Source organism: Schistocerca nitens, chromosome 7 (assembly GCF_023898315.1).
Source record: "Schistocerca nitens isolate TAMUIC-IGC-003100 chromosome 7, iqSchNite1.1, whole genome shotgun sequence".
NCBI lineage: Eukaryota > Metazoa > Arthropoda > Insecta > Orthoptera > Acrididae > Schistocerca > Schistocerca nitens.
In genome coordinates this window covers 241,706,160-241,994,517 of record NC_064620.1, presented here as the reverse complement: position 1 = coordinate 241,994,517, position 288,358 = coordinate 241,706,160, and the positions used below count along the sequence as shown (strand labels likewise).

The 288,358-nt window shown below is 43.6% G+C and overlaps 1 protein-coding gene and 1 pseudogene across 1 annotated transcript; one reads left to right on the top strand and one right to left on the bottom strand.

Moving 5' to 3' along the window:
- Nucleotides 1–69,935: 69,935 nt before the first annotated feature.
- LOC126195553 (UNC93-like protein MFSD11) lies at nt 69,936–277,911 on the bottom strand. The gene is made up of 9 exons (XM_049934177.1): nt 277,864–277,911; nt 241,192–241,410; nt 148,917–149,086; nt 134,014–134,190; nt 114,964–115,241; nt 100,672–100,797; nt 84,894–85,062; nt 79,343–79,478; nt 69,936–70,175 (listed from the first exon to the last, which is right to left on the bottom strand). Exons 1-9 carry the CDS (start codon nt 277,909–277,911, stop codon nt 69,936–69,938), a joined length of 1,563 nt encoding a protein of 520 aa, XP_049790134.1.
- LOC126195913 (5S ribosomal RNA) lies at nt 206,674–206,791 on the top strand (annotated as a pseudogene).
- Nucleotides 277,912–288,358: the final 10,447 nt, after the last annotated feature.

The following is a 288,358-nucleotide window of genomic DNA, read 5'->3' as shown; positions in this document are numbered from 1 at the left end:
TCAAACACTTCAGCGATGTTGGGGTGATATGGGACACCTGATCACCTGCATCCATTCACATCCACTGTGCATTCCAACGGACTTTGGCAATTCCAGCAGGACAATGCAACACCCTACATGTGCAGAATTGCTACAGAGTGGCTCCAAGAACACTCTTCTGAGTTCAAACACTTCAGCGATGTTGGGGTGATATGGGACATCTGATCACCTGCATCCATTCACATCCACTGTGCATTCCAACGGACTTTGGCAATTCCAGCAGGACAATGCAACACCCTACATGTGCAGAATTGCTACAGAGTGGCTCCAGGAACACTCTTCTGAGTTCAAACACTTCAGCGATGTTGGGGTGATATGGGACACCTGATCACCTGCATCCATTCACATCCACTGTGCATTCCAACGGACTTTGGCAATTCCAGCAGGACAATGCAACACCCTACATGTGCAGAATTGCTACAGAGTGGCTCCAAGAACACTCTTCTGAGTTCAAACACTTCAGCGATGTTGGGGTGATATGGGACATCTGATCACCTGCATCCATTCACATCCACTGTGCATTCCAACGGACTTTGGCAATTCCAGCAGGACAATGCAACACCCTACATGTGCAGAATTGCTACAGAGTGGCTCCAGGAACACTCTTCTGAGTTCAAACACTTCAGCTGGCCAACAGACGCCCCAGACATGAACATTATTGAGAATATCTGGGATGCCTTGCATCGTGCTGTTCAGAAGAGATCTCCATCACCTCGTCCTCTTACGGATTTATGGATAGCCCCGCAGCATTACTGATGTAAGTTCCCTCCAGCACTACTTCAAACATTAGTAGAGTCCATGTCGTGCTGCGGCAATACTACGTGCTCGAGGAGGCCCTACACGATATTAGACAAGTGCACCAGTTTCTTTGTCTATTCAGTACATAACTGCTAGAGGTAGAGAACAAAAGGCACGCCAGTTCCAGGAAAGTAATGATGACACTTTTCTTTGACCGCAAGTGCACGTGCTCATTCACACTCTGGAACACGATGCCACAATTAATGCACAGAGGTACGCGGACACTTCGCAAATATTGAAGCACACCAGCAAGCCCAATCGTCCATGAATGTTTACGGACGACGACATTCTGTTGCAGGCAATAGTGTCAGCTGCGAAAAATCTGAAGTTACTGTTACTACTGTCAACAGTGTCAATATACAGGGTGAGTCACCTAACGTTACCGCTGTATATATTTCGTAAACCACATCAAATACTGACGAACCGATTCCACAGACCGAACGTGAGGAGAGGGGCTAGTGTAATTGTTTAATACAAACCATACAAAAATGCGCGGAAGTATGTTTTTTAACACAAACCTACGTTTTTTTAAAATGGAACCACTTTAGTTTTGTTAGCACATCTGAACATATAAACAAATACGTAATCAGTGCCGTTTGTTGCATTGTAAAATGTTAATTACATCCGCAGATATTGTAACCTAAAGTTGACGCTTGAGTACCACTCCTCCGCTGTTCGATCGTGTGTATCAGAGAGCACCGAATTACGTAGGGATCCGAAGGGAACGGTGATGGACCTTAGGTACAGAAGAGACTGTAACAGCACATTACGTCCACATGCTAACACCTTTTTATTGGTCTTTTCCACTGACGCACATGTACATTACCATGAGGGGTAATGTTAGGTGACTCACCCTGTATAATACGAACCACGTGGGACCCAGCACAGTTCTCTGTTATCTGGATTGTGTGGAGAATCGTCTAATCTAAAAACCCCTTGTGTGCACTGCACATACAGTCAGGTACTTTCTTAGCTGCCTCCGATGTGTAAATGCGCACCTGAGCCGTTTATGGGGAATCTACAGTTCTCAACCCTATGGTGCAAGTCCTGAAAGTTAGCTTGTTACAGAACCTTCGAAGTCTTTGATTCAAGCCTTCCAGTCGACTCAGAACCAGGGGGCCACGATATGTTCTGGTGACAATACGGCAGATTGTGAGCTTCGTTGAAACTGCATGAGCATGGCTGATATTCTCAACCTGCTCTGCTAGTCGCTGAAATGATCCAAGTATGACCAAGGAGCCCAGACGACAGGCATCGTTTGTACCAACGTGCGCGACAGTCTGCAGTTTGTTGCACCCTCCCTTTCGGAAAAGCCTCTGAACATGCAGAATGAGGTCTCCAGGCACACATACTGAGTGAACCTGGCATTCTTTCCCATATATTACTGCCATTTCTCTAAGGGGTACCATTATTCGCCGTATGTTTGAATTGCGGACGATTAGTAGATCCCACTGTTTTGTGTTTGTCTCTCCTTGGCACAGGATACAGGAGGTTTCCCAACACCTCGAACTTGTTGGTTACGTTGGTAGGTGTAACATCCTGAGTTCTCTCTGGCCGCTGTCTCCCCTGTACAGAACGCCTAGAGCTTCACTGAGACGCCACTCACAATCAAGTGGGCGGGTGGTGATGAATCCTGTATTTCCCGGAGAAGAGACGGTATCCACAGGAGAGGATAGTACTTGGGGTACCTTTGGTATATTAGGCACGTTGCGTGACTCTCGGTAGCCCTGCTAACACACCCATTCTCCAAACCACTTGCAGTAATCAGGCCGATCTCCAGCTGGTTACAAATAGCAATCAACTGACATCCTACCTGAGAACAGCAAACACAGTGGAGCAGCATTATGTGTAATGCAATATTTTACGGAACAGCACTTATGCCTGGAGCAACGTTTTACAGAGCAGTAAAGATATGGCTTTAAACTAAGCCTGCTGGTTGTTTCCTAATACATGAGTTTGATATGCTACAGCTACAAAAGTGGCCTTTTATAGCTAAAGCAATTAACAGGCAAAACGAGAAATCTATTATAACAATATCGATGTTCTCAGTATAACTGAATAAATGAGTAAAATAAAATAAAAATGTCCCATAAAATTCCTCCCTAAAGCATAGGCATGCGACACAAACATGATAATGATAGTAACAGAACTAAATTAAATGCAAACCATGCAATTAAAAGGTTATGAAAGTGTATGATAACAACATATGCCTTTTAACATTTCATTTATCACACCACTCAGCCCTTGTTGCACTTAGCAGACTGTTCCGGTGTCTCCAACGAACCGCATCCTGCTCATTTCGTAGACCTGACAAACACCCCTTATATAGAGACAGCCCGTCACTTCCCTCACTGTCTCTTCAGTACACAAACTAAACACTGTACAGTGAATAACGCTACCTCACACACTCTGTGAGGGCCTCTTGTACAGCTCTATCGGTGCTGAGCACTTCCAGCCATCTCCAACTGTTCCTGTAGCTGGTACCGCACCATCTTAGAAAAAGGAATGTTTTATTTTGTTCCCCGTTGTGGGAAACTTGCTCCAGATCTACAAACGCGATTTCCTTGTTTTTCATAAATCTGCCCTTTGTTAACAGTCGTAGCATTGAAATGCCTTCTCGAGTTCCCCTGCATTTTGTAAAAACAAATTGCTAATCCACTTTCCGTCTTCCTATTTACGTATCTGGCACGATAGCAAGTCGGAATTTTAGTTTACTGCGTTTTATTTTTCAGTAGATTGTTTTGTTCAGAAAGTTTCTACTTTTGAAGAAAAAAAATTTAATTTTCAAGACTATAGCCGCGCGGGGTAGTCGCGTGGTCTAGGCGTCTTGTCACGGTCCGTGCGGCCCCTCCCGTCGGAGGTTCGAGTCCTCCCTCGGGCACGGGTGTGTGTCTTCCTCAGCATAAGTTAGTTTAAGTTAGGTTAAGTAGTGTGTAAGCTTGCGGACCGATGACCTCAGCAGTTTGGTCCCATAAGACCTTACCACACTTTATAGTTTTGAAGGTGAGACGGAATAAAGTTTTATTTTTTGACATAGGACCTTGATTTAGTTATATTAAAAATTTCACCTCATTACTGAAGCAACCAGAATGAACAATTTCATTAGAGGTGAGTCAGAAAGCTAAGTACTAGTGCAAACTAAGGCGACTTGTGGCGAAAAAAATAATTATAAAAAATTTAAAAAATGGCGTCCAGATGAGTAAATGTCAGACAGAAAATGCGGAGGTCCAGAGTTCGAGCCTCATAGTTGCAGCGTGGTTCGAAGGCCACGTTATACTTGAGTAAGTCGCTCTATAAACTGTCTGCGTACGTCAGCTCTGTAGGACCGTGTCAGGTAAAGCACTGCCTTGTTCAGATCAACAGTCTGGCTGACAATAACATTGCATTGTGTGTCCTCTGTTAAGTACCCTTCTGAGTATTGTCGTCTTATATCAGGTTAAAATGATGTGGAACAGATAAATTCAGATTTTTCTGGACGGCTGGTGTGAAAGTTCCCTAGGTGTTTACGACTTTATGCAGGATGAACATGAATAAAACAGACAAATTGCAGGGACGCATTCCTGACTGGAAATTAAGGAAAAAATGTCGTATGAACTTGCATCCGGAAATTTTCGATGTGCACGCATCGCATCCACATCACAATAGACGGTTCAAAGTGGCCTCCAAGAGGTGAAAGGGACAGTAGCGCTTTCATGCCGGATACACATAATCATACTTTGGCGTACACCATGTTGGAGGGCCACTTGGCTGAAGCTTGTACTAGGGTTCGTCTCAGTATCCTGTAGAATCTGATCCTCCAAATCTGTTCTACGCACAGTCCGCCACATCCCAGCACGGTTGTCTGTCTGAAAGGACCCATGATCACACAAACGCCGACAAAGGGCTTGAAATGTTGTGCGATGTTGTTGGTGTCTGTGAGGGTAATTGTTTTGGTATAGTCCTGTTGCCTCTTAGCCGTTTCCATCTTCGTGGTCGTACACAGACACCATCTCGGCTTGTTCCCGACATGGATACCGAACCATTCTGCTGCTTACAGTACGCTGCGTCAGTCACACAGCCTGCAACACGCGAGGAACACACTGCAACTGGTCAGAGGACCCTTCATCCGTCAGCGCCATCTACCGTAGCAACGGCGCATTTCTGGACACATGTTCGTAGGGCCTTTTTTCTTCCATTTCCAGCCAGTAATCCGTCCCTGCAAAAACGCGATTCGCCTTTCTCTTGCTCTAAGGCATCTTCAGTGCGATCTATAACGATACAGTTTCGTTCTTCTTAGATTATCAAACAGTCACGTCTTGTTTTTATATGTAATTAAGTAATTACTTACAGTTTGCTGTGAGATGCGTTTCCTCTCACCTGGTCTGGAGGTCGCACTACCACTTTATTTTCTAAAGCCGGCCGCGGTTGTCTCACGATTCAAGGCGCACAGTCCGGAACCGCGCGACTGCTACGGTCGCAGGTTCGGATCCTGCCTCGGGCATCGATGTGTGTGATGTCCTTAGGTTAGTTAGGTTTAAGTAGTTCTAAGTTCTAGGGGACTGATGACCACAGCTGTTGAGTCCCATAGTGCTCAGAGCCATTTGAACCATTTTTTTATTTTCTAAACATAAGCACAGTTTTGTATTCAGAGTTTTTTTCACACTGTTCACCATGTTTCTCCTTTATTGTACTGTACTATTATTTTTTTCCACTGCAAATAGCTATATGTTCGAACTCTGTGCTTTTAACAACGTAGATGTTGTAACTTCATTATGTTTTTCCTCCTCTTTCGTTTGTTTACCTACATGTTGCCACCCTAACGTTCAGCAAGAAAAGGCGGTTTTATTTACAAAACAAGTACACTACTGGCCATTAAAATTGCTACACCAAGAAGAAATGCAGATGATAAACGGGTATTCATTGGACAAGTATATTATACTAGAACTGACATGTGATTACATTTTCACGCAATTTGGGTGCATAGATCCTGAGAAATCAGTACCCAGAACAACCACCTTTGGCCGTAATAACGGCCTTGATACGCCTGGGCATTGAGTCAAACAGAGCTTGGATGGCGTGTACAGGTACAGCTGCCCCTGCAGATTCAACACGATTCCACAGTTAATCAAGAGTAGTGACTGGCCTATTGCGACAGGCCAGTTGCTCGGCCACCATTGACCAGACGTTTTCAATTGGTGAGAGATCTGGAGAACGTGCTGGCCAGGGCAGCAGTCGAACATTTTCTGTATCCAGAAAGGCCCGTACAGGACCTGCAACATGCGGTCGTGCATTATCCTGCTGAAATGTAGGGTTTCGCAGGGATCGAATGAAGGGTAGAGCCACGGGTCGTAACACATCTGAAATGTAACGTCCACTGTTCAAAATGCCGTCAATGCGAACAAGAGGTGACCGAGACGTGTAACCAATGGCACCCCACACCATCACGCCGGGTGATACTCCAGTATGGCGATGACGAATACACGCTTCCAATGTGCGTTCACCGCGATGTCGCCAAACACGGATGCGACCGTCATGATGCTGTACACAGAACCTGGATTCATCCGCAAAAATGACGTTTTGCCATTCGTGCACGCAGGATCGTCGTTGAGTACACCATCGCAGGTACTCCTGTCTGTGATGCAGCGTCAAGGGTAACCGCAGCCATGGTCTCCGAGCTGATAGTCCATGCTGCTGCAAACGTCGTCGAACTGTTCGTGCAGATGGTTGTTGTTACCCACCGATTGCATATTCTGCTAACAGTCATTGGATCTCGACCAACGCGAGCAGCAATGTCGCGATACGATAAACTGCAATCGCGATAGGCTAAAATCCGGCCTTTATCAAAGTCGGAAACGTGATGATACGCATTTCTCCTCCTTACACGAGGCATCACAGCAACGTTTCACCAGGCAACGCGTGTCAACTGCTGTTTGTGTGTGAGAAATCGGTTGGAGAGTTTCCTCATGTCAGACGTTGTGGGTGTCGCCACCGGCGCCAATCTTGTGTGAATGCTCTGAAAAGTTAATCATTTGCATATCACAGCATCTTCTTCCTGTCGGTTAAATTTCGCGTCTGTAGCACATCTTCTTGGTGTAGCAATTTTAATGGCCAGTAGTGTATTTCTGTGCTTGCTCCGGAGGATGGCCATGTAAACAAACTTGTTGTCGTACAGTCTTCGTCTCTGTTAATTATGTCCTTTAATTATTATGATCTTGTCCCGTGAATGGGATTTCGGCTCCGAGCAGTTTATCATCCAAAGTTGGCAGAAACGTAATAGAACAGACATGCTTTTCAATCACAGTTTTTATATTCTGCAGATTACTTTTCGGCTTGGAAAAGAGGCGTCTTACTACAACGCCATTGGCAGAGGTGGTACCACAGAGAAATGAAAAATGATACACTTGGTTTTTACAGATCGTGCCTCCTTTTGATTCAGAGGTGAACAAGCAGAGTAATTTAGATGGCAGGATAAACATATTCCTTGACGTTCGTCGTATAGGCAAGAATATTCAGCTATTACTTGCTTAATGGGCAAGATACAGTACAGCATTTATGACCCTGGTGGCGCTGTAGTGATTGTGGGGCAGTTTTTACTTTATTTCATCATAATCGTAATAATTACGTTCCTGTCCAACCTTGCCGAGTTACATAAGTTTCAAACACGAGCCCATATAATGTTTACCGGTGACGGGTGATTCGTGCAGAGGCAGCAAGGCACGGAGCCTGGCCCTCGCGTGCTGGAGGGGAGTGGGTCTGCAGCTGCAGCTGCCGGTGGCCGTGTGTCTGTCTGGCTGGCTGGTGTGATTCACGCTCTGGAGTCGCGTGCCGGCGAGCGGCCCCTCAACAAATTGTGCCCGGGGCCGCGGGTACACGCCCTGCAAGCAACAAGTGGCGCCGCCGCCGCCGCAGCCGGAAAGCAGCTCGCTTGTTTATACTCTGCACAGGGAATACCTGTCCGTATAGCGTAACGCGCTGCCCGCTAGCTTCCGAGACACGGAGATGTACTGCACTGAAGAGCCAAAGAAACTGGTAGTTTACACGACGGCATTGGGGTTTCATATTTGATTGTAGACATGGCGAAACTAGTGTATACTTCAGTTTCGTCGTTTTGTGGGTCCCTGAGTCGTGTCTGAAATGAAAGTTTTGGCAGCTGCACGTCGCACGAGATGTGTTGGAGTTGAAGTTTGTTGCATGGAATAGGTGCATAAGAAAAAAAGAAAGAAACGTGTTTCGATTCGTGACTGGATGAAGAAAAGACGTCAGCTCGGTTACTCAGCATCCTTGCTATAATATTTTATAACGGAAGATCACAGAAGTTCCTTTAATTATCTGAGAATGTCGCCAGAATTGTTCACGTTTCTCCTAAATAGAGTTAATTGTGCGATAAGGAATAAAGCTACTGTAATGCATGAAGCACTGTCGCCAGAACTGAAATTACGTATCATAGTGCGTGCATTACAATCGAGAACACTCGGCATGCTATAAGGTACGGTTTTAGTTGGTGATGACGCTATTTCATTAACACGAATAATTATTAACATTAACAGAAATAATTGTTAACATTAGCAACAATAATTATTCGAAGCAGGCCGCATTAAGAAGAGAATGGTTTGAGAATGGTTTGCAAACTACTCTCCTTGAAGATAAATCTGTACAGTGGCAAGATTATGTGAATGGGGGGCACTGCAGCGACGTTTCAAATAGATGAATATTGAATAAAGAATGCAACTTCTTGAATTTGTATAGCCTTCCCTCCTGTCAACAATATTCCTTAACGAAGAGTTGGCCAACTCGAACGATGAGATTTTAGTCTTGTAGACGACACCATTGCCACAACTAGAGTTACACTTCCTTGTATTTTTCTTAATTCAGTTGCATTTGTGCTCCTAACTCAATAAATTTTGCCCTGCAGCTCAGATATTGTCAAACCATCTATGTTATGATCGCACTTGACGGTCACAGCGGCAGCAATATGTTGCCTATTTTTGTAATCAGCATCAGCATCCCACAAACACCTATGCAAAGCATAGATACCCAAAAAGCGAGCATTATTCTCCGTTCCCCTCTTCATATTTCAGTTTGCTTAAACTCTACGAACACACAAAACCTCAAAACTCGTGCAACTAGTGTCACCAAAGTTGGAACACGCCGAAAGTGGTTAGTTTCACCAACGAGTTGCGCAAACGCGCGGCGCGCATCCACAGTGGGAGGTAGCGCAGTTGCCTGCAACCTAGTGTCGTCGTGTAAACTAGGCTTAATAGTTAGGGTCCTAGCGAGCACTCAGAAGTGCCGCAACACGACGCGGAATGAAATCGACTAATGTCTGAAGTAGTGCTGGAGGGAATTGATATCATGAACCCTGCAGGGCTGTCGATAAATCCGTAGGAATACGAGGGGATGGAGATCTCTTCTGAACAGCACGTTCCAAGCCATCTCAGATATGCTCAATAATGTTCATGTCTCGGGAGTTTGGTGGCCAGCGGAAGTTTTTAAACTCACAAGGGAACCTCCCCATCGCACCCCCCTCAGATTTAGTTATAAGTTGGCCCAGTGGATAGGACTTGAAAAACTGTACACAGATCAATCGAGAAAACAGGAAGAAGTTGTGTGGAACTATAAAAAAATAAGCAAAATATACTAACTGAGTAGTCCACGCGCAAGATATGCAACATGAAGGACGATGTGACCTCACGAGCGCCGTGGTCACGTGGTTAGCGCGAGGAACTGGGGAATGAGAGGTACTGGGTTCAAGACTTCCTTCGAGTGAAAAATTTACTTTTTTTATTTTCGTACAGTTATGATCTGTCCGTTCGTTCATTGACGTCTCTGTTCACTGTATTAAGTTTAGTGTCTGTGTTTTGCGACCGCACCGCAAAACCGTGCGACTAGTAGACGAAAGGACGTGCCTCTCCAATGGGAACCGAAAACATCTGATCGCAAGGTCATAGGTCAACCGATTCCTCCATAGGAAAACACGTCTGATATATTATATACGACACTGGTGATGGTATGTGCGTCACATGACAGGAATATATTGTTGACCCACCTAACTTGTACAGTTGGCGAATGGGTAAAACAATTCTTCTACCTTGCCCGATTTAGATTTTCTTGTGGATGTAATAATCACTCACAAAAAAGTGATGAAAACATAAGAGTTTGTCACATTAACTGCAACAAATGAATGCAACAGTTTCACAGTCGCACAGTTTTCTCTGTGGTCTGTCAAAACATACGTTTTTCATACAACGTCCCCATACTACGGCGCAGTTACCTCGCATCGGACGAACAGATAATAGTTGTCTGAAAATAAAAAATTAAACTTTTCACTCTAGGGGGGACTTGAACCAAGGACCTCTTGTTCTGCAGTTCCTCACGCTAACCACGGGACCACCACGCTCTGGGCTTCGGATTCCCCTAGATGTTGCCTAAATTGTGCATGCACTACCCAGTTTGTATATTTTGCTTATTTTTTTTCATAGTTCCACGCAACTTCTTCCTGTTTTCTCGATTGATCTGTGTTCAGTTTTTCAAGGCCTATCCACTGTGCCAACTTATAACTAAATCTGAGGGGGGTGCGATGGGGAGGTTCCCTTGTCAGAAGAGTGTTCCTGGAGCCACTCTGTAGCAATTCTGCACATGTGGGGTGTCGCATGTCCTGCTTGAATTGCCCAAGTCCGTCGGAACACACAATGGACATGGACGGATGCAGGTGATCAGACAGGATCCTTACGTACGTGTCACCTGTCAGAGGCATAACTAGACGTATCAGGGTTCCATATCACTCCAACTGCACACACCACCTGCAGGTTGAACGGTGCCCTCCTAACATGCAGGGTCCTGAATTCATGAGGTTGTCTCCATACCTGTACACATCCATCCGCTCGATACAATTTGGAGACAGACTCGTCCGACCAGACAACACGTTTCCAGTCTGACGTGCGCAGTCGAGGCGTAAAGATTTGTGTCGTGCAGTCATCAATGGTACACGAGTGGGTCTTCGGCTCCGAAAGCCCATATCGATGATGTTTCGTTGAATAGTTCGCACGCTGACACTTGTTGATGGCCCAGCATGGGAATCTGCAGCAAAAATGGCTCTGAGCACTATGGGACTTAACATCTATGGTCATCAGTCCCCTAGAACTTAGAACTACTTAAACCTAACTAACCTAAGGACATCACACAACACCCAGCCATCACGAGGCAGAGAAAATCCCTGACCCCGCCGGGAATCGAACCCGGGGAATCTGCAGCAATTTGCGGAAGGTTTGACTTCCGTCAAATTGAACGATTCCCTTCAGTCGTAGTTTGTCCCGTTCTTGCAGGATCTTTTTCAGGCGCAGCGATGTCAGAGTTTTGATGTTTTAACTGATTCCTGATATTCACTGTACACTCGTGAAATGGTCTTACAGTAAAACTCCAATTCTACGCTACCTCGGAGATGCTGTGTACTATAGCTCGTGCGCCGAGTATAACACGTTCAGACTCACTTAAATCTTGATAACCTGGCACTGTAGGGCAGTAACCGATCTAACAACTGCGCCAGAAACTTGTCTTATATAGGCGTTGCCGACCACGGCGCCGTATTCTGCCTGTTTACAAGTTACTGTATTTCAGTACGCATGCCTATACCAGCTTCTTTGGAGCTTCAGTGTAGGTAAAGATCGAACACGCGCCGTAAACTAACGACCGCTAGTGTGATAGCCTGGCCAGCCTGGGCGTGCATTTCGGCTGTTTCCTGCGCTTCTTTACGCAAATGCTGGGCTAGTCCCCTAATTTCACCTCACAAAAAGTTAAAAAATAGTATAGCACACAGAACGAAGTTCACACGATTCGCAGACAGATGGCGCTAACGACTTTTCTGCCTGATGACTGTGGCGTCCGGCCACAAAGTTGAATAACAAATTAAAATTTGCCAAAGCCTGAACAAGCGTATTCTTTACTAGAAGGGAGAAACGCTAGAGAAAAGAAGAAAGACGCCCTGGCCAGAAATTGAGGCGTAGGGGCTGAAGAAAACGCGAAATGGTAGAAAATTGAAGAGATGAGGCGTGAGTAAATTTAAAGAACCGAAGTTGTTGAGAGTTTCTGATGGAGTATTAGCGTCCGATTGACTGAAACAGGGTTAAGGAATACAACAGAAGAGACATGAAATAGTGAAGGTAGCAGAGAATGTTATAGGTAAAAAAGACAAGGCCCGGTATAAATCCTTGGATTACGCAAGAGATAGCGATTGTAACTGAAGAAGGGAGAAAAGACAATACTGCAGCAAATGAACATAGACGTCTAAAAATGAGATAGAACGAATGAAAGGCTGTAGAAGCATGCATAACAAGGGAAGAGATAGATGCTGCCTATGGCAACATTCAAGTGACCTTTGGAGAAAAGAGAGCAGCTGTATGAATATCAAGACTTCAGATTAGAGATGGTGAAGGCTGAGTATTCGTTTCCTCTCGGTTACAATAATTTTTTTACTAACAACCAGGTAACAACTGATACGTCAACTTGCTATACGAGCAGTACTAAAATTTATGGTTTTGAAATAACGTGTTTTAAAAATTTGAATAACCTTTATTATTAAAATTTCTTCTGCTTTGAAATATTGGGTTATTGAAGAAAACCAGAAAAGCTATCAGTGTTATTTTAATAACAATGTCGACAGCTAGAAACCACCAACAGACACATGACATGAGTCAATACAGCACTGTTGAGACGATAATGTGTGGTGTACTTGCAGTGTGGAAGACTTCTGCATTGTCTCAAGAATGGCGCCATACCTAGTCTCGAGGTATTGTAAAAAGTGTTGTAGCAATGAAGTTCAATGCTCCATTTGCGTTAAGATTAAAAACGGGAGGAGACACAATAAACTTGGAACATCATAGAACATCACATTGCTCCTTGGAAGAAAAGGTAAATTTGATTGATATACCTCTATTTTTTTTGACCTACCGTAAACTTCGGATAATAACTGAATCCTTAATTTTCTGGTTGCTTTAGGCAAAATTGGTACCATCCAAAAATGGCGATGATGGAAAGTCAACAACTTAAAACATCACGCTCTGTGCCTTCAGAGCGTCAGTCTTCTTCACCTTTGCCATCTTTACACAAAAGCCTATTATTTATGTGCCATTTCTGGGCAATAGTAAAAGGGAAAGGAAATTATAGTAAAAGGGTACAGTACCGCCCGACATTGAAAATAGGTACAACATACTTCATTATTTTTGTCAGAACAACACATTTTTTTTCTAATAATAACTCAATTTCAATTAATACAGTGAAGCCAGATACCAGTGTGGGAAAGAATGACAATTTATTTATTTAATTGATCACATGTGCACTCCCACAAAGTAAATCCCTACATCCAGTTTGGTGAGATCTGTGAAATGAATGAATGTATGATCGTCTGCTAACCGCAGATAGTGAATGTGAATATATGATCATCTTTGAGACGATCCTTTGGCCACCTTTGGTGGGACCAAAGAGATGAAATTTACCTGAGCTTTGAGCACCTGAAATGTGGCTGACCAATACGGTAGCAAGGTGCTCCCCCACTTCAGCAGAGGTGCGAGAGGACCTCGAGAACGGCCATGTTTCAGCACTCTGCCGCTGGATCTTGTGCTGTTAAGACCTTTTTTAATTGTGCTCCGTAATGACAAAAGAGTGGAGACATGGTATGCATGTGGAATATTTAAGAGTAGTTTGAAATAATAATTTCTCTATTTCAGGAACTTTTGTGGGGAGAATTAAATGTCAGGCAGGTAATATTAATGGGATTGTAGTAATCTTCGGAAGTGACCAACGGTCACAATGAAACCACGTGTAGCAATAAGTTGAAATACTTCCGTGTGCTTAAGTTAAGCTGAATTACTAGCGTGTGTACCATAAGTTGAAATATTTAAGAAATGGCGTGTGCAGGACTTGAAATTAGAGACGAGTACTTCCACGTGGTGAGTACTGTGTGAGTCTCAATCTGTGTATGAGACAAAGGATAAAGAGAAGTACTCGTCCATGGTATCAGTTGAGGACTCGCGTGTGTGATGAATATGTTCTTAACATTACTTTGCGTGATATGATTCCGTGTGACGCTAGATTCAAACTCTGAGAGAGAAGCAAGGTGAGTCGGCCGTCTATCCAGCAACGCCACTTGGCTTGCATTGCACAGGAAGACGTGCAAATATCTCCAGAGTTCATAGTAGGAAAGTAGAATTACAAAGTGGGGCAGTGTCGTGTGAAACTGGGATAAATACTAATTGAAGTGGGAAAGCTGAAAGTGATAATGTTGTGACTATTCAGTGTTTTGTATTCCATGTCGTAGTGTGGTGATTGTCATGTAATTTGGGTATGTGTGGTTTGCATGGGAGAGTAGCAAGGTAGTTTCAAAAGATTAGTGGGTTATGCTTGTTCCTTCTGTACTGCTCGGTCTGGAGGATAGTTTCGTGATGATGATTGTGAGAGTCGAAGTGTGAGAAATAATAAAAGATCCACCATCCTATCCAGAAAGTGCACTGTAGCGTTAAATAATTACGTGACCATAATATAGAGATTCACCAATGCAAAGCCATGCCCACTGGGCGGAATTTCTCATGTGTTATTGTTGTAGGTTATAGAATTTGTGTGTTTAGGTTAGAGAATTTATCGGAATAAATAAGATAGTGAAAAGAAAAAGATTGGTGGACTTTTCCTTCGAATTGTATGTTGTCATAATGTCCCGAATTTATAATGTGTGCGCCATTCATATTCAGTGCGGTGGCCACGTGTTGACAAAAGCCGTTAAATAAAAAAAGAAAGAAAATGTGGTATAGCCAGTGCGTAGTGTACAGTCAGAGTTCTGTAAATTACTGATAGTCAGATGCGTGTTTCCGTTGCGTATTAATCATATAGGAGGATAACTTGTAACTTACGTGTGAGTACTAGAGTTCATGTTACTCGATAAATAAGAATGAATCCACTCGCTTCGCAGACCACTCATCTTGCAGGCCTGACTGCTTGATGCCATAGTATGAGCAAGCCATGTGGGTGCCTCTCAATAGCAACGGTAATAAATTAAAATCTTAAAAATTCATTCATAGTTTATAATAAAAATCCGCTTAAATGTGATTGTCTCGCTTGGAAACGGACAACGTAACACGAAACACAAGAGTTCTACAACCTCTTGTAATGACTATTCCTTACGCTAAAAGAATGGTATGATCCTCAATTAGAGCACGATTTTTGAGCACAGTTTAAAAAATTAGAATCACTAGAACAACTGGGGTGACTTTTTGTGCTATTCAGCCCACCCTGCTTCTCGAAAAAGCTATGGGGAGTGAACGGACTAAGTTTTCTTTTGTTGTTGTTGTTGCTGTTGTGGTCTTCAGTCCAGAGACAGGTTTGATGCAGCTCTCCATGCTCCTCTATCCTGTGCAAGCTTCTTCATGTCCCAGTACCTACTGCAACCTACATCCTTCTGAATCTGTTTAGTGTATTCATTTCTTGGTTTTCCTCTACGATTTTTACCCTCCACGCCGCCCTCCAGTACTAAATTCGTTATCCCTTGATGCCACAGAATATGCCCTACCAACCGATCCCTTCTTCTAGTCAAGTTGTGCCACAAATTTCTCTTCTCTCCAATTTTATTAAATACCACCTCATTAGTTATGTGATCTATCCGTCTAGTCTTCAGCATTCTTCTGTAGCACCACATTTCGAAAACTTCTATTCTCTTCTTGTCTAAGCTATTTGTCGTCCATGTTTCACTTCCATACATGGTTTCAATCCCTACAAATACTTTCAGAAACAACTTTATGACACTTAAATCTATACTCGATATTAACAAAATTCTCTCCTTCAGAAACGCTTTCCTTGTCATTGTTAGTCTAAATTTTATATCCTCTCTACTTCGACCATCATCAGATATTTTGCTCCCCAAATAGCGAAACTCATTTACTACTTTAAGCGTCTCATTTCCTAATCTAATTCCTTCAGCATCACCCGTTTTAATTAGACTACATTTCATTATCCGCGTTTTGCTTTTGTTGATGATCATCTTATACCCTCCTTTCAAGACACTGTCCATTCCGTTCAACTGCTCTTCCAACTCCTTTGCTGTCTCTGACAGAATTACAATGTCATCGGCGAACCTCCAAAGTTTTTATTTCTTTTCCTTGGATTTTAAAACCTACTCCGAATTTTTCTTTTGTTTCCTTTACTGCTTGCTCAATATACAGATTGAACAACATCGGGGAGAGGCTACAGCCCTGTCTCACTCCATTCCCCATCACTGCTTCCCTTTCATGTCCCTCGACTCTTATAACTGCCATCTGGTTTCTGTACAAATTGTAAATAGCCTTTCGCTCCTTGTATTTTACCCCCGCTACCTTCAGAATTTTTAAGAGAGTATTCCAGTTAACGTTGTCAAAAGCTTTCTCTAAGTCTACAAATGCTAGAAACGTAGGTTTGCCTTTTCTTAATCTTTCTTCTAAGATAAGTCGTAAGGTTAGTATTGCCTCACGTGTTCCAACATTTCTACGGAATCCAAACTGATCTTCCCTGAGGTCAGCTTCTACCAGTTTTTCCATTCGTCTGTAAAGAATTCGCGTTAGTATTTTGCAGCTGTGACTCATTAAACTGATAGTTCGGTAATTTTCACATCTGTCAACACCTGCTTTCTTTGGGATTGGAATTATTACATTCTTCTTGAAGTCTGAGGGTATTTCGCCTGTCTCATACATCTTGCTCACTAGATGGTAGAGTTTTGTTAGGCCTGGTTCTCCCAAGGCTGTCAGTAGTTCCAAAGGAATGTTGTCTACTCCCGGGCCCTTATTTCGACTAGGTCTTTCAGTGCACTGTCAAACTCTTCACGCAGTATCATATCTCCTATTACATCTACATCCTCTTCCATTTCTATAATATTGTCCTCAAGAACATCGCCCTTGTATAGACCCTCTAGATACTCCTTCCACTTTTCTGCTTTCCCTTCTTTGCTTAGAACTGGGTTTCCATCAAAGTTCTTGATATTTATGCAAGTGGTTCTCTTTTCTCCAAAGGTCTCTTTAATATTTCTGTAGGCGGTATCTATCTTAGCCCCTAGTGATATGCGCCTCTACATCCTTACATTTGTCCTCAAGCCATCCCTGCTTAGCCATTTTGCACTTCCCGTCGATCTCATTTTTGAGACGTTTGTTTTCCTTTTTGTCTGCTTCATTTATTGCATTTTTATATTTTCTCCTTTCATCAATTAAATTCCATATCTCTTCTGTTATCCAAGGATCTCTATTAGCCCTCGTCTTTTTACCTACTTGATCCTCTGCTGCCTTCATTATTCGTCTCTCAAAGCTACCCATTATTCTTCTACTGTATTTCTTTCCCCCATTCTTGTCAATCGTTCCCTAATGCTCTCCCTGAACCTCTCTACAACCTCTGGTTCTTTCAGTTTATTAAGGTCCCATCTACTCAAATTCCCGCTTTTTTGCAGTTTCTTCAGTTTTAATCTACAGTTCATAACCAATAGATTGTGGTCAGAGTCCACATCTACCCCTGGAAACGTCTTACAATTTAAAACCTGGTTCGTAAATCTCTGTCTTACAATTATACGAGGGTTATTTTTTAAGTAAGGGCCGTTCGCGCGTATAGTCCCGTAGTTCGCGCAGACGCCGCAACAAGCCACCGCGCCACTTGCCGGCTTCCTTCCCGTTCACACTGATGCAAGTTGCAGCTCTGTAGCTGACGTGTACGCATCGCTGTGCTACTTATAATTTTTACGATTATTGAATCGCCCGCCGCGTGCGAGATACGGTCAGTGATACGTTTTTTGACCGCGAGAAGCCTATCAGCTGCAGAAATTCATCGTCAGTTAACAGAAGTTTATGGCTTGAATGCAATGAGTGAAGGTAAAGTGCGTCAATGGGTTAGAGAGTTTAAAAATGGCCGTCAAAACGTCCATGACGAAGAATGCTCAGGCCGGCCCTCTGTGATCACTGATGATTTGGTGGCTGCAGTCGAAACAAAGATTCGTGAGGACACAAGATTCACAATTTCCACTCTTTCTTTGGAATTTCCACAAGTTTCAAGATCGGTTTTGTACAAAATTGTGTCTGAAAACCTAAACTTTAAGAAACTGTGTTCTCGGTGGGTACCTAGACTCCTCACAGAGGACCACAAAGGGAGAGATTTGCCACTTCATTGGACTTTTTGATTCGTTACGAGGAAGAAGGGGATGACATGTTGAGTCAAATTGTCACTGGAGATGAAACATGGGTATCCCATATCACTCCCGAAAGCAAGCGACAATCGATGGAATGGCGACACACAACCTCACCCGTCAAGGTCAAAGCCAAACAGATGCTGTCAAAGCGCAAGATTATGGCAACTGTGTTCTGGGATCGGCACGGTGTTTTGCTAGTGGACTTTATGCCACGAGGAACGACAATCAACTCAGATGCCTACTGTGCAACTCTAAAGAAGCTCCGCAGAGCAATTCAAAACAAAAGGCACGGCATGCTGACAACAGGAGTTTTGCTCCTGCACGATAACGCTAGGCCTCACACCTCTCAAAACACTCGGGATTTGATTGATTCTTTTGGCTGGGAATTTTGGACCATGCACCATACAGCCCCGACCTTGCCCCTAGCGATTTTCACCTTTTCCGGTACCTGAAACACCATCTTGGCGGGCAGCGCTTCAATGACGACGATGAAGTGAAAGCGGTCGTGAACTCTTGGCTGTCGGAGCAGGCGGCCGTATTCTTTGAAGAGGGAATTAAAAACTTAGTTGTACGGTATGACAAGTGCTTAAATAAACAAGGCAACTATGTAGAAAAATAGGTAAAAGTGTATAGAATCAGAAAAAAGTTTTTTACAAAAGTATTTGTATCTTTTTTTAAAAATATAAACGGCCCTTACTTAAAAAAACAACCCTCGTATAATCTATCTGAAACCTGTCAGTATCTCCAGGCTTCTTCCATGTATACAACCTTCTTTTATGATTCTTGAACCAAGTGTTAGCTATGATTAAGTTATGCTCTGTGCAAAATTCTACCAGGCGGCTTCCTCTTTCATTCCTTACTCCCATTCCATATTCACCAACTACGTTTCCTTCTCTTCCTTTTCCTACTATCGAGTTCGTCACCCATGACTATTAAATTTTCGTCTCCCTTCACTATCTGAATAATTTCTTTTATCTCATCATACATTTCATCAATCTCTTCGTCATCTGCAGAGCTAGTTGGCATATAATCTTGTATTACTGCGATAGGCGTGGGCTTCGTATCTATCTTGGCCACTATAATGCATTCACTATGCTGTTTGTAATAGCTTACCCGCATTCCTATTTTCCTATTCATTATTAAACCTACTCCTGCATTACCCCTAATTGATTTTGTACCTATAACCCTGTATTCACCTGACCACAAGTCTTGTTCCTCGTGGCACCGCACTTCACTAATTCCCACTATATCTAACTTTAACCTATCCATTTCCCTTTTTTAATTTTTCTAACCTACCTGCCCGATTAAGGGATCTGACATTCCACGCTCCGATCCGTAGAACGCCAGTTTTCTTTCTCCTGATAACAACGTCCTCCTGAGCAGTTCCCGCCCGGAGATCCGAATGGGGGACTATTTTACCTCCGGAATATTTTACCCAAGAGAACGCCATCATCATTTAACCATACAGTAAAGCTGCATGCCCTCGCGAAGAATTACGGCTGTAGTTTCCCTTGCTTTCAGCCGTTCACAGTACCAGCACAGCAAGGCCGTTTTGGTTAGTATTAAAAAGCCAGATCAGTCGATCATCCAGACTGTTGCCCCTGGAACTACTGAAAAGGCTGCTGCCCCTCTTCAGGAACCACACGTTTGTCAGGCCTCTCAACAGATACCCCTCCGTTGTGGTTGTACCTACGGTACGACTATCTGTATCGCTGAGGCACGCAAGCCTCCCCACCAACGGCCATGGTTCATGGTTTTCTTTTATTTACCTATTTTATTCAATATTTTGATTAAATATATCTTGAAACGTATAACTCAAAAGTCTGAGGATCTCTCAATTTTTCAGTCTCTGTCTACGTTTATTACCGGAAATAATAGCAATAAAAATTCGAAAATCTGTTGTTCCAGAAAACGGTTACATTGAGCGATTTTGATAGGTTAAACTGGAGATGAAAAAGAAACAACAGTATAATCCAAAACCGCTAGTCTTAGCGATAACCGCCATCCCTACCTCGCATTGAAAGCTAGTACCAAGCAAAGAATGGATAGCTGATACGTGGGAGGTTTATATACACCGACTGTTCTTAGGGTTCCGACACTGTTCTTTTATTCTTGCCGTATAAGCGGCGTCAGCGCATTAACTACGGTAGGAGCTGGAATTAACTTCTATAAGCAACGGTTATGCATTCGGCCAGTCATGGCAGCACGAAACTTGACACCAGTCGACAGGTGTCCTAAACAATTGTACGTCATTTTGACGTCACTTCGCGGTAAGCATCGAATGAAACTAGCTTTGCCTTGTCACGCCGCCACTTGGCCGACGGACTGGAGGCGGAACTTTTGGCAAACGGCTCGTCTCTCGCTCTCTAGACGTTCTCACGGTCCCTGCGACCTTAGCCCGGAGGAGATTGCAGACCAACCCAGAGAAGGCAGCATTTGATTTATGAGCGTGGTCAGCATGCACGGGGGCGCTAATTCACCGAGAGGTTCGCTTCTAGAAGACAGCGCTCATTTCTCAGAGATCAAAGGCTTTTGACCCCTGAAGTGACTCTTAAAAAGCGTTCGTTTCAAAACTTCCCAGCAAAAGTGGATATTGTCGGAATACTTTTGCTTGTTTGTTCACAAAATTATGATGACGTACACTCAATGATGTTGCGTGTAGTCGGGTTGTGCCTAACACAGGCACTGCAACATCGCATTTATGCTGTTTGAGACTGTCCCGACGCAATAAGTTCTTCTTTGGTTCAAGGGCGTCGCGTCGTAAATGTTGTGGAACCTGCACAATATTTCAACGAGACAGATACTCGTCATCATAATGCTTACTGATGTGTTGCTGCAGTATATGCTAGCTCGCTAGAAAAGCGCAGGCCCAACGGGTGGAGTTATAATGTCATCGTATACGGATCATCGAGTACGACGATATCCAGTGTCATCTGCCGGAGAAACGGGCACGGTTTTCTCATGCGCGACTCGGAAAAAGCGCGGCCGCAGATCGCGCGGGCAGCGTGTTAAGTGTGCGGACACCGATTCCTCGTATATGTTCATCTACATCTACATCTATACTCCGCGAGCCACCTTACGGTGTGTGGCGGAGGGTACTTATTGTACCACTATCTGATCCCCCCTTCCCTGTTCCATTCACGAATTGTGCGTGGGAAGAACGACTGCTTGTAAGTCTCCGTATTTGCTCTAATTTCTCGGATCTTTTCGTTGTGATCATTACGCGAGATATATGTGGGCGGTAGTAATATGTTGCCCATCTCTTCCCGGAATGTGCTCTCTCGTAATTTCGATAATAAACCTCTCCGTATTGCGTAACGCCTTTCTTGAAGTGTCCGCCACTGGAGCTTGTTCAGCATCTCCGTAACGCTCTCGCGCTGACTAAATGTCCCCATGACGAATCGCGCTGCTTTTCGCTGGATCATGTCTATCTCTTCTATTAATCCAACCTGGTAAGGGTCCCATACTGATGAGCAATACTCAAGAATCGGACGAACAAGCGTTTTGTAAGCTACTTCTTTCGTCGATGAGTCACATTTTCTTAGAATTCTTCCTATGAATCTCAACCTGGCGCCTGCTTTTCCCACTATTTGTTTTATGTGATCATTCCACTTCAGATCGCTCCTGATAGTAACTCCTAAGTATTTTACGGTCGTTACCGCTTCCAATGATTTACCACCTATGGCATAATCGTACTGGAATGGATTTCTGCCCCTATGTATGCGCATTATATTACATTTATCTACGTTTAGGGAAAGCTGCCAGCTGTCGCACCATTCATTAATCCTCTGCAGGTCTTCCTGGAGTACGTACGAGTCTTCTGATGTTGCTACTTTCTTGTAGACAATCGTGTCATCTGCAAATAGCCTCACGGAGCTACCGATGTTGTCAACTAAGTCATTTATGTATATTGTAAACAATAAAGGTCCTATCACGCTTCCTTGCGGTACTCCCGAAATTACCTCTACATCTGCAGATTTTGAACCGCTAAGAATGACATGTTGTGTTCTTTCTTCTAGGAAATCCTGAATCCAATCACAAACCTGGTCCGATATTCCGTAAGCTCGTATTTTTTTCACTAAACGTAAGTGCGGAACCGTATCAAATGCCTTCCTGAAGTCCAGGAATACGGCATCAATCTGCTCGCCAGTGTCTACGGCACTGTGAATTTCTTGGACAAATAGGGCGAGCTGAGTTTCACATGATCTCTGTTTGCGGAATCCATGTTGGTTATGATGAAGGAGATTTGTATTATCTAAGAACGTCATAATACGAGAACATAAAACATGTTCCATTATTCTACAACAGATTGACGTAAGCGAAATAGGCCTATAATTATTCGCATCTGATTTATGACCCTTCTTGAAAATGGGAACGACCTGCGCTTTCTTCCAGTCGCTAGGTACTTTACGTTCTTCCAGAGATCTACGATAAATTGCTGATAGAAAGGGGGCAAGTTCTTTAGCATAATCACTGTAGAATCTTACGGGTATCTCGTCTGGTCCGGATGCTTTTCCGCTACTAAGTGATAGCAGTTGTTTTTCAATTCCGATATCGTTTATTTCAATATTTTCCATTTTGGCGTCCGTGCGACGGCTGAAGTCAGGGACCGTGTTACGATTTTCCGCAGTGAAACAGTTTCGGAACACTGAATTCAGTATTTCTGCCTTTCTTCGGTCGTCCTCTGTTTCGGTGCCATCGTGGTCAACGAGTGACTGAATAGGGGATTTAGATCCGCTTACCGATTTTACATATGACCAAAACTTTTTAGGGTTCTTGTTTAGATTGTTTGCCAATGTTTTATGTTCGAATTCGTTGAATGCTTCTCTCATTGCTCTCTTTACGCTCTTTTTCGCTTCGTTCAGCTTTTCCTTATCAGCTATGATTCGACTACTCTTAAACCTATGATGAAGCTTTCTTTGTTTCCGTAGTACCTTTCGTACATGATTGTTATACCACGGTGGATCTTTCCCCTCGCTTTGGACCTTAGTCGGTACGAACTTATCTAAGGCGTACTGGACGATGTTTCTGAATTTTTTCCATTTTTGTTCCACATCCTCTTCCTCAGAAATGAACGTTTGATGGTAGTCACTCAGATATTCTGCGATTTGTGCCCTATCACTCTTGTTAAGCAAATATATTTTCCTTCCTTTCTTGGCATTTCCTATTACACTTGTAGTCATTGATGCAACCACTGACTTATGATCACTGATACCCTCTTCTACATTCACGGAGTCGAAAAGTTCCGGTTTATTTGTTGCTATGAGGTCTAAAACGTTAGCTTCACGAGTTGGTTCTCTAACTATCTGCTCGAAGTAATTCTCGGACAAGGCAGTCAGGATAATGTCACAAGAGTCTCTGTCCCTGGCTCCAGTTCTGATTGTGTGACTATCCCATTCTTGCTGATGCAGGTGGTCTATAGAAGCATCCGACTATCATATCTGACCCACCTTTGATACTTAACTTAACCCAGATTATTTCACATTCGCATTCGCTAATAACTTCACTGGATATTATTGAATTCTTTACTGCTATAAATACTCCTCCACCATTGGCGTTTATCCTATCCTTGCGGTATATATTCCATTCTGTGTCTAGGATTTCGTTACTGTTCACTTCCGGTTTTAACCAACTTTCCGTTCCTAATACTATATGCGCACTATTTCCTTCAATAAGCGATACTAATTCAGGAACCTTGCCCTGGATACTCCTGCAGTTTACCAATATTACGTTAACTTTTCCTGTTTTTGGTCTCTGAGGACGGACGTTCTTTATCAACGATGCTGATGTTCTCTCTGGTAAGCCGTCAGGTATTTTATCGTTTCGCCCAAGGGGGGGTCCCTCTAACCTAAAAAACCCCCGTGTGCACGCCACACGTACTCTGCTACCCTAGTAGCTGCTTCCGGTGTGTAGTGCACGCCTGACCTGTCTAGGGGGGCCCTACAGTTCTCCACCCAATAACGGAGGTCGATGAATTTGCAACCATTATAGTCGCAGAGTCGTCTGAGCCTCTGGTTTAGACCCTCCACACGGCTCCAAACCAGAGGACCGCGATCGACTCTGGGCACTATGCTGCAGATATTAAGCTCAGCTTGCACTCCGCGTGCGATGCTGGTTGTCTTCACCAAATCAGCCAGCCGCCGGAAGGAACCAAGGATGGCCTCAGAACCCAAGCGGCAGGCGTCATTCGTTCCGACATGTGCTACTATCTGCAGCCGGTCACACCCAGTGCGTTCAATAGCTGCCGGAACGGCCTCCTCCACATTACGGACGAGACCCCCCGGCAAGCACACCGAGTGCACACTGGCATTCTTCCCCGACCTACCCGCTATTTTCCTGAGGGGCTCCATAACCCGCCTAACGTTGGAGCTCCCTATAACTAATAGGCCCGCCCTCTGTGACTGTCGGGACCTTGCCGGAGAATCGGCCACTGGCCCAACAGGCGAGGCATCCTGTGGTGGCTCGGAAACGATGTCATCACCACTAGGAAGCACCCCGTACCTGTTGGAAAGGGGTAAGGCAGCTGCCACGCGGCCAGATCCCACCTTCGCCTTTCGGCCAGGCACGCGCGAGCCCACCACTGTCCGCCATTCACCCTGGAGTGATGGCTGACCGGTAAGATGCTCACTGCCGGAAGACGCAGCGACATCAGGGGTTCCATGTGATTCCAAGGCCACCGAAGTAGGCATAGGTCTCACCACAGTTGCCCCAACGCCACTACGAGCCGACGCCTGCGCCTCGAGCTCGATGAGCCTAACAGACAAAGCCTCCACCTGCCCCCGAAGAGTGGCCAATTCTCCTTGCGTCCGCTCACAACAACCACAGTCCCTACACATGACTATGTTTACCCTACTCTATACGGTGACAAATTCCCAAGATAATCTTCTGATGAGCTACTCTGATAATCAAGAAACACTCACTGAAATACGAGACGCGAAACCTACGCTAGGTTTTCCCAGAAAAACTATTTAAAAGCTAAGCGCAGCAAATAAGTACAAAATAAATTTCTCTCCTAACGATCAAGAACTGTTAGTTTCTATGCAGAGCAGATAAACACAAATAGAATCCCTTCCTTAGTGGAAGGTCGTAAACAAAATGCAAAATAAACGCTTTATACAAACAGTACTCGCTGCTGCTGGTGCTCTCGCTCTGGCTGTCACAAGACAACTCGGATTCATTCACCAGCGACTGACGATGCCTTAGTAACGTGGTTCTCATGGCTTGGTGAGCTGAAATCCCTTGTCTCTATCAATCTGGCCGTTACTTATACGTAACTTATACGTCTTTAATGATGGCGTCCCAGGACATGGAAGACCCGGCACAGCCATCACCACCTCCACAAAAACCACCATCTCCCCTACACCCAATGTGGCTTTTGACCTTCCTTCTCTGCCGATGACCAACTCCTACGCCTCACTCATCTCCTCTCCCTCCACCTTAATTCCCGTCGCTCCGCCGTTTTTGTCTCCCTCGACCTCGAAAAAGCCTACGACCGTGTCTGGCATCCCGGTCTCCTGTTTAAACTCCAGACCTACGCCCTGATTGCCTCCTTCCTCTCCCACCGCCCCTCCTTCGTCACCATCCATAACGCCGATTCCTGCACCTTCTACCCCTCTGCAGGTGTGCCCCAGGGCACTGTCCCCTCTCCTCTACCTCCTGTACACGGCAGATATGCCCCCTCCAGTACACCTCCTGCAATATGCCGATGACACCGCATTCCTTGCCCCCGCTCCTACCCTCCATCGGTCCCAACGCCTTCTCCAGAATCACCTTGACCTTTTTGCCGCATGGTGTAACCAGTGGCTCCTATAAAATCAATCCTTCCGAGACCCAGGCAATCATTGTAGGTCGTACCACTCGCTCCTTCCTGCTCCTGGATTTCTCCCTTACCATCTGCGCCCGTCCTGTCCGCCTCTCCCCCACCCTCACCTACCTTGGCCTCACCTGGATCCCTCATCTCCGCTCCATCCAGTCCAAAGCCCACAACTGCCTCAGACTCCTCAAACTCCTCTCTGGCCTGACATGGGGATTAAACCCCTCTACCATCCACCACACCTACAAATCCTTAATCCGTCCCATCCTCTGTTATGCCCGTCCCGCCTGGATATCCGCCCCCCCCCCAAAAATTCTATAAGTCCCTCCAGATCCTGGAGCGCCATGCACTCCGCCTCGCCTTCCTTATACTCCTCCTGTCCCCTGCGTGGATCCTCTACGACTCGATTCCTTTCCCCGGTCTGCTCCTATTCCTCGAACATATCCGCATCCTCTACATCTCCCACCGCCTTGATCCCCCTCATCCCCTGGTTGCTCCTCTCCTCTCCAACCCCTGCCCTCTGCCGTGCCTTCACTTTTGTCTCCCCCCTACCCTCCATCTCTACACTCTTCAGCTCCTGGCTTCTGTCAACTCCCCCTCCCGGATGATGTCCCCTCTCCACCATTTATCCCTCCTATCAACTCTGAACCTCATCTCCCCCTCCTTTCCTCTGTCCTTTCCCAGGCTCCCTCTTCCCCCCTCATTCCATCCTTCTCCCTCCCCCCCCCCTGAGTCCTTTTGCATCCCCATCCTCTGCCTTTCCCCACTCCCTCTCGCTTCTGCCCGCCCTCTCTCCCCCCCCTCCCCGTTATGTGTCCTCCGTCGACTCCTTCCGCCCTCCCACCCACTTCGTTTTTCCTCTCCTTCCCCCCCTTTTTCTTTCCCATTATCTGTCCAGGTTACCCCCATTTCCCTCAGCTGTGGTGTGTCATATTTGTGCCAACTTTTTAGTGCAATGTTCAAGTGAGTGTTCAGTGTTGTGGGTCTTTCCAAAGTGTTGCAAACAGGAATCATGCTGTCGCTGGGTGTGATTTTTATATCTCTTGTGAACAGAAACCAGACTGTCGCCGTCTTTTTTTTAATTGTCTATAATTTTACCTGTCTGCTTCCCGTTTATTTTATTAGCATCACCAACCCTTTGTTTTATGTTTTAAGTTCCACAATTTTCCGTCATTTTACCATTTAAGTCACCGACTTTATCTCCTGCTTTTATTATTTATTATCTTCATTTTTTTAAAAACAAATTCTGTAGGCTGAAGAGCGGCGTACTAAGCTGCTGCCAGCCCACCCCCCTTCGAGGGGAATAGAACTTCTATAAAGGAGGGGAAAAAAGACATGGAAGCGGACGAAACGATCTTTGTCTCTTCGTAATTCGTGCTATCGTCCATTGTCAAGACAGTGTTCAGCAACAACAAACCTTTCTGACTGACCCAGTCTGGTGTGACGTCTATGTTCGGCGCATCTATCTTCAACAGTGCGACACGTCTCTCCAACGTATGATTTCCCACACTGCCACGGTTTCTTTAATATCCGTGGTCTCCTTGGACTTAGGTTTTTAACAGAACCCAGCATCGTTTGCACTCGCGCTGGAGGGCAGAAAACACATTTTATTTCATGTTTCTTGAACAGCCTGCCGATCTTAAAGGACACGCCACCAATATACTGTAGGAAAACAAAACTCGTAGAGCTCTCCATTTCTTCTGGCCGTCCTCGAGATTTATTGCGTGCCGGTTGAAACGCATTATGAATCTTTATCAGAGTACCCGTTTTGTACAAACGCTATGCTGATAAGCTCCCTGCATCTGAGGTAACTCTGGCCCTATGAACGGGAGTTCGTAATACGCCACTGCTTTGAAATGGGTGATGATGGCTCGAAGCTCGTAGATACAAGTCAGTGTGGGTTGTTTTTCGAAACACACTTTGGCCCAAGAATACGTCTTCTTTTCTGCAGACCAAGACATCTAAGAACGGGATGCCACCATTTTTCTCCACTTCCATGGTGAAGGAATGCTTGGATGGAGGGAGTTGAGGGTTTCCAGAAATGTAGGTGGTGTTGCTGCCGCCATTTAGGTTTCAACACCGCTGACTGAAGTGCTTTTCCCTCGAAGTCTTCCATATCCCTCGAAGTCCTCCATACAAAGGGTAGTTACTATGGAAGCACTTCAGTCAGCGCTGTTGAAAAATAAATGTATGCATAATGTTCGATTTGATGGCCCTGATCTGGTCAGGTTAAGTAAATAAAAAATTACAAGCTACAAATTGGAGCTTGGCTTTGTAATAGTAGTCTACTTTCCTTTGGTTCCATGTTCATTCAGTCCGCTATCAAGGAAACGCCCGGTTGTAACAAGGATCGCTGGAGCTAACTGACTGACTCGATGTAATGGCATAAATCTACATAAGACTAAAAGTAGAGTGGACCGCGCAAAGTCGCAGTTGAAGGTTTCTTATCTAACGGCTTCCAGCGGCAACAAAAATTTCATCTTCCGTATTTCGTGTAATTATTGACCCAATTTAAAATGCTGTGTAATCTGCTCGCTAAGAGGTATAATCTTACGGTAAAGATTTAACACAATGAGCCAAGTATTAAAGTTAGAAACATCGTATAGGTCTTGAGGTAACGTAATTCACACTGCGCAAATTACCTAGTTTACACTCATCCAGTGTTTGATAATGAGAGCACTTCGCAACTTTCAAAATAATTTTAGATCTCTTCTGTACCGCTCCTCCCTTAAAGCTCCGCAAAAGTAATGAATGGAAAACACTTTATCTGTTACTAATTGGCGTTTTTCATGGGGAAAACCTTCAGCACCAAAGATGACATTCTGATTTATTATTTGTTTATCGCTAACCCTATTCTTTACCCATTTTACAGACAGTATCCGCATGCACGACAGAAGACACGTACAAAATTATGTCATTATATGCGACATAGTTTAGGAGAAAAATTAGTCTTCGTAAATAAGTAAATATTTCTCAATATCGGTTGTATAAATATAGAACTAAGAAACCTGCCTTAGAAGGTAGTTCTCATATGAATCTACCATATAGGCCTACGATTAACAAATAAGCATGAATCTTACACAGGGTGGTCCATTGATAGTGACCGGGCCAAATATCTCACGAAACAAGCATCAAATGAAAAAACTACAAAGAACGAAACTCGTCTAGCTTGAAGGGGAAAACCAGATGGCGCTATGGTTTGCCCGCTAGATGGCGCTGCCATAGGTCAAACGGATATCAACTGCGTGTTTTTTAAACAGGAACCCCCATTTTTAATTACATATTCGTGTAGTATGTAAAGAAATATGAATGTATTAGTTGGACCTCTTTTTTCGCTTCGTGATAGATGGCGCTGTAATAGTCACAAACGTGTAAGTACGTGGTATCACGTAACATTCCGCCAGTGCGGAAGGTATTTGCTTCGTGATACATTACCCGTGTTAAAATGGACCTTTACCAATTGCGGAAAAGGTCGATATCGTGTTGATGTATGGCTACTGTGATCAAAATGCCCAACGGGCGTGTGCTATGTATGCTGCTCGGTACCCTGGACGTCATCATCCAAGTGTCCGGACCGTTCGTCGGACAGTTACGTTATTTAAGGAAACAGGAAGTGTTCAGCCACATGTGAAACGTCAACCACGACCTGCGACGAATGATGATACCCAAGTAGGTGTTTTAGCTGCTGTCGCGGCTAATCCGCACATCAGTAGCAGACAAATTGCGCGAGGATCGGGAATCTCAAAAACGTCGGTGTTGAGAATGCTACATCAACATCGATTGCACCCGTACCATATTTTTATGCACCAGGAATTGCATGGCGACGACTTTGAACGTCGTGTACAGTTTTGCCACTGGGCACAAGAGAAATTACGGGACGATGCCAGATTTTTTGCACGCGTTCTATTTAGCGACGAAGCGTCGTTCACGAACAGCGGTAACGTAAACCGGCATAATATGCACTATTGGGCAACGGAAAATCCACGATGGCTGCGACAAGTGGAATGTCAGCGACCTTGGCGGGTTAATGTATGGTGCAGCATTATGGGAGGAAGGATAATTGGCCCCCATTTTAGCGATGGCAATCTAAATGGTGCAATGTATGCTGATTTTCTACGTAATGTTCTACCGATGTTACTACAAGATGTTTCATGGCATAACAGAGTGGCGATGTACTTCCAACATGATGGATGTCCGGCACATAGCTGGCGTGCGGTTGAAGTGGTATTGAATAGCATATTACATGACAGGTGGATTGGTCGTCGAAGCACCATACCTTGGCTCGCACGTTCACCGGATCTCACGTCCCCGGATTTCTTTCTGTGGGGAAATTTGAAGGATATTTGCTATCGTGATCCACCGACAACGCCTGACAACATGCGTCAGCGCATTGTCAATGCATGTGCGAACATTACGGAAGGCGAACTACTCGCAGTTGAGAAGAATGTCGTTACACGTATTGCCAAATGCATAGAGGTGACGGACATTATTTTGAGCATTTTTTGCATTAATGTGGTATTTACAAGTAATCACGCTGTAACAGCATGCGTTCGGAGAAATGTGAAGTTCACAAAGGTAGATGTATCACATTGGAACAACCGAAATAAAATGTTCAAACGTAACTAGGTTCTGTATTTTAATTTAAAAAACCTACCTAGCTGTTCGTCTGAAATTGTGAGCCATATGTTTGTGACTATTACAGCGCTATCTATCACAAAGTGAAAAAAGAGGTCCAACTAATACATTCGTATTTCTTTACGTACTACACGAATGGGGATTCCTATTTAAAAAAAAAAAAAAACACGCAGTTGATATCCGTTTCACCTGTGGCAGCGCCATCTAGCGGGCCAACCATAGCGCCATCTGGTTTTCCCCTTCAAGCTAGACAAGTTACGTTCTTTGTAGTTATTTCGTTTGACGCTTATTTCGTGAGATATTTGGCCCGGTCACGATCAATGGACCACCGTTTATACAACGCAGTTAGTTAACGCTTTGAGTGCGATTCTCGTAATATTACATTGCCTTTAATGTTAGAAAGAACACCATGCCCGTAATGTTTCTGGCAAAGCATCTTAATGTGAGCTGCCACGCCTATAATATTATTTATTACTTTATTTATTTAGTGCTTATTTAGCCTGACAAGATCATGCCCTCCCTTACATCTGACCAAGAGTAACACACGCAGAAAAATATTACATAGCATTCATAATAATAATAATTTCCATGTAATAATAATTGACAATAACGATAATAATATAACAGGAATAATGATGATAAAATAGTGGAGAACTTAATGATGATATTGATTAGTTATTACATAATGAGCTCAATAATAATAATTTGCCTTGTTAGTAAAAGTAGTAATTGGCAATAGTAATGTTAATAGCTTCACCAATAATAATAGTAAAGTAATGGAGGCATTAAGAACGATATTGATTAGTTTTGCAGTTTTGAATCCTTGTTTGGTATTAGAGGAGTGCGCCACTGATATTCATAGTATGTTTGAGTTAATTGGAAAGACATGGAGCACATTTTCTCCACTCCTTTAGTGTTGTGTATGAGCATGTTTACCGTATAAATTACTGAGTATATGAGTAAAATTAGATACATAGTAAGTTATGTCAGTAACGGATATGGCAGTGCTGAGTAAGATGTACCCGAAATACACTGAGGTCACAAAAGTAATGGGATAGCGATATGCACATATGCAGATGGCGCTTGTATCGCTTACACAAGGTATAAAAAGGGAATTCATTGGCGGAGCTGTCATTTGTATTCAGATGATTCATGTGGGAGGTTTGCGACGTAATTACAGCCGCACGGAGGGAAGTAACGGACTTTGAACGCGGGATGGTAGCTGGAGCTAGACGCATGGCTCCTTCGATTTCGGAAATAGTTAACGGAATTCAATATTCCCAGATCCACAGTGTCAAGAGTCGGCATTACCTCTCACCGTGGACAACGCAATCGCCGAAGGTCTTCACTTAACGACCGAGAGCAGCGGCATTTGCTCAGAGTTGCAACACGGCGTGAAATAAGCACAGAAATTAATGTGGGAGGTACGACGAACGTATTCGTTAGGACAGTGCGGCGAAATTTGACGTTAACGGGCTGCAGACGACCGATGCGAGTGCCTCGGTTAACAGCACGACATCGCCTCTCCTGGGCTCGTGACTGCATCCGTTGGACCCTAGACGGCTGGAAAACATTGGACTGGGCAGACGACTTCATAGTCCAATTGGAAAGAGTTGGTGGTAGGGTTAAAGAGTGGCGGAGACCCACGAAGCCATGGACCCAAGTTACGAACAAGGCGCTGTGCACCCTAGTGGCGGCTTCATAATTGTGGGGGTAGTGTTTACATGGAATGGACTGGGTCCTCTGAACCGATCATTGACCTTTTCCAGCCATTCATGGACGTCATGTTCCCAAACAACGATGGAATTTTTATGGATCACAACGCGCCATATCACCGGGCCAAAACTGTTCACGATTAATTTGAAGAATATTCTGGACAATTGGGGCTAATGATATGGTCACTCAGTTCAGTCATATCGAGCTTTTATGGGACATAGTAGAGAGGTCAGTCCGTGCACTGGCAACACATTCGCTTCTGTGGACGGCTATAGTGGCAGCATGGTTGAGTCAATGCGACATCCAGATGCTGTAAACGCCTGGCAAAAGGAGATCCGACACGATGTTGGGAGGTATCCTACGACTTCTGTCGCCACAGTGTAATACTTCTTCACTACAAACTCTATTAAAAACTGGGTTGTTTTGGAATTCAGCCTTATGCAAACACAATTAGTTTATTTTTATATTTCCCCAGACGTGTTTCTACACCAATGTGTCATCTTCTGTGGGTTAAATTCTTTATTTCTGTAAAGTATAATAACACATTTGTAATAATTTAACTACTGTAGGCCTAAGAAATACAATATTTGCAATTTGCTACGTTTTGCTTTGGACACTCACCTTAAATTGCATTGACACACACACACACACACACACACACACACACACACAAACACACACACACACACATACACAAATCAGCCCTGATGTCCGTATGGCGTGTGTTGCCTCGACGATACCACATGAAACCATACAAAATTTAGCTGCTACAAGCTCTGTGCCAAACAACAACATGTGGAGTTCTGCAATTTCGTTCTTGGCAAGAAGACGGAGGACAGTTTTCTTTCACACTTAGTGTTCAGTGACGAGGCAACGTTCCATTTCAATGGAAAGATGAACAGTCATGACGCGAGAATATGGAGTACGGAACAACATAAGAGGGACTGTCCAAAATTTAATGTGTTTTGTATGAAGATGGTATCGGTTCTTTCGGACATGTCCGAAAGAACAGATACCATCTTCATATTGTTAAGGCTAATTGACCATTGATCTTCTTATGGGACTCGGTCAGATTGTCTGCCGCGAGTAATGAGTGTAATGGGCAGAGCACTACGGATCTAGTGTGTGGATATTAAGTTGGGAATGTGGGTCACACGGGGAGCGTGCAAGGGATAAATCCCTGCAGTCGCACCATCCGCCGGCACGATAGCTCAGCGTGTTCGGTCAGACGGTTAGCTGCCCTCTGTAATAAAAAAACTGAGTTAATGGATCAATGACGATCTGAAACGGGTGTCTTGCGACGTCCGCCCCGAGCAAATACAACGAACAAAATGAGATTAATTTAAAAAAAAATGGGTAGAGCGTCTGCCATGTAAGCAGGAGATCCCGGGTTTGTGTCCCAGTAGGGACACACATTTTCAGCTGTCCCCGCTGAAGTATATCAGCGCCTGTCGACAGTTTAAGGTCTTGATTTAATTATCATTTCATTAATGTGTTTTGTACAGTTTCACGGGAAAAGGTCTATGGTCCAGTTTTCTTTGCCGAGAACACTGTTACAGGAAGCACGTATCTCGCTCCGCTTGAGAACTTTTTCCCACATTGGGAGACTGATTCGAACGACTTCATTTACCAACAGAATGGGGCACCACCACACTTTCATCTGGAAATGCAGGAATTTTTAAATCAAAGGATTACTGAACAATGGATCGATCGCACTGGACCAAATGATTCAGCCTTACGTTACTAGCTTCCAACGTCACCAGACCTGACTGTATGTGATTATTTCTTGTGGCGAATTAAAAAAGACTCTGTTCATGTGCGCCCGTTACCAACGACAATGAATTAATTGAGACATCGCCTAACAGCAGCTGTGGAAGCTGTAACTTAAGACATGCTTGCTGCAGTGTGGGAACAATTTGAAAATCGCTTTGATATAATATGCCGTGCATCTCAAGGGGGGCGTACTTGGACACCTATGAGAAGGTGTGAAAAAACTTTTTGAGTTTCCCGTTCATCAAAAAACAAAATTCGTTATGTATGTTCGTTAGTTTCAGAAATGTAGACGTTCCAAATCGGATGATTCTTTCTGGTAGACCCTGTATTATTTTGCGTTCAGTGTTGGAAAGAATGCGACGCCGTGATGTTTCTGGCACAGGTTCTTTGTGATGACTGGCACGCGCATAATAGTATGGGAATGTCATGTACGGACTCAAAAACATTATTTTCTATTCATTCTTAGTATGCGGAATTTAACTCGAAAAGATAGTGATGTTTTATTAACGTGGAAAAAATATTGTCATTACGAGCGAAGGACTTGGATACTAATGTGACTCAAAACATGACAATGCTGACTCTATGAACAAGAAAAGAGAATCTACGTCGTTTTCGCTTCCCTTGTTTTTAGGCCTGTCTTGTGATCGGTTCTTATCTTCACCTCCAGCTGGTAACTGAACCGACGTATTGTTCATGTAAGTTACGTTAAATAATAAAGCACTCCGTCTTCAGACCACATGTGGCCCATCGGGACCATCCGACCGCCGTGTCATCCTCAATGAGGATGCGGGTAGGAGGGGCGTGTGTTCAGCACACCGCTCTCCCGGTCGTTACGATCGTTTTCTTTGATCGGTGGCGCTACTATTCGCTCGGGTAGCTCCTCAATTGGCATCACGAGGCTGAGTGCACTCCGAAAAATAGCAACAGCGTATGGCGGCCCAGATGGTCACCCATCCAAATGCCAGCCAACCCGACAGAGCTTAACTTCGGTGATCTGACGGGAACCGGTGTATCCACTGCGGCAAGGCCGTTGTCCACGTTAAATAGACCGAGCGAGGTGGCGCAGTGGTTAGACACTGGACTCGCCTTCGGGAGGACGACGGTTCAATCCCGCGTCCGGCCATCCTTATTTAGGTTTTCCGTGATTTCCCTAAATCACTCCAGGCAAATGCCGGGATGGTTCCTCTGAAAGGGCACGGCCGACTTCCTTCCCCATCCTTCCCTAATCCGATGAGACCGATGACCACACTGTCTGGTCTCCTTCCCCAAAACAACCAACCAACCACGTTAAATAACAAGTGATGAAGAAAATGTATCGTGTTGTGTTGTGGTACATCATTTTAATCCTATTGTTGCGTTTTAATTACTCATGTCAAAGAATAAGTAGCGAGTTGTTGGTGATCAGCATTAGCCGGCTACGTCGTGATCTGTTTAGCCGCCATTGCCGTCGTCTCATTGAGATAACAATTATTTACGTCTGTCGCTTACAACCCGCATAGTTGCGCAAGTGCGAAAAGAAATTGTTGGACGTCTAATTTTAAATTTCGCCGTCATTGAAATCTTATAACCAAGCCTGTTAATTTGCGAGGTGTCGGGGCTAGCAGTGTATTTAACACTAAATTCTTCTCTAATCTTCATATGGAAATGATGCACTAAGCCCCCCCCTTTTCTAACTCCTACTTTTGCTGTTGCACATGGATTAAGAAGAAACGCGAACTGACTTTAATCGACCCTGCAAGTGGAGTAGAAAAGAGTTTGGCACCTGCAATAATTTAATTTGATAGACATTAATTAAATAAAGGAAAGTTTCAATAACGTAGTGAGAAATGAAAGGGTTGCTCTACTGATTAACAGAATGAAAGTTCTGTCCAAAATAACAGTTTGATTTATTATGACTAAACTCAAAATCATAAACAAAACACATGAAACATTTACAATACATCCAATGGTACCAAATTGGATACTCAAATAAAAGCTGTGAAGGTGAAGTTGTCCATAAACTAGATTGTGACATTTATGACGAAGTGGTATGTGGAGCCAATTCCTTGCAACTCAAATCTTAAGAGAAACACCCATCAACTCAACATTAATTGCTGCTACGGTAGTGATAACTCAGACAATGAACACCCAAGACAGAACAAAGTTAGAAAATGACGAACAGGCGCGATGGCTGGTTGCTTCAACGTCCTGTTGTGGTGATGATAATGTCGCGAGTATAGCCCAAAACAAATTGTCCTGGTCTGGTTGTTCCAGACTAAAGACTTCCTATCAATACAAATGCGCCTCTGGGGGAGACGAAGAAGGCTCACCACACAATCACTGATGGTACAGTGATTGATTTTAACAAGCAAAGTCACTCAGTAACTCCGATACAGTCAACTTTAGCCAAAACTGCCCAAGACACACAACATAGGCCGCTTGTATGCAGAACGCTCAATTGCCAACTGTACTCGGAAAGTTACGTTGAAGTCGAAACTTCAGCAACTTTGTTAAACAGTTACAATCAAATAAAAGTATATTAGACAGCCAACGGAAGGCAGGCTGTCCAGAGCAGCGAGAGCTCAGTCTTGTAACCTACTCCAACCGAAAGGCAAGAGCCGACTACCGCAAGAGCACCCGTACAAACCGAACACAGAACATTCCCGCCTCCACGATAGTGGCCGTGGTTAAACGTTCCAATCAGCAACTCGAAAGCCGGCGGAAAATTCCACTTTATTGCCGAAGCACTACTATTCCACCAATGGAGATTCTTGGCGCCAATTTCTGCGCCGATTTTGCTACGTCACGGAGCTATGCCCTGAGCAAGCCAATCACAGTTACGATTTTGCAGAAAACGCGGGAATTTGCCCGCCGAGACTGCCTGGGAACACATGTCATTCCCACACATCGCTGGTAGCCCGCCAGAAAGTGTTTTCGCTAAGTTTCTGTGAAGTAACGGAATCTCTAGCCCAGCCGCTCCTTCAGGCCCCTGCGGGCGTGTCTCCGCCGCTATTATGACAATGTCGGCGTCTGGAAAGCATTCACTTCACTCCACTCCCTCACACCCGTCGGCTTAACCCTTTCAAGATCAGCAGTGCCTGCCTGTCACCGGACCACCTGGCTGACGAGAGACGCTCCGTGGGAAGTCCGCGTGTGAAGGAATAGCAACTTTTCACTGCATGCAATTAGAGAGGAAAATCGAATTACTCAGGGTAAGAAACATGAGAGGGGGCTTCTGCTACCTCTCAAATTCGTGAAAAAAAATTTCGTATTCAGTCAACAGATTAACACCGCAAGAAAAAGTTACTTTTTTCTAAGGCAAGTCTTTATGAATAACTTAAAGATAATTCCCACTGTCACGCTGTGATGGACGTCCTATATGATCTGAAACTGTGATTCATTAATGAATCAGTCAGAATTCGGTCATTATTTGATGGGAAGTATTTTCAGTAAATTTTATCTCTGGTTAGATCTCATATAACGGACCTTACAGGTGTACCCGAAATATTATGGGCATGGTTTTCTTTCCAAATGTGAAAGCAGTGTAACATGGCGGGTATGGCACCCAAAATGTTAAGACTCGGGGGTGGGAGATTTTTTCTTAAATAACTAGTGGAAGCAGCGAAGCCGCAGCAGCTCTTAGCCTGCGCACATTCAACTGACGCTACTGGGAGCAGCTCACATCCCCGACGTCGAAGCACTCCGTGGGGACGGTGTGTGTTTCTCGATTTTACGCGGCTGTTAATTGTAGCTCAGATGGGACCCTGACCCGGCCGTAAACCGAGGACCCTTTGTCTCGCAACGAGCCGCCAGTCCGTGCCCTCCGCGTAACACGCGGCTGCCTTTTAAGGAGACGCGCATTAACATCTACTCAGCTCCGCTATCAGAGGCCCGCCTTGTTCTCGTTCGTAATTGTTGCCTCCTTTTATCCGTTCCACTTGGGGCCGCCCGAGAAAGCAATCTTCCGACCCGCCTAATCACTTACGGCGCGAGTAAAAAAGCAACACGGTCCAAGATTATTTAGAGTTATGAAATGGCTCGAATTCGCCATCACGAAAAAGTGAAATTTGTCTCCATTAAGGAACAGAAAAATTATTTCGAGTGGGCAAAGATGGACTGCCGTAACGAATGTCCGGCGACGCACTAATCAAAGAGAGTTGAGAAGTTTTTCCTCGGCTTCGCTCGCCGCTGTCTTCTTGAGGCGGGCTCTCCGCGCTTCTTGTGAACTGTTAGACTAATTACTTCAGCTCCCGAGTCTGGCAGCGACTTTTTTTTTGGTGGTGCTTTTAGCGATAACAGAGGAGTAATTGAAGCTGCAGGTTCCGCTGGTGCAGGTGTGAAAATTTTGTTGTAGCTGCTTCAGACGAGGTATTCCACTGCTCTTATGGTTAAATACACGAAAATATGCACCAGGAATCATTCAGCGGCTTCACAGTACACGGTATGACGAAACGATAAGTACGCCCCACATAGTACTTTCTTTGGCAGGATAGAATACTGCACTTACCAGGTAATGACTCTAGCTCCTATCGCGTTATTTCGGAAGGTGGGAGCGAAAGGCTATTTACAATTTGTACAGAAACCAGATGGCAGTTATAATGGTCGAGGGACATGAAAGGGAAGCAGTGGTTGGGAAGGGAGTGAGACAGGGATGTAGCCTCTCCCTGATGTTATTCAATCTGTATATTGAGCAAGCAATAAAGGAAACAAAAGAAAAGTACGGAGTAGGTATTAAAATCCATCGGCGGATGACATTGTAATTCTGTCAGAGACAGCAAAGGATTTGGAAGAGCAGTTGAACGGAATGGACAGTGTCTTGAAAGGAGGGTATAAGATGAACATCAACAAAAGGAAAACGAGGATAATGGAATGTAGTGGAGTTAACTCGGGTGGTGCTGAGGGATTAGATTAGGAAATGAAACACTTAAAGTGGTAAAGGCGTTTTGCTATTTGGGGAGCAAAATAACTTATGATGGTCGAAGTAGAGAGGATATAAAATGTAGACTGGCAATGGCAAGGAAAGCGTTTTTGACGAAGAGAAATTTGTTAATATCGAGTATAGATTTAAGTGTCAGGAAGTCGTTTCTGAAAGTATTTGTAGGGAGTGTAGCCATGTATGGAAGTGAAACATGGACGACAAATAGTTTCGACAAGAAGAGAATAGAAGTTTTCGAAATGTGGTGCTACAGAAGAATGCTGAAGACTAGACGGATAGATCACATAACTAATGAGGTGGTATTTAACAGAATTGGAGAGAAGAGAAATTTGTGGCACAACTTGACTAGAAGAAGGGATCGGTTGGTAGGGCATATTCTGTGGCATCAAGGGAGAACGAATTTAGTATTGGAGGGCAGCGTGGAGGGTAAAAATCGTAGAGGAAGACCAAGAGATGAATACACTAAACAGATTCAGGAGGATGTAGGCTGCAGTAGGTACTGGGAGATGAAGAAGCTTGCACAGGATAGAGTAGCATGGAGAGCTGCATCAAACCAGTCTCTGGACTGAAGACCACAACAACAACAACATCGTCGAAGTAGTCCCCTTGGATATCCGTGCACAGTTGCCAAAGTTTCTGGAGGTCTTGGAAGCAAGCAGCGAAATTTTCAGCTGCAATGCTTTAAGCTCATTCGTCACAGTCCATTGGATGTCTGCAATACCTTGGAGCTTTCCTTTCAGTCGCTTTTCACTTGCGGAAACAAGAAAAAATCGCAAGGCGAATATGGTGGATTTGTGACAGCAGTAATAGAATGTCTGGCCAGGTGCTCGATAACAGGTGAAGCAGTACGGGGTCTTGCATTGTCATGCAGTAAGAACCAGTCCTGAGAATGCCACAGATCAGGGCGGCGGCGCCGATTTGCTTGTCGCAAACGTTTCGAGACTCGATGTAAAGAGTTTGGTTCACTGTTTGACCCATGGTGAACTAATCGTTTACTATCAGAGAATGCGATCAACATTGTCTTTGTTCTCTAAGGTTGTCATTTGTTGTAATCCAACATATCACTCTCCATTTGGTAGTCAATCACGTTAATACGCTCTATGCCAGCCATCCTATCGCTGTCGATGAAAAATGATTTCCCCTCGTTCACAGTGCTTCGATGTAAATTTTTCTCTTATTCCTCTTGCTGCCAGGTTCAAGAATTGTCCTGCACCAAACAGAAGACATGCATTTACTCCCTCATTTCGGCGTATATTTCTTCACTCAATTTATACGTATTTTCCCTCAATTTTTTCGTAATTTTATGTGACTTCTGCCCATACCATCATGACATCACTTCTCGCCACGTGTTCTAAAACTGCTTGTAAATGTAGTAGTGCAGTTGACGACACCTAGAGCAAACACACTATTTTTTCTCTGGTTGGTTAGTATAGTAAAGCTATGTTCTCGAACGCAGTTGCAATGCATTTGCTGTGTTTTCTATATGTCTTTGCGTCACAGACGGTTCAAGGAGGAAGCCAGTGCGGCTTCAGATCTGCTGCCAGCTTCATGTGGTCTCAAAGAAGGAAGGCTCGGGTATATCCCGAGGGTCAGGAAGTGTCCTTAAGATTACCGCATGAGCAAGCGCGGGCCCTGACCACTGTGGCACAGCCCGGCATACGATGTGTATTACCTGCCGGTGTGACTGCAATATACATCTGCGGAATGGATCGCGTGTTTGACCCGATGCAGGACTCATTAGGTGTTTTAATCCTAACAAACGGGATTTACAGTGTGCTTGTCTGGACTCTCCGCCAACTAAAACTTTGCAGTGTCAGCTAATAAACAGTTGCTGTGCGGCAACACTACTATATTGAGGTAATAGTGATACATGCGAGTTGACTACTGTCTCTGATGCTTTCTTGGTGGAAAGAGAACCATCTGACTCTAAACTGACTTGCATCTGCGTTACAGGATGAAAGAAACTGGATGGAGTGATCGGTTGAGAGGGATTTGTCACGAGTTACGATTCAATGTTAGACTGATGAAGCATTCTAGAGAGAGAGGGAGATGTTGCTGCAAGTCATTTAACCATGTTTTCCGTTAATGTGTCGGGGTGTATCAGTTGTGTGGCATAACGTGCGTTCGACTCGTAAATAACTGCGTGTTCTGTGTGTGATACAGAGCACTATCTACATGCGATCGTTCAGTCATCAGAGGACTTCCATCTCATGTGTGATGAAACATGTCCATCCTGTTTCGACATCTTCCTCTAGTCTAGACGAACGAAGATTTATGCGAACTATTCCTTCCCCCTGTCGTATCTTGGGGATAAAATCGACTCTTCAGTTTCGTAACTACGGTGATTCTAAGTTAGCCACAGGTTTCTGTGAGGTCCTGCAATCCCCATGTATACATCTGCTGGGCAGTCCTGTTTACGAAGTTAGTGCCAGCATGACTGCTGCTATGCGTTTGTCTGTTTCCTTTTAGAGGCAGTCTGCACTGCTGACGTTTTTTTTTTTTTTTTTTTTTTTTTTAGAGGACTGATGAAAGAATAGTATAATTTCTGAACCGTGATCGGATGTGAACAGTGGGCGCTATACACCTCTGGAAAGCTATATTGCGCATGTATTGCAAAGAATCTGTGTTTCATTGGTGCGCAAGGCAATACTTTTTTCGTTTTATGGTTTGTCACCATAGTTTATCGTAGAGAAACCTGCAAGGAGAATGTATGTATTACGCTGGAATATTAACAGCGTTGCATTCGACACGACTAATAGGTCTGAAACCGCATTATAGCTTATTTTAAGTGTAGAACCAGGTAGGCTTAGGAGTGCATGTGTTTATGTTCTCTCTTGCCAGTATTTTCTTGGTACTGGACCCAGGCACTAGAAAAATACTTTAGAATCGATAGCGCAGTTGATTTACATAATCTCCTTCCAAATCCGTCCAGCTGGAGCTCCATCATGCATAAAAACCGCACGTTTCTTCTTCTTGACCGTCTGTTACATCATCACAACGCTTTCAAATGTACTATACACCGATAAGGGGTGCTAAACTCCTCGACATGCGCGCACCCGGAGAAATCTTGTGCACTTGGATGGGTGCAGTTAGAAAGATTAGTGCAGAACAATAGTTACGGGCTCGCTAGCTCTGTTCCTTCACGAAACGTGGAATGTAGCGATCTACTTCTGGTCAGCTGGAAATTTAATCGATGACATTGTTGCAGGGAGCGTTGGTCAAAGATAATGCGAGGAGATCTTTCAGTCTCGAACTTTAGCCTAAAAATGCTCTATGATTCCCATCCATAAAGGGAAATATGGCCAATCGTAATCGTAAATTACGCACTATGATGGAAGTGTTAGAAATATGTAGATCGCTGTCTGGTATACTTTGATGTATATGTTCGAGAATTAATAATGAATGGACGTACTGCACAGTCATCTATCTACATTGACAATCTAGTATGTGGTACAAAGCAGTGGAGGGGCGGCTTAGTGATGATAAAGAAATTGGCAAACATGCTGCCGCGTCATTGGTTGAAATTATGGAAAAATTGCTAAAGTTGATCGCACTATCAATTATTACAGTACTTCGATACTGTCTTTTCCATCACATCCATCCACTGGTACACTGTTGATTACCACGTAATTATTGACTGACATCCCTTGTTTAAGATGGAGAAAAAGTCTTCGTGGAGGAGAAACACCTTCCGGGGATGGCCAGCACCGAAACAGTGATCGTGTACATGGCTGATATGAGGAATCAGTCGAAACGGAACCAATGTGCCATCTGCTATCCCGTCACTGTGAAATATGAGTTTAAGTGGAGAGGCTGTCAATCACCTTTGGACAGCTATTTCGAAACGCTTCACAACGCCACAAACTCTTCCAATTTCCGTATGTTGTGACTGTCTTTTACTTAAAATTATCTTGTGTTTATGTTGTGGGAGCAGCAGCATAATTTACACCTTGCGATGTGCAGCTTTCAGACAGAACAAATGGATCGAAACGTGTCAATGTCAGTTTAGAACCTTACACAGACCTCGAAGTCGTGGTGGAGAAAACGAAATGTACGGCGGTGTACAAGCTGTCACACGTAGCTTGCACGTGTTATAGCAGAACAAACAAGTGTCAAACAACACAGGAACCCTCTCTTACTGCTGATAGTCTGTGGGATATGGCCCTCCTATAGTACAGGCGATGACACTTTAGACTGGTCTGTGTAAGCGACTTCGATCACTGAGTGGATTTAATAGGGGTCAGCGCATATGATTGATGGCAGCACGCAGACTGCATTTCTTTCTAGCTCAAACGTCCCTGATTTCAAAGACCCAGGAAAAAAAGCCTCGGGCAATACCACCTATGTTGGCCACCCCCCGCCCATGCGCCTCGACAACACCACGTATCCATGTCCCTGGCTCAAGCTGCCGGAATTATCGTCGACCTCATGTTCGTTCCACAAATGTGACACCTAACTTATTCAGCAATAAGACCGAACACCTGCAGAAACTGTATGACATATGATATTATTACCCATATCAGAGTGTATTGACACACACACGAACTTCAATGATATATTGAAAGGTGGCTACACTGAGCCACAGCGCCAGAGATCGCGCTAGAGAGCATTGTTCCGCCGCCTCCACTGGCAGTGATTATTGAGAACTCGTAGTGGGCAGTGCTTTGGGAGAACTCGTGGTAGTCAGTGCTGAGATGTCGTAGTGAGGAGTGTTTGTTGAGATGAGCTAGTAGGCAGTGCTTGTCGAGATGTGATACTGAAAAGTTCTTGTTGAGATGTGATAGTAGCGAGTCGGTGTGGAGAGATTGTAATGTCTAGAGTGCTTTTCATCAATATAAATTAAGGTAACAAACTACTTTTCTTTTCTTTCTCATTATTTCAATGTCCTGAATAATGCGTCATTACAGGTTCAGTCAACAAAGCATCTGGCTTGTGTTCTTGTATTAGAGTGTAATTCTGGTTTTCTTGAGTAATTATGGTATTTCTATTTTCTTTAATTAATTCAGTATAAATGATATTTAAAATTTCTTGTGTTGTTGAAGAAGAACCGTGCCAGATGCGTACGTTGAGTCATACTTCCACACACAGAACAGTTACACTTGTGCTTTGGTTTCGTAGGTTTTATAGTTGCTTGGGACTTAATTAATTAATTGTGTTAATGAAAATTTCCATTTCATTCTTTGTTGTTGTTCTATGCAGTCAGATTGCGTAATAATACTAGTCAGGGCCAACCGTTACGAGACTTCGTAATCGGACAAACAACTACTAAATCAAAAAATTAAAATTATTTGCATTGCATTCTTTTTTAATTAAGCCCCCATGCACGTGGCGACCGCTGCTTCGGATCGTCCCTTGGAATTCTTCTGATTGTAAAAATAGTAGACAGTAGTATTGTTGTAGTACTTTGTAGTTTAGTAATTGTAGTCTATTTTGCATGTGTAGATTTGGTAATTGTCACTCTTCTAATGGTATATTTTTTTGCAGAATTTAATTTTGTTATCTTGTATACGGGTTTGACAATTTTGTGCAGTTAGGAAGATTTCAATTGTTCGTTAATCGTGGTTGAGGGAAGCATTTCGTGTGAATGGTATTGTTGGAAATAAAGAGGCATTGTGTGTAATTTTCGTACAGTAACGAGTTTTGTATGTTTTGTAAATGATTACGCGATCAATGAAAAAGGCGAAAATGATGACTAGTGAGAATGACGAAATTGTCGACATGGCGAACTCGCCAACACAGGACAACAGTATGATGAATAATGGAGTTGAAAACAATTTAATAAGTCGGGAAGACAGTCCGGAACCATTTCAAAATTTTTCTCAATCAGAAAATTCACAGAATACGAGATTAACGATAGAAAATTCTGGAATAGCATCGAACACAGATAGCTTTACAGCTATGACGAATGAAACTGGTTTTGCGGGAAATGTTAGGGGCGAAAGGAATTTCGAACCGGCTATTATGGAGCAGTTGATGGGTGCAATATTAAATTTGGGATCACAAATAGGAACAATTAAAACAGAGATAGGAACTTTGGCAACACGGTTAGACTCACAAGGATCTGAATTAAAAACAGAAATAGGAACAATTAAAACCGAGATGGGAACTTTGGGATCTGAATTAAAAACTGATATGGGAACACTGGAAACACGGTTAGATTTACGAATAGGGACATGTTTCAAAAATATGAAAGATGAATTAAAGAAAGAAATTAGGGAAGAAGTACAACCGATTTTGAATTCTCACAATAATAGATTAATTGCAGTGGAGATTAGACAAAGGGAACAAGATAGAGAACAGGAAGAAAGAGATCGCGTGATAGTACAAAAATTTTCAGAGTTAAATTTACAACGTGTACACGATAAGGAAGAAATATTTGAGAGAATCGAGGAATCCGTACCAAATGACAGAATAAATAATCTAACACAACAATATGAACAGTTAACTACCAAATGTGTCAACACTGAAACCCGAGTCGCGACACTTACGGAAGACGTAAATAAACAGAAAGAAAAAATAGGTGACTTATCGGAAAGAGTTGAGGAGATTTCAGATAAATTGACAAATCTTAGTTTACATGGGGACAGAGAGTCGGATGATACAGCTCCATTACCATTTGCAGAAACCGAAGAGTACCAGAACATAAATAAGCATGTTGAAAATCAGGGAAAATTTAATGAACGTGTTAAAAGGGAAGTTGAGGCATTACGAAAGCAAGTCAAACAAATTGAAGGGGAAATTGTAGGAAAAGACAGCAAAAGAAATTTGGAATCACAGATAGCAGAGGGGTTTGAAGAAAATAATTTGTTTCATTTACGGGATGCAACAAGAGAGCGCCAGGCGCGCGAACTTGACAATAATCGACATTCAAACTGGGACAGACGCGGTAGGTCTTTGTCGCCACGAGGCGAAAACTTTGACTATAAACACTTTTTGACTGTTCGGAAATTTAAGATCTTCCGCAATTCTAAGAATGACATACATCCATGTGCATGGTTAGATCAATTCATGTATGCACTCCCACCAAATTGGCCACTAAGTCACAAACTGGAATTTATGTGTGGATATTTAGAAAACGAACCGGCGACGCGGATGCGCGCACTCATTAGAGATTGTAATAATCTGAATGATTTTTATCATGCATTTCTATCGGCATATTGGTCCGAAAACACACAAGACAGAGTCAAACATAGTCTGATTATGCAGCGTAATTTTAAACAGTCTGAGTTCCGCACGCCGGCAGAATACTTTGAAGACATGATTCGAAAGAATCAGTTCTTGTCCAACCCTTATAGCCCGACTGAATTAATTCGCATTTGTTTAACTAAGCTGCCACAATCCATAAGACAAATTGCTTTAGCCGGAAGATGTAAAGACGACATTGAGACTTTTAAGACTTTGTTACAAGAACTTGAGTATGACAACGGCGACGGGACTTCTTGTAACTTTTTCAATAACAGTAATTACGATAGATTTTCAGAGAAAAGGGATAGTGATCGGAACGGGCGTTATATGGGTAATTTTGAGAATGACAGACGTAACAGACAGGACAATAGATACCAGCCTTATGACAATAACAGACATTCTAACAGAAATTACACAGACAATTATAATAACGGTAATTCTTACCGGAATGATCAATCATACGGAAACAGTAATCGGTATCATCAAGACAGAAATTATCCATACAATAATAGAAATTCTCACTACAGAAATAACCAGGGTAGTAGATACAACAATAATTACAGAAGTGACAGTCGAAATTATACAAGAAGTAGTTATGCAGACAGACAGGAAAACAGAAATTTTAATAACAGACACAACCAAGAATTTGCATCTAACAGACAGGAAGGACCTAATTGGCATCCTCCGCGTGACAGAAATTCAGAGAGACAAGTGGAAATAGTAGAAATTGATCCGCGAAATGTCGGGAATAATCAAAGACGTGACGCAAACAATCGACAATGACTAGCAGCTTTACACTACGTACGCCTGGAAGATATGAGAGACATTTTGCTAGGCGAAAAGGAGAATAATGTAGACGCATTTTTACATCCTGTTATTGAAGTATGTGTGGGTAAGAATAAGTTCACTGCAGTTCTAGATTCTGGGAGCCCATTGAACGTCATTAGTGAATCAGTTTTTCGTATATGTGAAAGAACTATTGCCTGTCCTGTGTTACCTATTTCTAAAACTACAATTCGAGGAGCGATTTCTGGAAAAGGTGTGGAAGTTAAACGACAGACCAACCTAAATTTCATTTGTCAAGCATACGAATTTTCTGCTAATTTTATTATTGTTCCATTACTCAGTACACAGATTATATTAGGTATGGAGTTTCTTAACACACATAAGGCAATTTTGAACTTTAAAGAAGGAAGTGTGAATTTGACTGTTGCCGGAATGCCGAAATGTCTGAAATTTTTCGAGTGTTTAGCAAGATCTGAATCAGATACAAAATGTTTAAGGTTTCTTACTTCTGATGTTTTCGTTGAGCATTATGACGACAGTGTGTTTATTCATGACAATGACAATAGATACAGAGACGCGATGGAGGATATAATTAGTAGCGAAGAATTAATTAATGAAAAGGTTAAAAAAGCTGAAGTGCCAGATGACGTTGCAAGAGAAGAGCTGCACCATATTTTGACTTCACATGCTACAGTGTTTAGTCATCACACAGGAACTATACAAGGCTTACAATATTTATTTAAAGTAAAAGAACACACACCATTTCGCGGGAAAACGTACGCTATTCCTTTGGCTTACAGAGACAAGATTAAGAATGAACTTCAATACATGTTAGATCAGGGCATTATTGAGCCAGCAGTCAGCCCTTATACCAGCCCATTACACGTTGTCCTTAAAAAGGATGGGTCAATTCGTTTGGTTCTGGATTCCAGACAGATAAATAATATTATTATTCCTGAAACTGACCGTCCACAAAATTTAGATGAACTTCTTCAACATTTCCATGGAATTAAAGTTTTATCCACGATTGATATGCGCGCAAGTTTTTGGCAAATAGAACTCCACCCTGATTGTAGAAAATATACTGCCTTTTTAGCCTTTGGTAACTGTTACCAGTTTCGGAAATTACCGTTTGGACTTACTGTATCATCAGCAGCATTCATTCGTAGCTTAAATGAAATTTTACCTGTTTATCTTCGTGACAATATTACTTCATATGCTGACGATATTCTTATTGCTAAACGTTCTTGGAGTGAGCATAACAAAATTTTGGATTCATTATTACGTATTTTTGCACGAGTCGGCATGACAGTGAACTTGGAAAAATCTGAATTTGGTCGTTCTCAGGTGAAATTTCTCGGTCACATTATTTCTACAGAAGGTATTCTTCCTGATCCAGAGAAACTAGACGCTATTCGTAATTATGCTGTTCCTACCACAAAACGTGACGTTCGTAGTTTCCTTGGTGTCTGTAATTTTCTTAGACGCTTTGTTAGATTGGACAATTTGGCCACACCTCGTTTATGTGAACTATCTGGAAAAAATTCTAATTGGTGTTGGGATGAGGAAGCTCAGTCAGAATTTGAACAACTTCGTGATGCTTTAGTTGCTGCTCCACTTCTTTCACATCCGGATTTATCTAAAGATTTTTGTTTGGCGACGGACTCATCATACAAAGGCCTAGGTGCACATTTATTTCAAGAGATAGAAGAAAACGGCGTTGTAGTACAGAAGACTATTGCATTTGGAAGTCGTGTTCTCTCTAAATCCGAAAAGAATTATTCGATTACGGAACTTGAAGCTTTGGCTGTTGTTTGGGCTTTCACAAAATTTCGCACATTTTTGTTTGGTAGACATACTAAGGTTTACACTGATCATCGAGCTTTGGAATTTCTTATGTCGACAAAATTAACTCATGGCAGATTGTCACGATGGGCGCTGTATCTACAGGAATTTGATTTTAGTATTGTTTACATACAGGGATCTTCAAATATTGTTGCTGATGCTTTATCACGTGCACCTATGGGTTTGAAACAAAGTGCTGAAGAGGACTGCAAAGAAAACCATTATTGTTTGATGTACATTCAAGGTGTTGCGTTTGAGAACTTTATTTCATCTTCGCTCCAGGACATCGCTAAGGAGCAAAATAAGGATCCAATCTGGAAGGACATTAAGGAGAAGTGGAGGAGAAAGGAAAGCGTAGCGATCAGACAGTATTATTTAGTTCGCAATGATATTCTTTTCAAACGAAAATCGGTCGACAACTCTGTTTGGTTAGTTTGTATTCCTGATGAGTGGGTCAATAAATTGATTTGGTACACACATTTTAGTTATGCGCACTTTGGTCCCAGAAAATGCTTTCATAAATTACGAGAAAATTGCTACTTCAGTAATATGGAAAAACGTATTCGATCTGTTCTTGCCAAATGCAAATTATGTCAAAAGGCTAAGCCGCCAACAATTTCTCACAGAGCACCGTTGTTTCCTATCATTCCAGCGAAATTAAAGGAGATGGCTGCAGTTGATTTGTTCGGTCCAGTGGTTCGATCTACTAATGGTTTTGCGTACATTTTTGTAGCAGTGGAATTGACATCAAAATATGTGTGTTTTACACCGTTACGCAAAGCAACAGCTCGTTCAGTATCTAATGCTTTCATCAAACATTTTCTTAAAGAAGTGGGTCATGTTGATAAGGTTATATCAGATAATGGATCACAGTTTCGCTCTAAAATTTGGCTTCGTACTCTACGGCGTCGTAAAATTAAACCAATCTTCATTTCACTTTTTCACCCTCAATCTAACGCTTCAGAAAGATGGATGAAGGAAATCAATAAATTGTGCCGTCTTTATTGTCATCAGAATCACAGAACTTGGGATCAGTATCTTCATATTTTTCAAAACATTCTGAATGAACTTCCTAATGACTCAACTTCTTTACCGCCTATATTGATATTAAAAAATAAAGTACCAACAAATCGCATTTCTGAAATCATTCCTTTTCCGCCTTCACGGAAACTGCGGCATTCTGAAGTTGTCAACCTGGCTCTACGAAATATTGCATCTGCGGCTGCTCGAAGAGAGAAATCAGCTAAACGTCCTGGTCGTTTAAAAACTTTTTCAGTTGGTCAAAAGGTATTAATTAAGTCTCACCGTTTGTCTCACAAAGGAAAAGGCTTGTGTCGCAAATTTTTTCTGCTTTACAACGGTCCATATAGAGTTCGCAAAATCATTCATGATAACACTGTTGAAGTAGAAACTCTTAAATCACGACGCTCTAAAGGAATACATCATATATCGAACGTAAAAATTTTTGTGGAGTGACATACCTTAGAGAAACTAACAGCTACATGTAAACATGCGGAGAGTACAAGGATACCGCGCTGTGTTTTGGCGGTGGCACATACTCAAGCAACAGTCAGTCTGCGCGCCGCACAAGGCAGTCGTTGACCGCAAACAATCACCTTCTACGTCACGCGCCTACAGCTGATCGAGCGCTCAGTGCGAATGCACTGACAGCCGTAAACAAATACACAGTCTAATTTCTCCGATTAAATTCAGTATAAAGCTATAGTGACTTGATAAATTATGTTATTAACGTTCAGTATTTTTCAGGATACGGTTGTGTAAAATATTTAAGACCTTCAGGTAAATTCTGTGCGTGTCCGACGTTAAGACGACTTGCTATGGAGAAAATTTCAGGAAGAATGTAATTTCGAAGATAAAAGTAATAAACTAAAAAGGGTAACTATTAACTGAGTTTATTTTTCAGGTAACATATTTCCACTTAGGTACGTACTTTGTAATATTTCTACAGGAATTTTGGTAATCTGAAATCGGATGCTAATAGTAGAATAAAAGCGGGTTACAAGCCGTGAGCTGTCTGGGGAAGTTAATCTTGCATTACTAAGCAACTGTTTCACGACTGGGCATCTGGTCTAGGTTTACCACATTACCAATCAGACTAACATTGATTATAATCTTTTACAGTCATACAACAACCGGTAATATATCTATATATAAAAAAGGAGAATTTAAATAAAAAGAAAGAAATCAGTTTATATTTGGAAATTTATTTCTAAGATTGATCATCGAAATTTCAGCATATTATACGTGAGTTATAACTGAGCTGGTGCCTTATTTACGATTGTGAAAATGTGAGATTGGACTCTTATGGAACACATAAAATATGGAGCCAAGATTTGGAAACTGGATACAACACTGCATTCATAAAACAACACACAAAGAACATTGAAACACATGCAAGAGAAAGTTAACCACAACCAACAGATTCAAATTTTCAGTCAAAGAAATTACATTCGAAGCACAATCCTGTCCGTCATGTAATTACCACACACTGGTATACTAAATTCATATTAACTCTTTGTGAAATCTTCCCAAGAAGAATAGCTGAGGGCTACTTTGATGATTACACCACATGCTTCACGTGATCAACTTGGTTTACACAAAGCGTATAACTCCACAATAATTCTGATAATAAAAATAAATTAGATCGAAAAGCAAATTACAAAAGAAAAACCTTGAACTGGTTACTAACGTCTTACTGTTAACCTGACGGGTCAAACAGTTATATAAGCACGTGGTACTGGTCTCGCAAAGTACACCCCACGTGGGTTGAACATAAAGAAATGTTGCTATATTCAAAATATTGTCAAGACGAGACGTTATAATCACACAAGCATTTCCATTTAAGATTGATCTTACTTAGAGTTACTGATCAACACGTGGTTGCACTTTACTCACAAAGTAGTAACAAAGCAACTCCCGGAAAATAATATGAACCTCACACGAGAATTACACTACGCTGCAATTTAAGATAACCTTAGATGTTTTAGAGCTAAACCCGAAATAAAGGTGATTAAATTCTCAGTTAGGCTGAACTTAACAAATCCATTGTCCTACGGACTTAGCAGAGACGCGCTTAGCCGGAGATCTTACCATTTCAGACGTTCGCCACCGCCAGACTGCAACTGCCTACTGCTGGACTGCAACTGCCTACCACTCGGCTGCAACTGCCTACCGCCAGCGTGCTTCCCGAGAGTGGCTCACAAAGACAAGCGGAAGGGGCCAGAGGGGCAGCTTCCTATACCAACATGACAAGGGACGGACCGGACCATACTAAGAATAGAAACCTCTTTGCTTTTAGGAACCGTAGCTACCTGTTCCGACGTTGGTCCTACTGTTCTCTAGCAGACAGCCTTGTCTACTACCCTCAAGCATGCAACTACAAACACATTTGATCATTCATCCTCTCACACAGAAGGGAAGGGGGATGACAGTATCTTATCATATACTGTATATCACAGAAAGCGGATGTAGGTTCCGTATGAGACTGTGTGACATGAATTACATATAAGAATTACATATAAACTGTGCTTTAAAGTGTAGTAGTGTGACAGATCGTTCTTGTTTACGTGTAAAAGTAACACGTTCCACTACTCAGTCTCCTCCCAGATAGTCAGAAACGCCACAGTAAATTTAGGAGAGGAATTTACTCCATAAATGACATCAGATTTAAGAAATTAAACATGAAAGGAATCCAACAGAGACCTTTCAACTTTAGACGTAATTTGCTGCTTGCGATTATGTGACTCATACTTTGTGCTAAATTTCATGTTCTATGAATTTACTTGTGAAGCGACGTGCTTGTGTACATTTACTGATTTTGACAATTATTGATTAATGAACAGTGTTGTTACTTATGTATATTATGCATCGCTTGGCTGCTATGCTTTTTCACTGATGTCATATTTTTTTATTATGTGCCTGCTGTGCTTATTTATTTAAATTGTAATTGTCCACTGATTAATTGTGCTGACTGTGGTTATGTATGTAGGTTACACTTTGTGATTTATCTGCTTGCGCCTTCATGTTTACTTATTAAGATTACGTATGAACATTTATTTGCTTATGCTGATATGATGATAATGACCTGTTTATTATGTAAGATATATGTTTGCTGCTGTGCGTATGGATTGCATATTTACAAATTTCTGTTTGTTGTCACAACTACTCTTCAATTTAGAATATAGCAATGCTGATATACTGTGTACGTACATAGAGTTTAGGTTACACTGTGGTATTAATTATAGATTGTTCGCTTGGCAGAGCCTCGTTGTAGGAATTGTGCTGTATCCATTTGTTGACATTCTGTTCTCTACTGGTATATTTACTCGCTATTGCATGTTTTGCTTACGCTCAGTGCCTGATATTTTTAAGATAAGAAAATGAACTGCAGTAATTCGACGAACGACATTAGTACAAGAAACTTTATAGAAGTCACATGAGCTGGAGGTTTTATGGAAGCTGTATAAATTTATGTTACTAGGAAGGAAGCTAACGACATGACACACCAACATTAGGTTTAGACCATTGACAGTTATTACACTGCATTCTTCGTGAGCAATTGAAATAGGAAGTGACACTTGACACAAAAAATACTCCACATGTTTGCTTCTGCCATGATTCTTGAAGTGGTGTACACACTGTGAAATATTGTGATCATTCACACTCCGTAATCGTACTTAATTACTGAGAGTTATTCAAACTAAAGTCTGTTAGAGGTCATGTATGCATTTCTTTTATTTAACGATGGACAAGGAACCAAAATGTATCTTATAATTTATAATGAGTAGAAGATTTGGGTCAGATGGATTATACAGAGGTTGTGTGTGGACACTGTGTCTTCGGATTGTATGGGATGCTGAATTGAAGTTGCACTAGGATTTTGTCTGTACTTGTTCGAGGAGACTGACTAGAGGAAAGAGTTGTTATGGAAGTGAAATGATATTGGTGCTGAGGTTTATATGTATCGACGTATTATTGAGGTATTGAGATTATGTGAAGTTGATGATTATTGGAGTTTCGTGGACAAGAGGTAAGGTAAATGAGGTATTATTGAAGTATTGAGATTATGTAATGCTGATGATTATTGGAGTTTGGTGGATAAGAGGTGAAGTAAGTGAGGAGCATATTTTTTTTGTTGGTCTATATGGAACAAGGAGGATGAAGATGGCAGACTAGAACACTCAAGTACAAAGAAGATTGTCTACACACACTTTGTTAAATCAATAAGCAGTATATACTTTTTTTTTTGGAGAGAGGAAGCATTTGCATATCTTGGCTCACTGACAGTTGTTCAGCAACCGTACATTTTGATCTGGCTTGGCAAACATTGGTCTTGACATGATGACTATGACGTTGACTAACTATTATTGACTGTTATACATTGCTGCCACTACTACTTGATACACATGATGAACATAAAATTTTGACAGAATTGCATTTACACAGTTAACACTATTCAACTACACAGTAGCACTAAATGTGGATGAAAGATGAGTGAGTGTGTTTTGTGTGTTTTCCTTTTATAATCCCAGAGAAGTGATCCCAACCTATCTCCTAAATATTATTTTACTTGTTGTTGTGGCTTGCACTGACACCCATAAAAATTATAGGTTTACTGATATTTGTGTATTTGTAATATTTAATATGACAATTATCTGATATCATTTGTGTGTTTATTATGATTTGTATGTTTTGTGTAAAAGCATTGTATGTGTATTCAAACTATTGTTCATGCCTGAACTGTCTGATTAGTGATGGTGCTGCACTTTTCAACATGATGTGTGACATTTAGTCATGTTTAATTTCTGCTGATGAACAGTGTGATTAGTGAAAGTGAATATTATGGACTGCTGTCTGCACCTGCTCAACATTGCTGGGTGCCACTGATGGACTGCTTCTACTGAAATGATGTCACTTGTTGATGTCTGCACCTGCTCAACATTGCTGGTGCCACTAATGGAACTGCTTATACTGAAATGGTGTTACTTGTTGATGTCTGCACCTGCTCAACATTGCTGGGTGCCACTGGTGGACTGCTTCTACTGAAAAGATGTCACCTGTTGGTGTCTGCACCTGCTCAATATTGCTGGGTGCCACTGATGGACTGCTTCTACCGAAATGATGTCACTTGTTGGTGTCGGCACCTGCTCAACATTGCTGGGTGCCACTGATGGACTGCTTCTACCGAAATGATGTCACTTGTTGGTGTCGGCACCTGCTCAACATTGCTGGGTGCCACTGATGGACTGCTTCTACTGAAAAGATGTCACCTGTTGCTGTGTGCACCTGCTCAACATTGCTGGTGCCACTAATGGAACTGCTTATACTGAAATGGTGTTACTTGTTGGTGTCTGCACCTACTCAACATTACTGGGTGCCACTGATGGACTGTTTCTACTGAAAAAATGTCACTTGTTGGTATTTGCACCTGTTGACCATTGCTGGGTGCTACTGCTGGAACTGTCAACCACTTGTTTCTTGGGCTATGGAAAGCGTTTATGTGAATATTTGTATAAACTGATTTTTTGTGTATTACTGTTTGTGAAAAGTAATGAGACTCTTACCTGCACATATTCGTCATTGCTGACGCTATTGATTGAACTGTTTAACCACATAATACTTGTGTAAACTGTTATGTAAAGTCACATGTATGAAAGAATTTGTATTGCTTACTGTATTTTATATATTAGGTTATTGAAAGGTCAGTGCAAAGCCAAAATTTTATCTAGTTATATGATATTTACGTATTAATATTATCTTTTATTTTTGTCTGTATTTTTTTGACGAATTTGGTGGTATTTTCACCACCAATGCTGGCAAAAATACCATCAAATTCTAGACGTGGAGGAAGGGCATATGAAAGGTGGCTACACTGAGCCACAGCGCCAGAGATCGCGCTAGAGAGCATTGTTCCGCCGCCTCCACTGGCAGTGATTATTGAGAACTCGTAGTGGGCAGTGCTTTGGGAGAACTCGTGGTAGTCAGTGCTGAGATGTCGTCGTGAGGAGTGTTTGTTGAGATGAGCTAGTAGGCAGTGCTTGCTGAGATGTGATACTGAAAAGTTCTTGTTGAGATGTGATAGTAGCGAGTCGGTGTGGAGAGATTGTAATGTCTAGAGTGCTTTTCATCAATATAAATTAAGGTAACAAACTACTTTTCTTTTCTTTCTCATTATTTCAATGTCCTGAATAATGCGTCATTACAGGTTCAGTCAACAAAGCATCTGGCTTGTGTTCTTGTATTAGAGTGTAATTCTGGTTTTCTTGAGTAATTATGGTATTTCTATTTTCTTTAATTAATTCAGTATAAATGATATTTAAAATTTCTTGTGTTGTTGAAGAAGAACCGTGCCAGATGCGTACGTTGAGTCATACTTCCACACACAGAACAGTTACACTTGTGCTTTGGTTTCGTAGGTTTTATAGTTGCTTGGGACTTAATTAATTAATTGTGTTAATGAAAATTTCCATTTCATTCTTTGTTGTTGTTCTATGCAGTCAGATTGCGTAATAATACTAGTCAGGGCCAACCGTTACGAGACTTCGTAATCGGACAAACAACTACTAAATCAAAAAATTAAAATTATTTGCATTGCATTCTTTTTTAATTAAGCCCCCATGCAATATCTAAACCTAATAAAAAAAAAGCAATTAGAAAAATTAGACTTATTTCCACACAACAAGCACCAAACTAATCCAACCCATCAAAAATGCTGAACACAAAAAAACTCACTAAAAAACACTTCCACAACCTACATTACCACACCAACTACCAAAAACTCAAAACCACATTAGCACGATGACAAGCAAAACTCAAATGAACCTAATACCAGATATTAAATTCAACATGTCAGCATCCACCACCAGAGGACACCATCACATACAACAACACGACATCTACAAACACATGCCACAACCTTATTACATCATGGGTGGAATAGAACCCTTCCATTGACCCCAATAATTAATAAAATGCACCACCTTGTAGAGCATCTCAAAGAATTTATTTATTTATCATCAATACATCTCTAGATGTGAACCATTTGTTGCACAAAGAATATTGAGTCTATATTCCATTTCTTGTCAAGTTCTTTGTAACATTTCCTCTGTTATTGTTGCAATCGCATTAGTGATACGATGTCGCAACGAAGGAATATCGTCCACTTTGGTCGCATACACGCGGTCCTTTACGAATCCCTACATGAAGAAATCAAGCGGCGTAATGTCGAGTGAAAGTGGTGGCCAGGCAATGGGTCCTCCGCGTCCGATCCAATGAAGGGAAATTATCTGTCCAGGAACTTGCGAACAGCCGTTGACCAATGCGGCGCAGCTCCATCTTGTTGAAAAATAGTGTTGGGTTGCAAGTCTTGTATCTGAGGGTTCACAAACTGCTCCAACATGTCCAGATACACTGACCCATTCACTGTTTGTTCCTCGAAGAAGAACGGTCCAACAATCCTGTCGTGCATTAGCCCGCACCAGACGTTTAGTTTAGGGCTATCACGAACATGTTCAATGACCACATGCGGATTTTGCAAACCCCAAATCCGAACATTATGCCTATTAACCCTTCCTGATAGATGGAAGGTTGTCTCATCTGAAAATAAACATCTTTCCATGAAGCTGGTATCCATATCAATATACTGAGGCATATACGCAACAAATTGTTGTCCGCGTGGTTTGTCGTTAGGCGTCAGATGTTTCAGAATTTGCACTTTGTAAGCACGCATACGAAGACGCTGGTGAACTACACGATGCAATTTTGATCGAGGTACATAAAGTTGCCTAGACCCTTGACGAATTGACTTACCTGGGCTTCTGAGAAACGTTTGTCTGATGTCCTTCACTGTCACTTCTGAAACTCCGTAACGTGACCCGCAAGAATGTTTCAGAACACTTCCAGTTGGCAGAAACTTCCTGTACCATTCCTTAATTGTTTTCACATCGGATGGATCACATTCATACAGACGACGAGAATTTCTTTGAACGGCAATCGGCGAGTTTGTCTGTGCAAACTACACTATTGCTTGCGCGCGCTGCTGTGGAGTCGACATTTTCACTTCATGCGACCATGCTGCACGTTGGCGACGATACTTGGCACTTCTGACGCGGGAATATAAATCCTTTGAGACGGACTATAATGTGGTGCATTTTTCATTGTCGTATCTACTGTGGCTTTTCTCTCCTGCTTCCTTGAAATCAGGGAGGTTTGAATGGGACACCCTGTGCATCTCGGAATACAGGGCCGTGGTAAAATCTATTCTGGATGATGTTAGCGGAGTTTTTGTAGTTCGTAGTTTTTTATTCTGTGTTGGGTGGTACAATATAACTTTGATAGGGAGAATGTTTGGGTGAGAAACGAAAGTGCACCCTGAGGGACGCAGATCTCCTTCGCACTGCAGTACCTGTATGTAGTTTGGAGACGCACAGTAATGCAGTAACGAAATCCTCGTCGTTCTTCCAAATCCCATACTGTCTTTTTGTACTACTGCCTCTCGTTGCAGAAGAAAGCTTAGTTTAGCGTTGGCCTTATACATCGTACACTGTTGGTGAAGCTACAATATGTTCCCATTTCTACCAAATGGTCCAAATACGGTCTTGTCGCATTAACTGAGCTTACCCTGTTTCTACATGGGTTGCAGAAAAGGTGGTAGATATAGCGCTCTCCAACTTCTGCTCGGTTCCGGCTTAAATTGGAGCGATCACATGCACAAAGCTGCAGGGAGAGTGGGGCATAGATTTAGGAACAGTTACAAGATGGATAGGGGCTGCCTGAAAAGAGTACCATGTTGGATTTTTATATTGTAGCAGATAGGTTCGAAAAAGGTGACTCTTTTCGAGATATGAATGTGCCGTGAATGTGATCCACTAATGGCTGCAATCATTAAGACATCTCCCTCGGATCCAACGCAGTATGTGGTTGAATAGGAAGACTTGATTCCAAATGGCAGACAGCATTCATACCAAAAAGCGTAACACTATAGATCTGAAAAGATAGTGTGTTGATCATGGAATTTTATGCATTTATCACGACCACAATCTAGCGTTGCATTTTTTAAGTGATTCGTCGAATAACACACCATCTATTGTATGTCATCATTCTCAGTCTCCCATCAACTTCCGTGGCGTATAACCCAGTGGATATATCGCAGAACCTGTCGCATGGCATCGAGACAGAATGCGTTACAGATACTGCAGAAATATCTAGCGGTGGCATGAGGGAGTTGCAAATAGGGGATTCACACCACGTTCCGTAGCCGAATCACTTTCTATATTCCGCCATTTTATTACAAGCTTACACTGCCGGCGACGTGCACTCCGTACTTTCGGTCTGTTAATACAGGGTGTCCCATTTATCTTGACCACACTAAATCACTGTCTGTCCAGATGCAAATGCCGGCCGGAGTGGCCGTGCGGTTCTAGGCGCTACAGTCTGGAACCGAGCGACCGCTACGGTCGCAGGTTCGAATCCTGCCTCGGGCATGGATGTGTGTGATGTCCTTAGGTTAGTTAGGTTTACGTAGTTCTAAGTTCTAGGGGACTGATGACCTCAGAAGTTAAGTCGCATAGTGCTCAGAGCCATTTGAGCCAGATGCGGAAGGGGAGGGGGCGGGGGCGGCATCAATCAGCATGATTGCCTTCGTTGTAGCTTTGGTTTTTACAAAGATATGAACAGCGGTATGACTTTTTTAAATGGCGCCCTGTATTTTTTATTCTGTAATTCATTTCCTACAACATTATTAATTACATAACACAACATTGACTTTGAGCCTGAGATCACAAACTCATCCACTTGCTGGAGTTGTCAGAAAACAAATGAAAACCAAGTAAAAACATAACTCAAAATTGACTTTGACTCTCCGGTACCATTGGCCAGGAGTAGAACATTCAAAGGTTCTCAAAGTGGTGACCCTGGACACCGATACACTGGTGCACTCGTTGAATGAAAGAATTATTTACTGCTTCCATTGTTGCCTGCTGAAGAGAATTACAAGCAAGCACGATACATTCCTGCATATCCTATGAAGTTGTTGGAATATCCCGATAGACAATGTCTTTAATGCATCCCCAAAGACAGTCCAGAGCGTTTAAATCAGGAGACGTAGCAGGCCAAGTAAATGACCCTCCTCGACCAATCCATCTGGCAGGATACTTTCGGTTCAGAACACGACGTGCGCGCAAGGCATTATGTGCTGGATATCCATCGTGTTGATACCAAATAAGCATTCTGGTTCTTAGCGGCACTTCATCCAGAAGAGGAGGAAGAATTCGTCTGGGGAAGTTTGCATACGCTGTGCCGTTTAGACTATCATAAGGGCCAATAATTGTAGTACCAAGCATCCCACACCAGACGTTAACTCTCCATTGACGCTGATGTTCCACCTGTCTAAGGCATCGTGGGTTGTCGCTGGACCAATAATGCATGTTCCTTGCATTTACGTGTCCTTTGTTTGAGAAGGGACATTCATCGGTAAATAGAATATTAGAGAAGAATTTCAGGTTGGCGAGGATTTGGTGCTCTGGCCACTGACAGAACTGTACACGATTCTGGAAATCATTCCCATGCAGTTCTTGATGTAGGTCTACATGGTAAGGATGGAACCGGTGACGTGTAGGAATACGATGTACACTGGCCTTAGGAATGCCAATCTCGTGTTGAAGCTGTCGTGTGCTCGCATATGGATTCATAGCAACGGAAGCGAGAACAGTAACTTCGGCAGCTTCGTCTGTGTGAGTACCACGGCGATCCCCGTTTCCTGAAGCGTCGCAACAAGACGAGGAAACATCCGTCGGGAAGGTGGGCTCTTGTCAGGATATCGCTCTCTGTACAGTTCCGCTACCTGCGTAGCATTTCGCCTACCTTCAACAACAACGACAACAACAATAACAATAATAAAAGAAACGTTATGTCGATGCAATTTGTAGGAAGGACAGCATTTTCTGTATGCCTACTCTACACAACAGTATTTAGAAGGACTAAACTGTTGTACTAAATGTACCCGTACAGAAGAAAACAGTATTGTAATTACTGTTCTGCTAACTTACATTCCCCTTAGATGAGTAGCATTTCTACCTTCTCTTCGATGGTGTACATTCTACTCTCACAACACTTCAACTGACGATGGTTGACGGAATGACGGGTGAGCATTCTACTTCTGTTTACATTTGTCCTCTGTCAACGTCAACACGTGGATGTGTTCCATTAACCCGAGTACCTGCACTAAGCGTTGGGAGAGTCAACGTCAGTGTTGTGTTATGTAATTAACAACGTTGTGTTTCAGTGAATGGTACACTGTGTTACATTTCTGAATAGGTCTTTAGGAGAGGAAATGAATTACCGAATAAAAAATACAGGGTGCCATTTAAAAAAGTCATGCCGCTGTTCATATCATTGTAAAAAAAATTACAACGAAGGCAATCATGCTAATTGATGTCCCCCTGACGACTAAAGAACATTTGCGTGGAACATTTTGTAATTTGCATCTGGACAAACCGTTATTTAGGGTGGTCAAGATAAATGTATACACAACAGCGACCATCATCTATATTCAACGTTACGATATTTGTGTGGAAGACCACTTCATTCAGAAGCCTACCACACCTCGATGTATAAAGCTTGTATAGTTTTTAACATGGGTATCGTTAGTGGTACTTGTGTGGACCGGTAGAACCAAGACCACTTGTGACAGTAATGTAGCCGTCGGAATCATGTTTTCTTAATAGCTGGACGCTTATAAGACAATTACACGTCTCTTCCTAAGGCACACTGGTACCAATGGCAAGAAAAATAAATGAGGCATGTCCATCCATGTTGGATGGAGTGTTTGGTGTCACCAGCATTCAGTTATTGGCAAAGTATTAACTTAGGAGGGGATATGTGATAGATTCACTGTGATCACAGACTTATACAGTGTGTGTGTGTGTGTGTGTGTGTGTGTGTGTGTGTGTATGTGTGTGTGTGTGTGTGTGTGTGTATGTGTGTGTGTGTGTGTGTGTGTGTTCTGACAGGTGCAAAGAAAATGACTGTGTCCTGTCGTAAGGAAGGTATGGATTTGAGGGTAGAAACTGTGATTGCTTTAAGGGTGAAGAAAGATTTTTTTTTTTTACGTCGAAAATTATGTCCAGCCATAAGGAGGATGTAGGTATTTTATTTCCAGAGCCACAGTCGTCCGGAGGGGGTATTTTCGATACTTCGCTCATCGTCCAATGTCGTCAGATTGAGACTGCAATCGTGATACTTAATTGTAAGTAGAGTGATAAAATATATGTGGCTGGTTTCCTAGCACTGTTCTATCTGCGGTGCGGGAGCGCGCGTTGCGGCGGTTTCCTGTGGCCGAAACGACTGACTAACGGCGGGACGTCCGACGTGGACGGGCTGGAGTACAAGAACGCAGCTGACCTAACACTGTCGCCCTCTAGGCGGGTGAATAGCGAACTAATACTCAGTATGTGTTGGGGAGCGTTCGTGATCAATTGTGTTCTCTGTGAAAATTTGAGAAGATTCAATATGGGCGTGTGTTTACGGTAGACAGTTATTCCCTCGCATGTGAATTGGCCTATTGACTGCTTCTACACATTTCCCGACTTTATTTGATTGAGAGAACATCGATTGTCGTGTCTGTTGTGTGCATCTAGATGGTAAAGACAGATGGAAGAGATGTTTGCTGGTTTTCTAGACACGGGAAACACCATAGTTGACTTTGTGAAGTAGAAGGGTGATTTGGAATCCGTTATACCATTGACATCGAACATTCCTTAAAAAATTACAGTGGAACTACCAGTTTCCTCTATTTCTGCAGTTTTCACCTAAAGATCTCCACAGTGGTTTGCAGCATGTTTTACACTGTTGCAGTGAGTATGGACCCAACTTAAGGGGGCTTGAATTAGCTTACTCGGTTAGTCTTGCCATCTAGGAATGAACATTCTGCCCTGTCTGTTTGTTTAGACCGATCTGTGTAAATCTGTCTTGAGGATGGCCACGCTGTTCGGCTGTCGGCTAAAATTTTCTCATTCAGAATACCTCAGGTGATTGGAAAGTACCTCTTTATTACAATGTTAGCTTAGGGAGCGCCGAAACAGCTTAAATTCAGGGATGCGGCGAAGTATCTATGGAACGCCGAAGCAGCGAAATAAAATTCTGCTATGGGCGGTAATTCCTTCTTAATCCAATACCAATCTGCATAGCACTTTGTAGTGAGATCTGTAACCTTTGTTAATAGACAGTCATTTAAGAAGAAAAAACGTTTAAAGAGAAATTTGACGGTGACGTGTTTCCTACGTAGTTCTGATGGCATTTCATTTTTCCACCAGCAAAGTGGTAATTTGAGTTGATTTGAATGCTCTAGTAGCTTTATATTGGCACTTACCTAATTTCTGTATTTTGCGTTGCTGAGCCGTAACTGATGCATTCGTAGTCCATGTAAGGTCTTATTACAGCGCGATGTGTGTTAATGGAGTGTCTGCTCCCCAACAAATGCTTGTCACAGCGCGAAGAATGTTTACGGAACCTTCACATTTTTCAATTACACGATTAATATGATGTGACCATGTTATATTATGACGGATGGAAAGCGCTAAGTACTTGACCACTCTTTTGACCGGTAATATAAAGGATCCTAATCTTACTTTTCGTATTTCGTTAAGCCACTGTCTCGTATATATGCACACAGCTGATCGATGAAGCGGTATGTGGAAGCATTCATTGAACGCTATCATAGCGTTAGCCATTTACTTCTAACACTCAGATGTTACTTATGCTTATGGTTTCCCAATTATTTAGTTTGACTTAAGCATATCGTTGATTGTATCTGATCGGTCTTTCTGGTGCAAAAAGTGGACCAGGTCTATTAAAGTTAGTTTCGAAAGGAAGAACTGTGAAGGAAAACCACTTGCATTAATTAACCATACGATTTAAATTATTTTCAGTGCTGAGGTATGTTTATTAAGTATTTAAGTTGTCTATTTCTCTACATTACGTGCGCTACCTCGTTATACTTACAGCTTAAAAGCATGAAATTTAACTTTGTTTGGGAATTGATTCAATTCCCATCTCAATCTTTTAGATAAGTATTTGACATAATATTCATTATTAATATTAGTTTCCTATAATAAAATATGGGTTGTTAAGAAAAAGTACTCCATATTTTGAAATGTGGTAATACGAGCCAAAGTAAGACAAAAATGTCCAGTAAACATGGGCTTTTAGAGTATGCATTTTAGAGGTGATGTTTACTATATTTTTTGTTATTTTGACCCATATGACCACCTGTCAAAATACATAATACTTTTTTTCGCCTTGTATACGAAATACGTTTTTACCACAGTTACATACATATTCCTTATACCCTCTGTTTTTAAAGAAGTAGTGCTTACACAGTCTGTAATGTCAATCATCTTGTCACAGCTTCGTATTTCTCAACATTCTAGTTATAAAATATGTCTCAGTCGTCTTCATTTTGCAAGTTACGTTGCTGGACTGTCTGATCAACTGGAATGGAATGGTTTTTTAATCACGGGTGGTGTGTTGGTGGTACGCACAGCAGCAATGATTTCATACCCTTTCCTTGTACCTACTCACTGGTCTTCCGGAGTTCAAAAATGGTTCAAATGGCTCTGAGCACTATGGGACTTAACTACTGAGGTCATCAGTCCCCTAGAACTTAGAACTACTTAAACCTAACTAACCTAAGGACATCACACACATCCATGCCCGAGGCAGGATTCGAACCTGCGACCGTAGCGGTCACGCGGTTCCAAACTGACGCGCTTAGAACCGCACGGCCACACCGGCCGGCTCTTCCGGAGTCATCAGGTAAAAGACTGCAGAGGTCGTCATTGTCCTTTTTTCCAGATTAATATCTCGAAAGGAAGTACAAAATTCGTTGAACATTTCTTTGAATTGAATCTCAAATCCTATTTCTGTTCATCTAATTGACAGTGCGTCCATTCTCCTGCCAGTTAAGAAATTTTCCCAAGCTTTAGCCGTATGCTTTAATTACTGAACATTAAAAAGACTGCGAATTTAAGCTTATTCCTCCTTGCAGCTTTTATCTCTTTGGTCCAGTCCCATGGCACGTAAACACATTGTTTCTTTTTACTTACTTTTCGAATGTACCAGTGTCAGCATCGCTAAGCAATAATGAATGCCCTCACCGGAGGAACTTCAAATCCATATTTAGTACTTTCAGTTCAGGAGCTTGAGATGGTTTTAACAGAGACAGAGCTAATCTGATGCTTTGGTTTTGTCCAGCGCACGAGTCTGAAAATAAAGCTACGTGTTTGAAGTTTCGAGCATTTTCTTTTAAAAACTTGCTGATACAAGATGCTGATGACATCCACTTCATCAAAGCATTGAAACTGAAATCAAAGTTTCGCTGTTTACTTACAAAACATTTAAATGAAAAAATACACCAAGAGAACTATTGTGACCTGGTTTCACTATAACTGAAAGTAGTTGATTGCACTTATGAGGGGAAGAGATCAGTTCCCATTTGGTGGATGAAAATTTAAAAGCTGCTTCAACAGGACTCTGTAAACGAATATTCTTTTACAATAAAACTGTACGATTTTACACTATACTTGCAATAAATGTGGACATCGTCACTTTAACTCTTAAACCTCCAGTTATTTCTGTTTGGAGAGATGATTATTTTGTCCCCAATACTAATGTTGTATGTCTCAACAGCTCCTGTAGATGCGTAAATCACACCCAAGTTTAAGTATAGTGTTGGTTTGATTTTTGTTTATTTTGTGATGAGAGATCAACTCGAGTATCTCTCCAAGTGTATCGCCAAGTTGAGTTGACGTTGTTTACTTAGATGTGACTGTCACACTCACTTCGTAACGTCAAGAACCGTTACATGAATGTCATGGTACAAAGATACGTGACACATTGACCTACTCACTGTTTTATCGCTCCACCAGTGCATAGAGTAGCAGTCTGTAAGGAATGAGGATTCAGATGTGCGAACAGATTCTTCGTGGCCAGCATGTATCGACTACGAAAGTCAGGTGACTATGATACGACGTAAGGTTTGACCGTAAGGGCACTGCACATTTCAAATGTCCATTATAGACAGATCTTGTTCAAAAGTATCGTGGATTCATATGCATCTTAACAACTTCGATTTCATAAGTTTAAAGCTCTCAAGACATAAACGCGAGGGCGTTTCACTTGTTTGTGGTACATGTAACAACTCGTATGTCGCTGGTTCTTGTTTTCGCTGTAAGTAAAGAAGGGATATCCATCACTGTTTTTGGTCTTGAACTGAACGTCATCACTTTGTCGAGTTTCTGTTTTAATAAATTACGTTGTTGGTGTATTGCAAAAGGACTTCCTAGTCCTCCAAAGTGAAAATATACATAAAATCTTTGCTTTTGGAACTATGACATATAGCAAATTAGCGATTTATCATACTATAAAATATTTTTAAGGACCCATTTCTTCTGTTTTTACTTCCTGTTACAATCTAATTAATGTCTCTTCATTCTTAGGGAAACTAAAATATGTCACAAATAATCATTCACCAAGTCGTAGGAACTTTGGCGACTTTAAGATAAGCACAATAATTTGAAAAACCGAACCACACTATTAAAGCTCGCTATAAATATATGGAAATAAAGGATGCTATGCCTGCATTGAGATGCGTCTTGACATTAATCAAAACATAAAGCATCTCTTAGTATTTATACATCATATAGATTACAGTCTGTATGTAAAGGGTAATCTCAGGAACTACTGAAAGAATTTTGATACGGTTTTCACTAGCAGACTGATTCACGAGGAAGTTTTGTGTATACTTGTATAATTTATTACAGTTGCGTCAGACAAGTCGTAGACGTTTCGTATTACCTGCGCGAAGCTGAGGCCGGGGGAAGAGGGTCTCCCGTGATAACTATAAACAGACCTTAGTGATACTTAGTTATGAAGAATAACTTTTATTCTTTCAACAAATTTCGATTTGTAATCGTAGCAGAAACAATGTGACACCGTTGCTGTTGCCAATAAACTAATGATTGGAAACACGTTAATACGTGCAATACATCAAAGTTTCGGTGTCAGCGCAAAATGTAAACAACGGTGACATACCAGTGACACGTAACTGTTTTGGTTTCATATCGGCGATAGGCGCAATATGCTCAATACGGAGATATTGCCGCCCTGTGCATTGGCGATACTTGAGAGATGCGGTTCTCACTAAGACGATGCAACATGCCATATGATATACTTATATGGATATGGTGTCTGTTCTTTCGGAGTTGTCTCAAAGAACAGACACCATTGATGACCTGCAGCCGTCTAGAGCGAATTTAGAATTATATTAATACCTTCAGCTGCTAACGGGCGTTGATATACAGGGTGATTCAAAAAGAATACCACAACTTTAGGAATTAAAAACTCTTGCAACGACAAAAGGCAGAGCTAAGCACTATCTGTCGGCGAATTAAGGGAGCTATAAAGTTTCATTTAGTTGTACATTTGTTCGCTTGAGGCGCTGTTGACTAGGCGTCAGCGTCAGTTGATGCTAAGATGGCGACCGCTCAACAGAAAGCTTTTTGTGTTATTGAGTACGGCAGAAGTGAATCGACGACAGTTGTTCAGCGTGCATTTCGAACGAAGTATGGTGTTAAACCTCCTGATGGGTGGTGTATTAAACGTTGGTATAAACAGTTTACAGAGAATGGGTGTTTGTGCAAAGGGAAAAGTTCTCGACGGCCGAGAACGAGTGATGAAAATGTAGCACGCATCCAGCAAGAATTTGTTCGCAGCCCAGGAAAATCGACTCGCAGAGCTAGCAGAGAGCTGCAAATTCCACAATCAACTGTATGGAGAGTCCTACGAAAAAGGTTAGTTATGAAACCTTATCGTCTGAAATTGGTTCAAGCACTGTCTGCAGCTGATAAGATTAAAAGAATCGATTTCTGTGATTTTGTCCTTGCTCAAATGGAAACAGATGAATCTTTCGTTTCAAAGATTGTGTTTAGTGATGAAGCAACTTTCCACACTAACAGGAAAGTCAACCGTCACAATGTCTGTATATGGGGCACTGAGAATCCGCGGGAAACAACTCAGTATGAACGTGACTCGCCTAAGGTGAACGTTTTCTGTGCCATTTCAGCCAATAAAGTTTTTGGTCCCTTTTTCTTCAAAGGTGCTACTGTAACTGGACTACAGTATCTGGAGATGTTAGAGAATTGGCTGTTCCCTCAGCTCGAACAAGAAGCACAACAATTCATATTTCAGCAGGATGGAGCACCACCACATTGGCACTTATCTGTTCGTAACTACCTGAACGTCAACTACCCGAGGCGATGGATCGGCCGCCAGGCAGCCCGTGACAGAGCACTTCATCACTGGCCTCCAAGAAGCCCTGATCTTACCCCCTGCGATTTTTTCTTATGGAGGTATGTTAAGGATATGGTGTTTCGGCCACCTCTCCCAGCCACCATTGATGATTTGAAACGAGAAATAACAGCAGCTATCCAAACTGTTACGCCTGATATGCTACAGAGAGTGTGGAACGAGTTGGAGTATCGGGTTGATATTGCTCGTGTGTCTGGAGGGGGCCATATTGAACATCTCTGAACTTGTTTTTGAGTGAAAAAAAACCTTTTTAAATACTCTTTGTAATGATGTATAACAGAAGGTTATATTATGTTTCTTTAATTAAATACACATTTTTAAAGTTGTGGTATTCTTTTTGAATCACCCTGTATATCAATGGGGACAGGTGAAAATGTGTGCCCCGACTGGCCATGACCTTCTTCTGTGCGGATGCACACATATTCCCCGAACTCTTACGGGACTTGGTAAGAATGTCTTCCACGAGTAATGAGTGTGTTGGGGTGGGACACTACGAATGTAGTGTGTGGACAAATAAGGTGAGAATGTGGGTCTCGCGGGAGGCGTGCGCGTGATAGTCGCTACAGACGCGCAATCCTCTGTGTCCTTGGTGGCTTAGATGGATAGAGCGTCTGTCATGTGAGCAGGAAATCCCGGGTTCGAGTCCCGGTCAGGGCACACATTTTCACCTGTCCCCGTTGATATATATCAACGCCTGTTAGCAGCTGAAGGTATTAATATAATTCTAATTTGGTATATGATACGTGTTGTGACTCGCGATATGACGCAGAAGCAACCTGCATTGATGGGGCACGGAGAGACGTAGCAGGAAGGGATTTACTGTTTGACACTGGGCGGACAGCGATACAACACCGACACGATTCTCTGTCGTACTGAGTGCTCATTGCTCCATGGAGCTGTATCTTACGATACATGGAGCGGGACATTTCAAGCCATCTGATATACGTGAAAAGAGATTGTTTTATGTAGATGAAGCAGTGCTACATCTGTCTCCGTAGTTAGTTTCTCAGTGACACTTCTACTTTTTGCGTAAAAAAATTAAAAACCATCGTTTTTGGGATTTGCGCGCGCGTTCTCCGCTATGCAGTTTCTCTCATTGGATTCTGAGGAAACTATTCGGTAAAAACTATAAAAAATATGCTTTTACGGTCTAATATCGCAGCTTGATAGTGAACTGGTTAAAATGGTTCAAATGGCTCTAAGCACTAAGGGACTTAACATCTGAGGTCATCAGTCCCCTAGACTTTGAACTACTTAAACCTAACTAACCTAAGGACATCACACACATCCATGCCCGAAGCAGGATTCGAACCTGCGACCGTAGTAGCCGCGTGGTTCCGGACTGAAGCGCCTAGGACCGCTCGGTCACAGCGGCCGGCAGTGAACTGGTTATCTTTTCAGGTGTGCCCATGGTTATTGTAATACTTCGAAACGAAGAAAAACGCAACGCGTATTTAGAAAAGTTTGCAGCAAAAAGTGTAGTCACTGCTGACTTTATGTTTGGTACATTTCAGGTCATACAACACTGCGTACCAAATTTAGCTAACATATCAAAATTGTATTTACTGTTGGAAGAAGAGCTATATTTCTTTCTAGTCTGGTGCAAATATGTGATGTGTTTGTAAGTCGTCCGCGACGAGGCTGATAGAGACGTGCCACACACAAGGCTGCTACCGCCAGCTGTGTCCTGCTGTTTGTCGTATCGCTTGTGTGGGAACACGAGTATCGTGTGGATAACCATCCCCTCGCGCCCCGTTTATTGCGACGTGTCGTATCACAGAGAGAACTGTGCTATAATGTCTGAGGCATGCCACAGCAGGCCTCAGGTTTTGTAGGGGAGCGGCGCAGCCCCTCCACACTGCAGCTGTCAGCGTCGCAGAGCAGGGCGTGGGCTACTCGGCGTCGCACAGCACGGCCATGGCCTGCTGCTGCTGCTTGCTGCTGCCTCGCAGGCTGCAGACTGCCGGCTTGTCGTCGCCGTCGTCGCTGCTGTCGCCGTGGCGCCGCCGCAGGGACGCCTCTGCCCGGCTGAAGGCAGCGGTGGAGACGGCGCAGCCCACCACCAGGATCCCCAGCTGCGCGTGCAGCCCCAGCCACCGGCTGTACACGAAGCTCGCCGCCGCGCCCACCGACTGACACACACAGGCCAACACACCACCTATAAACACTCTCTAGAGTCCAGCACTAACATAAGCAAAAGATCACTCAGCTCACACATTGATTTGTGACTGCTCACTGGCTGCAGTGCACCTCCACTGCTAATTCACTCATCTGGCCTTCTAACACTAACCAAAACGGCCTTGCTGTGCTGGTACTGCGAACGGCTGAAAGCAAGGGGAAACTACAGCCGTAATTTTTCCCGAGGGCGTGCAGCTTTACTGTATGGTTAAATGATGATGGAGTCCTCCTGGGTAAAATATTCTGGAGGTGAAATAGTCCCCCATTAGGATCTCCGGGCGGGGACTACTCAGGAGGACGTTGTTATCAGGAGGTGTCTTGAAACGAGGATATAAGATGAACACCATCAAAAGCAAAACGAGCATAATGGAATGTAGTCGAATTAAATCGGGTGATGCTGCGGGAATTAGATTAGGAAATGAGACTCCTAAAGTAGTAAATGAGTTTTGCTATTTGGGGAGCAAGATAACTGATGATGGTCAAAGTAGAGAGGATATAAAACGTAGACTGGCAATGGCATGGAAAGCGTTTCTAAAGAAGAGAAATTTGTTAACATCGAGTATAGATTTAAGTGTCAGGAAGTCGTTTCTGAAAGTATTTATATGGAAGGTAGCCATGTATGGAAGTGAAACATGGACGATAAATAGTTCGGACAAGAAGAGAATAGAAGCTTTCGAAATGTGGTGCTACAGAAGAATGCTGAAGATTAGATGGGTAGATCACATAACTAATGAGGAGGTATTGAATAGAATTGGAGAGAAGAGAAATTTGTGGCACAACTTGACTAGAAGAAGGATCGGTTGGTAGGATATATTCTGAGGCATCAAGGGATCACCAATTTAGTATTGGAGGGCAGCGTGGAGGGTAAAAATCGTGGAGGGAGACCAAAAGATGAATACACTAAACAGATTCAGAAGGATATAGGTTGCAGTAGGTACTGGGAGATGAAGAAGCTTGCACAGGATAGAGTAGCATGGAGAGCTGCATCAAACTTGTCTCTGGACTGAAGACCACAACAACAACAATGACTGTGTAGTGTAACATCAGATTCTTCGGAATAATGTGTTCCACTATTGCAATGGTCACAACCTGGGGGTAATTACCCGCTGAGGGGTAAAATGAAATTTTCTGAAGGGTAAAAACAGATTCGATTCTGTTTCAGCCAAAAAACCAAATTATTTTCAAAAGGTCGTTACTACAAGGTGTACAACTTTGCTTCCACCGTTTTTTCCCAATCATTTGAGGCTTTGATGAAACAAATTGATTACACATGTATCATTCAAAGTATTTCCCATCGCTGGCCACTACTTTTTCCCATCTTTCGGGCAGTGTACGAATCCCGTGTCGAAAAATTTGTACATCTTTTGAAGCGATCCACGAATCGATCCAATTTGTGACTTCTTCATGAGATCGGAAGTTTTGGTCAGCCAGGCCATGCGCCATTGATCTAAACAGGTGATAGTCAGAGGGAGCAAAGTCTGGAGAATACAGCGGGTGGGGTGGGACTTCCCATTTCAACGTTTTCAAGTACGTTTTCACTTCTTTTGCAACGTGGGGGTCGAGCGTTGTCGTGCTGCAAAACCACTTTATAGTGACTCTCTCTGTATTGTGATCGTTAGTCTTTTAATGTTCTGCTCAAACGCATTAACTGCTTTCGATAACGAGCACCTGTGATTGTTTCAATTTGTTTTAACACCTCGTAGTACACGACGCCGAGCTGGTCCCGCCAGATGCAGAGCTTGATCTTGGAGACGTGAATATTCGGTTTAGCCGGCCGCGGTGGTCTACCGGTTCTGGCGCTGCAGTCCGGAACCGCGGGACTGCTACGGTCGCAGGTTCGAATCCTGCCTCGGGCATGGGTGTGTGTGATGTCCTTAGGTTAGTTAGGTTTAAGTAGTTCTAAGTTCTAGGGGACTTATGACCTAAGATGTTGAGTCCCATAGTGCTCAGGGCCAATATTTGGTTTGGCCGTCGAAATGGAAGCGTGTGCGGGATATCCCCATAATTTTTTGCGTTTAAGGTTATCGTAATGAACCCATTTTTCGGCCCCGGTCACAATGCGATGCAGAAGCCAATTCCGTTTTTGCCTCTGAAGCAAGTGTTCACAAACACACAAACGCCGTTCAACATCTCTTGGTTTCAGCTCACACGGGACCCAAGTGCCTTCTTTCTGAATCATGCCCATAGCCTTGAGACGTTTTGAAATGGCTTGCTGTGTCACTCCCACTAATCGTGCCAATTCTTCTTGAGTTTGACGCGAGTCTTCACTCAGCGATGTCTCCAGTTCTGCATCTTCGAAAACATTCTCTTCCACCACTATGCCGGTCTACGACGTTAAAATCACCGTTCTTGAAGCGTTGAAATCACTCACGACACGTTTTTTTCACTAATAGCGTCCTTAACGTACGTACTTGAGAGCATTCGATGAGACTCAGCCGCTGTTCTTCATATTGAAACAAAGCAGTAACACCTCTCGCAAATGACGAGAATTAGGCTCGTAAACTGACATTTTCAATCAAGAACAACTTTATGATGCAGACACAAATCAAATAATGTTTGAATGAGGTTATGTTGACAGAGGTCCAAGCTAACTGCGTGACGTCTGCGATCTGTTTCTTTCGACCGCTACTTACCGTTGTCGGCACCTATTGGCAAACGGCGGAAGCAAAGTTGTACACCTTGTAGAAACACAGTTTTGTATGACTCTAATATTGACTATGTAAGTTGTCAATAATCACTTCATCACAATTAGTGTCATTAATGCGGTGTAGGTTACGGGTTCCTCACATAGTGCACCCATTACACACACATGTTGTGCTTTGTCCCATACATCACTGATGATAAAAGTGAGAATGTACGTAACAAATGCTAAATATCTCAGGAAAATGTCTTCTCAAAGTTGTTGGTAGTATCTGTAGTAGTCCAGAAATTGCTTCATTACTCTCATCGAAACAGGTAAATGAATTGACACCATGACACAATAGTAACCACAAAACGGATCTATAGCGCCGTACACAGTACTATTATTGTTATTACTATTATTATTATTAGAGTGATTATATGCAAAGCATTAACAGCCTGAAGTCTTCCAATTTCTGCCTGTTCAGAAGTAATGAGTGCAAAAATCGAGTATAGCTCGCCCATCCGAACTTGTTTGATTTTAAATGGGATTGCAGTGTGCAGGTGAAGTAAATGCCTCAGTGGAGTGGAGTAATGCAGGGGAAGAATGTTTTGTAACAAGTGTCTACCCTCACTGTAGGTAGTTAGCTTTTTTATCTAAGGAGGAGTTGTGGGTAGCACTTGCGATACGCCACGAATTCCTAACACTCCCCCTTCCCCCTCACGCACACAAACTAAATATCGTTCATCTTTCATAATTTTAAAAGTAAGTGTTCCGACAAAAATCTTTCTTTCTACAGTTTAGTTACGCGCTAAAGTTGGTGATAATGTGCGGAAAAAGGTGGAGGGGGGGGGGGGGAGCAACAGAAGCGGTGGTGGGGTAGCACTCAGGGGTAATGGTCTAACAAGGGAACCTCCCCATCGCACTCCCCTCAGAATTAGTTATAAGTTGGTACAGTGGATAGGCCTTGAAAAACTGAACACAGATCAATCGAGAAAACAGGAAGAAGTTGTGTGGAACTATGAAAAAATAAGCAAAATATACAAATGAGTATTCCATGTTTAACATAGGCAACATCTAGGTGGGTATGAACCCATGCGCGTCGTGGTCCCGTGGTTAGTGTGTGCAGCTGCGGAACGAGAGGTCCTTGGTTCAAGACTTCCGTCGGGAGAAAATTTTAATTTTTTGTTTTCAGACAATTATCAAAGTTCAGGCACTCACATATAATCAACTTCGCTCTCCAAAATTCCAGGACATGTTCAGATTTGCTTGGACATATGCAGGATTTGACGGTCTACACACGGAAAAATTTGAAAACGTTAAAAACATACGTTTTGACAGAGCACAGACAAAACTGTGCGACTGTGAAACTGTTTCATTCATTTGTTGCAGTTAATGTGACAAACTCTTATGTTTTCACACTTTTTTGGGAGTGATTATCTATCACATCCACAAGAAAACGTAAATTGGGCAAGGTAGAAGGATCTTTTTACCCATTCACCAAGTGTACAAGTTAGGTGGGTCGACAACATATTCCTGTCATGTGACGCACATGCCGTCGCCAGTGTCGTATAGAATATATTAGACGTGTTTTCCTGTGGAGGAATCGGTTGACCTATGACCTTGCAATCAAATGTTTTCGGTTTCCATTGGATAGGCACGTCCTTTCGGCTACTAATCGCACGGTTTTGCGGTGCGGTCGCAAAACACAGACGCTAAACTTATTACACTGAACAGAGACGTCAATGAACGAACGGACAGATCATAACTTTGCAAAAATAAAGAAAGTAAACTTTTCACTCTAGGGAAGATTTGAACCAAGAACCTCTCGTTCCGCAGTTGCTCACGCTAACCACGGGACCACGGCGCTCCTGAACTCGGACTCTCCTAGATGTTGCCTATCTTACACGTGGACTACTCAGTTTGTATATTTTGCTTAGTTTTTTCATAGTTCCACACAACTTCTTCCTGTTTTCTCGATTGATATGTGTTTAGTTTGTCAAGGCCTATCCACTGTGCCAACTTATAACTAAATCTGAGGGGGGTGCGATGGGGAGGTTCCCTTGTAAGAAAGGTTGTGAACCACTGCACTATGAGGCCGACGATACACGTTCGTGAGACGTAGAAAGGTATTTAAGTAGTTAGCATGTGTGGGACATCTGACTGTGCGCATCCTTTGTGGTGTATGTGCAGATCCACCGAAAAAGGAGTGAACTACAAACAGAGGCAAGGTGCGGCAGAAATTGCGTGTTTCCAACTGCTGTGAAAGCCTGCTTATGCTTTAAAGTCGCGGCTTGGCGGTGTCTTGGAGCTCAGACATAAAAAGGGGGGCTCGCGACAATTGCCACGTCCAGAAGCAGAAGAAGAGTCTGTAATCTATTGACCACTCTGAAATCACATGTTTGAATAAGAGCTTCTGTTACGATCCTAACTACATGAGAGTAATAACATAGTGATCTGTGTACCCGCAACCATACCTGCTTTAAGAAAGAAGCAGAGTGTCCTCTACAGTCCCTATGTCGTATACTCTGAAGCGCCCACGAAACTGGTACAGGCAAGCGTATTCAAATACAGAGATACGTGAACAGGCAGAATACGTCGCTTCGGTCGGCAACGCATATATAACAAGCGTCTGGCGCTGTTGTTAGATTGGTAACTGGTGCTACAATGACAGGTTATCAAGATTTAAGTGGGTTTCAACTTGGTGTTATAGTCGGCGCACGAGCGATGGGGCACAGCATCTCTGAGACAGCAATGAAGTGAGGATTTTCCCGTATGACCATTTCACGAGTGTACCGTGAATATCAGGAATCCGGTAAAACATAAAAGCTCCGACATCGCTGCGGCCCAAAACAGATCCTGCAAGAACGGAACCAACGACGACTGGAAAGAACCGTTTGTGACAGAAGTGTAACCCCTCCGCAAATTGCTACAGATTTCAATACTGGGCCATCAACAAGTGTCAGCGTGCGAACCATTCAACGAAACATCATCGATATGGGCTTTTGGAGCCGAAGGCCCCTCGTGTACCCTTGATGACTGCACAACACAAAGCTTTACGCCTCTCCTGGGCCCGTCGACACCGACTTTGGACTGTTGATGATTGGTATCATGTTGCCTGGTCGGATGAGTTTCGTTTCAAATTGTATCGAGCGGATGGCCGTGTACGGGTATGCGGACAACCTCATGAAATCATAGACTCTGCATGTCAGCAGGAGACTGTTCAAGGTGGTGGAGGCTCTGTAATGGTGTGGGAGTGTGCAGTTGGAGTGATATGGGACCCCTGATACGTCTAGATACGACTCTGACATGTGACACGTACGTAAGCATCCTGTCTGATCAGCATCACTTTGCAGGAAAACGGAATTTACTTTCGGAGAGGTGCGAAGCACTCGGGTGCAGGACTTTGGTCTGGAAGTACTTCTTGTCTCTGGCGTGTGTGATTGGTACTTGGGACCTGTCCTGAGACTGACTTCCCTTGCAAGTAATTTAGACTGGGGAGCCTATAGTGAAGTTATTACTGTACCGACAGTGTGACTTCAAACTTCTCGGACTACTCGTTTGCCGAGGGCACACTTATTCGTTTTTCGTTTACCAGTCTTGACGATTGGTATCCTTGTGCGCTCTGTCGTGTAAGTGAGCCAAATTGGTCCGTGGTACTACCAGCGAACGAGTGTGTCACACACTGAAATCTACGGTGATTTCAGGGCTCTGGTACAGAGTAAATTGGGATCCGCCTGAACGATCACTAGACCGTGAGATTTTTGCATTTCTTTGGTGGCCGCGATCGATTCACAGGTACCGCCTCCACGTCTCACCTCCGCCGCACACATCTCGCCAGCTGCAAGTTACATCGCTGCACGAAGCGAACGGGGTAACGTACCGCTGCTCCGGCATTGTCAGGGTGCACAGATCTCAATCGCCACTTGCTCTCAGCTGCACCTATGTAGAGAAACTACAGTAGATTTGATCAATCAAAGTCTGCTCAGCTTCAAATCAGTTCAGATTGCATTACCCACATTTTTAGGGCCAGAATACTTGACTCACTCCACTAGTTAAACTGCCTCTGCTACCCAGCATCCTTGTCCAGTGTAGTCTTAAATCACCTGTTAGTTTTTTACGATATTCAATCAAAAACTTGTTTAGCATAATTTGTGTCTGTTTTAAAGAAAAAATAAATGTTGTTAGAACACTAAAATTATGATAACATTCTCAATCATTTATACAGTCCTCACCGGGTTACCTTTCAGTACGTAGAAAAGATAAAATATCTGACAGTCGTAAAATGCGATTAAGAGTATTTTGATACAAATATCAACGCCACATAATTTGTACACTTAAGTACATGGGTGAGTGCTAGCGATGGCCTTGGAGGTCCTATAATTGTAGCAACATCATCTATAGCCGGTACAATATGCTAATTCTGAGGTTCATAAGTGACCGGCACTACAGATTACATTGCTTGAAATGGAATATTCATGATCGTTAGTTAAAATAGTTTCACATGACTAAGACGTGTGTCTTACACTAAAACATAAAGTACAATACAGTATGTAATAACAAAATCCCTACTTAAAATCAGAGTAAAACAAGTAAAAGTTGTGAAACTTCCTGGCAGATTAAAACTGTGTGCCAGACCGAGACTCGAACTCAGGATCTTTACCTTTCGCGGGAAAGTGCTCTACCAAAGTTTCATATCAGCGCATACTCCGCCGCAGAGTGAAAATCTCATTCTGGAAACATCCCCCAGGCTGTGGCTAAGCCATGTCTCTGTAATATCCTTCCTTCCATGAGTGCTAGTTCTGCAAGGTTCGCAGAAGAAAAAAATAATTAAGTGCCAGACAAGATCGTGGACTCGTTTACAGATTTCATTCTGGTAGTGTCTCTATGGGAGATTAATTTGCCACGTACTGCCCTCTTCTAACGGCCAATTTCACATTGCTGGATGTCCTAGTGTGTGAAAGCATTCAGGTTCACACAAAGACGTGGTTTTAACTAAAATCGGCATCTTCGCAATAATTAGTAAGTATTTACTAGAACGAGATATGAACTGGCAATATCAAGCAAATGCACCTTTATACCATTGTATCACCATATCTATTTACTATCTGTCGCATCACGTATACACTGATAAGACAAAACATTATGACCACCTGCTTGTTTGTCCGTCTTTGGAACGGAATACATCACTGTCAGGGATCTGACGGTTTGTTGGTAGGTTTGCGGAGGTACGTGGCATTAGATGATGAAATTCGCATAAATAACGGGCCGTTGATGGCTCCCGATAGCGACCCAGATGAGTTCCATAGCATTTACATCAGGCGAATTTGGTCGCTCAGACATCAACGTGAGTTCACTATAATGCTCACGCCACTGTAGCACGGTTTTGGCACAGAGACACGGACAATTATAGAGGTGGAAGAGGACATAGCCGTCGGGGAAGACATCAAGCATGAAGGGATGTAGTTGGTTTGCAGCTGTCAGCTATCAGCTATCTTCGATTACTACCACAGGTCCCAGGCAAACGCAGGAGAATGTCTCCCATAGCACAATATTGCCCCCATCAACCTGCGTCCGTAGCGCGACGGACGTTTCGAGCCGCCGTTCACCACGGTGACGGCGATGGTGGAGACGGGCATCGACCTGGTGTAGCAAATGAGATTCACCCAAAGAGCCAACACCTTCGCATTGATCGACGATCGAATACTGGCGGTCCCGTACCCGCTAGAATCGCAATTGACGAAGTCGTTGGGTTAACATGTGAACATGGAGGGGTAGTCTACTGCAGAGGTCCACGTTCAACAATGTACGCTGAACGGTGTGCTCCAAAACACATGTGCGTGCACTACTTTACAGAGCAGGCAAACCTCCGAACGCCACGTTCTGTGAAGAGTTGCGGACGTCCAACCATTCAGCGCGTAGTGGTAGTTTCATTACCCTTCTACCGCTTTCCGTAATTGCTCACGACAGTAGCACGTGAACATTCGACTAGCTTCGCCGTTTCCGAAATACTCATTCACAGGCTCTGTGTAATAATAAGCTGCCCTTTATCAAAGTCGCGTTCATCTCAATGGACTTCCTCATTTGCAGCCCGCATCTTCGCTAGGGTGATAAGCCGTCCCTGTCTGTTCCGCTTATATGCTTTTGTTACCGCGTGTCTTGCCCGCAGTGCCACCAGGCATCATCGAACGTGGCGGAGGGCAGTGGTCATAATCTTTTGGCTTATCAGTATAAAATCGATATGGAAATTTGAACGCTCTTTGAATCACTGAACTTTCTGCACTAATTTGTAGCTCGAAGTACGTAATTTCCTTCGGTCTAATTTTAAAATTGTATTGCGATCACTTGATGCTTGTGGTATAACACCTTGTGTAACAGCAACTGATATGAAACGTTCCTCCTAGCAGTTTGTGTAGTGTGATGTATGCAGAGATTAAGTACTTTAAACACGGAGAGATGCGACGTGTGTTGTGCGTTCAGTGGTACACAATTTGCGCTCACCTGGACGAACTTGAAAATAGCGAATGCAGAGGCGCCATCGCGTGGCCACACGCCACCCAGCAGAGCGTACAGCTGCGTCACCAGCACGCTGTCCCCCAGACCCACCAGCGCCGCGCACGTCATCGCCACGTAGGCGCTGCAACACGCAACACAGCGTCAGTCACCTGGCGTCACAGTGCCTACCACAAGTACTGACGTTTTGCGGTGAAGTCGGGAAATTCGTAACAGTCAAAGCGAGACGGCTAAAAAACATAACGTACATCCTTTATACAGTCAATAATGAAAGCAAGATGAACGAGGTAGGGAAGTCAGCAGGTTGACACCTCTGGGGTTCTGCATGCGACAAGAAAAGTCTTACCCACTGTTGACACACATTAAAATCAAGAGCGCCAGTATTCAAGGAAGTATGACACACAGAATAGATTCTCGAACATATTCTCAGTTCGAATATAATGAATCTCCTTGAGACAGAGAAGTTGCTGTCCATGCATCAGCACGGCTTTAGAAAGCATCGCTCCTGCCCATTTTTCACATATCATCTTGCGAACCATGGATGTAGGGTATCAGACGGATGCCATATTCCTTGACTTCCGGAAAGCGTTTGACTCGGTGCCCCTCTGCAGACTCCTAACTAAGGTAACGAGCATATGGGATTGGTTCCCAAGTATGTGAGTGGCTCGGAGACTTCTTAAGTAATAGAACCCAGTACGTTGTCCTCGGTGGTGAGTGTTCATCGGAGGTGAGGGTATCATCTGGAGTGCCCCAGTGAAGTGTGGTACGTCCGCTGTTGTTTTCTATCTACATAAATGATCTTTTGGATAGGGTGGATACCAATGTGCGGCTGTTTGCTGATGATGCTGTGGTGTATGGGAAGGTGTCGTCGTTGAGTGACTGTAGGAGGATACAAGATGACTTGGACAGGATTTGTGATTGGTGTAAAGAATGGCAGCTAACTCTAAATATAGATAAATGTACATTAATGCAGATGAATAGGAAAAAGAATCCTGTAATGTTTGAAAACTCCATTAGTAGTGTAGCGCTTGATACAGTCACGTCGATTAAATATTTGGGCGTAACATCGCAGATCGATATGAAGTGGGACAAGCATGTAATGGCAGTTCTGGGGAAGGCGGATAGTCGTCTCTTCGGTTCATTGGTAGAATTTTGGGAAGATGTGGTTCATCTCTAAAGGAGACCGCTTATAAAACACTAATTCGAACTATTATTGAGTACTGCTCGAGCGTTTGGGATCCCTACCAGGTCGGATTGAGGGAGGACATAGAAGCAATTCAGAGGCGGGCTGGTAGATTTATTACTGGTAAGTTTGTTACTGGTAGGTTTGATCATCACGCGAGTGTTACGGAAATGCTTCAGGAACTCGGGTGGGAGTCTCTAGAGGAAAGTAGGCGTTATTTTCGTGAATCGCTACTGTGAAAATTTAGAGAACCAACATTTGAGGCTGACTGCAGTACAATTTTACTGCCGCCAACTTACATTTCGCGGAAAGACCACAAAGATAACATAAGAGAGCTTAGAACTCGTACAGAGGCATATAGGCAGTCATTTTTCCCTCGTTCTGTTTGGGAGTGTAACAGGGAGAGAAGATGCTAGTTGTGGTACGAGGTACCCTCCGCCACGCACCGTATGGTGGATTGCGAAGTATGTATGTAGATGTAGATTTATAAATATGGCTTGGCAGAAAGAAAGCGAACCGAATCTAGAAGCGATTAAAACACAGGACAACACGGATGAAAGAGTTGGCTGGTCAAGGAGATAGGGTCGGGGATCCCCCAGACCTAGCATACAGCAGGAGGCCTAAGCTGTATGGGAACGATAGGGAAGGCACACCCGTTCCCGAGGTTCCAATCGCCACAAGGGAGGATCGGCATATCGTATACCAAGCACATTGTAAACCATTCACATCTGCGACTGCCATCAGAGAACAAATATTGTACACCGTGCAACATTCTGTGTCATCCTGTATGATTGGTTGCCGGCCGCAGTGGCAGAGCGGTTCTAGGCGCTCCAGTCTGGAACCGCGCGACCGCTACGTCGCAGGTTCGAATCCTGCCTCGGGTATGGATGTGTGTGATGTCCTTAGGTTAGTTAGGTTTAAGTAGCTCTAAGTTCTAGGGGACTGATGACCACAGATGTTAGGTCCCATAGTGCTCAGAGCCATTTGAACCGATTTGTATCATTGATTGGAGACTATCGGCAGTGGAACTAGGGAATTACTGAAACTTCCTGGCAGATTAAAACTGTGTGCCCGACCGAGACTCGAACTCGGGACCTTTGCCTTTCGCGGGCAAGTGCTCTACCAACTGAGCTACCGAAGCACGACTCACGCCCGGCCCTCACAGCTTTACTTCTGCCAGTATCTCGTCTCCTACCTTCCAAACTTTACAGAAGCTCTCCTGCGAACCTTGCAGAACTAGCACTCCTGAAAGAAAGGATATTGCGGAGACACGGCTTAGCCACAGCCTGGGGGATGTTTCCAGAATGAGATTTTCACTCTGCAGCGGAGTGTACGCTGATATGAAACTTCCTGGCAGATTAAAACAGTTTTAATCTGCCAGGAAGTTTCATATCAGCGTACACTCCGCTGCAGAGTGAAAATCTCATTCTAGGGAATTACTGTCCCATGCCACGTTGCCAATAACACCACAACACAAACGGCTGTGTTTGGAGTGGTGCAGAAGCATAGACTGGTCAAGAATGGCGTCGCATTGTGTCTAGTGATGAATCATGGTTCTATAGCACCGTGGGTGACCATTATATGGCGCTGACTTGGGGACGCGTCCCATTCTTCCTTTTTTGTTTTGAGGGGCACAGCAGTGTTACTCCTGGCGTCGGTGTGTGTGGAACCAGCGGGTGTGACTTCAGGTCAAGGCTGGTAGCGGCTGAGAGAACTCTGACAGCACAGCGGCACACTATGGGGCGGCGGCTAAAAGTTAATCATTTGTTTGTTCGCAGTTTTTCTCACGCGGGCCTTGCAACTAATTAAGTGGTCAGACAGAAAGCGAAGGGAAACACACTGACCTTAGTTTCCAGTCTGCATGGCCACATTCTGGTCCACCCCACTGAAAGAAAAGTTTCTATCCTCCTATTTCTTTGTGGGATCAGGACTTTGATTTTAAATAAAAGTATAAAGTTCCAATCAAAATTATAATGCATAAAGTTTCTCCCATACAACAATTGGAAATTCACTATTTTAAATTGAAAGTAAGTCTTTCTATTCAAAAATGGTTCAAATGGCTGTGAGCACTATGGGACTTAACATCTGAGGTCATCAGTCCCCTAGAACTTAGAACTAGTTAAACCTGACTAACCTGAGGACATCACACACATGCCCGAGGCAGGATTCGAACCTGCGACTGTAGCGGTCCGGCGGTTCCAGACTGAAGCGCCTAGAACCGCTCGAGTCTTTCTATTCTAATAGAACATTTAGCAGTTTAGAGGCGATCTCTACGGTACGTTCCTACCTGATTGTCTTTCGCTCTGACTAAAATTACTCAATGAAAGTTTGTAATAAATTTTCAAAATAAACGCTCGCCATAAAAATGGAAATAAAGTCACCACTTGCCATGCGGAATTGTAATTCACACGGGCGGCGCACTAACAGTCACTCTAGCGAATTCTAAGCGATCCAGGACAGTGTACGGTCCTCGCGAGTTCACTATCCGTTTTTACCGCAAAATACGCGCTTTGACACAGTTCGGCTCTGACGTCATCCGAGGCATAGCGCGATCCGACGTTTAACATAGGTGGATCTTACAGCAGCTAAATGCGAAGTGAATCTTACTACTGCCTCTCGGGCTGTATTTAGGTGGCGGAGCGGACGGCCGAGGGAACATCTGTTGTTTACGGTTATCTGCATACTGCAGTTAAGTTGTTTGAATTCACCGAAAAAGTTTCAGCTCGCTACAATGAAAACTTCGCCTTCTAGAAATTTCATAGTGTAACTAACGGTAGATCGTTACCTCTGAACCTTATCTTTACTAACACATATCGGCCGTCATTAATACTACAACTCTCAAATTTGATATAGCTTTTTCATTTGGTGTGTTTTACCATTCACTTTAACCAAAATTCTCTTATCATTAAAATTACAGGTGCTTAATGTACTACGATTGGGTATACTTTAGTTACAAAATTGGTTATTACTTAATTACTCAAAAACTATAAGAGGTAGCTTAACGTAGTCTCTCAGTTATTATTTTTGGGGTGAACTGAAGCCCAAAACAAATTTTCTTGTTTCTAAGTCCATTATTTACCGCCTCTGATTTTTCCCAAGAATGTGGATTCCGGTGTTAATTTTCGTTATATGGTTTTGCAAAACTGCACCACTTATGAGCTCTAACTGCACCTTCTGACCAAATTCTGGCTTTCTAGCTTCATTATTTAGCGCCACTTTTTTTCTCTTAAAACTGCATTTTTAGGTAAACTATTAAGTCTAGAACATAAAAACTTGGTATTTGGAACATTATAACACTAAACCATATTTCAACGAAATTTTAAACATAAAAATTCGATTTTCAATTTCATACTTAATTGTGGTGGAATACTTGCGCACTACACGCATACACGTTAAGGTGACATGGCGCTACTAGCAGTGAACTGGGGTAAGTCCCGGCACACTCTCTCCCCTCTGTATCTCACACATGATACAGCGCTTGCTTTGCTTCAATACCATACCCAACCTGTCTCCCCATGTGTTACCTTTCAAGTGAGAGTATCCTGATGGCATGTTTCAAAAGGACAATTTTCACCCCCACATGGTACGTGTCTCAGTAAGATGTCTGCGTGATGTTGAAGTACTCGCATGGCCAGCAACATCCCCAGATCTGTTTTCGATGGAAGGCGTAGGATCAACTTCGGTGTCGACTCTATCACTGTACTCGTATCGAAGATATCAAGAGCCAGTTACAAGAGTTATGGGCCAGTTTGCCTCAGGAGAGGATACTATGGCTTTATGACTCCCTTCTAAACCGAATCATTGCGTGCATTCAGGTCAGAGGGGATGCAACATCATACTGGTAAATGGTCTCATACTGCCAACGTCTTCTTAAATTTGACTATTTTGTAATCGCTGAAATAACATCACATACCATCTTAATGTTCGCCCCCGGTAGCTAAGTGGTCAACGCGACAGAATGTCAATCCTAAGGGCCCGGGTTCGACTTCCGGCTGTGTCGGAGATTTTCTTCGCTCAGCGACTGTGTGTTGTGTTGTCCTAATCATCATCATTTCATCCCCATCGACGCGCAAGTCGCCGAAGGGGCGTCAACTCGAAAGACTTGCACCCGGCGAACGGTCTACCCGACGGAAGGCCCTAGTCACACGACATTTACATTTACCATCTCAATGCGTGAAGTTTCTTTTTGCTTCCTCTTCTTCTTGGTCGTTCACTTTTTTGGTCAGACAGTGTAAGCCCTCCGTTGACAATATCGGTGACATTCTTACAGTTACCAGCCAGGATTGGAAAGCATTTTCGGTCAGAGTATCTGTTTAGTTGAAACAACGAATATGGGAACAGGAGTGTGTAGCTCACTTGCTGTTGATGAAGGCCGGGTCGTCTGTGTCCTTGAAGGGCGCCGCGTCGGGCAGGTTGAGGAAGGCGAGGCAGAAGGCGGCCACGTGGAGCAGGCAGCTCACCACCACACCCGGGAACAGGCCGTGACGCGTCGCTCGCTTATCCAGCACGCCCAGCGCCACGCCCCCTGCCACACAGAGGGAATACATTACAGCACCGTTCTCAAACACTTTTTGTGACAGAATCCTTTTGAAATGTCATGTTTTATGGAACAATCAAAACCTCTTTTGACGTTCATTCTTTATTCACAATCATTTAATGAAACGCAGACAAAAATGGGTACATTATACTTCCAAAAAATATATAAAACAGACAATAATAAGATTCACTGAGGCAAAAAAAATCATGGGATAACGATATGCACATATACAAACGGCGGTAGAGTCGTGTACAAGGCAGAAAAGCGCAGCTTACTGGTGGAGCTGTCATTTGTACTCTTTTGATTCATCTCAAACTGTGTTCTACGTGATTATGGCTGCATGACGGGAATTAATAGACTCTGAATGAGGTTTGGTAGTTGCAGCTACGTGCATGCGTCATTCCATTTCGGAAATGGTTAAGGAATTCAATGTTCCGTGATCCACAGTGTCAAGAGTGTGCCGATAATACCACATTTCAGGCATTGTATTTCAGCACGGACAGCGCAGTGGCCGATGGCTTTCACTTAACGACCGAGAGAAGCGGCATTTGCATCGATTTGTCAGGGCTAACAGGTAAGCAACACCGCGTGAAATAAACGTACAAATCTTAGCAACAAATAATCCTGAGTTAATAACGAGCCTCAAAACCGATTCAGGAATTAATGAACACAGGGTTGTCGTAGCGAGATAAAATATTGTAATCCCCAAATCCTCGAAAAATAAGCTAAAAATATACCTATTCAAAATGCAGATAAAAATTCACTTGACGCCTTCCTGAGAGACAATCTCCACTCATTCCAAATTAATAATATAAGTGTAGACCAGATGTGACTTGAATTCAAAGAAATAGTATCGGCAGCAATTGAAAGATTTATACCAAACAAATTAACAAACGACGGAGCTGATCCTCCTTGGTACATAAAACGGATTAGAATACTGTTGCAGAAACAACGAAACAAACATGCCAAATTTAAACAGACGCAAAATCCACAAAGTTGGCTATCTTTTACAGATGCTCGAAATTTAGCACAGACTTCAGTGCGAGATGCCTATAACAGTTTCCACAACAAAACTTTGTCTCGAAACCTGGCAGAAAATCCAGAGATTCTGGTCGTATATGAAGTATGTTAGAGGCGAGAAACAGTCAATGCCTTTTCTCCACGATAGCAATGGAGATACTATCGAAGAAAGTGCTGCCAAAGCAGAGTTACTAATCACAACCTTCCGACATGCCTTCACAAAAGAAGGTTAGGTAAATATTCCAGAATTCGAATCAAGAACAGCTGCCACATGAGCAACGTAGAAGTAAATGTCCTTGGAGTAGTGAAGCTACTTAAATCAGTTGATAAAAGCAAGTCCTCTGGTCCCGACTGTATACCAATTAGGTTCCTTTCAGAGTATGCTGATGCATTAGCTCCATACTTAACAATGATATACAACCGTCCGGTCGACGGAAAATCCGTACCCAAAGACTGGAAACTTGCACAGGTCACACCAATATTCCAGAAAGGTAGTAGGAGTAATCCACTAAATTACAGGCCCATGTCGTTAACGTCGATATTTTGGAACATATATTGTGATCGAATATTATGAATTACCTCGAAAAAAACGGTCTACTGACACACAGTCAACATGCGTTTAGAAAACATCGTTCCTGTGAAACACAACTAGCTTTTTATTCACATGAAGTGTTGAGTGCTGTTGACAAGGGATTTCAGATCCATTCCGTATTTCTGGAATTCCAGAAGGCTTTTGACACGGTACCACACAAGCGGCTCGTAGTGAAATTGCGTGCTTATGGAATATCGTCTCAGTTATGTGACTGGATTTGCGATTTCCTGTCAGAGAGGTCACAGTTCGTAGTAATTGACGGAAAGTCATCGAGTAAAACAGAAGTGATTTCAGGCGTTCCCCAAGGTAGTGTTATAGGCCCTTTGCTGTTCCTTATCTATATAAACGATTCTGAAGACAATCTGAGCAGCCGTCTTCCGTTGTTTGCGGATGACGCTGTCGTTTATCGACTAATAAAGTCATCAGAAGATCAAAACAAATTGCAAAACGATTTAGAAGAAATATCTGAATGGTGCGAAAAGTGGCAGTTGACCCTAAATAACGAAAAGTGTGAGGTCATCCACATGAGTGTTAAAAGAACTCGTTAAACTTCGGTCACACGATAAATCAGTCTAATCTAAAAGCCGTAAATTCAACTAAATACCTAGGTATTGCAATTACGAACAACTTAAATTGGAAGGAACACGTAGAAAATGTTGTGGGGAAGGCTAACCAAAACCTGCGTTTTATTAGTAGGACACTTAGAAAAATGTAACAGACCTACTAAGGAGACTGCCTACACTACGCTTGTCCGTCCTCTTTTAGAATACTGCTGCGCGGTGTGGGATTCTTACCAGATAGGACTGACGGACTACATCGAAAAAGTTCAAAGAACCAAGGAGACTGCCTACACTACGCTTCCAATTACCAACAGGGAGGAACGATCAGCACGATAAAATAAGGGAAATCAGAGCTCGTACGGAAAGATATAGGTGTTCATTCTTTCCGCGTGCTATACGAGATTGGAATAATAGAGAATTGTGAAGTGGTTCGATGAACCCTCTGCCAGGCACTTAAATGTGATTTGCAGAATATCCACGTAGATCTAGATGTGGATGTAGATGTCGTACGTGCGACGAACATATCCGTTAGAAGTTTGGAGTTAATGGGCTATGGCAGCAGACGAATAATGCGAATGCCTTTGCTAATAGCACGACATCGCCAGCAGCGCGTCTCCAGGCTCGTGACTATATCGGCTGAACGCTAAACCACTGGAAAACCGTGGCCTGGTCAGATGAGTACCAGTTTCTGTTTCTAAGAGCTGACGGAAGGGTTCGAGTATGGTACAGACCCCACGAAGCTAAGAACCCATGTTGTCCAGAAGGCACGGTGCAAGCTGGTGGCTTCATAATGGTGTGAGTTGTGTTTGTATACAATGGTCCAGCTGGTCGATCATTGATTGGGAATGGTTACGTTCGGCAGCTTGGAGACCATTTGCAACCGTCCACGGATGAAATTTTTATGGATGACAATGTGCCATGTCGCCGGACCACGGTTGTTCACAATCGGTTTGAAGAAGATTCTGGACAGTTCGAGAGAATGATCTGGCCACCCAGACCGCCCGACATGAATACTGTCTAACATTTATGGGACATAATTGAGAGGTCAATCCGCGCAGAACATGATGTGTTGGCAACACTTCAGCATTTATGGACGGCTTTAGAGACAGCATGGCTCAGTATTTCTTCCAACGACTTGTTGAGTCCATGACACGTCGAGTTGCTGCACTACTCTGGGTAAAAAGGAGGTCCGTCACAATATTACGAGATATCTCATGACTTTTGGCTCCTCAGTGTACACAAAATAACTCTGTATTGATTCCACTGAAAATTCATAAAATCGTTTCCATTTAATGGGAGATGTGGAGTTGTTTTCTATTTTTGATCAACTGTTTAATGTCACGCTTGACAGAAGAGAGCTGAACATTTGTCAGGTTCAGCATCCAGTCGAATGCGGTATTTTGTGTTTGTAGTTTCATATGCTGAGAATCCTATTCCACACAAGAATGTTGTTGGCAACCAGAGAAGAAAAGTCGGAGACCTTGTGACTAGTTGTGGGCATTCATCACGAACCCTTCACCAAAAATTATGAAGTGACATTGGACATCATGGAGACACTGGGTCATTTCTTCAAGTATTTTTTTGGTAATTCTGTTGTCTCACAAAGTTCTCTCGTGCCAAGACAAACAAGTCGAAAATCTTTTTATGAGGCGGTTATTTTGTTGTTAGTAATGAAAGCTGTATGTTTTCCTCGTAAAGATAAATTTAATTCAGTATTTCTTCGAAATATATCTGCCAAAAGAGCTAGTCCTAATAACCAAGTCACATCGATCAATTTTAATTTAAAAGATATATCAGTCATAAAAGCTTGTAATTCAGCTCTTAGTTCGAATAATTTTGTGAAGGTCTTTCCCCAAGAACCAACGGTGTGAGCGTGGAGCAGTAATGTTTCGTGTCTGCTCTCATAGTCTTCACACAATATTGAAACTGGTTCTGAAAAGCACGCGATTTAATGTAACTAATTATTTTTACTTCTACGAGTGCACGAGCCGCGCTGGAGAGCTGACGTCTCATCAGAGAGTCGTGACGTCGCCGTCGCGAGTCAGTGCCACGGTTAGATTGGTACACTCGTTGACGTAAAACCTGGCCGGCGGTCGGCCGCCGCAGGGCCTAAATCAGCGTGTGTTGTGCTGGCGTCGGTGGAGGGGCAGGGAAGGAGCTGCCCGCCCAGACGTTTTGCGTTGATACAGTACGGCCACCACCTTAGCACTCTTGAAGACAGCGCATCGTGCGCTCTGGTGGAGCCTGTCGACTGTGGTCCAGGATGCCAGTTGTCATGAAGACTAGGCCTTGTGACCCACCATGGATCGACCAAGATTGCAGCAGATACTCACGAGTCGACAAGAAGGCTGCGTGAGCGTGCGTTGGTTCGTCGGTGCGAAGATCGCAGCTTTCAGGTCATATGTGATGATCCAGTAGTGGAGGAGGGCTCGTCGCTCACCAGCCTCGTCATCCGCAATGACGCAATAGTGGCAAACCACGTGTGTGCTATGCATTGGGTTGGCTGTGTCTCAATGTCGAAGTCAGCAAGCAAGTAGCAGGCTTGCAGAATGAGATTGTCACTCTGCAGCGAGTGTGCGCTGATATGAAGCTTCCTGGTAGATTAAAACTGTGTGCCGGACCGAGACTCCAACTCGGGACCTTTGCATTTTGCGAGCAAGTGCTCTACCAACTGAGCTACCCAAGCACGACTCACGACCCGTCCTCACAGCTTTAATTCCGCAAATACCTCGTCTCCTACCTTCCAAACTTCACAGAAGCTCTCCTGCGAACCTTGGAGAACTAGCACTCATGGAAGAAAGGATATTGCGGAGAGATGGCTTAGGTTCGCAGGAGAGCTTCTGTGGAGTTTGGAATTTAGGAGACGAGGTACTGGCGGAATTAAAGCTGTGAGGACGGGTCGTGAGTCGAGCTTGGGTAGCTCAGTTGGTAGAGCACTTGCCCGCGAAAGGCAAAGGTCCCGCGTTCGAGTCTCGGTCCGGCACACAGTTTTAATCTGCCAGGAAGTTTCATAAGTAGCAGGCTGGCCATCTTTGATCAGCATGTAGTGGTTTCACTGAAACTCCATAGACTGTCATTCTCTCTGGTTCTAGCGACACTGACAAAATGGCAGCATGGTAGAATCTGTTTTTGAGCTGCAGAAGAATCTGTTTTGAGCTGCAGAAGAATCTCTATTTATTGGGCCAAGCCCACACCTTTGTCGTAGTGACTGTAGATGTATGAGCGCATTTATCCTCACTTATCAGTCCCATCAGCGGTCCTTGCTTTACTATGTTAATTTCAATAGTGATTCTGTGCTTGCGTTTGAGTCTGCCTCCTTTCGAGGTCTGTTGCATGTCTTGTTGACATAACGATTGGCACACCAACTCAGCGCTGGCCTACTCTATTTCAAGCTCGCATGGTAGAGCATGATAAAATTATTCTCCTGTGCAACAGCACACTATGTTACGTGTGTCACAAATGGTTTTATGAAATCTTTGAAACTGATGCTGCATCTTCCGGGTGAACTAGTTTTCAAACTTCTCATTGCAACACCTTTAAGCCAACGCTCCATTCTGTCTTTTAAAATCAACAATTTAATTTTACAATGTGACAGACACAGAAAATATCTACACTTGATATTGAATTTTACAACTGTAGTCAATAACAAACATGACTCCATTATACTGCGGTCTGAGAGTAGGGCGCGGAAACGCCGCGCTAAAATGCACTGCACGTTGCAATGCAAACTCGAGTACGAACTGTAGAGTGGGCTGCTGAGCATTGGTTTATATAGCCCGGGTGGTGAAGAGACAAAATCTTTCGAAGTGGATGCTCGCGGCGTGTGTAGATGAGATAGCACGCATAGAGAGAGAGAGAGAGAGAGAGAGAGAGAGAGAGAGAGAGAGAGATGGAGGGGGGGGGGGGGGAGGGAGGGAGCACATAATTTTTGATCAGAGTGTTATTATAGAATTATTATGCTGCTTCTCCCCTCATTTCCGGCTATTTCGCACAAAGAAAAAAAAACTTTCAAATGGCTCTGAGCACTATGGGACTTAACTGCTGAGGTCATCAGTCCCCTAGAACTTAGAACTATTTAAATCCAACTAACCTAGGGACATCACACACATCCATGCCCGAGGCAGGATTCGAACCTGCGACCGTAGCGGTCACGCGGTTCCAGACTGCAGCGCCTAGAACCGCACGGCCACACCGGCAAAAAAAAAAAAAAAAAAAAAAAGCAACTTTAATAAAACCAATATTGATTTCGTATTTATAGGAGTGTGATAGTACGTGCTGTGCTTTGTTTTTTAGGTTGTTGAAATTTGGGTGGAGTCCTCGTAGAGGCCTTGTTGAGCCCCAGGGCTCCGCGGAGCATGCTTTGAGTATCGCTGTTGTGTACTCGTAGTGTAAGCGGCACACCAAAGGCGCTCCAACCGCTCTTCATTCCAACAACTGGCATCGAGATCCCTAAATACAAAGAACTCATCAGCCAGTTCTATGCCTTTTTTGTTCATTTGTGGCATTTTCCTTTCAGTATGTTACATTCAGAAATACTAGCTATGCCTAGCATGCAGTGCAGTGCCTCTTTTTGTTTCTATGTAGGCAGGCGTATACAAAGCATAAACATTTACATGGAAAACGAATGGAAGACAATGGTTTTTTTGTGCATTAAATTAGCTAGTTTGTTGCGCATGGCTTCGGCCACGTAAGCGTAAGTCACATATATATATATATCTCTCTCTCTCTCTCTCTCTCTCTCTTTCTCTCTCTCTCTCTCTCTCTCTCTCTCTCTCTCTCTCTCACACACACACACACACACACACACACACACACGCACGCATATATTTGTACACACATTTCACCTCTACTGAATTTTTCCATGGAGTTTCATCTGAATTTGGAGGAAGCTTATAACAATTAACCGAGTGCCGCTTCGAGGAGAACAGACGACGGCAATTGTTGATTCTCCGCTGTTTCAGACCATGTGACTAAATACAACGGTAAATGTACACATGATGAGTCGTGTGGTGTGACCTTTGGCCCTGGAACGCATCCCTACATGTCACCCCTTCTCCTCCACACCTCCACCCCTAGCGGCAGTTGGGGTTCCTAAATCCCACAGTACTTTTATGCAAATAATGAGTCTTGTACACGCAAAATTTTGTTAAAATTATGTAAGTCTGCAGGCTTTCGTGGCTGTTGTCACTGAAGTTAAAATCTTCTGGGTTATTAGGCCGCGTCATATTTCTTCTAAAATTATCTACGTTTCGACCTCTCTGCTGGGATTTTACTGAGGATCTTCTGCTGTCCACTACTGCTAAAATAGAGGGGTCGAAGCGTCGATCATTTTAGAAGAAATATTTCGCGGCCTAATAACCCAGAAGATATTAACTTTGTTAAAATTGTTTGAGACGTTCCCGAGTTGTGCTTTTGTGACACCCCATTTGACCGCAGATTCTCAGCCTAGGTGCTAGGGGTACTACTGTCACAGTAAATTTTTCCGTATAACAGTTAAGTGTGCTAGTTTTGGTAGAAATTCCTTCAGGCATTACAGAGATATGCTGATGTGACACTGTCTTTGCATCCATCCCCCTTATCCTTGCTGTAGGCCTGAAACGTCTCTGTGATTGTTACCAAATGTTTAACGACCCAGAGAACTGTGGATTTGATGCTAACATCGATCATTATATAATATTTGTACATGTCAAGCCTTCTCATCCCCACGCCCAGGGCTGGTTGGGGTATATTATCCCCCCCCCACCCCACCCCAAAATGTTTATACAAATAATTATAAAAATAATAAGCCATGTATATACAAAATTTGATTGAAATTGACACATTCCTCAATTCAGATTCTACGTCACCCCTTTTTCACCTACAGACCTATGGGTGGCTCTTACCCTCACACGAACTTTAGTAGGGCGTGCGCAAGAACAATTCACTAAAGTTACTTTATAATCGGATCAGTGGTATGCAGGAACGCACAGAAGACAGACAAGCAAACAGTCATTTTTATACATTAAAAAGCAGCTGGCTATATTTATATAATGTTCTCCATGTCAAGACTCTCTTCCGGATTTCATGTGCCCTCAAGTGCCGAAATACTCCAAATACTCCTATATACTCACTAATTCGGATTTCACTAATTCGGATTTCACTAATTCGGATTTCACTAATACGGATTTCACTAATTCGGAATTTCGATCATTCGGATTTCACTAATTCGGAATTTCGATCATTCGGATTTCACTAATTCGGAATTTTGATCATTCGGACTTTTTTTTTATTGCGAGGTGAAACGTCACATTACTGAATCAAATATTCGCGCCAGGGACAGCTCGTAGATAAGTGCTCTGAGGCGGAGCTTCCCTAAGAGATACATTAAATTCTTGTTCAGTAATATATCACAGAAATTAAGTGATTAGAAAACGTTTCGTATAATTTCCATATCACTTAAATAATAGCACTCGACATTTTTAAGAACTATAAAAGGACTATGCTGGAGCACACTTGTATGCGGCATCAGAATAAGATAAGAATATTAATAAATTAAAATGAAACTAGGATACTATAAACGAAGAATGTCTCTGACAGGCTCGATAATGCAGATCACTGCTTTGTTGAAGTAAGAGAGCGCTGGGCGCATAGTTGTAGCTGTCTGTGAGGGAAAGACGATAGAGTAAGCAGTTTCTGTGGTGTGCTGTGTGAAGCCACCAAGGGTTAGATTAATGTAGGTATGTCAATATTGTTGAAAATGGAAGCAGAAGTCTTCAGGGAAATAAGGTAAAGATGTTCAATAATTACGATTTCTATTTTTGCCAGCGTGTTAGTATAGGTGAGTTGGTTGATAATTTATAATTGTTGAGTAACCCCAGAATGTACGTAAACTGCTCTGAGAAAAGGATTGGATAAATATTTCATTTTCGTAATGGATTTTAATATTTGTTATCAGAGCTATGTGTAATTTGATTATTTTCACTTATGTTGGATGAATGAAGTTAGATAATTCTGGTTGTTTAAATCTCATTGTTTGTGAATCAGTTGTTAGTAAGGTAGCTTCAATTGTCAGATGTTTTTGGAGAAACAAACTTAACTTTCAATATAACTTTGCTAAAAAAGCTGAATGTCAGTATTTCTTAAAAGTCAGTACCGCCATTAGACTGTTTTTTTTTATTTTTTTTTTTTTTATTTGCAGTGTTACATTTAGACGATCATAATTTCGGCTTTAAGTTGCCATTATCAAGTGTTTTGATGTTATACAATGCCTAAGATGGCATACTGTCGTATTTAAAATACACCATTAGACCCATTGTCTAAGGGTTATATGTGTCCAATAGTGTATTTTAAATACGACAGTATGCCATCTTAGGCAAGTTAAAGCCGAAATCATGCTCGTCTAAATGTAACACTGCAAATAAAAAAACAGTTTAATGGCGGTACAGACTTTAAAGAAGTATATTATGTCTTTGGCCCCACATTATGAAAAAATTATTGAATGTTATTAATTCACCATAATCAGTACCGCCTACCAGTCCAGGTCATATATTTTTTAAAGAAGCTTGATTTTCTTAAATGTTCTCCTTTAGCAGCCAAATGAATTTCATATGCATTTCAAGTATTACGGCTAGCGTAGCATATTGCTGAGCCTGTAGTTAACGTATTCATATTTTTATACAAGAGACCAGAGCACATCGCGTTACTCCGTTGCTGCTTTAGAGGTAAGACAATTTAATTTCTTATGTGCACAGGGACAAGTGTTATTAGTTTTGAACAGGGCCAGATGATTCAGGGCCCAAGGGGCTGAATGTATTTTGCAGTGACTGTATTTCTTTATTGGTATGGGGAGTTTCATTTGAAAGGTCTCTGTTGGATTCCTTTCATGTTAATTTCTTAAATCTGTTGTCATTTACGGCATAAATTCCTCTTCTAAATTTACTGTGGTGTTTCTGAATCTATCTGGGAGGAGACTGAGCAGTGGAACACGTTACTTTTACACATAAACAAGAACGATCTGTCACACTACTACACTTTAAAACACAGTTTATATGTAATTCATGTCACACAGTCTCATACGGAACCTACATCCGCTTTCTTTTATATAGTATACACGATAAGATACTATCATCCCCCTTCCCTTCTGTGTGAAAGGATGAATGAACAAATGTATTTCTAGTTGCATGCTTGATGGTAGCAGACAAGCCTGTCTGCTAGAGAACAGTAGGACCAATGTCGGAACAGGAAGCTATGCTTTCTAAAAGCAAGAGGTTTCTATTCTTAGTATGGTCCTGTCCGTCCCTTGTCATGTTGGTATAGGAAGCTGTCTCTCTGGTCACTTCCGTTGGTATCTGTGAAGCACCCTCGGTAGGGGCCCACGGCAGGCTGGGCCGGAGTGGCCGTGCGGTTCTAGGCGCTACAGTCTGGAACCGAGCGACCACTACGGTCGCAGGTTCGAATCCTGCCTCGGGAATGGATGTGTGTGATGTCCTTAGGCTAGTTAGGTTTAATTAGTTCTAAGTTCAAGGCGACTGATGACCTCAGAAGTTAAGTCACATAGTGCTCAGAGCCATTTTTGAACCAAGGCAGTCTGTCCGCAGCGAGCGTCTGAAGTGGTAAGATCTCCGGCTAAGCGCCTCTCTGCTAAGTCCGTAGGACAATGGATTTCTTAAGTTCAGCCTAACTGAAAATTTAATCACCTTTATTTCAGGTTTAGATCTAAAATATCTAATGTTATCTTAAATTGTAACGCAGTGTAATTTGAGTGTGAAGTTGAGAATATCTTCCAGTAGTTGCTTTGTCACTACTTTGTGAGTAAAGTGGAACCATGTGTTGAGGATCTGTAACTCTAACTAAGATCATCAATCTTAAATGCGCATGTGCGTGAGATTACAACGTCTCGACAATATTTTTCAACATAGCAATTTTCTTTATTTTCAACCCACGTGGCGTGTACTTTGTGAGACCAGTACCACGTGCTTATACAATTGTTTGACCCATCAGGCTAATAGTAAGACGATAGTAACCAGTTCGAGGTTTTTCTTTTGTAAATTGCGTTTCGATGTAATTTATTTTCATTATCAAAATTATTGTGGAGTTACACTCTTTGTGTAAACAAAGTTGACCACGTGAAGCATGTGGTGTAATCATCAAAGTAGCCCAGTGAATTTACACGAATCGATTGGGCAATGTGTAATGTTGATGCATTAAGGGGTTCTGAAAGCGGTGCTGATATTCAAGATAGTAAAAGCGTGTTAAAAGCTGTGAGCTATCCTTGCATTACTGAGCAACTGTTTCACCAGGTATCCAGTCCAGCTTACCAAATTCCCAACCAGACTAACATTAATTATAATCTTTTAATAGTCATCTTACGACAGCCGGTGATATATATATATATATATATATATAATCTCATGGAACACATCAGATATGGAGCCAAGATTGGGAGACTGCATACAACACTGCATTCATAAAATAACATACGAAGAATGTTGAAATATATGCAAGAGGAAATTAACCACAACCAACCGATTCAATTTTCACCCAAAGAACTTACGTTCGTAGTGCAATCCTGTCCAACATGAAATTACCACACATTGGTATACTAAATTCATACTAACTCTCTGTGAAATATTCCCGTGTTGTAGGTACAACACGCTACACGACAGTTAGAGTAATGTATCCATTCCAAAGAACAGACATTGATTCGACGTAATCGTTATCATTCTTAATCATTTTATTTAAAAGAGCGTCACAACTATTGACTCCGACTGATCTTTTCAAAAAGGTAGTAGATCGTCGTAAGTCTGCTCATTCAAATACAAGTTCGCTCGATGTAGCAGAGGTTCGTGTGAGTCGCTGTGAGGAATTCTAGAAGGCACAATTAGCTGAACCTAAGGGAATAATATCAACCTCCACGCGATTTTGACAAGACGTTTCTTGCTGTTAAGGGGTATCACGATAGTGGCTGAACCTCACTCTTCGAATACCTGTGTAACTCTCTATAATATGCTTTGATGCGTCATTAATTGACTTTTAAAACTAAACTTTTGATAGTGTGAATCACACAATTTTTGTTGCTGTCATTGCCAAATCTATCCGTTGTACAAAAGATACGCCAAGCTTGTAAACGTCTCGCTAGAATGCATTAGACGACCGTATGATACGAATTATTTGTGGAACTAACTCAAACGTCATGTACAGGCTTGTTCAAGGAACTAAGGTACTAATTACTGCTACCCAGTACGTTTATTCCATAATTAAATTTGTCACAAACTATTTAAATTTTTTTCAAGCCAACAGATAAATTCAAGGACTGAATATTAGAAGCAGTAATAATATTTACGAAGATGTAAAGCCACTTCATTTGCTCCAGAGAGGTGTCCATTATCCAGGAATACGCTGAAACTTCCCCTTTGAAAATTAAGAATGACAGTACTGGAAAAACACTTACGTTATTTGATTTTCAAACAGCTGAGCAAAACTGAACGTACTCAGACAGTTCTCTCTTTACTTATTCTGATCGTCACGAAACTGACACACAATATTTTTAGCGCAACGCAATCTGACTTTCAATAATCCCTACAAAAGAATGGCCCTGACTAACAATAACCTATACCTTTCATGAATCACTTACCCTACAAAAATCTTCATTACTCAGAGTATTGCAATACAGCGAAGGACCAACACTGCCAGATAAATAAAAGATTCTAACTACTGAAGGCACTAACTACTGATAGGCATAGTTAGCAAATGAAAGATTTTGATAGAGAACAAACAATGTATTTACCTTAATAGTGTTAAAAAGTCATAATACATGTATCAGTTCATAACATCCAGTCTTACAAATGTCCTTTTTCTGACGGACACACGTCCAGATCGTCCGCTCTCAAAACTCGGGCATCTCACTTCCCCACATTCACCACTGCTGGCGGCTCACCTCCAACAGCCCAACGCTACGCGCTGTTCACATCCAACTGCCCAACACTACACAAGCGAATATTCCTACAATGAGTCCAACCAGCCACAGATTGCACACAGCGCAGTCAGCGATTTTCATACACTGCACTACGTGGCGTTACCAACATAAAAACCTAAACAGCCTACTTACAACGGCTTTTCAATAACTTAACAACGACCGTAAAATTTATTTACTAGTACGAGGTTCGTTTGATATGTCTGGTAAAAAAAAAGCGAGAAAAATATTTTGTAAACAACTCACCTTACTTCTCAACAGTCTCCTTTGAGGGCTATACACTCCTTTGAGGGACACACGAGTTGTTCGTAAAGTTCAGTGTTTAAGAGGAACCCAAGCGATTTATTGGCGGCTAATTGCTGCCATTCCATTGGCGAATTTCTTAGTAGAACCATCTGGCGCATATAGTATTAACAATGTCAGAGAACATGAGTGTTAGGTAAAACACGATTTCCGGACCTCTCAAGTATAGTAATGTGATTAATGTAAATAAGTGTTCTAACTGATTTTCTGTTTCCGTGGCTACATTAGCCTAAGAATTGTTATATGCACATCAGTGTGTTATACATTTGCATGTTTTGTGACAAGTTTGTTATGATCTCTCTTTTGGCACGCTCTTCATCCATATATAGATTGTGTGTGTGTGTGTGTGTGTGTGTGTGTGTGTGTGTGTGTGTGTGCGCGCGCATATGAGCATGTTTCGTGCCCTTATTCCATCACGAACTTACAGTTACAGCTGTGTATGACTTTCCATCCATGATAACATGCTGGGCTCTCTCACTGTACTAGTTATTATGGCTTCTTCGCATTTCGTTCATGTATGGAGCGGAGTGCGAGAAGAATGATCGCTTAAATGGGTCTGAGTGCCCTGTTTTTAGTTTAATCTTGCCCTAGCCATACCTACGGGAGCGATACGGAAGAAATTGTAGTATATTCCTTGATTCGTCATTTTAAAGGTGGTCAGTGAAACTTTGTAAGTAGACTTTGTCGGGATAGTTTGTGTCTGTTTTCAAGCTTCTGCTAATCTAGTTTCTTCTGCATGTCTGTGACTCTCTCCATGGGCCAAACAAACCTGTGACCAATCGTGCTGCCCTTCTCTGTACACTTTCAATACCCTTGTTAGTCCTATCTCGTACGGGCCCCAAACACTTCAGCAATATTTCAGGTTGGTTCACACGAGCATTGTACAAAGTCTCCTTCGAAGACTGATGACAATTTCCCCAGTATTCTACCAATGAAACGAAGTCTGCTAGCTAGTTTACTTATGAACTGAGCATATGTGATCGTCCATTGCATCTCTCTAGATATTGTTACAAGCAGGTCTTTGTATGTGTTGACCAATTCTGTTTATGACTCATCGATATTGTAGCCATATGGTACTACACTTTTTCGTTTTGTGTAGTGAACAATTCTACATTTCTGACCATTCAAAGCAAATAACCAACCTTTCTACCACCTTTTTCCCAACACACTTACCTGGGACACACCTTCTACATCTGTTCATAACGCCTGGACCAAAATAAATTGTTGTGCCCTCCCTACCAAAAACTCCCCAATCAATTCACAAATTATGCTTGCTACCCCATGCGATCGTACTTTCGCTAATAAGCATAGATGTAGTACTGAGTAAAATATGTTTCGGAAATCGAGAAAAAGTCTATCTACCTGACCGCATTGAGGCATTTTATCCATGCCAATTGGGTTTCATGTGACCTATGTTTTCGGAATCCATGTGGGTCAGCATGAAGGACGTCATTCTTTCCGAGATAAGTCGTTACTTTTGAGCTCAAATATATTCCAGGGTTCTACAAGTAAAGGATGTCAAGAATATTGGACAGTAGTTTTGTGGATCGCTTTTGCTGCCTTTCATGTGTGTGGGGGGGGGGGGGGGGGGGGGGGGCGCTGATCCGTGCTTTCTTCTGACTACTGGGCATGATTGTTTGCTGAAAGAGTCCACGGTAGACTATGGTTAAAAGAGGGCCTAACACAAACGCAAATTCTGTATAGAATCTGACAGGGATTCAATGGGCCCTTGGCTTTGTTCGAGTTTGGCGGTTTCAGATGTTTCTCAAGTGTGTCATTAGTTTCCGTTGCCAGCTGCAGTTGCATGTTAAAGTACGTTGTTTGTAAGTTTCTTTTCGTTGCTTTTGGTGAATTTTGGTGGGGCTTTAGGTGCATTTTGGCGGGTTTTGGAACTCGTATGTTACAATTGCCAAAAACAATTGTTTTTTTTTCGAATTGAAAGGAACAGAAAAATCGGCAGTACTCTCCGGCACTCGAGAAGTGATAACAGATTCGTGGCCTTCCCCAGTATGGAATGCACTAACCGTAGCTGGTAGAGCTGACTGTAAGGCGCCGAACGGTGGCAGGAAGCATCACTCGTTGTTAGTGTACAGCTGCAAATCAAGGGCGCTCCAAAAACGGTACCGCTGTCATGAGTGAGGTGAACGCGGCTTGCAGTTGGCGGGACTCACCAGCCACCTCCCCGGCGCCGCAGAAGATGCCGGCCAGGGGGACCAGCTGCTTGGCCTGCGGGCCCAGGCGGGTCGTGAAGCCGACGCTGGCTCCGTACACACCGCTGTAGAAGGACAGCTCCAGCCCTGCAGGGCAGATATCAGGTGGGCGCTCGTCCAAGGCTGCACCCTCTCACAAAGACTCTCCACAATATTTAGCGTATGATGTAGCACATCACACGAATTAATTTAATAAATAAATGTAAATAGTTTACGATACAAACATTAATTATACATGGAGGTATGTTCCGTCTTTGCAACTAAATGAAAGGCAGTTTTATTTTTTTTTTATTTTTTTTACTATCTAAAACAGTCTTGATCACAATTTATATATTACAGTTACCGGTTTCGACCACTACTGTGGTCATCTTCAGACCAATCAGTAAGAACCTCCTTCTGGTGGTTTATCACTAGAAGAAGGTTCCTACTCATTGGCCTGAAGATGACCACAGTAGTGGTAGAAACGGGTCACTGTAATAAATAAATTGTGATCAAGACTGTTTTTGATAGTAAATATTTGTAATACATTGATCACAATGTATTCAAAAGCAAGAAAGGCAGTTTGTTTTATGCCACAAACGTTTCACTTTTTTTATTTATTAAACATCATCAGTGGCCGGTAATACATATTTGTTTTTACATTTATAATTAATATATTATGTAGTAGTTACAAATATGTTTCTATGTTACGTTTTCTCGCATCTTTCTGTTGTTTTTCGCATTAGAAACAACTTCAGTAGCACAAGTTTCGTGTGGTTAAATTATCGTTTTGTGTTGCTTACAATTTCCAGTGTTCAAATGGTTCTGAGCACTATGGGACTTAACATCTATGGTCATCAGTCCCCTAGAACTACTTAAACCTAACTAACCTAAGGACGTCACACAACACCCAGTCATCACGAGGCAGAGAAAATGCCTGACCCCGCCGGGAATCGAACCCGGGAACCCGGGCGCGGGAAGCGAGAACGCTACCGCACGACCACGAGCTGCGGACAATTTCCAGTGTTGCTACCCATCATGTGTGGTCCTGGAGGCGTGTTCATTCGGTCCCCATACTCCAGCTGGGAAACCGAACTTAAAATTTCCGCGTTCCTAGCAGCTCATGAGACTCGTTTAGTATGACTGACCATTTGACAAATACGCTAAAAAGTGCGTTTCCTGGTTCTAGAATAGTACAAAATGGTATTATGAAAAGAAACAAAGGAATGGCTGTTATAAGAAATGCTACTGTACCCTCTGATGAAAATTAGCTTCTTTTGTTAAATAGTTAATGTTTCTTTGTAACAGTAGAACGTACGCCAGTAAATACTATCACCGTAGGACGATATGGTAAAAGGGGAGGCACAGATTAAAAAATGAAGGTTTATGGTATTTTCGGTGGTAGCATGATATTTTTATAGTGGGTTGTATGATCCATTTGCTGTGACTTCATGCCAATATTTATTGCCACTGTGACTTGAGGCAGTCGCCATGCCGCCAACCAGCAGACACACCCCCCGTAAGAGGCGCTGCCACTGCGGAGATATATTTTGCCTTCTCACATGCCGGTCGGGGTGGACGAGCGGTTCTAGGCGCTACAGTCTGGAACCGCGCGACCGCTACGGTCGCAGGTTCGAATCTTTCCTCGGGCCTGGATGTATGTGATGTCCTTAGGTTAGTTAGGTTTAAGTAGTTCTAAGTTACGTAGCAGAAGTAACAGGATCTATGTGGAAAAATCTTACATCTATGGGTAGAATATACGTTGGATTTCATGCTATCAACGTGAGGGACTACTTGGTGGTACCTCGTTGCCACAACTGTGGCGATTTAGATCATATTCACAAGTACTGTGACAGGAAGCCGGCTTGCTCCAGATGCGGAGCGGAAGATCACCTAAGAAAGAATTGCACTAAATCTGGAACCTGCATTCCATGTGCAAAGAGAGGCAAAAAGACCTGTAACGCCCCAGGTAGGAATTGCCCATCCTATAGGATGTTGGAGCAAAGGCTGATATCAAGAATTGATTATGGCTGAAGCCGCAGCTGTGCGCAGGATGCCAAAAAGGAAGTCTCCGGGGAAGAGGCGTAGGGACGCGGCTGTTGTTGTTGTTGTGTTGTTGTGGTCTTCAGTCCTGAGACTGGTTTGATGCAGCTCTCCATGTTACTCTATCCTGTGCAAGCTTCTTCATCTCCCAGTACCTACTGCAACCTACATCCTTCTGAATCTGCTTAGTGTATTCATCTCTTGGTCTCCCTCTACGATTTTTACCCTCCACGCTGCCCTCCAATGCTAAATTTGTGATCCCTTGATGCCTCAAAACATGTCCTACCAACCGATCCCTTCTTCTAGTCAAGTTGTGCCACAAACTTCTCTTCTCCCCAATCCTATTCAATACCTCCTCATTAGTTACGTGATCTACCCACCTTATCTTCAGCATTCTTCTGTAGCACCACATTTCGAAAGCTTCTATTCTCTTCTTGTCCAAACTGGTTATCGTCCATGTTTCACTTCCATACATGGCTACACTCCATACAAATATTTTTAGAAACGACTTCCTGACACTTAAATCTATACTCGATGTTAACAAATTTCTCTTCTTCAGAAACGATTTCCTTGCCATTGCCAGTCTACATTTTATATCCTCTCTACTTCGACCATCATCAGTTATTTTACTCCCTAAATAGCAAAACTCCTTTACTACTTTAAGTGTCTCATTTCCTAATCTAATCCCCTCAGCATCACATTCCATTATCCTCGTTTTGCTTTTGTTGATATTCATCTTATATCCTCCTTTCAAGACACTGTCCATTCCGTTCAACTGCTCTTCCAAGTCCTTTGCTGTCTCTGACAGAATTACAATGTCATCGGCGAACCTCAAAGTTTTTACTTCTTCTCCATTAATTTTAATACCTACTCCCAATTTTTCTTTTGTTTCCTTTACTGCTTGCTCAATATACAGATTGAATAACACCGGGGAGAGGCTACAACCCTGTCTCACTCCTTTCCCAACCACTGCTTCCCTTTCATGCCCCTCGACTCTTATAACTGCCATCAGGTTTCTGTACAAATTGTAAATAGCCTTTCGCTCCCTGTATTTTACCCCTGCCACCTTCAGAATTTGAAAGAGAGTATTCCAGTTAACGTTGTCAAAAGCTTTCTCTAAGTCTACAAATGCTAGAAATGTAGGTTTGCCTTTTCTTAATCTTTCTTCTAAGATAAGTCGTAAGGTCAGTATTGCCTCTCGTGTTCCAACATTTCTACGGAATCCAAACTGATCTTCCCCGAGGTCCGTTTCTACCAGTTTTTCCATTCGTCTGTAAAGAATTCGCGTTAGTATTTTGCAGCTGTGACTTATTAAACTGATAGTTCGGTAATTTTCACATCTGTCAACACGTGCCTTCTTTGGGATTGGAATTATTATATTCTTCTTGAAGTCTGTGGGTATTTCGCCTGTCTCATACATCTTGCTCACCAGATGGTAGAGTTTTGTCATGACTGGCTCTCCCAAGGCCATCAGTAGTTCTAATGGAATGTTGTCTACTCCCGGGGCCTTGTTTCGACTCAGGTCTTTCAGTGCTCTGTCAAACTCTTCACGCAGTATCTTATCTCCCATTTCATCTTCATCTACATCCTCTTCCATTTCCATAATATTGTCCTCAAGTACATCGCCCTTGTATAAACCCTCTATATACTCCTTCCACCTTTCTGCCTTCCCTTCTTTGCTTAGAACTGGGTTGCCATCTGAGCTCTTGATATTCATACAAGTGGTTCTCTTCTCTCCAAAGGTCTCTTTAATTTTCCTGTAGGCAGTATCTATCTTACCCCTAGTGAGACAAGACGCGGCTAGGGCTGCTAAATTCAGGCAATTCTTAACCTTCGTTGAAGGAAGTAAAACTGGAAGAACAGGTATGGTAGATGTGTCCGTCCAGACGGACCTGTGTGAACGGGAAGCTGCCGCTCTCCCCTCCCCCCGGAACTCGAGACCGCCAGAAGATCGGGCACCCGAAGTCAGGCGTCCTGCAATAGCGGGCCAAATTAAAGCCACAAGAAATAGCTCCACATCCGAAGAACCACTTCAAGTAAACACAATTAGTAGTACAATAGCCACACCTACCTCTGACCAACCGTTAGTTAAACGTCTAGAGGTGGATCCCATCAGGATCTACCCCAATCTAGAACACGCCTTGCAACTTTCGCGTCTGGAGGAGCCGGCTGTCCTGACCACAGCATTAAGGCATATAGCGCGGGTGGGACACCAGTATGGACGTAAAGTCACCTTCTCGGCCATGGAGGCTGTCGATAGGATACAGTTAAAGACCATGAATCTCCCCACTGACTTCGGCGCCCTGCGTGACCTTGTCAAAAAGGTTTTTCAAAGAAGAAAGGAGAAATTCGATCTAGACGAAATTTACAAACAGGCTGTCTTAGCCAATGGAAGGATAGCATTTGACTGGAGGAAGACCTTTCCAGGACAATATGTACACACGTATTTCCCATGACAATTAAAATACAGCTAGGACAACTTAATGCACATAATAGCCGATTAGTCATGCAGGAGCTACGAAGGGTGGTGGAGGAGATGAGTCTCGACGTACTCTGTCTACAGGAGCCATACTCTCTTGCGGGGAACATAGCTTTCGCTAGTGTTAACTGGCAAATAGTATCCTTTGGAGATGACCCTAAAGCCACCACTATAGTCATAAATAAAGCCATACGAGTCACAGTGCTCGCTCATTTTTCAAATGAACACTGTATTGTAACCGAACTCCAGACTCCAGTCGGGGTGATTCATTTAGTTAATATGTATTGCCAATATGGTGAGGACATTGAGACATATTTAGATCAACTATCACGAGTCACAACAGCACTCAGAGGCCGAAAGATAGTGGTGGTGGCAGATGTCAATGCCAAGTCCCCCCTGTGGCACAGTGGCACCCGGGATGGCAGAGGGGAGAAGATGGAGGAAACAGTAATGTCACTACAGTACTTGGTTGCCAACAGAGCCGGGAACCCCCCCCCCCCCACCTACAAGGGCGGAGGAGGAGAAGGAACTAATATTGATGTAACATTACTTTCACCAAATTTTGCTGGTCACCTGAACAACTGGAGAGTAAGAGACCAAGAAACGACAAGTGACCACAACTTAATCACATTTGAGCTCACAGACAGGGAATGCCACTGGGACATAGGATGGGAGTTTCAATTAAATTATAACAAAACTGATTGGGAGCGCCTTGCAAGAGAGTTTGTTCCCCCGACATGGCCGGAAGGTGATGAAGACGTCGACAGGCATGCTGAAGAGCTGGTTAGTGCCATCACAAAAGCGGTAAAGGCCGCAGTACCAACTAGGAGAAGGGCTGTCGCGGCCTCCCCGTCACCATGGTCTGCTGAACTGGAACAGATGCGTCAGTCGGTCAGGAGGGCGAGGAGGTACTACCAGCGAAGTGTCGTCTGGGAAGAAAAACAGAGATGGCTAGAAATCTATGGGAATGCCAAGGAAGAGTTCCAGAGGGAGCTCAAAAGGGTTAGGCTGGTAAGCTGGGAGAAGTATGTCCAGAGCCAATTGGCTACAGATCCCTGGGGTATCCCATATAAAATAGTCAGGGAAAAAATTAGGTCCCCTATTGTACTATCAACCATCCGGGATGGGAATCGGATGACAGGGACATGGCAGGAAACTGCTGAAGTCCTTCTCCGGTCCCTGCTTCCGGATGACATGGAAAACGAGGATACGGAAGAACAAGGCCTAATTAGGCAAGCTCAGCTAGAAGAGTACCAAAACAACACCTTGGTGTACCCTTTCTCGGAGTACGAGGTGGCGGTGCACATTAAGGCACTTAAAGGAGGAAAGGCCCCAGGACCAGACGGCATCATAGCGGAGGTGGTGCAATACCTCGCTCCTCAACTAGTAGCACCTCTAGCTAGAATCTACAACGAGGCCCTAAGCCTCAAAAAGTTTCCCACCATCTGGAAACAAGCAAACGTTGTCATAATAAAAAAGGGACTGGATAAGGATCCAAAAGAGGTCAAGTCCTACAGACCCATTTGTCTGTTGGATCTGCTGGGAAAACTGCTGGAGAGGCTGCTGGCTGACAGGCTGATGGCACACCGAGTGCTTTGTGGAATGAGCAGCAGGTAGTTCGGCTTTAGGCCGGGGCGTTCTGCGTCTGACGCAATCGCCATGGCGGCTGAGGTCTGCGGGTCGTCCACACATAAGTACATAGTTGGCATCATGGTGGACATCAGTGGCGCCTTTGACAACCTGTGGTGGCCTTCGCTTTTCTCTCGCTTGCGAGAGAAGGAGTGTCCAGGGCCGCTATATGGCTGTCTCAGGAGCTATTGCTTGGACAGGGAGGTTTGGCTATCATCCCCTAGCGGAAGAGTGGGCAAGAAGATAACAAAGGGGTGTCCACAGGGCTCTGTCCTGGGGCCACTCTTTTGGGATATCAATATGGAGCCTCTCCTTGAGACCTTGGAGAGCTGTGCAGATGTGCTAGAGGTGATAGCTTACGCTGATGACCTCCTCCTGTTGGTTGGCGGTCGGAGCCGAGAGGAATTAGAACCAAAGATTGAGAGAACCATGACATTACTCTCACAGTGGTGCCATAGAACTAAGCAAAAAATAGCACCTAACAAATCCACTTACCTACTCCTAAAGGGCCAATTGGTCAGAAACCCTACAGTTAGAATGGATGGCACACCAGTTATACGTCGTCGAGAAGCTAGATACCTAGGGGTAATGCTAGATGAAAAATGGGGCTTTGCCAGGCATATTGAGGCAACTACACATTGGTCAATAGAAGTGTTAAACAATCTCATCAACATCGGCCATAGACGATTTCATCTTCCACCGAATCTCATCAAGCTATATCATAACACCATTCTCGTCTCCATCGTGGGCTACGGGTCCGGGGTCTGGGCCCACAGGCTCATGAGGGTAGTTCCTGCTATGGCCGTGAGGAGAGTGCAGCGGAACATGATATTTCGATCAGTAGGGGCATATAGAACATCACCAGGGGGAGCATTGCTGATACTCATGGGCCTGTGTCCCCTTGATGTAAAAATAAGGGAGCAGGCTGCATGGTATTGGGTGAAAAAGGGGAAAATTGAAAAAACTAGGGATATCATGGGGGTCAGAGTGGGGGATAAAATTACAATTAAAAGAAGGGGAATGGAACTTTGGCAGGAAATCTGGGATGGGGAAGAGACAGGAAGAAGAACGAACCAATTATTACCAAACGTTCAGGAAAGATTAGGGATGAAACATTTCCAGCCAAGCAAGGGACTGCTGCACTTCCTCACTGGGCATGGCCCGTACCCGGCATATCTTTGCCGGTTCTGGAAAAGAGCGACACCATCGTGTGACTGTGGTGCCGAAATGGGCACACCGGATCATGTAGTCTACGAGTGTCCGCTTTTCGACGACGTTGCAGCTAACTTACGAAACTCATTGCCTATCACAGACACCTTTCATCTCATTAGGGACCCTACCACCTTCACCATCATCGATAAACTGGCTAACGAGGTATCCGCCAAGATCCTAAGGGAATATAGAAGGGAGATCGAGTAGATAGGATCCAAAAACTTGACATCATGCACCATCCCATTCCGCCAGGGTGCGTACTGGCCGACAGTCAATGACGATCGGGATCCGACGCATCCAGGACCAGGGGGAGGGTGCGACCATACCGGCTAAGACTACAGCACACCAACTATGACTAATAAAATTTATTATTATTATTCGTAGAAGTAGATTGTAGGAAATTTTCTTTAGACCTGCAGCGATTGTGGTAAGGCCAGCCCAGTGCCAGGGGCACGCCCACTGGGGTTAGCTCGGTGGGCATGGCCATGGAACAGTAGGTTTATATTATATACTGGCACACATGTAACGCTGCAGGATGTAGTTGTTAGTAGTAAAGTAGGTTAGAGTTGATAGTATGATTGACTAACAGTAAATCACATAGATACCCATAGATAATATAGATACTCATAGATTGAACCAACTTCCTGTAGCTAACATTAACAGTAGAATACAAAAGATACAGTTAATGCTTCTGAAATGTAATTTTGTAGCTTAGTTCGACCCACTAACGATTTCAGGTGGTGGGTTAGTTTTGTATAATATTGGGTTTTGAAGAATAAAGATTTTAAAAAAAAAGTTATAGGGGACTGAGGACCTCAGAAGTTAAGTCCTATAGTGCTCAGAGCCATTTGAACGATTTGAACCCCCTCACATATTCGCAAATGGACTGCTACGTATTCTGCAGTTGGTATTTTTTCTATGAAGCCACAGGGTCAATGCCCGGCAGTCAAAGCCGTCGCACCAATCTGGAGACAACAGCCTTGCAGAGTCCACCTCATGCTGCCATCGTCCACCGCGAAGCAACACTGCGACATTGGTCTCGTGGAGCTCTGGTGCCAAGACTTTGGTATTCACCAGCTTGTTACTGTGTTAGTGCTACTGGACAGCTGTCCAAAACAGTGGTTCTTTTCCAGACATAGACTTTTTTACCTATGTAAAATTCATTGAACTTATTTAGTTAGGGACAGCTAATATGAACTTTACACATACTGCTTATACAGGGTGTTTCACAAATGACCGGTATATTTGAAACGGCAATAAAAACTAAACGAGCAGCGATAGAAATACACCGTTTGTTGCAATATGCTTGGGACAACAGTACATTTTCAGGCAGACAAACTTTCGAAATTACAGTAGTTACAATTTTCAACAACAGATGGCGCTGCGGTCTGGGAAACTCTATAGTACGATATTTTCCACATATCGACCATGCGTAGCAATAATATGGCGTAGTCTCTGAATGAAATTACCCGAAACCTTTGACAATGTGTCTGGCGGAATGGCTTCACATGCAGATGAGATGTACTGCTTCAGCTGTTCAATTGTTTCTGGATTCTGGCGGTACACCTGGTCTTTCAAGTGTCCCCACAGAAAGAAGTCACAGGGGTTCATGTCTGGCGAATAGGGAGGCCAATCCACGCCGCCTCCTGTATGTTTCGGATAGCCCAAAGCAATCACACGATCATCGAAATATTCATTCAGGAAATTAAAGACGTCGGCCGTGCGATGTGGCCGGGCACCATCTTGCATAAACCACGAGGTGTTCGCAGTGTCGTCTAAGGCAGTTTGTACCGCCACAAATTCACGAAGAATGTCCAGATAGCGTGATGCAGTAATCGTTTCGGATCTGAAAAATGGGCCAATGATTCCATTGGAAGACATGGCGGCCCAGACCAGTACTTTTTGAGGATGCAGGGACGATGGGACTGCAACATGGGGCTTTTCGGTTCCCCATATGCGCCAGTTCTGTTTATTGACGAAGCCGTCCAGGTAAAAATAAGCTTCGTCAGTAAACCAAATACTGCCCACATGCATATCGCCGTCATCAATCCTGTGCACTATATCGTTAGCGAATGTCTCTCGTGCAGCAATGGTAGCGGCGCTGAGGGGTTGCCGCGTTTGAATTTTGTATGGATAGAGGTGTAAACTCTGGCGCATGAGACGATACGTGGACGTTGGCGTCATTTGGACCGCAGCTGCAACACGGCGAACGGAAACCTGAGGCCGCTGTTGGATCACCTGCTGCACTAGCTGCGCGTTGCCCTCTGTGGTTGCCGTACGCGGTCGCCCTACCTTTCCAGCACGTTCATCCGTCACGTTCCCAGTCCGTTGAAATTTTTCAAACAGATCCTTTATTGTATCGCTTTTCGGTCCTTTGGTTACATTAAACCTCCGTTGAAAACAACGTCTTGTTGCAACAACACTGTGTTCTAGGCGGTGGAATTCCAACACCAGACAAATCCTCTGTTCTAAGGAATAAACCATGTTGTCTACAGCACACTTGCACGTTGTGAACAGCACACGCTTACAGCAGAAAGACGACGTACAGAATGGCACACCCACAGACTGCGTTGTCTTCTATATCTTTCACATCACTTGCAGCGCCATCTGTTGTTGAAAATTGTAACTACTGTAATTTCGAAAGTTTGTCCGCCTGAAAATGTACTGTTGTCCCAAGCATATTGCAACAAATGGTGTATTTCTATCGCTGCTCGTTTAGTTTTTATTGCCGTTTCAAATATACCGGTCATTTTTGAAACACCCTGTAAGTAGACAATAGATAGTTTATTGTGCCATCAAGAAGTTGTTGTGATTTTTACTGGTGATTGAATTACTGACAGCGCACAGACAATTGTGAGGTGTTCTTTTCTGTTGTTTTAAAATAAATGTTTTCTTTTTTGTTTCCCATCTAGGAGTGAGTTCTTGCTTACCAGTCCTAGTCCAGATAGTTCACCATTGATGACTGTAGGGAAGTCCATGTGCCGAATTACTTCAACTTATAATTTCTTGGATTCAGCAGAAGAGAAATCAGCAACATATCAGATTATATGTGGAGACACCTGATGCTCATCCATATGCTACTCGAATTAAATATGGTGGAATGTTCATATTACATTACTAATTACTGAGGTCAGAAAGACACCCTATAAAGCAGTCAACCAAATTTTCAAGACACCTGAAAGTAATAATTATGTTTAACATTAAATATTGCAGTGTAATGTGTGTAACCCAGATCCAGCGTGCTGTGTCAATTTCTTTACGGAGAACCCAAAATTATATGGAGATGGACGCCTTGAAAATTAGTGGCAATCACCTGGATGGCGCCGCAAGAAAGAGACATCCTGTATATGTCATGACCTGAATGGAAGTTCTTCTGAAATGCAAAGCATAACGAGTACATCTGGTTAATGGGCCATCATCTCATCTGAGTAAAGATTCCATGAATATTTAATCCAACAACTCTGGATGCTAGTACAACAGTTGCAAGAATACAATCACCTTTTCCAAAATTATTTGTGCATAGCACTGGAGATATGATGAAATAGAAATCAGATCTCAAAGTGAACAGATAGTTAGATGCAGGAAAAGGAAGTGATCAAATGGAGGCGCCCAACTGCAACAACCAAAACCAAGGAAACAGTAGATTCACGGTCAAAATTAAAGAACCATTCAAGTCATATACACAAAGCAAAGAGAGTGTGTGTGTGTGTTTGTGTGTGTGTGTGTGTGTGTGTGTGTGTGTGTGTGTGTGTGTGAATGTCTGGGATCTTCTCCCAGATCCCTGGATCGATTCCAAACAAAACTGGCAACTCGTAGCTCCAGCAGGAGTGGAAATATGGGCAAAAGGAGTTGTTTCCAGCCTCTGGCATATAGTCTGTCCTGCATGACAGGCATGTTGTGTTGGAGTAGTATTGGCTTGCCTTATCGATCTGCTTTGCTGGGTCTGGTACATCAGGTGTAAGTGAAGAATTTCAGTCGCTTGGTATGTAGCCTGCCCTGCATGACAGATGTGCTGTAGGGTAGCATTAGCCTGCTCTGTTGAACTGCATTGCAGGGGTTACACGTGCTGATGAACGTGGCTGGGACAGGTTGATATGGATAGAGGAGGAGATGGACAGAGTGTAGGGAGGAGGGGGAGATCCATGAAGCAGGTGGAAAGTGTGGTGGGGGGTGGACAGGTGGAAGAAAAGAAGATGGGTGGCAGAGACCGAAAGAGAGAAGTGGAGGATAATATGGTCAGAGAAGGGAAGGGGAAATGGACAAAGAGATGGGGAGGAGAAGATGAAGAGGGAATATGGGGAGGAGGAGATAGACAGATAGAGGTGGTAGGATGAGGTGGACGGACAGAGGGAGGAAGAGGTGGAAACAGACAGGTTGAGAAAGTGTGATCATTATATGTTTCGAATGTATACATAAGCAAACCAAGGGGAAAACGCTGGCTGTTTGTTTTATGGTTGGAAGTCATGGTATGATTGACCCAGTAAAGGAAATACGCCACCGTCGAGAAAGTGTAGCACCTAACCATTATCAGGAGAGTGATGCTGAATATCTTTTTGATTACCACAGCCTGCTGCAAATGAATTATGGTCATGAGGGACAAACTTCCACAGGGACGTACTGTTGAAGTCTCGCAACGAGGTTGTGGGAGGCTGTTGAGACAATCACGGGAAGTTATCCAAGATGGTGTTTCTGCCTTAGAACCACTCTCCAGGTTATTCTGCATAGGACATAGTCACACATGCTGCTTTTATGGGCTGTCAAGTTTTGCGTCGACTTACATATACTTCCTGCTCGGCACCAAATGCCCTCTTCGTATTTCCTCTGATAAGAAAACCATTGCCCAGCACGAAGCATCTCTAGAATGAAAAAAGTTGTTATATTCCAAGTCGAACGTTTACTGAACAGCCGAAATAGGGACTTCGGCAACCAAGATCTACGCCAAGTAATCCATCATTGTGAAAAATGTTTCTCACTGGAAGGTGAATATGTCGAACAGTAACACCTTCACCCAATTCTGTCATCAAAGCTTGATTTTTTCTAGGTGATAATTAAAACTATATGACTACCCATCATATTCAATTTAGGTACATTGTAATTAATGTGACCTTAAAGGAAATTATTTAAGCAATGTGTTCTCCATACAGCCCGCCTTCCACAAAGAGTAGTATTCAATTCACTGTGGATGAAGCCCGACCAACAGGCATTACATGCATTGATCAAAAATGATAGTGGTAGGTAGTATACAAACCATATGAGTTAAGTATTCTTAGCATTGAGAATGGCTAGTTTCTAGCTGAAATCTAGATCTGCCAATAAAATTTAAAAAGGACGATTGATAGCTGAAATCTATTATTTACAAGTCAATATAACAGTCGGTGCGTGCAACAGCCTTCTGAATGGAAGGTAACCTGATAGACATGAAACAGTTATTAGTGTCTGGCCAAAAATATCCACACACATATACGAAATTCAGATGCCATGAGCCTCTATAAAAAGCAGGAAGTAGTGTGTTGCCAGTATAGAAGCAGAAACAGCAGACTTCGCCAATCAGGAGGGATCAGTACTTCAAACGTGGACTAGCCATTGGATGTCACCTGAGTGGCAGATCCATCAGGGACATTTCAGCCCTTGTAAAGTTGTGCAAGTGGACTGCTGGTGATGTGACTGTGGAGTGGAAAGGCGAAGGAACAACCACAGCTGAAGCAGGGCCAGGCAGACCTCGTGTACTGATGCACAGAAACCGTCGAGCATTGAGCATGATATCAGCGAAAGGAATCACTTGTGTGCTGCAAAGTGCTAGCAGCAGTCGAGCTAGGACAATGACTACGTGCAGGGAGTTAAAAACTTTGGAGTATAATAGTCGAGCAGCTCCTCAATAAGCCACACATTTATTTAGCCAGGGTTAAAAGACGCTTGAGGTGGCGTAAAGAGTGGGTTGGGTTGTTTAGGGGAAGAGACCAAACAGCGAGGTCATCGGTCTCATCGGATTACGGAAGGATGGGGAAGGAAGTCAGCCCTGCCCTTTCAGAGGAACCATCCCGGCATTTGCCTGGAGCTATTTAGGGAAATCACGGAAAATCTAAATCAGGATGGCTGGACGCGGAATTGAACCGTCGTCCTGCCGAATGCGAGTCCAGTGTGCCAACCACTGCGCCACCTTCCTCAGTGCGTAAAGAGTGACTACTGGACAGCGGATGATTAGAAATGAGTGATTTGGAGTGATCAATGACTCTATAACCTGTGCCAGTCCAATGGAAGGGTTTGGATTTGGTGAATGGATGGAGTCATCTGCCAACACAGAAGTAGGCAGGAGGTGGTGTTATGGTTAGAGAGTGGTTGTCTTGGTTAGGCTTTGGTTCCCTTATTGTGATTAAGAAAACACTAAATGCAGAAGGAAGGATATGGACACAGTCTACAGCATTGTGTATTGCATACAGTAGCTGTAACAGTTCGCAGACCATGACTGATTGTTTCAGCATGATAATGCACTATGTCATAAAGCAGCAACTGTTAGGCAGTAGTTTGTTGAAATGGATTGTACTGCCCAGAGTCCATACTTTAACCCAGTAGAAAATCTTTGAGATGAGTCAGAAAGTCGACTTCGCTCCAGACCCCATCGTCCAACATCACTACTCAGAAAGTCGACTTCGCTCCAGATCCCATCGTCCAACATAACTACTTTCTCCAGTTTCGGCTCTCCAGCAAGAATAGGCTGCCATTCCTCCAGAGACATCAGGACACCTCATTAAGTGCTCACAGTAGAATTCAAACCATCATAAAGGCCAAGGGTGGACAGACCCCGTATCGGAGCCCACTGGTAGGTGGATACCTTTGATCAAATTTTTGGCAATAAAAATAGCATTGGTACGAAATGTCACAGAGGCATGTCGGCGGGACTGCAGGCGGCTTACCGGAGTAGAGGAAGGTGAGGGCCAGGAGGCGCATCTGTGGCGTCGCGGCGAGTCGCAGCGCTCCGCGAAAGGCGTCCATGGGGCCGTCGGTCCCGCTGCTGGCGGAGGCGTCGTCCTCAGAGGCGGGGGCGGCGGGGGCGGGCCTCAGCGCCGCCAGCATCGCCAGTCCGACGCCGCACACCCCCGCCAGCACCCCGAACACCAACCGGCGAGTCGACCGGGCGATGCGTGCAGCGCCCGAGAACGCCACGTACACGAACAGGTTGCCGAAGAACATGCTGGAACGCACGACCCGGTCGTTCAGTCACCTCCACTTAGACTGTCTGCAGCTGTTAGGAAGTGAACTCAAACAGCCTCGCAGTTCGTGTTTTTGTGAGGAATTGGCGGTATTTAACGTAACTATTAAAATACATCTACATCTACATAAGCACGCTACAAGCCACCGTGAAATGCATATCAGAGGGTACCGTGTACCATGTACCACTACTAGACGTTTCCCTTCCTGTTGGACTCGCAGCTACAGTGAGGGAAAAACGACTGTCGATATGTCTCCGTATGAGCCCAAATTTATCGTATCTCATCTCCTTACATGATTTACCCATATCTCTGTTGTAGACCTCTGCGACGTGAAATGTCCGGTATGCGATGATGTCACGGCCGTTAAAACTTTCCACTCCTGGAACTTTATCGACTTTACGTCCACGGACGAGTGCTACGTTTTCCCATCCGTTACCTTGCTGCATGGTATCACTGTTGCTAATAGTGAAGTTCAGAAATCCACCATAGAAAACTGATGGACCATGCAGGACGACTTGTGCACCTACATAGTTCTCCATATTATTAGCAATATTGTCTATTGCTTTATACACCGTAAGGCGCGTACGCCTTCTTCTCCTGTAAAATCGTGGCGTTTTCTGTGTGAGCGGTCCAATGTTGTTGCTCGAGCGGCTGCACGAAGACTGAAGCCTTCTTTCCAGATTCATTACTTATATAGACAAAACTGTTGCATCCTTGAGCCCCTGGTTCTCGATGTACACTTGGCGGTTCTCGGCTGACGCTAGTAGTCATAAATTTTCTAAGTCCAAGGTCGGGTGGATATCCCGTACGCGTTGTGTAGTAAAACTAGCAGCACGCGTCTCATTTGGCTTTTCATGTTTGTAAACACAGAGCGAGAAGCGATAGGCGGTTGCGTAATGACCATGGTCAACGCTCACACAAAGTATCTCCCATGTGGCTGATACAATGGCTTTGTAATTTAATTTTTTATTATTTGGTATTTTACAGGAGAAGAAGTATGCGCCTTACAGTGTATAAAGCAACAGACAATATTGCTATTAATACCTCTAACCACGTTGGTGCACAAGTTGTCCTCCATGTCCATCATTTTTCTGTGGTGGAATTCTTAACTTAACTAATAGCAACAGTGATATCCTGCGGCAAGGTAACCGTAGCCCTCGTCCGTGGACCCAAAGTCGATAAAGTTCCAGGGCTGGAAAGTTTTAATAGCCGTGACGCCATCGCATATCGGACATTTCACGTCGCAGAGGTCTACAACAAAGATATGGGTAAATCATATTACCTGTCAACCATGCCGATCGTTCTCAGTACCAGAAATCATCGTAAAATAAATGAATCGGAATCTGTGTCAGGGTGGGTTAAAGGTGCTGACAATTGTAAGGGAATTAAACTCGTCGGTGACCTTACCCATTATTATAGAAATTATATAAACGCTTTCCTTTCCCTTAGTCCTTTCAAAAAAGAATACCAAATAATAAAAAATAAATTACAAAGCCATTGCGTCAGCCACATGGGAGATACTTTGTGTGAGCGTTGACCTTGGTAATTGCGCAACCGCCTATCGCTTATCGCTCTGTGTTTACAAACATGCCCTCACACGACATGTATGTTGGTGGCAGTAAAATCGTTCTGCAGTCAGCTTCAAATTCCGATTCTCTAAATTTTCTCAATAGTGTTTCTGAAAAAGAACATCGTCTTCCATTCAAAGATTCCCATTTCCGTTCCCGAACCACTCCGTAACACTTGCGTGTTGTTCTAACCTATCCGTAACAAATCTAGCAGCCCCCTCTCAATTGCTTCGATGTCCTCCTTCAATCCGAACTGGTACAGATCCCAACCATTCCAGCAGTACTCAAGAATAGGTCGCACTAGCGTCCAACATGCGCTCTCCTTTACCGATGAACCTTATCTTCCCAAAATTCTCCCAATAAACCGAAATCGACCATTCGCCTTCCCTGTCACAGACGTCACATGCTCTTCCCGTTTCACATCGCTTTGTGACATTACGCCCAGATATTTAAAAGACACAGACTGTGTCAAGTGGGACACTACTAATGTTGTATCTGAAAATTACGGATTTGTTTTTCCTAGTCATCCGTATTAACTTAAATTACTTACATTGTCAGTACCTGCGTAAAACAACATGCCACCAGTGCGGAAATCGATTTTCGAAGCGACCCCATTTGCTGCTAAGTGGCAGCAGCTTCCTTTAACTGTCGTGTGCCGACCTAAGCATTTCGATCATTCGCGTCGCTATTTCTTTACTACATAACGTGGCACTGCAGTCCTGACGCACGAGAATGTCTGTGCAGCATTGGTAACCAATTCTCCCTCAAGAACAGAAATCATAGGAGGCACTGATATCAGATACTGATGTCTGGAGCGAAGCCTATATTCTAACTCGTCCCACAGGTGTCCACAGGATCCAGGTTGGGACTCTGGGCAACTCAGCCCGTTTTACGGAGTGTTATTGTACACAGACCACTGCCTCATAGATGTTGCTTTATGGCAGTGCATTATCATGCTGGGAGAAACAACTGTCGTCACGGAATTGTTCCTCGACCTTATGCGGTACACATGCGAGGTGCCGGGGCTAGTAGTGTATTTATCACTAAATTCTACTAGAATCCACATGTGTAAATCATGCTCTAAGCCCCCCCTATTCTAACTCCGACTTTTGCTGTTGCACAAGGATAAAACAAATACGCGAACTGACTCTAATCAACCCTGCTAGTGGAGTAGAAGAGAGTTTGGCACCTGCAATAATTTAATTTGATAAATAAGTTAAATAAACAAAGGTTTCATTAGCATAGTGAGGAATGATAGGGTTGCTCTATTGATTAACAGAAAGAAAGTTCTGTCCAAAATAACAATATGATTTATTAAGATTAAACGCAGAATAGTAAAAGAGACACAGGAAATATAAAACATCAAATTGGCTAAAATTGGAGATTCATACAAACACAGTAAAGGTGAAGTTGTCCCTAACTTAGATCGTGAGGTTTAAGACGAAGTGGTATGTGGAGCCAATTCCTTTCCACTCAAATCTCAAGAGAGACACACAGCTAACCCAATAGTAATTGCTGCTACTCGAAACTGAACAAAGTTAGAAAAGGATGAACAGGCGCGCTCTGCTGAGCTCTGATTATCACCTAGGAAAATCCCTATCTGCCGGTGCTGCGGACGTACATTACCAACAGTCTTCTTATCTCCCAGAACACGATCTGGCGTACCGCAGGCGAGGGCTGGTTGCTCAGACGTCCTCGACCGAAAGGCGACTCCCGACTACCCAGAGCACCCGCACAGGCCGAACACCGAACATTCCCGCCCCCACGACAGTGGCCGTGGTTACGTTCCAATCAGCAACTCGAAAACCGGCGGAAATTCCACTCCATTGCCGGAGCACTACCATTCCACCAATGGAGATTCTTGGCGCCAATTTCTGTGCTGATTTTGCAGAAAGTGCGGGAATTTTCCCGCCACAACTGCGTGGGTACACAAGTCATTCCCACGCCTCGCTGGTAGCCCGCCAGAAAGTGTTTTCGCCAAGTTTCTCTGAAGTAACGGAACCTCTAGCCCAGCCGCTACTTCACACCCCAGCGGGCGTGTCTCTTGACAATGTCGGCGTCTGAAAAGCATTCACTCAACTGCCTCACACACGTCGGCTTAACTCTCTCCCGTTCCACAGAGCCCGCCTGTCACCGGCCCACCCGGGTGACGAGAGACGCTGCGTGGGAAGTACGCGTGTTAAGGAAAAGCAACCCTCCACCGCATGCAACTAGAGAGGAGAATCGTAAGATAGAAATATGAGAGGGGGCTCATGCCACCTCTCATTGCCCCTACGCCATTTTAGATTGTAATTGGTGAGCGGTTGGCTCACTTAGGAGCAAGGTAGTGAGTCAATCGCCCAAGAACAATCTTACAAAGTGACTCCACATACCGCACTCTATAAAAAGATCATTGCAACTGAAAAATGCAACTCATAGAGGGAGGATTATTTATGATGTAGCCAACTTCACCTTCTTAATATGGAACACTAACACTCACATCACACATCCATACCCAGGGAGCCCCTTCCCAAACACCGATTCACGCAGACATTCACTCTCTAAATATGGCCCGGGCATCTGAGCCAAATATGGAGCAGTTTATTCTTTACAATCAGAGTTGGAGTGCTCCGCAATTAAATGCCCAAGATGTTACAACAATTTTAATCATTAAACTAACCTGAACTCACTCACACATGATACTATATAAGTTAACAATCTCTTTGTGAGCTTTCAGAATCTAATTACAACCTCCGATTCATTCTGTCTCCCTGCAGCAAGAATAACCTTTACAAAATGTTCCCTGAACTGATGGTCCATTCACAATGACAGTGGTGGTATCTGCTTCAGTTTATGGGGACTTCAGGCACACTGTTTGCATACACACAACAATAAACACAAAATACAAAAAAAACATGGTGTGGAGAACAATACAGTAATCTGTAATAAGAATTACAGTGTAAAACACAAACGCATACAAGGTATGACATACATTACCAAAACAACATAAGAGAAAGAAATTTAAGAAAAAAAACAAGGTTCATGGGGCATCAAATTGTGCGTGCACATTGCACAAAGTTCACGACTGTGCTGAGAATGAGGCACTAAATCACATTGTTAGAAATATCCGTGGCACTTCACTGATTCCACTGTACTGACATCACATAAGGCTAAACGTCGGTTGTAGTTGCTACGTTGTGGCAACAGCAATAGGGAGTTCTGGAGTGTCTGCAGTACGCTGTTGAGATTGTAGTCAGACCCACGCATATGATCACGGCCGTATGGTAGGAAGACACAGTGATAGGCTCTCCTCACGTCGATTAATTGTCTCTGAGGTCTAGATCGTTGGGATACATCACTAGTCTAGGTCTCTTCTCTCGCTGGACAGAACTTTATGTTTCCCAATATTGCAGTTCGACGAGGGATGATGGCACGTGGAGTGACTCCACAAGTGTGTGAGGTCATCCATACAGGATCGAACTAGGAGCGACTATTGTTAAAAACTGCTCTCTAATAGAGAGGAGAAGTAAGACATGAGACCATACATTTGTTAGTGTGGCACGATACTGCTTTGTGTATGCAGGTCGGCCAATGCTAGTGAGTTGTAAAAACCCAAACAGGTGAGTATAGAGCGTCCCTTTCTGTCCTGAGGCACATGAGGCGCAGGTTCTGACACGATATGTGATCTTCTTCGTGTACTCACGACAACGTGGTCTGCCGCAGGGAATCCCTCCAAGCGGCTGCCGCGTCCGGAGAGCTAGCAGGCTGTCGCGTGTCAGGGTCAACGGCCAGCCCCACTTTCGCTTGTGGCGGGGCAAGGGTCCCGTGTAATCCCTCAGGTAGGCAGCCGGGTGACTGTCAGCGTGTAGGACGGGACGCTCGCCCTCTAGCAGGTAGCCGAAGACCTCTTGTTTTTGCGCTGGCTGGCCTCTGCATTGCCACGTTCCTCGTCATCTGTACAATTCTTACAAAAGTCTTATGCCTAACTTTTTCCCATGACCTTCTATGTTATAATAAATTTACCTAATGAAACATTGATGGTCTGTCATTTCAGACACTCTTATTTTACTTTTATAGTTATTAATCTATGGCAATCATTATAACATCTAATCTAGACATGGAAATAATTTATTTTGATATACGTGTAGAGACCGATCTCAGTAAGTACATGGTGTGTGATAACTGATGCTTTGTAATGGATGAACAACTAAATGTGCGGGCCCGCACTAATATTACTATTAATTATATAGATCGACAGTAGACATGCTTCAAGAATTAACTACCATATCCCAACGATCTACATTCTACGTCTTTTAATTAAATTATGTTGTTATGCAGGTCTAAGTTTTACTGTGCTATAAAGAACATGCAACTACGCTACTTTCGCTCGCCCGTCGTCCCTCCATCTCGGGTCTGTGGTTTGGTGACCTGAAAAATAGCAACTCAACAGGCGCGCGCCACACTTGTGGTAGAAAACCCCCACAATATTAATCTAGTTATTGTTAAATCCTACAGTCTAACTTATCCTAGTATCGTACTTTCCCTTTTATTTATTTATTTATTTATTTTATTTTATTTATTTATTTATTTATTTATTTATTTTTTTTTTTTATTTACCTTATACAATACCCTTACATAGTTCCTGTTACGCTGAGATGTCTTGCTGCTCGCCGCTATTGACGACAGTGATGTGCGCGCCGTACGACATGACCTCCGAGTTTTCATTACGCCTCACTGAAACTCCAGAGACTGGGTTAGCCATGGCTATACACGACAATAAATTTATAGTTGCAACTTCCTTCTCTATGTGAAGCGGTTTTCGCGATCGAAGTACCTCTTTCCAGAAGCAATGTAATATGACCAAGCCAGGACTGGTTCCTGTTGAGGATTCAGACACCCAACACACGCCAGCTACACAGTATGTCACGAATATCCAAGTACAATTCCTTGGTGATTCATCTGTGACAAAAACGAGCAGCACGCTAAATCCCCAACCAGCACATTAGCATGGTAGGCTTTTATGCCCTCATTTCTCTCGTCTAGGGCACCATTAGAGTCAAATGCTCACAGGTTCACCCCGACTTGCAAGACAACGATACCGGCGCAGCTCTGCAAAAACTATACTGCCCATATTCACCCTCGAAATCGCGCAATATACCACAATCGTGCAGTGCACTGACGCGTGCCTGCAAGCATTGGTATGAACGTCTCACGAACTGGTTGTGGCCGCTATGGAGCGTATCACGACCTCTCAGAACGCTTCTAGGAGCACGTTCTTGTATGCGCCCGTTTGTGCGACGTCTCGTCACTCATCCTTATCCCTTAACATGGACACCAGATAGGAAAGGACAAAAACATTGCTCATGAAAAGGTAGTGTCTCCTACTCCATCGACATTGGAGATCGCAAACATAAACAAAAAGAGGATAGCAGCAGTAAATTCCTATGCAAGACAACGCAGCGTGTTAACACTTTAGCAATCTTAATCTATTAATGCAACGGTTATTGTTCCCCGAAAAAAGGTTCATATCTTTGCCTATTCTACTATGTACATTTCTTACACTACTACTATTCTACGAACTCCTTTATGTGAGAGAAGTGGTGGAGTCCTATGGACTAGCGTCAATCCCTTCTTAGACTCCCCCTCCTCTGACGTGCATTAGGATTTGGAGGTCTAATTTCAATCTCCTGGCTCTCCTGTTGTCCTTGATTTCGCTCCCTCCAATTACGGTCGCTTTGCCGTTCGTCATTCCTCCTGTCCCAGATTGCTTGTCTGGATTGACCCTGTTCCCTGACGTTCTGGTTTCCGTGTCTCTGGTTTCCATAACCTTGAATAGCGTAACCTTGATCTCGGTAACCCTGGTTTCCTAACTGACCAGTGCGATTATGCGATCTGTTGTCGTCTTCCCTTGCTGGCCCGTGGTATTTGTTATTTAGCGCCTTCTTCCTGTCCTTTGCGTCTTGTTTATCGAAGACTACTTCGAGTTCGCGCAGTAGACTCTTGAATGCATCTATGTCAGATCCACACTTCCCGACAAGTGTCTGTTGATACCTAACTGGCAATTTCGAAAAGCAAAATTTAATAATTTCTCCGTTGCTGTATGGACTATCTAAAAACTGATTCTTCTTGAGTAAATCATCAAAAAATTTGGTTGCGCTCTTATGCCCGGACACTTCCAGTTCAGGACAAAATATTATTTCCTCTTTAGTCCTGTCTTGCGTTTCCTTTGACCAGTAGGTCCGCAGGAATGCACCAACAAATTCCTGATAAGTCCGACACGTCGCTGCCACGCCCCGCATCTTTTCCGCGGCTTGGCCTTCGATGTGTCCACACATGAATTCTAATTTGGCCTGGGTTGGCCATGACGACGGTAATGAATTAGTAAATTGCATCACCCAGCTCTTCGGATGCATCGACCCTCCATTATCTTTGAACTTCTGGAATTTGAGTATCGACAGGAAGTGATTGTGATCAAAATTCTGTCCGATCCTCGCACTGGTGTTGTCAGACGTTTCCGATACTTGCACGTCTGCGGAGTGTCCTGATCTATCTTGCTGATAACTGTGATGTGCTACGTCTGTATCACAGTGGAAGTGGCATTCAGCATTCACTCTTCTAAGTGGGCTGCAATTATTGGGGCTATTACTCGCTGTTTCTGCGTGTGCATTGTTTGTTCCGCACGCTGTCACTGGGCTAGAGCACGGCGGGCTTTTCCTCGGAGACACAATCCTGTGTGCTCCATCATTGGTATCCGAACGCGCAGTGCTCGTGTGCCCATTTCGCTCTAGTTTTGCTATCCGACTCTCTACTTCTTTCATTCGTTTCGTGATGTTCGTAACCGCAATATTACCTTGAGTCTTTAAGGCCGCTAGGGATTTCGAGTGGACTTGTGTCGCACGTCGCAAGCGCCCTGCGAGTTTAAGAGTTACTCTTGCGATTTTCATTGCCCCTGTTGCTGCAGTTTTGGCTAGGCCTGCTACTTTTTGTGCTACCATTGACATTTGTTTTGCTTCTCCACATTCTTTCTTTATTGTTAATAATTCCCCACGAATTGCCCCTATATGCGAGATTATTGCCTCAGTGTCCCTCTTACGCTGTTCGTCAGCTTCTTCCTTCTCCTTCTTACGTTGTTTCTCCTCTTCTTCCTTCTCCCTCTTACGCTGTTTCTCCTCTTCTTCCTTCTCCTTCTTACGCTGTTCGTCAGCTTCTTCCTTCTCCTTCTTACGTTGTTTCTCCTCTTCTTCCTTCTCCCTCTTACGCTGTTCGTCAGCTTCTTCCTTCTCCTTCTTACGTTGTTTCTCCTCTTCTTCCTTCTCCCTCTTACGCTGTTCATCAGCTTCTTCCTTCTCCTTCTTACGCTGTTTCTCCTCTTCTTCCTTCTCCCTCTTACGCTGTTCGTCAGCTTCTTCCTTCTCCTTCTTACGTTGTTTCTCCTCTTCTTCCTTCTCCCTCTTACGCTGTTCGTCAGCTTCTTCTTTCATTGATCGTAGGAAGCTCAGTATTGGGTTTACGTCATCTTCTTGATCCTCTTCAAACATGGGCGATGTAACTCTGGACACCTGGGCGCTAGAGCTCTGACGTGACCGAGCTGGCCTCTGTCTGCACTCGTTCGTTTGACTATAAACTTCTGCTACCGTCTCGACCTGTGTGCCTGTCTCTGTTTCATCCTCTACTTCACTATCATAATCACGGCCGCAACGCTGCTCTGAGATCGCGTCCAAATCACCTTCCTCATCAATGCCCCTGGCGTCCTGTCCTGCTAAAAATGTGCCCATCTCATCTCCGAACCTATTCCCGTCAGTAAACTGCCCCTTATCCATTATGCTATCCTCTTTTGTTTTAGCTTCGCCCGATAATAGTCGTGCCTTACTTCTCGTTATCATTCATAAAAACAAATTCATCTAAAATGCACAATAAAATTAATCTACTCCATATATTTTTTACACATAAACATAAAATTTCAACAACGCTGTTCCAACGCTGTAATCACAAACACAATTTGATGTGGTACAGAAACCGCACACAAATCCGACAAAGTGCGATGCGGTACAGACACCACATCAGCGAAACACAAAAAAAACAATGAACAAAAAATATATACACTGAAAACAAAAACTGTAGTCATGCGCCGCTACTTAAAACTAAACGCGGAACTACCAAAAAAAACTTGGGTATTAATCATTAAAAAAAATAGAGAGAAAAAAAATTGAATGTTCCTACTAAGAATCCTGTTTGTTTATCAGAGATTCACAGGAAAGATCCGAGGCCAAGGGTCGCCATATTATGCGAGGTGCCGGGGCTAGTAGTGTATTTATCACTAAATTCTACTAGAATCCACATGTGTAAATCATGCTCTAAGCCCCCCCTATTCTAACTCCGACTTTTGCTGTTGCACAAGGATAAAACAAATACGCGAACTGACTCTAATCAACCCTGCTAGTGGAGTAGAAGAGAGTTTGGCACCTGCAATAATTTAATTTGATAAATAAGTTAAATAAACAAAGGTTTCATTAGCATAGTGAGGAATGATAGGGTTGCTCTATTGATTAACAGAAAGAAAGTTCTGTCCAAAATAACAATATGATTTATTAAGATTAAACGCAGAGTAGTAAAAGAGACACAGGAAATATAAAACATCAAATTGGCTAAAATTGGAGATTCATACAAACACAGTAAAGGTGAAGTTGTCCCTAACTTAGATCGTGAGGTTTAAGACGAAGTGGTATGTGGAGCCAATTCCTTTCCACTCAAATCTCAAGAGAGACACACAGCTAACCCAATAGTAATTGCTGCTACTCGAAACTGAACAAAGTTAGAAAAGGATGAACAGGCGCGCTCTGCTGAGCTCTGATTATCACCTAGGAAAATCCCTATCTGCCGGTGCTGCGGACGTACATTACCAACAGTCTTCTTATCTCCCAGAACACGATCTGGCGTACCGCAGGCGAGGGCTGGTTGCTCAGACGTCCTCGACCGAAAGGCGACTCCCGACTACCCAGAGCACCCGCACAGGCCGAACACCGAACATTCCCGCCCCCACGACAGTGGCCGTGGTTACGTTCCAATCAGCAACTCGAAAACCGGCGGAAATTCCACTCCATTGCCGGAGCACTACCATTCCACCAATGGAGATTCTTGGCGCCAATTTCTGTGCTGATTTTGCAGAAAGTGCGGGAATTTTCCCGCCACAACTGCGTGGGTACACAAGTCATTCCCACGCCTCGCTGGTAGCCCGCCAGAAAGTGTTTTCGCCAAGTTTCTCTGAAGTAACGGAACCTCTAGCCCAGCCGCTACTTCACACCCCAGCGGGCGTGTCTCTTGACAATGTCGGCGTCTGAAAAGCATTCACTCGACTGCCTCACACACGTCGGCTTAACTCTCTCCCGTTCCACAGAGCCCGCCTGTCACCGGCCCACCCGGGTGACGAGAGACGCTGCGTGGGCAGTACGCGTGTTAAGGAAAAGCAACCCTCCACCGCATGCAACTAGAGAGGAGAATCGTAAGATAGAAATATGAGAGGGGGCTCATGCCACCTCTCACACATTGTTGAAAATGTATTCGCATCTTTTCGCATTCAGCGTTTTCTAGAGTGTAATAAGGGTGCCACAATGATAGGTTTCTTTTCATGTCTAAGTAAGTTTAAGCCGCAAAACTAAAAAAAAAATCATGTAAACCTAAGTAAGAACCGCTGTATTTTTGTATTAATTCCGCATATTCTGTTTAAATTGTCTTATAGTTTAAAACTGTAATTAATTCTTGAATGTGAGACAGCATACAGATGTTAAAACTAGTAAAAGAGAGCAGCTGTATTTTTTAATTGGCAAATAATGCATCAGGAGCAGCGAAACCGGCGACAGCAATCAGATTTTATGCGATCAGCCGCGCCGGAAACGAGCGCAGCGACGTTTTTCGACGCAAGAGGCTTCCAGAAGGGGAAGAGACTGAGGAAATATGACAGTAGAGCTGGCTTCAGTTGTCTACACGAGCGGCATCTGGATCGCTCTCTCCTGAGGCCAGCTCTCTATTGATGTCTCCGCTCTTATCGATCGCTCTCTCTTAATGATCGCTCTCTCGAATCATTCTGTAACAGCCAGTTGTGCTTGACAGATATTTTCAAGGTGTGTAAAGTACACACATTAAAAAAAGTTTTGTATCACTTCAGTTCCTAGAGTTCCGGAACCTGTGCAGAAAACTGGAATAAAGATCAACATAAACATCATTTCCGCCCATTTTATTGCTCATGAAAACCACACATTGAATGTTCTACCACCATACAGAGAGACATTCAGAGATGGTGGTCCAGATTGCTGTACACACCAGTAGCACGTCCTCTTGCATTGATGCATGCCTTTATTCGTCGTGGCATACTATTCACAAGTTCATCAAGGCACTGTTGGTCCAGATTGTCCCACTTCTCAACGGCGATTCGGCGTAGATCCCTCAGAGTGGTTGGTGGGTCACGTCCATAAACAGCCCTTTTCAATCTATCCCAGGCATGTTCGATAGGGTTCATGTCTGGAGAACATGCTGGCCACTCTAATCGAGGAATGTTGTTATCCTGAAGGAAGTCATTCACAAGATGTGCACGATGGGGGCGCGAATTGTCGTCCATGAAGACGAATGCCTCGCCAATATGCTGCCGAATGGTCGCACTATCGGTCGGATGATGGCATTCACGTATCGTACAGCCATTACGTCGCCTTCCATGGCCACCAGCGACGTACGTCGGCCCCACGCAATGCCACCCCATAACAGCAGGGAACCTCCACCTTGCTGCACTCGCTGGACAGTGTGTCTAAGGCGTTCAGTCTGACCGGGTTGCCTTCAAACAAGTCTCCGACGATTGACTGGTTGAACGCATATGTGACACTCATCGATGAAGAGAATGTGATGCCGATCCTGAGCGGTCCTTTCGGCATGTTGCTGGGCGCATCTATATCGCGTGGCATGGTGTCGTGGTTGCAAAGATGGACCTCGCCATGGACGCCGGAGTGAAGTTGCGCATCATGCAGCCGATTGCGCACAGTTTGAGTTGTAACACGACGTCCTGTGGCTGCACGAAAAGCATTATTCAACATGGTGGTGTTGCTATCAGGGTTCCTCCGAGCCACAATCCGTAGGTAGCGGGCCGCGCGGGATTAGCCGAGCGGTCTGGGGCGCTGCAGTCATGGACTGTGCAGCTGGTTCCGGCGGAGGTTCGAGTCCTCCCTCGGGCATGGATGTGTATGTTTGTCCTTAGGATAATTTAGTTTAAGTAGTGTGTAAGCTTAGGGGCTGATGACCTTAGCAGTTAAGTCCCATAAGATTTGACACACATTTGAACATTTTCGTAGGTAGCGGTCATCCAGCGCAGTAGTAGCCCTTGGGCGGCCTGAGCGAGACATGTCATCGACATTTCCTGTCCCTCTGAATCTCCTCCATATCCGAACAACATCGCTTTGGTTTACTCCGACACGCTTGGGCATTTCCCTTGTTGAGAGCCCCTCCTGGAACAAAGTAACAATGCGGACGCGATCGAACTGCAGTATTGGCCTTCTAGGCATGGCTAAACTACAGACAGCATGAGCCGTGTACCTCCTTGCTGGTAGGAACGACTGGAACTGATCGGCTGTCTTACCCCTCCGTCTAATAGGCGCTGCTCAAAGGGACTGTGTCTGTGAAACAATATCCATAGTCAACGTCTCTCTTCTGGAGTTCTGGGAACCAGGATGATGCAAAATTTGTTTTGATGTTTGTTTACCTACGTAAAAGTATGGTCAATACATGAATAATTGTTATTGTTCACCATTGTTTCTTTTCAACAACATTAACCTTGTCCGCCAACTTTGCTATGTTTCAGCTAGGAGAACTGCAAGGCTGCCGACATATCGTTTGCTAGCTGCTGCCGAACATCATCGATGTTCGAATTTTTAGCAGCCACTCGTGCGTCCCTGAGATCTGTTAAGCCGATCTGTAAATGCAGTTTCCGGGCAGCACTTCTGTGCAGAACGCGTAATAATAAAAATCGGCAAACGGCCAAGAAACGATGTGCCCGGTCTGTACACTCCACGGTATCAAAGCAGGTTAGGCAAAATCTTGAATAATTAATTTTCTCTCTCTTTGTGCTAATTTTATCTGTACCGTGCGATAATTTAACCTTTTCATATTTTTACTTGGCTGATTCTTTTAATTAACGGCACTCCAGTTAATTTCCTCTTATCAAAATTTATTTTTAAATTACCACTAAAGAGCACCACACAAAATAGAAAGATTTTCTGTAGCGAATATAATAATTCAATGCCCTAACCGCGAAAAACACATCCATACTGTACCACCACTTCATCCGTATTTCACTCTTCGCACCAAATGTGATGGCATATAACGTTCTCCAGGCATTCACCAAGCCAATGCCTTCCATCGGATTTCCACAGGGTACAGCGTGATTAATCACTTTTTTGCAGTCATCTACTGTCCAATGGCGTCTCTCTTTACATCACCTCAAGCGTAGTTTAGCAATGACTGCAGAAATATGTGGTTTAGCAGGATCCGTTTGGCCACTGAATCCCATTCTTTTTAACTCAGATCTCACTGTCATTGTGTTGAAATATCGGTAATGGGTTTGTTACACGAATGACAGCCAAAGACTAGTCCACTTTCGCAGTGATTGAGTTCTCCTGGCTGACACTTCTATTACTGCTCCACCCCCTTTTAAACTGGCGGGTCGTCTCTTGATATCTACTGGTCAGTTCCGCATTGAGCCATGCTGGCCCCGGCTTACGCATTGGTTTAAACCTTGACTGTTACTCTGCGTTTGTTTCCCGCGGTTACTGCGGTTATGCCGTGGTTCTTCCTCTTTCTATGTGTGACAGCAGCGGTGTGTATCGATATTCGCACCTTGTACTATCTTCGGTCTGGTGCTTATAGTTTCCGGCTAGCCGGTGTGCGGCAGTCGGTCGGTTGGTGTGGATCAACCAGGAAATCTCTGCGCGGCGCAGTGGGCCGGGCCTGCTGGCAGTCTCTACGCAGTGTCGGAGTGTGTGGGAGCTGTTCCGATAACTACGAGGTTCGTGGCTCACCAACCCAGGGCATCGAAGTTGAGTCGTGATTTAATTACCGAAGGCAGTCTGTTCACATTGTGCCATTGGTTTTCATAGTTCGCTGTTGGGGGTATTCCCGTGAGCAATAGCGAGTGTTCGAGTTGGCAAAAGTTTGGCCACTGTCATGTGGAGTTTAACTGTATTTTGGTTATTTGAAGTCCAAGTGCAGCAGCGGAATTTTCTGCCTTGTGGCCATTAGCGTTCCGGTTACCTGCCCTGGCCGCTGATGTAAAATTCAGGCAGTGTCCTTTCCTCACCATGTTGTCGCTGTTCAACATGTGTGTGTAGTTTTGACAGCTTATGCATACTTGGTTGTGCGCGGCTACGCCTTTTACGTTTTGGCTGTGGAATTCCTTATGTACTGGTCGGGTGGAAAGCGAGTCATCTTGTCGGTGGGTTCGTTGAGTCTCTTGGTTGGGTTGCTGGCGGATCGGATATAGTTGGGCCGACTACGTCTCTCCCCTAAGCGAACCTTACAATTTCAGGTGCAGACCGACCCCCGGAAACTTCTGAGCGCTGTACTGCCTTTTCTTATTAGTTTTTGAATGTGTGTTTTAATGGCTCATAGCCGATGGTTTGAATTTGTATGCTTTTGCTTGGGTTAAATAATGGGCCTTCAGCTGTTTTAAAATTGAAAGTTCCTTATTTGTCAAGTTTTGCATTGTTTGGGCCTTCAACATCATTTAAAATATCTTTGGTCCTTCTGCCTTTTGAAAATTCATTGTACTTGTGTTTTTAAATCATAGGTTCAAAAATGGTTCAAATGGCTCTGAGCACTATGGGACTTAACTGCTGTGGTCATCAGTCCCCTATAACTTAGAACTACTTAAACCTAACTAACCTAAGGACATCACACACATCCATCCCCGAGGCAGGATTCGAACCTGCGACTGTAGCGTAAATCATGGGCCTTCAGCCGATTTAAAATTAAAATTCCTTTCTTGTCAAGCATCAGATTGTTTGGGCCTTCAGCCTCATTTGAAATATTATTTAAGGATAAGAACTTGCGCTTTCTGCCTTTTGAAAATTTATTGTAGTTGTGTTTTAAATCATGGGCCTTCAGCCGTTTTAAAAATTAAAGAGGTTGTGCCCTTAAGCCATAAGATTGTGTGACATATTCAGTCGATAGTTAAGCTCGGAAATTTGCACTGTAATGTATGGGCAACTAAATAAAGTTGTGTATGTTAGAGTGTAACTAACAGCCGCTCATTTTTGGCCCCTTTCCACAATTCCAACTACCTGTTCTGTCCTGCGGATTTAACCAGGCGTTTCACGCATTACATCTACATCTACATACATACTCCGCAATCCACCATACGGTGCGTGGCGGAGAGTACCTCGTACCACAACTAGCATCTTCTCTCCCTGCTCCACTCCCAAACAGAACGAGGGAAAAATGACTGCCTATATGCCTCTGTACGAGCCCTAATCTCTCTTATCTTATCTCTGTGGTGTTTCCGCGAAATATAAGTTGGCGGCAGTAAAACTGTACTGCAGTGAGCCTCAAATTCTGGTTCCCTAAAGTTCCTCGGTAGCGATTCACGGAAAGAACGCCTCCTTTCCTCCAGAGACTTCCACCCGAGTTCCTGAAGCATTTCCGTAACACTCGCGTGATGATCAAACCTACCAGTAACAAACCTACCAGTAACAAATCTGGCAGCCCGCCTCTGAATTGCTGCTATGTCCTCCCTCAATCCGACCTGATAGGGATCCCAAACGCTCGAGCAGTACTCAAGAATAGGTCGTGTTAGTGTTTTATAAGCGGTTTCCTTTACAGATGAACCACATCTTCCCAAAATTCTACCAAGGAACGAAGACGACTATCCGCCTTCCCCACAACTGCCATTACATGCTTGTCCCACTTCATATTACTCTGCAATGTTACGCCCAAATATTTAATCGACGTGACTGTGTCAAGCGCTACACTACTAATGGAGTATTCAAACATTACGGGATTCTTTTTCCTATTCATCTGCATTAATTTACATTTATCTATATTTAGAGTCAGCTGCCATTCTTTACACCAATCACAAATCCTGTCCAAGTCATCTTGTATCCTCCTACAGTCACTCAACGACGACACCTTCCCGTACACCACTGCATCATCAGGAAACAGCCGCACATTGCTATCCACCCTATCCAAAAGATCATTTATGTAGATAGAAAACAACAGCGGACCTACCACACTTCCCTGGGGCACTCCAGATGATACCCTCACCTCCGATGACCACTCACCATCGAGGACATCCTACTGGGTTCTATTACTTAAGAAGTCTTCGAGTCACTCACATACTTGGGAACCAATCCCATATGCTCGTACCTTAGTTAGGAGTCTGCAGTGGGGCGCCGAGTCAAACGCTTTCCGGAAGTCAAGGAATATGGCATCCGTCGGATACCCTTCACCCATGGTTCGCAAGATATCATGTGATACGTAGGGGTGATCGGACACTTTTGACCAGATAACGTTTACAGGACGGCCGTCAGTATTTTTTCGCGCGCATTTTAACATTCTACGTGGTGTCTGTCTGTTCTAAGTCGTGTCTCCCTACCACTTTCGCGCAACGACGCTCTGAGCGTGTTTTTTAGGGAATTGACTAGTTTGAAACTGGAACCTGTTGCTGAAAAGGAGACGCCAGACCACACATGACATGTAGAGTTCAGAAGAGTTCAGTGAGACTAGAGATGATGTAATCAAATACTTAATGATTTCAGCGTCAGCTCCACTGCACTCCCTGTAAAAGGATCTTAATACTAACTAAATTCAGTCGAAGGGTTTCAAGGCTTTCCTATTTTTAGTTAGCTGGTAAAATAACGTCGAAAAAGCAGTTAAGTTTACCATTGGAATTTTTATTCTACTCACAAAACATTGTTTATAAATTGCGCTATTGATAAAAGGAAATATTTTAATACAGGATGATAAAAACCAACTGCGTTCAACAAAAATGTGAACGAATACTCCCTGAATGGGTTTCCAAGTTCTACAATGGATCGAAGGATGACCTAAGCCATATCACATCTATAATCTAGGTTTAAGTTATGTTTCATAAAAGAGAAAACTATCAAAATGGCCTACAGTGACCCTAAATTATCTTTAATTACTTAGTTAACTTGTCGTTAATTACAGTGGATGATGTGGCTTCTCAATAACTATATAACAGAAAAGTCATCGCGTTTCAGATTTTTACTTCAAGTGGCAAATGTGAACACCATGAGCTTTAATTGACGATCGACACTAGTATTACGCAAAAATGGGGTGTAACAGATGAGACTTCTGCAGTTCTGAGTGAAGCATTATGCGCTCAAAAATGCGGCATCGCGTGCGTTCATTTTCTTGTCGGTGATCAGACAGCGTCAGGGAGCGGAGGGCGCCGCAGCTCCACACACCTCGCCGTCTTGGAAGCAACTCCTTTCTAACCTCTCCTTACTACAATTTACCGGAGTTGGTTTAAGAAAAAGGTATCTGGCTGTGTTTTCAATTGACCAATCAGGATCTCAATGTTAACTTAAAGCTCTGCCTACAAAAATTCTGTCTATCCAATAGGAAACGTTATACTTTTCGTGGTGGGGCAATGTTTTTAATGTTTGCAACGTAAGAGAGACGCGTATAGTCTCACGCTAAAACTTGCAGCTGGTGTGGCCCTTTTAGTGTTATCGTAAGATCTGTACTGTTCTTCTGGAGGGCTCTATGTTTTAACATGGGCTGGGGGTGGTCTTGGCGGTCGGCGGGCGATGTGGGTGTCCCTTATCGTAGGGCCTCCTAGCCTACATGACTCTGCTCTCGGCTTCTCGTTTCTCCCCTCGAAACTGCGTCTGTTTTACAGTGGGAAGGTGTGACATGCATTTAGGCGTTCTTGTGTTAGTCTGTGGTATTCCATTTGCTCACTCGTTGATCGTATTACTTTGGTTAATTTAATGTCAGGATTTATTCGGAGCTATGTGACGTACTGCCGGATTTGCTATCATGTCAGGGTTTTCATGGAAGGTGTTGGATTTGCCTGACACCTTCAGCATCATTAAAAAAAGGACTAGTAGGAAAGGGGAGAAGATTGTACTGGTCGGTAGCGCCCTATGCCAATGCAGAGATGTAGATACGGCTGCAGGAATATGGGAGCTGGGAGGCGTGTACCCACCTGCACTGCAGCAGCGCCCAGAAGACGGCCGAGTTCCTGGAGACGGTGTCCGGGTCGGAGTTCTGGGCCAGGTAGGCGCCCTGGCCCGTCCAGAGGAGGGCTGCGCCGAAGCCCACCAGTGCAGAGGCGGCGTACAGCAGCCACGTGCTCTCCGCCAAGAACGACGCGATGAACAGCCTGTGACAAAACTCTAAACTTTATACACTCTCCAGATGTCCGCTCTAGTCAGTCATATCAGATGGAACACTTAGCCACATGGTTAAAGGAGAGTCCTATCACGCCTCTGCATGGATTAATGGAGGAGAGATTTGGGTACATCTACATGGATACTCTGAACATCACATTTAAGTACCTGGCAGAGGGTTCGTCGAACCACCTTCACAATTCTCTATTATTCCAATCTCGTATAGCGCGCGCAAAGAATGAACACCTATATTTTTCCGTACGAGCTGTGATTTCCCTTATTTTATCGTGGTGATCGTTCCTCAGTATGTAGGTCGGTGTCAACAAAATATTTTCGCATTCGGAGGAGAAAGTTGATGATTGGAATTTCGTGAGAAGATTCTGTCGCAACGAAAAACGCCTTTCTTTTAACGATTTCCAGCCCAAATCCTGTATCATTTCTGTGACACTCTCGCCCACATTTCGCGATAATACAAAACGTGCTGCCTTTCTTTGAACTTTTTCGATGTACTCCGTCAGTCCTATCTGGTAAGGATCCCACACCGCGCAGCAGTATTCTAAAAGAGGACGGACAAGCGTAGTGTAGGCAGTCTCCTTAGTAGATCTGTTACATTTTGTAAGTGTCCTGCCGATAAAACGCAGTCTTTGGTTAGCCTTCCCCACTAATTTATTTCAATGTTGTAGAACCTTCGTTCTCCTATCCTGTTACCTGACCCTGGGGCATAGCTGTGTAATAGCGGCAGGGAGAAATTGCCTCAGCAGTGTACTCGTATTGTGCCGCGCGGAGTGGCCGTGCGGTTTGGGGCGCTATGTCACGGACTGTGCGGCTGGTCCCGCCGGAGGTTCGAGTCCTCCCTCAGGCGTGGGTGTATGTGTTGTTCTTAGAATAAGTTAGTTTATGTAGTGTGTAAAGGTAGGTCCCTTACGTATTCACACACATTTGATTTGAACAGTTTATTGTATCAGAAGTCGTTTCACGAACTCTCAAACTCTGCCTACCCTAACGAGAGTGGCAGCTCGGCCTCCACAGCAGTAGCGATGACGCCTTTCCAAAACTGGCGACAAGGCTCTACAAAAAGAGGCGTGCATGGCTGTAGTCCCACTGCTAATAACCAGTTCACAACAGTTCGTGTTGACTAGTCTGGGCTCACAAGCCCTCTTATATGTGCTGTGGTAGCTGTGTAGCTGTAGGATATGCCATTGCTGCCCTCACAATACGACGATATGAATGTTCATGTGGCCATTGAGACCAGCATCATTACACAAATGGCTCTGAGCACTATGCGACTTAACTTCTGAGGTCATCAGTCCCCTAGAACATAGAACTACTTAAACCTAACTAACGTAAGGGCATCACATACATCCACGCCCGAGGCAGGATTCGAAACTGCGACCGTAACTGTCGCACTGTTCCACACTGTAGCGCCTAGAACCGCTCGGTCACTCCGGCCGGCCAATTAAAGCAGCAGGTCCAACTTCGGTGGTAATTCTCCGAAGGGACCATCACTCCAATGGAAGGCCACAATATGACCCCTTCCAAACTCGCTCTGTTGGCTGTAGGAAACACGAGTGCGTCACTGTGCAATGGTTGCCTCCTTGCTTCAAGCCTTCTGCCTGCTAGCATTCCCTATTAAATAGTAGACACAGATGGCACTCTATTAGCTATCCCACTACGCTATCCGTTGGCGAACGACGTTGAAACCATTATCAGTACATCTGCTATCCTCTAGGTCGTATATGCCGTCATCGGATCCAAATCGACGTCGTCTTTCCAGGTGTACTAATTTTTTTCCGGCAGTGTAGATCAGGTGAGAAGAGAAAAAAGCTTTTCGCATCTGCTGCTACAGAAGAATGCTGGAGCTGAGTAGACATGATAACCAATGAGGCGGAACTGAATCGAATTGAGGAAACAGGAAATTCATAGCACAACCTGACTAAAAGACCACAACAGCGACAAGTTGGCCGCGCATTTGTAATACTGTTTCTGATACACGATGTACTAATAGTACAACCGCAGTCGACTCCAGCCTTTGCTATTGACAAGGGATTTCAGATCGATTCCGTATTTCTGGATTTCCGGAAGGCTTTTGACTCAACCACACAAGCGGCTCGTATTGAAATTGTCTGCTTATGGAATATCGTCTCAGTTATGTGACTGGATTTGTGATTTCCTGTCAGAGAGGTCACAGTTCGTAGTAACTGACGGAAAGTCATCGAGTAAAACAGAAGTGATTTTTGGCGTTCCCCAAGGTAGTGTTATAGGCCCTTTGCTGTTCCTTATCTATATAAACGATTTGGGAGACAATCTCAGAAGCCGTCTTCGGTTGTTTGCAGATGAAGCTGTCGTTTATCGACTAATAAAGTCATCAGAAGATCAAAACAAACTGCAGAACGATTTAGACAAAAAAAAATATCTGAATGGTGCGAAAAGTGGCAGTTGACCCTGAATAACGAAAAGTGTGAGGTCATCAATATGAGTGGAAAAAGGAACTCAAACTTCGGTTACACGATAAATCAGTCTAATCTAAAAGCCGTAAATTCAACTAAATACCTAGGTATTACAATTACGAACAACTTAAATTGGAAGGAACACTTACAAAATGTTGTGGGGAACGCTAACCAAAGACTGCGTTTTATCGGCAGGACACTTACAAAATGTAACAGATCTACTAAGGAGACTGCCTACACTACGCTTGTCCGTCCTCTTTTAGAATACTGCTGCGCGGTGTGGGATCCTTACCAGATAGGACTGACGGAGTACATCGAAAAAGTTCAAAGAAAGGCAGCACGTTTTGTATTATCGCGAAATGTGGGCGAGAGTGTCACAGAAATGATACAGGATTTGGGCTGGAAATCGTTAAAAGAAAGGCGTTTTTCGTTGCGACAGAATCTTCTCACGAAATTCCAATCATCAACTTTCTCCTCCGAATGCGAAAATATTTTGTTGACACCGACCTACATACTGAGGAACGATCACCACGATAAAATAAGGGAAATCACAGCTCGTACGGAAAAATATAGGTGTTCATTCTTTGCGCGCGCTATACGAGATTGGAATAATAGAGAATTGTGAAGGTGGTTCGACGAACCCTCTGCCAGGTACTTAAATGTGATGTTCAGAGTATCCATGTAGATGTACCTAAACCTCTCCTCCATTAATAAATTAGTAACAGTCACACAAACGAGTTAAAAAGGTTTACTTACCTTTGTGACTTGTCGAATAATGAAGTCTGCAACATTGCGTGTAATATAACACAAAAAAGGTCCTCAGTGGCTAAGTGCAAATAGTCGTAGGTGAGCAGTACACAGCAAATGCAATTTACAACAACTGTATGTTCACTTCTAAAAGTTCACTAACGACATTCCGTGTCCATGTCAGCGCTGGATGATGATCTGTAACCAAGGACGAGAGTTGCTCTTCTATCTTCCGAGTAGGCTTCCGTCCGCTGTCGTCCTCCGGTCATTGGCGAATTGCGCTCGGCAGGCAATTGGCCGAGTCGACTCCGATATTTTCAGCCTCAACGCCGCCCGTGGCGCTGGTGGAACTCGCGCAAGTGGCGAGTCTCTATAGCAGTGGCATTAGATCGCATCTTTGCGCCTGTGGGGCTTTTGCCCAGTCTGTGTCTTGTTCGGACGACACAGCACCTCCAGCCCTTCTTCCAGTCACGTTACAGCATCGACGTGCACGACTCAACTGGCGTCGTTAGAGGACCACCAGCAATATGGAATGGCACGCCGTATTTTTCATCGATGAAGGCAGATTCTGCCTGCACGCTAGTGTTGGTCGTTTGGGCGGACGATGTAGACCTGGTGAGCACTGTCTCGTACAGTGCATTCGTCCAACACACACTGGCTCTGCCCCAGGTCTTTAGGTCTGGGGTTTGACAAGTTACAACCCTAGTTCACCTTTGGTGTATCTGGAGGGGATGCTAACCAGCGTTTGGTATGTGCAGAATGTTGCCAGGTCAGTTCTTTTGGCGTTCTTGCAACGGAAAGGTGATGTGTTGTTCCAACAGGATAATGTTCGCCCACGCATTGCCGTGAAACTCAACGTGGCCTACAAGAGTTGCAACAACGTCCTGCCGAGCACTATCTCCAGACTCGTCTTCAGTCGAGCACAGGTGGGATATGATGGGACGAGAAGTGACTCGCGTAACTCGTCAACCAACAACTGTTACAGAACTACGCGACCAGGCGTGGCGTAACGTTTCCGAGCACAGTATTCGCCATTCGTGTGATCGACTTGATGCGTTGCCGCCCGTGGAGTGTGTTACAGCACGGGTCGATACCAGTACCTCAGAGCCGCTTGTGCTATTGACCTTCAACAACAGGTATTGAGTGAACTGGTGAAAGGGTCCTGTAGTCCCCTTTCATCATCATTTTGTTAGCTTTCCAGTGATACAGAACGCTCTGGCATGCGTGAGTGAACGAATGTGGGTGTGTTTCATTTTGCTATACAGTGGTTTAGTCAGCTGCAGAGAATCAGCGGTAGTCGTACAGAATGGCCAACCTTTGTAGTTGTCAGGTAGGCAAAGAGGTTTGCACCCCTTGTGTGAAAGTTACCGGTGTTAGGTTGGTGGCGGAAGCCTCATCTCTGGGTTTCCCTGGCCACGGGGTCGCGTGGGAGACGTTGGAGTGTGTGAGACGGTCAGTCTGGTTCCAGCTCGCTGAGGGTCTGCAGCCGAGGTCTCTTCGAAGAAGGGTGAGATGATTTAACCGCGTGCCGCGTTGTCATAGCGAGAGGGGAGCTTTTAGCTTTTGGTCTTGCGTTTCATCTTATAAATATTGATTTGCTGGGTCGCAGCAAGGAATGCAAGGCTTTTGCAGACTTTCAGTTTGATTCCTCATGCAGACTTGACTTTGATCCGTAAGAAGAACCTATCACAATGGTGTTGTATATGTTGAAGCGCCCTCGGTTCAGTGTCAATGTTTGTGTGCCTGCAACTGCGCGTGTGTGTGCATTCTACTCTTTTCCGAATCTTGGTAATTTTTTCTTCTTTGTGAATTTTCTTTGTCTCATTCCTTTATGTCCGGTGGAAACCATCCACATCAGTTAATATTAGAGTTTCTTGTCCCTCTGCTACTATCATTTGTATATTGAAATGTGCCCTCTGTAAAATGTTAATTGTTTGCGACTGCGTGGTATGATGTTACTAAAATTTGGCCAGGGTACGTAGAAATTGTCTCTCCGCGAACCACGTGGGCGCACAAGTCTGTTGTGAAACGTATAGCGTTTCACAAGCAATTGTACTTCGTTACCAGGCAACAGCAGTTCTATGTATGCATTACCTCAATGTTTCAACGAATAGCCGGCCGTTGTGGCCTAGCGGTTCTAGGATGCTTCAGTATGGAACCGCGCGATCGCTACGGTCACAGGTTCGAATCCTGCCTCGGGCATGGATGTGTGTGATGTCTTTAGGTTAGTTAGGTTTAAGTAGTTCTAAGTTATAGGGGACTGATGACCTCAGAAGTTAAGTCCCATAGTGCTCAGAGCCATTTGAACCATTTTAACGAATAAATAATTTTGCCTCCAATCTCATCCATTGTACCGATGTTACGTATCCGTTACCAACCCCATTTACCTTGTAGTTTTCCTTGTTAACCCATCTGTAGCGTTTCCATGCGCACAGGTTCAATAATTAGTGTCCCTTTTTTATTTAAAACAAATGCTTTGGAATAGATCTTGTTTTCAGGACTGTTGCTGCAAGCTGCACTTATGCACAGTGTTCACGCACTCTTTACTTTATTCAGTATTTGATTCAAGCGAACAATGCCTGAATGCTGTTAACAATTACATCCCATCTTTATCAGGGACTTTACAATGAATGTTCTATTGGGAGTTTCTCTTATAAATATATTAAGTAATTTTCCGACTCAGCGCAACCTCTTATTTGTCATTTGGCTAGAGTTGGTGGCGACCCAATCTTTTACGTTGATTTCAATGTCAGATAGCATTTTCTTATCCAAAGTTCGCGTGGCTCTTTTAGCCATCAGGATTTATACATAGCGACCCTTTTCTCACGCTATTTACACTGGAAACCTCTCATTTCTTCCGACAGTGAGTTTAGAGACCACATTTCACTTCACTACAAGGCTACACTCAAGACAGTTACTTTCGATGTTAATAAATTGCCCTTTTTCAGTAACTCCGTTCTTACTGTTGCAGGTCTCTACTCCCGCAATCATCAACGATTTTGCTGCCCAAATAGCAAACCTCATCTTCTATTTTTAATATCTCATTTCCTATTCTAATTTTCTAAGCATCAGCTGATTTCATTAGACTCCATTCCATTACCGTTGTTTACTTTTTTTTATATTCATCTTATAACCTCTTTTCTCAAAACTATCCATTCCTCTCAACTGCTGTTCTATGATACTGGCTGTCTCTGGTAGACTTACTGTGTCATCGGCAGATCTCAGAGTTTTTGTTTCTCCTGCCTGAACTTTAATTCCCACTCCACATTTCTCCTTGGTTTCCTTCACCAATCGCTCTGAATACAGATTAAATTATATCAGGGTAAGCTTCAACCCTATCTCACTCCTTTCAGCTACTGCTTCCCTTTCATGTCCTTCGACTCTTATAATTGCAGTCTGTTGGCTTTACGAGTTATAGATAACTCTTTGCTCGCTGTATTTTGTCCTTGATGCCTTAAGAATTTCGAAGAGTGTGTTCCACTCAGCATTACCAAAATCTACAAATACTGTACGCATAGCATGTTTTTGTATTCCCGTTGCTGTCTGAAGTTGATATTTGAGCATCTAAACATGAAACTGCATTAAATAATTTAAGAAGTCAACAAATTTCGTAGCTGGTTGCGGTCGCAGAAATATCTTTTCATAGGATGAGTGTAGGTTTTCCTTTCTTCGGTCTGTTCTTGCAGGTTATAGAGTCAGTATTGCCTCGCGTGTTCCTACATTTCTCTGGGATCCAAACTGATCTTCCTCGGTGTCGGCTTCCACAATTTTCAGTACTCTCATCAAGAGAAGAAAACGAATCCATACATAAATATGATACGAATACTTCATTTCTGAGTTGGTAACGATTTTCTTTAGCAGCATGAGAGAGGCTGTCTAAAATTTAATGTGTTTTGTGCAGTTCCACGGGAAAAGGTGTATGGTCCAGTTTCCTTTGCCGAGAACACTGTTACAGGAAGCACGTACCTCGATATGCTTCAAAACTTTCTTTTCCCACTGTTGGAGACTGATTCGAACGACTTCATTTACCTACAGGATGGGGCACCACCCCACTGGCATCTGGAAGTGCGGGAATTTTTAAACTGATGGATTACTGATCGATGGATCGGTAACACTGGTTCATGTAATGTTAAAACAACAGCTGATTCCTCAAACTGGGGGCTATCAAGTACGGGGTCCCACAGGATTTGGTCTTAGGTCCTTTACTGTTCTTGATATACATTAATGACTTACCATTCCACATTGATGAAGATGCAAAGTTAGTTCTTTTTGCTGATGATACAAGTATAGTAATAACATCCAAAAACCAAGAACTAAGTGATGTAATTGTAAATGATGTTTTTCACAAAATTATTAAGTGGTTCTCAGCAAACGGACTCTCTTTAAATTTTGATAAAACACAGTATATACAGTTCCGTACAGTAAATGGCACAACCCCAGTAATAAATATAGACTTTGAACAGAAGTCTGCAACTAAGGTAGAATTTTCAAAAATTTTAGGTGTGTCCATTGATGAGAGGTTAAACTGGAAGCAACACATTGATGGTCTGCTGAAACGTCTGAGTTCAGCTACGTATGCTATTAGGGTTATTGCAAATTTTGGTGATAAGAATCTCGGTAAATTAGCTTACTATGCCTACTTTCATTCACTGCTTTCGTATGGCATCATAGTCTGGGGTAATTCATCGTTGAGTAGAAAAGTATTCATTTCTCAAAAACGTGTAATCAGAATAATTGCTGGTGCCCACCCACGGTCATCCTGCAGACATCTATTTAAGGATCTAGGGATCCTCACAGTAACCTCACAGTATATATATTCAGTTATGCAATATGTTGTTAATAATCCAACCCAGTTCAAAAGTAATAGCAGTGTGCATAGCTATAACGCCAGGAGAAAGGATGATCTTCAATATGCAGGGTTAAATCTGACTTTGGCACAGAAAGGGGTAAATTATGCGGCCACAAAAGTCTTTGGTCACCTACCAAACAGTATCAAAAGCCTGACAGATAGCCAACTAACATTTACAAATAAATTAAAAGAATTTCTAGATGACAACTCCTTCTACTCATTGGCTGAATTTTTATATATAAATTAAGGGGAAAAAAACTTAAACATTAGTGTCATGCAATATTTTGTGTAATGTAATATCTTGTACAGACATCTTTTATTAATCTGACACGTTCCACATCATTACGAAGTGTCGTATTCATGATCTATGGAACAAGTATTAATCTAATCTAATCTAATCTAAATGATTCAACCTCACATTACTGGCCTCCTGTAGGGGATTATTTCTTGTGGGATTTATAAAAAACTTTGTTTATATGCCTCCGTTACCAACAACAATGAATGAATCGCGACATCGCATAACAGCAGCTCTGGAAGCTGTAACTCAAGACATGCTCGCTGCAGTGTGTGAGCAATTGTAATACCGCATTGACATATGGCGTGAATCTCAAGGGGGGGCATATTGAACACCTATGAAAAGGTACGAAAAAAAACTTTTTGGGTTTCCCGCTCATCAAAAAACAAAATTCATTGTATATGTTTATTAGTTTCAGAAATACAGACGTGCCAAATCGGATGACTCTTTTTGATACACCTTGTATTACATAAAAAAGCTATAGATTTATCACCTTCCCCTCCAAGGTTTTCACTTGAACTATCACCAGCCACGTAGAAAGAACACTGGATTTTAATCAAGCGAAGGGAATAGCTGGCTTTAGAAGTCGATACACCACAACGGCTCATTCGCAATGTGAAAGCTAAATTAAGGACGGAGCAGGGATTATATCTTACCGCTTTGTGTCCTCAATTCATAGAATAGACTGGGTTCCAGCAACCTGTACTAAAAGCCCTTGAGAAGTAGGGCAATAATTCAGTCTACCTTAGTATACTGAAGAATACAAACACTACCTGGTCAGAGGTATTTGGGTACCTGTTGTGGACATTAATGAGGGCTGCATCTACCCTTCGCCTTTATGGCGACTTGTACTTGTATACTTTCAATGAACTGTCTGAATATCTGTGGAAGAATAGCAGCCTGTTCTTCCTCAACAGCGAAACCAGAGAAGGTAGAAAGAAATGATAATTAAATCAAGACCCTACGCTGCCGACAGGCGTTGATATACATCTGCGGGGACAGTTGAAAATGTGTACCCCGACCGAGACTCGAACCCGGGATCACCTGCTTACATGGCAGACGCTCTATCCATCTTAGCCACCGAGGGCACAGAGGATAGTGCGACTGCAGCGTAGGGTCTTGATTTAATTATCATTTCATTCTAGAGCGCTGCATGGTCACCGATGGTACCTGTTCTTTCCGACATGCCCGAAAGAACCAAAGGTTCAAATGTGTGTGATATCTTATGGGACTTAACTGCTAAGGTCATCAGACCCTAAGCTTACACACTAATTAAACTAAATTATCCTAAGGGCGAACACACACACCCATACTCAAGGGAGGACTAGAACCTCCGCAGGGACCAGCCGCACAGTCCATGTCCGAAATAACAGATACCATCCTCATAGGGAAATTAGAGGTGTTTGACGCTGGGTCTGGAGCGAAGTCGACACTCTGACCCATACCAGAGGTGTTCTGTTCGGTTCAGGTATGGACTCTGGGCCAAATAGTCCATTCCCGGTGTGTTATTGTCCACAAACCATTGCCTCGCAGCTGCTGCTTTATAACAGGGCGCATTGTCATGCTGATACAATTATGCAATACAGAATGCTCTATCCTTCTGCGTCTACTGTTTTCTTAAGTGCTGATAGGGGATCAGACCCTAACCACGAAAAGCACCCCCATATACACTACTGGCCATTAAAATTGCTACACCAACAAGAAATGCAGATGACAAAAGGGGATTCATTGAACAAATATATTATACTAGAACTGACATGTGATCACATTTTCACGCAATTTGGGTGCATATATCCCGAGAAATCAGTACCCAGAACAACCAACTCTGGCCTTAATAACGGCCTTGATACCCCTCGGCATTGAGTCAAACACAGCTTAGGTGGCGTGTACAGTTACAGCTGCCCATGCAGATTCAACACGATACCACAGTTCATCAAGAGTAGTGACTGGCGTATTGTGACGAGCTAGTTGCTCGGCCACCATTGACCAGACGTTTTCAATTGGTGAGAGATCTGGAGAATGAACTGGCCAGGGCAGCAGTCGAACATTTTCTGTATCCAGAAAGGCCCGTACAGTACCAGCAACATGCGGTCGTGCATTATCCTGCTGAAATGTGGGGTTTCGCAGGGATCAAATGAAGGGTAGAGCCACGGGTCTTGACACATCTGAAATGTAACGTCCACTGTTCAAAGTGCCGTCAATGCGAACAAGAGGTGACCGAGACGTGTAACCAATGGCACCCTATAACATCACGCCGGGTGATACGCCAGTATGGCGATGACGAATACACGCTTCCAATGTGCGAACACGGCGATGTCACCAAACGCGGATGCGACCATCATGATGCTGTAAACAGAACTTGGATTCATCCGAAAAATGACGTTTTGCCATTCGTGCACGCAGGTTCGTCGTCGAGTACACCATCGCAGGCGCTCCTGTCTGGGATGCAGCGTCAAGGGTAACCGCAGCCATGGTCTCCGAGCTGATAGTCCATGCTGCTGCAAACTTCGTCGAACTGTTCGTGCAGATGGTTGTTGTCTTGCAAACGTCCCCATCTGTTGACTCAGGGATCGAGACATGGCTGCACGATCCGTTACAGCCATGCGGATAAGATGCCTGTCATCTCGGCTGCCAGTGATACGAGGCCGTTGGGATCCAGCACGGCGTTCCGTATTACCCTCCTGAAACCACCGATTCCATATTCTGCTAACAGTCATTTCGATCTCGACCAACGCGAGCAGCAATGTCGCGATACGATAAACCGCAAGCGCAATAGGCTACAATCCGACCTTTATCAAAGTCGGAAACGTGATGGTACGCATTTCTCCTCCTTACACGAGGCATCACAACAACGTTTCACCAGGCAACCGCGGTCAACTGCTGTTTGTGTATGAGAAATCGGTTGGAAACTTTCCTCATGTCAGCACGCTGTAGGTGTCGCCACCGGCGCCAACCTTGTGTGAGTGCTCTGAAAAGCTAATCATTTGCATATCACAGCATCTTTTTCCTGTCTGTTAAATTTCGCGTCTGTAGCACGTCATATTTGTGGTGTAGCAATTTTAATGGCCAGTAGTGTAGTAAGACAACGCCCTCCTCACTTCAGTCTTGGAAGTACACTTGAAGAGAAGTAACGTTCTACAGGCATTCGCTAAACCCAAACGCTTCCATCGGATTGCCACGGCGCATGCCGTGACTCATCACTCCAAGTCACTCGTACCCAATCATATACCGTCCAGCAGCGTCGCCCTTTACAGCATCTCAAATGTCCCTTAGTCCTGACTACAGAAATGCGTCCCTTGTGAGGAGCTGCACGACCACTGTGCCCCATACTTTTTAAATCCCTTTGTAGAGTCATTGTGATAGCTGGACCGCTAGTAGCTCTCTCAAACTCACGAGTGAGTCCTGCAGCTTATTCCATGCGATTTTTTTACAGCCAGCCTCCTCAATGCTCGACGATCCCTATTCGCCAGTACACTTGGTCTGCGTGGTCTTGGTTCAGCTGTGGCTGTTCCCTAGCGTTTTCGATTCACGGTCATGTCACCAACAGTCGACTTCGGCAACTTTAGAAGCATTAAAACGCCGCTGACGCATTTCTTACCCCGGTGATATCCAGTGTCTAGTCTAAGTTCGAAGTAACTGAGCTCTCCTGCTGTTACTGACAATATTTTCGCCCTCATTTTTGTACTGGCGGGTGCGCCACCTATGACATCTATCGGTCAATTCCGCGTTACGTGTGGGCGCCACGGTAGTTTTGTTCACATAGTGTACATCACTGCCACAAAATCCATTAGCCTTCATTAGGAATGCGGGAAATTCAGAACTGAAGAGGTAAGGAGATTCCAAAGAATTCGTAGTAGCTAGAGTAAATTTCACATCCCGAAAGTAGGAGTACGTATTAACGAACCATATCTGAACCATATTCGTTTTGATGGTGGCATTGCAATGTTATCCTGTAGTACAGAGAAACTGCAACTGCTAATCACAGAATTTAATAGAGTAAATTAGAATTTGGGCCAAAGATGATTTACAGCAAGACTAAAATAACGTCTTTGGTTTTAGATGCCGGCCGATGTGGCCGAGCGGTTCTAGGCGCTTCAGTCTGGAACCGCGCTGCTGCTATGGTCGCAGGTTCGAATCCTGCATCGGGCATGGATGTGTGTGATGTCCTTCGGTTGGTTATGTTTAAGTAGTTCTAAGTCTAGGGGACTGATGACCTCAGATGTTAAGTCCCATACTCCTTAGAGCCATTTGAACCATTTTTTGGTTTTAGATCTGTAGGAGATGCCGACTTAATTTCTGTAGAAACAAGATAAACAAGGGTAAAAATATGGATTGAAGTCCTATTGATATGCTAAGTAGTTTTCAAAACCAAGCTTACTATAGGAAGTTTACAATCAGAGCGTGTTCACAGTTTTAACTTGTGGTACTGAAACGTGGACGTTTAGGACAGAAAGCAAAGAAAAGCTGAACAATGGTGAGATGTATGTTGGCAATTAGAGAAGTATGGAAAGTAATGGATTGGTGATTACACTGGAATGCAAAGCGTTATTGTGACTAATGGAGATGGGTGGGACATACCCCCAGGAGAAAATGTTATGGATGGACCAAGGAAATTCTCCGCTGGATTACAAGAGGTACCAAAAGATCTAGATGACGACCTAATACATAGACGGATGATACATTGCATTAGAAGATGTACAGGAATAACATGAGGTTGTATCAAGAGTGGGTCGTTCGCGAAGGAACAGATCTACAGGAACGGTTTGCAACACTGAACGGAGATATCGACGAACGATTTCTAAGAAATGGTCGTTGACCGTTCCCTTCAGGTCGGTCTCGTTCCCGCCTCCGTTTCGTCATTTTTAGTATGGTCACTCGTTCCATTTCCACTGTTATTGTTCAGTACACAGTTGTATTTCCTCTCGTTCATTGCGTTCGCCCGTTCATTTCAGTCCGTTATCGAAACTCAACTTTTCGTCCTTTGCGCAAACCAATCAGCGTCCACGACCAGTAATTTACAACTTCTTAGTAATTACATATTAAAATTAAAACTAGAGCTCCCGATTCAGTGGAATTCGCTTTTAGACATGCAAGTCTGTGAAGAAGGTGCCCATAAATTCCACTTTAGCTATATCAAATAATATTTTTGTCAGTCACAATGTTTAAGTATGTATATGTACACTGAAGCGCCAAAAAACCGGGTGTAGGCATGCGAATTCAAATAAAGACACATGTAAACAAGCAGAATACGGCGCTGCGATCGGCAACGCCTATATAAGACAACAAGTGTCTGGTTCAGTTGTTAGATCGATTACTGCTGCTACAATGGCGAATTATCAAGTCTTAACTGAGTTTGTACGTGGTGTTATAGTCTGCTCACGAAGATGGGACACAGCATCTCCGAGGTAGCGATGAAGCAGGGATTTTCCCGTACGACCATTTCACGAGTGTACTGTGAATATCAGGAATACGGTAAAACATCAAATCTCCGACATAGCTGCGGCTGGAAAAAGATCCTACAAGAACGGGGCCAACGACGACTGAAGAAAATCGTTCAACGTGACAGAAGTGCAACCTTTCCGCAAATTGCTGGAGCTTTCAATGTTAAGCCATCAACAAGTGTCAGCATGCGAACCATTCAACGAAACAGCATCGATATGGGCTTTCGGAGCCGAAGGCCCACTCGTGTATCCTTGATAACTGCACGACACAAAGCTTTACGCATCGCCTGGGCCTCAACACCGAAAGTGGACTGATGAGTGGAAACATGTTGCCTGGTCGGACGAGTCTCGTTTAAAATTGTATCGAGCTGGGTCTCCACGGAAGGACTCGCGTCGTACCCAGTCACAAAACCAGTCCAGTCGAGTACCAGTTAAGTATCAGTCTGAACTAAGACGGAACATGTGAAGGATAATGTGTCAGTACCATGTGTACCCAGAGCAATTTCTCGGAAGATCTCAAAACTATTTCCCCAGTCACCTAGAAACAAACATTAATTGCTCTCCCTCCGTCCTAACTCAGTTCAGGGTAGGCTATTGTTACTGGATACAGTATTCGTAATATTCCATTTTCACTTTTTAAAACCCATGCGGCATTACGCAATTAGACAAAAAAGAAACGGTGAATGAGTAAAAATGAACGGACCCTAAAAAGGATTCGTCGCCAGTGAAATGGTTCTCAAAATTGAACAGCACTGTCCATCTCGTTCCTATGGCTGAAGACAATGACACGCTTCAAAGTCTGAGAGAGGCCTCTCTCCTGCTCTGGATGACAAGTGGTTCCTGGTGATGTATCTTCTACAGCAAAGAGGCACAGATACAGGTGGGAGGAGAGAGAGAGAGAGAGAGAGAGAGAGAGAGAGAGAGAGAACGAACTACTAACCCGTAGGTGAGGGCGCCCAAATCCATGGCGAGCCTGGGCCCCGTAACGCTGATGATGGACGGCGTTAGCCAGTTGGACAGCGACAGCACGGCGTAGATGATGGCCAGGCTGCTGTAGCCGTCCCCCGAGAACGAAGGGTCGTCGCCGTGGATACTATCCAGGATCGTCTTCTGCAAAAACATACCGTAGTTCCATCACTCTCATTGACCCTATTCACAGAAGCAAACTTCTATACAAGTATAGCTCTGCCCATGCGTTATAGTGAGTGACGGCAACAGCGCTGACACCGCACTTGTGTCTAGTCTCGCGTAACGCACTCTCTCTCTAAAATTCGAAAATGGCAACGCTGAGCATCCGTAGTTGCCTAGGTCGAGTGTTAGTACCGAGACGGTGTGCAGATTTTGGCGCAGTTCTTATTTTCCATTCCTTGTTGTTGTTGTGGTCTTCAGTCCAGAGACTGGTTTGATGCAGCTCTCCATGCTACTCTATCCTGTACAAGCTTCTTCATCTCCCTGTACCTACTGCAACCTACAACCTTCTGAATCTGTTTAGTGTATTCATCTCTTGGCCTCCCTCCACGATTTTTACCCTCCACGCTGCCCTCCAATACTAAACTGGTGATCCCTTGATGCCTCAGAACATGTCCTACCAACCGATCCCTTCTTCTAGTCAGTTGTGCCATAAATTTCACTTCTCTCCAATTCTATTCAATACCTTCTCATTAGTTATGTGATCTACCCATCTAATCTTCAGCATTCTTCTGTAGTACCACATTTCGGAAGCTTCTATTCTCTTCTTGTCTAAACTATTTATCGTCCATGTTTCACTTCCATACATGGCTACACTCCATACAACTACTTTCAGAAACGACTTCCTGACACTTAAATGTCTACCCGATGCTAACAACTTTCTCTTCTTCAGAAACGCTTTCCTTGCCATTGTCAGTCTACATTTTATATCCTCTCTACTTCGACCATCATCAGTTATTTTGCTCCCCAAATAGCAAAACTCATTTACTGCTTTAAGCCTCTCATTTCCTAATCTAATTCCCGCAGCATTACCCGATTTAATTCGACTACATTCCACTATCCTCGTTTTGCTTTTGTTGCTGTCCACCTCCTTATTGAGTTATTATTTTCGGCAGTTTGACTCGAAATAAAAAGTGTATCTCGTGGTATTAATTGTGCAATTTACGAGGGTTGGAACTTAAATAGTGGCAACTATTTATTCACAACCGATACAAAAGAGTTACCTGTTTGCACCTGTTACTGTCCTTCAAAGTATACAGCAGCGTTGTGTAGAACCCGTTGCCAACGATGTAAAAGGCGTAGTATACCGTTAGCAGAACCTGTTCTGTTGATGGTGCTAATGGAGCGGTCTTACTGCCTGTCGAATCTCTGGAACAGTTCTGAAGCGAATGCCAGGAAGTGGTTCCTTCATCTTCGGAATCAAATCAATGTCACAAGGTCCGGGGAATAATGGTGGATGGTACAGTACTTCCCAGTCCTAGCGACCGAACAGAGCAGCCACAGCTTGCGCTGTATGCGCCCGCGCAATGTCGTGCAAAATGATGGGTGGGTTGCGCAGAAAGTGTCGCCGCTTCTCTCGCAAAGTTGGTCGCAGGTGATGCTCCAAAGACGAACAGTAATACTGTGCATTGACGGTCTGCCGTGGAGGAACGTAATGCGTTATGATAACACCATCACAGTCGTACACGAGAATCACCATAACTTTCACCATACTGGGCCTCTGACGCACTTTCGACTTTCGCGGCGACCCATAATGACGCCATTCGTTGGACTGGCATTTCAGTTTTGGCTCGTATGATGTGGCCCACGTCTCATCCAGTGTTAAGATACGGCATAACAAAGCCTCTCCTTCGCGCTCATAACGCTCCAAGTGCGTCTGAGCAGCGCCGTAACGCATCCATTTCTGCATTTCCGTCAAGTCATGCGGAACCCGTCGTGATGCAATTTTTCGCATGCCCAGGCGTTCCTTCAGGATGCGAAGCACAGTCGCATGCGCTAATCCGGTTTCGTTGGCGAGCTCACGATTCGTATGGCGTCGATCACAGTCCACTAACGGGCAACAACATGCACTACTTCTTCAGAGGCGCTAGGACGACCTGCCCGATGCATGTCTGCCATAGTTTGCTGACCTTCGTTGAAGGCTTTTACCCAACGTGCCACTGTTCTGTACGGCAATGCCGATTCCCCGCACGCCTCTTGAAGACCTTGATTACACTGCCGTGCTGTACGACCTCTGGCACATTCAATCTTGGTCCAACTCCGTTGTTCTTGTTTCGAAAACATAGTAACACCGTTACGTTGGACCGCTCGCTCGCAAGTGACTGTGTTTCCCTCGATTATGCGCACGCCGGTGACGTGAGACGGGCGAGTCCATTTGCTCGGAGGTAAGGTAGGTAGGTCAACAACGTCTGCTATCAGCGACAATAGTAGATCCCATTGCATAGTATCTCCACAGCAGTGTTGCCACTATTTAAGTTCCAACTTACGTATTTATTGATTCCTAGTGTTGGTGTAACTTGAAAGCGGAAAAGTAGGTTCAAAAATGGCTCTGAGCACTATAGGACTTAACATCTGAGGTCATCAGTCCCCTAGAACTTAGAACTACTAAAACCTAACTAACCTAAGGACATCAAACACATCCATGCCCGAGGCAGGATTCGAACCTGCGACCGATGCAGCAGCGCGGTTCCGGACTGAAGCGCCTAGAGCCGCTCGGCCACAACGGCCGGCGGAGAAGCAGGGAAACAGAGATTTGCCCTGTGCCATGTGAGCCGGTTTCCAAACATCTCCTGCAAGACGTACTTTGACAGCAGGAAGAATGCGACAGGAAAAGCCAACTAACTTTCGCCGGCAAAGCAAATCCATAATCCACAGAGTCGGCATATATTTAAAGCATCTTGTACACAGTGGTGGTGAAGTGTTAGGATCTACATTCAGGCAGGTTAAGAAAGATTTGCGGAAGGTAGCGATGGTATCAAGAAATGGAATGAATGATGTAACCGTAAAAAAAAACAATCATTGTAAGAAAAAAACATCGCTACCGTACAGGCTGTTTGTGCTGCAGCTTGTGATATTATTTTAAGAACCATGCGGTGCGTGTAGATGAAAATCTCAAACGTTCAATTCTCCAAGGAAAAATATTGAGTAATAAAAATCTTAACCAAACTAAACGTTCTCAGGCGGACAGTCTATGAATTTTACGACAACGGCGACTACCCAACATCAGAAAGACTGACAAAAAAGTTAATTGAAAAAATAAATTTTCTGGATCCGCTAGCTCTATGATACGCATATTAAGCGATACAGGATTTAAGTACAAGCGTCATAATGACTATAGAGAATTTTAACTTCAACAGAACGACGTAGTGGTCTGCAGAATTAAATTTTTGCGGACGATGAATTCACTGCCTACTTCAGGTGACACACCTAAGTTTCACCGCTTATGCATTTTCGTTATCGTGCTAATTTGCTTGAAATTCCAATAGTTTTGTTTCTTACCCTGATATGAGTTTTTTTCATTGATTTACGTACATTTACACTTCATATAAACATATAATACATAATGTTGTCAATAATAATTTTACACACTGTAAACTGCAAATGACGAACTAGGTGGCAAGGCATTTAAAATGTCTTTACATTCAGATAATGTACACGTATATTTCTTCCATAACTATATGGCTATATGGCGGCGGAATAAAACTCTTTGGCGCAATCTCTGGCGCTGTGACTCAGTGTACCCACCTTTCAGGCTGACATAGCCTAAATCAATATTTCAACGCAAAAACGTAATTATATTGATTTTGAGCAAAGCAGAAATTATTATCCAGTTGGACATGTATTTGAGAGAAAATCGCATGTGGCCTTTGTCAGGACATGTCACTCAGATTGTGTGAGCGGTTACTCGGGGTTTCTTCCAAAGCCCTAACCGTACATTGCACTGCTTAGCAAGGCCGCCCGAGGTAGGCAGAAATAATTATTCAACCTGCTATGGCCCACACGAAAAAGTTATCATGCGTCATCTGCCCGTAATTGTCTCAGGATCAACTTGAGCGATCCTGTCATGAACCGTTTAGTTTCAAAATCTCAACTTGTTCGTGCCAGCTGGTAATTGACAAAATATGACCATCAGGTGTTACAGATTTGGAGTTTTCCTTTCTGCTTGCTATTTCTCGTCGAATATTAGGAGGAGCAATTACAAAAAAACAAAATAAATTTTTCCATATTGTGTGGGTCATAGACAGCCTATAATGAAGTGCCATGTCTCTTGATAGCCGCATCCACTGCCTTGTAAAAGGGTAGTCAGCGCAATGTAGGACATATGTATGCAGGTGTAGGATCAGTTCGAGAGAGAATTTCCGTAAAACAGCTCAGCACCACCACAGCAAACGAGAGCACCATGACAACAGATGCTTCACTGAAATGGGCGATTTGGCTACCCTGGGAATAGCCCGCTATGTCGGGCATCAGGAAACTGGAATGGACAACAGACCTTTGCCAATGACCCCGAAATCGATGTTGCAATATTATTGGATTTCAGCTACTTTGCATATGAGATATTTGTCATAAAAGAAAAGGACAACCAACGAGCTGCAGTTCGTAAAAATGCTAAGCATCACAGCGCGAGAGTAAAGAGACGAAATATTTTTTAATGTGCGCCTGTACCAAGACGCGCGTACAGCGTTTAAATACTCTAAATGGACACTATGACGCTCTGGGCACAGATATTTAAAATCATTGCCGCAGCGCTTGATAGCAAGAAGCTGCGAAACAGAAGAAAGAACAATCTATCTTTTGTTAAGAAATATTCTAGAGACTTCTTTACCTTTTGTAAGTAGGCTGTTGAGGTTTTTATGTTGGTAACACCACGTAGCGCTCTGTATGAAAATCACTGACTGTGCTGTGGGTAGTCTGTGGCTGGTTGGCATTGTTGGAATAGTCGCTATTGTAGTGTTGGGCAGTTGGATGTGAACAGCGCGTAGCGTTGCGCAGTTGGAGGTGAGCCGCCAGCAGTGGTGGATGTGGGGAGAGAGATGGCAGAATTTTAAGAGCGAACGATCTGGACGTGTGTCCGCCAGAAAGATTAAATTTGTAATACTGGATATCATGAACTGATATATATATATATATATATATATATATATATATATATATATATATATATATTGTGTGGGTCATAGACAGCCTATAATGAAGTGCCATGTCTCTTGATAGCCGCATCCACTGCCTTGTAAAAGGGTAGTCAGCGCAATGTAGGACATATGTATGTCCTACATGTATGTCCTACAACGACGAGATGTGTATATATATATATATATATATATTATGACTTTGGAACACTATTAAGGTAAATACATGTTTGTTTTCTATCAAAATCTTTCATTTGCTTAGTATGCCTATCAGTAGCTAGTGACTTCAGTAGTTAGAATCTTTTATTTAGCTGGCAGTATTGGCGCTCGCTGTTTTGCAGTAGTTCGAGTAACGAAGATTTTTGTGAGGTAAGTGATTCATGAAAGGTATAGGTTATTGTTAGTCAGGGCCATTCTTCTGTAGAGATTATTGAAAGTGATTGCGTTGCGCTAAAAAAGTATTGTGTGTCAGTTTCGTGATGATCAGAATAAGGAAAGAGAGAAATGTCAGAGTACGTTCAGTTTTGCTCAGCTGTTTGAAAATCAAATAACGTACGGGGTTTATCAGCACAGTAATTCATAAATTTCGAAAGGGGACGTTTCACTTTGTACTTTGGATCGCCGACATGTTAAGACGTACTACATAGTATTACTACAAGTTGTATTTTTATTTTGTGTAAAAACTATGTGAAACGACGAACAAACGTTTCGGTAACTCGGGTGACGATGTAATGTACTTACGCACACGCAAGGACATATAATTTTAAGGAGGAACGGACTGATAAAGCAGCGATCATTGGACTGCGCCATGTACAAAAGAAATATCAGATGTAAGTCATGTATTTATTGTGTATTTGTCAATGTCTAGAAGTTTAAAGCCAATTTGTTCAAAATATATTAATATTTTACCATGCAGTAATTTTCTTATTCTTTTCTTTTACCAACCAAAAATGATTTTCAAATGTATATGAGCATTGAAACTTCCTGGCAGATTAAAACTGTGTGCCCGACCGAGACTCGAACTCGGGACCTTTGCCTTTCGCGGTCAAGTGCTCTACCAACTGAGCTACCGAAGCACGACTCATGACCGGTACTCACAGCTTTACTTCTGCCAGTACCTCGTCTCCTACCTTCCAAACTTTACAGAAGCTCTCCTGCGAAATATCAGATGTAAGTCATGTATTTATTGTGTATTTGTCAATGTCGCAGGAGAGTTTCTGTAAAGTTTGGAAGGTAGGAGACGAGGTACTGGCAGAAGTAAAGCTGTGAGTACCGGTCGTTAGTCGTGCTTCGGTAGCTCAGTTGGTAGAACACTTGCCTGCGAAAGGCAAAGGTCCCGAGTTCGAGTCTCGGTCGGGCACACAGTTTTAATCTGCCAGGAAGTTTCATATCAGCGCACACTCCGCTGCAGAGTGAAAATCTCATTCTGGTATATGAGCATTGTTACAGGTTCGCTCTTTATCGCGGTGTCTCGATTGTATTTGGGAGACCACTAATGTGTTCAACTTCCGATCTGTTAATGTTTTTCTTACGAAATTCCACTAATTTCCGTTCATTTCCATTTTCATATTCAAATAGGTCCCTTAGGTATTTTCATCGAAGATTCTGATTGCGTGAAGGCAATCCGGCTCAAAAGATCAACTAAGAAAGCCCCTTCGCGCAATCAATCCGTACGTCTCCTGAACACAATCGAGAACCGACGCATAGGTGATCAATTAATAATCTTTCACTCTTTTTAAATCATACTAAAAAACGGCCATAGAAGATAGCCGTAAGCACGCAATCTATCGCTAGGTTGCATTTTGTCAGTAAATATTACCAACAAACAGTGACAGCATCATTATTATTATTTACTAATATTTCTTGTAGAGAATAAGCAAGTTCCTAACGCCAGAACGTTCAGTCGAGGTGACGTCGTGGACCGGTGAACAACGCGCTGTCGCTGCGGAGACGGTTTACAAAAACGACAGTTACTTGTTCGTGCAGCATGCACACTGACGAAAAAAATAGCAACACCAAGAAGGAGTTTTGGGACATAAACGAAGGTTGGTAGGCATGTTTCTACATCTGAAAGATGATATCTAATCAAATTTCGCACCAGTCGCATAAGAGTAGCTCTATTACCTCCACTATGAGGATGCAAATCAGGTTTGCTTTAAATACGCGCCGTAACGGTCTTGAGTGTTAGTTGCCTTTGAGTTGGGACGTGGTGAGTTGATGTTAGTCAAGAATTCCTTTAAGACGCGAAAGACGCCATTATCAACACCTCACTGAGCTTGAACGACGTCGTGTAACAGGGCTACGAGAAACTGTCCTTTTTCTTCTGCGACATTGCAGGAAGACTTGGCAGGAGTGTATTATGTAGTCACTGTACACGATTGCTGGCAGCAGCGGTCACGAGAACATGCTGTCGCAAGAAGACCGGGCTCCTGACCGAAAACGATCATGCTCGGCGTATGGCTCTGGTGCATCGTACCTCATCTGCAGCAGCAATGTGAGCAGCAGTCGGCACCACAGCGACTGTTACAGATCGGTTACTGGATAGATCCGAGCCAATCGCCCTGAAACGTGCATTCCACTGACCCCAAAACTCCACCATTTGCGGTATCAGTGGTGTCAAGGGAAAGCTCAATGGAGCGCAGGGTGAAGGTCTGTTGTGTTTTCTGTGTGATGGCCGCGTACTGATTAGGAGGAGCCAGTTGAGGGCCTGCATCTGATCTGTCTGTGTTGTAGACACAATGGACCTACACCTGGAGTTATGGCGTGGGATGCGATTTTGTATGACAACAGGAGCACTCTTGTAGTTACCCACGCACACTGACTGCAAATTTGTCCGTCTAAAAAATGGCTCTGAGCAATATGGGACTTAACTTCTGACAAGGGAACCTCCCCATCGCAGCCCCCTCAGATTTAGTTATAAGTTGGCACAGTGGATAGGCCTTGAAAAACTGAAAACAGATCAATTGAGAAAACAGGAAGAAGTTGTGTGGAACTGTGAAAAAATAAGCAAAATATACAAACTGATTAGTCCATGGGATGACAACGTCAATGACACCGGGAACGCAGGAGCGCCGTGGTCTCGTGGTAACGTGAGCAGCTGCGGAACAAAAGGTCCTTGGTTCAAATCTTCCATCGAGTGAAAAGTTTAATTATTTATTTTCAGTTTATGTGACAAACTCTTATGTTTTCATCACTTTTTTGGGAGTGATTATCACATCCACAAGAAAACCTAAATCGGGCAAGGTAGAAGAATCTTTTTACCCCTTCGCCAAGTGTACAAGTTAGGTGGGTCGACAACATATTCCTGTCATGTGACGCACATGCCGTCACCAGTGTCGTATAGAATATATCAGACGTGTTTTCCTGTGGAGGAATCGGTTGACCTATGACCTTGCGATCAAATGTTTTCGGTTCCCATTGGAGAGGCACGTCCTTTCGTCTACTAATTGCACGGTTTTGCGATGCGGTCGCAAAACACAGACACTAAACTTATTACAGTGAACAAAGACGTCAATGAACGAACGGACAGATAATAACTATGCAAAAATAAAAATTTCACTCGAGGGAAGACTTGAACCAAGGACCTCTCGTTCACCAGCTGCTCACGCTACCACGGGACCACGACGCCCGTGAACTCACTTTCTCCATGATGTTGCCTATGCGACCCGTGGACTACTCAGTTTGTATATTTTGCTTATTTTTTCACAGTTCCACACAACTTCTTCCTGTTTTCTCAATTGATCTGTGTTCAGTTTATCAAGGCCTATCCACTGTGCCAACTTATAACTAAATCTGAGAGGGGTGCGATGGGGAGGTTCCCTTGTGAGGTTATCAGTCCCCTAGAACTTAGAACTACTTAAACCTAACTAACCTAAGGACATCACGCACATCCATGCCCGAAGCAGGATTCGAACCTGCGACCGTGGAGGTCGCGTGGTTCCAGACTGTAGCGCCTAGAACCGCTCGGCCTTTGTCCGTCAGTCTGGTGATCCGACCTGTTGTTCTGTCTTTCATAACCATCGTTCCAGGAAGTGTTTTCCAACAGGATACCCCTCGCCCACACACCGCTGTTATAACCCAACATGCTTTACAGAGTGTCGACATGTTGCCTTCTCCTGCTCGATCACCAGATCTGTCTCCAATCGATCACATATGCGACAACATCGGACGACGACTCCAGCGTCATCCACACACAGCATTAACCATCCCTGTCCCTGGTAGCTGAGTGGTCAGCGCGACGGAATGTCATACCTAACGGCCCGGGTTCGATTCCCGGCTGGGTCGGAGATTTTCTCCGCTCAGGGACTGGGTGTTGTGTTGTCCTTATCATTTCATCACCATCGACACGCAAGTCGCCGAAGTTGCGTCAACTCGAAAGACTAGCACCAGGCGAACGGTCTACCCGACGGGAGGCCCTAGCCACACGGCAATTCCATTTCCATTAACCGTTCCTGTATTGACCGACCAAGTGCAACAGTCCCTAAACTCCATCCACAAACTAACACCCGGGACATGCACAACAAAATCCATGCATGTTTACATGCGGCATTCTGGCAGTTACATCGATTATTAATGTACGAGCATTTCACATTTGCAATGGCTCATCTCGCTCTTATGTTATCCTGTGATCTTCCTATGTTCATCACTTAAATATGTTACCTAGACAACCGTATTTCTAAAATTTCATTACTTCACATTAATCATTTTTTGTTGATGAAATTATTTTCCGTCAATGTATTTCGTGCTCTTATAATCTCTCCCGTGTGCACATGCTGTTAAACAGTGGGTACAGAAATTTGAGGAAAAGGGTGGTACGGTGCGGAAGAGGCGTGGAAGTGCAAAACGTGTGTGCACACCGGAGAATTTTGCAACAGCCTTCAGCAAGTCCCGGGCGTTCTGCACGCAAGCGTGTGCTGCAATTTGATATATCGGATCGCAGTGTACGGCGGATGTTACACAAGGAACTTCAATACCAAACATTTAAAATTGAGACAGTGCAAAAACTGAATGCAGGCGGCCTTCCAGTCAACGCTTTTGCCGGGAATTGTTAGAACTCATGAAAAATTACCGAGGCCTGTGCAACAATCTGATCATGAGCGATGAGGCAAATTTTTATCTCTGAGGCTTTGTTAGGATGCAAAACGTCAGGTACTGGCCATGGGCCATGTGAAAATCCGACAAGCTTCAATATAAGCCGCTTCACAGTCCGATAGAAGTAGTGTGGTGCAGTGTATCAGTCACCATTTGTAATCATAGGATTTTTTTTTTTCTAAGGCGTTCGTAGCAATGTTGTTACTGCGAATGCTGAACGTTATGTTCAAGTGTCGAACAGTTTCCTAGGGCGACAGCTTAGTGATCTTCCTGTAACTGCAAACACTTTCTTCGAACGAGACGGCGTCACATACCTCGCGGCATTCCATCAACACGCTACAGAACACCTTTCCTCGTCCCTGGCTTTCAAGATCCAGTACCCTTCCAGTGTGTAATTTCTTCCTTTGGGATCATTTGAAATCTCAGATCTAGTGGCGTGACCCACCAGACACCATCCAGGAACTGAAGGATCAAATTCGAGAGGAAATTAATCGGATTCCAGTGCCAGTCCTGCAAGATCTGATACTGTATCTTAACTTCCGCAAAAGGCTCGAAGTAAATGTGAAGGAAAATGGCTGCCACATACGTGATATCATTTTCAAGAGAAGGACATTTTAAATTGCAGTCATTATAAATTCATATAGTATTTCTTTTATACCGCTGTCAATAAATTTGTATAGCTGATGAAGGTTTGAAAATCGCCAGTTTCACTGCCGCTCCCGTTGCATATAGCGTACGGGTCATATGAGCAAGAGACATAAGAGCGCGAACATAGGCATATAGAAATCGTTTTTACATTTCGCAGCGTTTCGATGAAGTAATTGAAACTGCACTTGTGCTCAGTAGAGTAGCAGCAAAGAACGATGTTACATGCGAACATCTGCACTGATGTCGCCTTTTGGACAGCACAGTGTAGGCCAAACCAAAACAGTGAGAAAAATGCTACGGTTATTGTAGTAGTTTACAATTTGTACGAGGGGCGTTTGAAAAGTCCGTGCAAAAATAAAACCTACTGATGTGTTTGGGGTAAACCTTTTTTTATTTTTCCACATAGTCTCCTTTTAGACTTATACATTTCCTCCAACGCTGTTCTAATTTTTTGATCCCTTCCGAATAATAGGAATTGTCCAAGTCTGCAAAATAGCTATTAGTTGCTGCAATCACCTCCTCGTTTGAATGAGATCTTTGTCCCGCCAGCCATTTCTTCAAATTGGGGAACAAATAGAAGCCTGAGGGAGCCAAGTCTGGAGAATAGGGTGGATGTGAAACGAGTTGGAATCCTATTTCCAATAATTTTGCGACCACAACTGATGAGGTATATGCTGGTGCAGTGTCGTGATGGAGAAGGACTTTTTTGCGGTCCAATCGCTGGCGTTTTTCTTGCAGCTCGGCTTTCAAACGGTCCAATAACGATGAATAATATGCTCCTGTAATAGTTTTGCCCTTTTCCAGATAGCCGATGAGGATTATCCGTTGCGAATCCCCCAAGTCAGTCGCCATAACCTTTCCGGCCGAAGGTCTTCGCCGTTTTTGGTGCAGATTCTCCCTTAGTAACCCATTGTTTAGATTGTTGTTTGATCTCATGAGTATAGTAATGTACCCATGTTTCATCCGCAGTGACTAAACGATGCTTAAAAGTCCTGCAGACTCTACCTGAACAGCTGTAAACCATCCTTACAACACTTCACATGATTCCGTTTTTGGTCAAGCGTGAGCAATCGCGGAACCCCTCTTGCGGATAGCTTCCTCATGTCCAAATGTTTATGCAAAATATTATGTACCCGTTGAAAGGTGGCTACACTGAGTCACAGCGCCAGAGATTGCGCCAAAGAGTTTTATTCCGCCGCTTCCACTGGCAGTGCTTGTTCAGAAGTTGCTGTGGGCAGTGGTAGTTCTGAGGTTGCCGTGGTGAGTGCTTGTTGAGAGGATGTCGATAGCAGTACTAGTTGTGAGCATGTCGTGTGCAGTTGTTCTGATGGGCTAGACAGCCGATGCTGTTCGATTGGGGATGTTGTAATGATCAGAGTGTATTTTTCGTCAATATATATGAGTTGTATAAGAACTTCAGGTAAATTCTGTGTGTGTCCAACGTTAAGAGGACTTGCTATCGAGAAAATTTCGGGAAGAATGTAATTTCGAAGAAGAAAGTAATAAACTAAAAAGGTAACTATTAATTGAGTTTATTTTTCAGGTAACAAATTTCCACTTAGGTACGTACTTTAGACGTAATTTGCTGCTCGCGATTACGTGATTCATACTTTGTGCTAAGTTTCATGTTCTATGAATTTACTTGTGAAGCGACGTGCTTGCGTACATTAACTGATTTTGACAATGACTGATTAATGAACAGGGTTGTTACTTGTGTATATTATGCATCGCTTGGCTGCTATACTTTTTCACTGATGTCACATTTTTTTTAATATGTGCCTGCTGTGCTTATTTATTTAAATTTTAATTGTCACCTGATTAGTTGTGCTGATATGGTTATGTATGTAGGTTATACTTTGTGATGTATCTGCTTGAGCCTTCATGTTTACTTATTAAGATTACGTATGAACATTTATTTGCTTATGCTGATATGATGATAATGGCCTGTTTATTATGTAAGATACATATATGCTGCTTTGCGTATGGATTGCATATTTACACATTTCTGTTTGTTGTCATAACTATTCTTTAATTTGTTATATATAGAATTGCTGATATACGGTGTACGAACATGGAGTTTAGGTTACACTATGGTATTAATTATAGATTGTTCGCTTGGCAGAGCCTCGTTGTAGGAATTGTGCTGCATCCACTTGTTGACATTCTGTTCTCTACTGGTATATTTACTCGCTATTGCATGTTTTGCTTACGCTCAGTGCCTTATATTTTTAAGATAAGAAAATGAACTGCTATAATTCTACGAACGACGTTGGTACAAGAAACTTCATAGAAGTCACATGAGCTGGAGGTTTTATGGAAGCTGTATAAATTTATGCTAATAGGAAGGAAGCTAACGACATGACATACCAACTCTAGGTTTAGACCATTGACAGTTATTACACTGCATTCTTCGTGAGCAATTGAAATAGCAAGTGACACTTGACACAAGAAATACTCCACATGTTTGCTTCTGTTTTGCCATGATTCTTGAAGTGGTGCACACACTGTGAAATATTACGATCATTCACACTCCGTACTCGTACATACTTACTGAGAGTTATTCAAACTAAAGGCTGTTAGAGGTCATGTACGTATTTCTTTTATTTAATGGTGGACAAGGTAACCAAAATGTATTTTATAATTCACAATGAGTAGAAGATTGGGGTCAGATGGATTACACAGAGGTTGCGTGTGGACATTGTGTCTTCGGATTGTGTGGGATGATGAATTGAAGTTTGCACTAGGATTTTATCTGTACTTGTTCGAGGAGACTGACTAGAGAAAAGAATTGTTATGGAAGTGAAATGATATTGGCGATAAGGTTTATATGTATCGACGTATTGAAGAGGTATTATTGAGGTATTGAGATTGTGTGAAGTTGATGATTATTGGAGTTTTGGTGGACAAGAGGAAAAGTAAGTGAGGAGCATTTTTTTTTTTTGTTGGTTTATATGGAACAAGGAGGATCAAGATGGCAGACTAGAACACTCAAGAAGAAGGAAGTTTGTCTACACACACACACTTTGTTAAATCAATAAGCAGTATACACTTTTTTTTGGAGAGAGGAAGGATTTGCATATCTTGGCACACTGACAGTTGTTCAGAAAAAGTTGGCTAGGCAAACATTGGTCTTGACATGATGACTAACTATTATTGACTGTTATACACTGCTGCCACTACTACTCAATACACATGTTGAACATCAAATTTTTGACAGAATTGCATTTACACAGTTAACACTATTCAATTAGAAAGATGAGTGAGTGTGTTTTCCTTTCCTAATCCCAAATAATGGTACCGACCTACCTCCTAAATATTATTTTACTTGTTTGTTGTGGCGTGCACTGACACCCATAAATATTATAGGTTTACTGTTATTTGTGTATTGTAATAGTTAATATGACAATTATCTGATATCATTTGTGTGTTTGTTATAATTTGTATGTTTAGTGTAAGAGCATTGATAATAATTCTGTAAAAGCAATTGTGAGTGCATTCAAACTGTTGTTCGTGCATACACGTATTAACATTGGTGGGTGCCACTTGAAAATGTTTAATTTCTGCTGATGAACTCTGATGAACTGTCTATTTAGTGATAGTGAATATTATGGACTGTTACCTGCACCTGCTCAACATTGCTGGGTGCCACTGTTGGAACTGTTTCTACTGAAATAATGTCACTTGTTGGTGTCTGCACCTGCTCAACATTGCTGGGTGCCACTGATGGAACTGATTCTCCTGAAATGATGTCACTTGTTGGTGTCTGCACCTGCTCAACATTGCTGGGTGCCACTGATGGAACTGCTTCTACTGACATAATGTCACTTATTGGTGTCTGCATCTGTTCAACATTGCTGGGTGCCACTGATTGAACTGCTTCGACTGAAATGATGTCACTTGTTGGTGTCTGCACCTGTTCAACATTGCTGGGTGCCACTGATGGAACTGCTTCTACTGGCATAATGTCACTTGTTGGTGTCTGCACCTGTTCAACATTGCTGGGTGCCACTGATGGAACTGTTTCTACTGACGTAATGTCACTTGTTGGTGTCTGCACCTGTTCAACATTGCTGGGTGCCACTGATGGAATTGCTTCTACTGAAATGATGTCACTTGTTGGTGTCTGCGCCTGCTCGCCATTGCTGGGTGCCACTGTTGGAGCTGTTTAAATACTGCTGATGAAAAGATATGAGACTGCTATTTGCAGCTGTTGACCATTGCTGGGCGCTACTGTTGGAACTGTCAACTACTCTGAGGAGTGCTACTTGTTTATTGAACTATTGACAAGATTTTATGGGGAATATTTGTATAAACTGATTTTTTGTGTATTTACTGTTTATGAAATGTTATGAGACTCTTACCTTCACCTATGCTTCATTGCTGACGCTATTGATTGAATTGTTTAACCACACGATACTTGTGTAAACTATTATGTACAATCACATGTACGCAAACATTTGTATTCCTTAATGTATTTTATATATTAGGTTATTGAATGGTCAGTGCATAGCCAAAATTTATTTAGTGATGTGATATTTACTTATTAATATTATCTTTTATTTTTGTCTGTATTTTTTTGGACGAATTTGGTGGTATTTTCACCACCAATGCTGGCAAAAATACCATCAAATTCTAGCCCGTGGAGGAGGTGCATATGAAAGGTGGCTACACTGAGTCACAGCGCCAGAGATTGCGCCAAAGAGTTTTATTCCGCCGCCTCCACTGGCAGTGCTTGTTCAGAAGTTGCTGTGGGCAGTAGTAGTTCTGAGGTTGCTGTGGTGAGTGCTTGTTGAGAGGATGTCGATAGCAGTACTAGTTGTGAGCATGTCGTGTGCAGTTGTTCTGATGGGCTAGACAGCCGATGCTGTTCGATTGGGGATGTTGTAATGATCAGAGTGTATTTTTCGTCAATATATATGAGGTAATAAAAAATTTTTGTATTTCAAATTTCCTAAATAACAATGTCTCTTGGTCACAGGTTCAGTCAACAAAGCATCTGGCTTGTGTTCATGTATTAGAGTGTAATTCTGGTTTCTATGTGCAATCATAGTATTTCTGGTTTTTTAAAATTACTTCATTGTAAATGGCGTTTAAAGCATCTTGTCGTATTGAGGAAGAACCGTGCCAGATGTGTACGTTGAATCACACTTCCACACACAGAACAGTTACACTTGTGCTTTGTTGTTTCGTAGCTTTTATAGTTGGTGGGGACTTCGTTCATTCGAGATGCCCACAGCGCTAGCAATCTCACGCACCTCAACTCTTCTGTCATCCATCACCATATGATGGATTTTATCGATGATTTCTGGAGTCGTAGCCTCCACAGGGCGTCCAGAACGTTCAGCATCACTTGTGCCCATATGGCCATCCAGAAAATTTTGAAATCACTTATAAACTGTTCTAATAGAAGGTGCAGAGTCACCGGAATGTTTATCAAGCTTCTCTAAGTCTCCTGAGGCGTTTTGCCTTTCATAAAGTAATGTTTAATCGCCAAACGAAATTCTTTTTCGTCCATTTTTTGACAATCACTCGACTTCCTTGATTCACACGAATGCCAAACACAAAGAAATAGACCAATATGGCTGAAACTTGGTGTGCGTTCTTTCCAAAGATGCTACTAACTAAACATGACCTCGATACGCGCCGGTGGTGCCATCTCTCGGACTTTGCACGGACTTTTCAAACGCCCCTCGTAGGCTGCAGTCGTGTGACTGCGTGAAAGCAGGTTATTTCCGTATGTGGAGCACTCACAGCATTTACGAGACGTAAGGCACGCCAAACTGCTTCCTACTAGTAATATTTACGTTCGGAGAGTCAGGTAGCCTCATTACGGACGTGGGACGCTCCAGCATTAACTGACGACAGACGAGGAAACATAAACTGCTTCCTGTCAGCGGGTACCTCCTGTATCACCGCTCTTAAGACGCTGCCTTTCACGTCCTGGGCACTTTACACGTAATAACATTTTAGACGTAGCGGTAGAGAATTGTAGGAAACATGAGACGGCACTGGCCACTGTAGGGTCTCGTACACCTCCCCTCTCGCCAGCATGAATCGAATGGTCATTATGCGAGGTGCTGGGGTGGAGAGGAGTTTGTACCTCTTTAATTCTGGCGAATTTTGCATGAGAACTAAACATGTACTCGACACCCGCTCCTTATTTAGCACTTAATTAATTATGTGCACAACGGTAACGAAAGGAACTGATGGTGGACCCTGCTAGTTGCTAAAATAAGGAGTGCACATTCACAATAATTTAATAAAAATCGTAATATACTCAGTAACAAGAAGGGAATTTTACCATAATAAACGACAGGAAATGGGATTCTGCATCTATCTATGAAATCATATGCGGATTAAATATTACAATAATATTTATTTTAAATCAGAGCATAAAGGTACTTGATTGTCGATACAAACAGTAGGCTAAAGGTAGGGTATACTGAACTATTATGAGAATAAGAGTTGGCTCGAGAACAAGGGCTCCTACTCTCTGTGATGCAATAGATTGATGATAATGACTGGAGGTCCTAATAAATCAAATATTACTCCCCCAACTATAGTGCAGTATCGCAATTAGTAGTGAGAGTTCAAATGGGAGAAAAATTGAGGAACAAACAAAGTGGACTTGTACCAAAGCGAGCACGCGTGCTGCTGAGGACTTCAGTATAAAACTGATAGGTCCTGCAATGCCGGAGCCGCAAAATACTTGACCAGTCCTGAAACCTGCAGCACGTCGTCGATAGGCAGCGATCTGATGACGTAGGCGCCGACTCCTGCTTTGCAGCCACTCTGTTTCAACCTGTGGCCTCGAATGCTGTCTCAGAATTCTAAGTTCTCCTCACGTGACTAAAGCAGAGAAACTCCTGGATGCACGAGGATGCATCTCCAGGAAGAGACACAGCAAAAACGCCTAAACTCGTCCGGTCGGTAGAGGTGCGAAAACGCAGAGTAAGAATCAGGGCCTGAAGTCGCAGAATGAAACTGGAGTATTACCGAACGATTCTGAAAAAGTGCGACTAAGTCGCAACATCGTCTGATTCCGATGAAGATCAGATCCCGAATGCCATGCGCCCGCGCAACGCAAGAGCGAAGTCAACGTTATGCAACTCCCCACTATCCTCAAAAAGCCGCGAATCAGCATTCAGTGCTGAGTCCAAAATTCCCCACACTATTTCAGAACATCATTCACCCCAATAGCGACCATTCCCTCCACTTTCGTGCAGGGCTTTATGACGTCAACTGACCACAGCTGCCCGCATCTCGTGGTCGTGCGGTAGCGTTCTCGCTTCCCACGCCCGGGTTCCCGGGTTCGATTCCCGGCGGGGTCAGGGATTTTCTCTCCCTCGTGATGGCTGGGTGTTGTATGTGATGTCCTTAGGTTAGTTAGGTTTAAGTAGTTCTAAGTTCTAGGGGACTGATGACCATAGATGTTAAGTCCCATAGTGCTCGGAGTCATTTTTTTGACCACGGCTGAAGTTGACCATTATGCCTCTGCTATTTAGCTCAGGACACTGAACTTGTCGTTTGACTGGCTACATAAACAACACGCAAAGACCACCGGCCATCTGGCGCCAGACAACCACACCCAGCAGGGCACCGCCCACAAGAATTCTCAGAATCATGAAGACAATACAGTCAGTCGGCGCCAGCAGTCTTCGTTCCAGACGCACCGGAACGGTAAACACACAAAATGTGGCGACACTCAGACAGCTCGCAGGTCGTTTTGCCCTCCGTACAACAGGCGAAACCTGACCGAGGTCAGTTACCCCGCCAGGCGCTCAAGCCCATTGTGTACAACCCTCTCCATGTTCGCAGAAGTGGACACTCCCTACGAAAACGCAGTGTGTCGCGTCCTCCAGCGCTCGCCTAGCAACGAGCCACACAGGGAAGTAATGGAGCGTAGCAATCAAGTGAAAAGTAACTTGAACTCTCAGTACAAATACACTCATCAAAATAACCTTATTCGAACCCTTCCCACCGTGAAATGATATGAAACATTAATGAAATTGATGAAAATGAGAGGCGACAAGAAAAAAAGAGGCATGGAACCTCTCAATTACTTTTATTATTAGTAGAACTTATTTCGTTGTGGTTGGAAGTTGGGTTCAACATGTTAATCATTTGTGTAAATTTTATCCACAGCAATTGCTTTCACTGGCTTTCTCTGACGAAACAAACGATAAACATCTGGAAGTATGGCTTCTTTCTCTGTCGCTGGGCGGAGAATACTTGTCAGTGATACTGATTAAAGAAATTAAAACTGGTGAGTTCAAAACATATGTCTTGGCCAAATTATTCATCATTACTCTACAGTCTTCTTATGTTCACAATGATCGGCTACATTCATATATTACCGACGATACAATGTATTTAGTAGGAAGTCAAGAAATATCTTCTGGTAAACCTTCCGGGATGTAAGGTCGTGGTCCATGAAACTCTTCGGCTCCTAACGTTTCGTCCAGAGCTGCGCTGGACATCTTCAGAGGGGTGAAGACGTCCAGCGCAGCTCTGGACGAAACGTTAGGAGCCGAAGAGTTTCATGGACCACGACCTTACATCCCGGAAGGTTTACCAGAAGGAAGTCAAGAAATGTTCCAATAAAAGTCTCTCATACTCCACGACATATCTTAGAAGACAGCTTGAAGAAAGGCAAACCTACATTTACAGCATTTGTCAATTTAGAGAATGCTTATGACGACGTTGACTGGAATACGCTCTTTGAAATTCTGAAAGTAGTGGGGATAAAATATAGGGAGCGAAAAATTATCTGCAATGTGTACAGAAACCAAACTGCAATTATAACTGTCGAAACACATGAAAGAAAAGCAGTAGTTAAGTAGGAAGTGCGACAGAACTGTAACCTATTCCCCAGTTATTCAAACTGTATATTGAATAAGCGATAGGGAAGAAATAAAAACGTTTTAGTTTATCGCTGCCACTGTAATTCTGCCAGACGCGGGAAAGGTCGTGGAAGGTCAATTCGCCGGGGAAACATTTCAACTGAATCTTGGAAACCATGATGGAGGTTTCAATCCAAAATACGTATCGGAAACTGAAATCTACGAAATGCGAAATACCGGCAGATGATGGACTTTTGTTCATCTACTTGTATGCACTGTAAGTCACCTTAAGGTGCGTGGCGGAACCAATGTCTGATCCCCCTTTTCCTGTTCGATTCATGAATGATGCGTTGGAAGAATTACCGTCGGTAAAGCTCCGTATCAGCTCTAATTTCTCGGATTCTCTCGTCGTGATAAGTATGTGAATGCCTTTGGGAGGAAATAATATACTACCTCACTTTCCTTGGAACGTACGTTCTCGAAATTCCAACAGTGAATCTCTACGTTATACATAATGCATCGCTTGTAGCGTCTGCCTCTTGAGTTTGTTGATCATCTCTGTAACACACTCGCGCCGAGTAAACGATCTCGTGACGAAACGCGCCGCTCTTTGTTGGATCTTATCCATTTTTTTTTTAGTAATCCAACCTGGTAACGATCCCACAAAAAAATGGTTCAAATGGCTCTGAGCACTATGGGACTCAACTGCTGAGGTCATTAGTCCCCTAGAACTTAGAACTAGTTAAACCTAACTAACCTAAGGACATCACAAACATCCATGCCCGAGGCAGGATTCGAACCTGCGACCGTAGCGGTCTTGCGGTTCCAGACTGCAGCGCCTTTAACCGCACGGCCACTTCGGCCGGCTAACGATCCCACACTTCTGAATTATAACGAAGAACCGTTTGGAGGAGTTGCTTGTAAGCCACTTCTTTCGTGGATTAATTTAATTCCCTTTCGATTCTCTTTCAGATTCTGAAGGTGGCAGGGGTCAAATACAGGGAGCGAAAGGCTATTTACAATTTGTACAGCAACCAAATAGCAGCTATAAGAGTCAAGGGGCACGAAAGGAAAGCAGTGGTTGAGAAGGGAGTGAGACAGGTTTGTAGCCTATCCCCAGTGTTATTCAGTCCGTATATTGAACAAGCAGTAAAGGAAAACAAAAGAAAAATTTGGAGTAGGAATCCATGGAGAAGAAATAAAAACTTTGAGATTCGCCGACGACATTGTAATTCTGTCAGAGACAGGAAAGGACCTGGAAAAGCAGCTGAACGGAATGGACAGTGTTTTGAAAGGAGGATATAAGATGAAGAAAAACGAGGATAATGGAGTGTAGTCGAATCAAATCAGGTAAATGTCGTGTGACTAGGGCCTCCCGTCGGGTAGACCGTTCGCCGGGTGCAAGTCTTTCGATTTGACGCCACTTCGGCGACATGCGTGTCGATGGGGATGAAATGATGATATTGACATTCTGTCGCGCTGACCACTTTTTTTACTGTTTGTTCCTTATTGTTCGTTGTGTTTGGTCGTAGAGGACGTTACATGACATCCGTTGAAGTTCGTTGTTGATCCGTTCACTCAGATCTTTTTATTACGGAGAACAGCCTGCTCTCTGACCGAACACGCTGAGCTACCGTGTCGGCATTTTTGTTTTTGTTTTTAATGATGGTGGACACACAACACCCAGTCTCCTGCCGGGAATCGAACCCGGGCCCCCTGCGTGGAAGGTGGTAACGCTACCGCTACGCTACGGAGGCGGGCGACCACTCAGCTACCGGCGGCGGACATCAAATCAGGTGATGCTGAGGTAATTAGATTAGGAAATGAGACACTTAAAGTAGTAGATGAGTTTTACTATTTGGGAAGCAAAATAACTGATGACTGTCGGAGTAGGGAGGATGTAAAATGTGGACTGGCTATGGCATGGAAAACGTTTCTGAAGAGGAGAAATTTTTTAACATTGAGTATAGTTTAAGTGTCAGGAAGCCTTTCCGGGAAGTATTTGTACGGAGTGTAGCCATGTATGGAAGTGAAACATGGACGATAACCAGTTTAGACAAGAAGAGAATAGACGCTTTCGAAGAATGCTGAAGATTAGATGGGTAGGTCACGTAACTAGCCGGCCGCGGTGGCCGTGCGGTTCTAGGCGCTTCAGTCCGGACCCGCGTGACTGCTACGGTCGCAGGCTCGACTCCTGCCTCGGGCATGGATGTGTGTGATGTGTTTAGGTTAGTTAGGTTTAAAAAGTTCTAAGTTCTAGGGGACTGATGGCCTAAGATGTTAAGTCCCATAGCGCTCAGAGCCCATTTCACGTGACTAATGATGAGGTACCGAGTCGAATAGAACTGGAGAAAAGAGGGACTTCTGGAACAACTTGACTAGAAGAAGGGATCGGTTGCTAGGACACGTTCTGAGGCATCAAGGGATCACTAGTTTAGTATTGGAGAGAAGCGTGGAGGGCAAAAATCGTAGAGGGAGACCAAGAGATGAATACACTAAGCAGATTCAAAGGGATGTAGGTTGCAATAGTTATTCGGAAATGAAGAGGCTTGCACAGGATAGAGTAGCATGGAGAGCAGCATCAAACCAGTCTCTGTACTGAGGACAACAACAACAACAACGACGACGATTCTCACGATTAATCTCAACCTGGCATATGCTTTTCCGATTATTTCTTTTGTGTGGTCGTTCCATTTTAGATCTCTCCGTATGTTTACTCCTAGGTATTTTGTGTCAACTGCCAGTCCCTGCATCATCTGAAGAGCAGAAATGGAAAACTTTCTAATTACCACTTTTTTTTTAAAAAAAGCGAGATCACTTATATTGCGTTCTTGGTACTATGTCGAAAGCCCCTAGACTTATTCGAAGAATCACGTCATGGGCAAAATGTTTTAAAGGTTTATTAGTAGAAGATGCACGGTCTTCGTGCGAAGCACTGCTTCCGTCAGCGAAAGTTGTGAATCCATTCCATGTGATTCCAAAGGATACAACTGACCTCTTAGATATTAAAGACGCTACTGAAACATTGTTGTGCACGTAAGTGTTACTATCTCCAAATGCAGTACGACCAAAGTGTCTCGTATTCATACATTTCAAATAGCTACTAAAAATTCTTACTCTGAAACAGCAGAATGGAAAAATGTCAATATTTTCAAGAGAGGAAAGCCCGTGGCAAATGTATGCCATGTCGTATCTCATCTTAACTTCAGCCATGTTTTCAGCTGCAAAACAGGAAGACCTGTTGACGATGCTGCCATTTCTTCTGCAACAGCACAGGGTTTTTTACAGTAAACTTTGCAGCACCCGGTCCCAAGAACGGAGTCATGCAAGAAACACACGTCAACACGGTGGGATTTTTTCATGAAATTACTTTTGTTATTCTCTTGTAAAAAAAGTGAAAGAAATGAGAAATAGTTTTTGTTGACTACAGTTCTACTACTCAAAATATCACTGCTGTATTTCTGTATTTGTATTGTCCCAAATAAAACGTAGTGCCTCTGTATGCCTAGCACTTGGAACAAAAATTTCAATTGGCTCTTAGAACAAGTTTTCTTTTGTGGCACTTAGAACGTTCTTAATACATGTTTCCAGTTTGTCATTATTTCTTGCAGTGGTGAGATTGTCAGCATTATTATATGGAATCAGAAAGTCTTCTCAGTTGTTTGTAGACAAATAAGTTATGTTCAGAAAGAGATACGAATTTTGTACATCTCGCGTATAAATCTCAACTTCCAATGTTACGTCTTTGAATATATGACACTAACGCAATGCAAAACTTTTAGGGAAACGATAGTATACACGAAAGTTACGTCTCTGAATATAACAGTAGCCAATTTGAATAAATGGAAAGGGATTTTAAAACCCGTTACAAGGAACACACAGAATTAGAAAGTAAAACATAGGAACTAAATCCATCTTCAGAGCTCACCTACGACAGGATAGCCACGCGAGGCACAGTATCGAAACCAATCTAGTATTTATTCATACAATGAAGAGGGGACACTGTATGGAAATTCATAAGGAAACAGATTTATTCTACTTGCAAAAATCCATCGAAAAGGCGATCAAAGATCAGTGCACGCTAAGAAACCCTGCACAGGTATTGACATCTTCCTTTAAAGATATTCTGCAATTTCGTAGCTCCATCCGAATGTTCTTGTAAGCATTACACGTTGCATCCAAGACATGCTACCATCCTCTAGAGTTCCTTGTTCAAGCTTCTATCCGTTCACGCTGGAGGACACAACTTCACACACGACAGGACGCACCGCATACTGCAACTATTTTAGAATTTTATTAAATCTAAAAATAAAAATGTATTTCAGTTTTTGATTGGTAAAGCATGCAGCTTAAAACTTCGAACATATAAGAATATAAATCATTTTAAAACTAAGGCAAGTCAGTACATTTAATGTATCGAAATGTACAGACTTTTACAATCTCAACACACCCATTTATCCTACATTATTGGGCATATCACATTTAACTCTACCCGATTCTTACTTTCTTAATCATTTGACGCTGCTTCACTACAGCACAATGCAAGATACATTTTTTTTTCTGTATGTATACTATACATGTGTAAGTGTAGTTTTTCATGTCCTGTTGTGTAAAGTATTTGAATGTCTGTTATACACTGAAGAGTCAAAGACCTGCTACATCTGCTTAATATCGTGTAGGGCTCCCACGAGCACGTAGAAGTGCCGCAACACGACGAGCCATGGACTCGACTAACGTCTGAAGTAGTGCTGAAGGGAACTGACACCATAAATCCTGCAGGGCTGTCCATAAATCAGTAAGAGTACGACGGGGTGGAGAACTCTTCTGAACAGCACGTTGCAAGACATCCCAGACATGCTCAATAATGTTCATGTCTGGGGTGTTTGGTGACTAGCGGAAGTGTTTAAACTCAGAGTGTTCCTGGAGCAAGTCTGGGCGTCTGGGGTGTCGCATTGTCCTGCTGGAATTGCCCAAGTCCGTCGGAATGCACACTGGACATGATCGGACGCAGGTGACTAGACAGGATGCGTACGTACGTGTCACCTGTCAGAGTCGTATCTCTGCGTATCAGAGGTCCCATATCATTCCAATTGCACACGCCCCACACCATTACAGAGCCTCCACCAGCTTGACAGTTCTCTGCTGACATGCAGCTTCAATGGATTCATGAGATTGTCTCCATACCCGTACACGTCCATCCGTCCGATACAATAAAAACGAGACTTGTTCGACCAGGCAACACGTTTCCAGTCATCAACAGTCCAATGTAGGAGTTGACGGGCCCAGGCGAAGCGTAAAGTTTTGTGTCGTGCAGTCGTCAAGGGTACACGAGTGGGCCTTCGGCTCCGAAAGCCCATATCGATGATGTTTCATTGCATGGTTCGCACGCTGACACTTGTTGATGGCCTAACATCGAAATCTGCAGCAATTTGCGGAACGGTTGCACTTCTGTCACGTTGAACGATTATTTTCAGTCGTCGTTGTTCCCGTTCTTGCAGGATCTTTTTCCGGACGCATTCCTGATATTCACGTTACACTCGTGAAATAGTCGAACAGGAAAATCCCCACTTCAAAAATGGTTCAAATGGCTCTGAGCACTATGGGACTTAACATCGGAGGTCATCAGTCCCCTAGAACTTAGAACTACTTAAACCTAACTAACCTAAGGACATCACACACATCCATGCCCAAGGCAGGATTCGAACCTGCGACCGTAGCGGTCACGCGGTTCCAAACTGAAGCGCTTAGAACCGCACGGCCACACCGGCCGGCTCCCACTTCATCGCTACCTCGGCGACGCTGTGCCCCATCGCTCTCTCGCTCACTATAGCACCACGTTCAAGCTCACTTAAAACTTGATAACCTGCCGTTGTAGCAGCAGTAACCGATCTAACAACTGCCCCAGACACTTGTTGTCTTACATAGGCGTTGCCGACCGCAGCGCCATATTCTGCCTGTTTACATATCTCTGTGTTTGAAAACACATGTATATACCAGTTTCTTTGGCGCTTCATTGTATTACGCATTGACAATGACAGCTTCAGATACACATGGAAATGACCTAAATGTCAAGCCCGAAACTGTTCGTGAACTTGAAACAAAGAATATATCAGCAGTTGGAGCGGCCTTTCATTTATAAAAATTAACCCGTTTGTGGGTGAAGTTGATGATATATCCAAAACCACCCACAGCTAATGACGGGCTTTTGCGTCCGCTGCTACCTTTCACCCTTGGTTCCTTTGTTGTGCAGTACCGTGGTTATGCGGTGGTACCTACCCATTGTGGTTGTGGAGATATGATTGTCTGAAGTGGTCGCGATCACATCGTGTTGCTCACCAGGACATATTCTGTCTCTTTCGCCTCAGTGTATGTTTCAAGGGGAAAAATACTAGATTTTTTTCTAAAATGCTCTCGATGTTTTACGAATATTCTCGAATCTGAACAAATGTTTCCAAATTTTCTAGATTATTCTCTATTGATCTAGAATACATTTTGGAAGCAGCGCGTATCAGGTTGATCCGCAGTCCTGGAGTAAAGACAGAGGAACAACTCATCCAGAATGTATACTCCCTATAGAGAGAAACTACGTAAACAAACAATGGTTGTGTGAGCGGAGAGTTCTAGCAACAAAAAATGTAGTTCAGCCACCAGATCACCGAGTACAGAATATGATAACAGGAGAAACACATTAAACATTTTGATACAATGATTAACCAAGACCAAAGTATAAGCTTCGCAACACAATTCCTAAATTCTCTCAATGCTCCCGGTATACCCTCGCAAAAATCTTCTAAACAACTTCATAGAAGAGGAAATGCATAGGCTGATCGATAAAGAATGATCATAACTCTTTTACGGTCATAATTACTTGTACTGGAATTTAATCTTAATGTGTAACGAACACGCAGTACTAGTTTCTTGTTGGCACTCTGAGAGACGGGTAAGGTGAGACGTGTTCAGTATCGCCTACCGCAACAGTGAAGGTTATGAACAATTTGTGGCTTTTAAGTCGTCCTTCCGCCTCAACGAATCGTTACCTGAGGCCTATGTAATGTTGCAGGACGTTTGCGGAAAGTCTGTTCTTCCCGACAGCACAGCTCGAAGGTGATTTAAATTATTTAAAGATTGGAGAGAATCAGTTTTAAAGGAAGGTGGACACGGCGCCCCAGTTATTGCTTTTACGAGAGAAAAAAAAACACCGCTGCTGTCATTGTGTGACAGGATCGACGAATAATATTACAAATTCTTTGTGAACTATTTAGTATTTCGCTGGGTGCCGTCCACAAGATGGCGACAGAAAACTTACTCATGAGACGTGCATGTGCACGGTGGATTCCAAGACTGTAGATTTCCGAACAAAACGACATTAGTGCGTAGGTTTGCATGAAGTTGAAGCTGATGTTAGAGGAAGATCCGGAGTTTCATTTTCTTCGAAGGCAATCACTATTAATGAACCCTGCTACGTCATTTCGATTCTGAGAGCAAACAGCAAAGCTCAGTGTGGAAATTTCCTTCATCACCGACACAATAGAAGCAAAAGCGGATGTTTTTCCCGGGAAAGTTACGTTCATCTCATTTTTATCAGCACGTTTTTCTCGCACACACGTCAAAAACTGGAGTATACTACAAGCACGTCCTGAAGACTTCGGAAGTGCATACCAGGTGAAAAAGACCGCATGTCCGTAAAACAGGCCGCATAATGCACCACGTTAACGCTCTACTGCATACTGCAAATGCTGTTACTGAACATCTTGTAAAAATCAATGCGGAGTTCATCTCTCAGTCCAGATTTAGCTCCATATCTTTTTGTCTATTCCCTAACCTGAAGAAACACATTTGTTGGAAGCGTTATCCATCATCAGAGGTAGTAATGAAGGTTCCAGCTGCGATTGTAAAGGACTTTTCAAAAATGGTTTGCAGCATGGCTTTACAGACTGGCGGAAACTCAAGGAAAAGCCCATCGTATCCAAAGGATGCATGTTGCCAAGAAAAAAATTATCATCGTTCTTTTCTCAACAGCCTTCGTATTAACCGGAGAATAAAAACGCAAGTCATTATTCATACCACGAATTCCACTACTTTCAGCTAACTTAATCATTCTCTTCTGGCTCTGCAGTCCGGAACCGCGGGACTGCTACGGTCGCAGGTTCGAATCCTGCCTCGGGCATGGGTGTGTGTGATGTCCTTAGGTTGGTTAGGTTTAAGTAGTTCTCAGTTCTAGGGGACTTATGACCTAAGATGTTGAGTCCCATAGTGCTCAGAGCCATTTGAACCATTTAATCATTCTCGTATTTCCGATAAGGTTAGCACAGGGGTAAACATTCCAGTGTAGCGGAGTCAATTTAAAACACTCGAGTTTCTTGCATGGATCAGTATACGTAGCATGTTCACGTGTCGGATAATCACGAAACTTATTCGTCTTTGCAACTGAAAACGAATGGAGATTGTAAGGATATGCCTTGAATAACTTAAATACTATAGAAATGAGATTATTTAGTGTACATTTTTCAATTAAGAGCCGCGCGGAGTGGCCGCGCGGTTAGAGGCGCCATGTCACTGATTACGCCGCCCCTCCCACGCATGGATGTGTGTGTTTTTCTTAGCAGAAGTTAGTTTAAATAGTGTGTAAGTCTAGGGACTGATGACCTCAGCAGTTTGATCCCTTAGGAATTCGCACACAATTGAACATTTTGAATTCAGAACAGAAGGACTTTGAGCACCATTTCTTAAGGGAAGGCTCGTTCCGACATTTTGTAAAGAATAGAAAATATGCGTGCCTACGTACGCAGTACTCTGTAGATGGGCGCGTCTTGAAGGGTACGCTTGTTTACTGGTAGTTCTCTTTTCAGTTGGGCAACCGTTTGCTAGCAGAGTCAAGAGCCGCGGAGCAGTAAGGCTGCGTTTGACGGGCGGCGGGTTCTGGCGGAAGGTGCGGAAAGTTACTGGCGTTCCACTGCCGCTCCCTCCTCGTGTACTTCCCATGCAAATGCGGACGCGCTTGCACTGTTTACTGGCGGTCACCGGCCGCGACACGCCAGTAAACACGTCTCCCATGCAAATGGGATTTGTTCCTCCGAAGAGGGGCCCGGCGCCGCGCCGTGTGAAGCTCAAACAGCCGCTCGTCGGCGCCGATGCGAGAGACCGCGGGTTCGCATCCCGCCAACGCTGCTGCCGACGAATCAGCGCTCGCCCCTTCCACAGCAGGCAATGCACACGAGCTTTCTGTCGGCACTGCTCGGGCTGAATAACAAATCAAGCACTGATCTGAGGTGGGAGCAGACCGCAGTCTTCATATAATTACCGAACATATTCATTAACGACAATGATATTTTCACTCTGCACTGGGGTAGGCGCTGATGAGAAACTACCTGTCAGATTAAAACAATGTACCGCAGAGAGACTCGAAATCGGGAAGTTTGCCTTTCGCGGGCAAGTGCTCTATCAGCTGATGTACCCGAGTACAACTGAGGGCCCGTCCGTCCACTACGCCGTCTCCTACCTTCCTAACTTCACAGAAGTTCTCCTGAAAATATCGCCCAGGCTCTGGCTAAGCCATGTCTCCGCAATATCCTTTCTTCCAGGAGAGCTAGTCCGGCAAGTTTCGCAGGAGAGCTTCTGTGAAGTTTGGAATGTTGGAGACGAGGTACTGGCGGTAGTAAAGCTATGAGGGCGGGTCCTCTGTCGTGCTTGGGTATCTCAGTCAGACTGAGGGTACATACCCCCTCTCCCACCTTCCGGCGTTGTCTGACTTTCAATTGGTTCAAATGGCTCTGAGCACTATGGGACTTAACATCAGTGGTCATCAGTCCCCTAGAACTTAGAACTACTTAAACCTAGCTAACCTAAGGACATCACACACATCCATGCCCGAGGCGGGATTCGAACCTGCGAGCGTAGCGGAGACACGGTTCCAGATTGAAGCGCCTAGAACCGCACGGCCACACCGGCCGGCTTCTATTATGTTATACAGTAGTTTTTTGCGGGACACACCGGGAACATTTAGTGAATTTAGCAATTGTGTTGGTAAGTTTAGGCTTCCGTCGCGGTTTATCATTGTACAAACAGATTGAAATACGTGTTTCTTTTCTTCTCCTAGTATCATGTTCCGTATTAACTGATCTGCTTGTTGAACTACACTGACCATTCTACCTCCGACCTCCGATTTCGAGTCAGGGGAGTGTCGTAGGACCGTTGCTATTCACAATATACATAAATGACCTTGTGGATAACATCGGAAGTTCACTGAGGCTTTTTGCGGATGATGCTGTAGTATATCGAGAGGTTGTAACAATGGAAAATTGTACTGAAATGCAGGAGGATCTGCAACGAATTGACGCATGGTGCATGGAATGGCAATTGAGTCTCAACGTAGACAAGTGTAATGTGCTGCGAATACATAGAAGGAAAGATCCTTTATCATTTAGCTACTATATAGCAGGTCAGCAACTGGAAGCATTTAATTCCATAAATTATCTGGGACTAGGCATTAGGAGTGATTTAAAATTGAATGATCATATAAAGTTGATCGTCGGTAAAGCAGATTCTAGACTGAGATTCATTGGAAGAATCCTAAGTAAATGCAATTCGAAGACGAAAGAAGTAGGTTACAGTGCACTTGTTCACCCACTGCTTGAGTATTGCTCACCGGTGTGGGATCCGTACCAGATAGGGTTGATAGAAGAGATAGAGAAGATCCAACGGCGAGCAGCGCGCTTCGTTACAGGATCATTTAGTAACCGCGAAAGTGTTACGGAGATGATAGATACACTCCAGTGTAAGACTCTGCAGGACAGACGCTCAGTAGCTCGGTACGGGCTTTTGTTGAAGTTTCGAGAACATACCTTCACCGAGGAGTCAAGCAGTATATTGCTCCCTCCTACGTATATCTCGCGAAGAGACCAGGAGGATAAAATCTGAGAGATTAGAGCCCACACAGAGGCATACCGACAATCTTTCTTTCCACGAACAATACGAGACTGGAATAGAAGGGAGAACCGATAGAGGTACTCAAATTACCCTCCGCCACACACTGTCAGGTGGCTTTCGGAGTATGGATGTAGATGTAGATGTAGACCTCCGCGGGTGGGAGAGCGCGCCGTAAATGCGCGGATATTTTGTTTATTTTTTCCTTTTCTTTTACCCAGTCTTTGTTTTCTTCTGTGTGGATGACGCATGTTCCACATAATTTCGGAATAACAGTATAAAATACAACAAAAAAATCAAAATAAGTAAACAACAAGAAAGATTCCCACTTCTGTTAAATCCTGTGTCTCCCGCTTTCCTGTGCTCCACAGGCTTGTTGGCGGTGAGGGGGAAACTGTGGCCAGGCCTCGGCTTTTGACCCCTGCCCACTCTGCTCCCTGAGCCTCCATGCCTTAAAAAAGAAAAAAAAAATGAGCACCTGTTGACCGCGAAAGACGAAGGTCCCGAGTTCGAGTCATGGTCCAGCTCACAATTTTAATCTGCCAGGAAGTTTCATACTCATAAGCGTTTATGGCTTTCGAATTTTTATTTCACCAGCTGAAATGCTACCGCTTGACTTGGCCTATTATTCCACTTATTTTCCAAATTGAAAAACAAAATTTGAGTTCATCATTTCATTTCTGTAGTATCTAACATATTCTGCGTATGTTTCTATGTGCAAAGACGAATACATTTCGTGTTTGTTCAACACACTACAGCCGGCCGAAGTTCCGAGCGGTTCTAGGCGCTTCAGTCTGGAACCGCGCGACCGCTACGGTCGCAGGTTCGAATCCTGCCTCGGGCATGGATGTGCGTGATGTCCTTAGGTTAGTTAGGTTTAAGTAGTTCTAAGTTCTAGGGGACTGATGACCTCCGGTGTTAAGTCCCATAGTGCTCAGAACCATTTGAACCATTTGAACACACTACATCTGGTTGTCCGTGTGAGAAATAAGATTCTTTTAAATTAATTTTTCAACAGTGGAATGTTTGCCCCTGCGCTTCATTGATAGTCATATTGTACACAGATCTTAAAGAGATTACAGCTTATCAGAGCTGAATGGTAAGTTAGCTGAACTGAGTGGAATTTGAGATATGAATACTAACTTGACTTTTTCTTTTCCATCTAACATTTCCGCTTCTATTATGTTCAAATGGGTCAAATGGCTCTGAGCACTATGGGACTTAACATCTACTGTATAACATAATAGAAGCCGGCCGGTGTGGCCGAGCGGTTCTAGGCGCTTCAGTCTGGAACCGCGCCACCGCTACGGTCGTAGGTTCGAATCCCGCCTCGGGCATGGATGTGTGTGATGTCCTTAGGTTAGTTAGGTTTAAGTAGTTCTAAGTCCTAGGACATCACACACATCCATGCCCGAGGCGGGATTCGTACCTACGACCCTAGCAGTGGCGCGGTTCCAGACTGAAGCGCCTAGAACCGCTCGGCCACCCCGGCCGGCTTCTATTATGTTATACAGTAGATTTTTGCGGGGACACACCGGGAACATTTAGTGAATTTAGCAATTATGTTGGTAAGTTTAGGCTTCCGTCGCGGTTTATCATTGTACAAACAGATTGAAATACGTATTTCTTTTCTTCTCCTAGTATCATGTTCCGTATTAACTGATCTGCTTGTTGAACTACACTATTTTTTGTTGCTAAAATTATTCTGTCACCCAATCATTTGCCTGTAGAAGCGGTTACACTTTTCCGTTAAGTTATTACTATGTGATTACTACGTCGCACAGCTCATCGGTTAAGACGATTTTGCCGGAGTGTGGATCTGCACGATATGTGCTGTTTCCAGTTGTTGTTGTAGAACATTCGAAAACATTCTAGAATATTCGCAAATGCACTATAACGTTGTAGAGCAATATCAAATTTTTTACTTTGAAAAATACATTGATGCGAAAGACACAGAAGATGTTCTGGTGACCGTAATAGTGTAATAACATCCATTTTCTTAAGATCCTCCTAGTGAATCTCAATCGGGCATGTGCTTTACCCACTACTTGTTTTATGTGGTCAATCACGTTTATTTCGCTCCGATATATTTTACGATGGTTAGTATTTCCAGTGATTTGTGGTCTATATTGTTGATCTCTGCCGCGCGGGCTTAGCCGAGCGGTCTTGGGCACTGCAGTCATGGACTGTACAGGTGGTCCCGGCGGAGGTTCGAGACATCCCTTGGGCATGGGTGTGTGTATTTGTCCTTAGGATAATTTAGGTTAAGTAGTGTGTAAGCTTAGGGACTGATGACTTTAGCAGTTAAGTCCCATAAGATTTCACACACATTTGAACATTTGAATATTTGTTGATCTCTTCGCTAATTTGTTCACATTTGTTCCAGTCTCTTCAGCAACCGCCGATCCTCTACAGGTCTTCCTGCATTTTGCTGCCCTCGTTTGGCGTTTCCTCCTTCTGCTAGACAGCAGTATCGTCCGTGAATAGTCCCATCTAGCCTCCAATGTTATCCATCACAAAAATGGTTCAAATTGCTCTGAGCACTATGGGACTTGGCATCGGAGGTCATCAGTTCCCTAGAATTTAGAACTACTTAAACCTAACTAACCTAAGGACATCACACACATCCATGCCCGAGGCGGGATTCGAACCTGCGACCGTAGCGGTCTCGCGGTTCCAGACTGTAGCGCCTAGAACCGTTCGGCCACTCCGGCCGGCTATCCATCACATCACTCACATAAATTGTCAATAGTAGCGGCCATAAAACGCTCGCTTGTGGTACTCTGGAAGTTATCTTTGCCTCTGTCGATTTTGTTCCGGTAACACGTTCAGTGTCCCGTCCGCTAGGCTTGGTAGCTCGGAGAACGGCAGGTGGCCGACGCCACGCCACGCCACGCCTATCGGCGCTGTCTAGTCTATATTGTTTACTGTGCTCAATCAGCATTTATATGCATAATCTGTGTAAAAATACATTAGCACAAACCATTTCAGATGAGGATACCTCGAGGTTGTACCAAGACCTTCTCACCTGAAATAGGTAGAAATAGGCGATTATTAAATAACCTGCTACTTACACTGTATTACACATCCAAATACAGCATATCACTTCCCTCTACACAATACAAATTATTTTCGCCCTGCTCATTGTGTTACATTTTCTTCCTTTTATTTTCCTTTGATATTTGCGTTACATAAATTACTTCTCATGAACTAGGTCGTAACAAATTATATGGAACCATTTTAACAATTGTTAAGCATCCAATTCGCTGTAACCTCAGAGAAATCTTTGCATATTATGTTCTTTATATTATTTAAAGAAGCATTAACAACTGTATACCAATAATATTCTAACAATGAGAAGTCTTTGCTATTAGAATCAGAAACATCCGACCCACCTTACATTTCAAGGCGGTGGGTTACTCTGTACTAGTCATGGACTGTGTGGCTGGTCCCGGCGGAGGTTCGAGTCCTCCCTCGGGCATGGTTGTCTGTTTTTGTCCTCAGGATAATTTAGGTTAAGTAGTGTGTAAGCTTAGGGACTGATGACCTTAGCAGTTAAGTCTCATAAGATTTCACACACATTTGAACATTTGAACATTTACTCTGTACTGTTAATGAAATAAACAAATGTGCGGGTCGGATTTGCCTCAGTCCGTGACAGGGCACTCTGAAGTGAACGTCGGTTGCGATTTAGTTGTTGGTTTATCTTTCTACCATTCTGTGGTGAAACTTGCGCATGTAACTGCATTCGTTTTCTATTTATCTATAAAATAATTATTTTCAGCCTAATTACAGACAATTTTCATGGACATGTCTCAAAACTGGTGTGAACGTACCAGAAAATTATTTCCTGTTGAAGGTAAATCTATAGTAAGTATAAATTAAAATGTGTGCCCTTCATGTTTTGTTTCGTCTTTTATTATCTTTGATCAAAGCATGGTTTGCATAAATATCTAATATTCGAGATCATAATTTCGTTACAGAACTTTCACTACATGTTCAATAATTTTTTTTCCTCAGTGAAATATTCTGAGATTATTTGACAACGTAGGTATGCAATGTTCTCAGCATTCCTTGTTCTCCATTTGAGCTTTGGCTATTACCATTTTTTTCAGTTTAATGCGAGGATGAAATTTATTCTTGTGATTTATCAGCACCTCCTCATTCTATCGGCTCGGCCGGAAATGAAGGTGAACTATGAAACTTAGGCTGCTTTTTGTCCGACGTTCACTGCAGAGCCAGCCGCTGTGACCGAACGGTTCTAGGCGCTTCAGTCCAGAACCGCGCTGCTGCTACGGTCGCAGGTTCGAATCCTGCCTCGGGCATGGATGTATGTGATCTCCTTAGGTTAGTTAGGTTTAAGTAGTTCTAAATTCTAGGGAACCGATGACCTCCGATGCTAAGTCCCATAGTACTTAGAGCCACTTGACCATTTCACTGCAGAGTACCCGGGCACGGAATGACGCAGATCCGACCCTCACAGTAAACAAAACAAAGACTAGACGGAGCTGGTAGTCAGAACAAGCTAGGCCTGGCGCGGCCACCTGAAGTTCCCCAAGCTACTACGCCTGGCGGGGCGCAGACACCGAACGCGCCAAGAACGACGTGTAATGTTCCATCTCGAAGACAATCCTATATCGAATCACAAATCGGGTCCGACACTTGAAAACTCGTATATTGTTCACTAGCAACAGTGGGGAACTGCATCGAATGGCTTCCTCAAGTTAAGGAAGGCGGCATCATCATAAGCGCCTTTGCCTACGACGCTCTGGATGAACAGACTGAGCTGAGTTTCGCAAGATCTCTGTTTCCGGGCTCAATAGTGATTTTAGACGAGGCCATCGTTGTCAAAGAGCGTCGTAATGAGTGAGCGTAAGTTTGTTCCGTAAATCAACAACAGACGACGTAGTGATGTAGTAGTAGTAGTAGTTGTTGTTGTTCTTGTTGTTGTTGTTGTTGTTGTCGTTGTGGTCTCCAGTCCGAAGACTGTTTTCATACAGTTTCATACAGCCCTCCATGCTGCTCTGTCCTGTCCAAGCCTCTTCATTTTCGAATACCTACTGCAACCTACATTCTTCTTACTCTGCTTCCTGCATGCATCCCTTGGTCTTCCTCTATGATGTTCCCCCTCTCCCCTCCCCCTCCCCCCACAATCGATCTCTTCATTTTGTCAGGTTGTGTCACGAATATCTTGCCTCCCCAATTCTGTTCAGTATCTCTTCATTAATTAAGCGATCTGCCCATGTAATCTTCAGCATTCTTCTGTAGCAGCACGTTGTTGTTTGTCCATTTTTATCGTCCATTTTTCACTTCTATACATGGCTGCACTCTGTTCTAATGCTCCCAGAAAAGACTTGCGAACACTTAAATCTATATTCGATGTTAACAAATTTCTCTTCCTCAGAACGCTTTCACTGCCATTGGCAGTTTACTTTTTATATCCTCGCTACTTCAATCATATTCGTCTACTACTTTTAGTGTCTCGTTTGCTAATCTTATTCCCTCAGCATCACCTGAGTGAATTCGTCTACATTCCATTATCCTTCTATTGCTTTCCTTGGTGTTCATCTTCATTCCTCCTTTTATCTGAGGTCATCAGTCCCATAAACTTTGAACTACGTAAACCTAACTAACCTAAGGACATCACACACATCCATGCCCGAGGCAGGATTCGAACCTGCGACCGGAGCAGCCGCGTGGTTCCGGACTGAAGCGCCTAGAACCGCTCGGCCACAGCGGTGGCGATTTTGGTCCGCTTACTGACTTTGCATTAGACCAAAGCTTCTTAGGATTTTTTGTCAAATAGTTTGGGAAAATTTTACTTTGAAATTCGTTGAATGCTTCTGATACCGATCCGCTTACGCTCAATTTGGCTTCATTTAGCTTCTACTTGCCTATCAGTCTTTCACCTCACATAAAGCGGAGATGAAGCTTTCTTTGCTTTCTCTGCAAGTTACTAACACAGCTATTGAACCATCCAACAGAACGTTACTCGGCAGATACTTGTTTAACAAAGGGAACATCACTAACTTGACTCCATATTTTAAAGAGAAGAAAGCGCACTGACAAGAGATCAGCATCAGTAATCGATCGCCGCGCGGGATTAGCCCAGCGGTAAGGGCGCTGCAGTCACGGACCGTGCGGCTGATCCCGGCGGAGGATCGAGTCCTCCCTCGGGCATGGGTGTGTTTGTTTGTCCTTAGGATAATTTGGGTTAAGCAGTGTGTAAGCTTAGGGACTGATGACCTTAGCAGTTAAGTCCCATAGGATTTCACACACAGTAATCGATCATGAAAGACAATTTAGGTCCAAGTCTGACAGTACACAGTTATGACCTTCTGAAAATCCAGCTTTATATATTCGCGCGCGACGATTGTTTGTCACTCGTACCGCCCCACTGCAGCTGCCTAATGCCTGAGGACCAAGTACTGTACAGTGAAGTGAGTGAGAGGTTTGTGTTCCTAACGTCGGAGAACCAGCAAGTGATACTGCATTGCTCACTGTGTCAAACTGCGAGTTTCCTAACCTGTAGCTGATGCCAGCCATCTCTCTGCTTCGGACATTTTTATGTTGCGATTCATGAGTGCAGTGTGAATTAATTAAATGAATGAGTGTGTCATTAAAGAATTAACGTAGCGCTATTTAAATATTAACATCGTTGTTGCACGTCAGAAAATTGAAGTCTCCCCCTGTTACAACAGCATGACCAGGAGACTTATTGTTGGTGTTCTGCAAGTTCTCTCTGAAGCGGACTGCCTCCACAGATCCTGAGACTGAGGCTGGTGTTCTATAAACGCGTCCAATTACAGCGATTGGCTCACGTTTGATGCTTACCCTCACCCAGACTCAGAATCTATGGTAACCTCAGTAGATGCTATAGACTTCACGACATATACGGAGTGGTCAGAAACAGTCTGAAAAGCTTATGATGGCCTGGCAGGGTAGGTTTTGCTGAGAAATAATTGTTACGAAAAATAGTCGATCCGCCGTGCCGTTACCGAGGTAAGATGAAGTTAGTCAATAAGGCCGTTGCGCGCGCAAATTCAAGCGGCCCGCACTGTCCTTTGTTTCGTTTCCTAAAATCGAACAAGAGAACAGTACAAAAATTTGTACATGGGACAGTAGTAAGGATCGAGCCCGAGCCAAAGGCTGAGCAGTCTCGTATGCTATCATCTGCACTATGAGAACAACAGACACTAACTGTATCTGGCGGGCCGCTTGAATTTGCGCGCGCAACGGCTTCATTGGCTTACTTCAGTGCTAATTAAGTTGGAGACGGTGCAAGGGATCGAATTTTTTTGTTAACAGCCATTTCTCTGCACAAGTTGCCCTGCAACACCGTTACGAGCTTTTCAGAATGTTTCTAACCATCCCGTATACTCCAGACTGAAGACCCTAAGAGTCTGATACACCTGTCTAATATCGTGTAGGGCCCGCGCGAGCACGCAGAAGTCCGGCGACACGACGTGGCATGGACTCGAATGTCTGAAGTAGTGCTGGAGGGAAGTCACACAATGAATCCTGCACGGCTGTTCGTAAATCCGTAAGAGTACGAAGGGTTTGGGATCTCTTCTGAACAGCACGTTGCAAGGCATCCCAGATATACTCAATAATGTTCATGTCTGGGGAGTTTGGTGGCCAGCGGAAGTGTTTAAACTCATAAGAGTGACCCTGGAGCCACTCTGCAGCATTTCTGGACATGTGGTGTGTCGCATTGACCTGCTAGAATTGCCCAAGTCCGTCGGAAAGCACGGTGGACGTGATAGCATGCAGGTGATCAGACAGGATGCGCCGGCCGAAGTGGCCGTGCGGTTCTAGGCGCTGCAGTCTGGAACCGCAAGACCGCGACGGTCGCAGGTTCGAATCCTGCCTCGGGCTTGGATGTGTGTGATGTCCTTAGGTTAGTTAGGTTTAACTAGTTCTCAGTTATAGGGGACTAATGACCTCAGAAGTTGAGTCCCATAGTGCTCAGAGTCATTTGAACCATAGACAGGATGCTTACATGCGTGTCACCTGTCAGAGTCGCATCTAGACGTATCAAGAGTCCCATATCAATCCAACTGCACACGCCCCACACCACTACGAAGACTCCAGCTTTCACAGTCCCCTGCTGACATGCAGGGTTCATGGATTCGTGAGGTTGTCTCCATACCCGTACATGTCCACCCGCTCATACAATTTGAAACGAGACTCATCCGACCAGGCGACATGTTTGCAGTCATCAACAGTCCAATGTCGGTGCTGACGGGCCCAGGCGAGGCGTAAAGCTTTGTGTCGTGCAGTCATCAAGGATACACGAGTGCGTCTTCGGCTGCGAAAGCCCATATCGATGATGTTCCGTTGAATGGTTCGCACACTGACACTTGTTGATTGCCCAGCACAGAAACCTGCAGCAGTTTGCGGAAGAGTTGCATTTCTGTCACGTTGAACGATTCTCTTCAGTCGTCGTTGATTCCGTTCTTGCAGAATCTTTTTCCGGGCGCAGGGATGTCGGAGATTTGATGTTTTACCGGATTCCTGATATTCACGAATGGTCGTACTGGAAAATCCCCGCTTCATCGCTACCTCAGAGACGCTATATCCCATCGCTCGTGCGCCGACTATTACACCAGGTTCAAACTCACTTGAATCTTCATAACCTGCCATTGTAGCAGCAGTAACCGATCTAACAACTGCTGCAGACAATTGTTGTCATATATAGGCGTTGCCGACAGCAGCATCGTATTTTGCCTGTTTGCATATATCTGTATTTGAATACGCATGCTTGTACCAGTTTCTTTGGCGCTTCAGTGTATTTCGCAGCTGTTTATTTTGGGTTCACTAATTTTCTCTTCCTACTAATATGTGGGTCTTATTACTTTTAGTCCTCGTAAGCGAGACTGGCAACGGCCTTGCCGCAGTGGATACACCGGTTCCCGCCAGATCACCGCAGTTACACGCAGTCAGGGGTGCCCGGCGCGTGGATGGGTGACCATCCGTACCGCCATGCGCTGTTGCCATTTTTCGGGGTGCACTCAGCCTCGCGATGCCAATTGAGGAGCTACTCGACCGAATAGTAGCGGCTCCAGTCAAAGAAAACCATCATAACGACCGTAAGAGCGGTGTGCTGACCACACGCCCCTCCTAACCACATCCTCCTCTGTGGATGACACGGCGGTCGGTTGGTCCCGATGGGGCACTTGTGGCCTGCAGACGGAGTGTGTTTCGCAAGACTAATCCAGGGATCTGCTGCAGTTTACTAATAACATATTAAAAATATACACTCCTGGAAATTGAAATAAGAACACCGTGAATTCATTGTCCCAGGAAGGGGAAACTTTATTGACACATTCCTGGGGTCAGATACATCACATGATCACACTGACAGAACCACAGGCACATAGACACAGGCAACAGAGCATGCACAATGTCGGCACTAGTACAGTGTATATCCACCTTTCGCAGCAATGCAGGCTGCTATTCTCCCATGGAGACGATCGTAGAGATGCTGGATGTAGTCCTGTGGAACGGCTTGCCATGCCATTTCCACCTGGCGCCTCAGTTGGACCAGCGTTCGTGCTGGACGTGCAGACCGCGTGAGACGACGCTTCATCCAGTCCCAAACATGCTCAATGGGGGACAGATCCGGAGATGTTGCTGGCCAGGGTAGTTGACTTACACCTTCTAGAGCACGTTGGGTGGCACGGGATACATGCGGACGTGCATTGTCCTGTTGGAACAGCAAGTTCCCTTGCCGGTCTAGGAATGGTAGAACGATGGGTTCGATGACGATTTGGATGTACCGTGCACTATTCAGTGTCCCCTCGACGATCACCAGTGGTGTACGGCCAGTGTAGGAGATCGCTCCCCACACCATGATGCCGGGTGTTGGCCCTGTGTGCCTCGGTCGTATGCAGTCCTGATTGTGGCGCTCACCTGCACGGCGCCAAACACGCATACGACCATCATTGGCACCAACGCAGAAGCGACTCTCATCGCTGAAGACGACACGTCTCCATTCGTCCCTCCATTCACGCCTGTCGCGACACCACTGGAGGCGGGCTGCACGATGTTGGGGCGTGAGCGGAAGACGGCCTAACGGTGTGCGGGACCGTAGCCCAGCTTCATGGAGACGGTTGCGAATGGTCCTCGCCGATACCCCAGGAGCAACAGTGTCCGTAATTTGCTGGGAAGTGGCGGTGCGGTCCCCTACGGCACTGCGTAGGATCCTACGGTCTTGGCGTGCATCCGTGCGTCGCTGCGGTCCGGTCCCAGGTCGACGGGCACGTGCACCTTCCGCCGACCACTGGCGACAACATCGATGTACTGTGGAGACCTCACGCCCCACGTGTTGAGCAATTCGGCGGTACGTCCACCCGGCCTCCCGCATGCCCACTATACGCCCTCGCTCAAAGTCCGTCAACTGCACATACGGTTCACGTCCACGCTGTCGCGGCATGCTACCAGTGTTAAAGACTGCGATGGAGCTCCGTATGCCACGGCAAACTGGCTGACACTGACGGCTGCGGTGCACAAATGCTGCGCAGCTAGCGCCATTCGACGGCCAACACCGCGGTTCCTGGTGTGTCCGCTGTGCCGTGCGTGTGATCATTGCTTGTACAGCCCTCTCGCAGTGTCCGGAGCAAGTATGGTGGGTCCGACACACCGGTGTCAATGTGTTCTTTTTTCCATTTCCAGGAGTGTATTTTCCAGTCCGGAGGGCGGGAAGTTCTCCTCTGAGAGTAATGTGTTTGATCTGCTTTACATTTCGGCAGGCTGTTGAGTATCGCCCCGAGCAGAGGTTAAAGAAACCCGTGCTCGGGGGAAATATTAAAATGCATGCCGAAATGTAAGATGGGTCAGCAAAATAACTCTCAGAGGAGAACTTTCGAGCACTGCAGAGGGTGGTTTTAAAAAATCTCATGAAATCAGCAAAAGGAATTACTCGTGTGTTCTTAAGTGCTACAGCAGTCCAATGACAGTGCATAGGCAGTGGAAAAGTATGAGGTACAATGGACGAGCAGCTTCTCATAAGTCACACATTTCTGTGGTCATTACCAAGTGCCATTTGAAATGGTGCAAAGAACGACGTCACTGGACAGCTAATGGCAGGAAACGAGTGATTTGGTGTGATGATTTACGTTATTCTCTGTGACAATCCGATGGAAGAGTGCGAGCTTGTCGAATTTCTAGAGGACGTTACGTGCCATCATGTGTAGTTCCAACAATGAAGTAGAGAGATGGTGGTGTTACGGTATGGGGGGTATTTTTCGTGTATGCCTCCTTTACTGTACTTAAGAAAACCCTAAATACCGAAGAATATCGCATTTTACGGCGCTGAGTACGGCGTATAGTAGAGGAACAGTTCGGAGACGATGAATTCTGTGTCTGAAAGTGACTGACCGAACGAGGTGGTGCAGTGGTTAGCACACTGTACTCGCATTCAGGAAGACGACTGTACAAATCCGCTCAAGGCAAATACCGGGATGTTTCCTTTGAAAGGATATGGCCGATTTCCTTCCATCTACATCTACATCGTTACTCTGCAGTTCACACTTAAGTGCCTGGTAGAGGGTTCATCGAACCATTTTCATACTAGTTCTCTACCATTCCACTCTCGAATGGTGCATGGGAAAAAGGAACACCAAATCTTTCCGTTCGAGCTCTGATTTCTCTTATTTTATTATGATGATCATATCTCCCTACGTAGGTTCAAAAATGGCTCTGAGCACTATGGGACTTAACATCTATGGTCATCAGTCCCCTAGAACTTAGAACTACTTAAACATAACTAACCTAAGGACATCACACAACACCCAGTCATCACGAGGCAGAGAAAATCCCTGACCCCGCCGGGAATCGAGCCCGGGAACCCGGGCGTGGGAAGCGAGAACGCTACCGCACGACCACGAGCTGCGGACCCTACGTAGGTGGGTGTCAACAAAATATTTACGCATTCGGAAGAGAAAGTTGGCGATTGAAATCCCGTAAATAGATCTCGTCGCAAAGAAAACCGCCTTTGTTTCAGTGACTCCCATCCCAACTCGCGTATCATATCAGTGACAAAAAAATGGTTCAAATGGTTCAAAAATGGTTCAAATGGCTCTAAGTACTATGGGACTTAACATCTGAGGTCATCAGTCCCCTAGAACTTAGAAATACTTAAACCTAACTAACGTAAGGACATCACACACATTCATGCCCGAGGCAGGATTCGAACCTGCGATCGTAGCAGCAGCGCGGTTCCGTACTGAAGCGCCTAGAACCCGTTGGCAACAGCGGCCGACCATATCAGTGACTCTATCACCCCTACTGCGCGATAACACGAAACGAGCTGCCCTTCTTTGCACTTTTTCGATGTCCTCCATCAATCCTACCTGGTAAGGAACTCACACCGCGCAGCATTATTCCAGGAGAGGGCGGACAAGTGTAATGCAGGCTGCCTCTTTAGTGGGTTTTGCGCATCTTCTAAATGTTCTGCCAACATAACACAGTCTTTGTTTCGCCTTCTGCACAATATTATCTACGTGGTCTTTCCAATTTAAGTTGCTCGTAATTGTAATTCCTAGGTATCTAGTCGAATTGACAGCCTTAGATTTGTGCGATTTACCGTATACCCAAAATTTTGTCGGATTTCTTTTAGTACCCATGTGGATGACCTCGCACTTTTCTGTGTTTAGTGTCAATTGCCACTTTTCGCACCATGCAGAAATTCTCTCTAGATCATTTTCTAATTGGAATTGATCATCTAATGATTTTACTAGACGGTAAATTAAGCGTCATCTGTAAACAATCTAAGGGGGCTGCTCAGATTGTCACCTAGATCATTTATATAAATCAGGAACAGCAGAGGCCCTATGACACTACCTTGCGGAACGCCAGATATCACTTCTGTTCTACTCGATGATTTACCGCGTATCACTAAGAACTGAGACCTGTCTGAGGGGAAATCACGAATTCAGTCACACAACTAGACGATACTCCATATGCACGCAATTTGATTAATAGTCGCTTCTGAGGAACGGTATCAAAAGCCTTCTGTAAATCTAGGGATATGGAATCGATCTGAGATCCCTTGTCGACAGCACTCACTACTTCGTGGGAATAAAGAGAGGTCAGTGGTATAGGTCTGTAATTCAATGGGCTACTACTATTTCCTTTCTTGAATATTGGTGTGACCTGAGCTACTTTCCAGTCTTTAGGAACAGACCTTTCGTCAAGTGGGCGGTTGTATATGATTGCTAAGAAAGGCGCTATTGTGTCTGATTGACTGTTCCGTCGGTTTTTGGTAGAATATTGTATAAATTATAAACTAAACACACACAGCACTGGTGTAGTATTCTACAATATTTATTAATTATAACACGAACCGGTTTCGGCTGTTACACCACCATCAGGTACAAAGGTAAGTACCCGCTTGAAGGAACACCACAGAAGTTGGAAACTTAGAGAAGGACACTCTGCTTTTATAGACCTCCTGCTTAAAGAAGGCCGTAGTTACAGGCTGAAAGATGAAGTATTACGTCACATCCACAAAGGAAGGAAGATGAACTATCTTGAAATAATGGACATTAATAAACACATATCCTTCAACCCAAGCTTAGCATTGAATGACGAGACACTGTTCCATTACTCACCACTTATAACTGCAGATACTACTCATAATCCCATCCAGGCCATGTTGTGAACCACCCCTCTTTCCTTTATTTTAGTTAATATAATTTCTCTCGTTTTGTTAAAAAAATTTACTTTGTGTAATCACAGCTGCTTCACTCACCTCCTTAATATCACTATTATATCTTTTCTGTTTGTAATTTAGAATCTATGAAAGCCACATCACTGGAATATGTCACGAAAGTTCTATTATTTACAACTGTTGTGATTTGTCTATAGTTCATTAGTTAATGTGTCAGATATTTTATCTTGGTTACATAATCTTACATCGCATTTACACTGAAAGAATCTCGCTTCTTTTATTCCTAATTCTAATATTAACCATCTCTGGAAATGGAGATACACTGTAGATGCACAAATTTAAAATATTTGATCCAATAAAATTTCACTGCACCACATACTTATATTTTTACCTGATAATGGCGTAACAGCCGAAAACCGGTTTCCGTAACAGATAATAAATACTGTAGAATATTACACCAGTGTTGTGTGTGTTTCATTCCTTCCATATCTTCAACCAGTTTGAGCTTGTGCCCCGTCTTAATGGCCTCATTGTCGATAAGACATTAAATCCTAATATTCCTTCTAAAAGAACGTGACTTCGCTCCAGACCCTCGCGACAACATCACCATCTTCTCTAGTTTTGGCTTTTGAGAAAACATGGGCTGCCATTCCTTCGTAGACATTCAGAAACCACACTGAAAGTCTTCCCAGCCGAGTTCAAGCCGCCGGAAAGGCGAAGTGTGGACACACTCCAGTTTAATGTCCACTAATAGATGTCCGGACACGTTTGATCAGGTAGTGCAGGCGTCGGCAGAGGAGCTCCATGTCAGCAGACCAGGATAACGACTGACTCATTAGGGATAAGTTGGATAAGTTATTATTGGAATGATGGGTAAATTTCACGGATAACTCCATCGTGTGGATCGGGAAGACTAAGGAAATTACAATGGGAAATTACATGGAGTGTCCAGAGATGGAGGGATCGTGAGACTTGTTGATAGAGGCGAGGACAAGGTCAGGGTTCTCAAGTCCAGGGGAGACTGCAGTGTGTTGGGACTCAAGTTTACAGGAGATGCAAGAGAGGCGAAGGGGTTCTATTGTTTGAGGAGATGTGAATACTTTTCAGCTGGTTGAGGATACTGGTGGGAGAAGGTAATCGAATAAGGAAAGAGAAGTTTTGGAGGGAGTGATCCAACACTTTGGGGGGGGGGGGGGGCTCTGTGCTACATTGGCATAGGTAGCAATGGGATGGATGAGGGTTTTATAACTTTGGATTTGGCCGTGGAATTTAATCCCAATATTCTGTCCGTTAGCCGTTTTAGTCTGTTGTGGGCTGTGTAACAGAAGTGGGCCAATTTTAGTGTTTTAGCTACGTTGGCTGCACTGTTGTGGATTATCAGGCAGAGGTTTCTGAGGCGGAATACTGGGCTGGTTTTTCTTTTAATTATTGCATGGACTTTTTTGGTATTGATGGAAAGGTACCACTGGTTAAAACAGAAGCTGAAGTAGTAGAGAGGAAATTGGAGGAACCGGTGGATGGAATACAGGCTAGGATTAACTAAAAGGAAAAGGGTGTCAGCATCGTGTTGGAGTAGGTACACAAGGACAGATGTGGCGATGACAGGCCGGATCTTAGAGGCACACCTGCTGTTGGACGAAAAATGGATGATGTTGGTCAGAAAGGATGTAATTAGGTAGATGTAACTGACCGCCAGACTCGGTCTTAGGGTTTTTCGATGCCTGATGGGAGGAAAAGGGACGTATGGCGTCAGTAGTAGTAGTAGTAGTAGTAGTAGTAGTAGTTTTTTCTTTAAGGAAGTAGTTTTGGTGAAGGAGTTGCTCATCAGCAGAGAAGTTAGGACGGGAGCCACGCTGCGTGACAGATTGTGGAAGGCATTGCTCAAGTTGCTTGCATGTGGATGAATGCATTTAGAGAGGATGCATGCAAATGCAGATATACAAACAAGCGTAAATGCAGCTGTAGCTAAAAACTTCGAACAGGTATGAATAGTGTCCAGGTAACATAATAAACACACATACATAGAACCATGCCAGGAATCATGACAGTAACTTGTATGCAATACGATGGTTTGAAAATAAATATAAAATTTTACTGTCATTGTTTCGGTTTTATTTGTGGCTGTTCATTCTGTGGTCTGGAAACGATCAGTACTCAGAATTTTGGAGTAGTGGCTGCATTTAAGCTGGCGTTAATAAATGCATTTGAGCCAAAACTGACAGGTCGCATCCGGGGTCTTCATCCTTCTAGAATCATCTATAAATCCCTCATCCGCCCCAAGCTAACGAATCTAAATTTCGCTACGTCTTCGCCTCTCCTAGACTGCTGCATACCCTTGAAATCCGAGAAAGACATATACTCTGTCTCGCCTTCTAGATACACCTACCTTCCCCAACACGCATCCTATAAAAACTCATTCATTTACCATACCTTCCTCTCTTCTTGGAGCACCTATAGGATCTTTCGAAATATTACAGGAGCAAGAGTTCTCGTGACCCGTACCACTCCAACTCTGGGGAGCTATTGGATGTGGCAATAGGAGTGATTTGGTTATTGATGAAGGAAGGTTGAATGCTCGCCAGTGGGTGGCAAGAATGGCAAACGCTGTTGTCATGACCACAGTACCAAATGACATATCCAGTGTGCTAATGCAAGACTGCACACTGCATTTCACGCAACAAACGCCTCGAGAAATGGATCATTGACTAACCTGATGGTCTTCCTAGCTGTCACTTACAGAGCACGTATGCGATGCGATGGGAAGATAGGGGGTGTTCAAAAAGTCTCTCCGCAGTACTGTATGACGATTGTTCGCCTGCCTGGGTTACTTCCCTTCAAGTTGTCTCTCCCAGCAGTCCACTGTTTCGTTTATCTCAGCCAGCGGCAGTAGTATCGTTGGTGTGTGTCGTTACGTGTTGGCCTGAACGTTTAAATTTAGTTCCTTTGTTCGTTTTTGTCACTGTTAAAATACTAAACATTGAAGAACGTGTGTTTTTAGTCGAACAAGTGTTCAAAGCTGGCGGTAAATACACAGTTTCAGTTCGTCAAACATTTAATTCAGTTTTCCCGGAGACAACACTCCCACATCGCGATACTGTGGGAGATTTGATTAACAAATTTCGAAGAACGGGTTCAGTGACAGATGCATCGAGAAGTGGTCGTCCTAGTGTTTTGTCTGAGGATATTTCCGATAAAATGCCCATGAGTTCGAACAAGTCAGTAAGAAAACTCACCCAGGAAATTGATGTTAGTGTCGGAACGGCCCACACAGCTGTAAGGAAAAAATTAAAACTTTTCCCATACAAAGTGACAGTCGTGCAAGAACTGAAAAATACTGATCATGGCAAGAGACTGCATTATTGTCAATGGTTCAAAAATTTCGTTCAACAGAATGGAAGGGATTTTCTTAATGAAACGTTTTTCACTGATGAGGCCTGGTTTCATTTATCCGGGTACATGAACTCGCAAAATTCTCGTATGTGGACTACTGTAAATCCATCGTGTATTCATGAGGAACCATTTCATTCTCTGAAAATAGGAGTTTGGATTGCAATTTCTACACGTCGGATTGTGGGTCCCATATTTTTCAACGAAACAATAAACGCACAACGATACGGCAGTGATATTCTATGCTCATTTATAGGAGAACTTGTGTTAAGTGAAATACTGAACGGTTATTTTCAACAAGATGGTGCAACCACGCATACAGGTCGCGTTTCAATGTCACTGCTTGCCGATGCTTTTGGTGATCGCATAATTACACAGGGACTTTGGCCTCCACGATCGCCTGACCTAACACCATCTGACTTTATCTTCTGGTGTGCAGCGAAAGCAACTGTCTATAAAAACCGTCCAAAATCCATCGATGAATTGGAAACTGCAATATCTACTTTCACTGCTTCTGTTATAGAAGAAATGTTACAGCTTGTGTTTGGAAACATGATTAGACGAATTGAATTGTGTATTCGACAACAGGGGCGACACTTTCAACATTTAATGTGAAAATTTGTAAGTAAAAATGAATATTCAATAAATTAATAACTTGTATTTAACTGAGTTTCATTTCGGTATATTCACATACGGCATGCGCGGCTAACAATCATACGGCACTGCGGAAAGACTTTCTGAACACGCCGTATATGCTACCATGGAACCAGCAGTCTTCAAGCATTGACACAGGAGGACAGTAAATTCCACAAGAACACATCTTCTTCCATGCCACAGCAAAAATAACAGAGTATTCCTTCCCGTGCTGCTCGCATCTCATAATGATGATGATACACATGAGTTACGAACGCAATAAAAGTTTAATAATTTTGTACGTGTTATGTGATGATCACCTCCACAAAGTTTCATAAATATCGGACTAATATTTCGTGGGGTAACACTTTGCATTCCGTTTGTGTATGTAAACATAAAACCATGTACTCTCTGGTATGACTATATGCTTACATACAAAATAGAGTACTGCCATCCACTATTTGGTAAAGTGATAATTGAAGTCACAGCCAAGTTGCCAGGACAATACAAACAGATTTCTGTTCTGTTTGTCTGCTTTCAGTATTCTGCACTGACTGCACCCCCGTATCAGTTTAATAAGCCACGGCTGCAAAATACTAACACTAATTCTTTACAGACGAGTGGAAAAACTGGTATAAGCCGACCTCGGGGAAGATCAGTTTGGATTCCGTAGAAATGTTGAAACACGTGAGGCAATACTGACCCTACGACTTATCTTAGAAAATAGATTAAAGAAAGGCAAATCCACGTTTCTAGGATTTGTAGACTTAGAGAAAGCTTTTGACAATGTTGACTGGAATACCCTCTTTCAAAACCTGAAGGTGGCAGGAGTAAAAGACAGGGAGCGAAAGGCTATTTACAATTTGTACAGAAACCAGATGGCAGTTGTAAGACTCGAGGGGCGTGAAAGGGAGGCAGTGGTTGGGAGGGAGTGAGACAGGGTTGTTGCCTATCCCCGATGTTATTCAAGCTGTATATTGAGCAAGCAGTAAAGGAAACAAAAGAAAAATTCGGAGTAGGTATTAAAATCCATGGAGAAGAAATAAAAACTTTAAGGTTTGCCGATGACATTGTAATTCTGTCAGAGACAGCAAAGGACTTGGAAGAGCAGTTGAACGGAATGGGCAGTGTCTTGAAAGGAGGATATAAGATGAACATCAACAAAAGCAAAACGAGGATCATGGAATGTAATCGGGTTAACTCGGGTGATGCTGAGGGAATTAGATTAGGGAATGAGACACTTAAAGTAGTAAAGGAGTTTTGCTAGTTTAGGAGCAAAATAACTGATGATGGTCGAATTAGAGAGGATATAAAATGTAGACTGGCAATGGCAAGGAAAGCATTTCAGAAGAAGAGAAATTTGTTAACATCGAGTATAGATTTAAGTGTCAGGAAGTCGTTTCTGAAAGTATTTGTTTGGAGTGTAGCCACGTATGGAAGTGAAACGTGGACGATAAATAGTTTAGACAAGAAGAGAACAGAAGCTTTCGAAATGTGGTGCTACAGAAGGATGCTGAATATTAGATGGGTAGATCACATAACTAATGAGGTATTGAATAGAATTTGGGAGAAGAGAAATTTGTGGCACAACTTAACCAGAAGAAGGGATCGGTTGGTAGGACATATTCTGGGCATCAAGGGATCACCAATTTAGTATTGGAGGGCAGCGTGGAGGGTAAAAATCGTAGAGGGAGACAAGAGATGAATACACTAAACAAATTCAGAAGGATGTAGGTGGCAGTAGGTACAGGGAGGTGAAGAAACTTGCACAGGATAGAGTAGCATGGAGAGCTGCATCAAACCAGTCTCTGGACTGAAGACCACAACAACAACAACCACGATCGTTGTATGCTCTGACACTGGACCAGTCGACTTCCCATTCTGGAGCGTACGATAATGATGGCTCTTCCCCTTGAGTAGGTACCGCCTGGTATTTGTTTTTTCTTTATTTAAAAAAAAGTATTTCAACGATCCTGAAAGCATATGTCGTCCGCTAATCATCACACACTTTTCTAACACGATATACCACTTTTCATCCAACATGACGACAGCAAGAGCATGAAACGCTATTTTCTTAAGTGCGTGAAGTGCCACGTGTGGGAATGAGATTTGTGTTCCACTTGCACCGTCGGAGGTTCGGTAAACAGCGACAGCTGAAGAACTGGGACAGCGATTATCGGCCAAGTCAAACAAGCTGCCTGTCCACTTATTGACACTCGGGAGTGACGGATCAACGAACGGTGTCTCTTAGGAAAACACGAGTTGTTCGCAACGGTAAGACTGCTCACTGACGAAGCTGATGTACACAGAAAAGTCTCGTCGTCGGGCTACTATAAGAAACTGCAAAAAGACTGGGACAAAATTTCCACTTGCCGTACCGAATGGCATATCTCGTTAAATTCGGAAAAAATGCAAGACAATGCCCATGATAAAGAGAGAGAACCCGGCAGCGTCCGATTACAAGAATAGTGGAGAACATTTTCAGTGTAGCACATCCCATGACTGTTTAGCAGTGATATTATGAAGCGATATGGGATGGGACGACTACGTAAAATCAGCATAAGGGACGTAGTTGGAAGACCTACAAGAGGAGGCCACGATGTTTGGAACGCGGATTTACTGCAAACTTCGTACAATCGTAGTACTCCATTAGGACAACAAAATGTGTAAGCAGTAGCGCGTACTTCTCAAGCGTTATTGAGAAAATCGCAAGGTATTTTCGGTCGTCCAATATATACCTGTGCGTGGCCATTTTTATTATAAACCGGCGGCAGGCGACTGGCTAGCGTTCAAGCCCCGTCATCATTGGGTGGGTGGATCGAGTCCCGTTCGTCAGTTTTTTTTATTTTCAACAATCATTTTCTTTACTATTTATATTACAATTGATATAATGTGAAAAATACGTGTAATCGGATGAACTTTTGTTAAATTTACAATGTTATTTGGCAGTCTACAAACTTTTATTATCACAAATAATATGAGTTACTATCGACTAGTAAACGACGAAACGCACAAAGTGATACTGAAAATGTATGCTTGTCCGTGTCTTCAAAATAGTTCGTATTAAATAGAAAGAGAACGAGAAACTGCTTCTCGTGAAGACGCTATTAAAATACAGTCGATACTGCATGACCAATTAGAGGCGCCGATATTTAAGGAAATGCTGCGTTATGTATGGTTTGCTTCCAAATTATCGTCTGAAAGAGAGGTTATTGAAAATGTTAACGAGGTTCGTTTCCCCACGGAAAACCTCAAAAGACCTTGCGTACGCGGAAACATGGCATTTATTCAGTGCAGCTGGTGCCATTTACCTTCATGTTTTCCATGTTCTTACGAAAAATACCATCCTACAACTTGTACTCGTAATGTCGAAAGCGACGATTAATTGTACATCTTCAGAAAGCCGTCTGTCCCGCTCATAAACTTGGAGGTAACAAGTCGCTACGGGCTCCTTCCAGGTATGAGGGAAACTCAAATCACGGACAAGCATACATTTTCAGTATCACTTTATGCGTTTCGTCGCTTACTAGTCGATAGTTATGAATATTATATTATTTGTGATAAGAAAAATTTGTAGACTGCCAAATAACACTGTAAATTTAATAAAAGTTCATCCGATTACACGTATTTTTTCCCATTATATCAGTTGTAATATAAATAGTACAGAAAATGACTGTGTTGAAAAAAAAAAAACTGACGAACGGGACTCGATCCATCGATTATGGGACTTTAACGCTACCCAATCGGCTGCCGCCGCTTCATGGTAAAAGTGGCCACGCCCAAGTATATATTTGACGACCGAAATTATCTTCTCTATAACGCTTGAGAAGTACGCGCTACTGCTTACACATTTTGTTGTTCTAATGGAGTACTACGAGTGTGTGAAGTTTGCAGTAAATCCGCGTTCCAAACGTCGTGGCCTCCCCTTGTTAGAGTCGCTGGAACAGTTTTTTCAATAATGCAACACATCTGTAAGAGAAAATGCGTCCATTTCCAGAGTAGTGTTCCAATGTTCTGCGTCCACGTCTATACACCAAGAGCCACCTTGCGGTGTGTGGTGGAGGGTACTTTCACTGTCACTTTCCTTTTTCTGTTCCACTCACGAACGGTTCGCAGGAAGAACGGTTGCTGGTAAGCCTACGTGTGGGCTCCAGCTCTATAATTTTATCTTCATGGTCTTTTCGCGAGATATACGTATGACGAAGCAATACATTGGCTGCCTTCTAGAAACGTACGCTCTCGTAATTTTAACAGTAAACCGTACCGCCATGCAGAACGCCTCTTTTACAGTGCCTGACACTGGAGTTGGCTGAACATCTCTGACGCTTTCGCACTTACTAAATGTATCTATAACGAAACGTGCTGCTCTTCGTTGGATCTTCTCAATTTCCTCTATCATCCCTGTATAGTAGGGTTCCTAGACAGAAGTGACACTCAAATATTGGTCGAATGAGGTTCTTGTAAGCTGTTTCCTTTGTCGATGGATTACATTTCCTAAGGACTCTGCCGGCCGAAGTGGCCGTGCGGTTAAAGGAGCTGCAGTCTGGAACCGCAAGACCGCTACGGTCGCAGGTTCGAATCCTGCCTCGGGCATGGATGTTTGTGATGTCCTTAGGTTAGTTAGGTTTAACTAGTTCTAAGTTCTAGGGGACTAATGACCTCAGCAGTTGAGTCCCATAGTGCTCAGAGCCATTTGAACCATTTGAACCTAAGGACTCTCCCAATGAATCTCAGTTTGGCATCTGTGTTACTCGTGATTAGTTTTATGTGACCGTTCCACCTTAAATCGCTCCGTACGCATACTCCTAGATATTTTATAGAAGCATTTGATTCCAGCGACTGTGCTACAATCGTGTAACCATACAATAATGAGTATTTCTACCTATTTGCGCGCATTACATTGCAACTGTTTATGTTGAGGGTTAATTGTCACTCCCTGCACCAAGAATCGATCGCTCTGCATATCTTCCTGCATTTCGATGCAATTTTTTTTAGCATTAGCATCAGCATCATCCGCATAGAACTTCCTACGTTTTCCACTAGGTCATTTACATACACTGACGGAAAAGAAATCACAGCACCAAGAAGAAGTTGTGTAACATAAACGAAAGTTGGTAGGCGTCTTTCTACATCCGAAAGATGTCTGTTCAGATTTCGTGCTGGTGGCATAAGAGTGTCGCTAGTAGCGCCACTATCAGGATGCAAATCAGGTTTGCTTTAAACACACACAGTAACGGTCGTGAGCGTTAATTAGCTTTGAGATCGGACGTGGTGAGTTGACGTTAGTCACCTATGCCTTTAAGGCTACAAAGACGCAGTTATCAACACCTCACTGAGTCTGAACGTCGTCGTGTAATAGGGCTACGAGAAGGTGGATGTTCCTTCTGCAATAGTGCAGGAATGTAGTCATTGTACGTGATTGCTGGCAGCGGTGGTCTCGAGAATATACGGTCGTGAGAAGAACGGGCTCCGGACAGCCACGTGGCACAGCCGAGAGGGAAGTCTTTCGCATTCGGCGTACGTCTCTGGCGCGTCGCACTGCATCTACAGCTGCAGTCTGAGCAGCAGTTGGTACCACACTGACACAACGAACTGTTGTAATCGGTTATTTCAAGGACAGCTTCAAGTCAGACGCCTAGTCGCGCGCATTCCACTGATGAGGCCCCCACAACCGCACAAGTGGTCGACTGTGAAGAGCGGACAAATTGAATAGCTGGCCGGCGGCCATTAGAGTGGTAAACTGACGCGCGGAGTTCGAATGTTTATACATCACTTTTGGTTATAAAATGCCTTCCCTCGAGTTAGGTCACAAACATAATGCCTCATTTAAATACGTTACTACAATATACTTCCTAATTTATGAACAAACAGCAACTAGTCACTGTTTAAGAATTTATCTTACGTACTACATGGAATCTGCCGTAGCTAAAAGTTATGTACTGGACCCCTAGCAGTTTTCGTAGTTCATTTACGATAGATGTACGCAAAATGCATCAAAATATTCTAAGATTTGCCCACTATATTAATAGATATTTTCTGACTCTACCCTGCTTTAGATTTTATGACGAGAAGTGCGTTATATATGGCATAGTGCTTTGGCAACTCACGACCAAATTATCAAGTTTCAACCTAATCTAGACCATGAAAACACTACCGATCAGCCAGCTTTCTTCAAAATGATCAGAACATATAAAATGGTATTCTGTCGGTCGGAAATCTTGCCTTCTGACAGCGTGTAACCATTTTTGTAACAGCTGTGGTTTTGAGAAAGGAAACCTGCAAATAGATGCACAGACATTATGCTAATACCGTGTTACAAAATCATTTATTAAGTAAGTGCACTGACATACAAAACAACTTAAAATATTCACATATCTGTGAAATGTAATATTCGTTCCTTTCTCGAATTTATTTGTACAATTAATCGCTGCACAACTCTTCACCATTGTACTTCTTTTGATTGGAACGCACAGACAGTAGAATTACGAGTAACAAATACTGTATGTACGCCCCAACAAATATACAACGTTGAATCAGGGTCTTCATGAACAACAATACTACACAACACATCAGACTACAACCACTATAATGGCGTCCAGCCGAAGGTTCAAATTATCCCGCGACTGCAGCGCCATCAGGGAGTCTAGTTATTTTTTACAAGGTCTTTGCCACTGATACACAGCAGTACAGATATCACACGACAGTCTCCGATAGCCGGCTTTCGCCTTCCGTAAGTTGTGTCCATATGAAGGTGGAGAGTCGGAGATCCTTTCGTCGGAAATAGAAATAACTAATAACTGTAGAGGTGTTTTGTACATTAATGACCCTAGTTAATGCCAAGTTCTTATGAAGACTAACCATTTTCGTGCTATCGTAATACCAGTCATCAGTGTTAATAATCACTGCCATCAGTTAAAGTCATTATTTAGAGTATTCCATTTAACTTTTTGTAGTGGTGCATGTGGTTTTGTGGACAACAAAAAAACAAATCGCCATCTACTGGAACATATGTAAGTGAACACAATTGTTTTGCATCGTATATAAATACATACAAGCGCTTTAACGCCTTTTTTTAATGAAACAAGTGATAAAGTGGCACTAAATACTCAAATATTCTTGTGCAGTGTGGGAGCAGACAACATGCAGTTGCTCGAAATATCTATGTAATAAAAATGTTAGCCATCTGAAGATGGGCACGGTAGTCTGGAACCGGTTATGGTACTAAAATAAGATATTTAAAAAGTATTTGTGGCCGGTTGCGTCATTAGCCAACTAAATTCGACTTGAGAAACAAATTCGAAAAGTTGTCTTTTCCAGGAATTGAAACCTTCTCAACTCTGCGTGGTGCAACGCAACGCCACGTGCATCCACAGATCTACGAATCCAGCGATTGATATTGCGTGACTGCACGATAATGTGACAACCTGCGGAGATGATAACTGACAACTTTGAGTCCCATGTTGTTACAAGTCGATTCTACCAGCCAGTTTGGGGGTGATGTTTGAAGATTTTTCACGTTCATCTAGTCGGGTACAGGTACTTTACATAATCAAGCCAAAAAATGTAGTTTTCAAAACATATTTTGTTCGCTTTTAATTGTGTCAGTCAACATAAGAAAACTCTGAAAGCATGAAAATTATTAAATAAATTTATTAATGTGAGCACATGTTTTTGTAAGCAAAGAAAGTGAAGTAGATGACATCAAATGTAACACGCTTTTCTCAAAGTTTATATAGCCGGCCGAAGTGGCCGTGCGGTTAAAGGTGCTGCAGTCTGGAACCGCAAGACCGCTACGGTCGCAGGTTCGAATCCTGCCTTGGGCATGGATGTTTGTGATGTCCTTAGGTTAGTTAGGTTTAACTAGTTCTAAGTTCTAGGGGACTAATAACCTCAGCAGTTGAGTCCCATAGTGCTCAGAGCCATTTTTTGAACCAAAGTTTACAGCCTGTTCCTCCAGTCCGGCGGATATTAACGTTGAGAATTATTTTTCATACCCAATTGGATTTTCTGAATATTCTGACATTCTTCTGTTTTGGATTTCTAATTTCCGTTTCATCTATATTCTGCGTTATAAATAAATTGTTTCGCTCAAAGAAAGGCAAATAAAAGTAGCCCAGAGAACAGAGTTCCAGGGCAGAAAGTGACACAGCAGAGGGAAGGGAATACAGAGCTAACCTGGCTATAGTGGGTGTTGAAAGTGAGCACCATTGATCTCTTGGCACTTTTGGGCGCTGGTCAGCAAGATGCTGAAGGTCGATCGAAGTTGGATTGCTAGAATTGCTGCAGTCTCATCCGAAATGTTCTGCTGCAGTTTTTGAAGACGATGAACACAATGCGATACACCTTAGACTTGAGGGCTCCCCACACAAAGCAATCGCACACTGACGTATCAGGTAGCATGCGTGCCCAACTAGGGCCGCGACCAGACTGGCCTCTGCTGACAACTCTGTCGGGCGTGACGATTGCGCAAATGTGCTCCAAGATCCAGCCGACTCTATGGGGAGTTGCTCCATCCTGCTGGAGGTAACTGAAGGTCTTTTCCTCCTCCGAGGTGTGGTTCTATGCATATATTCACGTTCAATCGTATCCACCCGTCCGGGCCACTTTCATTTGCCCCGGTCTTGTAAATAGGTTCCACCTTAATTTCATCTCTTAGGATGCACTGGATTTAGTGATACGACGACGAAATTTTTGATCATTCACTCAAGAAGGTGGTATCCATATTTATATTAATAACACAAAAACATGTACTTCGCACATGCAACTGAATATGCTTACCGTTTCGATATCAAAGTAATCCCTCTGAAATACTAACTGGATTTCTATCTACCGTTTGAGGTACGGCAAGCTTTGTATATTTCTTGTCAAATTTAGTTCGTGGCGCACAACACATTTTCAAATTCACCGAACCAGTTATAGAAAAACTACAATTACAGAATTTCTGGCCTCTTGGAAAAATATTTGCGGATGCCCGTAGATATAGTTGTAGACTTCACAATAATGTTACCTTGTGAAATTCTGTTACCATTTCACTGTTTTGTGCAGGTCGACAAATTCGTTTTTGGATGTTAGTTTTGTATAAAGACGGTGAAAAGTTTGTATTTGCGTACAGCGATGGGCGCAGAGTTAACTGCCGAAATTAAATGAGAATGATTCTGGCTGGAAACCCTGACAGGCCAAACAAAAATGTGAGACAGATGAATGTTTTGTTTTTGGAGTCATGCATATCTGGCGTTCATGTTGAATCGGGAAAAACAAGAAACAAGAAGATGGAAGAACGACAGTAACCAGACATACAGTTTTCAGGTCGTAGAGAAGTTGTTTTCTACAATGGAGTAATATGGAAGTGAGCGCGTGTGATTAATGCACAGAAATGTGCACTGGTAGTAAAGTTTTGAGGCCAACGGCCTTGCCGCAGTGGTAACACCGGTTCCCGTCAGATCACCGAAGTTAAGCGCTGTCGGGTTGGGCTGGTACTTGGATGGGTGACCATCCGATCTGCTGAGCGCTGTTGGCAAACTGAGGAGCTATTTGATTGAGAAGCATCGGCTCCGGTCTCGGAAACTGACATACGACCGGGAGAGCGGTGTGCTGACCACATGCCCCTTCATATCCGCATCCGGTGACGGCTGTGGCCTGAGGATGACATAGCGGTCGGTCAGTACCGTTGGGCCTTCATGGCCTGTTCGGGAAGAGTTTAGTTTTAGTTTAGTTTAATAAGGTTTTAAACCGCACTAAAATATTGATATTGAACCGAATTTTTTTTTTTTTTTTTTTTTTTTTTTTTTTTTTTTTTTTTTTTTTTGCATTAATGGCAGCTACCTATTGTAAGATCAGAAGGTATAATTAAATATCAATGCTTTTTTGTTGCTACAAACGTTGCGAAATCGAACAATGGGAGGAGGCGCACAAGAGTTCTGGAAACCAATTTGTTAAGTGGGTTAAATAACTGCATTTACTACATGAGTTTAGCTGTGTTTCTGCTCCGAGACTTTTAACATTTGCAGTTCATTTTTTCGTGTGTGCTCTTCAGTGACTGGAATCCTGGATGATTTCTGAAGTAGTTTAAATAAATCGACTAGATCACTCTTCGCTATCTTTTGTCCCGTGCTGCAGACACTGCAGAGCATCTTCAAGGATTTCGCATCTCAGAGGCAGCAATCATAAGGGGTAAGACCAACTATACTTTGCTATGAAACGTCTACGACGGGTTATTGTACTAAGTGACAGTTCACGTCCCTCCAATTAAATTTTAAATGTGTCGTAAGTAACAGTGAAAGTTACCTTCAATTTTAACAGTCTGTAATGTGACCATTTCGTACGGGACACCGAGCAATGTGAATAGCGACGTTTCTCATATTCGGTTACGTATGAAACAATCGATTATTGATAGTTAAAAACAGAATGACAGAGATGAGTAACCGAAATGTAAACTTAACATTCGAATTTGTTAGAAAAGGTTGTATTGATTTTAAGAGACCATACACAGTAATGCGCCAGAAGTGCGCGCAAGGTTACAGATAAAAGAGATTACTGAATACTGCACGATCATTAAAACTTCTTGCAAATTAGTTGCAAATGATTTTATTTCTGTCTAATGTTGATAGACGTGAATTCATAGGGTTAAGAGGAATTTATGATACTAGATGTCGGCTGCTGTGATTTCATTTCGTGGTGCTTTCATGGAATTTAATTTCTTTATAGCGTTATTAGATGTCAGTTTTTCATTAGTTGCGAGAGAAATTATTTCTTTAATTACTGCAGCGCTTGAAAAACAAAACACTGTCGCTTTTGTTTTGCCAGTAATTCTAAAGGACCCACTGCATCCTTCGATTTGTCGGCCACCCCAGCAAACTGCACATGTGTAGACTTGTTGGGTTGACCAACAGACCTATTTTGTTTATCGGGCTGTCCGATGGGAGTGATCACTCGATAGCCAATCCCCTTGCCGTTTACAGCTTGTAACACCCCCGATTAAATTCCTTCATTGGGTTTTGTGTAATTTATCGTAGCCGCCAAACAGTTAATTATTATGATTATATGACCGTGTGCTTAATGGAAGAAAGGCTATCGGTTTTTCTGCTGGTTTCGGGGGTATTTCAACCGAGTGCGGCTGTTCTGAGATTGAGTAGTGGAAATGATAGAAAGTTTGTCTATTATTAAGGACCACAAAGGTTGAGATGTACAAACTGATATATATATTTCCCACTAGCACACAAATGCTGAGACAGTTGCTACCTTCGCCTTACACGTCTAATCACAGTTATATCTTTTTATTGGTTGTTGATTTTCAGTACTTCGTCACACGCAATGCTGATGGTTAACATTCACAACAATCCTCACTGCAATCCATGGTTGTTGCTGGCCGACGCGAAACACGTAATTCGGCACTTGTCACTTTCTGTTTCATATCACTCGCGAATCGGTATTAGTGAGGGTCAACCCCACGACGATCAGAGGGACGTGCTCACTCGTCATACTCCGGTGAATTTTACCGTTTACAACTCACTCGACCACCATTCTTGCCCGTCTTTCCTGCACTACTTCTCGCTCGACACACTCCATTACTACTCTGCTCACTCAATACTAGTCTCACTGCCTTCTGCAGTGCTCGACAATCGATTCCTGTCTGCTATCGACCTAGGCGTCGGATACTAGCATCTATGTTCGTAAGGGATCACGGATCCCTTACAAGCTGTAGTGCCTATCACCCGTCAGAAGTTCGTCTTCCGTCACTGCGCGCGGGAAAAACACTAACATGACGGAGTGCGAGTCGGACGAAACTCTGATGACAGAATTTCTGGAGAAGTTTAAAGGTTTCAATGTTTGTCGTGCGAGGAATGCAGCAATAGAGATGAAAGAAATGAAGTACTTGTTTTACAGTTGAACTGTTAAAAAATCAATCCAACTAAGCTATTCGCTATGAAGACCAAATTACTGGACTGAAAAGCTTTTTACGATTGTAGCAGTTGTTAAATGCTTCATTTCTTGTGTATTTGTATCTGTATCTACACTGGTGTCCAAAATTAAACCGAGAAACGGAAATTTTGCAACATTGTGTTTATTTTGCCGTATAATAGTATAAACAGGTGATAGTAAATTAGAAACAATGTAAATAATATAGAACGTAAAAAAATGCAACATGCATTACAGTAGGTAAAAATGTTCTTCGTTTTTTTCCAACTTTACGGATTTGCACATTCCGACAACTGGTTAATGTGCTCAGTATGGGGTGTGACCACCTCTGGCAGTAATGCAGGCCTGTCGAAGATAGGGCATGCTGTGAATGGTGTCACAAATCTCATGTTGAGGCAATAACGCCCATTCTCCCTGCAGAGTTGCTCGCAAGTATTGGAGAATGGTTGATGGATGCTGACGTGATGCAACCCATCTTCCTAGCACATCCCTTAGATGCTCTGTGGGATTCAAATCGGGAGAGCGAGCAAGCCACACCATGTGTGCAACATCTTCCGTTTCCAAGAAAACCACCCATGCTCTAGAAGGTCAAGCATTATCGTCCATCAATAGGAAGTCGAAGCGCCGCAACAACCGAACATATGTTTCCAAGATCTCGTCACGATACGTGACAGCAGTTAAACCTTGCCGATTCACCCGTACAATTTCATGAGGAGGTGTTCGAGCGTTCAACATAATCCTTGCCCACGCCTTTAGGGATTCTCCTCGATATCGATTGCTCCCCACAATGTTTGTGTCCTGAAATCGTGTTCCAAGTTTCCTCCACATGCGAATCCGTCGAGAATTACTCTTCAGACCAAATCGGGACTCATGTATGAAAAGGATATTGGACCACAGTTCGACCGTCCAGGTGGCAAGTTGAGGATTCCTCTCTAAATGTTCCCTTCTGTGAAGACGCCTCACACGTGTCTGACAATAAAGGCCACTCTGCCGAAGCCTTCTGTATACCATTTGCCTAGATACTACACGTCCAGTGGATGCTACGAGGTCAGATGCCAGTTGCCGTTCAGTACTAAGGCGGTAACGTCATGCTCTTACAGCGAAATAAAGGTCCTCTCTTTCGTATTTATGTGGTCGGCCCTGCCCGGTCTTCGGGATAAAGTTTCGGCCTCAATAAATTGTTGCCACATTCGAAAAACAACAGAACGATTCACGTTAATCCGTCAGGCCACGTCAGTTGGCGACTGTGCTGGTTCCATTCTTCCCACGGCCCTCCACCACAGAGCGTCTGGTACGCGTCTTCTCTGTGGAATACTGCACCATCTGTAACTGTGTACATTGCGATTGTGGTTGTGGGTCTACCGGGCAAACATTAACCCCCTTGATAGGTGCCCTGACATCATCGTTGGCGTAGTTGTCCGTTGAAAAATGGTTCAAATGGCTCTGAGCACCATGGGACTTAACTTCTGAGGTCATCAGTCCCCTAGAACTTAGAATTACTTAAACCTAACTAAGGACACCACACACATCCATGCCCGAAGCAGGATTCGAACCTGCGACCGTAGCGGTCGCACGGTTCCAGACTGTAGCGCCTAGAACCGCTCGGCCACAGCGGCCGGCGGTTGTCCGTTGACCGGAATTCCATATTCCGTTCAGAACACGACCGTACGGACATCTGTAGACAATACGCGTGCTTATATCGTGAATTAGACACAGGACGGGGAAATGGCTGTTTGTTGCTTTAATTTTGGACACCAGTGTTTTATATGACGTATGCAACAGCCATTTTCAGTCGTTTCACTTCTGCTATGAAATGAGTTTCTTAGAACGCGCGCACGCGTGTGTGTGTGTGTGTGTGTGTGTTTGTGTAAGGGGGGAGGTCTTTAATATTTCGTCGATTTATCAGCCTTTTTTCATAACAGCAAACTTTTTTAACTGCTGCTGTTTTATGTGTTTTACCCTACAACTGTAAAGCATATTTCACGACACTCGATTAATTTTCTTTTCGCTAAACAGGTAAAGTTCTTGAGATAGCCGTTTTTAATTACTACTGACCCATACGTATATTCGTAACTGCGTAACGTAGTCTACACTTGAGCTAGGGCTATATAGCTAAAAGTGTATTTTGCGATACTTTGCTTCACTTTCTTTACGATAAATATGTTTTCTTTTTATACCTTCATACTGTGCGTCGTGATGTCCGTTACAGCTATAGCGCCTCTTTTTACGATGCTCGATTCACTTTATTACCGATAACTGTTTCTTTTATTTATCTGTGATTGAGTATCGCAGTTGTAAGTCGAAATTTCTTTTCCCTGTGCATTAAATACTCGTATCAATCCTGACTGTTCTAGTTAAGTTTGAAAATATGACAAGGATTTGACCCCATAGCTGCAATGTTGTTTATGCCGTCTACTTCACTGGCCAAAGCCAAACACTAATGGAATTCCCACTGTACCTGATATGTCAACTTACCTTTAGTTCAATGATATGTCTTGATTGAACTGTCGAGACCTTTCGAAATCCTACATTAATACTTTGTGCTTTATTTGTTGAAGACTGACCAGCTGTAAACTTGTTTTGAGGGAGACAAGAAAGGAGAAAGAAATGTGGTCTAACACCCAGAACCCACAACTGGTTTCCAACTTTCAACCGGCATGAACGACTCTAATCATCGATAGTACACCATACTCGCTATTAAACAAAAACTACCGCCGTCTGTCACTAGAGCCAAGTATCCTGCAGTTTGCATATCATTCACAGCCATGCTTACAGAAAGAAACACCAATTCGGCAATCGTCACAGCAATTGGCCCATTAATGACAGAAGGTCGGCCGCGGTGGTCTCGCGGTTCTAGGCGCGCAGTCCGGAACCGTGCGACTGCTACGGTCGCAGGTTCGAATCCTGCCTCGGGCATGGCTGTGTGTGATGTCCTTAGGTTAGTTAGGTTTAAGTAGTTCTAAGTTCTAGGGGACTGATGACCACAGCAGTTGAGTCCCATAGTGCTCAGAGCCATTTGAACCATTTGAATGACAGAAAATACTTCCTTAAGCGTACAAAAAGTAAAATATATGCTTATTTCTTTTCGTAACTTCTGCCTACGCCATTATTTCCTTGCCCTTTCCTTTTAAAAGAATTTATTTCACTTGATTAGTCCTCTCTCACCGCTAGTAGTTTTTTGTATCCCTTTTTCTTCCCCTTTTTCTTCCCCTTTTTCTGCCTTCATGTTTACTGCAACCATTTTATCTCATTATTATTCCGTCATTTGTCTAAATCAAATTTAAATTTAAAGGAATTTGTTAAAGCTGACTGAGTAGATGTTAAACAGAAGGATCTTACAGGCCTTGTTACTCAAGATAGTAAATGTCTAAGAAAGTAAAACAAGTTATTAATTCTTTTTGAGCAAGCCGGCACGGTAGCTCAGCGTGTTCGGTCAGAGGGTTAACAGCCCTCCGTAATAACAAAACTGAGCTAATCGATCAACAACGAACTTAAACGGATGTCTTACGACGTCCGCCCCGAACAGATGCAACGAACAACAGTGAACAAAATGAGATTAAAAAAAAAAAAAAAAAAAAAGTGGTCAGCGCGACAGACTGTCAATCCTAAGGGCCCGGGTTCGATTCCCGGCTGGGTCGGAGATTTTCTCCGCTCAGGAATTGGGTGTTGTGTTGTCCTAATCATCATCATTTCACCCCCATCGACGCGCGAGTCGCCGGAGTGGCGTCAAATCGAAAAACTTGCACCAGGCGAGCGGTCTACCCGACGGGAGGCGCTAGTCACACGGCATTTACATTTTTTTCATTGCATTCATATGAACACAGAAGCTACCGAAATAATCTAAAAGTACCTATTTCATGTTTTACAATCTACACTCCTGGAAATTGAAATAAGAACACCCTGAATTCATTGTCCCAGGAAGGGGAAACTTTATTGACACATTCCTGGGGTCAGATACATCACATGATCACACTGACAGAACCACAGGCACATAGACACAGGCAACAGAGCATGCACAATGTCGGCACTAGTACAGTGTATATCCACCTTTCGCAGCAATGCAGGCTGCTATTCTCCCATGGAGACGATCGTAGAGATGCTGGATGTAGTCCTGTGGAACGGCTTGCCATGCCATTTCCACCTGGCGCCTCAGTTGGACCAGCGTTCGTGCTGGACGTGCAGACCGCGTGAGACGACGCTTCATCCAGTCCCAAACATGCTCAATGGGGGACAGATCCGGAGATCTTGCTGGCCAGGGTAGTTGACTTACACCTTCTAGAGCACGTTGGGTGGCACGGGATACATGCGGACGTGCATTGTCCTGTTGGAACAGCAAGTTCCCTTGCCGGTCTAGGAATGGTAGAACGATGGGTTCGATGACGGTTTGGATGTACCGTGCACTATTCAGTGTCCCCTCGACGATCACCAGTGGTGTATGGCCAGTGTAGGAGATCGCTCCCCACACCATGATGCCGGGTGTTGGCCCTGTGTGCCTCGGTCGTATGCAGTCCTGATTGTGGCGCTCACCTGCACGGCGCCAAACACGCATACGACCATCATTGGCACCAAGGCAGAAGCGACTCTCATCGCTGAAGACGACACGTCTCCATTCGTCCCTCCATTCACGCCTGTCGCGACACCACTGGAGGCGGGCTGCACGATGTTGGGGCGTGAGCGGAAGACGGCCTAACGGTGTGCGGGACCGTAGCCCAGCTTCATGGAGACGGTTGCGAATGGTCCTCGCCGATACCCCAGGAGCAACAGTGTCCCTAATTTGCTGGGAAGTGGCGTTGCGGTCCCCTACGGCACTGCGTAGGATCCTACGGTCTTGGCGTGCATCCGTGCGTCGCTGCGGTCCGGTCCCAGGTCGACGGGCACGTGCACCTTCCGCCGACCACTGGCGACAACATCGATGTACTGTGGAGACCTCACGCCCCACGTGTTGAGCAATTCGGCGGTACGTCCACCCGGCCTCCCGCATGCCCACTACACGCCCTTGCTCAAAGTCCGTCAACTGCACATACGGTTCACGTCCACGCTGTCGCGGCATGCTACCAGTGTTAAAAGACTGCGATGGAGCTCCGTATGCCACGGCAAACTGGCTGACACTGACGGCGGCGGTGCACAAATGCTGCGCAGCTAGCGCCATTCGACGGCCAACACCGCGGTTCCTGGTGTGTCCGCTGTGCCGTGCGTGTGATCATTGCTTGTACAGCCCTCTCGCAGTGTCCGGAGCAAGTATGGTGGGTCTGACACACCGGTGTCAATGTGTTCTTTTTTCCATTTCCAGGAGTGTATACTATAAGCTTAACACAGTTGCTTTTGTGAGAAAACAGGACGTGGATGTTGTTGCTGTTATGATGCTGAGCTGCACTTTGTTGACTGCAGGACGAGTACGCTTTTTTTGCGTCATTTACTAAGTTATGCTAATTATTTTACATTCTTCCGTATTTCAGAGGTTTTACGTCAGATTTAAGAGTTCCAAGCTTCATTTTCACGTATTTCTTGGAGAATTAATGTATTACATTGCAGATTTGCATCACAGCACTACAGAAAATTGTACTTATAATATTATGATACAAACTGCGGAGACAAAAAATGTTCAAATGTGTGTGAAATCTTATGGTACTTAACTGCTAAGGTCATCAGTCCCTAAGCTTACACACTACTTAACCTAAATTATCCTAAGGACAAACACACACACCCATGCCCGAGGGAGGTTCAAATGGCTCTGAGCACTATGGGACTTAACATCTATGGTCATCAGTCCCCTAGAACTTAGAACTACTTAAACCTAACTAACCTAAGGACATCACACAACACCCAGCCATCACGAGGCAGAGAAAAATCCCGAGGGAGGACTCGAACCTCTTCCGTGACCAAACGCACGGTCCACGACTGCAGCGCCCTAGACCGTTCGGCTAATCCCGCGAGGCCTGCGGAGACAATGTTAAATAATTATTACAGCATACTAAGTGGTGCCAAAATATCGTCATGTATCCAATCAACAATATACAGATCACAGCAACAAAGGGCGTCACGTTTTCAATCTCCTCCCTGCCTCAATACTCCATTTTCTCAAAGAAGTGGCTGCGATAGGATTATGTTATATCCGATTTCTAAACTGACAGATAGTTAAATATAGATCTTTATCCAGCGAATATTGCATATGCATGCAGTGAAATCGCCTGATGATGAGTTCAACCAGCTCTAAAGGCGTGGCAGTGCATTATATTAACAATAAATAACAAATGTGCTTGGTAGCAGAACAAAAAAAATAAAGTACTGAATTTTCTTGTTGAACAGCTCGCGGGGTGTTTTCTGAGTAACACGGTTGGCTTTCCGCAATCTTTCCGCGACGGCAGTACGCGTCGTGTTCTAGATGCAAGTTTTTGTTGTCATTGCCGGCCGTGGTGGACGAGGGGTTCTAGGTGCTTCAGTCCGGAACCGCGCGACTGCTACGGTCGCAGGTTCGAATCCTGCCTAGGGCATGGGTGTGTGTGATGTCCTTAGGTTAGTTAGGTTTAAGTAGTTCTACGTTCTAGGGCACTGATGACCTCAGATGTTAAGTCCCATAGTGCTCAGAGCCATTTGAATTTTTTTGTTGTCAGTAACTGAGGACCAAAATTATCGACTCCGCTGATAAATTCTATGTTTATACATTAGGTTTCAGCTTAACTGTTTTGAGAAATAAGAGACCAAATTGGGATAGAAATAATAAAAAAATGAATGTTTTTGATGAGCTTCGTGGTTCATACCTTTCGCCACCATATGTGAGCGGTCAAAGCGTGAGAACCCGCCGTACGGGAGAAACAGTTTCACCCCCTGATACTGCCAGGAAATTTTCCTGTGCGGTAGGACTGAGAAATGGTGCACTGAGCCTCGGGCGAATTGAAGAGCTACACTTGAATGAGAAGTAGCTGCTCCAAAATTTGGGAAACTGCAACGTCCGGGAGAGTGGTGTGCTGACGTCAAGGCTTGTCATACCGCATCCAAACGACGTCCGCCATATGGCAGAGGATGTCATGACAGCCAGTCTGCGTCGCGCGCTCTACTGGGTCTGATCGCGAAGCTACTTTTTCTCAGAGCCCCATCCACTTATTCAGCTGAGCAGAGCTGTGACGGACTGTATTGGAAGAAACCGTTAAGAGTGGCCTGTTACTTAAGCATCCAGAATACGAGATCTCCATTAGCAGAGCAGGCTGCCAGGTGCCTGTTTACGTGTAATGGACACAAAAAACAAGCCACCTTGAAAGCTGCACGCTCCATACTCCTTCCTCCTTACATTCATTGCTCTTTCAGGTTCCTCTAACAGAACGAGAGACTAGGCCAGCGAGATAACCAGTCGAACAGAGGCAGACCCAGTTACATTATGAGCGCGAGATCTGAGCATTCCCAGCACGCATGGAGACTTTCGTGTTCTCCGTCCTCCACCCAGACAAGGCACAGAACCCTCTAAGATGTTTATAATTGGTAAAAATACGAGGGTCATTCCATCATTAATGCCCCACAATTTTTTTCTCAGAACATGTTTATTCTTAAAATTTAGAATTTGGTGACAAAATGATAAATAAATTGTCCAAGGACACCAGATTTAAAGTGTGCCACTTAAACAACACATATTCAAGGATATTTGGATAACGCAGAGCAGCGGATGGTAAAGGTGTAATGTTAATAATGGAACACACTTGCCACTGCAAAGGATACTTCCACTGCTTAGATGTATTACTGAAAAGATTCACACACGTGATGTATGATGATTAAGACTAACTTCCTTTCGTCTTCCTTAAACGTGAAGGCTAAAATGCATGTATAATTGTTTATGTAAATAATCGTGCTAAACTCAACATCTGCTCCAATGTGAAGAGATGCGGACTGAACAGGCTCAACCCACACATTGAGGAAATATTAGACACAGCACAAGCAGGGTTCAGAAAAGGTAAATCAACAATCGACCAAATATTCACACTGAGACAAATATTAGAGCACAATCATGATACCTTCTGCCTGTTTATAGAGTTCAACAAAGCATATGACAGCGTAGTAAGAGAGGAAATGTGGAGGATAAAGGCAGAGTATGGTATACCTGAGTAGCTGATAAATCTAACTAAGATGTGTGTGATGGTATCAAAGTGTAGAGTGAAAGTACAGGGGGAGTTCTCAGCGTATGAAATAAAAAAAAAGGAGTGAGACAGGGAGATATTATACCACCAACTCTGTTCAATTTGGCGTCAACAACACACTGAGGAGAGTAATATGTGAAAATACAGGAGTCACCATAGGAAAAAAGATAAATGTCCTGGCTTTTGCGGATGATATTGTGCTGATAGGAAAGAACATGTAAGAACTGGAGAAAATGGGGACTGTGCTAATGGAAGAAGCTAAGAAAGAAGGTCTAACTATAAATGAAAGTAAAACAAAGTTCATTGTAGTAGAAGAAGAGCTTATGTAGTACCAAACCATCTAAAAATCGGAAATCTAACAATACAGAAGACAGACACATTCACGTACGTCGGTGTCAACATCAACCAACAAAACCGTATAGAACAAGACATAGTAACAAAATTCAAGCTGTGGGAAGATGTCTAGGAGCTATGCACAGCATCATAAGATCGAAGTTTCTATCTGTGTAGGCAAAAATAAGAATATATCACACCACCATCAAGCCAATAGTGTGCTAAGCAAGTGAGACATGGACCCTGACAAAGAAAACAGAGAAAAAACTCATCACTTTTGAAAATAAAGTACTGAGAAAAATATATGGACCAGTGAAAGAAAATGAACAGTGGAGTTGCGAGTGTGAAAAGTAACAGACAGATTGTACGAACATGTGAGGAGGAGAGGGGAGAACACGGTAATAAAGGCTGTAATGGCTTTAGAAGCTGAATGAAAGAGACCACTGGGACGGCCGAGAATAAGATGGAAGGATAATACCGTGGGAGACATGCAGATACTGGATCTGGGAGACGAAGATGCGGATGATAGGAAAGTGTGGAAGGCTGGACTGAGTGAGCCCAAGGACCGGCTGCAGTTTGTGGGGCCAGTATAAGTAAGTAAGTAATATTGCCTTACAGTGCAACTGTAATCACAGGTTCTGCTGCATTAAAAGGTGAATGTAAGAAACATTGCCTCTGTGACAATTTAAGCCAAAAACAACGTATGTCAGCATATTTTTTGTGGTTTAAGAGGACTGTTTTAAACTTTCAATGTCAAAAACTTCAACAAACTGTTTCTTTCCTACAAGCAAATGTATGAGAATTTTGCCAGCTTTCAATGTAGCGCAGTATCAAATACAGACAGTTTCTTGCCTCTTCTGAATATTGCGTGCCTCAGCGATACAGATGGCCGTACCGTAGGTGCAACCACAACGGAGGGGTATCTGTTGAGAGGCCAGACAAACATGTGGTTCCTGAAGAGGGGCAGCAGCCTTTTCAGTAGTTGCAGGGGCAACAGTCTGGATGATTGACTGATCTGGCCTTGTAACATTAACCAAAACGGCCTTGCTGTGCTGGTACTGCGAACGGCTGAAAGCAAGGGGAAACTACAGCCGTAATTTTTCCCGAGGACATGCAGCTTTACTGTATGATTAAATGATGATGGCGTCCTCTTGGGTAAAATATTCCGGAGATAAAATAGTCCCCCATTCGGATCTCCGGGCGGGGACTACTCAAGAGAACGTCGTTATCAGGAGAAAGAAAACTGGCGTTCTACGGATCGGAGCGTGGAATGTCAGATCCCTTAATCGGGCATGTAGGTTAGAAAATTTAAAAAGGGAAATGGATAGGTTAAAGTTAGTTATAGTGGGAATTAGTGAAGTTCGGTGGCAGGAGGAACAAGACTTTTGGTCAGGTGATTACAGGGTTATAAATACAAAATAGGGGTAATGCAGGAGCAGGTTTAATAATGAATAAAAAAATAGGAGTGCGGGTTAGCTACTACAAACAGCATAGTGAACGCATTATTGTGGCCAAGATGGACACAAAGCCCATGCCTACTACAGTAGTATAAGTTTATATGCCAACTAGCTCTGCAGATGATGAAGAAATTGATGAAATGTATGACGAGATAAAAGAAATTATTCAGGTAGTGAGGGGAGACGAAAATTTAATAGTCATGGGTGACTGGAATTCGTCAGTAGGAAAAGGGAGAGAAGGAAACATAGTAGGAGAATATGGATTGGGGGGGAGAAATGAAAGAGGAAGCCGTCTTGTAGAATTTTGCACAGAGCATAACTTAATCATAGCTAACACTTGGTTCAAGAATCATAAAAGAAGGTTGTATACCTGGAAGAATCCTGGAGATACTAAAAGGTATCAGATAGATTATATAATGGTAAGACAGAGATTTAGGAACCAGGTTTTAAATTGTAAGACATTTCCAGGGGCAGATGTGGATTCTGACCACAATCTATTGGTTATACTGCAGATTGAAACTGAAGAAACTGCAAAAAGGTGGGAATTTAAGGAGATGGGACCTGGATAAACTGAAAGAACCAGAGGTTGTAGAGAGTTTCAGGGAGAGCATAAGGGGACAATTGACAGGAATGGGGGAAAGAAATACAGTAGAAGAAGAATGGGTAGCTCTGAGGGATGAAGTAGTGAAGGCAGCAGAGGATCAAGTAGGTAAAAAGACGAGGGCTAATAGAAATCCTTGGGTGACAGAAGAAATATTGAATTTAATTGATGAAAGGCTAAGCAGGGATGGCTAGAGGACAAATGTAAGGATGTAGAGGCTTGTCTCACTAGGGGTAAGATAGATAATGCCTACAGGAAAATTAAAGAGACCTTTGGAGAGAAGAGAACCACTTGTATGAATATCAAGAGCTCAGATGGCAACCCAGTTCTAAGCAAAGAAGAGAAGGCAGAAAGGTGGAAGGAGTATATAGAGGGTCTATACTAGGGCGATGTACTTGAGGACAATATTATGGAAATGGAAGAGGATGTAGATGAAGATGAAATGGGAGATACGATACTGCGTGAAGAGTTTGACAGAGCACTGAAAGACCTGAGTCGAAACAAGGCCCCGGGAGTAGACAACATTCCATTAGAACTACTGATGGCCTTGGGAGAGCCAGTCATGACAAAACTCTACCATCTGGTGAGCAAGATGTATGAGACAGGCGAAATACCCACAGACTTCAAGAAGAATATAATAATTCCAATCCCAAAGAAAGCAGGTGTTGACAGATGTGAAAATTACCGAACTATCAGTTTAATAAGTCACAGCTGCAAAATACTAACGCGAATTCTTTACAGACGAATGGAAAAACTGGTAGAAGCGGACCTCGGGGAAGATCAGTTTGGATTCCGTAGAAATGTTGGAACACGTGAGGCAATACTAACCTTACGACTTATCTTAGAAGAAAGATTAAGGAAAGGCAAACCTACGTTTCTAGCATTTGTAGACTTAGAGAAAGCTTTTGACAACGTTAACTGGAATACTCTCTTTCAAATTCTGAAGGTGGCAGGGGTAAAATACAGGGAGCGAAAGGCTATTTACAATTTGTACAGAAACCAGGTGGCAGTTATAAGAGTCGAGGGGCATGAAAGGGAAGCAGTGGTTGGGAAAGGATTGAGACAGGGTTGTAGCCTCCCCCGATGTTATTCAATCTGTGTATTGAGCAAGCAGTAAAGGAAACAAAAGAAAAATTCGGAGTAGGTATTAAAATTCATGGAGAAGAAGTAAAAACTTTGAGGTTCGCTGATGACATTGTAATTCTGTCAGAGACAGCAAAGGACTTGGAAGAGCAGTCGAACGAAATGGACAGTGTCTTGAAAGGAGGATATAAGATGAACATCAACAAAAGCAAAACGAGGATAATGGAATGTAGTCAAATTAAATCGGGTGATGCTGCGGGGATTAGATTAGGAAATGAGACACTTAAAGTAGTAAAGGAGTTTTGCTATTTAGGGAGTAAAATAACTGATGATGGTCGAAGTAGAGAGGATATAAAATGTAGACTGGCAATGGCAAGGAAATCGTTTCTGAAGAAGAGAAATTTGTTAACATCGAGTATAGATTTAAGTGTCAGGAAGTCGTTTCTGAAAGTATTTGTATGGACTGTAGCCATGTATGGAAGTGAAACATGGACGATAATCAGTTTGGACAAGAAGAGAATAGAAGCTTTCGAAATGTGGTGCTACAGAAGAATGCTGAAGATAAGGTGGGTAGATCACATAACTAATGAGGAGGTATTGAATAGGATTGGGGAGAAGAGAAGTTTGTGGCACAACTTGACTAGAAGAAGGGATCGGTTGGTAGGACATGTTTTGAGGCATCAAGGGATCACAAATTTAGCATTGGAGGGCAGCGTGGAGGGTAAAAATCGTAGAGGGAGACCAAGAGATCAATACACTAAGCAGATTCAGAAGGATGTAGGTTGCAGTAGGTACTGGGAGATGAAGAAGCTTGCACAGGATAGAGTAGCATGGAGAGCTGCATCAAACCAGTCTCAGGACTGAAGACCGCAACAACAACAACTGAATATTTCATTTTTTTACGTTGGTTGTTTTTTTGCCAGAAACCATCCAATTGCAAGTTGCCTATCCAACAGTCTCAGGGACAACAAAATTTTGATTTCCAATGTTTCGTATAATTATTGATCAAGTTTAAAATGTTGTAATAATTTAATCAATAAGAAATGGAATCTTACATTAAAACTACAGTTAGAAAGTGTGTATATCTCTTGAAGCAGTGTAACTCATGGCACGCAAATTACCCCGACTTCGTTCATTCAGTATTTGAGAATGAGACCACTTAGCTACTTCCAACAAACTTTAGATTTAGAAACTTATTCCCAATTACATGCTTAAAAATTTACACATTTAACACATTAACTCTTTTGCAGAGAAATCAGATATCTGGAGCTGTTTTATACATGGGAGTTTGATTCTTTAAATAATCTGGGGTTTACTGGTAATGTAGCTAGACAACATACAAATACTCTTCAAAATACACTTGCAACTTAAAGTTCACGACAGGCTACAGTTGTGTTGCGGGCAGTGTACCTGAGCATGGCTCTGGAATGCCTGAAGCAATTTCATACGCGTATACACTGACTGACAATAAAAAAAGCCGAAAGCCGTGCCGCAGTGGTAACACCAGGTCATCTCAGATCACCGAAGAGGCTTGGCTACCACTTGGATGGGTCACTGTCAAGGTCTGCTGGGTGCTGTTGGCAAGTGGGGTGCACTCAGCCCTTATGAGGCCAATTGAGGAGCTACTTCACTGATAAGTAGTGATACCAGTCGGGAAAACTGACAGAGGCTGGGAGAGCGGTGTGCTGACCACATGACCTGCATATTCGCATCCGGTGACACCAAAGACCTGAGGATGGTACAGCAGCTGGTTGGTACCAGTGGCCATTCAAGGCTTGTTTGGACAGTGTTTGTTTTTTGTTTTGTTTTGACAGTAAAAAAGTGAAGAATGCAGAAGTGAGGGAGGAAATGAAATGAAATTTAACAGGTTGAGAGAGTATGTGATGTTATTTGAGTGATTACACAATCGAGTACAATTTACAAAGAACTTAACAGTATGAGCCCATTTACAAGTATGAGGCTCCGTCCCCCTTTGGTCTGGTTCATTTGCACAGGGAGCCATTAGGCCGATGTATCCTCTCCTGGGACATGATGGCCAACAAATGTTGTAAATCGTCCTTGACATCCTTGCTAATGGTACTGGAATGGAGCTCACAGGGCCTCTTTGGCATGGTTCTTTTTTGAGTAGGGCGTCAGAAAGCCCATGTATCCTCTCCTGATACAAGATGGCCAAAAAATGTTGTAAATCTTCCTTGATATCCTTGATACAGGTGCTGGAATGGACTGAAAGGGGCCCTTTGTCCAGATTCAGTTGGGTAGGGTATCATAAAGCGAATGTATCCTCTCCTGAGACAAGATGGCCAACAAATGTTGTAAATCGTTCTTGATATCCTTGAGACTGGTACTGGGATGGAGTTCACAGCCAAGTTGGTTCCACAAATGTTTTACTGGGGACAGATCTGGGGATCTTCTGCCCACTAGAGTACCTCAACATCACACAGACGGTTGACAGAGACACATGCCACGTGTGGACAAGCTTTTTCTGTTCAAAAATTGCAACACGATATTGTCACATGAGAAGTAATTCATGATGATGTAGCTTGTACATGACACACTGTTGTGCTGACTGAGCTCCAGCCATCACCTGTAGCCATATCTGCTGACTCCCTACATCTTGGTACCAGGCATAACACACTCTGCCTCTCCAAAACATTAGAAGAATTGGTCCTCTCCATATGCAGCCGCCATATTCGCTGACGATAGGCATCCAGGGTAGTGCAAAACAGCGATATGTTACTGAACACAGTGCGACGCCTTGCATAGCAGTCTGAGCTTCCTAGTCACGGCGCAACTCCAGGGCAGAGTTTGTGTTGTGGTGTTAACTGCAGCCTGTACATGCGATGTTAATTCCCTAGTCCACTTGGTGCTAGTCTCTGACCAACGGTGCAGGATGACACAGAATGTTGCTGCAGAGAGTCTCTTTTTGTTCTTATATGGCAGGTGTAGATGTGAAAGGGTTACCATGTGTCCGATGCACAATACAGCGAACCTGCCTTCTGGTGGTCAGATGACGTCGACTGGAACGTTAATGACGAGTATGCCTGTTGTCTCTGTCCTATGCAGTACATCATAGGGCCACTGTCACATCCAAAAGTCCTACCAACCTGGATATTCCACGATTCGACCAACCAGCCAAATGGAGACCCACAATAAGGTCTCTCTCAGACTCGGTCAAGTGCTGATAACACTGTCTCTCACGAGCATGCAGCATCTCCGTGTCCTTCACGGTGATTCCTCAACATCTGACGGTGCTAATGCCCCATTATGTAGGCCTATATCCTATCAGGCCTGGTAACAACACTAAGCACGAAGACACTGATGCACTCTGGTGACTATTCTACCCAACAAAAATCTGTTGTTTTCATACCCATTGATAAGAGGAACATGGCCTCCAGTGGTTTATTTCTGGTGGATTATTACAGAGTAATTGGATTTCTTATCCCCATTTACCTTGCCCCATAGGGTAGCCGCATTGTCTAAGGCATCTCGTCACGGGCCGCGCGGCTCCCCCCGGCGGAGGATTGAGTCCTCCCTCGGACATGGATGTGTGTATCGTCGTTAGCGTAAATTAGTTTAAGTAGGATTAAATAGTGTGTAAGCTTAGGGACCGATAACCTCAGCCATTTGGTCCCATAGGACCTTACCACAAATTTCCAAATTTTCAAATTTACCTTCGTATCCCTACTGCACGGAATTGCCTGTGCCATCTGGATCCTTCCCACCAACACCAGCTTTTCTGAATTGTGCAATATATCCTTTGTTCCCTTAAACCTCCTGGCCTCAACCTTCGTTAGTCATTGTTATTACCCATCTAGCCTCTTCCCTGTTCCAGTTACAGCTCTACACAGCCCTCTATCCCATCAACACACCCATAGTCTTTTTACTTCTCTCCTTTTCCGCTGCCCCCTCCCCCCTACCCTCCACCTAGCCTCCCAATTGCATCTAGTTACCCTACCCTCTCTCCACCTCGTCCTTGTATGCTCCCACAAGCAGCACCTTACCGTGCCCCACTCTACCCTGCTATCCCTCCCTCACCCTGCCCCAGCCTCCTAGTTACCCACACCACCTGGCTGCTTCTCCCACCATACGCTGCTGCTCACAGTCTGGCCCCAGCACCCGGAGATCGTGATATGTGTGTGTGTGTGCGCGCGTGTGTGTGTGTGCGTGCGCGTGCGCATATATTGTCTATTTCCAATGAAGGCCTTGTTGGCTGGAAGCTCACTTTTTGACAGTCTTTTGTTGTGCCTATCTGCCAATGAGCATCTCTGCCATATGGTGAGTAGCAACTATCCTTTTCATAATATTTTTGCACTGAAAATATCTGCACAACAGTGTAAATGTCAACTGTATGGGCTGTGTGGCTTGTTTGGAAACAAACTTGTTCCATTCACTCTTCGTACTTGCTGTTGACGTCAGTAATGTCCACTTTGAGGCTTCCATTCACTACAGTTCAGTTCTACCTCGGGGTTGTCTTTCTGGCAGTATTATCACCAATACACAGCAGTATCGAAGGGTTTATTGATGAAGAGTTGTTCGATGTGCCTCTCACGTATCTGTTCAATGAGTGCCATGGAACACTGGTACAACGAAGCTATGCTGTGCTGTTTCGTCTGGGAGTTGTAGCATTGCCCTGTGTCTGTGTTGTACACTTTGGCGATTGTGTATTACAGATTTCTTGTTTGTTGTGCAATATTTTGAAGGATAAAATGGTTCAAATAGCTCTGAGCACTATGGGACTTAACATCTATGGTCATCAGTCCCCTAGAACTTAGAACTACTTAAACCTAACTAACCTAAGGACATCACACAACACCCAGTCATCACGAGGCAGAGAAAATCCCTGACCCCGCCGTGAATCGAACCCTGGAACCCGGGCGTGGGAAGCGAGAACGCGACCGCACGACCACGAGCTGCGGACTATTTTGAAGGAAAGAAGAGCTATGGTACCAAACGAATAAATCATAATGACATTATCACTCCTTAACGAGCCACTAGAGACCACTGTCCCTTATACCAAAATACTAAGAAAATATCCCTGAACAACCTCTGAAATTTTTTCATTCGAGTTGGGTTCTCCCTGTTTAAGCCTGATACTAGATCTGGTAACTAGCCTTTATAACTGTGGTTCCCAACCTACCTAGGACCATTACTTTGGAACGAGAGTATACACACCAAATACCCCCAACAAAGTTGATCTTCTGATTTCACTTTAGATTTAAAAAAAGAAACACTCTTCTTTTTAAAATGTGAGGAGGTAAATAATACATTGTTAACATTCGAAGGAATGAAACACATTTGTCTTTGCAGCCCTTTTATTTAATCAATAAATAATGATTAATTATAACAGATATTTTTATATGTCCTGTGGTGTCAAGCAGTGCACGTCCTAACTCACGGTCGAAGTATACTCCCTTCATTGTTTCTGCTGCCGTTCGTTCGCTTTCACACCTGTAAATTTATTTCAGTTCAGTCAATATTGTTGAGGATTTTTCACGTAATAACAAATTGCCTCTATGACTTTTCGCCTAAATGTCGCTATTTCTCTATTCTCTAAGTCTACGAGGGTTGGAACTTAAATAGTGGCAACTATTTATACACAACCGATACAAGAGAGTTACATGTTTGCACCTGTTACTGTCCTTCGAAGTACTCACCAGCGGTTTGGAAGGCGTAGTATACCGTTCGCAGAGTCTCTTCTGTTGATGGTGCGAATGGAGCGGTCTACTGCCTGTCGAATCTCTGGAACAGTTCTGAAGCGAATGCCACGAGTGGTTCCTTCATCTTCGGAATCAAATCAATGTCACAAGGACTTAAGTCCGGGGATTATGGTGGATGGTGCGCATTGTCGTGCAAAATGATGGGTGGGTTGCGCAGAAAGTGTTGCCGGTTCTTTCGCAAAGCTGGTCGCAAGTGATGCTCCAAAAACGAACAGTAATACTGTGCATTGACGGTCTGCCGTGGAGGAACGTAATGCATTAAGATAACAAGCTATGGCTGCTCTGTTCGGTCGATGGGAGTCCTTGTTACTTTGATTTGATTCCGACGATGAAGGAACCGCTTCGTGGCATTCGCTTCAGAACTGTTCCAGAGATGCAACAGGCAGGAGACCGTTCCATTCGCAACATCGACACAACAGGTTCTGATAACGGTATACTGCACCTTCTACATCGCTCGCAACGGGTTCTACACAACGCTGGTGACTACTTTGAAGGACAGTAATAGGTGCAAACATGTAACTCTTGTATGGGTTGTGAATAAATAGTTGCCACTAATTAAGTTCCAAACCTTGTAGTTTCCGGGTTCGATTCCCGGCGGGGTCAGGGATTTTCTCTGCCTCGTCATGACTGGGTGTTGTGTGATGTCCTTAGGTTAGCTAGGTTTAAGTAGTTCTAAGTTCTAGGGGACTAATGACCATAGATGTTAAGTCCCATAGTGCTCAGAGCCATTTGAACCATTTTGAACCAAACCTTGTATTTTCAGTGTGTTATCTGTGTGGAGTCCAACTAATTTGGCTCGTATTTCATTATTTGAAAACATTTCATTAGTTACTGATAGTAGGATGGATGGGCCCTTGTGAGGCAAACTGAGGTGCTACTTGATTGAGAAGTAGTGGCTCCGGTCTCGTACATATGGCATATAGCCGGGAGAGCGGTATGCTGACCACATACTCCTCCATATCCGCATTCAGTGACGGCTGTGGCTGAGGATGACACGGCGGCCGGTCGGTACCGTTGGGCCTTCATGGCCTGCTCGGGAGGAGAAAAGAGAGAGATCTGAATGACGGCCTAAGGCAGCATGAATAGATCAACCTATGAAAAAAATCCAGGAGTAGTGAAGATGAGAATTCACTGAAAACGCTGCGGCATGAAAGGCCTGAAAGAGACATGTATCCAAAGCTGAATGTCAAATAATTGACGATGATGATTTAATAACCACTGCAGACTAAAGTAGTAATGAAAACTTAGAGTATTTTTTAAAAAATAATTTATTGCTGTAACTAAACCTAATGGCACACTTTTCGTTTCTACCCGAAAGAAAGGAGGCTACAACGTCAGTGAGTCATAACTAGCATCAGTCAGCTCATACAGAAATCTGGGTTTAACAATTTATAACGATGTAAAACGGAACGATGAAATGGATAAAGCCGGTGGTTAACTTCAGTTCACAGGTCAGATGCTAGGAGATTCCTTACAAAATACTCGTGCGGTCCGTCCTAGAATGCTCAGATGTGTGGCAGCGATACCACATGGGAGTAGCAGCCGATACTGAACTAGAGATGGGAAAACTCGTTCATCCTTGGGAACTAGTTCGCTGGTGATCGCTTTTTCTTGGGAACCGTTCATTTTTACTCGTTCACCGTTCACTGTGTTTGGTATATAGTTCTTATGAAAAATTGAAAATTAATAGCATAGGTGACTGAAGATGGAAGGCGCCAAGAGGGAGCACTTGTCTTCCCCCTGGAGTACTGAGTTTTTATTCATAACAGAATTCTCACACACTTGTAGTTTTCGTGATTCTGCAAAACATCTCGTTTAGCCAACTGTAGCGTTATGTGGCTGATCGCAGTAAAAAGATATAAGGTGGCGTACAAAAAACCGGCCCCGAGTTCAGACTGCTTGCCAATTACGCACGATTTGTTGACCGCTACGAGCAGAACAGATAAATATATAATAATTAGGCAGTGAAGAAATAACAAATAAGCTAATGTCAACAACTTCGAAACAATAGATGACGATTGGTAAGCGACAATGAGCAGCTAGTACTCGGGGCCGATTTTTCGTGCGCTACCCTGTACCACTGAAATATTATTGTAGGAGTTATCACATTCTCTTTACAAAATGTGTGACACCATACAGTCGGTTTTAAGTCGGTCTGCCTTCCATAACAATGAGCATGCTCTTTTACCTTGCATAAAAAAAGACGGAAAATGGCTACTAGTGTGTGCCGTGCCGACGTCCTTTGCATGTGTAATAACAAAAAATCTTTCCTTTTTACAAGTATTTCTTCTGCTGTTCATCGGAAAAATGAAGTAAGCTGATACGCCGTTTTGTTACCTGAAAATATGTATGTATTGCATATCACGTTATTTTTATGTAATTTACATAATTATAAAATACATTTTAATTATCGGTCGTGGAAGCTGAATAGAAGCAGACCAGAAGTTCAGAGTACAAAGGGCTCTGACCACTATGGGACTTAACATCTGAGGTCATCAGTCCCCTAGACTTAGAACTACTTAAACCTAACTAACCTAAGGACATCACATACACCCATGCCCGAGGCAGGATTCGAACCTGCGACCGTAGCGGTCGCGCGGTTCCAGACTGAAGCGCCTAGAACCGCTCAGTTTAGAGTTCAAAAAAGCTTGAAACAGATCTAGAATGAGCGTGCGAAGCGAACGGAACGAACAACAACAACTCGATACAGAACTATGAGCAGTCGGCATTGGAACTGCGACGAGTGGCCACGCGAAGAAGGACGAGTGCGGCCGAGCGAGACTGAGACAGAGAGAGACGGGAACGGGACCGAGGCTGGAACGAGACCGGACGACGTTCCCGTTGCGGGAACGAGACCGACCGTTTTCCGTTCCCGGGAATTATAATTAGTAAGCCGCGACCGAAGTGAACTATGAAACACCGTTCCTTAGAATTCGTTCCTCGCTCGTTCCGTTCATCTTGGTGAACCGTTCCTTTGGACCCGTCAGTTCGCGAATGACACATCTCTATACTGAATGTACACTGCTGGCCACCGTAAATGCAACACCCTGAAGGAAGCATCCGAATCAAGTGAAATTTACACCATGGGTTTGCAGCGATGAGATATGCAACTGATTAGAATTTCAGCGCAGACGCACATCACGCGCGCCTGTGGCGCCACCTCATAGCGCCATTTAAGGCTTGGCGATTTCGACGAGTGTACGTTCGGCACGTGTGTTTACCTTGTGGTTGTTTCACAAGACGATCAGTTATGCCTCGTACACAACAGCGAACATCGTTTGATCAAGTATCCGAGTTCGACAGAGGAAGGATAGTGGCTTACCGAGATTGTGGATTATCATACAGAGAAATCGCTAGTCGTGTTGGACGAAACCAAACAACTGTAATGCGGATATGTGACCGTTGGATGCAGGAGGGTACGACGGACCGACGTGGTCGATCGCATTCACCTCGGTGCACCACTGCACGTGCTGATAGGCAAATTGTGCGCATGGCAGTGACGGATCGCTCAGTGACATCCCGAACCGTAGCACAGCACATTGCGTCTGTAACGCATCATCCAGTGTCTGCGCGTACCATTCGACGCCGTTTACAGCAGAGTGGTCTGTCCGCAAGACGTCCATCGCTTCGTCTACCATTGACGCAGAACCACAGACGTCTCCGTCGCCAATGGTGTTATGACAGACGGATGTGGACGGCAGAATGGAATGACGTTGTCTTTACTCACGAGGCACGCTTCTGTCTTCAGCACCACGATGGTCGGATTCGAGTGTGGAGACATCGTGGAGCGAGGATGTTTGACAGCTGCATTATGCACCGCCACACTGGTCTTGCACCGGGTATTATGGTATGGGGCGGTATTGGATATTACTCTCGCACGCCTCTAGTACGCATTGCCGGTACTTTAAATAGCCGGCGCTACATATCCGAGGTGCTGGAGCCAGTTGTCCTTCCTTACCTTCAGGGCTCGGCCACAGCCATATTTCAACAGGATAATGCGCGACCACACGTGGCACGCATTGTCCAAAGGTTCTTCGTCAATAACCAGATTGAATTGCGTCCCTGGCCGGCTCGCTCTCCGGATCTTTCGCGGATAGAAAACATGTGGTCCATGGTTGCTCAACGAGTGACCCAGATTACATCCCCAGCTGCCACACCAGATGATCTTTGGCAACGTGTGGAAGCTGCTTGGGCTGCTGTACCCCTGGAACACATCCAACATCTCTTTGACTCAATGCCGAGACGTGTGGCAGCGGTTATCTCCAACAATGGCGACTACTCTGGCTACTGATTCTGCCAGGAACCACATGTCACAGACGTATGTAAACGTAATCGTTTGATACTTGGTCAACATGTTATCTACAAAATAAATTTTGTTGTGCTACCTCTTGTCTTTCTGGGTGTTGCATTTACGATGGCCAGCAGTGTATTCAGAAAGGGGTAGCACGAATGGTCACAGGTTTTTTTAACCCTAGGGAGAGTGCCACGAAGAAACTTGAAAATCTGAACTGGGAGACGTTTAAAACACCAATTATCCTGCCCGAGTTTACGTAGAAGGTTCCAGGAACCAGCGTTCGTGAGGATTTTAGGAATATACCACAACGCCTTACGTATGCCTCCGGTAGAGACCGCGAAGGCAATATTAGGCTAATTATAACGCGGTCGGAGAGGCATTTAAGCAAATCGTTTCAGCGCTCCATTCACATTTACATTTATGTCTGCATGCCTACTCTGGAGTTCACAGTTAAATGGTTGGCAGAAATTTCGTCGAACCATCTTCAAGCTACTTCTTTACCGTTCCACTCTCGAACAGCGCACGGGAGAAATTAACCCTTAAATCTCTCCTAGCAAGCTCTGATTTCTCTTATTTAATTATAATGAATATTTCTCCCTACGTGACTGCGTGTCAACGAAATATTTTCGCTTTCGGAGGACAACGTTAATGATTGAAATTTCGTGAAAAGATCCTGTCACAACGAAAATGGCCGATGTTTTAAGGATTACCACCCAAATTCACGTATCATATCCGAGACACTCTGTCCCCTGTTTTGCAATAATACAAAACGAACTGCCCTTCTTCGAACTTTTACGTTCTTCCTCAGTTCTATCTGATGTGGATCCCATACCGCACAGCAATACTCCAGAAGAGGATAAGCAAGCGTAGTGTATTAGGCAATCTCTTTAGTAGCCCTATTGCATTTTCTAAGTCATCTGCCAATAAATCGCTTTCTGTGGTTAGTTTTTCCCATAACATTCTCCTTGTGATCGTTGCATTTTAAGTTGTTCGGTATTGTAATTCTTAGGTATTCCGTTGAATTGACATTCTTTAGATTTCTGTGATTTATTGACGAAACGAAGTACAACGGATTCTTTTTAGCATTCATGTGGCTGACTTTACACTTTTGATTATTTAGGGCCAATTGCCACTTTTCGCGTCATGCAAATAACGTGTCTACAGCCTGGTTCACCCTCGCAACTAATGTGGCACCACAGCTTGTGGTTTTCTGTAGCGACACCGTCAGCTATTGTTCACACAGGACGCCACAAATTCTACGTAGTTGCACAGTTTTCAATATGGCATCAATTTAAATCATATGGGCGGGTGTGAATGTAATAGTGCAGGTTATGGCAGTAAGAGCTGTGACAAAAGTTAAATACAAGGAAGACAAAAACTAAATGTTGGATCCGGAAATAGATTTCGCACAGGGATAAATCGGAGGCCACAAACACGATTATAAAAGAAACTACACGCGGAGACGAAAATGCTGCCTGCAATAGCAAACTAAACAACAGCTGGCAAGTAAATGTCATCTGGAAACACGCCACCCTTCCAAGATTTTACAGTCTTATTATATTCGTTGAGATACGCATTTCGAATAACTAATTTTTAGTTTCACAGTTGTCACATCACACTCGGAGCTATTTCCTGCATATAATCCACAATTTATACAGCGCTGGTTTCACAAATCACGAAGTTAATACTACTCGTTTTTTTTTGTTACTTATGTTTAGTTATTTATTCATTCAAAAATTATTTCAAATATTGCCCCTCCGACACAAACACACACTGCTGCAGGGAAAGAAGCATAGGTTGCTGTTCTTGTATTTGCAGAAGTTGCGAAAGTGTACATGCCGACCACCGTTTTCACTCTTTTCAGTGATAACATGAAAACACACTGAAATCGTGTGGAGTGCAGCTGCAATTACTCCAGGATAACTGCGACAGAATGCTTGTGTTTCGAAATACTGCCACCAGGGAGCAGTGATGGAAAGGAAGTAGCGCAACAAAGCACAACCAAGTTGAACTTTTTGTGGCATGGCAAATGTTCCGTTTCTTTTAAGTTGCGCCACTACAAACAGGGGCTTCACACATGCAACTGCAATATGCCATCAGCTGTGCCGACACTTTTGTTGCGTGTGTGAATGCGCCTTAAGTCATTTTGCAGTTGGTTTTAATATTCTACGAGACGATAAATGTCAGCATCTTCTGCAAACAATTTAGAGCTGCTCAGATGCCCTCCTAAACTGTTCAGTTACTACCAACTGTGATCTTTCTGACAGGAAGTAGCGAATCCAGTCGCCCAACTGAGACTATACTCCGTAGGCGCGTAATTTGATTAGAAGCCGCTTGTGAGGAACGATGGCGGAAGCCTTCGGGATCTAGAGTATGTAGTCAATTTGACATCCTCTATATATATGAAGACGGTATCTGTTCTTTCGGACATGTCCGTAAGAACAGATACCGTCTTCATATAATGCTCACGGCTGGTCCCGGCGGAGGTTCGAGTCCTCCCTCGGGCATGGGTGTGTGTGTGTTTGTCCTTAGGATAATTTAGGTTAAGTAGTGTGTAAGCTTAGGGACTGATGACCTTAGCAGTTAAGTCCCACTCACTACTGCGTATATGTCAAAAAAAATCGTTTTCTTCGAGGTAATTATTCATAATGTTCGAACACAGCGTGTGTTCCAAACTCCTACTGGAAATCGACGTCAGTGATACTCTTCTGTAATTCACCAAATTTCTCCTGTTTCCTTTCTTAAGCACTGGTGTGACCTCAAGGACGTAGCCAAAGAGGGGGGGGGGCGGGGGGGGTGTTCCTTGTGGTTCCGACTCCCCCCCCCCCAAAAAAAAATCACCTAAATGAAATTACACACGACCTAATTGCCGTGTTGTGAAACTGAAAGATATTTTTGTTTTCAAAAATAAGACGTAAAAGGCATACGCACTGTCGATAATAAGCCAACGATGCCCGCATCTCGTGGTCGTGCGGTAGCGTTCTCGCTTCCCACGCACGGGTTCCCGGGTTCGATTCCCGGCGGGGTCAGGGATTTTCTCTGCCTCGTGATGGCTGGGTGTTGTGTGATGTCCTTAGGTTAGTTAGGTTTAAGTAGTTCTAAGTTCTAGGGGACTGATGACCATAGCTGTTAAGTCCCATAGTGCTCAGAGCCATTTGAACCATTGTTAAGCCAACGATAGCGGAGGAAAATCGGTTATGATCCGTCTGATAGCGTTATTGCAAATTAAAGTATGTACGCACTACTATAATACCCTAATTACCTGTCTATAGCTGTTTAATGTTAGCACTGGAGTTGTTATTTGGAGCCTAGTAGAACTTTGGGGTTGCAATATTTCAGTATTTCACAAGACAGTACAACAGTTGATATCATTACAAATAACATTAAATTAAAATCAGTGCATAAAAAATACACTTGGATTTGTTTCTCTCGTCCAAAAATCGCGTTGATCAACAAAAATATCGCCCAAACGGCGATGCTTGCATCTCTTTAAAAAATTTGCTCAGTATTCTATCATTAGTAGCACAAATGGCAAAATATCGCCCAATCTGGTCACCCGGCTGGTGCTCAATTATGAGAACATTTCCGATACGGAACGATGGGCAAGAGTTTATGGAGAGAGAAAGGGGTATGTGATGGCAGCACGTGCTACAGTTCTTTCGTTTCTAAAAAGATTTTTTTTTCAGCGGGCTGTATGAATTCGTCCGAGCCCTGTACTCCTCCCTCCCCCTTCCGTCCAAAATCTATTTATGCTCTTGTAATACTATACATACATTTCATGCACAATTAAATCTTAAAATATGCATGCACCTGTGCATCATCAAATGACTAAACATGCACAATTAAAGGAAAAACATGCAATGTCAGAATTCAGTCTTTCGTTGTGATTCATTTTATTTTATTTTAAAGCTATGTACAGTAACCAGTTTTCCAAATTCTCCAGCGACTTGGGATAGCTCTGCGTGTTGAGCCACTGAACTATCAATCCCTGGATTCGGAACGTGAGATGGTTCGAATCCATCCGGCCTGCAACCTTGAAAATGGTTTTCTGTGGTTTCCGATTTTCAGTTCTACATCTACATCTATACTCCGCGAGCCACCTTACGGTGTGTGGCGGAGGGTACTTATTGTACCACTATCTGATCCCCCCTTCCCTGTTCCATTCACGAATTGTGCGTGGGAAGAACGACTGCTTGTAAGTCTCCGTATTTGCTCTAATTTCTCGGATCTTTTCGTTGTGATCATTACGCGAGATATATGTGGGCGGTAGTAATATGTTGCCCATCTCTTCCCGGAATGTGCTCTCTCGTAATTTCGATAATAAACCTCTCCGTATTGCGTAACGCCTTTCTTGAAGTGTCCGCCACTGGAGCTTGTTCAGCATCTCCGTAACGCTCTCGCGCTGACTAAATGTCCCCATGACGAATCGCGCTGCTTTTCGCTGGATCATGTCTATCTCTTCTATTAATCCAACCTGGTAAGGGTCCCATACCGATGAGCAATACTCAAGAATCGGACGAACAAGCGTTTTGTAAGCTACTTCTTTCGTCGATGAGTCACATTTTCTTAGAATTCTTCCTATGAATCTCAACCTGGCGCCTGCTTTTCCCACTATTTGTTTTATGTGATCATTCCACTTCAGATCGCTCCGGATAGTAACTCCTAAGTATTTTACGGTCGTTACCGCTTCCAATGATTTACCACCTATGGCATAATCGTACTGGAATGGATTTCTGCCCCTATGTATGCGCATTATATTACATTTATCTACGTTTAGGGAAAGCTGCCAGCTGTCGCACCATTCATTAATCCTCTGCAGGTCTTCCTGGAGTACGTACGAGTCTTCTGATGTTGCTACTTTCTTGTAGACAACCGTGTCATCTGCAAATAGCCTCACGGAGCTACCGATGTTGTCAACTAAGTCATTTATGTATATTGTAAACAATAAAGGTCCTATCACGCTTCCTTGCGGTACTCCCGAAATTACCTCTACATCTGCAGATTTTGAACCGTTAAGAATGACATGTTGTGTTCTTTCTTCTAGGAAATCCTGAATCCAATCACAAACCTGGTCCGATATTCCGTAAGCTCGTATTTTTTTCACTAAACGTAAGTGCGGAACCGTATCAAATGCCTTCCTGAAGTCCAGGAATACGGCATCAATCTGCTCGCCAGTGTCTACGGCACTGTGAATTTCTTGGACAAATAGGGCGAGCTGAGTTTCACATGATCTCTGTTTGCGGAATCCATGTTGGTTATGATGAAGGAGATTTGTATTATCTAAGAACGTCATAATACGAGAACATAAAACATGTTCCATTATTCTACAACAGATTGACGTAAGCGAAATAGGCCTATAATTATTCGCATCTGATTTATGACCCTTCTTGAAAATGGGAACGACCTGCGCTTTCTTCCAGTCGCTAGGTACTTTACGTTCTTCCAGAGATCTACGATAAATTGCTGATAGAAAGGGGGCAAGTTCTTTAGCATAATCACTGTAGAATCTTACGGGTATCTCGTCTGGTCCGGATGCTTTTCCGCTACTAAGTGATAGCAGTTGTTTTTCAATTCCGATATCGTTTATTTCAATATTTTCCATTTTGGCGTCCGTGCGACGGCTGAAGTCAGGGACCGTGTTACGATTTTCCGCAGTGAAACAGTTTCGGAACACTGAATTCAGTATTTCTGCCTTTCTTCGGTCGTCCTCTGTTTCGGTGCCATCGTGGTCAACGAGTGACTGAATAGGGGATTTAGATCCGCTTACCGATTTTACATATGACCAAAACTTTTTAGGGTTCTTGTTTAGATTGTTTGCCAATGTTTTATGTTCGAATTCGTTGAATGCTTCTCTCATTGCTCTCTTTACGCTCTTTTTCGCTTCGTTCAGCTTTTCCTTATCAGCTATGATTCGACTACTCTTAAACCTATGATGAAGCTTTCTTTGTTTCCGTAGTACCTTTCGTACATGATTGTTATACCACGGTGGATCTTTCCCCTCGCTTTGGACCTTAGTCGGTACGAACTTATCTAAGGCGTACTGGACGATGTTTCTGAATTTTTTCCATTTTTGTTCCACATCCTCTTCCTCAGAAATGAACGTTTGATGGTGGTCACTCAGATATTCTGCGATTTGTGCCCTATCACTCTTGTTAAGCAAATATATTTTCCTTCCTTTCTTGGCATTTCTTATTACACTTGTAGTCATTGATGCAACCACTGACTTATGATCACTGATACCCTCTTCTACATTCACGGAGTCGAAAAGTTCCGGTCTATTTGTTGCTATGAGGTCTAAAACGTTAGCTTCACGAGTTGGTTCTCTAACTATCTGCTCGAAGTAATTCTCGGACAAGGCAGTCAGGATAATGTCACAAGAGTCTCTGTCCCTGGCTCCAGTTCTGATTGTGTGACTATCCCATTCTATACCTGGTAGATTGAAGTCTCCCCCTATTACAATAGTATGATCACGAAACTTCTTCACGACGTTCTGCAGGTTCTCTCTGAGGCGCTCAACTACTACGGTTGCTGATGCAGGTGGTCTATAGAAGCATCCGACTATCATATCTGACCCACCTTTGATACTTAACTTAACCCAGATTATTTCACATTCGCATTCGCTAATAACTTCACTGGATATTATTGAATTCTTTACTGCTATAAATACTCCTCCACCATTGGCGTTTATCCTATCCTTGCGGTATATATTCCATTCTGTGTCTAGGATTTCGTTACTGTTCACTTCCGGTTTTAACCAACTTTCCGTTCCTAATACTATATGCGCACTATTTCCTTCAATAAGCGATACTAATTCAGGAACCTTGCCCTGGATACTCCTGCAGTTTACCAATATTACGTTAACTTTTCCTGTTTTTGGTCTCTGAGGACGGACGTTCTTTATCAACGATGCTGATGTTCTCTCTGGTAAGCCGTCAGGTATTTTATCGTTTCGCCCAAGGGGGGGTCCCTCTAACCTAAAAAACCCCCGTGTGCACGCCACACGTACTCTGCTACCCTAGTAGCTGCTTCCGGTGTGTAGTGCACGCCTGACCTGTCTAGGGGGGCCCTACAGTTCTCCACCCAATAACGGAGGTCGATGAATTTGCAACCATTATAGTCGCAGAGTCGTCTGAGCCTCTGGTTTAGACCCTCCACACGGCTCCAAACCAGAGGACCGCGATCGACTCTGGGCACTATGCTGCAGATATTAAGCTCAGCTTGCACTCCGCGTGCGATGCTGGTTGTCTTCACCAAATCAGCCAGCCGCCGGAAGGAACCAAGGATGGCCTCAGAACCCAAGCGGCAGGCGTCATTCGTTCCGACATGTGCTACTATCTGCAGCCGGTCACACCCAGTGCGTTCAATAGCTGCCGGAAGGGCCTCCTCCACATTACGGACGAGACCCCCCGGCAAGCACACCGAGTGCACACTGGCATTCTTCCCCGACCTACCCGCTATTTTCCTGAGGGGCTCCATAACCCGCCTAACGTTGGAGCTCCCTATAACTAATAGGCCCGCCCTCTGTGACTGTCGGGACCTTGCCGGAGAATCGGCCACTGGCCCAACAGGCGAGGCATCCTGTGGTGGCTCGGAAACGATGTCATCACCACTAGGAAGCACCCCGTACCTGTTGGAAAGGGGTAAGGCAGATGCCACGCGGCCAGATCCCACCTTCGCCTTTCGGCCAGGCACGCGCGAGCCCACCACTGTCCGCCATTCACCCTGGAGTGATGGCTGACCGGTAAGATGCTCACTGCCGGAAGACGCAGCGACATCAGGGGTTCCATGTGATTCCAAGGCCACCGAAGTAGGCATAGGTCTCACCACAGTTGCCCCAACGCCACTACGAGCCGACGCCTGCGCCTCGAGCTCGATGAGCCTAACAGACAAAGCCTCCACCTGCCCCCGAAGAGTGGCCAATTCTCCTTGCGTCCGCTCACAACAACCACAGTCCCTACACATGACTATGTTTACCCTACTCTATACGGTGACAAATTCCCAAGATAATCTTCTGATGAGCTACTCTGATAATCAAGAAACACTCACTGAAATACGAGACGCGAAAACTACGCTAGGTTTTCCCAGAAAAACTATTTAAAAGCTAAGCGCAGCAAATAAGTACAAAATAAATTTCTCTCCTAACGATCAAGAACTGTTAGTTTCTATGCAGAGCAGATAAACACAAATAGAATCCCTTCCTTAGTGGAAGGTCGTAAACAAAATGCAAAATAAACGCTTTATACAAACAGTACTCGCTGCTGCTGGTCCTCTCGCTCTGGCTGTCACAAGACAGCAAATGTTGGGGCTAGTCCCTTAGTATAGGTCACAGACAATTCCTCCGAATATCTTCCTTTCCTGGCAGATTACAGTTCCCTTAAAGATATAGCCCACCCGCTTAAATGAAAAGAGCTGCGTCGAAGCCGAGCCGAACACCTCTTACGAGACTCCCGACATTGAAAGCCGTATGATGAAAAAAATAATAATCAAAATTTTACTCAATTAGGCTCATGCAGTTGTCTGCAGGGACATTCCGCAGCAAATGATGTTTCTTGCAGTGCAATAAGTGAGAGATGCATATTTCAATGAGGAAATTTGGGAAAGTGAATAACTGCAGATACTTTACATTTTGGCCACCAAAAATTGTTCTAGCTTCTTTTTCGAACAGAGATCTGTCTATTCCAAAAGCCCTGCCGACAATAATCACGTTGCTCCAAAAAAATTGCGGTCGTCCATTCTAGATAACACCCGCAGTTCAAATCCAGACTGAAAGAAGATGACTGTAAAATGGCGTTGGAGGGTGAAGGAAGACTGGAGCATAACTGCTTCTTACAAGGGAACCTCCCCATCGCACCCCCCTCAGATTTAGTTATAAGTTGGCACAGTGAATAGGCCTTGAAAAACGAAACACAGATCAATCGCGAAAACAGGAAGAAGTTGTGTGGAACTATGAAAAAAATAAGCAAAATATGCAAACTGAGTAGCCCATTCGTAAGATAGGCAATATTAAGAACATTGTGAGCCCAAGATCGTCGTGGTCCCGTGGTTAGCGTGAGCAGCTGCGGAACCAGAGGTCCTTGGTTCAAGTCTTCCCTCGAGTGACAAATTTACTTTATTTATTTTCGCAAAGTTATGATCTGTCCGTTCGTTCATTGGCGTCTCTGTTCACTGTAATAAGTTTAATGTCTGTGTTTTGCGACCGCACCGCAAAACCGTGCGATTAGTAGACGAAAGGACGTGCCTCTCCAATGGGAACCGAAAACATTTGATCGCAACGTCGTAGGTCAACCGATTCCTCCACAGGAAAACACGTCTAATTTATTCTATACGACACTGGTGACGGCATATGCGTCACATGAGAGGAATATGTTGTCGAATGGGTAGAAAGATTCTTCTACCTTGTCCGATTTAAGATTTGTTGTGGATGTTATAATCACTCCCAAAAAGTGATGAAAACATAACGGACGGACAGATAATAGTTGTCTGAAAATAAAAAATTAAAATATTTCACTTGAGGGCAGACTTGAACCAAGGACCTCTGGTTCTAAGCTACTCACGCTAACCACGGGGCCAAGGCTCTCCTGAGCTCACATACTCCTTGATGTTGCCTATGTTGCGCATGGACTACTCAGTTTGTGTATTTTGTTTATTTTTTCATAGTTACGCACAACTTCTTCCTGTTTTCTTGATTGATCTGTGTTCAATTTTTCAAGGCCTATCCACTGTGCAACTTATAACTAAATCTGAGGGGGGTGCGATGGGGAGGTTCCCTTGTTAGTGGTTTGCCAGAATAGAGATCTTATAAGTAACGAGATTATATGCATGGATGCATGCATGTCCAAAGGAACTTTGAATCGCAATCAGAATAACACAGGCCCTGCAATGCCGTATTTATCTACCAATGCCGGGCAAGCGACTTTCAATTCCAACGTCTGATATGTACGGGAATATACGTAATGGATGTACGAGTACAGGTCGCAGACGCACGTGTGACGACATAAGGAAGTTTGGGTTTGCACGGATAGCCAGATGGTAAGGTGACTGCTCGCGATAAGCGGGAAATCCGGGTTCGAGTCCCGGTCTGGTACAAATTCTCATTGCCGTCATTACTTTCTACAGCTGATGGTTGTCCTCATTTGCAATTGCGAATTTATTTAATGTAAAATTGTTTATCGTTAGATACGGAAATTTTCAGAATAAATCGAAGACATGAGTCTTTTTACGGTCATTTACAACAAATCCGACCCTCCCTTTGACAAAATGCTGGCTACATCCTTCGTGACTCGCTTGTGGAAAGAAACTGATACGCGATACGAATGTGAAGGACCCTTTTGCCAAGCATGTGACAGTGGTTTGCAGAGTATAGATGTACGCGTAGAAAGAGCGTGGGCCCCACCTCGATGTTGCCGATGGTCTGGAAGGCAGTGAAGGCGAACATGAAGCCCAGGCCGAGCACCACGACGTTGAGGAACCTGCGGTCGAAGGCGGCCATCCTGTCGCGCCGTCTGCTGGGCGTCTCGCACTGTGCCGCCAGATAAGCCGCCGCGACTCCTATAACGAGGCGCCGGGCACAGGTGGGAGGCACGGGCTCTCCTCTCGCTCGGCCCCCGCCTAACTGTCGAGAAGGCGCACAGGCTCCCTGCTGGCTGACTAAGATTCAGGAGAATGCAAACGCAGCTCCTCGGCAAAGCACACAAACCACCCTACTCCTATTCGTGGTGGTGATAATGTGTGACAGCTATAGACGTATTACTCTTTCGATCTCTAGATACGAGATACATGCGATATGGCTCTGAGCACTATGGGACTCAACTGCTGTGGTCATCAGTCCCCTAGAACTTAGAACTACTTAAACCTAACTAACCTAAGGACAACACACACATCCATGCCCGAGGCGGGATTCGAACCTGCGACCGTAGCAGTCGCACGGTTCCGGACTGCGCGCCTAGAACCGCGAGACCACTGCGTCCGGCGATACATGCGAAACTAATAACAAATAGACTTTCAGAAACGTTTCTTAGAGGAGAGCAGAATGGGTTGGGGAACTCTTGCTTAAAGAGTGTTTTTCCTTAGTTACTCACTTTTACTGTATCACAACAACACAGCATATAACATTAGAGATTTTCGCAAATTAATGTTGCAATTTTGAGCAATGGAGTAATTTTTAAGTAATATACACTACTGGCCAATAAAATTGCTGCACCGAGAAGAAATACAGATGATAAACGGGTATTCATTGGACAAATATATTATACTAGAACTGACATGTGATTACCTTTTCACGCAATTTGGGTGCATAGATCCTGAGAAATCAGTACCCAGAACTGTGGTGTCACCGCCAGACACCACACTTGCTAGGTGGTAGCCTTTAAATCGGCCGCGGTCCGCTAGTATACGTCGGACCCACGTGTCGCCACTGTCAGTGATAGCAGACCGAGCGCCACCACACGGCAGGTCTAGAGAGACGTAGTAGCACTCGCCCAGTTGTACAGCCGACTTTGCCTGAGATGGATTACTGACAAATACGCTCTCATTTGCCGAGACGATAGTTAGCATAGCCTTCAGCTACATTTGCTACGACCTAGCAAGGCGCCGTATTCAATTGATATTGAGATTCTATTAACGTATCATCAAGAGCGATGTTCTACAAATGTGGATTAAAGTTAAGTATTCCAGAAGCTACGTACTTTTCTTTATAGCATTCATTACGTATCCTGTTTCAGACCTCACGCCAGCCTGCGTGAGTTTAAGCGCGTGCCTTTCGGCTTCCTCTCATTGTGTCTAGGCTGTCTTGTCTAGACACAACAAGAAAAACCACCTCTGGCTGTAATAACTGCCTTGATACGCCTGGACATTGAGTCAAACAGAGCTTGGATGGCGTGTACAGGTACAGCTGCCCATGCAGCTTCAACACCATACCACAGTTCATCAAGAGTAGAGACTGGCGTATTGTGACGAGCCAGTTGCTCGGCCACCATTGACCAGACGTTTTCAGTTGGTGAGAGATCTGGAGAATGTGCTGGCCAGGGCAGCAGTCGAACATTTTCTGTATCCAGAAAGGCCCGTACAGGACCTGCAACATGCGGTCGTGCATTATCCTGCTGAAATGTAGGGTTTCGCAGGGATCGAATGAAGGGTAGAGCCACGGGTCGCAACACGTTTGAAATGTAACGTCCACTGTTCAAAGTGCCGTCAATGCGAATAAGAGGTGACCGACACGTGTAACCAATGGCAACCAATCCCATCATGCCGGGTGATACGGCAGTATGGCGATGACGAATACACGCTTCCAATATGCGTTCACCGCGATGTCGTCAAACACGGATGCGACCATCATGATGCTGTAAACAGAACCTGCATTCATCCGAAAAAATGACGTTTCGCCATTCGTGCACCCAGGTTCGTCGCTGAGAACACCATCGCAGGCGCTCCTGTCTGTGATGCAGCGTCAAGGGTAACCGCAGCCATGGTCTCCGAGCTGATAGTCCATGCTGCTGCAAACTTCGTCGAACTGTTCGTGCAGATGGTTGTTATCTTGCGAACGTCCCCATCTGTTGACTCAGGGATCGAGACGTGGCTGCACGATCCCTTATAGCCATGCGGATAAGATGCCTGTCATCTCGACTGCTAGTGATACGAGGCCGTTGGGATCCAGCACGACGTTCCATATTACCCTCCTGATCCCACCGATTCCATATTCTGCTAAAGTCATTGTATCTCGACCAACGCGAGCAGCAATGTCGCGATACGATAAACCGCAATCGCGATAGGCTACAATCCGACCTTTATCAAAGTCGGAAACGTGATGGTATGCATTTCTTTTCCTTACACGAGGCATCACAACCATGTTTTACCAGGCAACGCCGGTCAACTGCTGTGTTTGTATGAGAAATCGGTTGGAAACTTTCCTCATGTCAGCACGTTGTAGGAGTCGCCACCGGCGCCAACCTTGTGTGAATTCTCTGAAAAGCTAATCATTTGCATATCACAACATCTTCTTCCTGTCGGTTAAATTTCGCTTCTGTAGCACGTCATCTTCGTGGTATAGCAATTTTAATGGCCAGTAGTGTATTTTGTCTCTAATTTGCAAATATTTTCTTATGAATGAATATTTTTATATAATTTAAATTCAATAACTAAAAAAGAAGAGCCGGTCGGGGTGGCCGAGCGGTTCTAAGCGCTACAGTCTGGAACCGCGCGACCGCTACGGTCGCAGGTTCGAATCCTGCCTCGGGCATGCATGTGTGTGATGTCCTTAGGTTAGTTAGGTTTAAGTAGTTCTAAGTTCTAGGGAACTGATGCCCTCAGAATTAAGTCCCATAGTGCTCAGAGCCATTTGAACCATTTAAAAAAGAAGTATGTAATAACATGTGCGAGGGCTATTCGGAGAGAAAGGAACGATAGGTCACGAAATGAAAACCACAGTGAAAATCAAAACTGTTTTATTTGTAGCAGTTAGCTACAACTTCCAGCTACTTATCTGCATAGTCGCCGATGCGACATAAGACATTTGTCGTAGTTTTGTACCAACTTTCCAATAACCTCGTTATAGGTGGCCGTCAGTGCTTTCCGCCAGTTCTCTACACTGGTTTACAGCTCGTTACCTATGCCAAAACGTTGTCTTCATAGCCAGCGGTTCATGAGAGCAGAGATGAAACTCAAAGGGAGACAATTGCGGGCTGCATTGTGGGTAATAAAACATTTCCAATTGAAAACGATGCAGGAGCATCTTCATTGCCCCTGCAGAATGTGGCTGAGAATTGTCTTTAAGAAGAAAACGCACGACAGTTATGTAATGTTGGCTGCATAGCTCCACGCGAAATTTCTCACCAGAGCCTCGTACTTGGTGGGGAAGAGGTATCTTTATGTGCTCCCTGTGTGCTCAGAACTAGAAAGAGCGACGTAACGCGATCGACGGGCATACTAGAGACAGTGCCCAACACACCTGTGCAAAACGTCATCGGATTTTTCACTGTGGTTTCCATTTCGCGAACGATCGTTCCGTACTTTCCGAATAACCGTCGTAGTAAGCACGCTGGTCTTGTCAGGGCAATTTGCTATTGTGAACAGTCAAAGAGTATACGACATCTGCTCAATATATTCAAGAACTTTGTCCACAAAATTTTTGTACGCTTGCCTTTACTTACTGTGCAAGGTTTCCTTCGAAATACTCCGCAGTTGGACACCACTCCCAACGCCGTTTCCAGATTAGATTAGATTAGACTAGTACTTGTTCCATGGATCATGAATACGACACTTCGTAATGATGTGGAACGTGTCAGGTTAATAAAAGGTGTCCATACAAGATATTACATTAGACAAAATATTACATGACACTCAATTTTTTTTTTTTTTTTAGGCTGGGAAATTACTCACTTACTATATCAAAAAATTCATCTAATGAGTAGAAGGTGTTGCCATTAAGAAATTCTTTTAATTTCTTTTTAAATGCTATATGGCTACCTGTCAGACTTTTGATGCTATTGGGTAAGTGACCAAAGACTTTTGTGGCAGCATAATTTACTCCCTTCTGAGCCAAGTTAGATTTAACCTTGAGTAGTGAAGATCATCCTTTCTCCTAGTGTTGTAGCCATGTACACTGCTATTACTTTTGAATTCGTTCGCATTATTAATAACAAATTTCATAAGTGAATATATACACTCCTGGAAATTGAAATAAGAACACCGTGAATTCATTGTCCCAGGAAGGGGACACTTTATTGACACATTCCTGGGGTCAGATACATCACATGATCACACTGACAGAACCACAGGCACATAGACACAGGCAACAGAGCATGCACAATGTCGGCACTAGTACAGTGTATATCCACCTTTCGCAGCAATGCAGGCTGCTATTCTCCCATGGAGACGATCGTAGAGATGCTGAATGTAGTCCTGTGGAACGGCTTGCCATGCCATTTCCACCTGGCGCCTCAGTTGGACCAGCGTTCGTGCTGGACGTGCAGTCCGCGTGAGACGACGCTTCATCCAGTCCCAAACATGCTCAATGGGGGACAGATCCGGAGATCTTGCTGGCCAGGGTAGTTGACTTACACCTTCTAGAGCACGTTGGGTGGCACGGGATACATGCGGACGTGCATTGTCCTGTTGGAACAGCAAGTTCCCTTGCCGGTCTAGGAATGGTAGAACGATGGGTTCGATGACGGTTTGGATGTACCGTGCACTATTCAGTGTCCCCTCGACGATCACCAGTGGTGTACGGCCAGTGTAGGAGATCGCTCCCCACACCATGATGCCGGGTGTTGGCCCTGTGTGCCTCGGTCGTATGCAGTCCTGATTGTGGCGCTCACCTGCACGGCGCCAAACACGCATACGACCATCATTGGCACCAAGGCAGAAGCGACTCTCATCGCTGAAGACGACACGTCTCCATTCGTCCCTCCATTCACGCCTGTCGCGACACCACTGGAGGCGGGCTGCACGATGTTGGGGCGTGAGCGGAAGACGGCCTAACGGTGTGCGGGACCGTAGCCCAGCTTCATGGAGACGGTTGCGAATGGTCCTCGCCGATACCCCAGGAGCAACAGTGTCCCTAATTTGCTGGGAAGTGGCGGTGCGGTCCCCTACGGCACTGCGTAGGATCCTACGGTCTTGGCGTGCATCCGTGCGTCGCTGCGGTCCGGTCCCAGGTCGACGGGCACGTGCACCTTCCGCCGACCACTGGCGACAACATCGATGTACTGTGGAGACCTCACGCCCCACGTGTTGAGCAATTCGGCGGTACGTCCACCCGGCCTCCCGCATGCCCACTATCCGCCCTCGCTCAAAGTCCGTCAACTGCACATACGGTTCACGTCCACGCTGTCGCGGCATGCTACCAGTGTTAAAGACTCCGATGGAGCTCCGTATGCCATGGCAAACTGGCTGACACTGACGGCGGCGGTGCACAAATGCTGCGCAGCTAGCGCCATTCGACGGCCAACACCGCGGTTCCTGGTGTGTCCGCTGTGCCGTGCGTGTGATCATTGCTTGTGCAGCCCTCTCGCAGTGTGCGGAGCAAGTATGGTGGGTCTGACACACCGGTGTTGAGAGGTGGCATGAGCCCCCTCTCATATACGATTCTCCTCTCTAGTTGCATGCGGTGGAGGGTTGTTATTCCTTCACACGCGGACTTCCCATGCAGCATCTCTCGTCACCCGGGTGGTCCAGTGACAGGCGGGCTCTTCTGACTTTGAAAGGGTAGGCCGACAGGCGTGGGGGGTCGAGTGAATGCTTTCCGGACGCCGGCATTGTCAGGAGACGCGCCCGTTTGGAGCCGGAAGTGGCGGCTGGGCTGGAGGTTCCGTTGCTTCGCAGAAGCGTAGCGAAAACACTTTCTGGCGGGCTACCAGCGAGGCGTGGGAATGACTTATGTACCCAGGCAGCTGTGGCGGGAAATTTCCCGCGCTTTCTGCAAAATAGGAACTGTGATTGGCTTGCTCAGGGCATAGCTCCGTGATGGAGCAAAATCAGCACAGAAATTGGCGCCAAGAATCTCCATTGGTGGAATGGTAGTGCTCCGGCAATGGAGTGGAATTTCCGCCGGTTTTCGAGTTGCTGATTGGAACGTAACCACGGCCACTGTCGTGGGGGCGGGAATGTTGTGTGTTCGGCCTGTACGGGTGCTCTAGGGAGTAGGCAGTCGCCTTTCGGTCGAGGACGTCGAAGCAACCAGCCAACGGCTCCAGTACGCCAGATCGTGTCCTGGCAGTCAAGAAGACAGTTTGGTAATGTATGTCCGCAGCACCGGCAGACAGGGATTTTCCTAGGTGATAATCAGAGCTCAGCAGAGCGCGCCTGTTCGTCTTTTTCTAACTTTGTTCTGTCTTGAGAAGCAGCAATTACTGTTGGGTTAGCGGTGTGTCTCTCTTGAGATTTGAGTGGCAAGGAATTGGCTCCACATACCACCTCGTCTTAAACCTCACGATCTAGTTTAGGGACAACTTCACCTTTACAGTGTTTGTATGAATCTCCAAATTTGAGCCAATTTGATGTATTATATTTCCTGTGTTTTTTTTTACTATTCTGTGTTTAGTCTTGGCTCTGAGCACTATGGGACTCAACTGCTGAGGTCATTAGTCCCCTAGAACTTAGAACTAGTTAAACCTAACCAACCTAAGGACATCACAAACATCCATGCCCGAGGCAGGATTCGAACCTGCGACCGTAGCGGTCTTGCGGTTCCAGACTGCATGTTTAGTCTTAATAAATCATATTGTTATTTTGGACAGAACTTTCATTCTGTTAATCGATAGAGCAACCCTATCATTCCTCACTATGCTAATGAAACCTTTGTTTATTTAACTTATTTATCAAATTAAATTATTGCAGGTGCCAAACTCTCTTCTACTCCACTGGCAGGGTTGATTAGAGTCAGTTCGCGTATTTTTTTTTATCCTTGTGCAACAGCAAAAGTCGGAGTTAGAATAGGGGGGGCTTAGAGCATGATTTACATATGTGGATTCTAGTAGAATTTAGTGATAAATACGCTGCTAGCCCCGGCACCTCGCAGTGTCAATGTGTTATTTTTTCCATTTCCAGGAGTGTATATTGTGAGGCTACAGTGAAGATTTCTAGCTCTTTAAATAAGTGTCTGCAGGATGATCTTGGATGAGCTCCAGCAATTATTCTGATTACACGCTTTTGTGCAATGAACACTCTTTTACTCAATGATGAGTTACCCCAGAATATGATGCCATACGAAAGCAGAGAATGAAAATAGGCGTGGTAAGCTAATTCACTCAGATGTATATCGCCAAAATTTGCAATGACCCTAATAGCATAAGTAGCTGAACTCAAACGTGTCAGCAGATCCTCAGTGTGTTTTTTTCCAGTTCAACCCCTCATCAATGCATACACCTAGAAATTTTGAATATTCTACCTTAGCTACCGATTTCTGATCGAAATCTATAGTTATTAATGGGGTCATTCAATTTACTGTGTGGAACTGTATATACTGCGTTTGTCAAAGTTTAATGAGAGCCCATTTGCAGAGAACCACTTAATGATTTTCTGAAAAACATCGTTTACAATTTCGCCAGTTTCGTGTCTGTCGGGTGTGATAGCTATACTTGTATCATCGGCAAGAAGTATCAGCTTTGCATCTTCGTGAATATAGAATGGCAAGTCATTAATATATATTAAGAACAGCAGAGGACCCAAGACCGAACCTTGCGGCATCCCATTCTTGATTGTTCCCCAGTTTGAGAAATCACCAGTTTTTTGCGTATTATGTGAACTGTTTATTTCAACTTTCTGCACTCTTCCACTTAGGTATGATTTAAACCATTTGAGGACTGTCCCATTCATACCACAGTACTTGAGCTTATCTAGAAGTATTCCATGATTTACACAATCAAAAGCCTTTGATAGATCACAAAAAATCCCAACGGGTGACTTCCGGTTACTCAGAGCATTTAATATTTCATTAGTGAAAGTATATATATCATTTTCCGTTGAAAAACCCTTCTGGAAACCAAACTGACATTTTGTTAAAACTTTATTTTTACAAAGGTGTGTAGCTACTCTACAATACATTACTTTTTCAAGAATTTTGGATAAGGCAGTCAGAAGAGAGATTGGGCGGTAGTTGTTGACATCAGACGTATCCACTTCCGGAAGCAGTCGTAGTACGCCTCTTGCTGGATCGCGCGAACCGCCGTCTGCTAATTTTCTTTTATCTCGTCTGTTGTTGCAAACCTTCGTCCATTCAACGGGGTTTTCAACTTTAGAAATAAAAGAAGTCCGCACGGGCCAGGCCTGGAGAGTACGGAGGATAAGGCAGCACGGTGATTTCCTTTTTTGTGCAATAGTCACGCACCAACAACGATGAAGGTGCGGGTGCGTTATCGTGATTCAAGAGTCATGAATTGTCTCGACACATTTCAGACAGTTTCCTTCTCACATTTTCTCGTAGGCGTCGCAACACGTCCCGATAGTAGCATCGATTAACAGTTGGTCCCTGTGGCAAAGAATTCGTGATGAACTAATCTTTCAGAGTCGAAGAAAACTGTCAGCATGGTTTTGACGTCACGAGCTTTTTTCGCCTTTGTGAACCTTTCCCGACCCATTGTGAAGATTGAATCTTGGTCTCAACATCGTAACCGTAGACCCACGTCTCATCACGGTAAGGAACACCTCGGTCTCATTTGCGCGATCCAAAAGCTCTTCACAGATTGCGAGGGGAAGATCTTTCTGGTCTCGACTCATGAACCGTGAGACGAGCTTGGCGGCAACACGATGTATTCCAAGATGCTGTGTCAGCATTTCATGACGTGATCCAACTGACATGTTTGATTCTTCTGCAGTTTCTGGGACAGTCAGTCTTTGATTAGCACGCACAATTTCGTTGACGTTACCGACATGAGCGTCGAAGGGCCTCTTGTACGAGGGCCATTTTTAATTTCCGTCCGGTCATGTTTAAACCGTGTGAACCATTGGTAACATCAAGTACAGCTTAACCACTCGCCACCGTAGGCTTCCTGCATTTGGTGTGTCTCTGTACAGGTTTTGTTCAGATTCACGCCAAATTTAATGCAGATGCGTTGCTCCTCTATCTCTGCCATCTCGAAATTCGCCAACTGTGCGACACAACATTCTACTAAATACAGCACTGAACAATAACTAACAGACATAACAACAATCAAACTTCCGGCAGTTACACATTACACACAGGCTTGTGCAGGCATGACAACCGGAATTCGCTCCAACACACCATTGGCGGGAAATCAGTTGTTGTTGTTGTGGTCTTCAGTCCTGAGATTGGTTTGATGCAGCTCTCCATGCTACTCTATCCTGGGCAAGCTTCTTCATCTCCCAGTACCTACTGCAACCTACATCCTTCTGAATCTGCTTAGTGTATTGATCTCTTGGTCTCCCTCTACGATTTTTACCCTCCACGCTGCCCTCCAATGCTAAATTTGTGATCCCTTGATGCCTCAAAACATGTCCTACCAACCGATCCCTTCTTCTAGTCAAGTTGTGCCACAAACTTCTCTTCTCCCCAATCCTATTCAATACCTCCTCATTAGTTACGTGATCTACCCACCTTATCTTCAGCATTCTTCTGTAGCACCACATTTCGAAAGCTTCTATTCTCTTCTTGTCCAAACTACACTCCTGGAAATTGAAATAAGAACACCGTGAATTCATTGTCCCAGGAAGGGGAAACTTTATTGACACATTCCTGGGGTCAGATACATCACATGATCACACTGACAGAACCACAGGCACATAGACACAGGCAACAGAGCATGCACAATGTCGGCACTAGTACAGTGTATATCCACCTTTCGCAGCAATGCAGGCTGCTATTCTCCCATGGAGACGATCGTAGAGATGCTGGATGTAGTCCTGTGGAACGGCTTGCCATGCCATTTCCACCTGGCGCCTCAGTTGGACCAGCGTTCGTGCTGGACGTGCAGACCGCGTGAGACGACGCTTCATCCAGTCCCAAACATGCTCAATGGGGGACAGATCCGGAGATCTTGCTGGCCAGGGTAGTTGACTTACACCTTCTAGAGCACGTTGGGTGGCACGGGATACATGCGGACGTGCATTGTCCTGTTGGAACAGCAAGTTCCCTTGCCGGTCTAGGAATGGTAGAAAGAAGGGTTCGATGACGGTTTGGATGTACCATGCACTATTCAGTGTCACCTCGACGATCACCAGTGGTGTACGGCCAGTGTAGGAGATCGCTCCCCACACCATGATGCCGGGTGTTGGCCCTGTGTGCCTCGGTCGTATGCAGTCCTGATTGTGGCGCTCACCTGCACGGCGCCAAACACGCATACGACCATCATTGGCACCAAGGCAGAAGCGACTCTCATCGCTGAAGACGACACGTCTCCATTCGTCCCTCCATTCACGCCTGTCGCGACACCACTGGAGGCGGGCTGCACGATGTTGGGGCGTGAGCGGAAGACGGCCTAACGGTGTGCGGGACCGTAGCCCAGCTTCATGGAGACGGTTGCGAATGGTCCTCGCCGATACCCCAGGAGCAACAGTGTCCCTAATTTGCTGGGAAGTGGCGGTGCGGTCCCCTACGGCACTGCGTAGGATCCTACGGTCTTGGCGTGCATCCGTGCGTCGCTGCGGTCCGGTCCCAGGTCGACGGGCACGTGCACCTTCCGCCGACCACTGGCGACAACATCGATGTACTGTGGAGACCTCACGCCCCACGTGTTGAGCAATTCTGCGGTACGTCCACCCGGCCTCCCGCATGCCCACTATACGCCCTCGCTCAAAGTCCGTCAACTGCACATACGGTTCACGTCCACGCTGTCGCGGCATGCTACCAGTGTTAAAGACTGCGATGGAGCTCCGTATGCCACGGCAAACTGGCTGACACTGACGGCGGCGGTGCACAAATGCTGCGCAGCTAGTGCCATCCGACGGCCAACACCGCGGTTCCTGGTGTGTCCGCTGTGCCGTGCGTGTGATCATTGCTTGTACAGCCCTCTCGCAGTGTCCGGAGCAAGTATGGTGGGTCTGACACACCGGTGTCAATGCGTTCTTTTTTCCATTTCCAGGAGTGTATTTACCGTCCATGTTTCACTTCCATACATGGCTACACTCCATACAAATACTTTCAGAAACGACTTCCTGACACTTAAATCTATACTCGATGTTAACAAATTTCTCTTCTTCAGAAACGATTTTCTTGCCATTGCCAGTCTACATTTTATATCCTCTCTACTTCGACCATCATCAGTTATTTTACTCCCTAAATAGCAAATCTCCTTTACTACATTAAGTGTCTCATTTCCTAATCTAATCCCCTCAGCATCACCCGATTTAATTTGACTACATTCCATTATCCTCGTTTTGCTTTTGTTGATGTTCATCTTATATCCTCCTTTCAAGACACTGTCCATTCCGTTCAACTGCTCTTCCAAGTCCTTTGCTGTCTCTGACAGAATTACAATGTCATCGGCGAACCTCAAAGTTTTTACTTCTTCTCCATGAATTTTAATACCTACTCCGAATTTTTCTTTTGTTTCCTTTACTGCTTGCTCAATATACAGATTGAATAACATCGGGGAGAGGCTACAACCCTGTCTCACTCCTTTCCCAACCACTGCTTCCCTTTCATGCCCCTCGACTCTTATAACTGCCACCTGGTTTCTGTACAAATTGTAAATAGCCTTTCGCTCCCTGTCTTTTACTCCTGCCACCTTCAGAATTTGAAAGAGAGTATTCCAGTTAACGTTGTCAAAAGCTTTCTCTAAGTCTACAAATGCTAGAAACGTAGGTTTGCCTTTTCTTAATCTTTCTTCTAAGATAAGTCGTAAGGTTAGTATTGCCTCACGTGTTCCAACATTTCTACGGAATCCAAACTGATCTTCCCCGAGGTCCGCTTCTACCAGTTTTTCCATTCGTCTGTAAAGAATTCGCGTTAGTATTTTGCAGCTGTGACTTATTAAACTGATAGTTAGGTAATTTTCACATCTGTCAACACCTGCTTTCTTTGGGATTGGAATTATTATATTCTTCTTGAAGTCTGTGGGTATTTCGCCTGTCTCATACATCTTGCTCACCAGATGGTAGAGTTTTGTCATGACTGGCCCTCCCAAGGCCATCAGTAGTTCTAATGGAATGTTGTCTACTCCCGGGGCCTTGTTTCGACTCAGGTCTTTCAATGCTCTGTCAAACTCTTCACGCAGTATCTTATCTCCCATTTCATCTTCATCTACATCCTCTTCCATTTCCATAATATTGTCCTCAAGTACATCGCCCTTGTATAAACCCTCTATATACTCCTTCCACCTTTCTGCCTTCCCTTCTTTGCTTAGAACTGGGTTGCCATCTGAGCTCTTGAGATTCATACAAGTGGTTCTCTTCTCTCCAAAGGTCTCTTTAATTTTCCTGTAGGCAGTATCTATCTTACCCCTAGTGAGACAAGCCTCTACATCCTTACATTTGTCCTCTAGCCATCCCTGCTTAACCATTTTGCACTTTCTGTCGATCTCATTTTTGAGACGTTTGTATTCCCTTTTGTCTGCTTCATTTACTGCATTTTTATATTTTCTCCTTTCATCAATTAAATTCAATATTTCTTCTGTTACCCAAGGATTTCTATTAGCCCTCGTCTTTTTACCTACTTGATCCTCTGCTGCCTTCACTACTTCATCCCTCAGAGCTACCCATTCTTCTTCTACTGTATTTCTTTCCGCCATTCCTGTCAATTGTTCCCTTATGCTCTCCCTGAAACTCTCTACAACCTCTGGTTCTTTCAGTTTATCCAGGTCCCATCTCCTTAAATTCCCACCTTTTTGCAGTTTCTTCAGTTTCAATCTGCAGTTCATAACCAATAGATTGTGGTCAGAATCCACATCTGCCCCTGGAAATGTCTTACAATTTAAAACCTGGTTCCTAAATCTCTGTCTTACCATTATATAATCTATCTGATACCTATTAGTATCTCCAGGATTCTTCCAAGTATACAACCTTCTTTTATGATTCTTGAACCAAGTGTTAGCTATGATTAAGTTATGCTCTGTGCAAAATTCTACAAGGCGGCTTCCTCTTTCATTTCTTCCCCCCAATCCATATTCACCTACTATGTTTCCTTCTCTCCCTTTTCCTACTGACGAATTCCAGTCACCCATGACTATTAAATTTTCGTCTCCCTTCACTACCTGGATAATTTCTTTTATCTCGTCATACATTTCATCAATTTCTTCATCATCTGCAGAGCTAGTTGGCATATAAACTTGTACTACTGTAGTAGGCATGGGCTTTGTGTCTATCTTGGCCACAATAATGCGTTCACTTTGCTGTTTGTAGTAGCTAAACCGCACTCCTATTTTTTTATTCATTATTAAACCTACTCCTGCATTATCCCTATTTGATTTTGTATTTATAACCCTGTAATCACCTGACCAAAAGTCTTGTTCCTCCTGCCACAGAACTTCACTAATTCCCACTATATCTAACTTTAACCTATCCATTTCCCTTTTTAAATTTTCTAACCTACCTGCCCGATTAAGGGATCTGACGTTCCACGCTCCGATCCGTAGAATGCCAGTTTTCTTTCTCCTGATAACGACGTCCTCTTGAGTAGTCCCCGCCCGGAGATCCGAATGGGGGACTATTTTACCTCCGGAATATTTTACCCAAGAGGACGCCATCATCATTTAATCATACAGTAAAGATGCATGTCCTCGGGAAAAATTACGGCTTTAGTTTCCCCATGCTTTCAGCCGTTCGCAGTACCAGCACAGCAAGGCCGTTTTGGTTAATGTTACAAGGCCAGATCAGTCAATCATCCAGAGTGTTGCCCCTGTAACTACTGAAAAGGCTGCTGCCCCTCTTCAGGAACCACATGTTTGTCTGGCCTCTCAACAGATACCCCTCCGTTGTGGTTGCACCTACGGTACGGCCATCTGTATCGCTGAGGCACGCAAGCCTCCCCACCAACGGCAAGGTCCATGGTTCATGGGGGAAATCAGTAATGTACCGGAATTTTTTGCACAGACCTCGTATTTGAAGCAGGGAACATTGTCGCTGGGGGCGGACGCGCACGCTGCAGTTCAGTCTGACGCGAGCTCTTGTACAGTAGAGCCTGACACAGGCGCTGTAGTTGCTAGCGGCGTGTAGTGCGAGTACCATTCACAAAAAAAAGCATGTATATACATCCTGGAATGTTCACTCAATGTTGATTATCATCTTATTGTTTGGTCTACCAACATTACGTTATTGGCGAAGTGTTCTACTCACCATAGTGGTTGCAACTTGCTAGCTGGGGTTGTGAGGTACCAGACTGGAAGAATTGTATGTTATGGCCAGACATAATTACGGTATTCACTGGGCACAATGCAAAAAAGTATCAAGAGGAATTAATATGAAAGCAGAGCACTGTGGACCCAAAATTGTTTATTGCAAAGAGACGCTAAAAAGAGCCTGTTGCCATGCATTGTCGCAGCACCAGCAGCCACTCACTGCAGTAAGGCAAGACCAACTTTAAAACTGGAAGTGTGTCAACGGTAGCCAGCGTAGTAGTATCATTTTGTGAATAATTACCAACTTAACGTTAACGCTGTGTTATGACTGCTTAAACTTGAACAATTTACCAAGTAGGGTCCTATCTTGTCATTAACAATTAAAACCAAGTGTCACTGGTGATGACAAAAAGACTAAAATTGCTGAGCTGTTTTAATTTTGATAATTTGTTTAAAAAAGTGAAAGTTTCAGAAATTAAAAAATAATTCAGACTGTTAAAGATCATGGACTATGTTGGTTAGCGAAATCTTCATTCGATCTAGTCGCAGCTTACGATACGATCAACCATCGGCTCCTTCTGAATAAAGTATATGATATCACTAAAGACTTCACACTCATGTGCAATATTAGAAACCTTCTCCAGAACAGCAGATTTTTTGTAGAATTTCAGGGTAACAAAAGTAGATCGAAAACTCAGAAAAATGGACTACCACAAGGAAGTGTACTTGCGCCGCTATTATTCAACATCTATACCAACGCCCAACCTATCCCTGAAGGAACTCGAAGCTTTATTTATGCTGATGACTGCGCTATCACTACTCAGGCTGACTGTTTTGAGACTGTAGAAGATACGCTATCAAAATCTTTGGGAGAATTCACTGTTTATTATCATGGGAATTACTTGAAACCTAATCCTGCCAAGACTCAGACCCACGCTTTCCACCTGAAGAATAAACAGGCAAATAGATCCTTAAATATACCCTGGGGAGGCATCGTACTCGAACATAATCCTACTCCCAAATATCTTGGAGTAACTCTGGATCGCGCGCTAACATATTGCCTAAACACCAAACAGAAAATGGCAGCCAGAAATAACATAGTGTGAAAATTGACAGGTACATCATGGGGTGCTAATCCATGCACTGTGCGCTCAAGCGCGCTTGCATAATGTTATTCCAATGTTGAATATGCATGTTCGGTACTGTACAAGCCCAGTCATGCCAAGAACGTAGATGTGGCTCTAAATGAGTCTTGCCGGATTGTCACGGGTTGCTTAAGACCTACTCCTGTAGACAAACTCCGTTGCCTCGCTGGCATAGCTCCTCCTGAAATCGGACGTGAGGTAGCTGCGAGACATGAGAAAAGTAAGGCCACAACGAAGGAAGCCCATCCACTATATGGAAGTCAGCCCGCACATCCTAGGCTGAAATCAAGAAAGAGCTACTTGAGAACTACTCAGGCTCTCATCGAGAATCCACAGACGGCTAGGATCTCGCGATGGCGGGAGAAATGTCGGTATTTGGGAGAATGGATGGCTCCAAAGGAAGAACTTCCCCCTGGAAATTCTGAGAAGTGGTCAATATGGAGGTCTCTCAATACATTACCATCAAACACAACGAGATGCAAGGCCAGTCTGCGGACTTGGGGTTTCTCTGTGGACTCAGTTCTTTGCCAGCGAGGCTTTGAGCAGACTAACAGACATTTCCTTCAGTGTTCCTCATCACCATGCAAGACCTTATCAGAGCTACACTAAATGCACACACACACACACACACACACACATATATATATATATATATATATATATATATATATATATATATATATATTTATTATTCTTGATTTACAATGTGAGTACATTTTTCCAGCACCTATTCTAGATTACAGTAAGTCACTAATTATTGTTCTCCACTCTTCTCTATTTGTCCATAAATCTTCAGGAATGTTGTTCTTCCTCATTGCTGACTGAACTCCCTGTATCCATGTATCAGGTGTTCGTCCCCTTTTTCTTCTTCCAATTGGTACCCAGTCGATTATGCATTTTGGTAGCCTTTCCTGTTCCATTCGTCTGATGTGTCCATACCATTTAAGTTGTTTGTGCTCGGTGAAATCAATAATTGAATTTTTACATTTCATCTTGTCTCTGATTACTTCATTTCTTATTCTTTCTCGTCTTGATATTCTTGCTGAACGCCTCCAGAAATCCATTTCTGTGGCCAATAATTTTGATTTCAGTTGCCATTTTGTTGTCCACACTTCTGAACCATATGTAATAATGCTCCTAACTATTGTTTTAAAAATCCTTATTTTGTTATCAGTTGTTATGTGTTTGTCCCAGAGAATTCCATTCAATAAAGAGATTGTCGTCTTTCCAGAATTTATTCTTGATCTAATTTCTTTGTCCTGTTTCCCATCATTTGTAATTTTCACACCTAAATATTTATATTCCTCAGTAACTGTTATTGTTCCCATCCCTTCTTCTAATATTAAGTCTCCATTCACTCCACCAATTACCATGTACTTTGTTTTATTCATGTTTACATTTAGACCTGATTTTTTATATTCTTGAATCAATTTTCTGGTCATATACTCTATGTCCTCATAGTCTTGGGCTATAATCAGTTGGTCATCTGCAAATTGTAACGAGTATATTGTTCTATCATTTATTGGTATTCCCATAGCGTGACATTTTTTCTTCCAATTCTGTAAAGTTACTTCTGTATATATTTTATACAATGTAGGTGAGATGCTACAACCTTGACGTAATCCTTTTGTGACTTGGAATCCATGTGATAGATATTTATCAATTTTTATTTTTGAAATAGAATTTTTATATAAATTTTGAATTGCTTTAATTATTCTTGGATTTATTCCTATTGATATTAAAGCTTTCCATAAACTGGATAAAGGCACACTATCATAGGCTTTTTCTATGTCTATGAATACTAAATGTATAGGTTGTGCCTGAACCATTTTTTTTCAATAATTTGTTGTAGGCAAAAGATATGATCAATTGTTGATCTTCCAGCTCTAAAACCTGCTTGTTCTTCAGCCTCCTTTTCTTTGTATTCTTGTTCTAACAAATATTTAATAATTCTTCCATATAATCTACTGAAGGTATTGGTCGCTGTTATTCCCCTATGATTTTTACACTCATCTTTCGCTCCTTTTTTATGTATCACTGAAATACATCCTACTTTCAAATCATTTGGGACATCTTCCCCATTTAAACATCTTTCGAAAAGGTTTCTTAACAATTCCATTAATTTCTTTGTTCCTAATTTTAATAATTCTGCAGGAATACCTCCAATGCCTGTAGCCCTTCCATTCTTTAAAGATTTTATTGCAGTTTTTACTGTCTCTATTTCCAAACGGATGTAATTCTCTGCTTGTAGATCTATCATTTCATTATATTCAGGGTTTCCCAAGTATTCTTCCCTGTTTTCTGTTAATAAACTTTTAAAATATTTTTCCCAAGAGTCATGAGTAATATATTTAATATGTGTTGTTTCTTTGGAATTCCTTCTTAAATTTTTTATAGTTTTCCATGCTTCTGTGTTTCTTTTACCACCAATATAGGATTCAATTTTTTGACATGACTGTTCCCAAACTTTGTTTTTTGCTTCTGCAACCTTTTTCTGGATTTTTGCTTGTTGTGCATTAAGCTCTATTTTATCTTGAAGATTTCTGGTATTTAACCATTTTAAATATTTTTCTTTCTTTAATTTCACTTCCTTTTTAATTTCTTCATTCCAGTAGTATAATGGATGGTTTGTACGTGTTTCTTCTGTTTCTCCTAAAGCTTCCTTGGCGGCTTCATGTAGTTTATTTACAATATAATGATATTGATCTTCTGTATTATCAAACTCTGTTTCTACCAGTTTTTCATCTAATCTCTTTTGATATAAAAATATTGTGCTTTCATTCTCAAAACTATTCAAATTATATTTAGGAATTTTGATTTCTGTTTGTATATTTTCTATAGGACAATTTCGAGTTTCTTCAGTGCTTCTTCCTCTGAAGGGGAATAAAAATTTGGAATTTACCAAATAATGATCGCTAAGAGTTACCCCTCTATATACTCTTATGTCATGTATTTTTATCCTCGTTTGCTGTTTAATTATAATATAGTCTATTATTGATTTTTGATTCAATGTATCTTTATGCCATGTGTATTTATGTATTTCTTTATGTTGATAAAAGCCATTTAATATTTTCAATGAATTTTGTTCACAGATATCAATAAGTCTATTACCATTATCATTTATAACATTTTCTCCAAATGGTCCTATAATTTTATTTCCAATTTTACTTCCAGTTCTACTGTTAAAATCCCCTGCAATAATAATCTCCCTGGTTTTCCCGATATCCTCTATGATTCCATTTAAATTATTATAGAAATCATCCTTTTTACAAATTGGTTCATCTTCGCTTATTCCATATACTCCTATAATAGTAATTTTGTATCCATGAATATCAATATTAATTTTAATCAGATTTTCATCAATAGGTTCCCAGTTTGTGACCATTCTTTTGAACTTGTTTTTCATCAATATCGATATCCCCCGTTTTGCTCTTTGATTTTTTGGCACACCACTATAGAAATGTGTATATGATCCCATTCTTTCAATACCTCGTCCTTTTTTCTTAGTTTCTGGGAGTATAATAATATCTTGATTTCTAGCCTCCATTTCTTTAATCACTTCTCCTACTTTATTTTGTAATCCTTGTATATTCCATACACCAATTAAGACAGTCCGTTTTCTTAGCCTTTTTCGTCTCCTATTATATCCGTCCTGCTGTAATCTTATAGGCTTTTTAACCAGTGAGGTTTTTCCAATGAATGGGGAGTTGGCCCATCGCATTAACCCCCAACCTGGAGGACCAGGTAATTTTTGCTCAAGGTTTTCTTCCTTTAGCCTTTGGTAATCCAATACCTAACCTACAAGGCAGTAGTTGCTAGTTTTGGTCCACCCCGGGTATTTTATTTACCCGGTACCCTCCATATCTGGTGGGCATTCGCCTATCCGCCACCTGGGGAGGCGCCCGATGGGAGACTAGCAACTCCACATGGGATATATATATATATATATATATATATATATATATATATATATATATATATATATATATATATATATATATATATATATATCCCGTGTGGAGTTGCTAGTCTCCCATCGGGCGCCTCCCCAGGTGGCGGATATATATATATATATATATATATATATACAGGGTGTTACAAAAAGGTACGGCCAAACTTTCAGGAAACATTCCTTACACACAAATAAAGAAAAGATGTTATGTGGACATCTGTCCGGAAACGCGTGATTTCCATGCTAGAGCTCATTTTAGTTTCTTCCACCTACGCTCAATGGAGCACGTTATCATGATTTCATACGGGATACTCTACCTGTGCTGCTAGAACATGTGCTTTTACAAGTACGATACAACATGTGGTTCAAGCACGATGGAGCTCCTGCACATTTCAGACGAAGTATTCGTACGCTTCTCAACAACAAATTCGGTGACCGATGGATTGGTAGAGGCGGACCAATTCCATGGCCTCCACGCTCTCCTGACCTTAACCCTCTTGACTTTCATTTATGGGGGCATTTGAAAGCTCTTGTCTACGCAACCCCGGTACCAAATGTAGAGACTCTTCGTGCTCGTATTGTGGACGGCTGTGATACAATACGCCATTCTCCAGGGCTGCATCAGCGCATCAGGGATTCCAGGCGACGGAGGGTGGATGCATGTATCCTCGCTAACGGAGGACATTTTGAACATTTCCTGTAACAAAGTGTTTGAAGTCACGCTGGTACGTTCTGTTGCTGTGTGTTTCCATTCCATGATTAATGTGATTTGAAGAGAAGTAATAAAATGAGCTTTAACATATATATATATATATATATATATACTTTTGACACGATAAATAAATAATAAACAATCTTCATTTAAAAAACCAGTATGAAAAAGTAATTTCAATGAGTTTTTAAAGATTATTGTAGATCAAAATGTTTAATTTACATCTGTGATCAATAATTTCTGCTCTTATTTCCAAAATACTTAACAGTGCTGTGCAAAAATTAATCAGTAGTTATTTAAAGAACGTTACACGCTAATAAGATATATTTTGCTTAACAGAAAATATTTCTTTAAGAACAATTACAATAGTAGAAATATTAATAGTAGGCTTTGTGGTAGGCTGCGTGAAATTATTTATTAAACAAACTGAGTGCCAAACAATTAACAGTAAAGTGTTGATGATTAGCGCAATTTGATTTATTGATTTCATGATTAGATTTATTTCATGTTACTAACTGTCTCTGTGCTGTTCATTTTTGGAACACAACCTACGACCAGCTTAGAGACAGGTGATGACACTTTCTGCAGGACCTGACCATCATTTTGCAGTACAATGCGCGAGCACGTAAAGTGCAAGCTGTTACTGATTTGTTTGACTGATGGGGCTGTTAAGTGCTATACCACCTACTGCACTCCCCTGAACTAAGCCCTCGTGAGTTCAACTCGATTTCCAAACTGAAGGAAACACTTCACGGCATTCGCTTCAGAACTGCTACATATTCGTCGGGCAATAGACCGCGCCGCTCAAACTGTCAACGCAACTGGCACTGCTAAGAGTATCCTACGACTTCCACATCGCTGGCAACAGGTTATACACGACGCTGGTAGTTTTGTAAATAAGTAGCCACTATTAAAGTTCCAACCCTCGTAGCTCAGTCGTTTCCAACCTGATGATAATTACCCTAACCCCCCCCCCCCCAGTGGGTAAAATGAAATTTTCCGAGGGGATAAATCGCCTTTAAAACGTCATTATCACAGTTTTGTAAGACTCTAATATTGGTTATGTAAGCTTTTCTCTAAGCTGTAGGTAGTTCATGCATTAGACCAGAAATTGCTTCGCTACAGCCACTACGACTTATCTTACGAAATAGGTTAAGGAACGGCAAACACACGTTTACACGTTTTGACAATGTTGACAGGAATACTCTCTTTGAAATTCTGAAGGTAACAGAGGTACAATACGGGAGCGAAAGGCTATTTACAACTTGTTTAGGACCCAAACGGCAGGTTTAACAGTTGAGGAACATGAAAAGGAAGCAGAAACGAGTTAGGTAGGATTATACCTTAACCCCGATGTTGTTTAATCTGTACATAGAGCAAGCAGTAAAGAAAACCATAGAAACATTTGGAGAAGGAATTAAAGTTCAGGGAGAAGAAACAAAAACCTTGGGGTTTTGCCGATGACATTGTAATTCTGTCAGCGACAGCAAACGACTTGGAAGAACATTTGAACGGAATGGACAATGTCTTGAAAGTTTGGTTCAAAAAAAAAATGGTTCAAATGGCTCTGAGCACTATGGGACTCAACTGCTGAGGTCATTAGTCCCCTAGAACTTAGAACAAGTTAAACCTAACTAACCTAAGGACATCACAAACATCCATGCCCGAGGCAGGATTCGAACCTGCGACCGTAGCGGTCTTGCGGTTCCAGACTGCAGCGCCTTTAACCGCACGGCCACTTCGGCCGGCTAAAGTTTGGTATAAGATGAATATCAACAAAAGCAAAACAAGGATAATATAATAGTAGAATTAAATCAGGTGATGCTAAAGGAATTAGATTAGGAAACTAGACACTTAAAGTACGTAGTAGATGAGTTTTGCTGTTTGGGCAGCAAAATAAATGGTGATGACCGAAGTAGAAAGGATGTGAAGTATAGGCTGGCAATAGCAAGAAAATCGTTCCTGAAGAAAGAAATTTGTTAACATCGAATATAGGTTTAAGTGTTAGGAAGCCTTTTCTGAAAGCATTTGTCTGGAGCGTAGCCATGCATGGAAGTGAAACTTGGACGCTAAAAAGTTTTGATAAAAAGAGAATAACTAATGAGGAAGTACTAAATAAAATCGGAGAGAAAAGAATTTTGTAGCGTAACCTGACTAGAAGAAGTTATCGCTTGGAAGGACATATTCTGAGACATCAAGGGATTACTAATTTAGTACTGGAAGGAAGTGGGGCGGGGAGGGGGGGGGGGAATTCGTAGTGGGAGACCAAGAGATGAATACAGTAAGCAAAATCAGAAGGATGTACGTTGCAGTAGTTATTAGGAGATGAAGAGGCTTGCACAGGATAGAGTAACATGAAAACCTCCATCAAACCAGTCTTCGGACTGAAGACCACAACAACAACAACTCATTTCGAAACAGGTACATGAACTAACTAACTGACAGTACGACACAACAGTAACTACATAAGGGCTACTATACATTACTATATTGTTAGAGTCATCAGACACAAAGCATAAACAGCCCGAAGTCTTCCAATTTCTGCCAATGTAGAGGTAAGGAGTCCAGCAATGAAGTGATTTACAAACAGTAAGTATAGTGCATACATTTTAACTTGGCTGATTTTAAATGCAGGTGCAGGGTGCAGCTGAAGCAAGTAAGCAGATACGACTAGGAAGAGGAGCAGTGCAAGCGGAGCGTGTTTCGTAATGTCTAGTCTCACTGTGGATAGGTAGCTTTCTTATCTGAGGAGGAGTTGTAGGTAGTACTCAGAATGCACCGCACGGACGCACACACACACAAACACACACACACCATCGGAACAGAAAACATCAAAATTAAATGCGGCATTCAAGATTTATCGATGTGAAAGTAGATTTTTGACTGTGACAGGAATGAAAATAAAAACAAGGAGTTGATTGGATATTGAGCATGATATATGATGTTCACTGCCTGAGAACAGCTCAAATACTGAAAAGGTTGTTAAGACATAAACAGTACAAATTGTCCCATTGATCAGCTCGTAGATTAATAAAACACAAAAACTAAATATCACTCATCATTCATCAGTGTTCGAAAGAAAATTCTTTTTCATTCTGGAGTTTAGTTAGGCGGCGATGGTGATGGGTGAGGTATAGCAGTACTAGCTAATATCTGATTGCGCTCAGGAATAATGGTCTAAGAAAGACTGGGAACCATTGACATAGCTCATTGTTGTGTCTGATTCCCCATTCACCCGTACTTGGATCCAACATTGGACCAAAGATATTCAGCAACATATATCTCTCAAATACGAGAAGTTTATGGAAGTACTGCTTTAGGATACTCCACATCTCACAGCCATATAGTACCACAGGTTGGGACAGGGTTTTTTACAGCTGAATCTTGAACCGTCTCGTGATATCTGGGCAGTATCAATTGTGTTGGCTGTAAAAGGATCGGTTTCCTTGCTGCATCCTAGCGTTGCCGTCTTCTTCGCATGTCAGTTTCTCCAGTCTGCCAACTTACTGAAAAACACAGAAATAGAATCATGCCGCAACATAGCCACAGAGCAAGGTGGCCCACTGGTTAGCACACTGGACTCGAATGCAGGAGGACGATGCTTCAAATTCCCATCTGGCTATCCAGATTGAAGTTTTCCATGATTTCCCTAAATCGATCTAGATATATGCCGGGATTACAGTGAAATGAATACCGATAGCTGCATGCACACGTTGATGTAAGTCAACGGGGGCAGTTGAAAATGTGTGTCCCGACCGGGACTCGAACCCAGGATCTCCTGCTTACATGGCAGACGCTCTATCCATCTGAGCCATCGAGGTAAAGACATGGTAAAGACATGGCAGACTAAAGTATTAGTCCATTCTAAGTTTAATAATGAAGTTATAAATACTGCAGGGGCTTATCTCTGGCACGCCTCGCGTGAGACCCACATTCCCAACTTATTGTCCCGCACTATATTCATAGTGCCCCTGCTGATTATACTCATTACTCGCGGCTTTTTGCCGGTTCCCGTAAGAGTTCGGGCACTGTTTGTGCATCCGCACAGAAGATGCTGAAATGGCCGGTGAGCCTTAACTATATATATGGTATCTGTTCTTTTAGACTTCTTTTGAGAAGTCCGATTTCATTCCCCTTCCTTGCGTAATCCAAGCTTATTCTAGTCGCTAATGGCTGCGCTGTCGACGGGACGTTAAACTATAATCTTCCCTCCTTCTTCTAACATACATAGCCTTTATCGACTATTTAAATGTTTTTGATACAGTTAACAAAGTTTAATTGTGGGAAATTTTAGAAAAGAATGGTATACCTCAACGTCTAATAAGTGCATTTCAAAATAAGTGTATGTACATACACAACAAAATCGAAGCACTAAAAGTAAGTCCGTTAGCAAGAACCATCTCTCAATAAGTGAGACAAAGATGTTCTTTATCGCATACGTTATTTAATATATAAACCAACGACGTGGTAAAGACTTGGCAGACTAAAGTATTGGTCCATTCTAAGGTTAATGATGAAGTTATAAATAGCCTACACTCCTGTTTGCAGATGATCATATTGTCTTGGCGGCCTCGGAACGTAAATTATAGAGGGCAATTTGGTTTTTGCACAAGGTAACAAATGATTATAATATAACAGTATCTAAAGATAAAACTAAGATAATGGCATTCCTTAGTAACGAGCACTTAAGAGCAAAATAATAATTGATAAACTGCTACATCGTATAAAGAATAGTAAAAACAGAATTAACTGGGTGTCTAAAACATACTTCAGAAGATAGAAAAGTACAGAAAGAAATGGCATGAACACATTCAAAGGAAGCCAGCTGAACGAATACCTAAATTAATATACCGTACGCATATACACCTCAAGACAAAAAGGAGATGGAAACATCAGCTGCAGTCTGCTTGAAATTGGAACAGGCGAGGATGCCTAAACCAAAATTGGATATTATGATGATGGTTTGCACCTACGAGAGATCTTTAGCGCCCATCCAAAAATTTTATAAGACTACTGTGACTAAAGTGATGGAACAACAAATCTAAAACAACAAATAAAATACGAGGGGCGTTTAATAAGTAATGCAACAGGTTGGTTTTATTCAGGATTCCAATAGACTATATTAATCCAAAGTCGTTTTGTCTACAAAACCCTGTTTTTCAACAAAACCTCCGTTCAGTACAACGGCCTTGGCCGCCTTACTGGGAAGGCCTCTATGCTTGCATACTACTATTCTACTGGTCGACGTCTTGTGGCGTCAATAACCTCTCTACATTTGCATCTACATCTACATGGTTACTCTGCAATTCACACTTAAGCGCCTGGCAGAGGGTTCATCGAACCATTTTCATACTACTTCTCTACCATTCCACTCTCGAATGGCGCGTGGGAAAAAGGAACACCTAAATCTTTCCGTTCGAGCTCTGATTTCTCATATTTTATTATTATGATCATTTCTCCCTACGTAGCTGGGTGTCAACAAAATATTTTCGCATTCGGAAGAGAAAGCTGGTGATTGAAATTTCGTAAATAGATCTCGCCGCAAAGAAAACCGCCTTTGTTTCAGTGACTGTCACCCCAACTCGCATATCATATCAGTGACACGAAACGAGCTGCCCTTCTTTGTCCTTTTTCGATGTCCTCCGTCAACCCCACCTGGTAAGGACCCCACACCGCGCACCAATATTCCAGCAGAGGACGTACAAGTGTAATGTAGGCTGTCTCTTTAGTGGGTTTGTCGCATCTTCTAAGGGTTCAGCCAACAAAGCGCAGTCTTTGTTTCGCCTTCCCCACAATATTATCTGTGTGGGCTTTCCAATTTAAGTTGCTCGTAATTGTAATTCCTACGTACTTAGTCGAACTGACAGCCCTTAGATTTGTGCGATTTATCGTATACCCAAAATTTATCGGATTTCTTTTAGTACCCATGTGGATGACCTCGCAATTTTCTTTCTTTAGTGCCAATTGCCACTTTTCAAACCATACAAAAATTCTCTCTAGATCATTTTGTAATTGGAATTGATCGTCTGATGATTTCACTAGACGGTAAATTACAGCTTCATCTGCAAACAATCAGATTATCACCTAGATCATTTATGCAAATCAGAAACAGCAGAGGGCATATGACACTACCTTGCGGAACGCCAGATATCACTTCTGCTCTACTCGATGATTTACCGTCTATCACTACGGACTGTGACCTCTCTGAGAGGAAATCACGAATCCAGTCACACAACTGAGACGGTACTCCATATGCACGCAATTTGATTAACAGTCGCTCGTGAGGAACGGTATGAAAAGCCTTCTAGAAATCTAGGAATATGGAATCGATCTGAGATCCCTTGTCGACAGCACTCATTACTTCATGGGAATAAAGAGCTAGCTGTGTTGCACAAGAGCGATATTTTCTGAATCCGTGTTGGTTATGTGTCAATAAGTCATGTTCTTCAAGGTGATTCATAATGTTCGAGTACAGTATATGCTCCAAAATCGTACTGCAAATTGAGGTCAGTGATACGGATCTGTTATTCAGGGGGTTACTCCTGTTTCCTTTCTTGAACATTGGTGTGACCTGTGCTACTTTCCAGTCTTTAGGAACAGACCTTTCGTCAAGTGAGTGGTTGTGTATGATTGCTAAGAAAGGCGCTATTGTGTCTGCATACTCTGAAAGGAACCTGACTGGTACACCATCTGGACCGGAAGACTTGCCTTTGTTAAGAGATTTGAGTTGTCTCGCAACACCTAAGATATCTACTTTTATTTCACTCATCATCATCCGTGTGCTGTTTCCCGAGGAGTCGATCCTTCATGAGGCGAAATAGATAGAAATCGGGAGGTGCGAGATCCGGTCTGTAGGGCGGATGAGGAAGAACAGTCCAATGAAGTTTTGTGAGCTCCTCTCGGCTGCGCAGGCTTGTGCGATGCCTTGCGGAAGTCGTTCTTCAGTTTCATGAGGGTAGCACAAAATACTTTAGAGTTGATCATTGCATTATGGGGCATGACATCAAACGGAATAATTCCTTCAGATTCCCAGAAGATCGTCGCCAAGACTTTATAGGCTGAGGATGCAGCTTGGAACTTTTTCTTTGGAGCAGATAAGATGTGGCGCCACTCCATGAACCGCCGTTTTGTTCCTGGTTCGAAGTTATGAACCCATGTTTCATCGCTTGTGGCGATGTTCGACAAAAATTGTCACGAACAGTCTCGTAACGCGCAAGCAATTCCGCATAGTGGTCCTTCGTTGCTCATTATGGTCTTCTGTTTGACAAGGAGGAACCCAGTGCACACACGGCTTTGAGTACCCCAACTGGTGGACGAGTGTGTCAGCACTGCCAGCAGAGACGTCCAGTTGTGTAGCGAGGTGTTAGATTGCGATCCGTCGATCACCTCGAATGAGAGTGTCCGCACGTTCCAACACTGCAGGAGTCACAGCTTCGTGGGGGTGGCCGACACGTGGGACATCCGACAGGTTTGCGCGACCTTGTGCGGTGATGACAGATGTCTCGCCCAACGACTCACTGTGCTTTTGTTCACTGCCAGGTCACAGTAGACATTCTACAAACGCTTGTGAATATCTGCGATGCTCTAGTTTTCCGCCAAAAGAAACTGAATGACAGCTCTCTGCTTGTAACGCACGTCAGTAACAGTCGCCATTTTGGAGGCTGGGTATAACGCAGCCACCCATCATGACTTCATAAAAATATAGGGGCTGAAGCGGGAATACTTCACGATATCCCATAACAAGTCCCATATTTTTTCAATCAAAATTGGCCGAGAAAAGAAATTTATTGGAATACTTATTGAATGTCCCTTGTATAAAAACGCACCAAAAACACACACACGGGAATATGAAAATCACGAGTTTAGTCACTTCTAAAAGTTACAATCAAAAAGAGAAATTAAGTGGAAAGAATTAAAGCAGCGCAACAGACGACAGCGACTGCGTGAATGCTGAAACACAAAATTCTCCACTCTAGAAGCTAAATTTTTGAAAGCTCTCCAACTCGTCTTTATCAACATTCTCAAGGACTGTATTTAGTGACTTTGACGTATACTGTGTGCATTCTGAGGGTAATTTAAATGTCGTGTGACTAGGGCCTCCGATCGGGTAGGCCGTTCGCCGGGTGCAAGTCTTTCGATTTGACGCCACTTCGGCGACTTGCACGTCGATATTCTGGGGGTTTGCAGCGTTAGTGATCCATTTGAGGCAGTCATCGGCGGTCAGATGCGTTCAGGAAGTCTGCCTGTGCGCCCTCTGTTTCGTCTGCAGTCAGTAACTGTGCTCAGTTTAGATGTTAACAGTGTTTACGTTCTAGGGTACAACCATATCCCGCCGACGAGAGGGGCCAGATGGATGGCTCTGAGCACTATGGGACTTAACTTCTGAGGTCATCAGTCCCCTAGAACTTAGATCTACTTAAACCTAACTAACTGAAGTAATCACACACATCCATGCCCGAGGCAGGATTCGAACCTGCGACCGTAGCGGTCGCGCTGTTCCAGACTGTAGCGCCTAGAACAGCTCGGCCATCCCGGCCGGCCGAGAGGGGCCAGTTTGAGGCCGAAGTGACACAAGTCACCGCTTGGGGCGCCAAGCTGAGAGAGGCACCCAAGTGGATGACCTGAACGCAGCGTATATCACAGTTAGTAGCGAAAACTGACACGGGTAAAGGTATAAGAGGGAAAAGGAGATGGAGGAGACAAATGATAAGTCGTTTGGGAGGGAAAACGTTCTGGAACCGGCCCTGCTAACAAGTACATAACTTGTTCAATAGCTTTAACCATTTGAATGGGTTTGCATTGTGGAGCTGTGGGAAGCTCGAAAGACGTATCAACAGACTGCTGCACATGTTGGGTACATTGTACTAGTGGTATGTTGCTGATTCAGTAGTGGTCCACAAACACAGATCAGATTCTTGACATCCACTCAGTAAGGATGTACGTCAAGATCGACACACTCTACGAGTAGCAGTGACTGAACATCATTGGGATTAGCGGAGCGGTGTAAGGCGCTGCAGTCATGGATTGTGCAGCTGGGCCAGGCGGTGGTTCGAGTCCTCCCTCGGGCATGGGAGTGTGTGTTTGTCCTTAGGATAATTTAGGTTAAGTAGTGTGTGAGCTTAGGGACTGATGACCTTAGCAGTGAAGTCCCATAAGATTTCACACACATTTGAACATCATCGAGGGAAGAAATCTGGGCCCATGTTGCACTTGCTGTGCCAACAGGGACCATTGGGAACCGTCTTCTTGCAGCAGAATAACGATCATCTGATGATCACGATGATCGCTTGCATGCAAGAATACAGCCTGCGCTGCCGCCAGAGGGCGGATACACTGTGTATTAATGCAACTGTTTGAGCAGCCTTTACTGTGAGGCGTATGTTTCATTTGATCTAAATTTATCATGTACTCCCACAGTGATGGACTACCTGTTACGTTATTTCTCAAGAAATAAAAACTTTGAGGTTCACCGATGACATTGTAATTCTGTCAGAGACAGCAAAGGACCTGGAAGAGCAGCTGAACGGAATGGACAGTGTCTTGAAAGGAGGATAAAAGATGAACATCAACAGAAGGAAAACGAGGATATTGGAATGTAGTCGAATTAACCCGGGTGATGCTGAGGGAATTAGATAGGAAATGAGACACTTAAAGTAGTAAAGGAGTTTTACTATTTGGGGAACAAAATAACTGATGATGGTCGAAGTAGAGAGGATATAAAATGTAGAATGACGATGGCAAGGAAAGCGTTTCTGAAGAAGAGAAATTTGTTAACATCGAGTATAGATTTAAGTGTCAGGAAGTCGTTTCTGAAAGTATTTGTATGGAGTGTAGCCATGTATGAAAGTGAAACGTGGACGATAAATAGTTTGGACAAGAAGAGAATAGAAACTTTCGAAATGTGGTGCTACAGAAGAATGCTGCAGATTAGATGGGTAGATCACATAACTAATGAGGAGGTATTGAATAGAATTGGAGAGAAGAGGAGCTTGTGACACAACTTGACTAGAAGAAGGGATCGGTTGGTAGGACATGTTCTGAGGCATCAGGGGATTACCAATTTAGTATTGGAGGGCAGCGTGGAGGGTAAAAATCGTAGAGGGGGACCAAGAGATGAATACACTAAGCAGATTCAGAAGGACGTAGGATGCAATAAGTACTGGGAGATGAAGAAGCTTGCACAGGATAGAGTAGCATGGAGAGCTGAATCAAACCAGTCTCCGGACTGAAGACCATAACAACAACAAATGGCATTGTGCTTGAGAGCATTGCAACTTTTTGTTCTGTGTCCATCTCTACGCATACTCTGCAAAACCACTCTGAAGTGAATGGCAGAGGGTACTTCCCATTATGCTAGTTACTAGAGATTCTTCCTGTTTCATTCACTTACGAAGTGCAGGAAGAGTCACTTCTTAATGGTCTCTGTGCACTTTGTAATTTGTCTAAAAAAATGCCCGAGGCAGGATTCGAACCTGCGATCGTAGCGATCACGCGGTTCTAGACTGTAGTGTCTAGAACCGCTCGGCCACCCCGGCCGGCTAGCCTCTTCCATGTACGTTCAGTTTTTCGTGTTAGTTTTATTTTGTATGGGTCTTACATACTCGAGCAACATTCTAGGACTACCTGGTAATCGTGTGTGTTAAACTGCCCGCTTCCGAGATATGATTCTGCCCCGCAGATTAACGATGAAGGACGGTGCACCAACCAGCCTGGATGCGGCTTTGAGGTGATTTCACACGTCTCACTAAGTGAATACTGGGCTGTGACCCACGTCCCGCATCAGATACACGTTATCCAAAATTTCGGAAACTTGCTCACACTTACACATAAAATTTATTCTTGTCGTCGACGGATGGTATACACAGATTTCATCCTGAGGGGTGAACGGCGGACTGATAACTAGGGACGCTTAGTCTCCTTGAACATAGCAACATCATTCTTTGAGGGGTGGCATGAGTGTTTTGTAGTTAATTTTTCACTGGCTGACTTCATTTTCTCAGTTCCTTCCAATGAATCCATGTCTACCACTTGCTTTACCTATGACTGAGCCTATGTGATGGATCGATTTCATGTTGGTACAAAGTGTTACCTCCAGATATTTGTAGGAGTTGACTGATTTCAGTTGAGACTAGCTGATACTGTAGTTATATGATATTACAGTTTTTCATTTTGTGACGCGTGCCATATTACTTTTCTTCTGATGGTATTGTAATGGCCCATGAGATGGCGAAGAACTCAGAAGAGTCGCTGAAAGGAATTGATACCGTCTTGAAAAAGAGATGAACATCAGCAAAATAAAGCAAGGGTAATGGAATGTAGATCCAACGATCTGGGAATTGTCTTTGCAACTCATTTCGAGCCCTCAACAAAAACTGTGCCGGACACCCATCGTGTTGATACCACATTCTGTTCCTTGTTCAAATGGTGCAAATGGCTCTGAGCACTATGGGACTTAACTTCTAAGGTCATCAGTCCCCTAGAACTTAGAACTACTTAAACCTAACTAACCTAAGGACATCACACACATCCATGCCCGAGGTAGGATTCGAACCTGCGACCGTAGCAGTCGCGTGGTTCCGGACTGAGCGCCTAGAACCGCATGACCACCGCGGCCGTCTCTGTTCCTTGTTCCTAAAGGTATTTTTTCCAATAACAGACCTATTGTTTCTTGGAGGAATGTGGTGTAATTTCTACCACCAAGATTTCCTTCGATGAAATAGGGGCCTATAATTCTGTCCTCCAGAATCCCACGCCATACATTCACCAACCACAGTTGCTGCAGCCAACATGGATTTTCAGTTGCCCAATAATGCATGTTCTGCAAATTAACATTTCCATGCTTTGTGAATGTAGCCTCATCAGTAAATAAAATCAAATTAATAAATGTGTCACCCCTATGTATCTGAAGTTGAGCCCATCGGCAGAATTCAATGCGACAACATACAATCCGTACCAGTTAATTCTTGGTGGAGAGTGACTTGGTAAGGATGTCATTTATGGCGATACAGAACACGAACAACGCTACTCTGGCTCATGCCAGATTCCCTTGCGATTTGATGTGAACAAACACAAGGATCTCGAACCAGTGGCAAGAGTACCAATTTGTGTTTCCTCGTTAGTAACTTTCCTTTGCCAGATATGTTTCCGATGTTTTAAATATCCAGTTGTTCTCAATTTATCACACACATATTTATATGTAAGACGTGTAGGGTGAGTTCGTTAAGGATATCTTTCAGCATAGAAGTCTCTAGCTCTCACTGAATTTCGTTGGCATTCTCCGTAAATGAGAAGCATATCGACTTGTTCTTTGAAGGAATAAATCATTCACATTTGCTTGATTCAATGATACCATTCCTATTAATGTTTTATTGCGAAACCGTCGAATGGTGTTTACATGTCAATGGCATGTTAGATGGAAACCCCGTATTCGGTGAATATTTACTATTTGCACGATATATGAGAGAGAACTGTCAGAGCATGTGCTTTGATAAGTGCCTAAGTGATAAGGAATACTACTCAATCCATGATAAGAAAATTGCAGCACTGCATTCATACCAATGGTCATCACTTTGAACATCTTCTGTAAATGGACATTCATCTTTTTTGACCTTCAAAGATCTTACTGTTACACATGATTGGATTCGTCTCGATAGCCCTTATCAGAATATAAGTACTGAACAACAGCATACCATTATAAAAAAAATTTACCTTCATATCTCTGAAGCGACGCCACTTAGCAACAAAAAAACGTCATATTATGGTCCCCGCTGTCCCATGCAACATTTGTCCCACAAATATTTCAAGCACCATCATACTTTCATAGTTATTCTAGGTGGCAATAGTTAGTGACTCACCCTGTATATGGAAATTTGTGATGCATTTTGTGCTCAATTCACTGAATATGAAAGACAATACTGTTGCTACTAGCAAGATGGAAAACAAGCCACACATCTAAGGTATACCTGGAACAAGTACATGAAGTCTTCACTGAGAAACAAACAATCAACAAACATTTATGGCCATCATGTTCATCAGGTCTAACAACATGTTATTCTTTCCTAAGGTGTATGAAAAAAATTCACATACAATATAGGAACTGAAAGAACATCAGCTGTGCAGTTTCCGTCATCAACATATTGAAGTTTACACGGGGTGTATCTGAATATGCCTAGATGTGCACAGCTGTGTATTTATGTTGCAGGGAGTCACTTTAAGCATCATCTTTAAATGTGCTTTTCATTGTAAATAAATAGTAAATCCATTTTAGCTCTTTGTTTCTGTAATTTCACTCTTTTCCTTTATACTTACACAGGTTACTTTTATCTGTGCCACCCTGATGTTCTAATGGTATTGATCTGGAGAGTAGTCTTGTACAGGAGTAGCGCCGGGCCAGCATTGACGTTTGGCTGGTGCAGTGAGCTGCCACCAGCTGGGGGAGGGGGGGGGGGGTGGCAGGAACAGTGACATGGCCTACTCAGACATCAGAAGTGTCTGCCCACTCCTCTACACAGACCACACCCTCACACTGGTAACACTCCCAACCACAATAGTATCGGCTTCTCTGAAGGCCACGATTTGAGATGGCATGCCATGTCACCATGGCCCATTCATCATCAGCCAGGTCACCTGCCCTGCTTTAAAGAATCTCCCCCATAGCTGCAGTTTGCAAATAGATAAATAACAAAGGGAAAACTCTCTCTATAAGAAAAGTACACTCACCACCTACAGCATGACTAGAGGGAAACTGGTTGTTCATCTATCACCACTATTGGCTTGGTCAGAGATTTCTTTTAAAAGTGACAGATCGTGCATGAATAGTCAGCTTAATAAATTTTGCAAAAAGGAATCCTAGAGAACCAGAGTGTCCTGTCACAGTTGCCATGTCCTGTAGCAACTAAATAATTGTTCATCACTTGGGCATAATGGAGGGTTACTATGATTGAGGCAAGCAACACGTCTGCAGCAACTGAAATTAAAAACTGGTAAATGACCTCAACCCTATCTGATAGGGAGATAGTCACTCACCAGCTGATCATCTGTCATTTGACTACATAACCATTCGGAGTCTTCTCCTTCTGGTAGGGGATTGGTTGTTTAAATGGTGGTAGGATTAAAAAAAGGGGCAAGGGAAAGCTACAGTCAATGCAAGCCTTTTGAGGCATTAATTTTCATATATATAGTAACCAAAAGAGAAAACAAATCGAGGTAGCCCATTTACTATAGTCCAATTACAAATATTGACATAAATGGCAAGATTCCATCCTGCTGTAGCCCAGGTAATATACAAGATAGACAAATAAGAAGTTCAGTGAAGCAATGACATCAAGAACTAATCCCTAGAGACAGAGGGAGGGAGGGAGGGAGGGAGGGAGAGGGAGAGAGAGAGAGAGAGAGAGAGAGAGAGAGAGAGAGGGGGGGGGGGGGGGCCTTACATGATTCTACCTCAAAGATAATAAAGGAAACCACAGGAGTTGAGAGGTGAAAGGCAGAAACAAAGGTGGCATATTATAACTTACTAAATCACTGCTATCAAACTTGGGGTACTCATCATGAGCAGGGCACTTCGCGTAACATGTGTGAGCAATCACTGTAGCTGCTGCAAGCTCCCAATCAGTAACAATGATGCTCAACAGCAGTATGGTGTTACATGAGACTGCTTACAAAATGATTGAGAGTCAGCCTTGAACTAAGATTACTGCAGATTTCGCATTCAGTTACTCACAAAGCAACACATCCACCATCTTCAAGAAACTGCGTATGACTGAGGCTCAGAGGTGACATTCCCGGCCATTTGTTACAATGGGTACCTCCCCAGAGTATGCTTGCGTGAAAGGCGAAAAGGCATCTGTAGACTGAAGGGGGAAGCACCAGTAGTTTCTGTATCCCAGTCTAGAAAAGTCATCAGCTTTCTGAAGCAAGCAACAAATTGATGTCCCTGTGCAACTGTATGCCCTCTGGTGATCAATAAACCTGAAGACTCCAAATTTTAAGACAACTGGCCTACTTGAGGGATTTTAATATTAATTAAATGTTAAACAGGAAAAATATTTAGCTCCCTCCACCCTCCACCTTGCAGTCAAGACATCAGTGGCGTTTGTTGATTGCAGAAAATTACATTTGATACTTAAATCGAATAATTTAGTTCAGGAACTTTCTTATTACTCAGTTGACAGGTTTGTGCTCAGTGCCAATCAACTCATCAGTCTGACAGCAGTAATCTGTAATCCAATTTTCTGAATCAATTTGTTCTATCTATCTATTTCTGGCACTGGAAAAGGCAGTCTTGGTGGCTTTGCCACATGTAGCGTCTGCCCCTGAAATGTCTGTGGGTTACTTTATGATTTCATTATGTATGGTGAGAGCAAGCAACTCTGACAACATGATGTGCACGTTTTTCCCACATGGTATGTGCCCTAAACCATGACATCATAGTGTGCAGTTTAAGAGGGACATAATATTAACTTTTCAACATTCACAGTTGTTGGTAGTTTGAAATTTGTTTTTGTGTAAGTGAGTATTATTGAGTAATTACCGAAGGGTGATTTGTGACTGGCTCACTTCATTCTACAAATGATGAAAATTAATGCATTACTGGTGGTATATTCAGATTCTATTAATAGCAACTTCAATGCTCTTAAGCACATGCCGAATGGATTTGAGAAAGGAAGTAACAAAATTTATACAATTTCAGCTTGAGTGTAGCTCTTAACAAAGGAAATCACCAACTACACTACAGTGTCTTTTAATGCACTTGCATAACGCCAAAATTCAGTATAAAATAACTTTTAATATTTCATCTTATTTAACTTATGTGAGGTACAAGAATGAAAATCGATCACATTTCAGTGTATAGGGTGAAGCAGCTAAGACAAGGCATCCCAAATGAATCCAGGAGGGTAATTTTTCTTGGCGCAGTTCATACTGGGTTATTTTCGAGGTCTTTTGTCTGAAGACTGGTTTAAAGCAGCTCTGGACACTGGTCTATACCATGCGAGCCTCTTCATTTCTGCATAATTACTGCAACCTACATCCAATAGAACCTGCTTAATGTATTCGAACTTGGGTGTACCTGTACAGTGTTTGTTGACAGTAGCCATCTGTACAGACAGAACAGCTTAATAGTGGTTGTACCAACGTACAACACTGTGCAGTGATCACAGCTAAGTTGGTATACCACATGGCTACTTTCACAGGTAGTCCTGACTTTGATGGGTCAGGAAATTCTTGTTAAGGACTAATGGGAATTCTCCCTGCAACAAATCCTTCATTTCTGTAACCCCCTTACTTCAACCCATGCTAGTCCCTGTACTCAACCTGCTCCTGTACCCTATCCTACATACACTCCAGCCTCACATACATCATATATCCTGCCAATGCACATGCATTGTCCCTTTTCCTTCTCTCCTAAACCCCTCCCATTACCCTCACTGGTAGAACCTTCCGATGGTGAATGCAGCAGGCAACCATCCTGTTCCCATCATGTCCCTGCACACTCCCACAGGGAACACTAAAGCATCTTTCCCCACCATTATACCCGGATAGCATTCCTCTTACCTCCCTGTCCCACACCCCCACTACCCATCCCAGCTGAGCTTGCAAGATCACTACTCACTTCAGTCAGGCTCAATGCTTGGAGATTACACTGGCCTGCATGAAGGTGTGTATGTGTTTCTCAGTCTGAAGGGTGACTGTGTACCATAGCTTAGTTTACTTTTAAATGTGCCTGCCTGGTGCTCAAAGCCTCCTGTTCCAGATTTTCCATTGTTCAATAAATAGTGAGAAACTTGGTTTAGTAAAATACTGGGAGTCATTATTTTTGTATCATTCACTGATGAGGGAGTGCTATAGCAAGAACAAATGCGATATATGGAACATAGTACTTTATAGAGAAACGCATAAGATACAGTGGAGTACAGATTGTGCAAAACACTGAATGGACACTAGTAACACAGGTTACAGAATAGGCCAAGCACTCATTCACGAATACTTGAATAATATTGTTCGTTTGGTGGCTCACTAAAGCATGCCAGGGGCCAACCCAGGTGGCCTCTATAAATGAGCCTGTGAACTGCATGGACGCATGATCTCTGAAATTGCACATGTCATGAGTGAAGGTACATCACTCCTCCCTCCCAAGGGCGGAAAACTACATGCATATATTAAAACACTAGGCACAGAAAAACACATAGTACAGAAAAAATGTATGGTATAAAAAAAGCACTGTTACAGATCAAAAAGCAATAGTACTGAAATAGGACTGGTACCATGAAAAAATGGAAAAAAAGAAGTACTGATCTCACAAAGCATGAGATTGCAAGTCATGGAATATATGAATGACAGCACTGACATCCATTTTATCACCCGACAGTGGTGGCTGCTGCAGCATGTGGTGAGCAGGCTCTGGCAAGTAGGGGCAGAAGTGATGAGGGAGCAGTTTGTTGCACCGTTCCCCCTTTTGTGAGAGGCCATAGGGCAAGACCAGGGATGGTGTCTCCATAATGATGTCCTTTTTGAGGTCAGAGGGTGGGCTGGAGGCATCAGTAGGGATGTTGGAGATGACGGCCACACAGGACCCAGCAACAGAGGCAGGGGCGACTACAGCACTGCGTGCAGTGGGGGCTGCACCAGTGACGGTAGTCGAGAAGTGGGGGCATAGTCGGGAACCCCAGACATCGATGTGCCAGGCAGCAGCCCCTGCTGCAGTGTGACCCAGACTATCTGCAACACAGGTACGGGCATTGGTGGCGCCGGGGATGGGGAGGTGGTGAGCTTTCTGGAAGAGACCCTGATGTGTGCGACCATATCTCGTTGAAGTGATGGGACATCCACCCATCAGGAGTGTGGATGATGCACAGGTGCTGGCCCCAGTGACTCTCGATGACGACAGGAACCCAGTTCGGCCAACAGCCAAAACCGTGAGGCCAGACAGCCGCACCCAGCCATAACCTTTGTGGAGTCGGTGATGCTGGTGGACGTGGCATCAGATGCAGCAGGTGAGGGAAGGTCCATGGTTGGCGTCCACATAGCAGCTCCACCGGGCTCTTGTCCCCCACCAGTGTGAAACAGTATGAACTCAAAACACAGTCTAAAGCAGCTTAAGGGGACCTACCAGATACATACTTCCACATCTGAGTTTTAAATGTCCAAACCATGCGTTTGGCCTCACTATTAAATTGAGATTGAAACGTGAGCTGTGAGATGGTGAACACCACTAACCTAACAAAAAGTTGCAAACTCTCAAGAAACAAACTGGAGGCCTTTATCAGTAACTGTGGTGTATAGAAGTCCCTCAGCTGCCTAATTCTTACACAGAGACAGAGCGGTAGCCGCTGCAAGTGCAGACAGATAACACGCCACATAGGGGAAATTGGAATAGGCATCCACTACAATAAGCCAGTAATGATTTAGGAAGGGCCCAGCAAAATTGACATGTAGACGCTCCCATCCCATTGGCACTGCAGTGTTGGCCAGGGGAAAAAGACACACGCGGTGCCGCCTGTTGCTGAACACAGTGAGTGCAAGTGGAGATAAGCCACATAATGTCCCCATCAATGTCTGGCAAATACACATGCCAGCAGGCCAAAGCTTTGGTGAGGAGAGGTCTCCCAATGACCGACATGCGAAAGCTGCAGTACATTAAGGTGTATGAACGTAGAAATCACTATCCGGGGAGCAGTGTCCTCCACAGCTTACAAAAGAACCACATCTAACACAGAAAACTGGTGCTGGAGGGAGAAGTGATTACACAAGAGATTCGAGGCACAGCCCGGGGATTTTTCCAGCCAACAGTGCTGCACAAAAGAGAGGACCCGACTAAGTACAGGATTTGCAGTGACAGCCAATGCTGTCATGGCACTAATGATGGGAAAACCAATATCTAATTAGAAACAAAAAGAGCGACTCATTCTGATCAAACACTGTGTCTGGCCTGATCGGAAGGTGAGATAAGGTATCGGCTTTGGCATGTTGCGCCATCAACGGGTAATGGAACTAATAATGACAATGGGAGAGGAAGAGTGCCTGCAACTGCAAATGATGCACTGCCTAGTCCTGCACAGAAGCTGAAGGGTTAAAAAGAGTGACCAATGACTTGTGATCCAATGATTAAATGGAACTTAGAACACTACAAGACATCACAAAATTTCTTGAGGGCGAACACAATTGCTAAAGCCTCCTTTTCAGTCTGAGAATAATGCTGTTCAGTGGGAGTTAAAGTCTTAGAAGGGTAAGCAATTGGTTGTTCAGATCCATCTGCATATTTGTGCACCAACACTGTGCCAAGACCATGCTGAGAGGGATCTGTAGCCAACACAAGATGCTGACCTGGCTGAAAAGTGGCCAGATACAAGGCAGACTGAAGCTTAGATTTAAGCAAAGCGAATGCTCAGTCATAAGCTGGGGACCAGGAAAAAGGCATATTTTTATTCAAAAGCAAGTGCAGTGGCTGAAGAACAGCAGATATGTCCAGTAAAAACTTATGGTTGTACACAACTTTACCTACAAACACTTGCAAATCCTTAACAGAGGTGCTATGGGAAAGCCGCAATTGCATCAACATAGTGACGCAGCAGCTTTGACACTAGTATGAGAAACCTCAAAACACAGGCAGTCAACTGATGATTGAAAAAACTGAGATTTGTCAAGATTGCACTTGAGACCCACAGGCTACAAAATAGGAAACAACGATAGGAGATTGCTAAGGTGATCTTTGGTGGAAGCATCCGAAACAATGATATTGTCAAGGTAATTGATGCAGCCAGGTACAGAAGCTGTCAGCTGTTCTAAGAAACACTGAAAAATTGCAGGCAAGCTAGCGATGCCAAAAGGCAAACATTGATATTGATGTAGGCCAAAAGATGTGTTGACAATTAGAAGATGGCTAGTGGTCTCACCCAAGGTCAGCTTGGAGGTACCCTTCTGACAAATCAATCTTGGAATAGTAATGGTCACTTGACAATTTTTCAAGCAGCTTGTCAGGGTGGAACAAGGGGTATGTATCTATCATGGACTGTGCATTAAACATGACACTGAAGTTGCCATGGACGCGAAGATTGCCCATTGGATCCTTAATTTTTGGCCTCGACAGAGTCACACTGCAGGTACCTATCACGCAGGAAAAACCGAGAGCGGGCAGACTCTTTCGTGGTAACGTGGGCCTGAAAACTGGTAGCACAACTGAGCACAGGCAAAAACAGTGACGAAATCTCAGAGCAGAGGGAATCCAGTTACTGATACAGAACTTGGAACTGACACAAAATTTACCTCATTGGCAATGGAGAAACCAAAAGCATTAAACACATGTAACCCAAACAGGTCTGTGGTACCAGTATGATCCACAACAATGAAGGTGAGTGGGTGAACAATAGATTTGCTGTTTATTGTAGCTAATCAACATTCATGAAACCTGTGTGAGGGGAGGGGAGTCCAAGTCCATTGCAAATCGCCCAATGCTTAGGGCATGTGTCACACTCATGTTGGACGAAATAGTACGGACAAGACAAAACGGGGGCACACGGCCACTGCCGTGACATATAAATGCATTTAAAAAGGTGGAAGCTAATATTTCCTTTTTTATGTTTTCTCCAGTTACAACAACAGACTGGGCCAAGATATGCTGGGTTTTGATTCACTGGTTGAGTTTACATAGGGACATAATCCCTAAATTTTCTAGAAGATCCTTCATCAACTGTCATTAACTTGAAGCAAATGCCTTCTTAAAAGTGCATCAGTTATTACTATCTTGCATCTACACTACTGGCCATTAAAATTGCTACACCATGAAGATGACGTGCTACAGACGCGAAATTTAACTGACAGGAAGAAGATGCTGTGATATGCAAATGATTAGCTTTTCATAGCATTCACACAAGGTTGGCGCCGGTGGCGACACCTACAACGTGCTGACATGAGGAAAGTTTCCAACCGATTTCTGATACACAAACAGCAGTTGACTGGTGTTGCCTGGTGAAACGTTGTTGTGATGCCTTGTGTAAGGAGGAGAAATGTGTACCGTCATGTTTCTGACTTTGATAAAAGTCGGATTGTAGCCTATCACGATTGCGGTTTATCGTATCACGACATTGCTGCTCGCGTTGGTCGAGATTCAATGACTGTTACCAGAATATGGAATCAGTGGTTTCAGGAGGGTAATATGGAATGCCATGCTGGATCCCAATGGCCTCATATCACTAGCAGTCGAGATGATAGGCATCTTGTCCGCATGGCTCTAATGGATCGTGCTGTCACATCTCGATCCATCAGTCAACAGATGGGGACGTTTGCAAGACAACAACCATCTGCAGGAACAGTTCGACGATGTTTGCAGCAGCATGGACTACCAGCTCAGAGACCATGGCTGCGGTTACCCTTGACACTGCATCACAGACAGGAGTGCCTGCAATGGTGTACTCAACAACGAACCTAGGTGCACGAACAGGAAAACGTCATTTTTTCGGATGAATGCAGGTTCTGTTTACAGCATCATGATGGTCGCATCCGTGTTTGGCGACATTGCGATTAACGCACACTGGAAGCGTGTATTCGTGATTGCCATACTGGTGTATCATCCAGCATGATGGTATGGGGTGTCATTGGTTGCACGTGTCGGTCACCTCTTGTTCGCATTGACGGCACTTTGAACAGTGGATGTCACATTTCATGTGTGTTACGACCCATGGCTCTACCCTTCATTTGATCCCTGTGAAACCCTACATTTCAGCACGATAATGCACAACCGCATGTTGCAGGTCCTGTACGTGCCTTTCTGGATACAGAAAATGTTCGACTGCTGCCCTGGTCAGCATATTCTCTAGATCTCTCACCAATTGAAAACGTCTGGTCAATGGTGGCCGAGCAACTGCCTCATCACAATACGCCAGCCACTACTCTTGATGAACTGTGGTATCGTGTTGAAGCTGAATGGGCAGCATGTACCTGTACATGCCATCCAAGCTCTGTTTGACTCAATGCCCAGGTGTATCAAGGCTGTTATTATGGCCAGAGGTGGTTTTTCTGGGTACTGATTTCTCAGGATCTATGCACTCAAATGGCGTGAAAATGTAATCACGTCAGTTCTAGTATAATATATTTGTCCAATGAATACCCGTTTATCATCTGCATTTCTTCTTGGTGTAGCAATTTTAATGGCCGGTAGTGTACTATCTGTAGATCAAGGATCTACATCTACATCTAAACTCTGCAAGCCACATCATGGTGTGTCGTGGAGCATACTGTGTGTTCAGATGTCGCTTCCCCCTTTTTCTGCTCCAGTTACGAATGGTTAACAGGAGGTTGCTAGTAGGCCTCTGTGTAGGCTCAGATCTCTGTGATTTTTTCTTCGTGGTCTTTTTGCAAGATATACAAGAGGAAGCAATAGTTTGGTTGACTTTTCGAGGAACATAAGCTCTTGGAACTTTAACAATAAACTATACTGTGATGCAGAACACCTCTCCTGCAGTGTCTGCTACTAAATGAACCTATAACAAAGTGTCCTGCTCTTCTTTGGATTTTCTCTGTTTCCTCTATCAGTCATATCTGGTACAGATCCCTGACTGACAGGCAATATGACTAGAGCCCAGTTTTTTTTTATATCAAGTTAAGAAATATGTACACAAAAATGTTACTAAAATTGGTGAAATATGTAAATAAATATGTGCTGAAGCAATTACATGTAAAATCCAAAATGTTATATTTTCACTAGAAAATATAAGTTCACAGGTAGGTTAGGCAAGTATCTATGTTAATTTTTAATCAGTTCACTTCTGCTACAAAGTACTGAAGTACAAGTGTCTCCTATTCAAGCATTTAAGTCACACTGGAATTGCACTGTACCTTTCTATATGTTCTGCTGCCATGCACAGCCTTCTGTCTGACAATATGTTCTTATATAGCTATATGGTGAGTAGCAATGATCCTCTTCATAATACTGTTATGTTCAATCCTGCATTTTCAATTGTTCAATATGTTTTTATAAACAGAGAAAGATCCCTCAACTTCACAAGAAGTAAACTGTGTGTGCATACAGAGGATTCTACAATTCCACCATTAAATAAGTGAAACAAAATAACAAGATTTGAGTACACAGGGTTCTTATGCAGCACACATCGCAGTTTATTGGAAATTACACCACCCACTTCATCTGGCATGAGACTGACCTTCCAAACTGCCATTATTCCCACAGCGTCTTGGAGTGACATAATTGAAGTCTCCAGTTTCTTGATACTGTTGGGAAGTCAGTTGAAGTAACTTGTGATGTATGAAACTGAACAGAGTACTTTGGAACTGTTGAATGCTACAATGATTCACTCACAGACACTGCAGGATCAGAAGAAAGTTCTCCATAATTGGCTTTACTGTTTCAGAGTGCTTACTGTAGAAAATCACAGCTTCAGTCCATATTGCCCACCTCATTACCACTGACTCCGCAGGCAGAGGTACATCAGGTAGCTGCTGCCTGTACTGTTGTACATGATAAGGACAATCCAAGAAAACTTTCTTTCTTGCTGATATCAGTGCATTTACTTGTGGGAATTGATGTATAACTGTCTCTGCCACTTGTTGCAATGCATGAACCCTACATGTAACATACACTAAGTTTTGATAAAATACATTAAGCAATTTCCCCACTTTAAACATGTATGGAGCTGTATCTGTATACATCAACAGGACCCTCTTTTCTTTTATACTATCTGGCCATAGTATCTTAAGACCATCATTAATGAACCTAGCAATTGGGAGACCCGCACCGCCGACTAGGCAAGGTCCTTGCGGAGGAACAGAACACATTCAAAACACTGTTGTCAACCTGCCCACCAAAACCCTCAATCAAAGACATACTCTCTTTCTCCTGATCCATACAGTGGGAACACTTCTTTACTATCAGTCCCTCCAATCAAAGCCATTCTAATCCCAACAATGAACCTTGCCTCTCCCTGTTCACCGAGCGAGGTGGCGCAGTGGTTCGACACTGGACTCGCATTCGGGAGGACGACGGTTCAATCCCGCGTCCGGCCATCCTGATTTAGGTTTTCCGTGATTTCCCTAAATCACTCCAGGCAAGTGCCGGGATGGTTCCTTTGAAAGGGCACGGCCGACTTCCTTCCCCGTCCTTCCCTAATCCGATGAGACCGATGACCTCGCTGTCTGGTCTCCTTCCCAAACCAACCAACCAACCAACTCTCCCTGTTCATACCACCATCCAACCCTGACTTTCACCCTCTTCCCCCTAACCACTTGCTGGTTACCTTCCAGGAATTCCTCACCTCCAACTTGGCCTCATCTTCCTTTCCATTACCCTTCCCAAGAACGCAAACCTTTCAATGGAAGAAAGAATAGCCATTCGCAACCTCAAGAGTGGCCCTGATTTGATCATCCTCTCTGCAGACAGTCTCCACACTGTTGTGATTAACTGCGGTGACTTATCTGACAGAAGGCATCTACAAACTGTCTTGTCTCTGCCACCCACGAGTCCTGTCATAGTGATCCCATCCCCGAAGTCCAGCATAATCTCCAACCCTGCTCAAATCTTTAGGCACATCACTGAACCTATTCCCTAAATCCAACTTCCTCCTCAACCCAATGACCCCCAAGCACACCAACCTTGGACATGCTTTCCAACATCCATAAACCTAACAGTCCTGGGCACCCAATCGTACTTGGTTACTGTACTCTGACTGAAAGAATCTCTGCTGCTGTTGACCAACACCTCCAACCAATCGCTTGTAGCCCAGTATCTGTTATTAAAAATACAAACTGCTTTCCTCACCAACTCTAGACCATTCCCACCTATTACCATCTGGACCCCTATTCCTCAATGTTGATGCCACCTATTTATACACCAACATCCCCCACACCTGTTACTTTGCCTTTACCAAATTCTCTCTCTTCCAATTCCAAATTCACCACCTCATTCCTTCTGCACCATAGTAATTACATTGACACACATAACTATTTCTCCTTTGAGGGGAAGACATGTAAACAAATTTGCTGCTCATTGATGGGGACTTGCATGGCACTATCTAGAGGAAATCTTCATAAAAGCACACACCCCTTGACTGTTTCAGATTCATTGTTGATATCTTCATTATTGGGACCAAGGGCTAAGACACCCTACCATTCCTCCACAGACTCTACACCTTTTCCATTTGCTTCGCCAGGTCCGCCTCAGCTCATGCCTCCTTCCTGGGTGTTGACCTTCATCTCTCCAATGGCTCCATCCATACATATGTCAATATCAAGTACACTAACCACCAAAAGTACCTGCATTATGAAGATGTCACTCCTTCAATATCAAAAAAATCACTCCAGTATAGTCTGGCCACGTGTGGATGGCATATCTCCAGTGATGAGAATTCCCTTGCACAGTATGCTGAAGGTTTCACAAAGGTCATGCAGACACGTACTATCCCCTAAACCTATACCAAAAGCAGATTTCTCATGTCATATCTTCACACACCCCTAACCCTCTTACCTCTTCCAAGAACCACATGCATATGAGCACCCCTTAATCGCCCAGTATCATCCAGGGTTGGAGCAACTGCACCATATCTTCTCCAGGGCTTTGACTGTCTATAATTGAACCTGGAAAGTAAGGATATCCAACCTGCAATCCTTCCTACCACTCATATCATGGTATTCCACCATACACCCAACCTACACAGTTCCTGGGCCACCCCTATTCCACATCCACTCCCAACCCCATGCCATGTGGGTCATATCCGTGTGGGACACCAAACAGCATCACCTGCCCTGTTCACCAACCCAGCACATCCTCCTCTAGTCCTGTCACAGGCTTATCCTGCCCAATTAGAGGCAGGGCCACCTTTGCAAGCAGCCATTTTGTATACCAGATCTGCTGCAATTTCTGCACAGCATTTTATGAAGGTCTGACCACCACCAACTTTCCACTCGAATTAATGGCCACCACCAAACTGTGGCCAAGAGCAGAGTTGGCCACTCAGTGGAAAAACATGTTGATAAGCACAATGTACTCCACTTTAGTGGCTACCTCACAATCCGAGGCATCTGGATCCTTTCCCCCACACCACCTTTTTTGAACTACGTAAATGGGAGCTATCCTTTCAGAACACCCTTGGTTCCCGTCATCTTCCTGGCCTCGATCTCTGCTAACCATCTGGATCCAAACCGTCTTCTCAGCTGTCTCCTCTTCCTCTGTTTTGTTAACCCCCCTCCCCCAATCCACTCAATTATGTTGTTGTCATCATGCACTTCACAAACTGACTGGCTCCAGAGCTTGTGCCACATTCCCATCCTGTGCACCTGCCATGTCTCCATCCCGCATTCCCATCTCTATCAGCCACCCTTTCTCTCATTCCCCATCTCTTTTCTCCTCTCGCCCACTCAACACAACACTACTTCATTACCTTCACTCCTAATTTATAAGTGATATTCAAACTTAATATATACTCTCTTTAATGATTTTGGCTAGTTTAGACTGTGTTAGATTGTGGAACTGGAAGATACTACTCAAAACAATACCGAATGGTATCAGTAGCACTGTTATTGATGCATTTTGATTAATGGCAAGGTTGTACTTCTAATGTTTCTTGAGTGTTCTGCTATCAGAACTGATAATGAAATGGTGCTCACCTCTACGCAAGACAATAATATAAAGTGTGCATCTGTTACATGTAACAGCAATGTGACTCAATACATGTTCATAAGTGAATAACGGCTGTAAAATTTTGAAACTTACTTTCACTGCACAATTCTAGATTCCACAGAACATAAAGTATTTCAGTCAAAACTTGACCATCATAAGCCACAGGATAACAGCCATGGTTCACATTTCCTGTTGTGGCTGGATACAAACCAATTATAATCCTGTTTCTGCTGTATCATCCACAGGTCACTGCAATCATTCATCAGCTATGTATCTGCCATTCCCAGGGCAAATGTATCACTAATGTGCAATTCTAGTTTTTTTTAATATAGTCAAACAATGTAAGCTGTTCAATGGATTGACTTCTTTTTAGATAGAAGGTGCCTGAATGGTGGATGTTAGCAGCTAA

Bases quoted from the DNA above. Each gene is read 5' to 3' on its own strand.
- LOC126195553 (XM_049934177.1), bottom strand. From the start codon at position 277,911: ATGGGTAGTGGGGGTGTGGGACAGGGAGGTAAGAGGAATGCTATCCGG. The intron at 100,798-114,963 runs GTAAGCCGCCTG...TCTGCCCTGCAG, and splicing joins CCTCACCTTCCTCTACTCCG to GGCTGGAGCTGTCCTTCTAC. The intron at 85,063-100,671 runs GTGAGTCCCGCC...TCTGTGTGGCAG, and splicing joins CGGCGCCGGGGAGGTGGCTG to GGGGCGTGGCGCTGGGCGTG.